The sequence below is a fragment of the Anabrus simplex genome, chromosome 4 (genome assembly GCF_040414725.1).
Source record: "Anabrus simplex isolate iqAnaSimp1 chromosome 4, ASM4041472v1, whole genome shotgun sequence".
NCBI classification, from domain to species: domain Eukaryota; kingdom Metazoa; phylum Arthropoda; class Insecta; order Orthoptera; family Tettigoniidae; genus Anabrus; species Anabrus simplex.
Window position 1 is genome coordinate 93,348,334 of NC_090268.1, and position 288,358 is coordinate 93,636,691.

Sequence of the window (288,358 nt, forward strand, 5' to 3'; positions counted from 1 at the left end):
TAGACGCTATCAGTATGTGGGGGCGGTTATATCACTATCCTGCACTAAAAATATGGATGTACAAAGAAGACTCATCAGTATCAGGAGGATGATGTTCTCTTCATGTGGGAGCACTTATATACATATACTACACAGAAGCTCGTTGCTATACAAACTAGACTCTATCACTATTAGGAGGACGATGTTCTTTTGTCATGGGAGAAGTTATATCACTACAATGAACCAGAGGTATGGCTATACTAAATAAACGATATCAGGTTCAGGAGGACAATGTTCTCTTTATGGGGTAGGAGTTATATCACCAACCTGCACTAAAGCTATGGCTATACAAACTGGACTCTATCAGTATCAGGAGGACGATGTTGTCTTGATGTGGGGGCAGTTATTTATCTATACTACACGAAAGCTAGTAGCTATACACTCTAGACGCTATCGGTATGAAAAGGATGCTGTTCTCTTGATGTGGGAGTAGATATATCACTATCCCGCACTAGACAATGGCTGTACAAACTAGATTCTATTAGTATCAGTAGGACGATGTTCTCTTGACGTGAGACCAGTTATAACATTATCCTGCACTAAAGCTATGGCTATACAAACTAGACTGTATCAGTATCCGGAGGATGTTCTCTTGATGTGGGAGCAATTATATCACTATCTTGCACTAAAGTTATAGCTATACAAACTAGACTCTATCAGTACGAGGAGGACGATGTTCTCTTGACGTGGGAGCAGTTATATATCCATACTACACTAAAGCTAGTAGCTATACAAACTAGACTCTAACAGTACCCGGAGGACGATGCTCTCTTGGTGTCGGATCAGTTATATATCTATATTGCACTAAACTAAGGCCATACAAACTAGACTCTATCACTATCAGGAGGACAATGTTCTCTTCATTTGGGAGCAGTTATATTACTATCCAGCCCTAAAACTATGGCTATACACACTAGACTGTATCAGTATCAGGAGGACGATGTTGTCTTGATGTGGGAGCAGTTCTATCACCAACCTGGACTGAAGGTATGGCTATCCAGACTAGACCCTATCAGTATCAGGAGGACGATGTTTTCCTGATGTGGGAGAAGTTATATCACTTACCAGCACTAAATCTATGGCTATATACACTAGACTCAATCAGTATCAGGAGGATGATTTTGTCTTGATGTGGGAGCAGATATATCACTATTCTGCACTAATGGTAGTAGCTCTACAAAGAAGACTCTATCGGTATCAAGAGGACGATGTTCTCTTCATGTGGGACCAGTTATTACACTATCCTGCACTAAAACCATGTTTGTACAAAGAAGACTACTCAGTATCAGGAGGATGATGTTCTCTTGATGTGGGATGACTTATATACCTATACTACACTAAAGCTAATAGCTAAACACACTAGACTCTATCAGTATCCGTGGGACGATGTTCTCTTCATGTGCGAGCAGTTTTATACCTATACTACACAGAAGCTCGTTGCTATACAAAGTAGACACTACCAATAGTAGAAGGACGATGTTTTCTTGATATGGGAGCATTTGTCACTACCCTGAACTAAATCTAAAGCTATACAGACTAGACTCTATCTGCATCAGGAGCACGATGTTCTCTTTATGTGGTAGGAGTTATATCAACAACATGCACTAAGGCTATGGGTATATAACTAGTCTTATCACTACCAGGAGAAAGATTTTCTCTTGATGTGGGGGCACTTATGTCACTATCCTGCACTAAAGCTAGTAGCTATACAAAGCAGACTGTATCAGTACCAGGAGGACAAAGTTATCTTCATGTGGGAGCAGTTATATCACAATCCAGCACTAAAACTACGGCTATACAAACTATACTCTATCAGTATCATGAGAATGATGTACTCTTGATGTGGGACCATTTATAACACTATCCTGCACTAAAGCTATGGCTATACAAACTAGAATCTATCAGTATCAGGAGGACAATGTTGTCTTGATTTGGGAGCAGTTATTTCACTATCCTGCACTAAAACTATGGCTGTACAAACTAGATCTTATCAGTATCAGTAGGACGATTTTCTCTTGATGTCCGACCAGTTATAACACTATCCTGCACTAAGGCTATGGCTATACAAACTAGATTCTATGAATTTCAGGAGGACGATCTTCCCTTGATGTGGGACCAGTTATGTCACTATCCTGCACTAAAGCTAGTAGCAATACAACTCAGACTGTATCAGTACCAGGAGGACGATGTACTCTTCATGTGGGAGCATTTATATAACTATCCTGCACTAAAGCTATGGCTATGTAAACTATACTCTATCAGTATCAGGAGAATGATGTTCTCTTGATGTGGGAGCAATTATATAATTATCCCGCACTAAAGCTATAGGTATACAAACTTGACACTATCAGTACCAGGAGGACGATGTTCTCTGGATGCGAGAGAATTTATATATCTACACTACACTAAAGCTAATTGCTCTACAATCTAGACTCTAACAGTACCCTGAGGACGATGTTCTGTTGATGTGGGAGCAGTTACATATGTATACTGCACCAAAGCTGGTAGCTATAAAAACCATACTATCAGTATCAGGACGATGTTCTCTTCACGTGGGAGCAGTTATATACCTACACTACACTAAAGCTAGTAGCTATACAAGGTAGAGTCTAACACTATCCGGAGGACGATGTTCTATTGATGTGGGCGCAGTTATAAAAAATATACTGCACTAAAGCTAGTAGCTATACAAACAAGACTCTATCAGTATGAGGTGACGATGTTCTTTTGATGTGGGAGCAGTTAAATATCTAGACTACACTAAAGATTGTAGCTATACAAACTAGACTATCAGTATCAGGAGGACGATGTTGTCTAGATGTGGGAGCAGCTATATCACTATCCTGCACTACAACTATGGCTGAACAAACTAGAATCCTTCAGTATCAGGAGGATATTGTTCTCTTGATGTAGGAACACTCATATATCTATACTTGACTAAAGCTAGTAGCAATAGAAACTAGACTATCAGTATCAGGACGATGTTCTCTTCACGTGGGAGCAGTTATATACCTACACTACACTAAAGCTAGTAGCTATACCAACTAGACTCTATCAGTATCCGGAGGACGATGTTCTCTTGATGTGGGACCAGTTATCACTAACCTGCACTAAAGCTATGGCTACATACACTAGACTCCATCAGTATCAGGAGGACGATGTTGTCTTGAAGTGGGAGCAGTTATATCACTATTCTGCACCAAAGCTAGTAGCTATACAAAGAAGACTCTATCAGTATCAGGAGGACGATATTCCCTTGATGTGGGACGAGTTATAACACTAACCTGCACTAAAGCTATGGCTATATACACTAGACTCGTTCAGTATCAGGAGGATGATGTTGTCTTCATGTGGGAGCAGTTCTATGACCAACCTGGACTAAAGGTATTGCTATACAAACTAGACCCCATCAGTATCAGGAGGACAATGTTGCCATGATGTGGGAGCAGTTACATCACTATTGTGCACCAAAACTAGTAGCTATACAAAGAAGACACTATCAGTATCAGGAGGACGCTGATCTCTTGATGTGGGACGAGTTATAACACTATCCAGTACTAAAACTATGGATGTACAAAGAAGACTCATCAGTATCAGGAGGATCACTTTATCTTGATGTTGGAGCAGTTATATATCTATACTACACTAAAGCTAATAGCTATACAAACTAGACTCTATCAGTATCCGGAGGACGATGTTCTCTTGATGTGGGAGCAGTTATGTACCTATACTACACATAAGCTTCTCGCTATACAAACTAGAATCTATCAATATTAAGAGGACGATGTTCTCTTGATGCGAGAGAATTTATACATCTATACTACACTAAAGCTAGTAGCTATACAATCTAGACTCTAACAGTACCCTGAGGACGATGCTCTCTTCATGTGGGAGAGGTTATATACCCATACTACACTAAAGCTAGTAGCTATAGAAACTAGACTCTATCAGTATCACGACAATGATCTCTTCACGTGGGAGCAGTTATATATCTATACTACACTATAGTTTGTAGCTATACAAGGTAGACTCTAACAGTATCCGGATGACGATGTTCTATTGATGTGGCACCCGTTATATAAATACGCTGCACTAAAACTAGTAGCTATACAAACAAGACCCTATCAGTATCAGGTGACGATGTTCTCTTGATGTGGGAGCAGTTATATATCTAGACTACACTAAAGATTTACCTATACACACTAGACTCTATCAGTATCAGCAGGACGATGTTGTCTTGATGTGGGAGCAGCTATATCACTATCCTGCACTATAATTATGGCTGAACAAACTAGAATCCTTCAGTATCAGGAGGATATTCTTCTCTTGATGTGGGAGCAGTTATATATCTATACTCCACTAAAGCAAGTAGCTATACCAAGCAGACTCTATCGGTACCAGGAGGACGATTTCCTCCTCATGTGGAAGCAGTTATATCACTATCCTGCACTAAGGCTACGCCTATAGTAACTATAATGTATGAATATCAAGAGAACGATGTTCTCATGATGTGGGAGCAGTTATATCATTATCCTGCACCAAAGATACGGCTATACAAACTAGAACCTATCAGTATGAGGAGTACGATGTTCTCTTGATGTGGGATCAGTTATGTATCTATACTACACTAAAGCTAGTAGCTATACAAACTATACTATAAGTATCAGGAGAACGATGTTCTCTTCATGTGGGAGCAGTTATATCACAATCCAGCATCAAAACTATGCCTGTACAAACTAGACCCAATTAATATCAGGGGGACGATGTTCTCTTGGTGTGGGGAAATTAGTATCACTAACCTGCACTAAAGCTATTTCTATACACCCTAGACTCTATCAGTATCAGGAGGACAATATTCTCTTGATGTGGGAGCATTCATATCACTATTCTGAACTAAAGCAAGTAGCTGCACAAAGAAGATTCTATCAGTATCGGGAGGACGATCTTCTCTTGACGTGAGACCAGTTATAACACTATCCTGCACTGAAGCTATGGCTACACAACTAGAGGGTATCGGTATCATTACGACGATTTTCTCTTGATGTGGTAGCAGTTATATATCCATACATCATTAAAACTAGTAGCTATATAAACTACACTATCAGTATCAGCACGATGTTCTCTTCACGTGGGAGCAGTTATATAGCTATACTACACTAACGCTAATAGCTATACAAACTAAACTCTATCAGTATCAGGAGAACGATATTGTCCTGATGTGGGAGCAGTTATATCACTATCTTGCACTAAAACTATGGTTGTACAAACTAGATTCTATTTTTAGTATCAGTAGGACGATGTTGTCTCCATGTTTGAGCAGTCATATCACTAATCTGCAATAAAACTATTGCCGTACAAACTAGATTCTATTAGTATCAGCAGGACGATGTTCTCTTGACGTGAGACCAGTTATAACATTATCTGACACTAAAGCTATGGCTGTACAATCTAGACTGTACCGGTATCAGGAGGACGATGTTCTCTTGATGTGGGAGCAGTTATATACATATACTACACAGAAGCTCGTTGCTATACAAACTAGACTCTATCACTATTATGATGACGATGTTCTCTTGATATGGGAGCAGTTATATCACTACTCTGAACTAAAGCTATGGCTATACAAACTAAACGCTATCAGGTTCAGGAGGACAATGTCCTCTTCATGTGGTAGGAGTTATAACACCAACCTGCACAAAGCTATGGCTATACAAACTGGAATCTATCAGTATCAGGAGGACGATGTTGTCTTGATGTGGGGGCTGTGATTTATCTATACTACACGAAAGCTAGTAGCTGTACACTCTAGACGCTATCAGTATGAAAAGGATGTTGTTCTCTTGATGTGGGAGCAGTTATATCACTGTCCTGCACTAAAACTATGGCTGTATAAACTAGATTCTATTAGTATCAGTAGAACGATGTTCTCTTGACGTGAGACCAGTTATAACATTATCCTGCACTAAAGCTATGGCTATACAAACTAGACTGTGTCGGTATCAGGAGGACAACGTTCTCTTGATGTGGGAGCAGTTATATCACCATCCTGCACTAAAGCTATGCCTATACAAACTAGACTCTCTCGGTATCCGAAGGACGATGTTCTCTTCATTTGTGAGCAGTTCTATATCTATACTACACTAAAGCTAGTAGCTATACAAATGAGAGTCTATCAGTATCCGGAGGACGACGTTCTCTTGACGTGGGTACAGTTATATGTCTATACTACACTAAAGCTATGGCTATACGAACTAGACTATCAGTATCAGGAGTACGATGTTCTCCTGATGTGGGAGAAGTTATATACCTATACTACACTAAAGGTAGTAGCTATAAAATAGACCCCATCAGTATCCGGTGAACGTTGTTCTCTCTATGTGGGACCAGTTTTATATATATACGACACTAAAGCTAGTAGCTATAAAAACCGGAATCTATCAGTATCAGGAAGACGATGTTCTCTTGTTGTGGGGGCAGTTATATCACTATCCTGCACTAAAACTATGGCTGTACAAACTAGATCCTACTAGTATCAGTAGGACGATTTTCTCTTGATGTGGGAGCAATTATATCACTATCCCTCACTAAAGTTATAGCTATACAAATTAGAATCTATCAGTACGAGGAGGACGATGTTCTCTTGACGTGGGAGCAGTTATATATCCATACTACACTAAAGCTAGTAGCTATACAAACTAGACTCTAACAGTACCCGGAGGACGATGTTCTCTTGGTGTGGGAGCAGTTCTATCACAACCTGGACAGATGGTATGGCTATACAGACTACACCCTATCACTATCAGGAGGACGTTGTTTTCTTGATGTGGGAGAAGTTATATCACTAACCTGCACTAAATCTATGGCTATATACACTAGACTCTATCAGTATCAGGGGGACGATTTTGTCTTGATGTGGGAGCAGATATATCACTATTCTACACTAAAGCTAGTAGCTCTACAAAGAAGACTCTATCAGTATCCGGAGGACGATGTTCTCTTCATGTGGGAGCAGTTATATACCTATACTACACAGAAGCTCGTTGCTATACAAACTAGACTCTATCACTATTAGAAGGACGACGTTCTCTTGATATGGGAGAAGTTATGTCACTACCCTGAACTAAATCTAAAGCTATACAGACTAGACTCAATCTGCATCTGGAGCACGATGTTCTCTTTATGTGGAAGGAGTTATATCACCAACCTCCACTAAGGGTATGACTATACAACTAGACTTTTCACTACCAGGAGGACAATGTTCTCTTCATGTGGTAGCAGTTATATCAATATACTGCACTAATGCTACGGCTATACAAACTATACTCTATCAATATCAGGAGAATAATGTTCTCTTAACGTGGGAGCTATTATTTCACTATCCTGCACTAAAACTATGGCTGTACAAACTAGATCCTATTAGTATCAGTAGGACGATTTTCTCTTGATGTGGGACCAGTTATAACAGTACCCTGCATTAAGGCTATGGCTATACAAACCAGATTCTATCAGTTTCAGGAGTGCGATGTTGTCTTGAAGTGGGAACAATTATATCACTACCCTGCACTAAAGTTATAGCTATACAAACGAGACTCTATCAGTACGAGGAGGACGATGTTCTCTTGACGTGGGAGCACTTATATATCCGAACTACACTACAGCAAGTAGCTACAAAAACTAGCTATACAAATTAGAATCTATCAGTACGAGGAGGACGATGTTCTCTTGACGTGGGAGCAGTTATATATCCATACTACACTAAAGCTAGTAGCTATACAAACTAGACTCTAACAGTACCCGAAGGACGATGTTCTCTTGATGTGGGAGCAGTTATATATCTATATTGGACTAAATTAAGGCTATACAAACTAGACCCTATCACTATCATGAGGACGATGTTCTCTTCATTTGGGAGCAGTTATATCACTATCCAGCAGTAAAGCTATGGCTATACGCACTAGAATCTATCAGTATCAGGAGGACGATGCCGTCTTGATGTGGGAGCAGTTATATCACTATTCTGCACTAAAGCTAGTAGCTATACAAAGAAGACTCTATCAGTATCACGAGGACGATGTTGTCTTGATGTGGGACCAGTTATAACACTATCCTGCACTAAAAATATGGATGTACAAAGAAGATTCTATCAGTATCAGGAGGATGATGTTCTCTTGATGTGGAAGCAGTTATATATGTATACTACACTAAAGCAAGTAGATATAAAAACCTGAATCTATCAGTATCAGGAGGACGATGTTTGCTTGATGTGGGAGCACTTATATCACAATTCTGCACTAACGCTGATAGTTATACAAACTAGACTATATCAGTATGCGAAGGATGATGTTCTCTTGATGTGGGAGCGGTTATATACCTATACTACACAGAAGCCAGTTGCTATACAAACTAGACTCTATCACTATTAGGAGGACGATGTTCTCCTGATATGGAAGCAGTTACATCACTACCTTGCACTAAAGCTATGGATATACAAATTAGACTCTATCATTATCAGGAGGACATTTTTCTCCTTATGTGGTAGGAGTTAAATCACCAACCTACACTAAAGCTATGGCTATACAAACTAGACACTCTCAGTATCAGGAGGACGATGTTGTTTTGATGTGGGAGGTGTTATATATCAATACTACACTAAAGCTAGTAGCTATACAAACTAGACGCTATCAGTATGAGGAGGACGTTGTACTCTTGACGTGAGACCAGTTATAACACTATCCTGCAGCAAAGCTATGGCTATACAAACTAGACTGTATCGGTATCGGGAGGACGATGTTCTCTTGATGTCGGAGCAGTTATATCAGTATCCTGCACTAAAGCTACGGCTGTACAAACTAGATTCTATGAGTATAAGTAGGACGATGTGTTCTTGACGTGAGACCAGTTATAACACTATCCTGCACTAAAGCTATGCCCATACAAACTGGACTCTATCAGTATCCGGAGGACGATGTTCTCTACATGTGGGAGCAGATTTATATCTATACTACACTAAAGCTAGTAGCTATACCAACTAGAAACTATCAGTATCAGGAGGACGATATTCTGTTCATGTGGGAGCAGTTATATGATAATCCTGCACAAAAATATGGATGTACAAAGTAACACTAACAGTATCAGGATGATACTGTTCTCTTAATGTGGAAGCAGTTATATCTATACTATATCTATATCTATTTATATATATCTATACTACACTAAAGCTACTACCTGTACAAATTAGACTCTATCAGTATCCGGAGATCGATGTTCTCTTGATGTGGGAGCATATATATACCTATACCACACAGAACCTACTTCTATAAAAGCTAGACTCTATCACTATTAGGAGGACAAAGTTCTCTCGATATGGGAGCAGTTATGTCACTACCCTGAACTAAAGCTAAGGCTATACAGACTACACTCTTTCTGCATCAGGAGCACGATGTTCTCTTTATGTGGTAGGAGTTATATCACCAACCTGCACTAAGGCTATGGCTATACAACTAGACTTATCACTACCAGGAGGACGATTTTCTCTTGATGAGGGAGCAGTTATGTCACTATCCTGCACTAAAGCTAGTAGCTATACAAAGAAGACTCTATCAATACCAGGAGGACAATGTTCTCTTCATGTGGGAGCAGTTATATCACCAACCTGCACTAAGGCTATGGCTATACAACTAGACTGATCACTACCAGGAGGACGATTTTCTCTTGATGAGGGAGCAGTTATGTCACTATCCTGCACTAAAGCTACTAGCTATACAAAGCAGACTCTATCAGTACCAGGAGGACAATGTTCTCTTCATGTGGTAGCAGTTATATCACCAACCTGCACTAAGACTATGGCTATACAACTAGACTTATAACTACCAGGAGGACGATTTTCTCTTGATGAGGGAGCAGTTATGTCACTATCCTGCACTAAGGCTAGTAGGTATACAAACAAGATTCTATCAGATTCAGGAGTGCCATGTTCTCTTGATGTGGGAGCAATTATATCACTATCCTGCACTAAATTTATAGCTATACAAACTAGACTCTATCAGTACGAGTAGGACGATGTTCTCTTGACGTGGGAGCACTTATATATCCATACTATACCAAAGCTAGTAGCTATACAAACTAGACTCTAAGATTACCCGGAGGACGATGTTCTCTTGATGTGGGAGCAGTTATATATATTGCACTAAACGAAGGCTATACAAACTAGGCCCTATCACTATCAGGAGGAAGATGTTTTCTTCATTTGGGGGCAGTTATATCATTATCCAGCACTAAAACTATGGCTATACACACTAGACTCTATCAGTATCAGGAGGACGATGTTGTCTTGATGTGGGAGCAGATATATACCTATATGGCTACACAAAGTAGACTCTATAAGTATCAGGAGGACAATTTTCTCTTTATATGGTAGGAGTTATATCACCAACCTGCACTAAAGCTATGGCTATACAATCTAGACTCTACCAGTATCTGGAGAACGATGTTCTCTTGAAGTGGGAGCAGATATATACCTATACCACACAGAACTTACTTGCTATACAAACTAGACTCCATCACTATTAGGAGGACGATATTCTCTTGATGTGGGACCAGTTATGTCACTATCCTGCACTAAAGCTAGTAGCTATACAAAGCACACTGTATCAGTACCAGGAGGACGATGTACTCTTCATGTGGGAGCAATTATATCAATATCCTGCACTAAAGCTATGGCTATATCAACTATACTCTGTCAGTATCAGGAGAATGATGTTCTCATGATGTGGGAGCAATTATATAATTATCCTGCACTAAAGCTATAGCTATACAAACTAGACACTATCAGTACCAGGAGGACGATGTTCTCTTGATGCGAGAGAATTTTTATATCTATACTACACAAAAGCTAGTAGCTATACAATCTAGACTCTAACAGTATCCGGAGGACGATATTCTATTGATGTGGCTGCCGTTATATAAATACACTGCATTAAAAATAGTAGCTATACAAACAAGACCCTATCAGTATCAGGTGACGATGTTCTCTTGATGTGGGAGCAGTTATATATCTAGACTACACTAAAAGATTGTAGCTATACAAACTAGACACTGTCAGTATCAGGAGGACGATGTTGTCTTGATGTGGGAGCAGCTATATCACTATCCTGCACTGCAACTATGGCTGAACAAACTAGAATCCTTCAGTATCAGGAGGATTTTCTTCTCTTGGTGTGGGAGCAGTTATATATCTATACTTCACTAAAGCTAGTAGCTATAGAAACTAGACTCTCTCAGTATCAGGACGATGTTCTCTTCACGTGCGAGCAGTTATATACATATACTACACTAAAGCTAGTAGCTATACAAACTAGACTCTATCAGTAACCAGAGGACGATGTTCTCTTCATGCGGGCGAAATTATACATCTATACTACAATCAAGCAATTAGCTATACAAACTAGACTCTATCAGTACCAGGAGGACGATGTTCTCTTGATGTGGGAGAATTTATATAGCCTATCTATACTACACCAAGGCTAGTAACTATACAAATTAGACTCTAACGGTATCCGGAGGACGATGTTCACTTGATGTGGGAGCAGTTATATAACAATACTGCACTAAAGCTTGTAGCTATACAAAGCAGACTCTACCAGTACCAGGAGGACGATTTCCTCTTCATTTGGAAGCAGTTATATCACTCTCCTGCACTAAGGCTACGGCTATACTAACTATACTCTATCAATATCAAGAGAACGATGTTCTCTTGATGTGGGAGCAGTTATATCACTATCCCGCACGAAAGCTATAGCTATACAAATGTCTATCATTACCAGGAGGACGATTGTCACTTGGTGTGGGAGCAGTTATATATCTATAATTTACTACACAAAAGCTAGTAGCTGTACAAACTAGACTAACAGTACCCGGAGGACGATGTTCTCTTGACGTGGGAGCAGTTATATATCTACTCTGCACTAAACTAGTAACTATACAAACTAGAATCTATCACTATCAGGAGGACGATGTTCTCTTAATTTGGGAGCAGTTATATCACTATCCAACACTAAAACTATGGCTATACACACTAGACTCTATCAGCATCAGGAGGACAATGTTATCTTGATGTGGGAGCAGTTATATCACCAACCTGGACTAAAGGTATGGCTATACAAACTAGACCCTATCAGTATCAGGAGGACGATGTTCTCTTCATGTGGGAGCAGTTATACCACTAACCTGCACTAAAGCTATGGCTATATACACTAGACTCTATCAGCATCAGGAGGACGATATTGTATTGATGTGCGAGCAGTTATATATCTATACTGCACAAAAGCTAGTAGCTATACAAACTAGACGCTATCAGTATGAGGAGGATGTTGTTCTCTTGATGTGGGAACAGTTATATCACTATCCTGCACTAAAGATATGGCTATACAAACTAGACCCTATCAGTATCAGGAGTACGATGTTCTCTTGATGTGGGATCAGTTACATATCTATACGACACTAAAGCTAGTAGCTATACAAACTAGACTCTAGCAGCATCCGGAGGACGAAATTCTCTTTATGTGTGATCAGGTATATATCTATACTGAACTAAAGATAGTAGCTATACAAACTACACTCCATCAGTATCAGGAGATCGATGTGCTCTTGATGTGGGAGCATTTATATCACTATCCTCATTAAACTATGCCTGTACAAACTAGACCCAATGAATATTAGGAGGACGATGTTCTCTTGGTGTGGGAGCATTTATATCACTAACCTGCACTAAAGCTATTTCTATACAAACTAGACTCTATCAGTATCAGGAGGACAACATTCTCTTGATGTGGGAGCATTCATATCACTATTCTGAACTAAAGCAAGTAGCTATACAAAGAAGACTCTATCAGTATCAGGAGGACGATCTTCTCTTGACGTGAGACCAGTTATAACACTCTCCTACACTAAAGCTATGGCTATACAATCTAGAATGTATCGGTATCAGGATGACGATATTCTCTTGATGTGGGAGCAGTTATATATCTATACTACACTAATTATTTTAGCTATACAAACTAGACTATATTAGTATCAGGAGGACGATATTGTCTTGATGTGCGAGCAGTTATATCACTAACCTGCACTAAAGCTATGGCTATACGCACTAGAAACTATCAGTATCAGGAGGACGATGTTTTCTTGATGTGGGGCCAGTTATAACACTATCCTGCACTATGGATGTACAAAGAAGATTCTATCAGTATCAGGAGGATGATGTTCTCTTGATGTGGGAGCAGTTATGTATCTATACTACACTAAAGCTAATATCCATACAAACTAGATTCTATCAGTAATCGGAGGACGATGTTCTCTTGATGTGGGAGCAGTTATATACCCACACTACACAGATGCTACTTGCTATATAAACTAGACTCTATCACTATTAGGAGGACGATGTTCTCTTGATATGGGAGCAAGTCTATCACTACCCTGCACTAAAGGTATGGCTATACAAAGAGGACTCTATAAGTATCAGGAGGACAATTTTCTCTTGATGTGCGAGCAGTTATATCACTAACCTGCACTAAACCGATGGCTATACAAACTAAACTCTATCAGTATCAGGAACACGATTTTCTCTTGATGTGGGGCCAGTTATGTCACTATCCTGCACTAAAGCTAGTAGCTATAGAAAGCACACTGCATCAGTACCAGGAGGACGATGTACTCTTCACGTGGGAGCAGTTATATCACTATCCTGCACTAAAGCTATGGCTATATAAACTATACTCTGTCAGTATCAGGAGAATGATGTTCTGATGATGTGGGAGCAATTATATAATTATCCTGCACTAAAGCTATAGCTATACAAACTAGACACTATCAGTACCAGGAGGACGATGTTCTCTTGATACGAGAGAATTTTTATATCTATACTACACTAAAGCTAGAAGCTATACAATCTCGACTCTAACAGTACCCTGAGGACGATGTTCTCTTGATGTAGGAGCAGTTATATACCTATACTACACTATAGCTAGTAGCTATACAAACTAGACTCTATCCTTACCACGACAATGATCTCTTCACGTGGGAGCAGTTATATATCTATACTACACTATAGCTTGTAGCTATACAAGCTAGACTCTAACAGTATCCGGAGGACGATGTTCTATTGATATGGCAGCCGTTATATAAATACACTGCACTAAAAATAGTAGCTATACAAACAAGACCCTATCAGTATCAGGTGACGATGTTCTCTTGATGTGGGAACAGTTATATATCTAGACTACACTAAAAGATTGTAGCTATACAAACTAGACTCTGTCAGTATCAGGAGGACGATGTTGTCTTGATATGGGAGCAGCTATATCACTATCCTGCACTGCAACTATGGCTGAACAAACTAGAATCCTTCAGTATCAGGAGGATTTTCTTCTCTTGGTGTGGGAGCAGTTATATATCTATACTTCACTAAAGCTAGTAGCTATAGAAACTAGACTCTCTCAGTATCAGGACGATGTTCTCTTCACGTGCGAGCAGTTATATACATATACTACACTAAAGCTAGTAGCTATACAAAATAGACTCTATCAGTAACCAGAGGACGATGTTCTCTTCATGTGGGCGAAGTTATACATCTATACTACAATAAAGCAATTAGCTATACAAACTAGACTCTATCAGTACCAAGAGGACGATGTTGTCTTGATGTGGGAGAATTTATATAGCCTATCTATACTACACCAAGCCTAGTAACTATACAAATTAGACTCTAACGGTATCCGGAGGACGATGTTCACTTGATGTGGGAGCAGTTATATAACAATACTGCACTAAAGCTTGTAGCTATACAAAGCAGACTCTATCAGTACGAGGAGGACGATTTCCTCTTCATGTGGAAGCAGTTATATCACTCTCCTGCACTAAGGCCACGGCTATACTAACTATACTCTATCAATATCAAGAGAACGATGTTCTCTTGATGTGGGAGCAGTTATATCACTATCCTGCACGAAAGCTATAGCTATACAAATAAGTCTCTATCATAACCAGGAGGACGATTTTCACTTGGTGTGGGAGCAGTTATATATCTATAAGTTACTACACAAAAGCTAGTAGCTGTACAAACTAGACTAACAGTACTCGGAGGACGATGTTCTCTTGACGTGGGAGCAGTTATATATCTACTCTGCACTAAACTAGTAACTATACAAACTAGAATCTATCACTATCAGGAGGACGATGTTCTCTTCATTTGGGAGCAGTTATATCACTATCCAACACTAAAACTATGGCTATACACACTAGACTCTATCAGTATCAGGAGGACGATGTTATCTTGATGTGGGAGCAGATATATCACCAACCTGGACTAAAGGTATGGCTATACAAACCAGACCCTATCAGTATCAGGAGGACGATGTTCTCTTGATGTGGGAGCAGTTATACCACTAACCTGCACTAAAGCTATGGCTATATACACTAGACTCTATCAGTATCAGGAGGACGATGTTGTCTTGATGTGGGAGCAGTTATATACCTATACTACACAAAAGCTAGTAGCTATACAAACTAGACGCTATCAGTATGAGGAGGATGTTGTTCTCTTGATGTGGGAACAGTTATATCACTATCCTGCACTAAAGATATGGCTATACAAACTAGACCCTATCAGTATCAGGAGTACGATGTTCTCTTGATGCGGGATCAGTTACATATCTACACAACACTAAAGCTAGTAGCTATACAAACTAGACTCTAGCAGCATCCAGAGGACAATATTCTCTTGATGTGGGAGCAGTTATATATCTGTAGTGAACTAAAGATAGTAGCTATACAAACTATACTCTATCAGTATCAGGAGAACGATGTGCTCTTCATGTGGGAGCAGTTATATCACTATCCAGCCTCACAACTATGCCTGTACAAACTAGAACCAATCAATATCAGGAGGACGATGTTCTCTTGATGTGGGAGCATTTATATCACTAACTTGCTCTAAAGCTATTTCTATACACACTAGAATCTATCAGTATCAGGAGGACAAAATTCTCTATTCACTATTCTGCACTAAAGCTAGTAGCTATAAAAAGAAGACTCTATCAGAATCAGGAGGAGGAGGATCTCTTGACGTGGGAGCAGTTGTAACACTATGCTGCAATAAAACTATGGATGTACAAAGAAGATTCATCAGTATCAGGAGGATGATGTTCTCTTGATGTGGGAGGAATTATATATCTATACTACACTAAAGCTAATTGCTAACCAAACAAGACTCTATCAGTATCAGTGGAGCATTCATATCACTATTCTGCATTAAAGCAAGTAGTATACAAAGAAGACTCTATCAGTATCAGGAGGACGATCTTCTGTTGGCGTGAGACCAGTTATAACACTACCCTGCACTAAGGCTATGGCTATACACACTAGAATGTATCGGTATCAGGACGACGATATTCTCTTGATGTGGGAGCAGTTATATGTCCATACTGCACTAATGATTGTAGCTATACAAACTAGACTCTATCAGCATCCGAAGGACGATATTCTCTTGATGTGGGAGCATTTATATCACTATCATACACAAAAACTATGGCTCAATAAACTAGTCTCTATCAGTATCTGGAAGATATTGTTCTCTTGATGTGGGAGCAGTTATATATCTATACATCACTAAAGCTAGTAGCTATATAAACTAGACTCTATCATTATCAGCAGTACGATGTTCTCTTGATGTGGGAGAAGTTATATACCTATACTACAGTAGAGGTAGTAGCTATAAAACTAGACTCTATCAGTATCCGGAGAACGATGTTCTCTTTATGTGGGACCAGTTTTATATATATACTACACTAAGGCTAGTAGCCATACAACCTAGAATCTCTCAGTATCAGGAGGATGATGTTCTCTTGATGTGCGAGCAGTTATATCACTATCCTGCACTGAAAAAATGGATGTACAAAAGTAACTCTATCAGTATCAGGAGGATCATGTTCTCTTGATGTGGTAGGAGTTATATCACCAACCTGGACTTTAATTTGGCTATACAAACTAGACTTGTCTGTATCATGACGATTTTCTCTTGATGTGAGAGCAGTTATGTCACTATCCTGCACTAAAGCTAGTAGCTATACAAAGCAATCTCTATCAGTACCAGGAGGACGATGTTCTCTTTATGTGGTAGGAGTTATATCACCAACCTGCACTAAAGCTATGGCTATACAAACTAGACTTATCAGTACCAGGAGAACGATTTCCTTTTGATGTGGGAGCAGTTATGTCACTATCCTGCACTAAAGCTAGTAACTATACAACTCAGGCTGTATCAGTACCAGGAGGACGATGTACTCTTCATGTGGGAGCAGTTATATCACTATCCTGCACTAAAGCTATGGCTATACAAACTAGACTGTATCGGTATCAGGAGGACGATGTTCTAGTGTTGTGGAAGCAGTTATTTATCTATACGACACTAAAGCTATTACCTGTAAAAAACTAGACTCTCTCAGTATCAGGAGGACGATATTGTCTTGATGTGGGAGCAGTTATATCACAAACCTGGACTAAAGGTATTGGTATAAAAACTAGATCCTATCAGTATGAGGAGGGCGATGTTCTCTTGATGTGGGAGCAGTTATATCACTAACCTGCATTAAAGCTATGGCTATACAAACTAGACTCTATAAGTATCAGGAGGACAATTTTCTCTTTATGTGGTAGGTGTTATATCACGAACCTGCACTAAAGCTATGGCTATACAAACTAGACTCTACCAGAATCCGGAGAACGATGTTCTCTTGATGTGGGAGCAGATACATACCTATACCACACAGAACTTACTTGCTATACAAACTAGACTCCATCACTAATAGAAGGACAATAATCTCTTGATATGGGAGCAGTTATATCACCTATATGGACCAAAGCGATGGCTATACAAACTAGACTCTATCAGTATCAGGAACACGATGTACTCTTTATGGGGTAGGAGTTATATCACCAACCTCCACTTTCTTTGGCTATACAAACTAGACTTATCAGTATCAGGAAGACGATTGTCTCTTGATGTGGGACCAGTTATGTCACTATCCTGCACTAAAGCTAGTAACTATACAACTCAGACTGTATCAGTACCAGGAGGACGATGTACTCTTCATGTGGGAGCAGTTATATCACTAACCTGCACTAAAGCTATGGCTATATAAACTATACTCTATCAGTATCAGGAGAATGATGTTCTCTTGATGGGGGAGCAATTATATTATTATCCTGCCTTAAGGTATAGGTATACAAACTTGACACTATCAGTACCAGGAGGACGATGTTCTCTTGATGTGGGAGCAGTTATATATGTATACTGCACTAAAGGTAGTAGCTATAGAAACCATACTCTATCAGTATCAGGACGGTGTTCTCTACACGTGGGAGCAGTTATATAACTACACTACACTAAAGCTAGTAGCTATACAAGGCAGACTCTAACTGTATCCGGAGGACGATGTTCTATTGATGTGGGAGCAGTTATATAAATATACTGCTCTAAAGCTAGTAGCTATACAAGCAACACCCTATCAGTATCAGGTGACGATGTTTTCTTGATGTGGGAGCAGTTATATATCTAGACTACACTAAAGATTGTAGCTATACAAACTAGACTCTATCAGTATCAGGAGATCGATGTTCTCTTGATGTGGGAGCATATATATACCTATACCACACAGAACCTACTTCTATAAAAGCTAGACTCTATCACTATTAGGAGGAAAAAGTTCTCTTGATATGGGAGCAGTTATGTCACTACCCTGAACTAAAGCTAAGGCTATACAGACTACACTCTATCTGCATCAGGAGCACGATGTTCTCTTTATGTGGTAGGAGTTATATCACCAACCTGCACTAAGGCTATGGCTATACAACTAGACTTATCACTACCAGGAGGACGATTTTCTGTTGATGAGGGAGCAGTTATGTCACTATCCTGCACTAAAGCTAGTAGCTATACAAAGCAGACTCTATCAATACCAGGAGGACAATGTTCTCTTCATGTGGGAGCAGTTATATCACCAACGTGCACTAAGGCTATGGCTATACAATTAGACTTATCACTACCAGGAGGACGATTTTCTCTTGATGAGGGAGCAGTTATGTCACTAACCTGCACTAAAGCTAGTAGCTATACAAAGCAGACTCAATCAGTACCAGGAGGACAATGTTCTCTTCATGTGGGAGCAGTTATATCACCAACCTGCACTAAGACTATGGCTATACAACTAGACTTATAACTACCAGGAGGACGATTTTCTCTTGATGAGGGAGCAGTTATGTCACTGTCCTGCACTAAGGCTAGTAGCTATACAAACAAGATTCTATCAGATTCAGGAGTGCCATGTTCACTTGATGTGGGAGCAATTATATCACTGTCCTGCACTAAAGTTATAGCTATTCAAACTAGACTCTATCAGTACGAGGAGGACGATGTTCTCTTGACGTGGGAGCACTTATATATCCATACTATAGCAAAGCTAGTAGCTATAAAAACTAGACTCTAACATTACCCGGAGGACGATGTTCTCTTGATGTGGGAGCAGTTATTTATATATATATATATATATATATATATATATATATATATATATTGCACTAAACGAAGGCTATACAAACTAGGCCCTATCACTATCAGGAGGACGATGTTCTCTTCATTTGGGGGCAGTTATATCATTATCCAGCACTAAAACTATAGCTATACACACTAGACTCTATCAGTATCAGGAGGACGATGTTGTCTTGATGTGGGGGCAGTTCGATCACCAACTTCGACTAAAGGTATGGCTATACAGACTAGACCCTATCAGTATCAGGAGGACGATGTTCTCTTGATGTGGGAGCAGTTATATCACTAACCTGCAATAAAGGTACGGCTATATACACTAGACACTATCAGTATCAGGAGGACGATTTAGTCTTGATGTGGGAGCAGTTATATCACTATTCTGCACTAAAGCTAGTAGCTATACAAAGAAGACTCTATCAGAATCAGGAGGAGGATGACCTCTTGATGTGGGACCAGTTATAACACTATCCTGCACTAAAACTATGGATGTACAAAGAAGACTCATCAGTATCAGGAGGATGATCTTCTCTTGATCTGGGAGGCCTTATATATCTATACTACACTAAAGCTAATTGCTAAACAAACTAGACTCTATCAGTATCCGGAGGACTTTGTTCTATTGATGTGGGAGCAGTTATATCAATAACCTGCACTAAAGCTATTTCTATACACACTATACTCTATCAGTATCAGGAGGACAATATTCTCTTGATGTGGGAGCATTCATATCACTATTCTGCACTAAAGCAAGTAAATATACAAAGCAGAATCTATCAGTATGAGGAGGACGATTTTCTCTTGACGATAGACCAGTTATAACACCATCCTGCACTAAGGCTATGGCTATACAAACAAGACTGTATCGCTATCAGGACGACGATATTCTCTTGATGTGGGAGCAGTTATATATCTATACTACACTAATGATTGTAGCTATACAAACTAGACTCTATCAGTATCAGGGGGACGATTTTCTCTTGATGTGGGAGCAGTTATATCATTATCATGCACTAAAACTATGGCTCAATAAACTAGTCTCTATCAGTATCAGGAATTATTGTTCTCTTGATGTGGGAGCAATTATATATCTATATACCACTAAATGTAGTAGCTATATAAACGAGACTCTATCAGTATCAGGACGATGTTCTCTTCACGTGGGAGCAGTTATATACCTATACTACTATAACGCTAGTAGGTATACAGACTAGATTCTAGTAGTATCAGTAGGACGATGTTCTCTTGACGTGGGGACAGTTGTATGTCTATACTACAATAAAGCTATGGCTATACGAACAAGACTCTATCAGTATCGGAAGGATGTTGTTCTCTTGATGTGGGAGCAGTTATATCACTATCCTGCACTAAGGATATGGCTATACAAACTAGACCCTATCAGTATCAGGAGTACGATATTCTCTTGATGTGGGATCAGTTATGTATCTATACTACACTAAAGCTAGTAGCTATACAAACTAGACTCTAGCAGCATCCGGAGGACAAAATTCTCTTTATGTGGGATCAGGTATATATCTATACTGAAATAAAGATAGTAGCTATACAAACTACACTCTATCAGTATCAGGAGATCGATGTGCTCTTGATGTGGGAGCATTTATATCACTATCCAGCATCAAAACTGTGCCTGTACAAACTAGACCCAATGAATATAAGGAGGACGATGTTCTCTTGGTGTGGGAGCATTTATATCACTAACCTGCACTAAAGCTATTTCTATACAAACTAGACTCTATCAGTATCAGGAGGACAACATTCTCTTGATGTGGGAGCATTCATATCACTATTCTGAACTAAAGCAATTAGGTATACAAAGAAGACTCTATCAGTATCAGGAGGACGATCTTCTCTTGACGTGAGACCAGTTATAAAACTCTCCTGCACTAAAGCTATGGCTATACAATCTAGACTGTATCGGTATGAGGACGACGATATTCTCTTGATGTGGGAGCAGTTATATATCTATACTACACTAATGATTTTAGCTATACAAACTAGACTATATTAGTATCAGGAGGACGATTTTCTCTTGATGTGGGAGCAGTTATATCACAATTTGCACTAAAAGTATGGCTCAATAAAATAGTCTCTATCAGTATCAGGAGGATATTGTTGTCTTGATGTGGGAGATGTTATATAGTTATACTACACTAAAGGTAGTAGCTATAAAACTAGACCGTATCAGTACCAGGCGAACATGTTCTCTTTACTGGGACCAGTTTTATAAATATATTACACTGAAGCTCGTAGCTATACAAACTAGAATCTATCAGTATCAGGAGGACGATGTTCTCTTTTGTGGGGGCGGTTACATCACCATCCTGCACTAAAAATATGGATGTACAAAGTAACTCTATCAGTATCAGGAGGATGATATTCTCTTGATGTGGAAGCAGTTATATATCTATACTACACTTGTAAAAAACTAGACTCTCTCAGTATCAGGAGGACGATATTGTCTTGATGTGGGATCAGTTATATCAAAAACCTGGACCAAAGGTATGGGTTTACAAACTAGATGCTATCAGTATCAGGAGGACGATGTTCTCTTGATGTGCGAGCAGTTATATCACTAACCTGCACTAAAGCTATGGCTATACGCACTAGAAACTATCAGTATCAGGAGGACGATGTTTTCTTGATGTGGGAGCAGTTACATCACTATTCTGCACTAAAGCTAATAGCTATTCAAAGAAGACTATCAGTATCAGGAGGACGATCTTCTCTTGATGTGGGACCAGTTATAACACTATCCTGCATTAAAAATATGGATGTACAAAGAAGATTCTATCAGTATCAGGAGGATGATGTTCTCTTGATGTGGGAGCAGTTATGTATCTATACTACACTAAAGGTAATATCTATACATACTAGATTCTATCAGTAATCGGAGGACGATGTTCTCTTGATGTGGGAGCGGTTATATACCTTTACTACACAGAAGCCAGTTGCTATACAAACTAGACTCTATCACTGTTAGGAGGACGATGTTCTCTTGATATGGGAGCAGTTATGTCACTACCCGAGACTAAAGCTATGGCTATACAGACTAGACTCTATCCGTATCAAGAGCACGATGTTCTCTTTATGTGGTAGGAGTTATATCATCAACCTGCACTAAAGCTATAGCTATACAAACTAGACTTATCAGTATCAGGAGGACGATTTTCTCTTGATGTGGGACCAGTTATGTCACTATCCTGCACTAAAGCTAGTAGCTATACAAAGCAGACTGTATCAGTACCAGGGGGACGATGTACTCTTCATGTGGGAGCAATTATATAATTATCCTGTACTAAGGCTATACCTATACAAACTAGACTCTATCAGTACCAGCAGGATGATGCTCTCTTGATGTGGGAGAATTTATATATCTATACTACCCTAAAGCTAGTAGCTACACAATCTAGACTCTAACAGTACCCGGAGGACGATGTTTTCTTGATGTGGGAGCAGTTATATATGTATACTACACTAAAGCTAGTAGCTATAGAAACTAGACTCTATCAGTATCAGGACAATGTTCTCTTCACATGGGGGCAGTTATGTACCTATACTACACTAAAGCTAGTAGCTATACAAACAAGACTCTATCAGTATCAGGTGGACGATATTCTCTTTATGTGGTAGCAGTTATATATCTATACCACACTAAAGATTTCAGCTATACAAACTATACGCTATCAGTATCAGGAGGACGATGTTGTGTTGATGTGGGAACAGCTTTATCACTATCCTGCACTACAACTATGGCTGAACAAACTAGAATCTTTCAGTATCAGGAGGATATTGTTCTCTTGATGTGGGATCAGTTATATATCTATATTTCACTAAAGCTAGTAGCTATAGAAACTGGACTCTATCAGTATCAGGACGATGTTCTCTTCACGTGGGAGCAGTTATATACCTATACTACACTGAAGCTAGTACCTATACAAACTAGACCCTATCAGTATCCGGAGAACGATCTTCTCTTCATGTGGGAGCAGTTATATATCTATACTACACTAAAGCAATTAGCTATACAGGAGGACCAGGAGGACGTTGTTCTCTTGATGTGGGACCAATTAGAACACTCTCCTGCACTAAAGCTATAGCTATACAAACTAGACTCTATCAGTACCAGGAGGACGATGTTCTCTTGATGTAGGAGAATTTATATATCTATGCTACACTAAGGCTAGTAGCTACACAAAGTAGACTCTAACGGTATCCGGAGGACGATGTTCACTTGATGTGGGAGCAGTTATATAACTATACTGCACTAAAGCTAGTAGCTATACAAAGCAGACTCTATCAGTACCAGTAGGACGATTTCTCTTCATATGGAAGCAGTTATATCACTATCCTGCACTAAGGCTATGTCTATACTAACTATACTCTATCAGTATGTTCTCTTGATTTGGGAGCAGTTATATCACTATCCTGCACTAAAGCTATAGCTATACAAATTAGACTCTATCCGTACCAGGAGGACGATATTCTGTTGGTGTGGGAGCAGTTATATATCTATACGGTACTACACAAAAGCTAGTAGCTATACAAAGTAGACTAACAGTATCTGGAGGACAATGTTCTCTTGATGTGGGAGCAGTTATATATCTATACTGCACTAAAGCTAGTAGCTATATAAAGTAGACTCTATCAGTATCCGGAGGACGATGTTTTCTTCATGTGGGAGTAGTTTTATATCTATACTACACTAAAGCTATTAGCTATACAAACTAGAATCTATCAGCATCAGGAGGACGATGTTCTCTTAATGTGGGAGCAGTTGTGTCACTATCCTGCACTAAAACTATGGATGTACAATGTAGACTCTATCAGTATCAGGAGGTTGATAAATTCGATCTCTGATCATCGCTATAAGACCTATCTCTGTCTGTGCGACGTAAAGCCCCTAGCAAGGAAAAAAAAAAAAATTCGATCTCGGTCAGTCGGATGGCATTTAAAAATGCTCAAATTTTCCAGACTCATGTTTGTAGTCATTAAAAGAATGTCCGCAGGACTATCATAGTGTGCTAGTTACATAACCCTTTACTGCATGAATTATTTTTTATTTACGTTTCATTAAGGGAGATGAATTTCATTTCGAATGGTGTGTATTGAACTGTGATTACAATTCAGTTAAAAATGAAGAGGAAAATATTTCCAACTTTTCAATACAAAATCAAGTAATGAGGGTTACATTACGGAAGAAACATTTATTGGAACTAGTTTCAACTTATTTTTTAAGGTCATCATCTGTCAAATTGCGAGTTGCACAATGTATCTGATAGTTCATGGAGATAGTAAAAAAGCTTGAAAATACAGTGGTTTGACACTATAAATGTGAAAAGGTCAAAATTGTTGTAATAGTTTTGGATAATGAATAAAATGCATAAATTAATGCACTTAGCTGTTGAAGGAAGAATTCAAGAAGAATAATTTTGCATTGAAGATTGTTGAGGTTTGTATATATATCACTCCTTATGAATTTGTGATAGTTGAGCTGTGATGTGTTGGACGTATTGCAAGTATTGGTGATCAAAGTTTTAGATTATGTTTAAAACTGCGTACATCAGTGCATATAGTTGTCGTTGAAGGATAATGAAGATTCTTGAGAATTACGTACCACACGATACGGTGTTCTAAATGTTGCAAATCAAAAACGGTAATAGTAGCGCTGAAAAAGTCCATGTACATGCAGTGAACAATGTAAAAAGATGGTAAATAGAGGTCATTCAAAGAGATTCCTTAAAAAACTGAAAGTGAAAGTAGCACTTGAAAGTTAAAAATGTTTTATAACTTTTTCTAAAAATGGTGGAGAAGATTCGCACATTACTTGATTCTGAATTCAAAAGATGGAAATATTTTACTCTTAATTTTTAATTTAATTGTACTGACTGGTATGCTCCGAGCTGTCGGTGCAGAGATGGCGTGTAATGACTTCAATAAAAGAGTAAGCTTGAGTGGAGATTTTAAAGACAGGAGGGATCATAGAAATGAAGATAAAGTTGGAAAACAAGAGGGTGAATTGGGGGCAAATACTCATTTATACGAAGGGGAGTTAAGAAATGCAATCATTTATCAAGGGACATGTTATAAAATTCTACGAAAACAATAAATTGTAGGGAATCTGCGACATGGAGATCACAGATCAGCGATTTGATTGAGCTGCCAGCTCTGGATATCGGGAAGAGTAGGCAGCAATTAGTAGATAACAATGGCCTTCTACATTTTGCTAAGGTAATTGAGAAAATGGTGAAGTGGCTCAGAACGAAAACATCTAGCATAACTTTGAACTACAGTTAACTACTAAGCTGAAATTCTAGGCCACCTTCATGAAGCTTATTTAGGATATTGTCTTTCATATTCTGAGGAATAACAATACATTTTTCTAAACCTGTCTGTTCCTCTTTTTCGATTTACCAAGGGAGATGCTCAATAAATTTCAGTATTCTTTGCAATCATTTAAGGAAAGGCCAGGAAAACAAATAGGGAATCTCCCATCTGGGCGACTGTCCTTAATTCCACTGAAGCTCAACTTGTAGGATTTCAGCAAGGTATAGTAGATATCTTGGATTCAGGACGTCAAATGGACTCTATCGCGATTGACCTGTCTAAAGCATTTGATAGGGTGGATCATGGGAGACTACTGGCAAAAATGTCCGGCTTCATGACTAAATGGTTAGCATGCTGGCCTTTGGTCACAGGGGTCCCGGGTTCGATTCCTGGCAGGGTCGGGAATTTTAACCATAATTCGTTAATTTCGCTGGCATGGGGGCTGGGTGTATGTGTTGCCTTCATCATCATTTCATCCTCATCACGACACGCAGGTCGCCTATGGGTGTCAAATCGAAAGACCTGCACCTGGCGGGCTGAACATGTCCTCGGACACTCCCAGCACTAAAAGCTATATGCCATTTCATTTTTCTACTGGCAAAAATGAGTGCAATTGGACTTGACAAAAGAGTGACTGAATGGGTTGCAATATTTCTAGAAAATAGATCTCAAGAGAATTAGAGTAGGCGAAGCTTTATCTGACCCTGTAATAATTAAGAGGGGAATTCCTCAAGGCAGTATTACTGGACCTTTATGTTTACTTATATATATATAAATGATACAAGTAAAGAAGTGGAATCAGAGGTAAGGCTTTTTATGGATGATGTTATTCTGTATAGAGTAATAAATAAGTTACAAGATTGTGAGCAACTGCAACATGACCTCGATAATGTTGTGAGATGGACAGCAGGCAATGGTATGATGATGAACGGGGTTAGAAGTCAGGTTGTGAGTTTCACAAATAGGAAACGTCCTCTCAGTTTTAATTACTGCGTTGATGGGGTGAAAGTTCCTTTTGTGGATCATTGTAAGTATCTAGGTGTTAATACAAGGAAACATCTTCATTGGGGGTAATCACATAAATAGGATTGTAAATAAAGGGTACAGATTTCTGCACATGGTTATGAGGGTGTTTAGGGGTTGTAGTAAGGATGTAAAGGAAAGGGCATATTAGTCTCTGGTAAGACCCCAACTAGAGTATGGTTCCAGTGTATGGGACCCTCACCAGGATTACTTGATTCAAGAATTGAAAAAAATCCAAAGAAAAGCAGCTTGATTTGTTCCGGGTGATTTCCGACAAAAGAGTAGCGTTACAAAAATGTTGCAAAGTTTGGGCTGGGAAAACTTGGAAGAAAGAAGATGAGCTGTTCGACTAAGTGGTATGTTGCAAGAGACTATTCTCATTTTAGATCCCGTACTGAAAATCAATTGAAAGGAGAATAATAAAACTTTGTTTCACACCTATTCAATACTTAACTAGCACACAAAATTAGGATTTCATCCATATTTTATAGCCAAATTATTAAGAACGTGGTACATGTTTCGCTCATTTTCTGAGCATCTTCAGCTATATTGTCATCACAAGGTTAATTAGGAATATTGATCTTGAATTTGTACACAGGATTTGTCATTAGCAAACTTAAATAATACAATTTTTAAGGAACCTGATTTAATATAATTAACTTATATATTACATTGTATGGCTGTGATGTAGGATATAAAAATTATTAACATTGAAATTAAAACTACTACAATATTCCCATATGTGACTTCAATTTGTTGGTCTAAGTGTAAATATTTTTTCACATTCTATTAAAACTATTAATTTTTTTAAAAGTTTGTTGTTTGAACTTAAAAGGTTTCATTAAAATCTTGAAGAATCATTGTCACTTCATATAAACTTGAGAAATGAACTATATTTCACTCTCAAAACAAATTATGAGATCAGACACAATCATTATTGTGTCTGTAATCATAATATATGAAACTCTAATGTGCCGTGGTTTATTATAGGTGATGATGTTGCACACTTTGGAATTAACATATGTTGAAACTTGTTAAAATCAACATTGTTGTTGTCTATTCAAGATCTGAATATTTTCTGTGAGTGAGCAGGGCCTAGGTCAGATGGGGACTCTCAAGCTTTATGTTGATAGTTGAATTGTGAATTCTCCCAACTTGCAATGAGCTTTTTGACATATCCCTTCGACTCCTGCCTACGTATCTGCTAGTTTTCTCGGCTGTTTGACAACTGCCTGTCGTTCTACTTACAACGGTCCACAAAAGGAACTTTCACCCCATCAATGCAGTAATTAATACAACACAAGGATTGCTAGTAGAACAACAGGCAGTCATCAAACAACTGAGAACACTAGCAGATACGTAGGCAGGAGTCGAAGGGATATGTCAAGAAGCTCATTTCAAGTTGGGAGAATTCACAATTCAACTATCAACATAAAGCTTGAGAGTCCCCATCAGACCTAGGCCCTGCTCACTCACAGAAAATATTCAAATCTTGAATAGACAACAACAATGTTGATTTTAACACATTTCAACAAATGTTAATTCCAAAGTGTGCAACATCATCACCTATAATAAACCACAGCACATTAGAGTTTCAGACATTATGATTACGAACACAATGATAATTGTGTCTGATCTCATAATTTGTTTTGAGAGTGTAATATAGTTCATTTCTCAAGTTTATATGAACTGAAAATGATTCTTCAAGATTTTAATGAAACATTTTAAGTCCAAACAACAAACTTTTAAGAAAAGGAATAGTTTTAATAGAATGTGAAAAAATTGTTACACTTAGACCAACTAATTGATGTCACATACAGGAATATTGTAATAGTTTTAATGTCAATGTTAATAATTTTTATATCCTATATCACAGCCATACAATGTAATATATAAGTTAATTATATTAAATCAGGTTCCTTAAAAATTGTATTATTTAAGTTTGCTAATGACAAATCCTGTATACAAATTCAAGATCAATATTCCTAATTAACCTTGTGATGACAATATAGCTGAAGATGCTCAGAAAATGAGCGAAACATGTACCACGTTTTTAATAATTTGGCAATAAAATAAGGATGAAATCCAAATTTTGTATGCTAGTTAAGTATAGAACAAGTGTAAAACAAAGTTTTGTTATTTTCCTTTTATGTGGTACGTTCCAAGCTGACAGCGGAGAGATGGCGTAGAATGACAATTAGTAGACAAATATGTTTGAGTGGCATCTTTAGAGTAGGAAAGATCACAATATGAAGATAAAGTTGGAATTCAAGAGAACAAATTGGGGCAAATATTCATGTATAGGAAGGGGAGTTAGATTTTGGAATAACTTACCAAGGAAGATGTTCAATAAATTTCCAATTTCTTTGAAGTCATTTAAGAAAAGGCTAGGAAAACAACAGATAGGGAATCTACCATCTGGGTGACTGCCCTAAATGCAGATCATGATTGATTGATTGATTGCACCTCAATGTTGACTGATTTTTAAGTGCGAGGAACATACAATACCATGCACTACTTCTCTTTTTTTAGTGACTATACATTGCAACAAAAATTGTTATGTGTCAGTTTTTTAAAGGGGAAATAAAACCATTATTTATAAATAATTAAATCTGTTACCAGTCACTATTTTATTTAATCTTCTTTACAACACATTTCAGGGTCTAGGCTCCAATCGTCAGGTGGCAAAATGATGACAATCAATTGTTGCTCTACCCGATATGCAACTGTTTCCAAAGAAAATTAGCCTATTTCATTTAAGAGTAGGGCCTATGTGTATTATGAATTTGTAACATACTGGAAAGAATATTAGAGAGGAGAATGAGAAGAAAGTAGAAGGATAGTTGCAAGGAACAGTATGGGTTTAGAAGTTGAAGATCTACAGTGGATCTAATCTTCAGCATGAAACAATTAATGGAAAAGAGTTGGGAATATGGAAAGTATCTGGTTATGACATTCATAGATCTAACAAAGGCATAAGTAATAAGTTTCATCATGCATTTGTATTGACAATTGATCACTATCAAGGTTGAGCAAGGGCCTCCTATGCAATACACCAGGTGAGTTGGCCATGCGGTTAGAAGTGCACAGCTGTGTCCTCGCATCCACGAGATAGTGGGTTCGAACCCCACTGTTGACAGCCCTGAAGATGGTTTTCCCTGGTTTCCCATTTTCACACCAGGCAAATGCTGAGGCTGTAACTTAATAAGGCCCCCATCACTTCCTTCCCACTCTTATGTCTTTCCTATCCCATCGTCACCATAAGACCTATCTGTGTTGATGCATCGTAAAGCAAATTGTAATAAAAATCCATTCAATACCACTGATTTGATGTTACTTTTTTTTTTTTATACTGGGGCTAGTTTCAACCCTTATTAACTTAGGACATATTCAGCCATAAAAACCACAAATGAAAAGAATTTCATGCAAATACAGTCACCAATATAACACTTATGTCAAAAAACACTTATGTCCTTATGTCAACAAATTCCACGCATGCCAAATTTAGTGTTATATTGGTGACTGTATTTGTAGGATTATCTTTTGATTTTTGGTTTTTATGGCCGATGATGACTTGAGTTAATAATGGTCGAAACTATTTCTATTATTAATGAAATACAGTAACATCAAATCAATGGTATTGAATAGGTGTCTCTTCCTCACCCTTGATAGTCTAACAAAGGCATATGATAGTGTTCCCAGGGAAAAGGTGTGGGAAACCGTGGTCATAAAGAGACAGAGTACACAAACTATAGAAATGGTACAAGCAATGTACAAAACTGTGTCAACACTATACAGACTCGGTTTGAAAAGACGGGATGTTTAGAAATGAAACTGGACTAAGACAGTAGTGATGTGACATTCGATTCATTTTACTGAATCGATTCATTTGATTCCGTTCACGTTACTGAATTGATACAGTGATCCAATTCACGGCACATTAGTCACCGCTCCTACTGCATCTGTGTGGTATGTATTGGTAAGACAGCAGCAACAGCATTCAGCGCTCGCTGCTGCCATCTGGTCTTCATACTATGAACTCCTTTCTTAGAAAAAAATGCTAGTCACTAATACATTGAAGGTTTCCGGCGACGCAGGATGGGAAAGGTCTAGGATTAGGAAGGTAGCAGTCATGGCCTAATTAAGGTACAGTCCCAGCATTTTCTGGTGCGAAAATGGGGAAACTACGGAAAACCATCTTAACGGCTGCCGACGGTGTCATTCGAACCCACCATCCTCAGAATGCAAGTGCATAGTTACGCGATACTAACTGCATGTCTAACTCGCTCAGTCATTTTTGAAAATATGTATTTTTCTATCTATTGAGGATTTTTTAAATCGTCTTATTTTGTATAGGCTACCCGAGATGTACAGTAGCCCGCTGGTTTTCTGATTCAACATACTGTTGGTTAAGTTATTGCGTCAGTCAGCTCACTTACTGTTTACATATGATTGAAGTCTTGTGCAACGATATGACATACGAACTGAGAGAATACTGAGCCGTTCTTCCCAATATAAAACGGGTACTTTTGAGTGGTCATGAGCATGACTTATAGTCAAAGGGCAAGCTAGTCGAGTTTCATTGTCAAATGTCAACTAAGTTATAATACTAAGATTCATTAAAATAATAAATAGTATAACCTAATAGCCTACCTACTTACTAGTTACCGGTACTTCAGAATTATATTTTGACTACCTTTTTAACACTGCAAATAAATCCATCTATTATTTAAACCTCCCTGTAAGAAGAGGACAGTGAATGCAAGTGGGTATTATTTTCAAATGAGCTGAGCTCGAGAGTCCATTATAGCATACGATTCTTTCAATGTACCATGGCTCTGTATATATTGCTTCAGAGGAAGTTCGGCTCCCTGCCAATGTCCAGTGTACTGATAATGAACTCTGTGTGTGTCTCACTGATCCGCGACTGCATACGATTCTTTCAGTGTACTATGGCTCACTATATGTCTCGCTGCAGCGGAAGCTCGGCTCTCTGCCAGTGTCCAGGGTGCCGATAAGGAACCGTGTGTATCTTGTGTCTCACTGAGCCATGCTCGTTCACGATTCTTTCGGTGTGCCATGGCTCACTGTATGTCTCGCTGCAGTGGAAGCTCAGACACTTGAATGAATCGATACACTGCTTCGAATCATGCATTCAGTAGCCAACACTATAAGACAGGGGAGTGTGCTGCCACCACTTTTGTGTATAAAGGTGATGGACGAAATTGTAAAGGAGACAAAGGATGCATATGGGAAGAGGAAGATGAATTTATTTCAATTTGCAGACTACATTGTGGTATGGGGAACGAAGAGCAGAGAAGTACAGGAAAAACTTAATGTACTGAAGAAGAAAATTGAAAAGTACGGTATGATAATCAGCACAGAGAAAAGCAAGATCACGGTCATATCGAGAGGAGAAAGACAAGGGAAAGGCAATTGGTAGTCAAATCCTTGAAATTGTTGACAGTTTTAAATACCTAGGAAGTGAATTAATGCAGAATACAAGGCTGAACATGGAGACAAACAAGAGGGTACAACAGGGCAATGCATTCTACCAGAGTGTAGGAAACCTTGTCTGGAATAAAGGAAGTGTAAAGAGATGAATGGCGATTGATCTGAGGGAAAAATTGCAAAGAGCGAGCCATTAGCAGCACCTGATACTGTATGTTTCATTCAGACTTTGCCAAATGAAGCCACAGTCGACTGGTAGATGATCGGAATGTTAGACAACACTGCAGCTATTGCTGTTGTCTGTCATACTTTGCCCTGAGAGCTGAACAGCTAAAGGGGCAAATGATTCTACTGAATGAATACTAGACGAACATATATACAATATGTTTTTAGCAAAAATAGAAAATCACTGTTCATTTTCTTTTGTACATATGTCAAGTTCTTATCACAGCCAATCTGTGAAAAACATGCATATGACTGTGAGAAAATTACGTGATAAAAGCAAACTGTAGGAGTGCCCACGGAAAAAATATTTTAGCAAAAGAAGGAAAAAATCTTAGGTTTATTTTCATACTTTACTACTTTAAAAAAATATAAAAAATAATTGTTTGTTAAATAAATAATATACCAGGACACATATCAATCAATCAATCAATCAATCAATCAATCAATCAATCAATCAATCAATCAATTGATCAAACAATCAGTCAATCAATCAATACTGATCTGCATTTAGGGCAGTCACCCAGGTGGCATATTTCCTATTTGTTGTTTTCCTAGCCTTTTCTTCAAAGATTTCAAAGAAATTGGAAATTTATTGAACATCTCCCTTGGTAAGTTATTCCAATCCCTAACTCCCCTTCCTATAAACGAATATTTGCCCCAATTTGTCCTCTTGAATTCCAACTTTATCTTCATATTGTGATCTTTCCTATTTTTAAAGACACCAATCAAACTTATTCATCCACTAATGTCGTTCCACGCCATCTCTCCACTGACGGCTCGGAACATACCACATACAAGAAGTAACAAAGGTATTTTATTGGTCTACCTATTCGATACTATCTACTGTTATGTGGTTACATTTATAAACAGCTATAGAGTTTTATGGTACATGTTTCGCCCTATCTAGAGGGCATCTTCAGTCTTTAGTCAATCTTAAAATGTTAAATTTACATATTAAATAAAAAATATGAAGCAGGTAGCTAGACAATTAAAATTGTAAAGCTAAAACTAGTGTACAAAGTCATTTAAAATATGGACAACACTACATTAAAACTGTAATAACATAATAGATCACAAACTATCTCAGCAACAATCTAAAACCATGTATCTGAAACTAAAACTACATCTTCATCTTTCTAGAACGTGTGGAACTTGTGTATGCTCGAATATGTCATTCAATCAATTTCAATCAATCACTACTGATCTGCATTTAGGGCAGTCGCCCAGGTGGCAGATTCCCTATCTGTTGTTTCCCTAGCCTTTTCTTAAATGATTGCAAAGAAATTGGAAATTTATTGAACATCTCCCTTGGTAAGTTATTCCAATCCCAAAAACCCTTCCTATAAACGAATATTTGCCCTAATTTGTCCTCTTGAGGATCCCATACACTGGAACCATACTCTAGTTGGGGTCTCACCAGAGACAAATATGCTCTCTCCTTTACATCCTTACTACAACCCCTAAATACCCTCATAACCATGTGCAGAGATCTGTTCCCTTTATTTACAATCATATTTATGTGATTAGCACAATGAAGATCTTTCCTTATATTAATACCTAGATACTTACAATGATCCACAAAAGGAACTTTCACCCCATCAATGCAGTAATAAAAACTGAAAGGACTTTTCCTATTTGTGAAACTCACAACCTGACTTTTATCCCTGTTTATCATCATACCATTGCCTACTGTCCATCTCACAACATTATGAAGGTCATTTTGCAGTTGTTCACAATCTTGTAACTTATTTATTACTCTGTACAGAATAACATCATCTGCAAAAAGCCTTATCTCTGATTCAACTTCTTTACACATATCATTGATAAATACAAGAAAACACAAAGGTCCAATAATACTGCCTTCAGGAATTCCCCTCTTAATTTTTACAGGGACAAATAAAGCTTCACCTATTCTAATTCTCTGAGTTCTATTTTCTAGAAACAGAGCAACCCATTCAGTCACTCTTTTGTCCAATTGCACTCATTTTTGCCAGTAGTCTCCCATGATCTACCCTATCAAATGCCTTAGACAGGTCAATCGTGATACAGTACAATTGACCTCCTGAATCCAGGATATCTGCTATACCTTACTGGAATCCTACAAGTTGGGCTTCAGTGGAATAACCTTTCCTAAACCCAAACTGCCTTCTATCAAACCAGTTATTAATTTTGCAAGCATGTCTAATATAATCAGAAAGAATGCTTTCCCAAAGCTTACATACAATGCATGTCAAACTGACTGGCCTGTAATTTTCAGCTTTATGTCTATCACCCTTTCCTTTATATACAGGGGTTACTATAGTGACTCTCCATTCATTTGGTAAAGTTCCTTCATACAAACAATAATCAAATAAGTACTTCAGATATGGTACTATATCCCAACCCATTCTCTTTAGTATATCCAAGAGAGTCACAAAAGATCTTGCCCAAAGTTAAAGTCTGTGTGTTCAAACTGATAAAAATGATAGCATTTGTACAAGAATATGAATTTTGAGTGAATTGTGAAATACGTGTTGGTGCATCACAAAATATAACAGGTGAGTATGAAAAGTTTGACATTAGAGACAGTTATAAAATAAAACGTTAACTGGAATTATTGCTGAGAATATCATAAAGGTGAACTGTAGATAAACAATGTAGTCACATTGGATGTAAAGCCCTTAGTAGAGAATACTTGGTAGTTGAATGGAACGTCATTTCTATGTAAATCTAGATGTTATACACGTCCTCCCTATTACAGCAGTGTTTGCTTGTCTGTTGGCAACAGACTTTCAATATCGAAAAATAATGAGGATAATAACTTGTAACATATCTCATAGTCGAGCAGTTCGTCTTCTTCCTCTTAACCATCCAAGTGATACGTAAAAACCTCTTAAGTGATAAGCGACTGTAACGTTTTCGTACAAGTTTTTTAAACAAATTCATAAAAAATACAAAATGACAGTAAAATATATCACATTACATATATTTTTGTTCAGTATAAACTAGAGAATGTGTTTATGTAATAATATTGGGTACATACCTTGGTTCCATTTTATTGAGGGGTGGTGAATTTCAATTTTTCACTTTTGAGAAAACAATGTTTCAACTTTCACTTCACGTAGCTTCAAAACTATAAAAGACCAAAACAAAAGGTAAATGTATAAAATGTTCACCATTTTGTTAGCAACAAAAGACTTAGAACATATATTTACCATAAAACTAAAGGACAGAAAGTTATGTACAAAAAAAAAAAAACTATGTACATCTCCTCTTCGGGTATAATTCTTTACTTCGAGTCACTTGCAAGAGTTTTTATTTTCCTCCCCTTTACTATGGGCCTGTAGAAGTGTTTCACCTTATGGTAGCAAGTAGGATGAACGCAACAATTACACTTAGGGCACCAGAAGTTGCTTCGCTTTCTTTCTATGGCAGGATCTTCCAAAAAACTATGCATGATCTTTCTTTTTGTTGGCTGAGTCTTGGATGTTCAGGATGAACTCCATCTGCTAAATCTAATACAACGCAGTCCACAAACACATCTCGGTCTACAGGCTTGTCTGTATTCTTAGAATACGAAACAAATGCATCAAATACAGTGATGTCGAGAAGATTGAAAAATATTCTTTTCCAATACTTTTTTTTTGGTTCTGCTACAGGACAGATGATAAATGCTTTAGTCACTGTTGAATGAATTAAAATCCAGAACCTTATCAACATGAAATAGCCAATGAACTGAACTATCGATTAATGCAAAGCTCGACGATATTCATTAAATGGTTGCCCAGCAACACGGCTCTAAAAAAATGAGTCATTAATGCCGGGCGCACATTGGGACGCAGGCGAAGCAGCTAAAGCAGCGCAGCGCAGATTTTTGTAATCCACACAAAACATTGCACCATCGCAAGTTGACAGACAGGGCAGGACAGTGCAAAGCAGGCCGGTTCTGCACCTACTTCCGCCTACCACGCGCATTCTTCGAAACACAGTTTCCTGCGCACGTGTCACGTAGTTAGTTAAGAAATGGAGGAGAAAATTACCACAGCCGTTCGGTCTCACCATGTTTTGTAGGTTCTATGTGAATGTGGACTGCAATGCAATGTTTAATTTTAATTTCGTTATGTATGTACGTATGCATATACACGCATCGTGAGAAAATTGTTGAACTGAATTTAATGAAAATCGGTATGTAAATTCAGGGAATAAGGCACTAGTCTAGGCTATAAATCATTTTATTCGCGCTGGGTAACAAAGGTAGTTAGAGGAAGGCCTAAAATGTAATCCTCAAATATCTATGAAACAATCCGTGGCCCAAGTTCTCTCAACATTGGTTATTTAACACCAAGATCCAATGCTGATTATGGAGAGCATCATCGCCGATTCCGTCGCCGTCATCCACCATCACATTTATGTGAAGAAATACGTACGGAAAATAATTTATCATGTCTTGTCAAATATAAATGCAAACGCGTTCACAACAGATTGTCAATGTTGATTGATTTTAGTATATTGTGTCTTGTGGCAACTAGATGAAAATCTAGCAGTACATTCTCTCTCCCCCTCTCTAATTCTGTTCATGAATTTACCATGCAAGTTGGTCGTGCGGTTAGGATCATATTGTAACGTTCCAGACATCACAGTGTAATTGTGGTAATTTTATTATATTTAATTAATCCAAGTATGATATATTTTTACGTCATGATATTTATCTTTGTATGTAATTTTATTGTAATTCATGTTTGATCATTTGCTCACTATCATTTCATTACTTTGTAACTACGACTTGTAAATGAGGGCTGAATATCCTAATATTAATTTAGACTCTTGCGACATTCGTTTAAATTTAACTTGCAGTAGATTTTCCTCTATCTTGCCACATCACCGAGGAAGAAGGAAGGACAAATTTAGACATCAAATTCTGGGAAAAGCGAGCACGTGTTCAAGCGTTGTAACCACAGCTACTGTATTTCGAGCTGAGTAATTCAAACTGATCACCGCCTATATTTTCAAAGGAGCATCATGTTGCCATGAATACTGAGTGAAAGGGCTAATAGAAGAACAGTTGATATCATGGTTGGGACCCATCAACTTTAATATCTAGAGTGGGGAGAGACGTGTTACCTGATTGGACCACGTGTAGCGACCTGTAATTAGGGCCAGTAAAGCTTACTTAAGGGCGTGTTGGAGCTCTTGGCATCATTCTTCTTCTATCTTGTATTTCACTTTAGGTCTGATAACTTGTCTTATGGTTGTTGTACCATAGTGGACTAGTGTGATAGTTTATCACTTCTACATCCATTACTTCGTTACCACAACGTGGTACTTAGGGATCTCTGAATGATGGGTGTATAGCCACTCTCATCAGGAAGTACGAACAGCTCTGTATTAGACCAGTTTGTACCAGTCTAAAACAATAGGTAGCATTAAACTAGCTAGAAATGAAACTACGGTACACATTTTCAGTCAAGTTGGAAGGAATGTTAATTCAGTATCCTCTCCACATAACACAAGGAGGTTTTTCTAACTATGATTTATTTTTAGGGCTCATCTCCAATATATGGGATAGAGCATAATAGGGAGTGTTAGTGTCGAAGCCATCTTCCAATTAGTGGTCGGTGCACTTAGCAAGGCAGGAATGGTACTTGGCGGCAGATGGAAAGACCTCAAAGACGACCGGCAGTTTTCCAGCTACAAGGACGGAGGCGTTCTCAGGACAAGCAGAACAAGACTACATGGTGAGCAAGCGAGTTAAAAATATTGCAAGTTTTTCGCGGAAGTAGAGTCATTCAATTTTTTGTTAAATTCATTTCCTATTTTAAATTCAGTTCTTGTAAAACCGTCGTCATTTTTATTCACCATAATAAATGTTATTCTCTTGGTTCATTTTAATCAGTCTGCCTTAATTAGCCTTTTGATTTCTAATTCTCCTGCTTAATGATTAGTGCACTATCACCCCATCCCTGTGATGAGAGTCCGTCCAAGCTTTATTATAAATTTTTGTTTTTAAGTCATTAACTTAAAGACTGGCGCCCTTAGCTTGCATAGTTGCATTTCTCGTTCAATTATTGTTCTCAAAGAGGGGTACATCACAATATTGCTAGAGCTTGCATTCGGGAGATAGTGAGGCTCGAACCCCACTGTCGGCAACCCTGAAGATGGTTTTCCGTGGTTTCCCATTTTCACACCAGGTAAATGCTGGTGGTGGGGGCTGTACCTTAATTAAGGCCACGGCCGCTTTGTTCCTATTCCTAGCACTTTCCTATTACATCATTCCAATAAGACCTATCTGTGTCGGTGCGACGTACAAAATATAATCATGAATTTAGATTTTTTTTTTTTCCTTAGTCCACATGAATGCCGAAGATCGCTAACATTGAAATATTGTTCAGTCTTGTAAACTGGCAAGGGTGGTTGTTTTTATTGCGATTATCTTAAGGTGAACAACCGCGCTGTCATAAGCACAAGAGAAATTGTGAAGATGACTATCAAAATGAGAAAAATCGCGAATGCTTGAAGAAAAAAGAGCCTCTTCATACTGGATGCCCCAATATCACAGAGTCTAAAGAAAACATGTTCTTTCTGAAAACCGACGAGACCCTGCGTGGCAATGTGCGCTCACGTGTACTTCGCAGTTTCGTAAGCTTCGCGCTGTCCTGCTCTGCTCTTCCCTGCTCTGCGGCCAACTGCTTCTCAATGTGCGCCCAGCCTAATAACGACTTTATCATTTCACAAAGGCATAAAGAGTCGTTATTAACGACGCATATCACTTAGAGGATTAAGTCTTCCCAGCCCAAACTTTGCAATATTTTTGTCGGAAATCACCCAGAACAAATCAAGCTGCTTTTCTTTGGATTTCTTCCAGTTCTTGAATCAAGTAATCCTGGTGAGGGTCTCATACACTGGAGCCATACTCTATTTGGGGGTCTTACCAGACACTTATATGTCCTCTCCTTTACAACCTTACTACAACCTCAAAACACCCTCATAACCATGTGCAGAGATCTGTACCCTCTATTTACAATCTCATTTATGTGATTACCCCAATGAAGATCTTTCCTTATATTAACACCTAGGTACTTACAGTGATCCCCATAAGGAACTTTCACCCCATCAACACAGTAATCAAAACAGAGGATTTTTCCTTTTGTGAAACTCACAACCTGACTTATACACACACCTGATGGTGAACTGAACTAAGAACAGTAATATTATGGAATTAATATTGTACACACACATGTTCAAGATATCGTAATATGTAACCTATGTTGTTTCAGTTACATATATCGCAAATGGCAAGTAATAAAAATGAGCAGTATATTAATCTATTCATTATGTAATGTGATTGGGTCCAATCAGAGAGGATTATGACATGAAGAAATGTAGGCCTATAAACCCTCAAAAACTCACACATGGGCAGTATGTAAATAATTTACAGCAAGTTTACTTTTTTTTTTAAAGTAACTAACTTTCTCTTCCCATACACAAGTTCGCTGGTATCAACAGCATCGTTCATTGACACTGAATAATTACTTAGCAAAACATTGGCATAACTGAAAGTATTATTTCACGCAGTCTACTTATATCCACTTCACACAGGCACAGATAATTTGGAAACCTGGATCACCAAACAACAGTTTTAGAGACAACAGTTAACCCGCAAGTGGTCGCTATATGAGATTTTCTCTCACATAATTTTTTATTGTGATATTACTTCACAGTGATGAAAGGGAGATGACTGTTCCCCCTTCTAGCTGAGTTTATAACTGTCGTGAGTAGAGCGATTCACATTTGAAGGGTAAGCACCCCCTCCCCTAGTCAGAACAAAGGCTCCTATATGTCTGTGCATGCTGCGTGAGAGTTTATCTCATCGCGCGACTAATGACATTGGTATTATGTTGAAGTGGAGCTGGAAATTTACTCCTGTTGTACGCATTAGTATTTGATTTAGGTTGTGCGCGGAACGTTCTCCATCTGCAGTTACTGATAAGTGTGTCTTCAAAAACGTTGAGTCGAGGAAGAATATTAGTTGAATTAGCGCTGTTACAAAATTCAGGTAACTCACATGTTGAGAGAAGACCTAATGTACTTCATTCTTGGTTTTGTATTGCGACTGTCATAAAGTCTTATATTTTCAATATTACGAATATTACGTACTGACATGTGACTGAATTTAAGTCTAATTTCCAATATAGTTATTTTCAGACATTAATGCATGGCGACAGGAATCTCACCTAACAGAAGACTTAGGAGACGATGATGACCAAACGAATGAGAATGATAATGAAAGTGAACATAGCGATCATTTCATGGACACAGATCAGTCTGCATCCAGTAAATCGGAGTGTGGCGAGCTTCGTACTTATGGGCCTAGTTATTTAGGAAAAGACAAAGTAACTGAGTGGTTGATGCATCCTCCCCGTCCTAATGTACGCACTGCAAGACGTAACATATTTAGTCACCTTCCAGGTGTAAAGCAGGTAACAAAAGATGCAAAAACAATTCTGGATTGCTGGAAATTGTTTTATTCCCTGACACAACCATAAGTGATATAGTTCAGAATACCAATATTTATCTCAGAAAACTTTGCGAAAATTATAACCGTGAAAGAGACCATAAGGACACAAACATTGAAGAGATTAGTGCCTTATTCGGTCTTCTTTATCTAGCTGGAGTAAAAAAAGTTCAGCACGTGAATATCGAAGAATTATGGAGTGATGATGGGACTGCACCGGAATGCTTCAGGACTACCATGACCATGAGAAGGTTTTATTTGTTGCTTCGAGCAGTCAGGTTTGACGACGTAAATGACAGAAATCTGCGAAAGACGAGTGATAATTTAGCACCTATGCGAAAAGTTTTTGATGATTTCGTCGGTCGATATAAAGCAAATTATCAGGTTGGGGAATGTACAACTGTGGATGAAATGCTGGACACTTTCCGTGGTCGGTGTAAGTTCCGACAATACATTGCAAATAATCCAGCTAAATATGGCATAAAAGTTTATGCCCTAGTAGTTGCACACATGTTCTATACCACCAACTTAGAAATATATGCAGGTCGGCAGCCTGAAGGCCCTTACAAAGTTGACAATAGTGCAAGTAGCGTTGTAAAGCATATTGTTGCTCCCATACTGAACACAGGAAGAAACGTTACTATGGATAACTACTTCACATATTTGCCGCTGGCAAAGGATCTTCTTGAAAACAGGACCACTATTGTTGGAACACTGCGAAAAAATAAGAAAGAAATTCCACCCTCATTTCTCAATGTAAAAGATCGGCCACAGTACAGCAGTATGTTTGGATTTTCAAAAACTGGCATATTGGTGTCGTACGTTCCTAGGAAGGGCAAGACTGTGTTACTTTTGTCCACCCTTCATTCTGACGACAAAATTGATGAGGATGCGGGTGAACAACAGAAATCGGAAATAATGACGTTTTATAACTTGACAAAGGGAGGCATAGATGTCGTGGATGAGTTGAAAGGTCAATATTCCGTGTCCAGAGTAAGTTGCAGGTGGCTTCTGACGATATTCTTTTCACTTCTGAATATTGGTAGAATCAACAGCCAGATAATATACAGGGAAAATACCAATGAATCAGTAGCAAGGCAGGTATTTTTGAAGACACTGGATCTTGATCTCATGAAGCCACACCTCATAAGCCGTTCTTCCATCACAAACCTGCCGCAGACTTCACGCGATGCTATAAAAAGAATTACAGGGGTTCAGCAACCGAAGAAAAGGGAACTTGAAGACATTCGACCTGAGTTTTGTGGGTTTTGCCCTCGCAGAAAGAACAGGAAAACAAAGAAAGTGTGTAATACTTGTGAAAAACCGATCTGTCCCAAGCATTCTGTGTACACTTGTCCCGAATGCGTGGAAAGTGCTCAAGAGTAAAACCATAGATGTCATTACGCAACGAGACCTTGTATTATGAGCAGTTCTTGTTTTCGAAAATGTTATTGTGTTCAGAAACCTCGCTTTGTATGTAAATATTACTAGATATAATGCATGTGTGAGATTTTTTACAACTTCAGGACAGAAGTTATTTTTATGTACACTGCATATGTTATTTTAAGTAGTAATTTTGTCTTTCATAAACATTAATCATTTCATTTTTATCTAAAATATATAAGGTAGAACTTGTGATTAATTTCAGTAGTAAATTTCAGCCTTACGGCCCACAAAACTGTGAAAAATGTCATATTTATTTCAATGTGAGAGAAAGTCTCACACGCGACCACTCACGTTACATTTCGGCTAGCGACCACTTGCAGGTTAATACCCTCTTCAGACAGTCTTCATTAACATTACTGTACTGGAAATCAATGCACTTCGGACACAGTTAGCAGTGTCAATAATAAAGTATACCAGGTCTGAATTTATTTATTTTTCTAATGGCTTGTAGAGAATGATCAACATATTAGCAGAAACTTTAGGCAAATGGAACCTCAAAATTAATACAAGGAAAACAAAAACCATGATATTATGTAAATGTAAGAAAACACCTATAACATATTTCAAAATTGGCTCTGATAAAATTGAACAAATGAAACAGTTTTGCTACCTGGGAACCCTAATCATGAGTTATATTTGGAGCATATCAAAAGTCAATGTATAGACTATAAAAAGTACCAGGAATCTGCAGGATATATTGGGTGGGTGGGGGGAGAAACAAAATTGAAAAATATGAATGCTCCCTGAGCGAATTTCGACAAAGAATAAGGCTTGAAAGTTTACCAACCTAACTGCTGGTTATAAAAGTTTTTGTGGTATTGATTCAATACTAGACAATAAAACTTTCACCAAAAGGACAATTACATTACAATTAAATAGAAGCGCAGCATTATTATACAACAAAAAAAGAACTACACAGACACATTGATTGAGTGAGACAAATTGACAAATGCGTGTAGCAAGTGGGGGAATCATATCTCATTGTCCATGACTTTGGCAAAAATCTACCCCTGTTTCCCTTTCTCACAGCATATGCTAAAAGTGTGATTTCTATCTGATGACAAAAACCTGCGCGAAGCCCCGAGTTTGGAGGGGAAAGTAGGGAAAGGAAGGTAATGATGAGGTAACTTGTGCTGAGCTATTTGGAGCAAAATAAAGACTTGTCACCCTTAACGTAGTTGCCAGGTGCCGATGTGAACATTCTCCCCTCTCACTCCCACTGCGGCATAGGTACTCGCAATTAAGGTTTTGTGCCATTGGCTAGTAATCACTCTTCTACACACTACTGCAAGAGTTCCCACTACTTGCTGTGACACTGTACGAATCGGTTAGCTGCGTCAAATGACATTTTGTGCATATTTACGCTCAGTAATATTTAAAGATATTAGAGGAAACAATTAGGTTTATAGACAACAGGGTTTGAATATGGTAAATGTTTTTAAAATAATTCCTAGTTTTAGGAGGCTATAATGGAATAAAATTTTAATTTTTCCCTCCATAAAGTGGGGTGGGGGTGGGTGGGAACTGCCATCTCTCGCACCCCCCAATCGCCATTACTGTCAGAAGTCATGAAAAGGATAGCAATGGCAAAGAGAGCCTTCCAAGATAAAAGGCATCTGCTGGCCAAAAAATATATAGATATTCAAAGTTGGAAGGCTTTTGCAAAAACCTTTGTATGGAACGTGTTTCTGTATGGTTGTGAATGCTGGGCATTAAGAATGCAAGAAAAAAAAAGACTGGAGGTAAATGTGGATCTGGAGGGGAACGCAGAGGATAAGTTGGACTGAAATTAAGAGCAATACTGAAGTCCTTAGAGAGATAGAAGGAAAACGGAATCTAATAACTGAAATTGATAAATGGAAAGTAAATTTACTGTTCACATTCTGTGGCATGGAGGAGTTCCTTTGTAGCATCACTGAAGAAAGAACTGCAGGGAAAAGAAGAAGAGTGTCTTATTTCAAGAACCTGCTTCTGAGAATGAACTGCAAGACCTACACTGAGTTGAAAAGACTGACTCAAGATAGACATCTATGGCTGCAGCGAAAAGGCTTAGCCTTTAGAATATGATGATGATGACGTAGGGAGAGGGTGAAACCTGGCATCGGCATATAGCCTACTCCTGTCGAATAACACCAAGAATGTAGGATGCTAAAAGGTTTGTTTTGTCACCTATTCAATACATATAAATTTTACAATTTAGGAATTTATTATTGATTCCACTTGAGACATGTTTCGCCCTTCATTGAGGGCATCATCAGTCAAATTCTCTCCTCAAGGCAAAAATCAGGTACCAGGTTAGTAGTTGACATGCACAAATTAATACATATTATTAATACACATTACAAAAATTAAGTATGAGAAACAGTTGTACACAAGTGATGGTTGAACATATAGGTTTATAGAATAAGAAGTCAGCACCAATGCGTAAAATTAAAATAGAGTTCGGCAGTGGTGCTCTGGAGAACAGTTGACGCAATCATAGGAAAATATAAAGTTTTAAAAATATTTACATTATAACAATCAAGAGAGAAAGGGTGTAGTGCTCGGGTGTTAATGTTTGTAACCAAAAGTTAATGTCAATGGTTGGTAACTATACAGTATTTACATTGTCCAATAGGACAGTTGAGAATAAGGTTTTTAATAATATTTGCATTATAACAATCAGGGGAGAAAGGGTGTAGTGCTCGGCGTCAATGTTTGTAACCAAAAATTAATGTCAATGGTTGGTAACTAGACAGTATTTACATTTCCATTTGAACAGTTGAGAATTTTACAATTTATATACATATTTACACAAACGCAGCTTGGTAAGCAAGGATATAAAAAAAATTTAGTACCAAGTGCGTCTAGTTGTTTTAAAGGTTGGAAGAAGAATGTAGCATTGACGTTTCAGAATGCGCAGAGTGGTTTATCTTAGTTAAAATCACTGGGGGTAGGGAAATATTCCATAGCCAAATGAGGTTTTATAGGACTCAAGCTGAAAGTTGTCTGGTTGCAGCATCGAGATCGGTACGGAGACTGGTCATTGAGGATGGAGACTCATGGGTATTCAGTGCGTTTGAATGGCAACAATGATGACAGTTATTTGTAGGTAATTGCTTATTAGGAATATGCTGCGGGTTGAAACTTTCGCTTATTCTTTTAGTTGACTTCTGTAGCTTCAAATGTTATGTGAAGACATCGGTGTAAGAAATGCCGGTGAGAATAAATTGATATTATTCCGTGCAAAAAGTATGACGGACCTCAGGATGAAGTTATTGTTTTTGTGCTGGTCTGGTGAAATAGAATAGAGTTGCTTGTGTTGTGATTGCGGTAGAGAGATTAGAATGTATACGGTAACTGCAGAGTCAGAGCGTGTAGCTGGGATGAGGCATCTTCTCATCCTGACTGCGAAGAGGAGTCGGTCGACTGAGCCTCCTTCATAGTGCACCAATACTCATCAACAATTACCTCTCAGTGACACATCAGATAATTTCCACCTCATACAATAAAACTTTCAACAACACGCCAGAACCCAGCGCACATCGGCACGAAAATGGCGTGCCACTACGGCTCCTCTTCGCAGTCAGAATGAGAAGATGCCTCATCCCAGCTACACGCTCTGACTCTGCAGTTACCGTATACATTCTAATCTCTCCACCGCAGATCACAACACAAGCAACTCTATTCTATTTCACCAGACCAGCACAAAAAACAATAACTTCATCCTGAGGTCCGTCATACTTTTTGCACGGAATAATATCAATTTAGTCTCACCGGCATTTCTCACACCGATGTCTTCACATAACATTCGAAGCTACAGAAGTCAACTAAAAGAATAAGCGAAAGTTTCAACCCGCAGCATATTCCTAATAAGCAATTACCTACAAATAACTGTCATCATTGTTGCCATTCAAACGCACTGAATACCCATGAGTCTCCATCCACAATGACCAGTCTCCGTACCGATCTCGATGCTGCAACCAGACAACTTTCAGCTTGAGTCCTATAAAACCTCATTTGGCTATGGAATATTTCCCTACCCCCAGTGATTTTAACTAAGATAAACCACTCTGCGCATTCTGAAACGTCAATGCTACATTCTTCTTCCAACCTTTAAAACAACTAGACGCACTTGGTACTAAATTTTTTTTATATCCTTGCTTACCAAGCTGCGTTTGTGTAAATATGTATATAAATTGTAAAATTCTCAACTGTTCAAATGGAAATGTAAATACTGTCTAGTTACCAACCATTGACATTAATTTTTGGTTACAAACATTGACGCCGAGCACTACACCCTTTCTCCCCTGATTGTTATAATGCAAATATTTTTAAAAACCTTATTCTCAACTGTCCTATTGGACAATGTAAATACTGTATAGTTACCAACCATTGACATTAACTTTTGGTTACAAACATTAACGCCGAGCACTACACCCTTTCTCCCTTGATTGTTATAATGTAAATATTTTTAAAACTTTATATTTTCCTATGATTGCGTCAACTGTTCTCCAGAGCACCACTGCCGAACTCTATTTTAATTTTACGCATTGGTGCTGACTTCTTATTCTATAAACCTATATGTTCAACCATCACTTTTGTACAACTGTTTCTCATACTTAATTTTTGTAATGTGTATTAATAATATGTATTAATTTGTGCATGTCAACTACTAACCTGGTACCTGATTTTTGCCTTGAGGAGAGAATTTGACTGATGATGCCCTCAATGAAGGGCGAAACATGTCTCAAGTGGAATCAATAATAAATTCCTAAATTGTAAAATTTATATGTATTGAATAGGTGAGAAAACAAACCTTTTAGCATCCTACATTCAGTATCTTCAATACGGATAACAATGATTTTCATCACTTGCAAATAACACCAAGAAGTCGGCTCAAAGCTTTACATCCCCATCCGATGGACAAATCACCATCAACAGTGTCATATGCCCTCACTCCATATAAAACTGTGGGGAGGTTTTGAATTGAATCCAGACTTTAGCCTTGCAAATCTAGTGATTTGAAATTGTATACCACCACCTCTTCCACCCTGCCAGCCAACATTCTGATGGAAAATATTTTTTACTCAAACTGGCTAATCACGGTATCGGACCGTACAGACTTGATGCCTTAACGATCTTGACCACCAGGCGGACACCAGGACCAATGAAACATTGAAACCACCTCTGTTAAATGTCAGAGCAAGTGTCATTAGTAGACGCTTCTTTTTTTCTACTAAACTATCTACACATTGGGGTAATCATATTAACGAGGTTGTAAGGAAATGTTACAGATCTCTCTCAAGGTTATGAGGGTATTTTAGATTGTAGTAATGATGAAGAAAAGAGGGAGTATAAGTTTCTGGTAAAAGCCCCAATTGGAGTATAATTCCAATGCATGCGATCCACACCAGAACTACTTAACCTTCTGTGGGTCGCAACTGATCTGCCAGGCACAGACTGAAGTCATCGGTCGCTACCACTCCAATGCGAGGACCTACAATTCTCATCCTCTGACTAGCCTAGCTCCTTGCCACGTTCGTTAGTCATGTGGCAGGCAGTCTGTGTTCGCTTGCTCCATAAGCCGGAAGTGTTCCAACTGATCTGGTAGATCATTGCGACTGTTCCCGTTGCAATTGATGTTTCAAAGTGATGCAAACAAGTGCTGTTCTGTAAGTAGTTAAATTATTTGTTAACCCTAAATTTGGTGTAATTTCCCATGTAAGCACGTAGACAGTGCAATATAAGCCCCTGGTGCCTCACAGGCACCTTGCGACTACTTACGTCCGAATTTCTCTTTATTTTAGATTTACTGTACATTATGGTTAGTAGGAAAGAACATTTTAACTTAGACAGAGCAGAAGATGTGGAGGATGTCCAACGACTGTTGCTGGATGAAGATGATGCATTACATAAGAATTTTGAATACTAAAGTGACACAAACAGCAACGATCTTCTGGAATCAAGAGATGAGGACTCGGAAACAGAAAGAGAAGATGACAACGGTGAAGCTGATGAACAAGGAGCATTAGAGGACAGTGTTAATTATTACGAAGGGAAAGTAAAACCAAAATGGTGTACGGTGCCGTCATCTCAACGGATCCGCGCCAGGAAGCACAATCTCGTACGATATCTACCTGGAGTTAAAGCACTAGCAAGGCAAGCTAAATCACCGCTTGACTCCTGGCAGTGTTTATTTATGGAGGAAATAATAGACACTATTGTAACTTATACAAATCAATACGTGGACTATGTGAAACAAAATTTTACTCATGAAGGGGATGCTGAGGTTTCAGACCAGATAGAGATAAAAGCATTCTTTGGCCTATTGTACTTGGCAGAATCTTACAGAGGGAATAGGCAGAGCCTTGAAGATCTCTGGGGAACTGATGAAGATGGTATAGAAAAGTTTGCACTGGTAATGAGCCTCAGGAGATTTAAGTTCTTGATTCGTTGTTTGAGATTTGACGATCGCCCAAACCCGTGAAGAAAGGATCATGATCGATTAGCGCCTGTGCGAAATATTTTTACGCAGTTTGTGGAGAACTGCATGAAATCATATAGTTTGGATGAAAATGTAACTGTAGATGAAAAGTTGGAAGAAAACATTTTTATTTCATGTGTTGTCACCATGTGTAGTATCACATAAATGCTAGTGCTCTCTGATTACTGCCCACTTGAACGACACGGATTTTCTTCTATGTCGAAAATATTAGTGTTCTTGTAGAATCCTTACTGAAGAATATATGACCTGTTCAGCCCTGTTTATGATATTTCCCATGTTTGTTGTTATTACTGAGACGAATGAACATAGTTTCCGCCAACATAAGATTTTCTCTGCGATTAAAATTGTAAATATTGCAAAGTTACCTAAAATTTTGAAGAAAATAGTTGGTTAGAAAATGCGGCTTATTTTGGGATCAGAATTTTGCTAAACCATTTTTAACTGGCTCAAACACACCTAAATAACGTAAGGAGTACTTCATAACTGCCCATGTGAACTTCCCGAAATTTATACGTGGGGAGATCTCTCAGGCTCATTGCGACCTGCCTTGAAACTTGTTATATTGCGACCGACGGAAGGTTAATACGAGAACTGGAAAAAATCCAAAGGAAAGCAGCACGATTTGTTCTGGGTGATTTCAGACAAACAAGTCATCTTACAAAAATGTTGCAAACTTTGAACTGGGAAGACTTGGGAGTATGGAGACGAAATGCTTGACTAAGTGGTATGTTCCGAGATGGTGTGGAATGGCGTTCGTAGACAAGTAAACTGGAGAAGAATTTTTAAAAGTAGGAAAGATCATACTATGAGGTTTGAATTCAAGAACAAATTGGGGCAAATATTCATTTATACAAAGGGGAATTAATTAGGGATAGGAAAAAATGATCAATGGAAATGTTTGGTGAACTTTGTAGTTCTTTGGAAACATTTAAGAAAACGCTATGTAAATAATGAACAGGGAATCTGCCATCTGTGCGACTGATTAATTGATTTGTTCTGTGGCCAAAAAGTGAACATTCTAGCTTTGAGGAAATGAAGCATAGCCTGATACAAAAGGCAGGAAAAATCAACTTGAAAGTTTAAAAAATATATTTTAGAATACCATACTCGGCATATTTTATGCCTAAGACATTTCAATCTTAGTGACTGTAAAAACGTATGAATGTAAAAATTCATATTTAGCCTACACTAAAGCACACTCTTCAATGTGGCCTCGATTAGGGAAAAGTTTGTATTTTATATCACTTACAACTTAAACTCACCTGTAAGAGGAATATACACGCTACTGTAGACTTAGTTTAAGCGTGCTAAGTACAGCAGAAGGTGAATAATGCTGTGAAATAAACGAGAACACTTTGGAGTCTGAAAATTCTTTTCGAGTTCCCGCCTGGCGCAGTGGTAAGCAATGCTGCCAAGACTCGAACGACCGTTACTTAAACTCACCTGTGAGAGCACTTATTCTCTTTGTGTGAGAGGAGTATATACGCTATTGTAGACTTTGTTTAAACGTGCCAAGCATAAAAAAGCTCAATAAAATGTGAATAATGCTGTGAAATAAACAAGAACACTTTGGAGTCTGAAAATTCACTTTGTGTTCCCGCCTCCCACAGTGGCAAGCAGTGTTGCCAAGCCTCGAGCGACATGTTACTAGAGTCGACCTCATTCTCTTTGAGTCGACCGTGCTGAAGTATTAATATGTGACAACTGACAAGATCGATGATTGTGTACTGTACTGTATAAAGAGGAGCTTTGTATTGAATCTATTCTCTCTTATTACAGCCTATTTAAAATAGTACTACAGGACCCGTGCTGTTCCGCAGCATCGTTATAAATAGGTCGGATAACTCGTCATGATATGCCTGTCAGAATCATTTGTTTTGCCTGCCCTTTTCAATAGCGTATGAACACTTAATAAGGAGCGCGTTATGGTATGTCGTAGTTCATAGTCATTCAACCATTCTAAAGTTTGGTAAAAATCTATCCATATATTTACTTGTTTTAATCTCAATTCCTGATGTAAAGTTTGGTATTGTGTCGTAGAAGGCAGTGGTATTTTTAATCGCAGTTCTATATAGAACGGTTGTCTTGTGAGCTCAGAGGTTAGTCTCGAAGGAGCGTTTTTTGCTAGGCAGAGAACATTTGAAATAAATGGCCTTCGCTCTTTCTAGTGTAGCTAGGTTATCCTTCGATAGGTGTTCCCAGGAGTAGCATATACGAGTCCCAACACTCGGCCACCTGGATTCCTCGCTGCACACCCTCTTCAAAGAGAATGTTTGTAAGGAGCGCTAAGGAGTCTCGATTTCAGTAATCAGCCATCTGTCAGCATGCAACAAAACTATTAGAATGGCGGTAATAGCCGGCGATTTGAATTTCTATCGCGTACTACTTCCTAGCGAATTTGGATTTTTACCGCGTTCTACTTCCTAGCGTTTGGCGGCAAGGGTCGATGATTTGAATATTTAGAGGGACGTACTTCGTAGCGTTGCGCAATAACCTGCCACTTTGTTTAGCTTTCTGTGCGTCTGATGTATTTCCAGTGGCGTATACTGAGGGCTACCAAGGCCATCATTTAAGCCCAAACCTCAATGGAAATGATGGAAGTTTAAAGCACATTATAATCCAATCATCTGGTACATCGTTCCATTTACAAAACTTGAAAGTAATGAGAAAAAACGTCGCACGTATTTCTGAGAGCAAGGCATCGGAGACTGATATTGCAGCCCAGACTCTCGTCTCTGTCCCCTCGACTCACCTCACAAGCCTTGTTGTTGTAGCCTATATCGGATAGGAGCAAGGACTGGGTGATAAGTGTGCTAGGCTTCGGTACATCAGATCGCCACAGTTAACTATCAACCATGCGTTACTCATCGTAGGCCTATATACTTCCTCCCCTCATACTTCTGACTTAATTATATAGATAACAGGGTGCTGGTATTTCAATCCTGTTTACTTCTACATCCTTGTAGGAAGACACTGCAGGGGCTGCTGTTATAGGAGTAATATACAAATTTTCCTTTTATAGGTACCTAGATCTGCTAAAAATGAAATGCAATCGTTCAGTGTTCTCTTTTGTTGGTTGGAATCGAACCCATGATCATGGGTCAGACACCACCACTGATCCCCCGAGGAAGCTAATTAACTAGTGAACGATGGGTACGGCTGCAGTAAAATTTAAAATTGTATGTAATAATAATAATAATAATAATAATAATAATAATAATGGTGCAATGCATCTGTATAGGCTTGGCGATGACCTAGTGAGGACAAAATGAATGGCGAAGACGTCATAAACACCCAGTCCCCTAGTCAGGTAAATTAAGAGTACGACGGGGTTGATCCTGAGAATTAAACCAGGACCGTTGGAACAAAGATCCATTTAGCCTCAAAGCCGGACTTTAATTCGCTAACCTTAGGCTACCATCTCCACTGATCAGGGGTTGAGCATTGGCAGGGTAGTAGCTTGTGAAGCAGCCTTGACATCACAGCAGCCTTTTCCGTCGGCTACAGGCTGCAACTGAAAATGCTGAAGGCTTGGCGTTCACTAAACCAACCATCAAAAAGGGGTAACCTAAGTCTAATGGTAGCCCATGTCTTGATCTCAGTATACGCCAGTGTGTGTTTCACTTGATCTATTATTACATTAAAAATTGTCTTGGATTCTGGATGAAATTCTTGATTTACAGTTATTATTCTGGGCTTGTCTATTATTACATTTAACTCTGCTTGGTTTTTGGTACATTGTCTTGGATTCAGGATGAAGTTTGCACGATTTACTGTTCTCTGGTCTTTTAATTGATAATAATAATAAATCAATTTGCTCGGTATGTTTCACTTGATCCATTATTACGTTTAACTCTGTTTCAATTTTGGTACACTCTCTTGGATTCTGTATGGATGGACTTTGTCGACTTATCAGATCTTTTGCTGTCAGTGAAATATGAGTAGGCCTATTAATTCTAAAAATATTGGGGGACATATGCAATTAGTCCATGGAGAGAAGGAGGAAGTAATGAATCGCTGTTTGGAACCTCTGTGTACTGCAAGCTTCCATTTCAAAGTAGATTTAATAACACATCTTGAGGAACAACATCAAATTCATAGCTCTTCATTGCAAGAGTTAATATTTGATTCATTCCAAGATAAGATATTTCTTTCCCTATATACCCTATGTCACTTAAACATTCAATTACATATTTTGCTCTCTCAGATTCTGTTATTAATTTGTGATTTTAAAAAAATTACTATTCATTGGCGATTTAAACATGCACAAGGGTGCAATGCACTAGTTTATTTAGATACATCTTCCTTATAGACTGTTCAGCATTCAGCGTTCATCAAACCTCTGTGAACTTACTATACACCTCCACAATCCTATATTTCTAACTAGCTCTGTGACCACGTTTAGTTCCATACATCTTATCTTTCAATCATTAGAAACCAAGTCTAACCACCATTGTCTTGGTGTCCCTGTTCTTCTCCTATCCTCCATGACTAAGTCCTTTAAAAGGTACATTGAGAGTTCTGTGGTGAACTTAGTAGTTTGTGATGTGAAGGAATCATTTTCTGCTGTAATCCATGGTGTGCTTCATGTTTTTACGCAAATTTAAATGTCAGAGGTAGGCTTGTGATGTCATAATTTAATCGTGGTGACCTTCATCAAGTTGACTGTGAACTATGACATCATAAACATGGCTACCGTGGCTAAATAGTCTTAGAGCTTGGCAAATATTTTCATTTAATAATCACTTAATTCTTCTTTCTACTTTCCCTTTATGCCCTCGCAGGCAAGGGTGCCCATACCCGGGGGCAAGGTGCCCCCCCCCACCACCACCACCACTCTCAGGGAAAGGCAAAAATCTAGTCTAGTCAGGTGTTTTCCTTTCAAGAAAATGATTCAAAACTCAGTATTACGTAGAAGTGGTAGTACCCACCAACAGGCAGGGAACACCGTGGGTTATTCTACCACAGAATACAAGTTGCCATTTATCTTCCAAAATATTAAAAATACTACGTACCCCCAGGTCTGCCCCCCCCCCCCCCCTACGAACTGTCATGTGGGTGATGATGCTCGCAGATGTCAGGTATAATCACTTACAAATTGTGAAAAATCATTAATTTTGCACCTAAGATCCTTCTTAGGACATGGTAAGATTCACCCTTAGGTTAAAAAATTTCTGAAACCCAAATTAGCGATGGTCAGCTTCTTTACCAGACGTGTCCATTATTCTCCTAGGTAACAAATTCTCCTCCATTTGCCTCACATGGTCCACCACCAAAGCCGGTTTATGCATATAGCTTCATTAATAGAGTTCATTCCTAACTTTGCCTTTATCTCCTCGTTCTGAGTGCCCTGTTGCCATTGTTCCCACCTGTTTTTTTTTTTTTTTTCAGCAATCATTTACGCTACATTCATGTTTGTTACTTCTAATGTATGAATAATACATTCTGAGTCCACCTACCTTTCACTTCCATAAAGCAGAGTTGGGTGGACAACAGACTGGTGTAACCCCTTGTGGGTGGGGGACGCAGATGAAGAATACACCCATGGTATCCCCTGCTTGCCATAAGAGGCGACTCAAAGGGGCAACCTAGGTGTGGAAACGGATTGTGGCTTTAGTACCATGTGTTGTACTGCCTGTGGATGAGAGGGGCTGAATTCATCCGCAGGTAAAAGTGTCATGTGGCCATTGGTCCCCTCTTTATCATTTTATTTTTTCTTGAGGTTTAGTTGTAGACTGAATCAAAATTGTAATGTGTGTGCAGTTTGGGGAGGGGTCTCTTATGTGTATGATGATCCTCAAAAGCCCAGATGGTATCCCAAGAGTCCAGTTGGGTGGGAGCACCATGTACTCAGCAGTAGTATCTGCCTTACAATGTAGGTCCTTGCACAGCCTAATGCCAGAAGGACTTATTATTTTTTTAAATCTATACTTATCACTCTGTATACGCTATGGGGTACATGCTATTGCAAGTGATTTGAGGAAGGGAGTCCTTTTGCTCATAGCCTCAGTCAGCCTGTATTAGGCACTGTTCAACATTGGACCCCGGGCAATACCTGCTACAACCACGTGGGTATTGCCTTGGCAGCTTGGTTCGGCTACAGAGGCCCCTGATCGGAGTCGGTGGCATTTGGGGAGGATGTTTCTCGGCATGGTTTCAAAACGTCTCAGGTCTGCCTAGATTCGTCTGCCACCCAAGCCTTTAACTTGCGATTTCCTCAGGAGGGCAACCTCTTGGGAACAGGCGCAGCATGAAAGCATGGGATCCAGCTTCCCTAGGTTCCTGTGTGCAACCAGAACTGATGGGCAAGATTTCAAGGTGGTGAAGTCTGTTTTGTTCTGTAGATACACTGAAGGTGTCTAAGGCAAACTGGAAGACTTAAAGAAAATGCACGATGGTGGTTTGCTACTCAAGACTCGCTCTCCACTTCAAGCTGATCAGTTGCTCAAGTGCGACCACTTTGGCAAAATCCCCATCAAAGTGAAAAGGCACAAAACCTCTAACCTGGTTTGTGGAGTTATCTACCACTGTCATCTTATCTTGAACAACAATGAGTTGATGGAAGACATGAAGCACCAAGGCGTGACACACATCCTAACTTCCATTTCTGATACACCTTCTTTTTACGTTTACAAGCTGCTCTCACTTTATCATTCCACCAAGATGTTTGCTTTTTCCCATCTTTACACACAGTTGTTCCTAGATATTCCATTGCTGTTTCTACTACAGCATCCTTGTACACCACCCAATTTCTTTCTATATCCTGAATTTACTTACTGTCTTTTTTTTTAACTTTTTTAGTAATCATATTCATGTACTTCTGTCTAATTGCCTCATTCTGCAGATTTTCTACTCTTATTCGTCTGAAGACATATTTCACTTTCTCCATCCTAGGACTAGAGATATTTAGTTCACTACAGATCAGATAATGGTCTGTATCATCAAAAATCCTTGGAATAGCTGAACATCCTAACAGATTTACTGAATAGAAGGCCAGTTATGATAGTCTATTATGGATCTGGTGCTCCTATCCCCCATGTGTAGCAGTGAATAGCCTTATGCTTGAATATTACCACTGAAGTCCAGTAAAGGTTTCCCATTGCTATTAGCTTCCTGTTACATATCTTTCTCACATTTACCCATCACCTTGTCATATCCTTCAGTTTTATTTCTATCTCTCACAACAAAATCGCCTATTAGCACTATCTTATCCTTGTAGTTGATCCAGACTATGATGTCACTCACCGATTCATGAGACTTGTCAACTTCATCTTCAGCTGCATCCTCACATGGTAAATATAGTGAGATAGTTCTAATTCCTCCAACTGCTAAATCTACCCACATCATTTGCTCATTTACATGCCTAACAGAAACTATGTTGCATGCAATACTATTCCTGAGGAAAAGACTTAAACCCACACTCTGCCGTTCCCTTTTTAACACCTATTAAATCCCAAACCCCATGGCACTTAACGCCTTTGAAAGGGCCTTGGCCTGCCCAGCGACTGCTGCTCAGCCCGAAGGCCTGCAGATTACGAGGGGTCGTGTGGTCAGCACGACGCATCCTCTCGGCTGTTATTCTGGGCTTTTGAGACCGGGTTTAACACCTATTAAGAACACTTTATAATTTACTAACTCTTTGTCATTATCTACCTTTACCGTAATATCATTAACTCATAACCCATACAGATTTGCAGAATCAGCCAGTTCTACTTTCTTCCATAAGCCCTGTTGAAATTGATAGCTCCCCATCAAATTCCATTTCTTATGCAAAGTTGTTTCCAAGGAGTCCTTCACCTGTCAAATGGAAGTGGGACTCTGTTACTCCCATAGGTCTGATGCTTGCTTAAAATGTTCTGAGCGTTCTAGGTAAATATTCTGTGAAGCACGATGCTACCCTACTTACACATATTCCCAGTGTGAATTTCTTCTCTAACGGATTAGGGACCATCGGTGGATTGTAGTCTAGCTAGAGACCACCGGTGGATTGTATAGTCCTAGCCACTTGAGCATAAGGGGGTCCATGACTCAAAATATGTCTGAGATATCCACTCCTATTCTATAGCAACTAGTATCCTGACTCTCAGAACCACTTACTAGGCCACTCAGCCATTGCCCATAGTTCAAGAACTAGGACGTGACTACTGTAACCCACACCATGAGCCATTGCAGATGATTTTATAATGCAAAATTAATGAGCTTGCAGATATGTGATAGTTATTTAAACTCTTTCTTTTTCAGACTTTGAAGAATGGCTGAGACAGAAGCAACGAGAAAACAACTCACGGTATTATCACAGGACAAGAAAAAGAAGAACTGATGGTTCCAAAATTATTTACTATGACTACAATCGCTCAGGAAAGTCTCGTGAATGTAGAGCACCAAGGCAGAGAGCTTCTAAAGCACAGGGGTCTCCAAAGATCAATGCAGGTTGCACCAGCTATTGCAGAGTGACAGTGGGAGAAAAAGCAAATGTAGTGTTTTGGGCTACTCATTATGGTCATGGGCAGGAAATAAAACATCTCCAATTTACAAAGGCAGAGAGAGAGTGTTTAGCAGGTCAGATGAGTTTAGGTCTGCCTGCCAAAACGGTGCTAAATTCTGTTCAGGAAAATGTTGGCTCTGAAGTGAAGAGATCTGACCTTATAACAAGATTCGATCTCCACAATATAAGAAAAGAGTTCAGTTTAAATATTTTTTCAGGGCAGCGTCATGTAAACGATTCCTGTAGTTTTGACATTTTTGTGCAGGAATCACTGAAGCTTAGGGAACAAAATCCTGTGATTTTTTACAAAAACAGGGGGATGAATCACATGAACTGTCAAGGAATGACTTTTGCATTGTGCTTATGAATGAAGCACAGAAGCATATATTAAGAAAATTTTCAAGGAATGCCATCTGTATAGATGGAACACATGGCCTAAATGGTTATGACTTTGAACTAACAACTGTATTAGTATTAGATGACTAAAGGAAGGTTTCCCTGTATTTTTCATGTTTGGAATCGAAGTGACTGTTATATTTATGAATTACTCTACATGAAAAGTAAGGAAAGAACTGGTTCTCTATATACCAAATTCTTTATGAGTGACATCACTGAAATGTATTACATGGCAAGGAAGAGTATCATGGGAGAGCCAGGTCATAGATTGCTATGTCTATGGCATGTGTTTAAAGCATGTACTGAGAATTCCTCCAAAATTAAAAATGCGCAAAAACGGGAAAAGGTCATGACTTTGTAACGTTCCAGACGTTACAGTGTAATTATATTAATTTTATTATGTGTAATTAATTCAGGAATTTAACGTCATGATATTTATTTTGGTATATAATTGTATTATAATTCATGTTTAATCATTTGTTCACTATCATTTCATTACTTTGTAACTACGACTTGTAAACGAGGGCTGAATATCCTAATATTCACTTAGATTCTTGTGACAGTCGGTTAAAATTAACTTGCAGTAGATTTCCTCTATCTTGCCACATCACCGAGGAAGAAGGAAGGACAAATTTAGACACCAAGTTCTGGGAAAAGCGAGCACGTGTTCACGCGTCCTAACGTAAGCTACCGTATTTCGACCAGAATTATTCAAACTGATCAATGCCTATATTTTCAAAGGAGCGTCATGTTGCCATGGATACTGAGTGATAGGACTAATAGAAGAACAGTTGATATCTTGGTTAAGACCCGTCAACTCTAATATCTGGAGTGGGGAGAGACGTATCATCTGATTGGACCACGTGTAGCGACCTGTAATTAGAGCCAGAGAAGGTTATAAAAGGGCGTGTTGGAGCTCTTGGCTTTATTCTCTCTACATTATTCTATAAGATTCTTCTACTTGATTCTCTACTTGATTCTTCGTCTCGATACTTAGAAATTCTGAATGAGGGGTGTATAGCCACTCTCATCAGGAAGTACGTACAGCTCGGCTACGAGACCGGTTTGAACCAGTCTAAGTCAATAGGTAGTATTAATCTAGATAGAAATGAAACTTCAGAGAACATTTTCAGTAAAGTTGGAAGGATTCTTAATTGAGTATCCTCTCCATATAACCCAAGGTGGTTCTTCTAACTATGACTTAGGGCTTATCTCCAATATATGGGATAAAGCATAATAGGGAGTGTTAGTTTTGAAGTCATCTTCCAATTAGTGGTGGGTGCAATTTGCAAGGCAGGAATGGTACTTAGCTGCAGATGAAGAGATCTCAAAGACGACCGGTGATGTTCCAGCTACAAGGATGGAAGCTTTCCAAGGACCAGCAGAACAAGACAACATGGTGAGCAAGCGAGTTAAAGATATTGCAAGTTTTCGCGAAGTAGAGTCATTCAATTTTTTGTTAAATTCATTTTCTATTTTAAATTCAGTTCTCGTTAAACCGTCGTCATTTATATTAAATATAATAAATAGTATTTTTCTAGTTCACTTTAATCAATCTGCCTTAATTACCCTTTTGATTTCTAATTCTCCTGCTTAATGATTAATGTACTATCACCCCACCCCTGTGATAAGAGTCCGTCCAAGCTTGATTATAAATTTTTATCTTTAAGTCCTCAACTTAAAGATTGGCGCCCTTAGCTTGAATGGTTGCATTTCTCGTTCATTGATTGTTCTCCGAGAGGGGAAGTCACAACTTCCTTGAAGATTCTTCAGTCTCTTCCTCATCAAAAGGATTTTTCAGGGGCACTTGAAGATTTTTGTGAAGAATGTGCACAAGATCCAGAGACCCAAAACTTTGGTTTGTATTTTGGAAGATATTATAGAAGTATTCCACAGATGTGGGGAAAAATGCTTCAGAATAGGTTGTGATATAAGCACAAACATGCATCTAGAAAGAGTTCACAGAACCATAATATATGAATATTTGGGAAGTGTGAGTGTTAAAAGACTTGATAAGAGTATACATGACCGGGCGAGTTGGCCGTGCGCATAGAGGCGCGCGGCTGTGAGCTTGCATCCGGGAGATAGTACGTTCGAATCCCACTATCGGCAGCCCTGAAAATGGTTTTCCGTGGTTTCCCATTTTCACACCAGGCAAATGCTGGGGCTGTACCTTAATTAAGGCCACGGCCGCTTCCTTCCAACTCCTAAGCCTTTCCTATCCCGTCGTCGCCATAAGACCTATCTGTGTCGGTACGACGTAAAGCCCCTAGCAAAAAAAAAAAAAGTATACATGCTCTCTTACAGTTAGTGGGCGATAAGGAATTTTACAGAATACAGAAATTAATAAAAGGCAAGCACCATAAATATTTTAAAGAGTTTGAAAAGAGACATGAAACTGCATTGGCAATGCAGGAAGGAATAATTCATGAATATGAATGGAAAGTTGGCATGGACAATGATCAGAGAAAATTGCTGGACAACTGGTGTCAGTTGCTCTGTAATAAGTGCAAAATCTGTGTGCATGCATTCTCCTGCAGTTGCCTGGATTATCTTACCAGAACCATGATATGCAAACATGTCCACTACTGTATCATGCATTTAACACAAAACCTTGTTGGTACCTCTCAACAAGCACTTCCCTCTTCCCTAGAAAATGATGGTTGCTTAGAACTGCAATGTCACATGAAGCAATTGCACAAACCTGCAGAAGCTACACCATAAAGTATTATGGAAGAAATTAAAAAAACAATTCAGGTAATGATAGGGAAATTAGAACTACTTAAAAATGATAATCATAAGCTAAAAGAATTTGTGAAGCAGCTTAAAGCTGTTGAAGGTTTAACAGCATCACTTTGTTCCAATGACAGTCAGAATGAAACTTGCTTTACACCAACACAAACAGTAGAGTGTGGACCTCCAGACAAAAAGGTTCAAAAACAGTAATTCTTCTCAACAAAGAAGTCAACTACAAAAAAGCTGAAAAAGAATGAAGTGCAGGATAAAACCATTGCTTCCACCATAGTGCATCCACAGTTCTATTATTTGCAAGAAGGTGGTAATGAACATAACTATGCTAATTAAAGTTCTTGCCCAGTTCTGTTTAGTGTGATTTCTTTTCTTCATGTTCCTCAAGTGTTATCATTCACATTTTAATTATATTAAAAAACAGAATAAAGATAAACCCACACTGATACATCATGCACCTCTCATTACTGGTGGAACAACTGATGGACTGTGGTTCAGGTGCTATTGTTTATTAGGCTATATGTATGTGGAGTAGATGATGGACAGAGCTTCTTCTTATTTTTCTTCCTCCTTGAGTGATTCAGTCTAATGACTGATTTGCCCCTGCGATGCATCTTCCCCATTGGCTCAGTCCTGTACAGTATGTTTTGCGTCTGCATAGCTCCTGCATCCTGTGCTACCAGTGCTATTGTTTATTTTAAATATGTGAAACAAATGATAGACTATACTTCTGGTGCTACTGTTTATTTTATACATATGGAGCAACTGATGGATCCTGCTTCTGGTGCTAATGTTTATTTTATACATACAGAGCAACTAATGGACTACTATGCTTATAAAGCTATTGTTTATTTTTGTGTTTAATTTGTAGATGGTTCATGGTGTGGATTACTTTAGTCATGTCCTAGTTTGTGAAGCATGGGCAATGGCTGAGTGGTCTTTTAAGTGGTCCTGAGAGTCGGGATACCAATTGCTAGGGAATGGGAGTGGGCATCTCGGACATATTCTGAGTCATGGCCCTCCTTGTGCTCAGGCGGCTAGGACTATACAATTCACCGGTGGTCCCTAACTCGTTCAAGGAGAGATCCTCACTTGGACTATGTGTAAGTGGGGTAGCATCTTGCTTCACTAACTTACCGATCTCACAACATTTTAAGCAAGCCTCGGACCTACGGGAGTAACGGAGTCTCACTCCCATTTGACAGGCGAGGGACTCCTTGGAAACAACTTGCTGAACAAAATGGAATTCGATGGGGAGCTGTCAATATTAATGGGGCTTACAGAAGAAACAAAGTAGAACTGGCTGAGTCACCAAAGAGGATGCATCTGAATGTGCTAGGAGTAAGTATTATTTGGGTAAGGGGAGATAACGAGGAAGAGATAGGAGATTATAAAGTGTACTTGAGGGGTGTTAAATAGGAGAGGGCAGAGTGTGGGATAGGGCTGTTTATCAGGAATAGTATTGTACATATTGTACTTTTTCTTAGGCATGTAAATGAGCAAATTATGTGGGTAGATTTGGCAGTTGGAGAAATTAGGACAAGACAGTGAATTCATCATGAGAGGGTGCAGATGAGGATTTTCTTAATTTTTATTTATTAATTGTTATCTTATGTCATGCACAGATAAAGTGAGCAAAGTGCTGTCTTTGTTGCTATGCCACGGAGCGGGGAGTGATGAGTCAATGGGAGGCAGATAAGTTGGGCGCTCTTCCAACCAACCAATGAGAGAAACTCACTGTAGCTACCAAGATAGACAATAATGCTCATCACTCTCCTTTTATTTTCACTTTATAATTTTATCAAGACTATGAAAAACAATGCATGTTTTAAAAAAAACTTTTAATGTGGCAACACTAAACTTTTCCATCAATCATGTGTTTTTAACCACATATTCCACTTTGAACATTTTAAGATGCCTTTATTCCATGTAGCCAGTAGCTATTCCATGTAGCCAGTAGCTATTCCATGTAGCTTGTAGCCAGTAGCCAGCTACCGCACAACAATCAAAGCGAAGAAACATACAGAATGCTTGAAGACAAAATCACAAAAGAAATGACCCAACAAATACAATCAATAATGGAAAATATCATGCAAAATATCAAAAAGATGATAAGAGAGGAGATAAGATGTACAAATCAACAGAATCTGACACCTCAGCTAGATAATTCAAAAACAAACACTGAAAAACCATATCACCTGTAGGAAGAAATGAGGATTACAATTTAGAGGAAGATAACTTCCCAGCGATAAAAAAAATGACTCACCACAAGGCCAAAAACAGGAAACATCAACAGGCAAAACAGCTGAGGAGAAGTGGACAGATGTATTCAGCAAAAGGAAGAGACAATCAATGCGAACACAAGCTTCCATAACTGGAACAGAATCAGAAGACAAAAACCTACAAGCAGTAGAAAAGATGGCCTGGATCTTCATAGGAAGACTACAACAGGAAACAACAGCAGAGGACATAAAGAAATTCCTTACCAAGAAGGAAATCAAAGGAAACGTAATCCGCAAAGAATTATCAACGAAGTATAACACGAAAAGCTTCAAAGTGGGAATCCCATTTAAATACCTTGAAAGAGTAAATAAATCAGGCTTCTGGCCAACAAACATCACCGTCAGTCGTTTTAAGTTTTTTCGGAGGTACACAGGGATGCAACTCAAATAAAACACAGAATGGACTTTGGAGTAATACAAAATACAGAGGAAATGAGAATAGAGGAAACATACAAATAATGTTATGGAACATTGAAGGCTTAATAAATGCATTAAGCATGGGACTGCCTAAAAGGATATGACACAGAAACATTCCTCACAGACCGTTGGCAACATGCAGAATATTATTGCATACATCTACAAGCAAAACAAAGAGAAAGAGAAAGACCCATAGGAGGAATAACTATTCTCTTAAAGCCTTGGCTGACCCCAATAAAAATGATACTGCATCTGGATCACTCTCTACTAATAGAAACAAAACACATCACAATTATAGCCGCTTATTTTCAACCACATGCAACGGCCTTGGAAATATTAGACGAATTAGGACAACTAATCGCTCAGAACAAACAAGAAAACTCCTAATCATAGCAAGAGACTTAAACTGTAGATTGGATGTACACAATTACAAAACAAATCTAGTAATGGAAAAATTACAAGAAGATGGCCTTCTCCTATTAAATAACAGCAACATACCAACCAACATACTGTATGTGACAATGGAACAAGTGTGATAGATGTTGCACTCGTAAAAGGAGAAATAACCCCTATCTGGTCAGCAAATCACACACCAATAACAAAATATGTCTGCATGAAAATAAAAATTCATGGAGATTGGCAAGCACCAAAAAAACCAAACAAAATGCCTATTATCAAGAAAAATTGACGTCGGGAAAGTAGAAGGATGAGTCAAACAGATAAGAAAAATAGAAACACTAACTGAAGATTCAAGACTAGAAGAAGTGGCACAAACACTTGAGGAATTGCTAATACAAGCTGCAACCCCAAGACAGGACCGCAAAGCAAAGCAGCGGTTCGACCAGGAATGCTACCTGCTAAGAAAAGAAGTGCTGAAGGCCCTGCATGAACTAAAAATGAACAAGAAGAACCTTACTCTCTATCAGGTATACAACAGAAAAAGAAGTCTCTATAAAATGCTCACGCGGGGAAAGAAAAGGATATACTGGGAGGAAAAAGGTAAAAGAATCGTAGAAGAGGTAAAGAAAGAGCCATATATCGCTCTACGTCCCAGGAAGCAAGCGCAGACCCATTGTATAAACATGGAAGAATGGATGACACACTTTACCAATATACTCAACAAGGAAGGAATAACAAACATTCCAGAAAATAATCAAAGTACCAATACACTAGCGCCAACAGAATGGACTCCCCTGACAACAAATGAAGTCCAAAACATCATCTCAAGCACAAGAAAAACAAAGATGCAGGACCAGACAACATATACAGAGAGAACATAAAAGACACTGCTCATCTCCTACTGCCTACATGGACAAACTTATACAATAAATGCATTGAGACGGCCTCAATACCGGAGAAATGGAGACATTCAACTATGAAAGTACTCTATAAAGGCAATGGCGACCCACATGACACTAACACATACAGAGACATCGCTCTGGAGAACATACCATTCAAGATATTCACAAAAAGATTTGTGGCGAGAGTCAAAGAAGAAATAGATGAGTATCTACCAGAAAATCAATTTGGTTTCAGGAAAGGAAGATCAGCGATTAACGCCATACAATTACTGCTCAATAACATATGGGAAGCCCTTGAAAGAAGAGAAAAGTTTTACGTAGTAAAAAAAATGAAATGGCGTATGGCTTTTAGTGCCGAGAGGTCCCAGGACGGGATCGGCTCGCCAGGTGCAGGTCTTTTGATTTGACTCCCGTAGGTGACCTGCGCGTTGTGATGAGGATGAAATGATGATGAAGACAACACATATACCCAGCCCCTGTGCCAGGGAAATAAACCAATGATGGTTAAAATTCCTGACCCTGCCGGGAATCGAACCCGGGCCCCCTGTGACCAAAGACCAGCATGCTAACCATTTAGCCATGGAGCCGGATGTTTTACGTAGTGTTTATAGACTTCAAAAAAGCATTTGACCTTATAAATTGCGAACTTGTGACTCAGAAGCTGGAAGAAACCCTAAACAGAAACAATGTGTGGACCGAAACCATAAAAACGATACTACAATGGAACAAAATAAGAATCTCTGACAATATATCACTCTCAGAAACAATACTTCAAACAAACAAAGTATTACAGGTTGGCCCAATTAGCCCATTACTTTTCATCCTGGCAGCAGAAGAAATAATGAGAACAACCCATAAGGAAGATGTAGTATCGTATAGTATCGTACGCCTACACCAATGATATAGTGATCGGATCAAAGGACATCACAAAACTACAAAACACGATGAAAGATATGGAGGAATGGTGCTACAAACACAAGTTTGAAATTAATACATCAAAAACAAAAATGATGGTATTTAAGATATGGAGGAATGGTGCTACAAACACAAGATTGAAATTAATACATCAAAAACAAAAATGATGGTATTTAGGCAAGGAGAAAAGATCCCAGCAATGGCAGAAATCTTCATAAAGAGGCAGAAAGTAGCCATAGTAAATGAATTTAAGTACCTTGGCATTACTCTGTAAACAAGTGCCAAATGCTTTACAAAGCCTGTAACAGAGAAAGCAACACAGGCAGTACAGGCGATGTATGAGATCAATTACATCAGAACACTCAGCCTAGAGATGGCGATGGCCTATTTAGATAAAAAAAAGCATGCCTATACTAACATATGGGATAGAAATCATATGGCCATACCTCACAGAAAAGAACCTATCCTCACTAGAAAGAGTAAAAGCTCTATACATAAAAAGAGCGATCAGAATATCCAAGACAACAAGATCAAGACTCGTCTACCTTCTAGTGCGAGAATCCTTCCTCATTGAAGACTTCAGAACACACCTGACCCTACCCAACATCAGAGCATCAGAAAATCTCCTAGCAACACTCAACAAAAAAAGAGAAGACATTCCTTCAGAATTCTTTAGAACTGGGGCCATGATAGACCGGCCATGGACAACATCCAGCTTCGAGATAAGGCACATGTTCACAAGACTGGCAGTACATGGTTTCTACCATCTTATTTGTACCAACACTTCATACCATGAGCCGACAGAGACATGTAAGTGCAAACTATGTGGATACATGTGTGAACATTACCACGTAAAACTCTGCATCAAAAGAACAAAAACAATTAAAGAATATGCAAGCACGCGAGTACAGTTTGTATAAATGTTTCATTTCTTCTCTCTTTCTATGGCTATTTGGCTGCAATAAATATGTACCGGGTAGTACATCTCAATGCCGCTAATTCAAACATTGCGCCAATTGAAACTTCTCTACTGGAGAAACTTGGAACTTTAACTACTGAACTAATTCCATGGTTTCTCGGAAGATGTCACCCCTGTAAATTTTGTAATTTTGAAATGTTCTGAACTGTATCTATTTCGAATTGTGTTGGTTTCGCCCTGTATCAAGAAGTGTGGGCATTCTCTAACAGATGTCTCTACCCAAAACTATGGTAACACACTCTGGTGCAATGGAATGAACTTTCTTGAAGAAATAGTGTATTCCTAAGTTTTATTTTTACTAAATTTTGTTCTGTGGTTTGTGGGTTGGCAATATAAATCCTTTCTTTCCGCCCGTTTTGAAAGCAACCAATCGAGAATTTATGTAATTAATTTTCCACCAATAAGGTGCTTCTTCCTCATCTTGTGTATTAGTTTTTGCTGTTATCCAATAAAAGCGAAAGGGTGTGTCTACTCATTCCTGAAAGGTCTCGAATGTTCCACGAGGGTATATAAACTGCTGATTCTTTGTCTCGGTGCCACTTCAGTAACATCTCTCTCTGTGTGTGAATATGTAGCAGGGGGCGGGAAGCGCCTCTTTCTTCAAGCAGCAGTTCTTCTACAAGGTAATGGCCTGTTAACATCTTCATTTTTTGCTAGCTCAGCAGTTTAACTCTTGGGGAGGGTTTGAAACTTTTAGTATGTAACCTACCTTTTTAAAATGTGAATTCTTTTCTGTCTATGTAAAACCTATAAATTACTGTAAAGCGGGGATGGAGAGTGCTTCACCCTCTCGAACTCCCCTTCATTTTTGAAAAAGAGGTGATTACGTTTTCATAACCGTTCTTCTCTTCTTTAATGTAGTAAAGTTTTCTCATACGTGTCACCTCCCTAGCTTGGGATTAGCCCCTGTAGGATCGGCCTAGAGCCACATAGGTTTTAGACAAAAACTTGGTGTAGGAGTGCAAGTTATCGCCTCCATTCATTTTGTATTTTGGGCCATTTACTTAACCCGTTTGTTTTCCTTCACGCGAAGGCCCAGTAGATTGGGTATTAGTTACCCCTGTTTCCTTGTGTGCCGTAAGGGCAGATAGAAATGAAGTTTGTTGTAGCCTTTGATAGGCTTGTAAAATTGAGAGTGGGTCTGCTCTTTTTCTTAACATTGTAATTAGGAGCAAGTGCTCCTCGTACTTAGGGGTTTTCTGCCCTTCAGCAATTGTGGTGGTGAGATGAGAGCTCAGGAATTAGACTTGGGGCTCGAAGCCCAAATCTTGTAACAAACTGTAATTTGTTAATTTGTTGATCTGCTACTTGGTACCTGTTATACTCTGTTAATTGTTGACTTTGAAAAGAAAATATAACCTTTGTTAAAGTTTTAAATTAACTTTAATTCTGTAGTTGAGACCTATTCCAGCCCGCACCTTCTTTCACCTCTAACTACCATGGATACCTCTGTAACAAAATATATTATTATTATTATTCCATGTATACTAACTGAAGAAAACCTATGTGTGCCATTTCACCGTTCTATAGTTACTATATTTGGAACAAAAATGGCGCTTCGGCTATTAGCGGGTCAGAATAAAAACAATTAACAGCTGTATGAACTGAAGAGATGATAAATTCAACCGGCAATCACAGAAGGAATTCTTTTTTTAGAAGGCAGTGCGAAAGAATGACGAGAGCGGATTATTTAAATCCATTATTGAAAAAAAATCTTCCATTAGAGAAAGGATTCTTAATTGAGCACTACACCAAGAAAGACGGAATCGCGTAAAGAAACCCAGTAATAATTGGAGAGTTTAGTCTACTGTTAGAGATAAGATCAAGTCAACGATAACCCGCCGAACACCAGCTGTATTTGACATATACGTGAGATAAAAGACCAGCTGATAAGAAACGTCAAGTTGGAGCTTCACTACGTCACGGTTGGGCTCGGAACATTTTATTTGCCCGATACTGCATAACATCAAGAGAACTGAAGTAGACGGAACAGAGTGCAATCCTTAAAGCACATAAAGTTCATAACGTTTCGGCGAGCAAGGCAGTTTGAAACAAGACGATATTTAGAGTCTTATAGGCAAATTAAGCGGAACAGAAAACAAATATACTGACCACATTAGCATTACTAAGCAGATTACCATGTATAAATCCACTAATGCCTTGTATTATTCTGTCCTTGATGCAATGAAGGCCGTCATGATGTTCTAAGAAGCTGAGGCGAGGACTACTCTGGCTATGGTAACGCTTGACGAGATGGATGATCCAGGAGGATAATAGTCAGCTGTGATGACGAGATGATTCCTTATTACTTAAGCCGAACCAGGGAGCAAGACCTACCATCCCATGACGATCAACAGCGAAATGGAAGTCAGATCCAATAAGCAAAGATAAGTCCCCATTTAAGTCGTATCGTAAGTAGAAAACCTTATTCTTTGGGTTAATGTATAATATATGTAATAACATTTTGTGTGCGTAATTAATATACGTGTGTGTGTTCACAAGGAAATAGGTATTCATCCAAAGTTACCGTAAATTCCAAACATAGGCGTTAAAGTACCAGTGAAATGCCGTTCGAAAATCTGTCAATATGAGAGTGGAGAAGTGATTGATATTTTTCATAATTTGTTGTCAGTGAAATATTAGAGTATTATGAGGAACCTAATATTTATATGCATGATGGTTTTGACTAAGAGCAAGCGTAAAGATCGTATTTATGGAGTATTACAAGGAAATCTGATGGCACAATTTTAAGGTTACAGTGTACTATTTATTTGATACTATGACAGTAATGGTAATGAATATATATATGTGCAGGTGATAGTACATATGTTGTGTTTTGATGGAATGAGTGCTTCAATTATAAATGCTACGCGATAATGGAAGTGTTAAATAATGAATATAGTTAGCATATGAATTGCTAGTGTATTTTGATGGTGATAGTTACTGTTATTTAAGGTGTCGGTCATAGTATTTCTTCGAGAAATGGTAGTATGTGTGGGTTGCACATGCTAAGGTGTCGGAGGTGAAACGTACTGTTTCTGATTGCTATTTTATTCCCTAATATATGTATGATACAGTTTAGGATACGATCTTAATGCCATCACTAAAGAATTAATTGAATAAGTAGGATCTTCGAGGAGCCGAGAGATCACTTACATAAACATTTAGACCTTCACTGACATAACTACGACTGTTTTCATATATTCTCACTTACGGCAAGTCAGCTTACGATTTATTTATTTTCTTTTGGAGCAATATTAGACATCACTGGTAACTTAGACTTTCATATGTGGATTTTAGATGAGGATAGAGTCTTCCTATGTGTCAGTTTTTCCATACATGGTATTTCGTTGGATTATTAATCGTGATATACTTGGAAATGTTATGGTAAGTCATATACGCACTTTAGCTGAAATTTAACCATGAATTAAAGGAATAATTGAATAATTTAGCAATGTAATCCTTACGATGGAAATAATTTGAAAATGCTTACGACTTAAAGTGGACTTAGTTTTGCTTATATGGAGGCTAATTGGTACAAAATATGAAACATTGAACAAATTGAAACTTCGAATAGAGTAGATACCTAAGAATCAGACAGTAATCTTTTCACACGATTTTTCTACTGTGCGTGGACATTGAGATGAACTGTTTTCAACCGAGTGATATACATTTCTGTAATTGTATGCGAATTTAATTCAGGCAATTGAATCTTGATGATTTCGAGAAGCAACTTAGCTTGATATTCAGAGATTCCAGATCTTAATTAATTAATTAATTAATTGAGTGATTAATTATTGGCCATTTTCTTTGCGTTTTTCCTCATTTTCCAATTGAACTTTAATTTGAATTGTATATAGTAGGAATATAGTTTATTTTACTTAGAACTTTCGGATGCATCCAAATAATTCATTCATTACAAACATTATAATAATTATAATTATTGCAATTATCCAACTTTTTCAATTATGTTGAGTAATTTTACTTATTATGTAATTTAATTATTTTTCCTTTCATTTGAATTCCTTGGAAACTACTTAGTTATAATACAATTTTTCGATAGGCTAAGATTATGAGTCAGATGAATAAGGCCTAAGTTCATTATTTTATTTATTTATCAGAGGTTTTCCCAAACCTATTTCTTCAAGACAACATCAATATATTTATTGAGAAACTGATTGAATAGGAAACCTGCTATACTGTATAAATGATTTTCAAGGTAATCAACGTTTATTCCAATTCATCCATAAATCAATTTATGAATAAAAGCTGAGTAGAGTAATATTGAATTCTTTCAATGTCTACTTAGAATAGGTACTAGGTATAAGCTTGGAATGACTGATTTTCGTTGCGATCATGATGATGTCATGTACGATGTTCTTGGCAAGCCACGATAATCTGGTTTTTGCAATAAAATTTGATATCAAAAATATACGGTAACCGACTAATAGCGTGTTGAAGACGTTCATCTACGTAGGTTGGTATTTACCGTAGGCCGTCGGTGTTTCTTTCTCACGCGGAACTCACAACCCAAGAATATTCGGCAGATGAAAGTATTATCAAGAGCTAGTCTGGAAACTCGTGTAGTCAACCTGGACGCGGGATGGTGCATATGAAGGGTTGAAACATATCCTAGCCTTACTAGCTCTTATGACTGTACATTGCATTTAGTTTTAAGTGTCTTGTATCAAACTTGTATTGACCAGGTGGACCAATATAAATACAGTGTTTTAAAGAATTTTACAAGGTGCATTCAATATATAATGCAACACATTTTATTTCTTCGCCAATCGTGGTTTAAAAAAATGAAAATTTTGTTTGGGATATTTTTTAATATTCCCGTTTCGTCTCGTCGAGTTTTATTAATTCCCAATACGTGGCAGCGCTATAACTAACCTTCATAATGGCAGAGAGCAGTCATTAAGCTTCGTTAGGTGGAAAACAAGGACATCACAGATATTCATAGGCACTTGCAGAATGTCTATGGAGATCTGGCAGTGGACAAAAGCGTGATGAGTCGTTGGGTGAGGTGTGTTTCATCATCACAACAAGGTTGAGCAAACCTGTCTGCTCTCCCGTGTGCCGGCCAGCCGCACACAGCAGTGACGCCTGCAGAGTTTGAACGTGCAGACACCTTTATTCGAGGTGATCGACGGATCACAGTCAAACACCTCGCTGTTGAACTTGACGTTTCTGTTGGTAGTGCTCACACATTTATCCACCAGTTGCAGTATTCAAAGCTTTGTTCCTGCTGGGTTCCTCGACACCTAGTGGAAGACCATAAAGAGCAAAGAAGGAACATCTGTGCGGAATTGCTTGCTTGTTATGAGACTGAAGGTGACAATTTTTTGTCAAACATTGTTACAGGTGATAAAACATGGATTCATCACTTCGAACTGGAAACAAAACGGCAATCCATGGAGTGGCACCACACCAACTCTCTCGCAAAGAAAAAGTTCAAAACCGTACACTCAGCTAGTAAAGCCATGGCTATGGTCTTCTGGAACTCTGAAGGGATTATTCTGTTCGATGTCCTCCCTTGTGGTGAAATGATCAACTCTGAAGTGTATTTCCTACTCTAAAGGAAACTAAAGAAATGACTTCAGCGTGTTCATAGCCACAAAAATGCAAACAAACTTCTCCTTCTCCATGAGAACGCAAGACCTCACATAAGTCTGCGCACCCGGTAGGAGCTCAACAAACTTCAGTGGGAATGTTCTCCCTCATCCACCCTACAACCCGGATCTCACGCCTTCTGACTTCTACCTGTTTGGCCCAATGAAGGACACACTCCACGGGTAGCACTACGTAGATGATGGGGAAGTTATCTATGCAGCCCGATGTTGGCTCCGACATTGACCAGTCGAGTGGTACCATGCAGGCATACGGGCCCTCACATTACAATGGTGTAAGGCCGTAGCATTGAATAGAAATTACGATGAAAATTAAAGTATTGTAACAAAAGGATTGGGGAATAACATGGTGTATTTGAATCCTCAATAAAATAAAATCCCCCCCCCTCCATTTGTGGAGGAAAAAATACATTTTTATTCCATTTTAGCTGCCTGAAACAGAATTCTTTTTAAAAAACATTTTTTTATGAGCCCCATTTTCTTTTCATTTAATTCTTTCCTTTCATTTATTCAATTATTAAGAAAAATACTTAGCAGAAACACGCACATAATGCAAAATGTTGTTCGTTGTGGCTAACCAAATTCTACAGTGCCACAGCAAATAGCAGAGGCCCGCGGAGCAATGTGTAGCATGTTCTGCGGCGAAGGGTAGCAGGGGTATATATTTGCCAAGGTCGCACGCTTTCCGCGCGCATTTGTCAACCTGGCAATCTCACTCAATGTGTCTGTGTATTTCTATCTAGTGTTTGTTGCCTTCTTAGTGTGTAGTCGAATACTAAATGACCTTTTAATTGTATAATCACACCGTACTTTTATTTAATTGTAATACGTGCATAACTATTGTTCCTTTGGTGAAAGTTTTATTCTATAGTACGATTATTACCACACTTAAGTTGGTAGACTGTCAACGTTTACATCTGAATTGAATTGAATTGAAGAAGATTCTTCAAGTACTAGTATTTTAAGTGTTTCACCTGGTATTTTGGAAGTGCATTCTTCAAATTGGAAGAAAACTTTGAGAACTTACACAAGACGTGTGATCGTGATGAGTGTTTAATATTCAACTCTTTACTTGTCTTGCACCGAGTATCAACAACACACGCTTGCTTCATAAATTTGATCTATCTATAATTCACGTCTTGCCTTAACTTTAATGATTTTGACTGATGATGGTCTCTAGCAAGACCAAAACTAGTTTCATCAAATACCTATATGTCACTTTTTTATGTTACAATAAATAGTATTGAATAGGTGGAAACCTTTTAGCTATTGTTTTATATTTGCAAACTATTCTCGAGAACTATAGCAAGATTTATGTAACAGCTATCATACAAAATACTATCAAAAATATGCTACAACCTATAAGGGTTGTTTATATCCAAACAGAAGATTTTATGTATGTCCTTATGAGCTGAGAGTATGGGTTATAGGGTAGCTGCATTGTTGATTGTAAAGAATGAGCAGAATCATGATTCTAAAATAAGTAATGTCATGTTCTTCTAGGAACTTTTTTGTTACAAATAGGAAAATGTTAGACTGCCATACATTACCAGTCCAAAAAGAACTACACAACCACAACAGTTTTAATTAAAACATTAATTTTATATTGCTTATACATAGAGTTTATCCTGACTGAGGTGTATAATGGTTGATTCCATCTTCAGTTTCATATTTGCCTGATTGTCTGTATATCTGTTTGTGGAAATATCATGCTAAATCTATATGAGCGATTGGCATCAAAGTTAGTTTTTGAGTAGAAGGCATACTGGAAAGAAAATTAGGTTACTTGTTATTACAATATTCATAACTAAAGGGGATGGTAATTTTTTCTTTTTTTGTGCATATTTCCACAGTGGTTAATTTTTCAAAGAAAAATGTGTAGGAAAAACATTTTTGAACAATTTTTGTGCATTTTCTGGTAGGTCAAGCAATTACTGACATCTGTTGATAAAAATATTTATATTTTTCACATTGAAGAACACAAGTTATAATTATTTTTACTCTGAGCAAGTCAAAGAATTTCGGCTGGTTTCATAACTCTAATTGTATGTAAAGTAAGTGGCAGCCAGCTGTGCATTTCCCCATCCCACTCCTACTGCATACTACTTCAATGTAAAACATTTGCTAAGCTAAGCAGCACTGGCCTGTGTCCAGGGACCTACTGCCGTGCGCGTAATGTTATCAGACAGGCACACATTCGGCATTGTTCCCGCACTGCTCATCAGCCCTCTCCCACTGCTTCACTCCCAAGGCCAAGTGCACATGTAGCTGCTTATACAGTATCTGTATTTTCCTGGAAACATATAGGTGTATTGCTTTCTGTTCTTAAGGCTAAATTTTTTAAATACCAGTAGAAATCTCAAACTGTCTAAATGCTCAAAATGCAGAATATATAGCTATGCTTCTTTTATTCACTTTCATTCTCTGTCCCCTTGTGAGTGGGGATGGTAGAATACATTGACAGTACAGTGGAACCTTGGATTGCGAGCGTAATTCATTCTGTCAACATGCTTGTAATCCAAAGCGCTCGTATATCAAAGCAAGTTTTCCCATAACAAACAATTGAAACGCGGATGATTTTTGTCCACAACACAAAAATATTTATTCGCATACCATTTCTAAAACAAAATATAACGTAAATCAAATGAAAGTGCACTTTTCCTTACAATAGAATCATTGTTGGTATGAGGGAGACGAGAGATGACATGATAAGAGTTACTGTGTAGCACGAATTTCACTAACGGAATCACTGCTACCTGTTGGCTCACTGGAATCGGTTTCCTTTTCGTGCAACTTTAACGAGGAACCTGTCCAATGACTGTTGCTTTTGTCTCTTTCTGAGGATTTCATGAAAATGTGATATTGCATTGTCACTGAACTGATTCATCGCTCGCACTGCTACAGTCTTATTCGGGTGGGTATTTTTTTTTTACAAAATTTTGCACCGTTTCCCACATTTTGCACTTCTCCCGAATCTCAGTTGAAGTGAGAGATTCCATTGACTTTTCCTCCTCCTCTTCCCCGGACGAGATCTCCATAACCTCCTCCTGATGTTCGCGGTGCAGGTCCATCAGTTCATTGATGGTCAGTTCCTGGATATGTTCTTCCACCAGCTCTTGAATGTCCACGTCATTCACCTCCAACCACGTAGTTTTCCCTAAGGACAAAATTTCATCGACAATTGGTGGCTCATTGTCACCAACGATCCCCTCAAAGTCACGTCCAAGAACAAAGTCAGGCCACAGCTTTCCCCAAGCGGAAGTTAGAGTTCTCTTGGTGACTCCATCCCAGTCTTTATCGATGATCTTCAGGCAGTTCACGATGGGGAAATGATTTCTCCCAAACTCTCAGAGGGTGAGGTTTGTTCCTTCGGTCACTTCGAAGCATCGCTGAAATAGTGCTCTGGTGTATAGCTTCTTGAAGTTCGAAATGACTTGCTGATCCATAGGCGGAGTAGTGTTAGGAGGAAGGAACTTAACATTAACGAACTTGAATTCTTCCAGTAAGTCGTCCTCAAGGCCTGGAGGGTGAGCAGAAGCATTCTCCATAACCAGCATGACTTTGAAAGGCAGATTATGTTCTGAAATGTATTTATTCACTACAGGACCAAAGACCTCGTTCATCCATTCAACAAACGAACAGGGGAGGCGAAAACGTAGGCACACGTGACGCTCTTATTGCAGAACTTCACTCACTTATCAAGTTGCAATTTATTTAAAATGTTTGCTTGTCTTGCAAAACACTCATAGACCAAGTTACTCGCAATCCAAGGTTTCGCTGTATCCCCTACCTGTTGTATGAGGTGATTAAGAGGGAAAACCCCAGGGGCTGTCAACTTGGGAGTGTGAAGTGGCGACTACTGGTCCCCCAGCTGAGTCTTGCACTGTTTCTATTTATTTGTATTAGCCTCCTCATTTTTATATTTTTTACCTAACCTCCCTTGGACAACTTTTGTTATTTTCTGACCTGAATGGTACGAGGGGGTACCCAAAAATAACCAGAATAACATTGCCATGGGTGAAGCTTATGTAGTACACATTTCTGCTGCTGGGTGTGTATAGCGCAACTCATAGCCAGTTCAATGCCTGCCGCCCACGGATTGTTTTTGCTAGCGCTGTTATCTTCTTGTTTCATTTTTTTATGATGGCAAGTTTAAGTTAACAATGTGCAAACGTTTCTTTGGGAAGTTTTAAGAAGATTGTGCAACAGTGTTCATCAAAAAAGACCCGATTTGTGACAGACAGGAGACTGGTTCGTCCACCACGACAACGCACCTGCACACACAGCACATTTTTTGGCTAAAAATGGCATGGTTATGCTGCTCCACGCCTGACCTGGCTCCGTGCAACTTTTTCTTATTTCCACACATGAAAAGGGGCATGAAAGGACACCGATTTGCAACACTGAAGAGGTCGAGAAAAAAACGAGGGAGGAGCTATCAGCCATTTCTAAAGATGACTACAAAAATGTTTTCAACAGTGGAAGCAGCAGTGGGACAAATGTATTAGTTTTAATTGAGAGTATTTTGAAGGGGATAAGGTTGTTTTGTAAAAATTGGAAAATATATAGCTTTTAAAAATTAATTCTGCTTTTTTGGGTACCCCCTCATATTAGGTTTCCAGAGGCCATTTGTGGCCCTCACCTTTCTTTTGCTGATACCTTCATACTTCAAGGGTTTAGAACTCTTCCATTTTTCCACTAATTAGTGTTAAGAGACAATGGTTGCTCAATTCTACTACCTTATAAAACAATAATCACCACCACCACCACTTTACTATCTGTATAACTTGTCTCAATTGAAACACCTCAATAACGGCCTAGTTTCAATTCTCTTTGCCTTTGTTTATTCCTTTATTACACTCAGGACAGTATCTGGTAGATTTCTGAGTGTGCGGCTAGATGAAGTTTTTTGTTCAGTGGCTCCTCTTCTTGAAAGAAAAAGTCTATATCAAAAACCAAGGACTACTACTTTATAGACATGATATTGCCCAAGAGTTGTTAACAATTTCAATACAACTTACTGCTAACATGTATTAGGGGAAGTTCCAATATACAACCACAATATCATGATGTTGGAACCTATCTAACATACAAGCGTGAAGGGTTAATGATGTGGCTATACCGAGTGTGATTTTCTTCTGAGGTATTCCACAGTTTTCAGGAAAATGTTGAGATAGATCACTTAGGTTTGGTTCTAGGGCACCTTAGCCCTGATAATTACATTTAACTGTAAACTTGCTTCTACAGCATCCATAATAACATCACACCTCAGACACTTTTTGACACCCCCAAAATAAATACATGGGGGTGATATTCTATAATGTTCTAAACCCCTAAAACTAATCAGTAAATAACATTATACTGACTGACCATTGTTTACTGACATGTATTTCGTCTTGTCCACTGTCACCCATCCACACTAGATGGCAATACTGCTGCAACTATACAACAACTAATCTGTCAATGATTAGTATAACAGCTAGTGCTCAATAAACATAAAGACAAATCCTAGTAATTGAAAAGTAACATCTGTAAATATAGTACCACTTTAATCTTACAAAACTTACTTTCTCTGTTCTTATTTGCTGAAAGACATAATATGAGACAGTAGTTCCGAGAGGCATCTGTGAAACTTAAAATAAGCCAATCAAGATTTTTGTAAACTTTATCGGAATTTTTCCATTTATTTTTCTGATTAGCACTAGTTGTACTTTCCCTCAAAACATTCACCTCCACCACCACTTTTCAAGTCCCGTCTTCGTAGCATAACGGTTATCGCTATTAGCTCTCATCCTCAGAGGCCTGGGTTTGATTCTTGGTACTACCAGATATTTAAGAATGGCAGGAGCGCTGGTATGTGGTTAAAATGGTACATGCAGCTCATCTCCATTGGGGGTGTGCCTGAAAAGAGCTTCATCACCTTGGGATGAGGACAAGAGTCTACTCTACCACTTTTTCAACATCCCCCTGTGGGTGAGAGTGGCAGAATACATCCACATATCCTCTGCTTGTTGTAAAGGAAGATTTAAAGGGAAACCCCAGGGGTTCTCATCTTGGGAGTGTGGGTCAGTGACCACGGGGCTCCTAGCTGAGCCTAACATTGCTTACCATTTACTTGTACTAGTCTCCTCAACTTCATATTCCCTATTCAACCTTGGTCAATTCTTATTCTCTTCTAACCCCGATGGTTTTAGGTTTACTAAACCTAGGGAGTCTTTCATTTTTGTGCCATTTGTGGTCCGTGCTTTTCTTTTGCTGATGCCTTCATTCTTCAAAGGATTGGATCTCTTTCTTTCTCTCTTCTGATGAATGTTATGAGATAATGGTTGTTTAGTTGTAATCACCATAACCTCCAGTAGTTCCAAGAGTTATCTGTAAGAATTATAATAAGCTATTCTATATTCTTTTTGTAAGCTTGTCAAATGTATAAAGTACAGCATGCACATAATGTATTGAAATAAATCTAGTATTAAAAGTAAAATAACGATAATCTGAAATTCATATTGGGCTGTATAACTATTTCATGGGATTACCTTAAAGTTTGAAATTAACGTGAACTCTTGAATTGAGTAGCTATATGGCCAGCATTAAGTGTATTATAACCTTGTCCAATATAAAGAAGAATGCTCTCTAAATATGATCATATTTCAGGGAGTATAATTTAAGACTTCTTAGCAGAGTACCGAGGAATAGCAGCATAGGGAAGTAGAGACAGTGAGTGCAGTGCCTGCAATGGTGAGCAGACTTAATCGTCTCAAAGAAGCGGCATGATTACATCTATAGAAACAAAACTGAACTCACCAGTTATATACAAACTCAGGACAAATAAATAAGTAAATAAATAAACAAATAAATAAAAGTAAAGTTTGGATCCACAATACTGTCGTGAACGCTATTCATTAATCGATTGCAAAATCGTAATCTTGCAAATTAAATCTGTAGGCATTATGTTATCGACTGAATGTGACCAGTAAGATCGTAAATGTAATAACTTTTTTGCATTACGTGTTGACGAATGTGAAATACCAGTTTTCTGAGTTACTCTTCAAAGCGAATTATGTAGACTGACTTGCAATCTTGCCCTTGTATCTTCTAACCTCTCCTGTGTGAGAGTTTTTCTCCTTCGCTGTTTATTTCTTATTAGTTGTGGGACCAGTACTACACCACATATGAACGAGTTGTTTCCCATAATGTTTTGATAGTACTGTCAAGCCACGAAACTGTCTATGGATATTTTGAAGGCAACTTTTCGCTGGTTTCTTTTTCTTGTGCAAATAACACTCGACCAAAAATTTCTCTGCGCTGTAATGTACTTGACCATTGTGATAATAACCTTATAACACACCTTAAAATTTCCAAAAGTTACTAGCGAATTGAGCAAGAGAGCCAAGTATCTGCTGCATCAGCTGTCAACACTTCTGCTCGACAAACCATACACCACATTGTCAGATAGTGTAAAATGCAGGCATACACAGGCAGCAAAGTGGATTTTCTGATGGCAACTCCAGAAGCAATTCAGTGGATCAATGATCTTGACATTCAATTGTAAGGAGTCTCTTCTTGTCCATTGTTTTCCTGTTATGTAAATATGTATATAATATATTTCTGTATTCACCTTGATTGTATGGGCCATACACTAAATAAACTTATCAGGCCAAGTTTGACATAAACCAAATGGCACTGGCATAGGGATTCCCGCAGTCTGTAACCAGTAGTGCGAATTCTTAAATTATACTCCCTGTATTATTAAATTAGATGAAGTAGTCTGAATCCATCCTTACAAGTAATGTGTTTCAGGCATAATTTGGTTGAATGAAACTTCTTTCATAAATGTATATATTTACAAGAATGATTTTCTGTACATAGTTTGTCATTAGAATTTATTAGGTAAAAATGATAATAATAATCTTTATACCATGCCATGTTTTGTGGTAGTAGCACTTTTTAAAAAATACATTATCTAATGTGCCATAAATCTTGCATGGGATTATTTGATTTATGGATGCTCTAATGGTAAAAATCTTCCCCATTAATTCAGTTACAGGTAATTTTCCCAAACTGCACCATTATAAAACAAAATAGTAGTTGAATTTTTGTGTTAATTGTTTCACACTGTTTTACCCAATTAATCAAACCTAGAGCAAAGGGATACATAGGCTAAAATGGGTATGGGTACTCACACTTAAACAGGATATTCATCAAGATAGAAAAAACACGAGTTAAATGCTGTGTTGGCCACAGTGGCTTAGTTTTGGTAATAAAATAATAATAAATATCTGTTATTTGACCTTCAAGTATTTGGGAAAGGCTTAGACAGTTAAAACAAAATAATGTGTATCATTACATCTTATGTTCATAAAGTGAAAATGAAGAGAAAATACTTTTAGCTTTATAACTAATTACTCCAAAAATAATATGTACAGTGAAACTTCTTAATAATGGACAAGCCCGGGGAAAAAATAAATATCAGTTATTAAGCAGTGTCCGCTATTTAGAAGAAAAAGTGTTTTTTTTTCACTCTGATATGTTTTCTTATATACATAAATGATATGAGTAAAGGAGTGGAATCAGAGGTGAGTCTTTTTGCGGATGATCTTATTCTCTATAGAGTAATAAATAAGTTACAAGATTGTGAGAAACTGCAACGTGATCTCGAAAATGTTGTTAGATGGACAGCAGGCAATGGTATGTTGATAAACTGGGTTAAAAGTCAGGTTGTGAGTTTCACAAATAGGAAAAGTGGTCTCAGTTATAATTACTGCATTGATGGTGAAAGTTCCTTTTTGGGGATTATTGTAAGTACCGTACCTAAGGGTTAATATAAGGAAAGATCTTCATTGGGCTAATCACATAAATATGATTGTAAATAAAGGGTACTGTGACCGTACCGGCACAATTAGTATTTATTTCAAGTGATATGCTTGGTAAGGAAGCTGGCAGCAAGCTTTCTTTGTGTGGATGCTGGGGGTATCGTCAGGTTGTGCAATACGAAGCCCGCCAGAGAGGCGCCTTCACCCGCCCACTGGGTGGCTTAAGGAATCCCCGAGCTAGGCACACGTCATAGAAGAAGCAGGAGAAGAACACTATTTAGCGACTCCATATTGGAAAACATCTGCCAGCGTACAGCGATGCCAGAGCGATCGGGCTAAATTTAATGCATTTTTGGCGTAAATAAGGCTTGATTAACAAAACTGCACCTGTTAGAGGAGTGTGCTGAATTTTGGTGGAATTATAAAGTCAAGAGTTCTGATAGAAAATACTCTCCAAGCGAAAGGCGTTGGTAAACAAGTTATATAAGACCCATAGCGTACGGACGCGATGGCTGAAACCAGATGCCTTTGGGGATTCCCTATTTCCCCTCCAAGCTGATTAATTAATTACTGCAGATCCGCCGAACATATTCAACTCCGCATATCATAGCGTACTTGTGCATATCCAAGTCACACAGTCTAGCGTATTGCTAATTTCGACAGGCTGGTTTATCCAGGAAAGGCCAGAATCAGAGTGGGGGTAGGACACGCTAGCCATCCCTATTCCCGGTTTGGCTATAAGTTGTTGCAGTTTCTCGGGGGAGGGAGTAGTCGAGAACGAGCTTCAGAAGGTGGAACTACGTGCGGTCCGCGAGCGATTTCGCCTCTTCTTTGTTTGAATAACTGACACAAAGAAACGGGAGTGAAGTTTTAAAAGTGTTTTCCAGTGTGCAGTGATAGTAGAAAATGTAACTATATGACAGAGATTTTTGTGCGACATCCGATCGCGAAGTAAACTCTGAATATTTGTCATTATGTCTTAGGTAGTGACTGTAAAAGGCTAATGTCTGTAGCAGTAAGGGAGCTCAGCTTCGAGGAGTCTAACTTTGGGATTTGGTAAACTTTGTTTCAAAGAAAATCAGATCGTGTGAAGGAATACTATCAGTTTAAATCCATGTAACATTGAGGGCAGGATTTCTGGAACAGATTATAACACCAAGTAAAGGGGAATGATAAGTTCAGGATCTGATTTCATCGAGACAAGAAAGTAAGAAAAGGACGTTTGATATAAGTCACGGACGTAGGAGGCGATAGACTTGGGAAGGAGGAGACCATGAATTTACAACTCGCCTAATTTAACTAAATAGACTAGCTGAGATATCCATAATAATTAGCATCACGTAACTAGTATCGCTCTAGAACGATAGAGGGGAAGTTGGATGGTGTCGAGTGATCAACAAGTGTGCAAGATTGTGTAAATATAATTGCAGTGATTTGTTCACCAGGAAGATGGATTACTCCAGCAAGGTCATCACACGCCTAGAACCAAGGACTGCACGAGCCAGCGACATGGAGTGAGCACCGATGGCAGGCCCCTGAAAACTTCGGGCGGGGGCCAGAAAAACATCATAAACTGTTGAGTATTGAGCTAATTTCTTCCAATGTTAGTATTTCCCCTTGTAAATAGAGTTACTGTAAAGATAGGGTTAATAATGAGGTAATTGATAGGTTAATTACCTGGAGTGGTCGGATGACCCTTGTTTAATTTGTTTTTTGTAAGTAGATATGGGAAGGAAGTGAACCAGGAAGGATGTATAGAGTTTGGGACCCCTTTTAGAGGATGCATGCGCACGCTATACTATATTTTTTTTGTTATGAGTGCTGAGAAGGATTTAAGGGGGAAAATAAATAGAAAATTGAACAGGTTAATGCCATAATTTCATCTGCGTGACTGCATAATACGAGCAGGGATTAGTGGGTGTCAGTATCATTAACATGTGCCTATACAGAAGTTAATGTGGGATAGTGACAGCACTCAATTCGTAAAAGTAGAGACAGTAGTTAGTTTTTGCATGCTAGTGTATAAGTTTGGCTGTAACTGAAGACGTTCGAGAAAAGACGTGCGGAGGTTCAAACCTGGCCCACCCTACACATTAGCTAGGCTAATAAAGTAGAGATTTTCTAGTTGAGTTTGATCATTGTCTGAATATTATTATTATTATTATTATTATTATTATTATTATTATTATTATTATTATTATTATTATTATTATTATTATTTTCTTAATGTAACTTGATCAGTGTTTTATACTGATACATTTTTAAGCAACAGATTAATGGATTATTATTATTATTATTATTATTATTTGTCGTGTACCGACCTCCCACGGACTCGAACCGGCGGACTGCCAGGTGGAAGGCAGCCGGGATTCGCAGCCGAGTCTAGAGCTCAAGGTGTCAGAGGAGATTAATTAGTGTTAGAATAATGATAGTCATCGACATGAGACACCTTGTAGTACTTGAGTAACTGTATAATAATTATAGTTAGATTTAATAATTGGAAAGCAGAAGGAAGCTTTCAGTTAAGTATTGGAGAGCGGTTTGTGAAACGCGCTAGCTTACGAAAGCTGTTGACTACAATAAGATATTTACTGTGTGTCAACAAACAAAGCTGGTATGCGGGCCAGGCGGACCGCCTGACGCCCGACAAAGAGACAAAACTAAGTACACGGCCAGTCAAGGCCATTACAGATGCGCTTTAGGAAAACAAGGAAAGATGAAGACAAAGTAAGACAGAAGACAGTAGTGCCTAGGTAGCAGCACTTACTGTGACAACTATTGAGAATAGCCACTTGAAGGCGCTAGTGACTGGATGATCAGTTTAGCAATGCCTGTAAGACCCAATCCCTTAGTAGGAGGTAGGGATAGAACTTTGAGTTCAGGAGCGCAGATATAATCCCTGGCCAAGATGGCGCGGGGCCTTCTTCCAGCCAGCAGTTCGTACTTGTCAGAACGAGATTCTTTTCGAGCATAGCCCAAGTGCCGCAGGGCAAGATTCAGATAGACGCGTAGTAGAACAGTAGGCGCGTGAAACAAGCTCGCTCTCTCTATAGATCATTACATTCAGACTTGTAAATATACTGTACATAGTAGTTTTAGTTGTCCTCAGTAATAAAGGACAAAGGAATAATTTCATCTTTTATTTCGGGAGTTGCGGGACGAGTCATACCTACAATTACCTCCCTACATTCCGCTCGGCAGGACAGGTAATACTTCAACATCCAACGGCCTGGTGACCAACCTACGAGATCGTCTCACAGGACAGGTAGGTCACGACATATTATTATTATATGTATTTTCTTAAAGTAATGTGATCGGTGATTTTTATATACCGATATATCTCGAGTAGTAGGGTAGTATATGACAGGTACACAATCTCGCCTCAAGGGGGAGAGATTAGGGGACATTGTTCTTTGGGTTAAAGGCTGACGTAACTGTGGTAAAAACGTACGACGGAAGAAATGTATGGTTGAACCCCAGACCCCTGGAGAGTTGACGGGATTTTTGGTATAAGATAGCGGCTTAATTTGAGAAATGATTCAAGGACATAATGATAGTATGAGCTGGTTCGAGCAGGTGTACCCTGCATTAGCTCGATTATATGATTTTGATGACTCGGTGGCTGCCGATATTGAGTGCGTTAAATGGTCTCTCGCCGCTGTGCGAAGGGAAGATTTATGGCCCTAGAATGGGAAGGTCCTTGTGAGAGGGCAGCTGAGGGAAGTCGTTTGGCCGAGAAGTGTTCTTTTAAGACGGTGCAGTCTTCTGTGAGAATAAAGACAGAATATTTACGTAATTACCACACACGATCCACCAGCCATAATCTAAAGGCAATGTAGGAATTTATGACTGTTCTTGACATGATTAGGTTAATTAGGGTTTTTATTTCAGTGTCCCTGATGGAGACGACCAGAGTCTCAGGTTCGAACCTCAATAGAGCACAGAAGGGACCGATAGCTCGCTCAAGTAGCGGGTGCTGCGAGATGAAATACAGCCATTTATACTTTGTGTTGGTGTATAATATGTGTTTCTTTTTCAGAGTGTGATCTTGTTTTGTGTTATGTACTGTTCTGCGCGAATTTAGACTTCGTGAATTTTTCACTGGTAGTTGTTGGAAGTGACGGGTTCGTTGTCGAGCCTGTGGTCGTGTGATTTTTATTTCATTTGTCTTCCAATTGGTGGAGACGCGCAATATTATTTCCTTTTCCATGGTTTACGTAAACATATGATTATTTCTGCAGTATATTTTTTTATTCACGTATAGATATTTGGTGGCGGTAGATATAAGATAAAATGACCACTCCGGGGTAGTTGAATTAGTGTAAGTAAATGTTTAACTTCATGACATGGGATTCGGTCCCAGGGAATACTGATATTTGGAGGAAAATGGTTCGAATTGTAACTGTAAATAAGTAATCTGTGTTATATTTTGTTTGTGTAACACTCAACAGTTTTGATATCCAACGGGAGATAGACAGACAAAACAAATGGTATGGACGTAGTATGTCAACGAGATTGGACATCCCTCGGGGATGTATATTTTTCTGTGTATGTCAAATCAGGTATCCATCAGCTTGTTAGTTTGGATGGAAGTATTCTTGCATTTGAAATATCCTTAGGAACTGTGGTCATCCACATAAATATTCTTATGGAATGTGGATGAAGTTTAACTGATGGATGGTAGCACGGATTTTACCGTTGCTAAATATTTGTATTCAACTTGTCAATTTATATTAATTTGCCAAGGATGTCATAGTGTATGTGTATATTTCAACGAGCGCCTTAGTAAATTTGGAAAACTTATTTGTGCTTATTCTTTGCCGAAAAACAAGCATCCAAAATCCTCTTCCGTTCATTGTAGGCCTTTAAGGTAGTTTATGTTTGATCGCCTTCTATTTGCCGCGAACGTTCTTCGGCCCTGAGGAGTCCGTGTTCAGACCTCAGGAACGGGAGAGTAGCTCTGATCTAGCTGAGTCGAATGGTCGGTAACTCTTCATGTGAGTGGATTAAATATACAATCCCAATGAGGAGAAATCGGCACAGGCCAAAAAGATCCCTTGACTATCGACTTCCGTGGAGCATGGTCCCATGTGTTCGTGACCCGAAAGGGTCGGTTTGTTGTCACATGGTCCCATGAGTCATGGGGGACGATGGGAAAGGTCCCATATGGCGCCCTCCGTGTTGGCATTTTCGGCACTTGCGGGTAGGCATTTTCGGCATTTTTCGGTTGGTATTTTCGGATTTTAATGTTTTTTTTATTGGGCGCATGGCACATATGCCTAAGTTAAAATGGATAGGAATGGCCAATTATGACAAGAAACTGATTTAGTTCATACTTGGATGCACGTAATTGGACCAGTAGGTAAATCTGAATGACTAAGTACATAAATAAATGTTAATTTGAGGAATTTTTCGGTATGTCGTGGTTATTATTATTATTATTATCATGGCAATAACCATGACGGTCATTCAAAGCAATGGACGTACCCGGAAGGTAAATAAGGATTCAATCGAGTCCAGGAAACAATGAAATGATTTTCCAGAATCTGGGGAAAAATGAATATCGATACCCTTCAGGTAATCGTATTCGCGGCTATGAGTCGGAAGGTACTGTTTGATGTAGGCCTCATTGCTAGTAGTGAATGTTACTTACGTATTAAGGTAGATTGCTCGTGATTTAGCAAGGGTAACCTCAGGCCCTTGAGCTGATTATGAAATGGCAATAAATTAGGTTTCAGACGGAAAGTCTTGGGACGGTATGACCTATTGTATCGGGTGTATCTGCCTCAATGCTTGACGGATGACCTGCTTTATTGGCATATACCACCTGTGTTGGTAATTTAATGCGCGCGTCATTAATTTATTCAAAATTGATTATTGATGAAAAAGGCTATGTTTTTAAAACCTGGTTATGCACTCGGTGAAATAGGGGTGTACATGTTAGGCAACTTCGAGTTCGCCGTATTTGAGGCGATGTTTTGGAATTAATGTTTTGATTTTGAAAAAAATTTCGAAGTTGAACGGGGGGAACGCATTCTTGAATGAACATTGTTTTGTGTGTCTATCAACCCGAGGTCCAAGGTCCGAAGGTGAAGGGGGTCTCATTTTAATGGAAACAGTTGTATTATCATGGATATGGAAGTATTCAGGGAACTCTTACGGGAGTTGAGTGAGGACATGCAGGCAAAATTGATTCAAACGAGTGAAAATATTCAGGATAATTTAACGGAAAAACTGAATCAATCTAGTGAGGAGATGCAGGCAAAACTGAATAAGAATAGTGAGGACATTCAGGAAATGATAGACAAAGTGCAGACAGAGTGTAAGGTAGGAAGGGAAGAAATTAATAAGCGATTAGAGCGAATTGATGAGCGGCAGGACGAATTGGTCGAACAATTGAGAGTCGATCGCGAACGCTGCATTAAGATAACCGAACGTTTAGAAGAACGAGTAGGGAGCGTAGAGGCGAAGCAGGAGGAGATCAGTAAGACCATAGATACGGCAATTGAACGCATTGACTGTGTTGAGGCTCAAAGCACAAGTGTCGCGGAGCAGTTAGACGAACATATGAAGGCGACAGTCGAATACCAAGAAAATCAGCGTAGGGAAACTGAGGCAATAACTCGGGAAATATCCCAAACCCAGATGAAGCTGAATGACGTACGCCATAAAGCCGAAGCGTTACGACAGGAGTTTACCGACACGATCGAACTGCGTGTAGCAGAGGAAAGAGAGCTAACGGCCGTAAACATTACCGCGATCCGGGAAGAAATCGAAAAGAGGGACGATAAACTTTCAGACAGGATCGAGGATTGGTCACATAGAACTCAGAAGGTCAAGCTCAAAGTAGACATCCACGACGCCATGATTCAGGAATTAAAGGAAGAGTTTGGGAAAATTAAAGTCGGGAAGGAATTTAGCCCAATGAAACAAGGTCAATTTAACCCGTTCGATACAAAACCCGAATCCGAAAGATCAGGACTCTTCCAGAACATGAATATGAGTCAAGACCAGATAGCGGGGACATCAGGGCATAACTCAACACTCCTTCCTGTCGAACCGATCCCCATCTATAACATGGTGAAGATGGCGGACGACAAACCAAAACGTTTCAAACCTGGCGGGAATATGACGCCAAAGAAATTTTTGATTGAAATGGACGGTTACATGAGCGATAACCGGATCTCGTCTGAACGAAAGTTACGGGTTGTCGAGAAATTTTTAGAGGACCAGGCCCTTGTGTGGTTCCAAGCATTTCGATACTGCTTCGATGGGTACGAAAGCTTTAAGAGGGCATTTCTAGACAAATATTGGGGGATGCAAACGCAGCAGGGTTTGCGCCTCGAACTGTACTCACGTCGGTATTCGATGACGGGACCGACGCGCTTCTGCGAGTATTTCACAGGACAGCTAGTGAAGATGAGGGAGTTGGACAACCCTCCGGCAGAAGGCGAACTATTAGCAGCGCTCACAAAACAATTTCCCGCTGACGTGCAGCGTATTTTGATAGCGGCAGATGTATAAACAGCTGTTGAGATGGAGCAAGTGTTACGGCATCTGGACCAGACGTCAGGTGGCCAACACATGCGGACCAGGCAGACTGAAATGGTAAACATCGTGAACTGCCAAGGAAATGCTAATTCGGTCGGTCAAAAGGACCAAGGGACAAGTACGCGGGAGTTGTACGCTACAAACAACCATTCAAGGGATAGTAGGTGGAATCCTCGTCCGTGGAAAGAGGATAGGCGTAGTTACGGTCGGCAATCCTATACGAGAGATAATTACCGTAAGGACCGGCGACCCTATCCGAAATGGCAACCTAGAAACGATAGGAATCCGCAACCACGGGGAGAATATCGTCAGGGAGACCAGAACGACCGTAAGAAGGAATCTCAACGGTACGTTAAAGAACTGCGCGAGGCGCGAAGTAATGGAGACATATGGGAGCAGCCCATAAGGCAACTCTCCCAAACTAATGAGTGTCAAGGGGCAGAGAGTCTTGCGTTACAGCAGCATAACGCGAATCAAGGGAGGTTGAACCCCTGTGCGCCAGAGTATGAGGCCACAGAGGGGAATCGCCTTAAAAAAAAGCCCAACTACTAAGCGGGGAGATAGCCGGATTTTCGGAAGCTATCGATCCTCAGGAGACGTCATGGACGGTCATTACGATAGACACCTGGGTGGTGCAAGCTGATGATTTACTGGAGGAACAGTTGAAAACAGACGTTAAGGTCATAAGAGAACTACCCGTTATTTACATCAGGGTTAACAGGGTTCGAGTTCGTTGTCTTGTGGACACGGGAGTCAGTGTGAGCGTTGTCTCTAGAATTCTATTACAAGAACTTCAATCCAAAAATGATATCCCGGTTATCCCAATATCAAATGTCAAGGTTCGTGGAGTAATACCGGACAGGACCACAATCTGCAATAGCCAAGCGTATCTGGACCTGGAGATTGGGAAGGACATTGTTTCCCATCCATTTATCGTTTTATCCAAAACTGAATATAATATTATCATCGGTTCAGATTTCTTAAGGGAATATAAAGCCCATATTAATATGGAGACGAACGAAATTTGTTTAAAATTTGATTCGGCCCAAACCGAGATGAAGTTAAATGATTTTGAGGACTTAGAAACCGAGGAGAGAATTTGGACGACACAGATCTGTTCAGGAAACCCGGAGGGAGAAGAAAGCGGGATAGGATTGGACGAAATCTGCCACAAAGTCTTTGAGGAATCTGGAATGACAATCGCAGCATTGGAGACAGAAGAGGAACCATCGTTGGATTCAACCATTCAAGGGAAAATTCATGAAGCCAAAATTGGGGAAAATGAAAAGGACCAATTACTCAAAATTTTAGAACAATGTAAAGAAGTTTTCGGTTCACGACCGGGGAAGATCCCAAACTTCCAATATACCTTGGTAGTCAACAATTGGGAACCATTTAGGCAACGCCCGTATCCGGTACCAGAAAAGTATCATGACAAAGTCAGCAAAATCATTGGCGAGATGGAGGCTAGTGGTTTAATTATGAAGTCCCCAACGCCTTTCCTGAACCCACTTGTAATTGTTGAAAAAGCGAATGGGTCTCTTCGCGTTTGCCTTGACGCGAGGGCTATTAATAAACGCTTAGTCCCCGAGTATGATCAAGCCCCTTGTATCAAAGACATCCTGAAGAAATTTCGGCATATGAAGTTGTTTTCTGGGGTCGACTTAACTTCATCTTTTCATCACGTAGAGTTAGACCCGAAGACCAAAATTTTGACTGGGTTTTTGTTTGACCAGACGACATACGTCTTCAATCGGCTTCCGTTCGGCATTATGAACGCGGGATCTGCTCTTATCCAAGCTCTCGATAGAAACCTTAGCGACGAGGTAAAGGCATTTACGGTAAGGTACATCGATGACATTTTGGTGGCATCTGAGACAGTCGAGGACCATCTCGAAAAGATCAAGAAGCTCTTGCTCGATCTGGATCGAAACAACTTTAAAGTCAACCTTCCAAAGTCACAGTTCTGTCAAAGGAGTATTTTATTTTTGGGACACGTGATTGACTCCGATGGCGTGATCCCAAACCCCGTCAAAATTCAAGCAATTCAGAACTTTCCAAGACCAACTAGGGTCAAGCACGTTCGGCAATTTTTAGGGATCTGTAATTTCTTCTCTGATCACTGTCCTGGGTATACTGAAGTCGTAGCACCCCTCCAAAATTTGCTAAAGAAAAATAACCGTTGGAAGTGGGACGAGGAATGCGAAGCCGCTTTCAATAAGACGAAGGAACTCCTCGCCAACAGCATCAAATTAGGTTACCCAGATTACTCTAAGAAATTCATTGTGCAGACCGACGCATCGAAAATTGGGGTCGGTGCTGTATTGTACCAAGAAGACCCGGAGGCACGACCAAAAATCACGTATCTGGCATTTATGAGCCGCAAATTGAGAACTCACGAGCTCAAATACACAGTGACTGAACTCGAGATGTTGGCTATTGTCACAGCCCTAGGTCACTGGCGGAAGTATATCTATGGCTTCCCCATTGTCCTTCGGACAGACCATAAGGCATTAACTTTCATGCTCAAGTCGACAATGACGAGCGAAAGGGTCAATCGTTGGTGTCTTTTCGTCCAACAATTTGCCTTAACGGTTGAGCATTGTGCTGGAAAAAACAACATTATTGCAGATGCCTTAAGTCGAAACCCGAATCCCAGCGAAACTTCCATTTTTCACATCCAGCTGGAAGATGAAGACCATGCCACTCTAGAAAGGTTGAAAACTATAGGGGAGGAGCAGGAAAGATATCCGGAAACAGGGAAATTGATCGAGTTCTTCAAGCGGAAATTACAACCGGGTACCGCCGAGCACTCAGAAATAGAGAAGAAGGCAGAACGGTACAATTACTTCAACGGGATTCTCCATAAGTTTGTCGATGATAATCACACTCGATACAGGGTTGTAGTGCCGCCCGTTTTACAAGAGGACTTAATCTGGTTGGCACACCGAGCCATTGGTCACGCCGGGATCGACAAGGTTGTAGCAACGTTAAAGGAAACCTTCATTTGGCCAAATATGAGGAAAATTGTCCGCCGTGTACTGATGACATGCGATATATGCCAGCGGGTGAAGCACAACACCTTTTTGCTTAAACAACTGCCGCGACCTTTGTTGCCGAAACAGCCCAAAGAGCTCTTCGCGCTAGATTTTTACGGTCCCTTACCCAAGGCACGACGCGGGATGCAGCATATTTTGGTTTGCGTCGATGTCTTTCGAAGTTTATCCAACTTTGCCCCGTACAAAAAGCGAATACCAGAGCTGTCATCAATCAGATAAAGAATAAAATCATTCCGAGGATGGGTAAACCGGAGTGCATTTTAACAGATCACGGTTCTCAATTCACGTCCGGAGCTTTTAAAAGGGATATCGAACGACTGGGAGTGAAGCATCACCTGAGTTCGATTCGCCACCCCGAATCAAATCCAGCCGAGCGAATCATGCGGGAGATAGGCAAATTTTGCCGGATCTACTGTTCCCGTCAACATTGGCGATGGGTGGACGTTATTCCTATTATTGAGGCATGTGTGAATGGGACGGTCCACGAGTCGACAGGGATGATCCCAAGCGTCGTTCACTTCGACGAAATTCCAAAAAGACCCTGGGTGAATGCAATCCAATGCCCTCAAGACCCCCGCTTATCCGTGGAACTCTGCATACAAACGACGGCGGAGTATTTGAAAGAACAGGCAGAGAAGCGATTACGGCGATTGCGTGGAAAAAGGTACCATCGTCCATTGCGAGTTGGAGAACTTGTTCTTGTCAAACGACCAGCGATCTCCGATCCCGCAAATAAAATTTATCATAAGTTTGCGGAGCTATACATTGGGCCGTATCGGATCATCGAAAATTTGGACAATAATTCCTACAAGGTCCAGAGCATGGACGGCACGACTGAGACCGTATACAATGCCGCCAATTTGAAATTGTACCATCCTCCAGGAAGCAGCAGAATAGACGCCAATCAGGTAGACGAGAACGCCGAAGAAGAGGAAGAGGATTTAGAGAGAGACGAAGATGAGGATCCAGGGGACGAAGAAGGAGATGGTGAAGAAGATCCAGCAGTCCATGTAATGACGGTGGAGGAACGAGATGATTTGAGTGACCAGAGTTGTGAGGAGTGCGTAGAGATGTACCAGAGACGCGACATCATGGCACGAGTATGTTTCTTGCTCCAGAGAGAAAATGCCCAGTTGAGGTTGGAATCACAGAAACTTAGAGCAGCTAAAGAAGATTGATCTTAGGACGGATTGAGTAGTAATTATTCAAGAAATTCGCAACTCCGTTTCAAATTTCTTGAAACCAACGGAGGGACAGATGTGACCGTACCGGCACAATTAGTATTTATTTCAAGTGATATGCTTGGTAAGGAAGCTGGCAGCAAGCTTTCTTTGTGTGCATGCTGGGGGTATCGTCAGGTTGTGCAATACGAAGCCCGCCAGAGAGGCGCCTTCACCCGCCCACTGGGTGGCTTAAGGAATCCCCGAGCTAGGCACACGTCATAGAAGAAGCAGGAGAAGAACACTATTTAGCGGCTCCATATTGGAAAACATCTGCCAGCGTACAGCGATGCCAGAGCGATCGGGCTAAATTTAATGCATTTTTGGCGTAAATAAGGCTTGATTAACAAAACTGCACCTGTTAGAGGAGTGTGCTGAATTTTGGTGGAATTATAAAGTCAAGAGTTCTGATAGAAAATACTCTCCAAGCGAAAGGCGTTGGTAAACAAGTTATATAAGACCCATAGCGTACGGACGCGATGGCTGAAACCAGATGCCTTTGGGGATTCCCTATTTCCCCTCCAAGCTGATTAATTAATTACTGCAGATCCGCCGAACATATTCAACTCCGCATATCATAGCGTACTTGTGCATATCCAAGTCACACAGTCTAGCGTATTGCTAATTTCGACAGGCTGGTTTATCCAGGAAAGGCCAGAATCAGAGTGGGGGTAGGACACGCTAGCCATCCCTATTCCCGGTTTGGCTATAAGTTGTTGCAGTTTCTCGGGGGAGGGAGTAGTCGAGAACGAGCTTCAGAAGGTGGAACTACGTGCGGTCCGCGAGCGATTTCGCCTCTTCTTTGTTTGAATAACTGACACAAAGAAACGGGAGTGAAGTTTTAAGAGTGTTTTCCAGTGTGCAGTGATAGTAGAAAATGTAACTATATGACAGAGATTTTTGTGCGACATCCGATCGCGAAGTAAACTCTGAATATTTGTCATTATGTCTTAGGTAGTGACTGTAAAAGGCTAATGTCTGTAGCAGTAAGGGAGCTCAGCTTCGAGGAGTCTAACTTTGGGATTTGGTAAACTTTGTTTCAAAGAAAATCAGATCGTGTGAAGGAATACTATCAGTTTAAATCCATGTAACATTGAGGGCAGGATTTCCGGAACAGATTATAACACCAAGTAAAGGGGAATGATAAGTTCAGGATCTGATTTCATCGAGACAAGAAAGTAAGAAAAGGACGTTTGATATAAGTCACGGACGTAGGAGGCGATAGACTTGGGAAGGAGGAGACCATGAATTTACAACTCGCCTAATTTAACTAAATAGACTAGCTGAGATATCCATAATAATTAGCATCACGTAACTAGTATCGCTCTAGAACGATAGAGGGGAAGTTGGATGGTGTCGAGTGATCAACAAGTGTGCAAGATTGTGTAAATATAATTGCAGTGATTTGTTCACCAGGAAGATGGATTACTCCAGCAAGGTCATCACACGCCTAGAACCAAGGACTGCACGAGCCAGCGACATGGAGTGAGCACCGATGGCAGGCCCCTGAAAACTTCGGGCGGGGGCCAGAAAAACATCATAAACTGTTGAGTATTGAGCTAATTTCTTCCAATGTTAGTATTTCCCCTTGTAAATAGAGTTACTGTAAAGATAGGGTTAATAATGAGGTAATTGATAGGTTAATTACCTGGAGTGGTCGGATGACCCTTGTTTAATTTGTTTTTTGTAAGTAGATATGGGAAGGAAGTGAACCAGGAAGGATGTATAGAGTTTGGGACCCCTTTTAGAGGATGCATGCGCACGCTATACTATATTTTTTTGTTATGAGTGCTGAGAAGGATTTAAGGGGGAAAATAAATAGAAAATTGAACAGGTTAATGCCATAATTTCATCTGCGTGACTGCATAATACGAGCAGGGATTAGTGGGTGTCAGTATCATTAACATGTGCCTATACAGAAGTTAATGTGGGATAGTGACAGCACTCAATTCGTAAAAGTAGAGACAGTAGTTAGTTTTTGCATGCTAGTGTATAAGTTTGGCTGTAACTGAAGACGTTCGAGAAAAGACGTGCGGAGGTTCAAACCTGGCCCACCCTACACATTAGCTAGGCTAATAAAGTAGAGATTTTCTAGTTGAGTTTGATCATTGTCTGAATATTATTATTATTATTATTATTATTATTATTATTATTATTATTATTATTATTATTATTATTATTTTCTTAATGTAACTTGATCAGTGTTTTATACTGATACATTTTTAAGCAACAGATTAATGGATTATTATTATTATTATTATTAATATTATTATTATTATTATTATTATTATTATTATTATTATTATTATTATTATTATTATTATTATTATTATTATTATTATTATTATATGTATTTTCTTAAAGTAATGTGATCGGTGATTTTTATATACCGATATATCTCGAGTAGTAGGGTAGTATATGACAGGTACACAATCTCGCCTCAAGGGGGAGAGATTAGGGGACATTGTTCTTTGGGTTAAAGGCTGACGTATCTGTGGTAAAAACGTACGACGGAAGAAATGTATGGTTGAACCCCAGACCCCTGGAGAGTTGACGGGATTTTTGGTATAAGATAGCGGCTTAATTTGAGAAATGATTCAAGGACATAATGATAGTATGAGCTGGTTCGAGCAGGTGTACCCTGCATTAGCTCGATTATATGATTTTGATGACTCGGTGGCTGCCGATATTGAGTGCGTTAAATGGTCTCTCGCCGCTGTGCGAAGGGAAGATTTATGACCCTAGAATGGGAAGGTCTTTGTGAGAGGGCAGCTGAGGGAAGTCGTTTGGCCGAGAAGTGTTCTTTTAAGACGGTGCAGTCCTCTGTGAGAATAAAGACAGAATATTTACGTAATTACCACACACGATCCACCAGCCATAATCTAAAGGCAATGTAGGAATTTATGACTGTTCTTGACATGATTAGGTTAATTAGGGTTTTTATTTCAGTGTCCCTGATGGAGACGACCAGAGTCTCAGGTTCGAACCTCAATAGAGCACAGAAGGGACCGATAGCTCGCTCAAGTAGCGGGTGCTGCGAGATGAAATACAGCCATTTATACTTTGTGTTGGTGTATAATATGTGTTTCTTTTTCAGAGTGTGATCTTGTTTTGTGTTATGTACTGTTCTGCGCGAATTTAGACTTCGTGAATTTTTCACTGGTAGTTGTTGGAAGTGACGGGTTCGTTGTCGAGCCTGTGGTCGTGTGATTTTTATTTCATTTGTCTTCCAATTGGTGGAGACGCGCAATATTATTTCCTTTTCCATGGTTTACGTAAACATATGATTATTTCTGCAGTATATTTTTTTTATTCACGTATAGATATTTGGTGGCGGTAGATATAAGATAAAATGACCACTCCGGGGTAGTTGAATTAGTGTAAGTAAATGTTTAACTTCATGACATGGGATTCGGTCCCAGGGAATACTGATATTTGGAGGAAAATGGTTCGAATTGTAACTGTAAATAAGTAATCTGTGTTATATTTTGTTTGTGTAACACTCAACAGTTTTGATATCCAACGGGAGATAGACAGATAAAACAAATGGTATGGACGTAGTATGTCAACGAGATTGGACATCCCTCGGGGATGTATATTTTTCTGTGTATGTCAAATCAGGTATCCATCAGCTTGTTAGTTTGGATGGAAGTATTCTTGCATTTGAAATATCCTTAGGAACTGTGGTCATCCACATAAATATTCTTATGGAATGTGGATGAAGTTTAACTGATGGATGGTAGCACGGATTTTACCGTTGCTAAATATTTGTATTCAACTTGTCAATTTATATTAATTTGCCAAGGATGTCATAGTGTATGTGTATATTTCAACGAGCGCCTTAGTAAATTTGGAAAACTTATTTGTGCTTATTCTTTGCCGAAAAACAAGCATCCAAAATCCTCTTCCGTTCATTGTAGGCCTTTAAGGTAGTTTATGTTTGATCGCCTTCTATTTGCCGCGAACGTTCTTCGACCCTGAGGAGTCCGTGTTCAGACCTCAGGAACGGGAGAGTAGCTCTGATCTAGCTGAGTCGAATGGTCGGTAACTCTTCATGTGAGTGGATTAAATATACAATCCCAATGAGGAGAAATCGGCACAGGCCAAAAAGATCCCTTGACTATCGACTTCCGTGGAGCATGGTCCCATGTGTTCGTGACCCGAAAGGGTCGGTTTGTTGTCACATGGTCCCATGAGTCATGGGGGACCGTGGGAAAGGTCCCAGTACAGATCTCTGCACATGGATATGAGGGTATTTAGGGGTTGTAGTAAGGATGTAAAGGAGAGGGCATTTAAGTCTCTCATAAGACCCCAACTAGAGTATGTTTCTAGTGTATGGGACCCTCATCAGCATTACTTGATTCAGAAACTGGAAAAAAATCCAAAGAAAAGCAGCTCAATTTGTTCTGGGTGATTTCCAACAAAAGAGTAGCGTTACAAAAATGTTGCAGAGTTTGGGCTGGGAAGACTTTGGAGAAAGAAGACGAGCTGCTAAACTAAGTGGTATGTTCCGAGCTGTCAGTTGAGAGATGGCATGGAATGACATCAGTAGACGAATAAGTTTGAGTGGTGTCTTTAAAAATAGGAAAGATCACAATATCAAGATAAAGTTGGAATTCAAGAAGAGAAATGGGGGAAAATATTCATTTATAGGAAGGGGAGTTAGGGATTGGAATAACTTACCAAGGGAGATGTTCAATAAATTTCCACTTTCTTTGCAATCATTTAAGAAAATGTTAGGAAAACAACAGATAGGGAATCTGTCACCTGGGCAACTGCCCTAAATGCAGATCAGGATTGATTGATTGATTGATTGATTGATTGATTGATTGATTGATTGATTGATTGATTGATTGATTGATTGATTGATTGATTGATTGATTGATTGATTGATTGATTGAATATGCTCACACTTGTCCTTACTTGTGCTTGATATAGCTTGTTTCCCTTTATTAATGTTGTATTTTAAATAAAAGACAGAAGATAGGCAACTAAACACAAAAAAAAAAAGAAAAACCAAGATCAAAGTTTGCATCATTACAATGCATTCTTCATCAAACTTAACAACAAGCTAACTTTATCAAGGGCTGGGCATCAAGACTTGTTGATAGGAGCATTTATGAGATTGCTTCAGTTTTTATCCAGGAAGAGCAAAATAGCAAAAGGTAAAAATGAATGTAGTGGGTTAAATATATTAAACAGACAGTGACATAAGCTTCTTGTCTTCAGATGTATTCTTGTTCAGTTTTACGTCCGATCATCACTGTTTTTGTCAGCAGAAAATATAAATATACCAAGCAAGAACATTTTAGCCCAAACATAAAAGAAATTTCACTTTGATTCAATATTATTTGTCCATTCTCCAAATAGTTGTATAGTTGGATACAGCTATACTTCGTAATTACAGTATTTATTATCCCAAGTTTGCCTTCAGTAATTTCTTTCCGAGTAAACAATGGCAAGAAAATTTGTCAAGCTTCTGTCATCAGAAGTATTGTTAGTTGTTATGGTGTAGCAAACTTTTGAAAGTGTTTCATTTATTGAACCCATTAGCTGATATAAACCAAAAGAATATCACATGCAATGCAGTTACATGAAATCTGTTAGATGAAGGCTGGCCCTGCAGTCTAGAGGTAGCGAGTCTGCCACTTACCACAGAAGTCCTGGCCAGGTCAGAGATTTTTACCTGAATCTGAGGACTGGTTCGAGGTCCACTCAGCCTGTGTGAGAACAATTGAGGAGCTATCTGAACGTGAGATAGCAATCCCAGCCCAGAAAGCCAAGAATTACAGCCAAGAAGATCTGTCGTGCTGACTTTGCAACATCTCATAATCTCCAGGTCTTCAGACTGAGCAGTGGTCATTTTGTAAGCCAAGGCCCATCAGGGTTGTTTTGCCATGTGTATGGGTATCAGATGAAAAACTTGCTCCTTATGATGTTATCCAAGGAGTTGCTTCAACTGTTTATTACACACAGCCTATTCAACTGATTTATAATAAAATTTTTATGCTAAAAAATTTTCAAAGGTCTTCCAATCATTAATTATATATTATGCTTATTGTTTGAAAATGAAAATGTTGAACTACATGTTTCTTTCCTGGTATCTCTTGCCGGACATAAGAGGTAAATAACTCCCAGGACTCTCTACTTCAGACTGAGTGAGTGGGCGTGTGGTTTGGGTCACATAGCTGTCAGCTTGCATTAGGGAGATAGTGGGTTTGAACCCCACTGTCAGCAGCCCTGAAGATGGTTCTCCATGATTTCCCATTTTCACACCAGGCAATTGCTGGGTCTGTACCTTAATTAAGGCTACGGCCGCTTCCTTCTCACTCCTAGACCTTTCTTATCTCATCATCGCCATAAGACCTATCTGTGTCGGTGCAACATAAATCCACTTGTAAAAAAATTCATAATAATGAAAAAGAACCAATGTAATGTTAATTCCAAGATATCAGGTTGTTGATAGTAATATATTTAAGGTTATTACTATGATACCGGCACACTGAAACAAATGAAGCATGCTCTTTTGAAGAGTGGGATTCGAACACACTATTCCCGAATGCAAACTCACAGCTACTTGATCCAAAGGACACAGCCAACTTGTTTGGTGGACACAACATCAAGCTTTACTTCTTTGCTTATATTGATTCTCTTATACATACCTACATATTATGAAGCTGAAATACCTGAAAACTAAAAAAACTGCTGGGTCCCATCACCGGCTAATTGAAACCCAACCAAAGCTAGTACCTATAATTAAGAACACCAGTGCTATGAATGATTTTAATGATTTTTATTACCAGACTGTTCTCTTATCTTTATTCACACATTCAAGATAGGTATCACAGGCCTATATGAACATTTTTAAAATGCATGATGCCATATGCATAATGATCAGTTTTTTCTTGTACCAGTTGAACTGCTGTCATGAAACTTGGCATAATATCCAGTAAAAAAATAGTAATAGAAAATACATGTGTAGGAGAAAGGTGGATGCCATGTAAGTATATGTTGATGGAATATACATAAAAGAAAGAAAATATCACTCAAATCTACCTAAGGTGCGTTATAATTTTGTGATAATTGTTCTTTGTTCAAACCAGCCAACATAATAAAACTGTAAAGAAACCTAGTCTCATTAAGAGTACTGTTCTGGATTCTATTACATTCAGTACTCTCACAAGACTCTGTTAAATGCTCATTTATATTTTCCTAAAACAGCATGTTTATTTAACAGCTATTAATCTAAAGCAACCTATTTTGGAGGCATAATAGGTTAAATTCACCAGCATACATTATTCTGCAGTAGTATCAATAATTTTAATGCCTTTACTTTTGTTTTTTACATGGGCTACTATGCCAAATTTCATGACAAGTCATACAAGAAAATTTTCAATTAATGGTAAATGAAGTTACACATGGAACTGGTATGTATATTCTGTATAAAATTTGTATGGGACTAACCACTTCAATGATTTAAAGCTTAACTATTATTTCTGTAAGAAACTAGCCTATTTTTTATACCTGTTTTAAAATAATTGTATCAATTGCTCCCACAGTTTAGCTGATACTGCTGTAAGGTACATGCTTTCTTAAGACCTTTGTATATATTCCTTCTCCGTTAGTTGAGATGACAGCTGAGTGATGAGGAAATTTCTAACAATGACATCTTGAATTATTCATATTCCTTCACCAAGCAGTGTGACAGCATGTTTAAATGAATGTTTGGGAACAGTTATTTTAACATATCTTCATTTAACATTTTTGCTACACGTTCGAGTAACAGTGAATGTTTCGGTACAATAAATTTAGTTGTGATTGAAGATCTCAGTGTTCTGGTAAGTAAAGAGAGGTGATCTTTTATCAAGATCTCAGTAGTAAGAAAAGGAGAAAAACAATAAATACACTTTGTTGTAGATTGATATGTCTTGTTCACTCTGCAACCCTCTGTGACCAAACTATTACTTCAGTGAGCACTGTGGTCTCGTCTGCAAACATGCCTCAATATGCACTCTCATTATTACCTCCTTGTTCTCCTTCTTTAACTCTTACCTGTTTCAGCGAAGTCTATTGCCTGTCCTCATCAGTTCACATGAATAGGCTCCATCATCTAGGAAAATTCATTTGTATAGCTTCAATCGATGTGTTCATCTCTAACTTGATCCTTACCTACAATGACCATACACCCCAATTAATAGGGGCTGTCCTGTTTTTGTGACTCTAAAATACTGTATATCCTTTCTTCTTCAAATAATGTAGCTGATTTGTCATGATTTTAGTAAGTACCGTAACATGCAAGAAATGCTGGCCCTATGGTCTAGGGGTAGCAAGCCTGCCTCTTACCTGGAGGCCCTGGGTACTTCCATTTATTATGTATCTGGGGCACTATAAAAGTTTCTTGTTAAAAATATATTGATTTGCGATTTTAAATAATTGTGTCAGTGAGTTCATCTTTTTCTTTTTCATTGTCACTTTCCCTTTGTTATATGGGTAAGCAAAGCACTGAAGCTGAACTTGATATGGGAGGACATCAGTAGACGAATAAGTTTGAGTGGTGTCTTTAAAAGTAGGAAAGATCACAATATGAAGATAAAGTTGGAATTCAAGAGGACAAATTGGGACAGATATTCATTTATAAGAAGGGGAATTAGGGATTGGAATAACTTACCAAGGGAAATGTTCAATAATTTTCCAATTTCTTTGCGATCATTTAAGAAAAGGTTAGAAAAACAACAGATAGGGTATCTGCCACCTGGGTGACTGCCCTAAATGCAGATCAGTATTGATTGATTGATTGATTGATTGATTGATTGATTGATTGATTGATTGATTGATTGATTGATTGATTGATTGATTGATTGATGTGGCCTACGGCCAAAGGCTTCTCCTGTTACCACACGCTGTCCCTATGGAAATTCCTCCCGAAGTCACCAGGATTCAGTCCCTATGGGTGGGGGATGCAGATGAAGAATAAACCATGGTATCCCCTGCCTGTCGTAAGAGGGGACTTAAAGGGGCGACCAGCGAATGATGATTTTAGAACCATGATACTACTTGTGATTAGTACCATTACGTGAGGAACACCATGGGTCGACGTTTCTTGCGATTAGTACCACCATGTGAGGAACACCATGGATCTACGTTACCTAGGAGTATGAAATGGCATATGGCTTTCAGTGCCAGGCGTGACCAAGGACATGTTCGGCTCACCAGGTGCAGATCTTTTGATTTGACTCCCGTAGGCGACCTGCGCGTTGTGATGAGGATGAAATGATGATGAAGTCAACACATACACCCAGTCTCTGTGCCAGCGAAATTAAGTAATGATGGTTAAAATTCCCGACCCTGCCGGGAATCGAACCTGGGACCCCTGTGACCAAAGGCCAACATAACTATTTAGCCATGGAGCCGGACACCTAGGAGTAGTACCGTTATGTGAGGAACACCACGGATATGTGGTTATTACCATCGTGTGTATTCCACCAAGGCGGAGGCGGGGGGGGAGGACTAATGTCCATGTGCCATAACGCTGCGCTGGAATGTCTCAGTTCCCCTGTGTTCAGAATGGATCTGTGCTACCTATGAGTGGTACCATTTTATGAGAAACACCATAGGTCTACGTTGCCTGTGATTAGTATCACTATGTGACAAACACTACGGGTTTGGCTGGTGCCCGTGGTAAGTACCGCTATGTGTGGAAAACAATGTGTCTGCGTTACCAGAGAATAGCTCCATTATGTGAAGAACACTATGGGTGTGTGTTACCTGTGGGCGTTACCATAATGTGTCCACGGTTCTGCTTTCCCAGTGATTTGTACCATTATGAGGAGCCGGTGACCTGGATTTTGGACCCCTTTAGATAATAAGCGAGCCGGCCCCGTGGAGTAGGGGTAGCGTGCCTGCCTCTTACCCGGAGGCCCCGGGTTCGATTCCCGGCCAGGTCAGGGATTTTTACCTGGACCTGAGGGCTGGTTCGAGGTTCATCAGCCTACGTGATTAGAATTGAGGAGCTATCTGACGGTGGGATGGCGGCCCCAGTCTAGAAAGTCAAGAATAACGGCCGAGAGGATTCGTCGTGCTGACCACACGACACCTCGTAATCTCCAGGCCTTCGTGCTGAGCAGCGGTCGCTTGGTAGGCCAAGTCCCTTCAAGGGCTGTAGTGCCATGGGGTTTGTTTCTTTGTTTTGTTTTTTAGATAATAAGCATTATCCAAGTAGTTCAGACATTGTGAATTGGATCCACTGATTTTTATTTTATTTTTATTTTATTTTTTTATTTTTTTATTTTTTTTTCAGTACGGTATCATTTTTTCATCACCGTTTTAGATTCTAGATTTTAGTCAATGGATACATTTTGAAGTTTTAATTTTTCATTTCGTTGCACCATTAAGGGCCGATTAGAGCTGGGAACGGAGCTGTTGCTCCTATGATTGCAATCGGTAGTGCGAGTGCAGCGCTCCCTCCGGTATTCTCCGGTAGTCAACTGTTGGTTGGAAACCAATCGGTGGTTTCGGAGGGCGAGCAGAGGACGGAGCAACAGTACTGAATGTGTGCTCGCTTGCACTTCCAGTAGTGGAGCGCAACGGATGTGGTAGCGACGTAGTAAATACTGCTTTATAAGTATGAAGAAGGCGAATGTACGAAATATATACATTCGCATTTATCGTTAACATTTAGTAATATATATATATCCGATAAAAGTCCATGCAAATAGAATAGACCTTTTTCATTATATTACCGTTGAAGTGTAATATATATGATAGACTATAATTACTATGGTACGTCCCCATGGTGTTGGGGCCAACGCGCCCGGCGGCCCCGGGTTCGATTCCCAGCCGGGAATTCATCAATTTAATTGTAATGATGACTATTCCAGTCCTGGGGACTGGGTGTTTGTGACGTCCTTGATCTTCCTTTACTCACACACAACATTCCACACTATCGCCATTCCAATTACACGCAGGTTCATACAATATGGTGCCTGCAGGGGCAAAAGATCCACATGGGTCGACGCCCCGAACAAATACCATTTTGAAGAAAATAACCAGTGTTGAAAAAACAACACGAGAAGCGGGACTCGATCCAACGAACCAGCGCTTTCGGAGCTTGAACGCTAACCACTCGACCACCGCCGTTTCGTGTTCGTGAACCCAAAGCACCGGTACATATTCGACGCGAAAAGTTATCTTGCGATTTTCTCGAGAACACCTTAGTAGTACGCCGTACTACTTGCACATTATGTTGTCCTAATGGACTACTAAATGTGTACAAAGTTGGAAGGTAGTCCGTGATCCGAACTGTTGTAACCAAGGTTGAAGTTTACAGAACACAACTTTTATTGCTTCACTTTATGATATTTACACAAATAACTGCAATTTATCTTGAAGCAAAAAGGAATATTGAATCTTGAGAAAAGTCTGTCTTTATACAATATGTACAGGTTTACAGTCTTTATATACACTTCTATTTTGAAAAGATAGTCTTTGTGAATTGACACGTTGATAGTCGAAAACTATCTGGCACACTAACATAAATGTCTTTGAGAGTCCTTGTTTGTAGAAGTGTCTGAATTCCTAAAAAGCAAGTTCAATTGATTGAAGAAATTCCACCTAGCGAAACTAAGGGAGCTTGCGTAAATTAGGGAATGAAAATGGCTTGTAAAAGAATTACGGAACATAGGCAGCGGATACAGGAAGGGAGCGGTGACCAGAGGTGAAACCTCGTACTGCCAGAAATTCAGTCCACCTGGTCGAAGCACATTTTCAAGAGGAGTAGCCTCCGTGCTCGACGTAGGGTGTATTCTGGAGCTGGACACCGGGCAAGTGGGCGATTGAGCAGGCAGGGAGCTCCTATTTATAGTACACTCGATGGTCAGGCACGCGCACTGAGGGCTGCGCGTCGAAGCTAGCAGAATGATACACAGGCGCGCGTGCAGCTGGCAGGCGGAGCGAGAAAGGGAGCGCCGGACATACAACACCCTCCCCTCCTAAATACGCCGGTACGGCGTGAAACGGCGGCGGCGCTGGCGGCGACTGCGATGCTGGGGCGGAGCTGCTGGTGTCTCAGTTGTATTGTCCGGAGCTGGAACTGGGCGGAGTGGCGCTGTCTCGTCCTGAAAGGAACCCATTGTTATTAAATGATCTAAAGCGCGTTCAGCAATAGATTTATCTGGTTTAGCAATAGCATCAATAGCTGGACAGGGGCGGTAGCGCAGACGTATCTGATCTTGATGGCGGCAGATACGTTTCTCCGTAGTCTGTATCTCGTATAGACGATGACCCAAAGATCTGCAGATGACTCCAGGTATCCAGAGTGGGTTGGATTTGAATGTCCTGGTGTAGACCTTGTCGTTGATGGAGAACTTCGTTGGTGAGGTCTTATGCTGGGCCGGAAGAGGCTGTAACAGAGAAAGTAAAGTTCTGTGAGGTCGTCCATGGAGCTTCTGTGCAGGAGTGATATTATCAGCGCCGGGTAGAGTTCTGTAGTTGTTTAAGAGTTGGAGCAAGGCTTGGTCTTTAGTTAAGCCTGAAGAGACAGCTTTCTTCATACTTCTTTTAAATGTTTGTACGAAGCGTTCAGCTTCACCATTAGATTGAGGGTGAAAAGGTGGTGCTAGGATATGACGAATGCCATTATGTGTACAAAAGTTCTGAAAAGCAGTAGCTGTAAATTGAGGTCCGTTGTCTGAAATGAGTACTTGCGGTAAACCTTCTGTAGTAAAGATTTTCTGGAGAGCACGAATGGTAGCTTCGGTAGTAGTAGTCGAATGCATATCCACTACATATGGAAAGTTTGACAGTGAATCGATGACTATTAACCACATGGAATTGAGGAAAGGACCTGCGAAATCTATGTGAACTCGTTCCCATGGAGTAGTAGCAGGAGGCCATGAAGCAAGATCAGAAGACGGGGCGTTCTGATTCGTTTGACATTGCTCACAATGACGTATTAGCTTTTCGATGGCGGCATCAATACCGGGCCAGTAGCAGTGTTGACGGGCGAGTTGCTTTGTTCTGGAGATACCCCAATGGCTTTGGTGTAATAATCCGAGAACTTGTTTCTGTAGGCTAAGTGGGATAACCACTCGGAAGATGGTGCCTGCTTCTAGTAATACCACTCCGGCACGAGTCGTGAGACGATGCTGCATACGATGATAAGGTTGCAGGTGGGCAGGAAGTGTGCTCTGAAGAGGCCAACCGTTGCGGATGTAAGTACGTACAGTAGCAAGTGTACTGTCCTTACCCGTAGCTTTAGCTATGCAGGGAGCATCAATAGGAAAACTGGATACAGTATCTTCAAGTTCTATGTCCAACTGAAGACATTCAGATTCTTGAGAATCGAAGGTAGTATCAGGACCAACGGGTAAGCGGGAGAGGGCATCAGCATTACAATGCTGGGATGTGGCTCGATAAACAATCTGATAGGAATAATCAGAAAGGAACATGGACCATCTTTGAAGCTTTCTGAGGGAATTCTCTGGGATCTTATTACCAGGATGGAATAAGTGTACGAGAGGCTTATGATCGGTAATGATCAGGAAATGGTTGCCATAGAGATATTCATTGAAACGGCGAATACCAAAGATGATGGCTAAAGCTTCTTTCTCTATCTGTGAGTATCGACGTTGATGGTCATTAAGTGTTTTCGAAGCGAAGGCGATGGGGCGTTCTTGTCCATGACGATCCTTCTGGGAGAGAACGGCACCGACACCGTAGTCTGAAGCGTCAGTAGCTAGCGTGATGATCTTGTCGGGCTGAAAATGAGTGAGTTGTATAGCTTGAATTAAGGCGTTGTTGATTGTTTTCCATGCCTGTTGGCATTGCGGAGTCCACTGAAACTTAACACCTTTTTTACGTAGAGCGTTTAATGGAGCTGCCACTGTAGCGAAGCGTGGAATGAACTTATTATAATAGTTCGCTTTGCCTATGAAGGACTGAAGCTGCTTGAGGTTCTGAGGTGGTGGCATGTTTACTATCGCTGAGACATTCTGTGTACTAGGACGAATTCCATTCTTATCAAGTATATGTCCTAGGTAGTGAACTTGAGGCTGAAAGAAGGTACATTTAGCGAGATTCGCTCGTAGGCCATTGTCTTTCAATTTCTGGAGAAGGAGGCGTAGATTGGTTAGATGTTCCTGATGATCTTTTCCAGTAACAATAATATCATCCAGGTAGTTAGCACAACCGGGAATGGAGGCGGTGAGTTGAGCCAAATAGCGCTGAAAAATAGCCGCTGAGGATGAAACACCGAATGGGAGCCGCTGGAGCTGGAGCAGTCCGAGAGGCGTGTTGAGTGTGAGAAATTTCTTAGATTCTTCGTCTAAAAGTAGCTGGAGATATGCTTCTTTAAGATCAACTCGAGAGAAGAATTGTCCACCAGAGAGACGACGGAATAAGTCTTCTGGACGTGGAATAGGAAAGATATCTGTGTCGAGTTGTGCGTTGACTGTAGATCGAAAATCGCCACAAAGTCGAACATTACCATCAGGTTTCTTGATTACCACGAGTGGAGTAGCCCATTGACTAGAAGTAACTAGTACAACAATTCCAGTTTGTATCCATCTTTCTAATTCTTTCGTGACCTGGTCTTGAAGTGCTAGGGGTACTGGACGTGCTTTGAAGAAGCGAGGCTTAGCTCCGGATTTCAGCTGTATGTGAGCTGTATAGTCTTTTGCTGTTCCGAGCTGAGAGTCGAAGACTTCAGGAAACTGCGCTAGGAGAGCGGTAACGTCAGAAGTAGGATGCAATGTAGATACGACGTTAATGTTGTCATGTATCTGGAAACCAAATAAGTTAAATAGATCCATGCCCATAATGTTTGATGCAGTGTAGTTGTTAACTACGAGAAGAGGAATGGCTTTCTGAATTCCTTTATAACTAGCCTGAAGCTTGATTTGACCTTTGATGTCAATTTTCTTCTTGTTAAATGTCACGAGCTGGATGTCAGCTGGAGAGCATGAAGGTGAACCTAAGTTGTGGTAGGTAGTCAGGTTAATAATAGAGACAGGTGATCCAGTATCTAATTGAAAATCGACAGATCGATCAGAGAATGAGAGAGGAATGATGATTTTGTGAGAATCCTTTGTGGGAAGAATAAGATTGATCTGATCAACTTCCATGTCTTGGCGGGGCTGTATATGCTTCCGGCGTGCTGCAGTAGTTTTAGCAGGGCGGAGCGAACTTTGACAGACAGTCTTAATGTGTCCAAGTTTATTACATCGTTCACAAGTAGCTTTGAAAAAACGACAGTCACGACGTTCATGATGCTTGAAACAACCTCGGCAGGAAGGCAGGAGTTTCGAGGTGCTTTTAGAATTGGGCTTCCGTGTAGCATGACGAGAGGGAACCTGGCGAGAATGCTTGGTGGAGAGCGCCTTATCCGTACGGTTCACTGTAACAGAGGACTTGCGGGCCTGAGGCGAGACTTGTGCAACTTCGTGTGGAGAAGCTATGGCTGCGGCAGTCTTGGTAGTAAGCTCATAAACCGTAGCAATACGCTGGACGTCTTCTAAAGAAGGGTTACTCTGCTTGACTGCGTCAAAACGTATTTTGTCTTCAGGAGTATGTAAAATTATCATGTCCCGAATGAGAGAATCAGTGTAGGATGAACCACAACCGTCCTTGGAGCAGATGAACTGACAGGGTTTAGCTAGACCACGCAATTCAGTTATCCATTCAGTATGTGTCTGATGGGGTTGCTTTCTGCTGTGAAAAAATTTATAGCGAGCAGCCACTATGTGAGGAGCTTGGGCATAGTGTTCCGTGAGACGGGCCAATAGCTGCGTGAAGGGTACTTCAGATAAGTGTTCTTCCGGACTTAATTTACGTAGTAAGTCACACGTAGCATTGCCAACCGAACTAAGAAATAGTGCGCGGCGGCGTTGATCATCTGTGACAGAATGGCAGATGAAATGCTGTTGTAAACGGGCTAAATAAACTGACCATTCTTCCTTAGCCGGATCAAAAGCAGAGAACGGAGGAATAGCTGATGGCTGTGTAGAGACAGAAATAGCTTGAATAGCCTGAATTAATGCGGCCTGTTGTTGTTGCATAAACTGTTGTTGTTGCTGCTGTAAGGCTTGGAAGACCGTAGCGAGTTGTTCCGCAGTAGCCATTGCGAGATGCGTGCAAGAAAGAGTAAGGTAAGCTGTGTGTCAGAACTGGTTGGAGTGTCGTTGTTGTTTAGCACGTCGCCGTAGAGTTGACAACTGGGCCTGTTGAATTGTAGTGTCGTGGTTACCTCGTTGCTATAGAGTTGGCGATTGGGGCTGATGACGTGTAGTTTGTTGCTTTTTACCTCGTCGCTATAGAGTTGGCAACTGGGGTCGAAGAATTGTAGGTTGTTGCTTTTTTACCTCGTCGCCATAGAGTTGTGTTGTAACCAAGGTTGAAGTTTACAGAACACAACTTTTATTGCTTCACTTTATGATATTTACACAAATAACTGCAATTTATCTTGAAGCAAAAAGGAATATTGAATCTTGAGAAAAGTCTGTCTTTATACAATATGTACAGGTTTACAGTCTTTATATACACTTCTATTTTGAAAAGATAGTCTTTGTGAATTGACACGTTGATAGTCGAAAACTATCTGGCACACTAACATAAATGTCTTTGAGAGTCCTTGTTTGTAGAAGTGTCTGAATTCCTAAAAAGCAAGTTCAATTGATTGAAGAAATTCCACCTAGCGAAACTAAGGGAGCTTGCGTAAATTAGGGAATGAAAATGGCTTGTAAAAGAATTACGGAACATAGGCAGCGGATACAGGAAGGGAGCGGTGACCAGAGGTGAAACCTCGTACTGCCAGAAATTCAGTCCACCTGGTCGAAGCACATTTTCAAGAGGAGTAGCCTCCGTGCTCGACGTAGGGTGTATTCTGGAGCTGGACACCGGGCAAGTGGGCGATTGAGCAGGCAGGGAGCTCCTATTTATAGTACACTCGATGGTCAGGCACGCGCACTGAGGGCTGCGCGTCGAAGCTAGCAGAATGATACACAGGCGCGCGTGCAGCTGGCAGGCGGAGCGAGAAAGGGAGCGCCGGACATACAACACGAACGTCATGGCCTCCCCTTGTAAGTGTATTGTACCTGTATTCAGTCTGTGCGTATTAAATTTGCGTCTATATTTCCTCTGCTTGTTGTTTGGTGTAGGTAATGTTAAGTATGCCTATATTAGAAAAAATTGTGGTATTGGTTTGCTGGTGCAGAGTATATTAGAAAACAATTGTGGTATTGGTTTGGTGATGCAAAGTAGATTAGAAAATAATTGTGGTATTGGTTTGATATTTAATCCCATTTTTACACTGACTGACAGAGCAAATGCACCACCAAGAAGGAGTGGTCAGAACTTTATGCCAAGGGTAGACTGACGTCACTGAGGTATGCTCATGATGTGAAATGCGCCGCTGTGCTGCGCACGTAGCGAACGATAAATGGGACACGGCGTTGGCGAATGGCCCACTTCGTACCGTGATTTCTCAGCCGACAGTCATTGTAGAACGTGTTGTCGTGTGCCACAGGACACGTGTATAGCTAAGAATGCCAGGCCGCCGTCAACGGAGGCATTTCCAGCAGACAGACGACTTTACGAGGGGTATGGTGATCGGGCTGAGAAGGACAGGTTGGTCGCTTCGTCAAATCGCAGCCGATACCCATAGGGATGTGTCCGCGGTGCAGCGCCTGTGGCGAAGATGGTTGGCGCAGGGACATGTGGCACGTGCGAGGGGTCCAGGCGCAGCCCGAGTGACGTCAGCACGCGAGGATCGGCGCATCCGCCGCCAAGCGGTGGCAGCCCCGCACGCCACGTCAACCGCCATTCTTCAGCATGTGCAAGACACCCTGGCTGTTCAAATATCGACCAGAACAATTTCCCGTCGATTAGTTGAAGGAGGCCTGCACTTCCGGCGTCCGCTCAGAAGACTACCATTGACTCCACAGCATAGACGTGCACGCCTGGCATGGTGCCGGGCTAGAGCGACTTGGATGAGGGAATGGCGGAACGTCGTGTTCTCCGATGAGTCACGCTTCTGTTCTGTCAGTGATAGTCACCGCAGACGAGTGTGGCGTCGGCGTGGAGAAAGGTCAAATCCGGCAGTAACTGTGGAGCGCCCTACCGCTAGAAAACGCGGCATCATGGTTTGGGGCGCTATTGCGTATGATTCCACGTCACCTCTAGTGCGTATTCAAGGCACGTTAAATGCCCACCGCTACGTGCAGCATGTGCTGCGGCCGGTGGCACTCCCGTACCTTCAGGGGCTGCCCAATGCTCTGTTTCAGCAGGATAATGCCCGCCCACACACTGCTCGCATCTCCCAACAGGCTCTACGAGGTGTAGAGATGCTTTCGTGGCCAGCGTACTCTCCGGATCTCTCACCAATCGAACACGTGTGGGATCTCATTGGACGCCGTTTGCAAACTCTGCCCAAGCCTCGTACGGACGACCAACTGTGGCAAATGGTTGACAGAGAATGGAGAACCATCCCTCAGGACACCATCCGCACTCTTATTGACTCTGTACCTCGACGTGTTTCTGCGTGCATCGCCGCTCGCAGTGGTCCTACATCCTACTGAGTCGATGCCGTGCGCATTGTGTAACCTGCATATCGGTTTGAAATAAACAATTATTCGTCCGTGCCGTCCCTGTTTATTCCCCAACTTTCATCCCTTTCGAACCACTCCTTCCTGGTGTTGCATTTGCTCTGTCAGTCAGTGTAGTTAGTATTCATGTTTTAGAATATTTAAAGGCATTTAATAAATTTGTACTGAAATTTGTACCACAAATGCCACGAAGACCGTCTGATGCATGGCATTTCTTTGAAATTACCGATGATAAACGTCAGCAAAATGCACATTTTGCGGCCGCATTTACGCGACGGGTGGTAGTGCATCAAAGTTGTGGGATCGTATCAAGAGGCATCACAAGGATGGAATCAGCATGTCGGCTTCAGCAGAAGAAAACAACATTGCTGTATTAAGCGAAACAGTTATGTCGTGAGAAAAGGGCATTGAATATACGGGTGAAATACCTTTACGTTGTCATGCCACAACAGTACATTCACTCGGTAGTTTACTCGGTACAACCGGATGATGACTTCACAACAACTGCACCGCTCCGTCCCAGCCACTAGCCAGCGCTCTACCGCCTGAACTACTCAGCCCGATACGGCATATAAACAATTCCAATAACTTCTTTCTCTTCACGAACCGAGGACGAGTTCGACAGCCGTAGTGGAAGGACGTGTTCCTCTCGCTCGCTCTCTCTCTCCTCTCCAGGCGCTAGTACTTTCCCAGTACTAGTCAGGCAGCTGTACTTGTTAGTACATCTCCGAAAGAGCATTGTCTACTGTCTGTACTTTTAAGTACGCAGTACGAGCATTGTCAGGAAGCACTTTTTAGTGCTATTCTCTTTCAGATTTTTATTTCAGGAAGCGACAGGTACGATGGAACTTCGAGACGACCTACCAGAGAACTTCAAGGATGCAGTAGGGGAGATTGTTCTCTGGGTCGACCACAGGACCGTCCCACTGAACCACGCCGCCCCTGCGCTGCTGGTGCAGTACCGACCTGGGGAGGACACCTACAGGAAGGCCTACCTCATCATCGAGCTCCTCACGATGCTCGAGGGGGCAACAGGGAAGGAGCTCTCCCCCGACGCCGTCGAGAACATCGAGAACTGGGCGATAATTATTCGCCCCACGGACCCAGGCCAGATCAGCCGCTACGAGAGGAGCTTCTCTGCTTACTTTCAGGTCACCCGAATACCAGGCAAGAGGAACTACACTACCGGCAACGGCAGCCAGGAGACTGCCACACAGACGGAACCGAGAAATGAGGACGGCGGCGCTCCCGAGCGCCGCGACGGCGCGACCCTAGTTGGAAAGCTGTACTTTACGGAGTATACGCAGACCAACAAGGCCGCCAACCAGGATCGTCGACCCCCAACCAAGATGAAGTGGACGCAGACGCAGGCCTACCAGGAAGGGCCTGTTACCCGGGTGCAAACCAGGTAAGCGCTCGTGATGGTGGAAAGCAGCACAGCAGTGGAGAAGGACGCCCCTTGTTGTTCTGATGCTGCTGCCCAGGCACAGCCTGCCTGCATGTCTGTCGAGCTGCAGACCTCGATGTGCGCCCCACAGGACAGGGAACGCAGTCGAGTGCTAGCACCGACCGACGCCGCCGCCGCCAGCCAGGAGAAGGAAGAAGACGGCGACGCAGCGGAGCCACCAGCTACCCCGGGGTCACCAGGCCGGGAGGAGGGCCACCAGGACGAGGCCTCTTCCCCTGCCGAGAAGAAACCCCCGGGAAGAAGAAGAAGACGACGCCGGACCAGGAAGCAGAAGGCGACGCCGGCCCATCAGGAGAGGGCTGCCCAGCTGAAACCCAGGTCTGCTCCCAGGACAGCAGTCGACCGAGGAACCAATCAGGTGAGGACCTCAGCAGGTAGCGGCAGTCAGGTGAGAACAGAACGTCCCCCTCAACAGCCCTTGCAGTGTTTCCGCTGTTTGAGGTGGGGCCACCGACAGGTCAGCTGTGGGCTCCAAGTAAGGTGCAACCGTTGTGGTGGTGATCACCATTACACGGCCTGCGCTACACGTAGGGAGGCGCCGGTGTGCGCCAACTGCGCGGGGGGCCACCCGGCCTCCCATCGCAGTTGCCATGGCCCGGGCAGAGAGGAAGGAGGCCCGGCGCCATGTCCCACAACCATCCAGCAGGTCCCCGCCTCGGCGGGCTTGGCCTCATTCTCCAGGATTGGAGACTGGGTACGAGGGACCTCAAGGGGGTCGGGCGGTGCGGCGGGCACTAGTGGCTATTGCCGCATGGCTCGGCAACCGGCACGACCCGCGCCAGTCACAGCAGTGCTCAGAAGGACTGATCCCCTGAATAACTGGAATGGCGAGGAATAGGCTTATGACTGTGCATGATACCTATTCCCAACGAACACAATTACCTGGACCTCTCCAGAACCACATCCTTGCATGTGCTATCTACAAAATGTCAGGTTTTACATGTAGGCATCTTTCTATTTCTGCCTATGTGGTTTTGTCCTGACCCTTACTACCTGATTACACCACTATTGATACCCACCACCACATCTGGCCTGGTAGCATGCTGAGCATGGGGACAGGCAGATACTCCTGTAGTATCACACTTCCACTCCTCCCTGCTATCTTTTTCTTCTTAGAACTAATAGCATGTCGGAGGCCATGTAAATTGAGTCGATGGTCACGCGGGGGGAGCGGGCTTCGGGGGCCCCCCCCCAAAAAAAATCTTTCTCTTCAGTAATAAATGAGCTTTCTTTCTTTCTTAATCTGCTTACCCTCCAGGGTTGGTTTTTTCCCCCGGACTCACCGAGGGATCCCACCTCTACCGCCTCAAGGGCAGTGTCCTGGAGCTTCAGACTCTGGGTCGGGGGATACAACTGGGTAGGTTGACCAGTACCTCGCCAGGCGGCCTTACCTGCTATAGTGAACAGAGGCCTTGCAGGGGGATGGGAAGATCGGAAGGGATAGGGAAGGAAGCGGCTGTGGCCTTAACTTAGGTATCATCCCGGCATTTGCCTGGAGGCGAACTGGGAAACCACGGAAAACCACGTCCAGGATGGCTGAGGTGGGAATCGAACCCACCTCTACTCAGTTGACCTCCCGAGGCTGAGCGGACCCCGTTCCAGCCCTCGTACCACTTTTCACATTTCGTGGCAGACCCGGGAATCGAACCTGGGCCTCCGGGGGTGGCAGCTAATCACACTAACCACTACACCACAGAGGCGGACGCAAACTGAATTTCAACAGATCAAAATCTGTTATTCACAGCGTAACAAATAATGAGGCAATCTTGAAACGACTGCAGCATTTGAATGACAAACGTAGAAAGACACATGCCCACATTAAAGTATTTGAATTTTCCGCCAGTGAATTCAATCGGAGGACTATCGGAGGTCTCCAGAGGAAGAGCGGACACAATTGCTCCGCTCCGCTCCTACCGTTCTCAGCTCTAGGCAGTCTGTCTTCGTCTTAGCTATGTCATGTTCCACAGTTTCATCTGAGATTGCATCTGTTCGTCATTAGACGTAGAGCTGGGAACGGAGCAGTTGCTCCTATGATTGCAATCGGTAGTGCGAGTGCAGTGCTCCCTCCGGTATTCTTTGGTAGTACACTGTTGCTTGGTTCGGTCGGCGAGCGGAGGACGGAGGGACAGTACTGAATGTGTGCTCCCTTGCCGTTCCATCCGTGGTGCGCAACGGATGTGCTAACAAAATAGTAAATACTGCTTTATACGTATGACGAAGGCGAATATATGAAATATATACATTCTCATTTATCGTTCGTGTTTGACTTGTCGATTACTTTTGTAACAATTTGCTTTACGAGTTTACGTCATGCCGTCTTATGGTGACGATGTGATAGGAACGAATAAGGAGGGCAATTTCTAGACGTGAAAATGGGAAACCACGGAAAACCAACTTCAGGGCTGCCGACAGTGGGGTCCGAACCTACTTTCAACCTTGAGATAGTGGGTTCGAATCCCACTGTCGGCAGCCCTGAAGTTGGTTTTCCGTGGTTTCCCATTGTCACACCAGGTATATGCTGGGGATGTACCTTAGTTACGGCCACGGCCGCTTCCTTCCCACTCCCAGGCCTTTCCTATCACATCGTCGCCGTAAGACATATCTATGTTGGTGCGACGTAAAACAAAACAAAACAAAACAAAACAAAAAAGAAAGTATCCCCGATCCAATGTCTGACGCTCCAGGACACTGCCCTTGAGGCGGTAGAGGTGGGATCCCTCGCTGAGTCCGGGGGAAAAACCAACCCTGGAGAGTAAATGGAAAGGCAGATTATTATTATTATTATTATTATTATTATTATTATGATTATTATTATTGTCCATCTCTGTGGTATAGTGATTAATGTGATTAGCTGCCAGCCGCGGAAGCCCGGGTTCGATTCCCGGCTCTGGCACGCAATGTGAGGCGTGGTATGACAGCTGGAACGGAGTCCACTCCGCCTAAGACCTATCTGTGTCGGTGCGACGTAAAACAAAACAAAAAAGTATCCCCGACCGAAAGTCTATCGCTCTAGGACACTGTCCTTGTGGCGGTATAGGTGTGATCCTCTCTGCGAACGAGGGAACACCCAACCCTGGAGGGTAAATTGATAGAAAAATATTATTATTATTATTATTATTATTATTATTATTATTATTATTATTATTATTATTATTATTATTATTATTATTGGTTTTCTGCGACGTTAAGGTGCCGGTATTTTGTCCCACAGGAGTTCGTTCATGTGCCGGTACACCTGCCGACATGCGACTCTCGTATGTCAGCATCTTCAAGTACCGCCGAGCAAAGTCGGAATTGAAACCGCAGACTTGAGCTCAGAAGGCCACAGCTCTACCGTCTGAACTACTCAGCCCGGTACAGCATATAACCAATACCAATCAGTTCGTATTCTTCATTAAAAAATGAAATGGCGTATGGCTTTTAGTGCCGTGAGTGTCCGAGGACAAGTTCGGCTCACCAGATGCAGGTCTTTTGATTTGACACCTTAGGCGACCAGCGCGTCGTGATGAGGATGAAATGATTATAAAGACGGCACATATACCCAGCTCCAGTACCAGCTAAATTAACTAATTAAGAGTAAAATTCCCGACCCTGCCGGGAATCGAACCTGGGACCCCTGTGACCAAAGGCCAGCACGGTAACCATTTAGTCATGGAGCCGGGCGTACTCTTCCGTAATAAATGAGCTACACGTATAACACAATGTATATAATACATGTTTACATGCAATGGAATATACTTATTGCTTAAACTGTTTTACTATTAATAATATTGTAAATGCATTTGCAATGGTATAATATGTGCCAATATTCAATCTACAGTATTCTATACACCTGCACTTATTTCAAACTGAATGTCAGCAGATCAAAATCTGATATTCATAGCGTAACAAATAATGCGGCGTTCTTGAAACGACTACAGCATTTGAATGACAAACGTAGGGGAACACATGCATCTGTGGAATAAGTAATGCAATTTAAATTGTAATTCCTCCTAAGATCACCGTTACAACATTGCCCACATTAAAGCATTTGAATTTTCTGCCCGTGAATTCAATCGGAGGACTACCGGAGGTCTCCGGAGGACGAGCGAAAACAACTGCTCCGCTCCGCTCCTACTGTTCCCAGCTCTAGGGCCGATGACCTAAACAACAATCATCATTACCGGGATTCGAGCGCTGGACTTTTTTTCAATTGGTTTTACGTCGCACCGACACATATAGGTCTTATGGCGACGGGCGGGACACTAACTGGGGGCTAAATAACTAGGATTGCTATCCTTCTTATTCTCCCCTTTACCGCTAACAACAAATTTCGTGGAATTCAGTTTTATCCCCTCAATCAAATATTATTTTGACCAATAGCATCAATTGACATTCTTCTTACATGAACTGGTGCCCGACCTGTAGAAGACCCATACATCCTCACAGCCCAAATCCTAACTGTTCTATATTTCCTCTAGTATACTTTAAATCCTGTAAATTTTTATATCCTAGATAACCTAGTAAACTAGTTATTAAGCTTATGAAAGCATATCTAGCGGCGTGGATAGGAAATGTGCCGGCTGCCGAAGCCTGTCGCACTCCTCTGGGGCAATGATAAATGACGGACAGATGAAATGAAATGTTAATGGAGAGTGTTACTGGAATGAAAGATGACAGGGAAAACCAGAGTACCCGGAGAAAAGCCTGTCCCGCCTCCGGTATCCAGCGGTGAGAGGCCGGCGCGCTGCCGCCTGAGCCACGGAGGCCCACCAAGATGGAACTCTTATTAATTATGCAGTATAAATGTTCTTTTTCAGTTTGTAACATGTCTATGTCACAGAAAGTGAATAATTTGATGATTGCTTTTGTCTTGAAGTATTATTTTTAGGACGTATGTAAACTTTAATGTCCGAAATTATCACTTCTTTCTTTCTTTCTTTCTTTCTGAATTTGTGCAGAAGCAAGAGGGGAAAACAATCGAGGTGAACAACTTGGGAAACGTGAAGAAAAGCATTCACTGATTGGTGGCCTTCGGAGGAGAGGGTTCTCTTGTGTTCGTACGTGATTGGCTTTTGTCTTAGCTGGTGGGGGGTATTGTTCATTGTGCAGGGAGACGCTTCTGTTGCTCTATGTCGGGGTTCGGAGACAGGTCTCGGTACTTCAGCTGGTGAGAAGGAAGCCATTCCACATTTCGTCAGATGAAACTTCTGCTGAATGGGAAGCTCTGGTAAGCAGCCATAGATGAACAATAACATTAAAAGATTCCTAGAATTAAAATCGACTGGGTCTGACAGTCAGTAAAGTTAAATTACGAAGGTAGTCGTTTGTGTTTGTTCTTAACATCTAGTTTTCAGTCGTGGATCACAGCAGGGTAAGACTGAAATTTAATGGTACCGGTATACATCAATCCAGCCTTTACGGAGGGGAGCTAGGCCAACTTCATAATAAATCAACTAAAGGATAACCTACTCTAAACTAGGTTGGACTTGAGATATACCGTACCTTAAATGTAATTGCCTGGTTAAGTTTTGTTCCAAATTTCGTAGTCTAATGGGCAGTCTCTCATACTCAAGCTATAAGTTGAACCACAAGTGACAAGTGTTTCGTCGTGGAAGGTCTTAGCCGGAAAGAGGCTTGCAGCGTGACATCTCTTAAAACTACCGTACATAACAGTGAGATTAAGGATTCGAACTTATAAATACAAATGCGGATTTTTATGTAACAGGAACAGAGCTGTTAAATTGTTCATTCGTCATTCTTATTTCTGTAGTTAGACGACTCAATGGATAATGTCTGAATCGAACACAACTATGTATACAGCATTAGTAGGTTTGCCCCACTTATCTATGTAGACAGGTTGTCCGATTGTCTATTGAATTAACCTTTAAGAGGTCGGGAAATTCACAACAGTTTACAGTGCGTGTCAAATGGAAAGCTGTTTCCGATGCTGTCTTTTTCTGACGCAAGTGATTCCTGTTTAAAAGCAGCGAGTGGATGGGAAAACGTGACAACTTAGCAGCTTGGTTGGATATTTTCGACTAACTCGAGGCCAAAACTCAAATTTGTCACAGCCTGGTATGGATCCGAAGCAGGGTATGGACAAAGTATTTGAAACGGAAGAACATTAAGTTTTACCCTTCATCTCTATACATCGAAAAATTGGGAACTGTCCAGGAGTAAGGATTATGTAAAACATTCCGGATTATCAATGTGCGATCATCTGATCCATCGCACAGCACTAGACGCAAGAAATCAAGGGCGGAGTGTTCATACTTAGTCCTTGCTATAGCGTACGTTGTATACTAAAACGAGTAGTCTTAATGTGTTTACTTCCAGTGGATTCTATAAGATTCTCACCGCATGCCGAGGATCGTGGTAACTTTGGTCTACCTACGTTGAAAGTCTCGCCAGTCAGAGTGGGGGCGGAGGGCAAAGAACAAAACTGTTCTAGACAAACACCCAGGCCGCATGCAATTTTCGCCGTTGCGAAGGTCGGCAATTTTTTAGAAGTGGTTCCTTAAATACGGTACTAGATATTTAAATATGAAACGTTCACGACTGTATGGTCCTTTTTTGTACTGAGTATTTTTTTTTGTTCTGTCGCCAATAAACATATTCCAACGTCTAATAATGCGAAAGCACCTAGTTTCGAGTTTTGTAAGTTCTCAATCTATTTTATTCTGGTCCCTCCAGAATTGGAGATTGCTTAGATTAACGGAGTATTCGAAACTATCGGTATCATACAAATCCATTCGACTGATTAACGACCTGAGTGGTAGACTGTGTGGTCAAATTAAGCGTCCAGGATTTTCACAAAAGCATTAACAGACTTGGAAGCGTCAGAATTTGGTGTTAAGGAATAAGGTAGGCGCGGCGGATTCTGTATATTCAATGGTTCATTGAACCCCACTAGAAGTAGATAACTCTTAATAAAATGGTTTAACAATGACCTGTAGTTTTAATTCTGAATATTCGCGCACTTAAAGATTTTGGCATGAACACTTGTCTGCTCTAGGAACGATAGGAGAGGTTCAATCTGGACTGTGGGCGCTAGGCAACAAGGAGGCCGAGAAACCGTCTTGGTACAGCATGTCACTTTCTTATTCAGTTTCATATTGTGAAAAGAGCAGTATATTTTGGACATTCAAATGGATGTTATAGTAATTGTCTTTTAAGAAATTTATTTCTCGTAGATTACTTTACAATGCCGTACAAAAATATTTAGAACTTTGTGGTGTAATCCTTTGTTTTAATGACAGCTTGACACATACGCTGCATAGAATTTAGTATCCTCGCACACGTTCCATGATTGATACTGTACCATTCTTGGGTCACCACTCCTTTTAACTCATCTCTGAATGAAACCTTTCTACTGTTAACCCTAGGCTTCAAAAGCGCTCATAAATGTTCAATAGTCAGAAGACTGGGGAGGTGTTCCTAATTATTTTGGAATGATCCAAATTAACCAATCTTTGTTCAGAGCAGCGATATATTTGGGGTCATTATCCTGTTGAGATATGTAAGTCGGTAGCATTCCCAATTTTTCAGTACTTTAACACTGTTCTTCAAACAATTGTACACTACTTTGTCCATCGTGCCTTCAATAAATTTAATATTCCGTACACCGTTGTGCCGAATGCAACCCCACATCATAACCAATCCACATCCGTGTTTCACTCTGGGAATTGTATTGACCCCATCGTTTACCGTATTGGTCTTTCTCCACAGCCTGCCGGCACCATCGGAAGCAAACAGGCCGATTATAGTTTCATCGGACCAGGTGACATTATATAAAACTCCTGGCCCTTGTTTACGTGTTCTTTCGCAAAGAGCAGTCTTCTAACATGGGGCCTCTTCCTTGGTACATAGCTATGGTAACCGTGTCAATGTAAAACTCGCCGGACCGTCTCAGTATACATTTTATTCCCAGAAGCAGCATCCAGCTCTGACGGCAGCTTTGGTGCACCTATGAGAGGGTTGTATTTCACTCGCCTCAGTCTTTCTGCTTGTTGACTTAGTTGCGTTTGTTTGGGTTTTCGTGGCGCATTCTTCACTGACCCTTCGTACTTAATCACGACATACTGAACAGTGGCATGACTTTTCTTCACCAGGAGTCTTATTTTCCGCAGGTAGTACCCTCTTAAGTGCTAGATTGACTATTGTCTGTTTCAGCTCATAGCCAAGCTCTTTAACGTTGCCCATTTCTACCAGCACTCTCACAGGTCTAAGACGAACACAACCAGCAACACCCCTCCTCGCAACACACCTACTTACGTATGCCCCGTTCATTGTTGTCGGATGACGCCAGGTATACTAGTGTATGAATAAGTGACTTGTTTTTTGGGTGTGCAGTTTTTGTGTAAATACAAATTATTTGTGCTCACATAAAATTGTGCATTGAATGTTTACGTCTTATTACATTAACGACTCAAAATTATAAATCAATTTCCATAATTATAAAGGCACATGGAACGATTTATAACGAAATGGGTTGTGTATGAATAGGAAAGTGACATAATGTATCTCGGTTAAGATTTGCCACGGATGGTAGGTTTTCTTTTGCTTTACTTCATTCATTTATTCATTTATTTCAATTAATTCCAACGAGCCTGCAGGCTCATACATGGGAATTGTACAGGACATTACATACTGGCGGGCACTTACACATCAAAATATAGTTTGTGTATAGGCCCTATAAGATAATTAGTAAACGGTTGAACATATAAACACATACAATATATAAAATATGTACATCAGTATGAGGATTACAGAATTATTTCTGAATGTATTTACATTTACATAACATGAAAGTTGCAAAGGTACAAGAATGGATTACGGAGTATTTTCATTTACATAACATAAAAGTTGTAGAGGTACAAGAATAGTTCCGGACAGTTTGCAAGATTGTTTGAGAGGATGTCTTAAATGACAACTGATATTATGATTTAGATAGCACTGTACCTTTCACACAGACAGGTAGTTATGGCGACGATGGGACAGGAAAGGCCTAGGAATGGGAAGGAAGCGGGCGTGGTCTTAAGGTACAGCCCCAGCATTTGCCTGGTGTCAAAATGGGAAACCACGGTAAACAATCTGCAGGGCTACCGACAGTGGGATTCGAACCCACTATCTCCCGGATGCGAGCTCACAGCTGCGCGCCCCTAACCGCACGGCCAACTCCCCCGATATTGTAGGTTTTGAAGGGATTTTAATATCACGACTTTTTTGAGATTATACTATAATTAACCGCAATGGACAAGAAAATTTGGTAATTATGATTCGTGTAGTTCCAATAGGCGAACGCAGCCTAAGTTTGTATGATATGTGTACATTTTTAATTAGTAGGCTAATAAGTGGTTTTTGAAAAAAAATTTAGCAAAATACCTCAAAACAGCATAAATATATAGTACTAAGACTGAACCCGATATGTCAAATGGCATTTTCCGTTTTAATGCCAGTATGGTAGATTTTGCAGCGAAGAGTAGCCTGTGATGCAGTAGAATACGCTGTTCGCAAAATACAGATTCAGATATGTACAGTAGGCCTATAGAGAAGAGGCAAGTGATTTGTTCCCCGAACTTGCTGACTAAATAATACAACAGGTTCGTTTTAATACATTCACTAATATATGCCATTTCAATTTAAAGATCATTGAAATAAAATAGAATTTCAGCGAGCTCTCGAACTGTTAAAAGCTGCCCCTAAAAAAATCACGTTCTTTGACATCGGATTCTGCCTTAGTACCACAGAAATAAGTGCCTAACACGTTCTTGAAGCAGTTCAATTTCCGGACTCGAGGAAAATGCTGTGGGAAGTGCAGAGATAAAATTGATTACTTTTTACACATAACTACAGCATTTAAATCCATGGTCAATTGGTACCACTTGTTGAGACCTTAGCACACAACTTCAGAAAGGCATGACAGTAGAGTACCGGTACCGTACTGTACATTAACCGTTCAATACATGATTCATATCTGAATTGTGCGATCTCATAGCTTGTTGCTTTAACCTGTTACTGCAGAGAGGTAGTTTTCACACATATATACCAGTGATGCTTCTTTTTGTGTGTACATAACGGATGATAAAACAGCCCATAACCAAAGATAGGCCTAGGCCTACTCTTCCACCTCGTCAACATCCACGCGTACCAACCAAAGTTTATTTTCCGTGGGCCGTCCCCATCACTTTATCACAGGCTTTAAGGAGTAGGCATACCTCTGGCTCAACCTTCGACATTACCGACCTATGGTCGTTCAAATATACTTGCACCGTGCAATACATACCCACGTCATTCTTTGTACCCACGGCCAGTAGGCAGACAGTAATGATCTGCCTGGAGTAATGACTTGAGTTGTGGGACATTAGGATGGTTCGCAAAGCGCGGGGCTATGTGAGGCAACGAGGGGAGGCCGAGAACATTGCCCGTGTTGTCGCGGTTGCTTTTGCCCTATACAGAAGTTTCTGTTAAGAACTGCAAAATATCTTATAGGCCTATATAACATTATGGGAAAATCACATTACATAAGAGTATTGCAGTCCAGAATTGTTGAACTTCACAGCTTGAAGCTTACGTGGAATAGAATGCTAAAATAGCACGCCTGTAAGTGGATTGTTCAGAATTGCCACTTTTATAGTGTTTTTAAGTGTGCTAGTGCCACCACCGCCGCTGCTGGTCTGATAATTATTGCTAATAAACGCAAAAGTAATAAATTAGAAAGCGATGGGTGTCAACTTCCTGCGCGATCGGAGTACATTATTCTTCCAGACGTCAGTAATGACTATTCGTTTCGTAATTTTACTCGGATAACTCTTGCAGTTGATTGGGCCATTCATAAATAAGGAAAACACGAATATAAGAGAAGTCATTTCACTAGGTACTGGTGACTCCTATCATGCAGTATTTAAAAGTTTTCATTGCCTGTTTATAGAGTTCAAACTTAAAAATTAATCATGAGATCAGATGTTTGAAAGATTTACAACGCTCTTGTTTATTCGTCAGCATAATAAGTCTGATAAAACAGGTGAACTCTCGTACAACGGTCCCGGCTTTGATTACTGGCCAGGTCATTGAAATTTATCTTCCCTCGCAGGTAGGTGAAGTGTATCCTCTATTCAAGGTACCGTATCTATAGTAATGGCGGAATGTGTTCAACTTTTGAAACGTCTTGTATTTAAAGTTTCCGCTGTTTGGGGGGGGGGGGGGATACCACTCCTAGTCATTCCCTTATTCCACTCAAACCCTTAACACAACACGTTCACTACAAAGAAGCTCTACATGACTCAAAGGTGATACAGAGCAGCCACAGAGTTCATTTGGCGCTGGGAACAGGCCAACCGGACAGCACCGCTCGGCCATACGCTGCTGCCTTCTCTCAAAACCACTCATTTTAAATATACATTATAAAATCAACAATTACATGCTGGCAAAAACCAGTTTAAATTTTAGCCTGACATTCTCATTAGCTTTATAACAGGCCGCTGTTTTTTCTGCCCAGCAATGAGAAAATATTTTCACAAAATTTAAAACCTTTTTTCACATATATCAGATGCAATAAAAACTTGGTGTTCATATCAACAATAAGTTACTTTAAGACGCATTAGTTCGGTAACTATTAGATCAATACTTTTAAAGTTATGAATTTTCAAAGTTACGATAGCGTTCCGTTGGAAATTGAAAAAAATACTGGCACTTTCTTTGTTCAACCTGCGTCAGTTTTAACTGGGTGCGATAAAAAAATCTACTCCACATAATTGAACGTAGTATAAAATAAGATAAATTTTGGTGCAGCTTGTTTGTATGTGGGACAAAAGATACTTTTATTAAACGTATTATAATTCGGGTGTCTATACTTTTTTCCACTACAGTAGGTTGCACGAGTGATGCACGGAATTCCCCACTCTGGTTGGAGAGCTCTTGCAACTACTTGCGCCTATAGTCGTGTACACAAGACCAAAAAGGATACAATAGAAGCGGCGCTGCATGCTCCAACTTGGCTCGCCTTGCCTCAAGCCGCAAGTTGCACGAAAAAAGGCACCGCCAAAACGCGCCGTTAAGCTGTTTAGTAGCTACTTTCGAATATTGCATGCGCTTTCGTTTCTGTCCGTGTGAACACGAAAAAGCAAGAGGCATGGTTCTTGCGGCTTGCAATAAAGCATGCGGCGATGCACGAGAAGACACCGTCTAAACGCGCCTTTAAAGTAACTGCTTATGCACACAAATATCTCCAGAAACAGGTCGTATATGAACATACTTTGAAGCTTGACGCGCGGAATTGTGCTATAGGAAAAGCTTATTTTTGTGTTTGCAGTCGATTACAGGGAAAGAAAGGCATTCATGTAAAATGTGCCCCCTTGTGAGCTGTAATGGGAACACATTAGGCCTACAGGAAAGCATTATTCCATCTCACGGCAGGAAATTTAGAGAGAGCTAACCTACTGTATTATTAAATGTATAACTAGAAAATGTGGGCCGCGTGTTGTACAGCTACCCTAGGAAATCATTTCGGAGCCCCCTCCCCCCACCTCGACGTATTTTCAATTTTACCACAGACTATTAACTATCGGTATACTTATTCACATTATTAAAGAAATTAACAGGGTTGACATTTATTGAAAATGAGGCCTGTTAAACAATATTAGACCAAATGAATTGGCCACGCTGTTAGGGTCTTGTAGCTGTGCATTTGGCGGGAGATAGTGGGTTTGAATCCCACTGTCATCAGTCGTGTTTGAGTCACCAAGGAGTGCGGATGTGCTGAGTGGAGCACGGAGCAATGGGTAATACACTGACACAATACAGGACAGCGATTGGTAGCTGGAACTGTAAAAAGGGAAGCAGAATGGAGACAAGAATGGAGCTGAAGGGTGAAAAAAGGAGGATGCTGGCTACTCTACTGGTGGCGGCAGTGGTGATGGTGCTGTTCTTAATAGGAGTGGAAGTTACTCCTGGTCCAGGTCCAGTGGGAAGAGTTTGAAGCGATAAGAGATAAGAGAGGCTTGTGAGATGGAGCAAATAAGAGAAATGTTTTGAGTTATCCAAGGAGTTTATGGACCTAAAGTTGAGTATTAGGGAAGATGTAAAGAAGATATTAGAGGAAGGGTGTAATAAAGATTAGTTGGACCTGTTGAAACAGAAGGTAAGAAGTTTGGAGTGGGACCTGAGAGAAACGAAGAGAGTAGTAGAGAGGGGTGTGCAAGAAAGTGTGAGAAGGAATATTTTCATATATGGTGTGCAGGAAGAGGAAAAAGTCTAAAGTGGAACTAGTGTACAAAGTGGTGGAAGTGGTCCAAAATAGGATGATCAACTTTAGTGTTGATATAGATGATGTGCATAGTGTGGGGAAAGTTAAGGGAAGGAGGCCCATCAGAGTGAAATTATCTACATTGATGGCTGACATTGTGATAAGAAATTTGAGCAATTTAAAAGGAGAGAAAGTGTGGATAAGAAGGGAGATGAACAGGGAAGCTATCAAGAAAAAAAGAATCCTGAACTGACCTTTAAGGGAGGCAAAAAAAAAAAGGCCTTAAAGCATATATTAGAGGGCAGCAATTGGTGGTTGGAGACGGCAGATGGACTCGTATATGGGTGGTGGGCCGGCTAAAAAAACTTGATGAACACCAACAACAGCAGCAGGAGGAGTCCTTGACAGCAAAGGGAGTAGCAAGGAAGGACACAAGGAGAAGTGGCAGTGACGTAGAGGAGAGTGATATTACGGAAGTGAGCGAAGTCCACATATCAGGTGCAGGAAGTAGAGAACTGCTGAACAGCAGTGCCAGCAACGAGATGGACGGGAATGCAAAGACCTTGAAGAGCCAGCATAACGCAGAGGTGGAGGAAGCAAGTAATGTGTCACGAGTGGTGAAGTGAAAGGTGTGAATGAAGGTAATAGAAGACAGGGTAATGATTCATCCTCTCAGAGTAAAAAAAAAAACACAAAGTAAAATGGAGAGAAGACAGGTGCTAAATAAGGAAAGATCATTAAGTTTGAAAGATTTATGGGGAAAGAAAACAGGCGTAGGTACGGAGAAAGGCAAGGACAAGAGAAAGGAAAAAGATAGATGGCGAAGACTTGCAAGGAAGAGTGACAAGTTGTAGGGGAGGAAGTGGAGAAGCACAGAAGCAGAGAGGGGGAGAGAATAAATTACTAGATATGACAATAGGGTTGTGGAATATTGAGGGATTGATGGGGAAGCTAGGGAATAAAGAAATTGAGAATTTAGTAAAGGAGTTTGAGATCATTGCCCTAGTAGAGACTTGGTTAGGGAAAGGGGTAGAAATTGAATGGGATGGGTATAGAGTAGTCAACGTGATAAAGAAAAAAGTGGGGAGGATTGGAAGTAACCCTGGTGGGATAACAGTTTTAATAAAAAAGAGATAGTAGGGAGGGTAGAGAGAATACAGAATGAGGTAGAAGGGATGGTGTGGTTTAGAATTAAAATGGGAAGTGACGTGAAGGAGGCAATTTGTCTGGCTTGATTATACAATCATCCTAAGGATTCAGTTTATGGAAATAAAATTTTTTTTGAAGAACTGATTGAAGAAATAAACAAAATTAAAGGCTTGTATGTGGAAGATGGAATGATATTAATGGGGGATTGGAATGCAAGAGTGAGTAATAAGGTCCCAGATTATGGGAGGGAGGATACTGAAGTGAGAGGGTACAGAAGCAGTAAAGACAAAGGTATAAATAGTTATGGTGTAAGGTTGTTAGTTATGTGCTATAGAAAAGTTACATATTTTAAACGGATGGATGAAGGGAGATAGTAAGGGGAATTCATATTCATCATATCGAAGGGAATGTGGTAGATATAGGAGTAAGCACGGAAACAGCTTGAAGGAATATAATTTTTGAGGTGGCAGAATGTGGGACAACAGAACACATGCCCATTAAGATAAAATTAAGAGATGATAATGGTGAAGTGAAGAGAGGGGTAGGAAAAAGGGCGAGGTATAAGGAGGTATGGAAGTATATCTGGAATGATACTATGATAGAGAAACAGATCAGAGTTAAAAGAGAGGGGAGATAGTATAAGGGTAGAATTGAAAGGGCGCTGGAAGGAGAGGAAATGGATAAAGTCTTAAAATTAATAGAACTCCCTGTATGGAAGGTGGGAAAGTGAAGAGAAGAGACAAAAAGTCATGGGGTGGTTTGAAGAAGACTGTAAGAGGAAACGAGAGGTTGTAATGACAGCTCTAGCAGAGTTTAAGAAGGGAGGGAAACAAGAAAAACGGGAGGAATATTGTGAATTAAGATAACAAGAAGTCACTGAACGAGAAAAAGAAATGCTGGAAAGAAGCGGAAGCTGAAAGAGTGAACAGATAATGCAAAGAGAAAAGATTTGAGAGGATTTGGGAAGCTATAAATAAGATGGAGAACTAAGCCTACGGGGAAGGGAAAAATTATTGGGGAAAATGAGTGGGTAGGATATTTTACAGGTCTTTTGGGTGGAAGGGGAGACTGGCACGGGGATATGGGCAAGACTTATATTGTAAGAGAATTACAAGTAGGAGTACAGTTACTAGATGAGGAGATAACAAGACAGGAAGTAATTAGGGTGTTAAGGAAAGCAAAAACTAAAGCAGCGGGTGGGACGAATGGTAATACTAACAGGATATGGAAGGAAGTAGGAGCAAATGAATCGATCTTCAAGGTGATGGTTAAATTTTTTAAGAAGATATGGGAAACGGCAAAATTTCCTAGCGAGTGGAGAAAAGGAGTAATGTCCTATATACAAGAATAAAGGGAGTCGAAGTGATCCAAATAATTAGAGGAATAACACTCCTTGACTCGTTGTCGAAGGTACATACAGGAATTCTAGCCAAAAGGATTAAAAATTGGGCAGAGAAGGATGGAAGGATATCGGAGTATCAAAATAGGTTTAGAAAAGAAATACGGTGGATAATGTATGGATTTTGGATACTTCAATTACAAAGTATGTGAAGATAGCAGGGATGAGATTATATGTAGCAGCAATAGATTTAGAGAAAGCCTTCGATGTAGTGAATAGGGAAGCGTTATTTACTAGATTAAGGGATATTGGGTTATCAAAGAAAATGAGGATGGCAATAGTAGAAATATATGAGAAAGTAATGGTGATGATTAAATCACAGGGGGGTGGGTTGAGTAAGTGTATTGAATCAAAGAGGGGTGTGAGACAAGGTTGTAAGCTGTCACTGATATTATTGTTTATAAATAATATATTAGACATGTAGGTGAGGGATGACAATGTCCTTGGATAGGGAAATGGGAGATTCTGGGACAGCTATTTGCAGACTATTTATTGATCTTGGCACTACCAGCAAGTGGATTGCAAAGAGGGTTAGAAGAGGTTGTGGAATATACTTAAAGATGGGCACTTAGAATAAATGTACAGAAGACACAGATAATGGTATGTAGGAAAAGGAAAGCCAAGAAAGAAAATAAATTTTGGATAGTAGAGCAGAAAGAAATCAGACCAGGAAAAAGAAAATTGAGTATTTAGGAGTAATAATTAGTAGTAATGGATCTTGGAAGGATCAGAACAGAAGGGCCAAATTTAAGGGGAGGGGGGCACTTGCAGCAGTGGGGTATTAGAAAAATAAATTCCCAGATATAAAGTATAAAATTCAGAGAATGGTGTTCCAATCACTGGTTAAAGGAAAAATGTTATATGAGGTAGAAGTGTGGGGATTGGAGGAGAGTAGAAAGGAACTAAACCACGTGGTGGCAAAATTTTGGGGGTTCCAGATTGTACTGCAAATGTGGGGACTAGATTAGTTAGTAAAGAATCAATAGACATTACAATAGCTAAGAGGGTGATGAAGTATTGTATGAGACTGGAAGAAGGGAAGGGAGGGGATTTATTACAAGAGGTGTATAGGTTCCAGAAAAGTATGGAGAATGAAGGGTACTGGGTGAATAAGTGTAAAAATAAATTACAAAACTTAGGGTTAGGAGATCTAGGGTGTGAGAGATGGGGAGAGGAAAGAATGGGTATGGAGAAGGGTTAAAGGGAGAGTGGCAGATATAGACAGTTTAATAATGGAATGTAGGGAAAGAGACTCACTATCAGTATTAAACAAATTAGTGGAAACTACGAACCCGAGAGCCAAATTTGAGGGCAGGAGGGGTAAACAAGGTTTATACTTGTGGGTTATGGGATTTCCAAAAAATAGGGGATGGGTAGGTCGACAAAATAAGGATAGATGTATTTTATGTGGGGAGGGATGGTCGGACCTGCATATATTTAATCAATGTAGGGCGTTAGAGGAGATTGAAAAGAAAGTGTTGAATAACAAAGAAAAAGTAGAAAAGTGTTACAAGATGACATCATGGCTGTGTAGAGGATGGGAAAGAGGAACAAATATATCAAAACATTTAAATTTGGTTAGAGCTAGATTTTTAAAGAAATTAAGGGAATAATAGGTAGAATGGTGTTTCAGAGGAATGGGAGGAAATGTGTAGACAAAACTCTGTGTGTGTGTGTGTGTGTGTGTGTGTGTGTGTGTGTGTGTGTGTGTGTGTGTGTGTGTGTGTGTGTGTGTGTGTAAAATGTAAATATAATAAGAGATCTGAATATATTGGAAAATAATGTATTATAAAAAGAAAATTGTAAATAATGGAAGAAGATTGTATTATGTTGTCGAATGTGTTATGTTTCAGTTACTGTAGTGACAAAGAGATTGTAGATATTAGTATTAAGAAACGAGTTGGTAATAGCTAGATAGGGATGAGGATGAGTTGATAAATGTTATGATAATCTAGGCACAATAGAAGCATGTAAATATTGGTAAAAGATTCTAATAAGTGATGAGTAGGTAATTGCTAGATAAGGGTGAGAAAGGAAAACCTTGTCATAAAGAAATTAGATGGATGAAGGTAAGTTGAGGACCAGTAAAGAGATTGTATAATAATTGAATTGGTAAAGTAAAGAAATGTGCAATTAGTGAGTTTTTTTAGACTAAGATGTAAATAAGATAAAAGAACTGTGAGGAATAAGGAAACTGTAGAACTGTTGGTAAGTTCGGTGTTAGTGTTCAAATATTAACTCTAGGACATAGTGGATGAAAATAAGCAAGCAGTGTGTAAACTACAGTGGATAAGTTACTATAACGTAGATGAATAGGTGTGAGAAAGAGATTCCAAGATTTGGAAAAGGGTGGAGGAGGGTATAAGAGGTGGAAGGGTGGGGTGTGACAGACCCATCCCAAGGTGAAAAGAATAAGAATGTCCGCACATGGAGGAATAGGAGAGTCAAAGATGGGAGCAGGCGATATGTATGTAAGACGACTCGGATTAGCAGGCGGGACAGTAGATAAGAGCGTGACGGGTCGCATGATCGACTGGTTTCCGCCTCTGTGATTCGCCACGCAAAGAATGGGAGGGAAGCACATTGCCAACAAGGTGTAGGTGGGGGAAGAAATCTGACCCACAGGGTGTGGCTGATAGTGGTATCACGGGCGGGCTGGGCTCTCTCCTTACCAGGGTGATACTGCGACCAGCCAGTTTTCTTTTTCTGTTAGTTGTAGGTAGTAGAATAGTTAGCATGTTAGAGTTGATGTAGGGTGCCCTAACATGAGGTTAGGAGATCCTCCCATGTTAGAGGCAGCTCAGTAGTTCTAGTGAAGGGTGGTGCAGTGCATGGTCTGGTATTCCATCTGTGTGGGCGCCTCTAAATTAGAGTACGTAGTTAAGTAGTTTTAAGAGATATATAGTAGATATTGTTTTTTTTGTTTTTGTTTCGCTGTCTTTATTGCCTGTAAGCCAATAGTGTATACTAGGGTGGGCAATAAACAATGTTCTATGTTCTATGAATCCCACTGTCAGCTGCCCTAAAGAGGGATTTCCGTAGTTTCCAATTTTCACACTAGGCAAATAGGGCTGTACCTTAAGGTCATGACCGCTACCTTCCCAATCCTAGCACTTTAATATTTGCGTCACTGAAAACCTTTAATATGTTAAACCACTAGAATTTAAAATTAATTTCAAGACTAACAAAACTTTAAAATTTAATTTTAATATTTTTTGTGGTGAAATCTTTAGGATATCCTCGAAGTCTTGTTACTGGACGTTATGTTCAGTGGCCATAATAGCAAGAGTTCAGTCATTCTTGTCAGTGAAGATCAATGGCAATTTTTTAGTATGGTAGTTTCAATTTCGAAAATGTTCGTTCAGCAATAGCATTTGTAGTCGTGAGACACCTACAAATACTTACTGTCATTACGTTTGAGAACGTTGATTGCACCAGATTAAAAAAAAATTACGATCGCTTTAGTGGCAGTCTTCCATCAGCTTTATAATCTATGAAATAAAATACCTACTGGGAATGAACCTTTTCATCTGTAAACTCAAACTCCGATGTCTTCTGGATAATTTTCTATAAATTTGTTGGCAGTTTAATTTTGGCATAAAGTCTTAGACAGAAATTAGAGTAAACTTTTCTTTGCATACTAACAGATGAGCTGACAGTGTAACGAGGACCTGATTTTTTAATGTCTCTTGGCACAGGCTAGAGTAAAATGTAGATTCCGCGAAGCTACTATGCTGTCATAGCAGGGGGAGAGGTGATACTTCCATGTGGCGCGTCCCAGGTGGCGGGTAGGGGGTCCTAACCAGCTTGCCGGCGGACTTGAGTGAAATAAAATACCTCTCACATTCCAAACGCAACCCCCTGTGGGTGGGCAGTGCAAATACACCCACAGTACGCCCTGCCTATCGTAAGAGGTGACTAAAAGGGGCAACCAAGGGTGCTGAATTTTGAACCACGAGGTTACCTGAGATTAGTACTATCACGCGAACAACACCATTAGTTGATTTTTCTTGTGATTAGTACCACTATGGGAGGAATACCATGGGTCTGTGGGCAGATCACTGTTTTTACAAGTACCAGTGTATAGTATCCACCACTATGATGGAGGCTCGCCCTCTGTCCAGATTCGGTTGAACACCCTAAGGAGATAGAGGCTATCATTGTTGAGGTGTTTCAGCACCTGGTTGTGGGCATCATGGGTCTGCATTCCGAGGAACACCATGGGTCTGGGCATTGCCTGTGATTAGTACCACTATGTGAGGAACACCATGGGTTTGCATTGCCTATGAGTGGCGCCATTATGTGAGAAGCACCATATGTCTGAATTACCTGTGCGTTGTACATTACATGCAGTAGCCGTTCTAAGCTCAGCCTCCCCCCCCCGCAATCCCCCCTCCGTGACTTCAATAAATGAAAATGGGTCCATCTTTTTCAGATAAGGGAAGTTTTTTTTTTTGTAGTACAAGGTTGTACTTACAGTGAAGCATCAATAAGTTACCGGTACACAACTTAGTTTTCAAATCCAAAGGAATAAAAATAATACATGGATATGCTATGTGCGCATGCGTGCGTGCACACACACACACACACACACACATACACACACACACACACACACACACATGCATATTCCAATTATAGTAACCAAAATCTGACTGTCACAATATTAAGAAATAATTTCATTCCTAGGACCAAATAATTTACAACTCAACCGAACCAAACTGTTTTTTCTATTCCTACCAGTTTGGGTATTTTGATATTTTGTATGTTTATACATATGTAGTGACTTCTTGTTGAGTTTATTTTTATCCTCTGGTGCAGGGCCCACCACTACCAACCAAGGGACACTCCAGTGCAAAACTGGTTAACAGTGCACCCACTATAGTGGACCTAACTAGACCCCTGTTTATTGAGCAAAATGCGTACATTTTTACATTTTCATATATACAGATATGTACAGATTTGTATTTTTCTTCTGAGAATGTATTTTGCCTCTTCGGCTATTTCACGTATTATTACATGTTATGAGTCTCATTATGATAGCCGTATTGGAGTACAGAATGTAAAAGTTTCAAACAAATTATTAAGAAACCACCATTTCAATACTTTACAAGTATTGTAGCTTATATTTCATGTCTATCAAAATTTACATATATATACACACACTTGTTATTGAATTATAGAGATTGTGGTGTTTGATTAGGTAGTCTGAAGCTGTCTTCAGTGCCTCTTCTTAGGCATTATTATTATTATTATTTTTATTATTATTATTATTTTACAACATGTGAATTGACAAACATTTGATTTGTATTAGTTTTATATATTTTTATACATTTACATTAACATGTTGACACAGATAGAATTTGAAATTGAAGGATTAACAACAGAACTGTCCATTGTAGGTCTACTTAGCTACACTGACTATTGAGTTAGAAACAGGCTTGAAAGTTCAGTATTTAGAGTTTAGATACAGGAAATGTTCTAGTTATGGCATATTCGCTGACTGCTGGGTTCTCAGAACAGGCTAATTACTTCAAAAGCCTTGTTGATTGAGTGGCAGCAAGGGATGGTTATTATTGGAACAAGTTGAGAAACCCACATTCTTTCAGAAATAACTACCGTACTCCTATTGACAAAAGCAGCTCTGCACTGAGACAGCACTGGCCACAGATTTCATCATGCCCAAAAAACTAGCAACATAAAAAGAATCAATCTAACTAAATTTGTTGAATTCGGTGGCCTTGTGTTTTCAACAAACAGGTCAAACCTATTCTATAAAGTGTATAAAATGTCAGTGAACTGTGCGAAAGAGTTCTGTATATCTTGGCATGCAGAAGCTATCGAACCTAAATCTACATCAAAGAAAGCAGGATACTGTAGTCAAAAGCAGCTCTGATCTTGTTTCCAGTATCTGAATGGCAGACATACAGTACCTAATAATGTTATAATTTTGTAGAAAGCATGTGTTTAAATTGTGAATTTAAAGGATTTTAGTCTATGATAATGCCCATTTTCAAAATACTGTGCCTTTTTGCCAGTCTCCTAGTTATGACTAGTTTTGAAATCCCCTGGCCTAATCAATTTTTTTTTCATAGCTAGAGGAACTTTCTTTCCATTTAGGTTGTCTAGCCTTCAATCCCTTATTATACAGCATTCTTTTCACAATTCTTGCAGAAATGTCTGTTACAAACCACTTAATAGTTCTTGAAATTGTTCCTGCCCCCCCCCCCACCTCAATAAAATGCCCCAAATGTATACATGTCTGAATGGACATATGCCCAAAAGGACAATCTCCTGAATTCAAACACGAGGAATTTTCCCAAATCAAATTCTGAAGGGTAGAAAGTCCCAAAGAATACTCAAATTAACAATTGATTCTGTTGCTATCCACACTTGCAATATGATGCCCAAACTATTAGTCTAGATCACAGAGGAGTAAAACTCCTCAATATGTACATCTATATTAAAAGTAAGAGTTTTGCCCAATGAAAACATATTTTATTCTCCCAACTCTCTTCTTTGATTGGTATAGCAAGAGTAAAAAATTCCGAACACGGGGGACGAATTTGTCACCATTCCATTCCATTCATTTACACATTTCTTCTAAGCAAAAGCCAAGCTCTGTTTGAAACTGTATCACAAAAAATTGGATGCTGCCAGAAGAATGAGGAGCCATCGTATATCAGGGAAGTTGCTTTGACTTCGAAATAGCAATCATTAACAATGCCACACAAACATTTAAGTCAAATATCTTGCTGCTGTCTGCCTCTGTAGTGTAGCAGCACTATTAACTGCAACTTAGATGGCCTGGGTTTGATTCCTGGTACTGCCAGAGACTTCAGAATGGTTGGAGGGCTGGTATGTGGTTCAGATGGTACACGAGCTAGTCTCCATTGGGTTTGCCTGAAAAAACTGCACCACCTCAGGATGATGGAAGTTTAAAAGCTTCCCATTAGAAGATGAGGATGAGTTTAATTTTACACTGCTGCTTTTTTCACTTAGGCCAAAAGAATACGACCAGTACAAAGAAAGAAACAGTAGCCCGAACTACATTCTCTGCATTCTAACTTGAATATGGTATTCAACATTGTTCTCATAATCTAATTTAAATTGGGAAAGTCCAGAAAATTTTGAACATATTTGATTTTTTAAATTGCAATATAATAAAGCAGTACATAATTTCTTCATATTCCATACTTTTTAGAAGCCTTTCACAATTATTGTTTTTTGGAAAATGGTGATTTGGGAAATCTGATTCAGGTATTGGTCCATTAGGGTGTTTGTGCGTGCATCCTTGAAATAGATGGTAGTGGCAGAAGGCGCTTGTCTTATTGGTGTTTTTTCAGTCCACTTAAACTTTCAGTTATACTTCTCCATCTTGTAATTGTTCTCAGTGTTCTCTGCTGTTATTTTTAATTTCTGTACTTTGATTTTTTGGGAAATTCTGAACCTTACTGTTCCCTCACAGGTATGTTCTTGAGTAATATTCTTATCAGTGGCGGCGCGTGACTTTTACAGTAAGGGAAGCACATATCATGTATAAAATAAAATAAATATAATAACTCACATTATCTTGTGCTATTTGAATGTCAATTCAATCCGCCTCTCTTTGACGAATTCTTCTATGACAAGGCTGTAGAATTCTTCTTCATTCTTTGATGACTTCAATTTTAGTAACATCTTCTCAATCGACAGTAGAGATAAGTTCGAGAGTCTCTGTTGTCCCTATGTGTTTCTGCAGTAGGTGTAGATTCTCCGAAGTGCCGAAAATGAACGTTCGGCACTAGCACTGGACACTGGGATAGTTGAAATCAACGCACATAACTTAAACAGTTCAGGAAAGGCAGATGATAATCCACTACTTTTTATATAAAACAAAAGTTTTAGAACTCCCATCGTAAGATACTCATCGGAGGAATAAGCTACGCTGAGCTCGCTTCTGAGACGGGTGAAGTCAAAATGCTGACCGTAACTTTGTTTCAAAGAACAGAATGCTGCTTCAGGAAAACTTTTCTTCGTGTTCCTTTGATCAACTAACTGTAAAAATGTTAATTTCTAGAGTGCTTGGAATCGAACTTCTAGTTGGGTATGTATATTGTCATATATCTCGCAATATATGCGACGGTAGTGTGAATTTGTCGCAGGTTTCATTTTGACGTAGCCTCTTCTTTGGTAGCTAGCAGCTCTGTTGACATTTATTCCATACTCTTTCAAATTCATTTCTTTTTCCCTGAATGATACTTTTTGTTTTCCCTACTTTGGCAATACAGAAATTTACATCCAGTGTTTTCGTTTGAAGAATTTCAAAGAGAGAATCGGTTAAGCAAAATATCTCGCTGAAAACTAATAAAATGAAATTGAACTGGAATTCTGAGAGAACGCTGTTAAAACCTCGAGCTTCAAGATACGTTTGACTATCCCATTGCTCTGGATTATCAAGGATATTCTCGAACAACTGAACTAATTCTTTTTGTTCACAAACTGTTTCAACAAGTCTTCCGTTGTAATTCCATCGTGTTGGACACACTTTAGGAAATCGTCTCTCGACTTCTTTATCTAATGCAGCAGTTCTCTTCGTCGAATTAGAAAAGAAAGAGGCCAAGCTACTCAGTCATGAAGAATATTTTACATTCCTTTATATTAGAAGTTCTGTGTAAGGACAAGGTTCAGTCTGCGAGCAAAACAATGTATGAATATAGCGTCGGGATATGTTTTTCACTCTTTTCTGTAAACCACTGAAGTCTCCCGACATCACTGCGGCTCCATCATAACATTGAGCGACTAGTTTAGAACCACAGTTGAACTCGTCCATTATGTGGAACACGTGATCTGCAAGAGCAGGAGCACTGCGATCGGCGCTTACGTCGGTAAATCCAAGAAATCGCTCCTGTACTTCTCCATCAGCAGACGTGAACCTAACAACAGTTGAAAGTTGGGAATGGGCAGAAATATCAGTAGTTTCATCAATAATAATCGCCACAAATGGTGACTGTGATATTTCTTTCTTTATTTTAGTCAATAACACACTGGCTACTCCGTCAATTAAATCATTTTGTGAACTGTGAACACAGTTGCTTTCTGCAAATGATTTGCCAGTGTGTCGTCATAATTGATCAGCAGCGTTATGAGTTCTATATAATTTCCACGATTTAAGGAACTTTTATCCTCTGCATGCGCTCTGAAAGGAAGTTCTTGTCTTGCAAGATACATTACAACATCAATCAGTCGTTGGATCACCTTTCTATTCTGTTTTACCAACTCGTTATGTTTTGTCTCCAGTTTACGCTGCTGATCGAGTTGCAAATCTATTCTGGTCGTTCCGAAAGTTAACAGAATTTCAGCTCGGATATGTGTGATTGCTGATGACGCTGGGATGCTTTAAGCAAGTTATTCATATCATCGAAGCTTACACTGTTCCACACCCCCTTTTCATTTGAAAATAGAACGCAAGGCCAACAGTAGAGTTTTGATGTTTTTTGACAACCACATAACGAGCCTATTTTTCCATACTGCTCTGTATTAAAGTGTCGAACACAACGTTTCGTTTTAGTTTTTACACCCAGTAAATCAGGCATTGGCCTGCCACCGGAAATTATATTACTCTTCTCCTGAAAAGCCCTCGAACTCATTCCCTGGATTAAGAGAGATTCTAATACGCATCCACATCCCCCTCCGCTCTCCTCACTCGCGTCGACAGTTGCCATGCTTCAGAGACTCAAAGTGGGGAATGAACACGGTCAATGCATTCCCTTCTAAGCCGGCAGAATCGCAGTAGTTCCTTTAATTTACATGCGCGCAAATAACACAAAGTAAATTAAATGGTACAACTCACAGTATGATATTTCACTTCAGTTGGAAACACAAGCACAATTAAATCTCTCTCTCACAAGTTTTATCACAATTATCACATACAAATATTCTCGAACGGAATGAGTAGTCAGATGCATTCCCTTGGCTCGCCCCACGAAGCTTGCCGAACCCAAACGAATAATTGCGAAGGGACCAGTGAAGCCAAGGTCGAGTCTGGCAAGCCACTTGCTGACGAGCGGCCGTGATGTATCACGCGAGCTCATGAAGACAGACGTATGTTTGCAGCTCTCAACTGTCCATGCACACTATCACGTTAAAATAAAGTTAATTATATATTATACCAAATGACACAAAACTTAAAATAAATACTGGTTGCAATAACATGCTTAATTTTTTTCTTTGTGTAATATTTTTTAAGGGAATGACTCATTCCCTTCATTCCATTGAATAACCGCCCCTGATTCTTATAATTTTTCATGGTAACAAATCAACTTCCCCTTCAAATATACTTTCAAGGGTGAAGATTATACAGTATTTTATGCTTTACTTTGTCCATTGTGCCAACCCGTAATTGTGGTAAGTCATTGATTCATTCAATAAATATGAGACTTACTCCTCACTCGGTTTAAAAATATAAAATTGAATTAAAATGAAAAAATATTAAGATATTCATGAAATAAAATACTCAATCGTCGATCAATGTACTGACACTTAGTTCTTAAACGATTACTTACACATACAATATTCGATGGGCGCCAGCTGCAACTCAATGCAGCAATAATAGAATGAGTCTTGTATCTCTAGGGTGTGAGGTAATAAGCTTAGACAGCATAACATATAGGTTATAGGAAAAGGAGATTGTCGTTTTGTTTCCCCATTGAATTTGAGGTTATCTAATTCTACCATTGAAATAAAACTATAAATTAATTTGATATTGAACAAATATATTCTTTAAATTTTGTCTTAAAATAGTAAGACTTGCTGTGGTAAAACAGATGAGAATACAAAATTGACATTACAACCGGAGACCTGTGTAGAATCTCTTTGATGTGGGCAAACTTACCGTGGAGAAACTTATCTTGTAAAGTTCATTTTGAAAACAAGAGATCACCGTTAATTTTCTGGAAACCTGCAACCTTTGCATCTCTATGGCCTTTGGTAGGTTTCCCAGCCCCCGTTTCATGTTCGTTGTTTATAGTCGTCAATTTGCTTAACCTGGTATTTGTTTGTGTGTATTCAGCGCAGTTCATCTGATGTCAATTGCGTGGCTAGGGTTTAAAGTACCATGTAATTTGATTTATTTTCCTCCCTTTTAACTGTGCACGTGTAACAGCAGAAGTACCAGTTACACAACCAAAAGAAACTACGCATTAAATTTGAATTCCTCTTGGTCTGACATTTAAAAGTTGTAAAAGAAATTTATGCCTCACTGGTTCACATAACAGTACCTTCAACACTTGAGTATAATTATGATGTATTCCTTTGAGTTGTTCATCTGTAGGTATCTCAACCCTAATTTGATGTATCCTTTTTGGTTCACTGATGAAATATAGCATGGCTTGAAATTAGATTCACACTTGACAATCAACTTTACAAGTAATTCACTGATAACTGTTAGTCTGAATTACGATGACTCTATTCGGCTGTCACCACACTGACACAAACTGGACTGAACAGATAAGAAACACATTCCGAACATTTAATCCATATGGTGAGTGACGACTAAGTATCCATGCGACTGCTGCTTCATCTCGCTGACTACCATCTCAGTAGTACTCCATATGGCAAGGCTCTGTATCCAACTGACTGACAAAGGCCTCTCCATCCAAATGACTGACCATCTGTGGCCTCACTCTCCAAATGAGTGTCACTGTAATATACAGCTCATATATATAGCCATAAGTTGACACCCATACGTAATCTTCAAAAATAGCAATGTCACGCTCGCCCAAATCAGTGTTGCAGGTTGTTGTGACTAGGTGTCTCCCTAAATATGAGCTCATCGCTAAATGTACACAATGACAGCGTGATGACTCAACAGTTATGCTAGTAGTATTGCAACATACATATCCACATATGATATTAGGTAGCAAGCCTCACTTTACATGTCTTTAATGTTAATCTACACACATATATACATAACAAATTAACTACAATCATGCAAGCAATAATCAATTACTACATAGCAAAATCAGATTACAGAATTGAATTAAATAACAATAATACTGATATACAGATATTTTTGTAACAGGATTTGAAACGTGACACTATATTACATGGGGTAAAATTTCACTTGTCCACTGATACAATAAAATGCAAGATAAGATGAGCTAAACTGTAATCCAAAAATTCTCATACGCTGATGGTTCAGTAGTCGCAGTCAAAATTTGTAGGACACCTTCAACAGGGCTCAAGAATTCTTATCCATAGTTCAGAAATGACTTTCTTTAAATGAAAAAAAAAAAAAAAAAAAAAAAAAAAAAAAAAAAAAAATTATCTGCTTCTCACATAAAACAATGCAACCCTCAGACAACTTAATGCTAAGAACTCCATGCACCAACTTCCAACAATACTGAAAGCTGCAACTGTTGTACTTGGGAAAAAAAAAAAGTTACATATCTAGAGATAATTGTAGAGTGAATTGGCCATGCCATTCAAGGCGTGCAGCTATGAGCTTGCATTAGGGAGATAATGGATTTGAACCTCACTGTCGGCAGCCCTGAAGATGTTTTTTCATGGTCTCCCGTTTTCACACCAGGCAAATGCTGGGGCTATACCTTACAGCCACAGCTGCTTCCTTCCCATTCCTAGCTCTTTCCTATCCCATCGTTGCCATATGACCTATCTGTGTCGGTGTGGTGTAAAGCAAATTGTAAAAGAAACTAAGAATTTTTTAAAAAAATTTGTCTGGCCGGGTGCAGCCCTTGCACGGCAAACCCTCCGATGAGGGTGGGCGGCATCTGCCATATGTAGCTAACTGCATGTTATTGTGGTGGAGGATAGTGGTGTGAGTTGCAAGGTTGGGGACAGCACAAACACCCAGCCCCCGAGCCATTGGAATTAACCAATGAAGGTTAAAATCCCCGACCCGGCCGGGAATCGAACCCGGGACCCTCTGAACCAAAGGCCAGTATGCTGACCATTCAGCCAGAGAGTTGGACACTCAACTAAGATAATTACAGATGGTTATCTAAAATAGAATGAAACCAATTTGATCATTAAACTTAAGAACATTATTTATATATTTTACAGATTTAGAAATGTTACTTTCGCAAAAGCCTTGAAAACTGTGCTTTGCCTTAGTTCAACTGCAATATGGAATTAAGTTGGGCTGAAATACTTACTTTACACTTGGCTAATGTAAGTACATGTCAGAACTACATACTGAAAGTACGGGAGTGCACAAAAACCCAGTGACGTTTCTGACGTGAACAGTTCCAGCAAAACATGGTGCCTAACATACAGCAGCTAACTGTGCAGTCACTAACCCTATACATGCATAAACATTTAAAGCTCTTCTGCAAAGAACACAAGTCACAAATTTAAAAAGGGCTTCCAGACAGAACTGGAATAAGTATTCCACATTACTTGGACAAAGCAATCTAAGTTGTCTAAGTCAATGGATATAAAATTATCTGCAGATGTGATCAGTGGCAACCAGTATACCCTGAAGAAGACTATTCACATGGCTCCTTAAACATTATTACAAAGTAAACAAACTTATACATTCTATCATTCAGTCAGCTTGCTCACTATTCCTCTCTTAAGGAAGCCACCTTCTCCTTTAACCCATGCCTCTCATTTGCAGCTTCCTCCTTACTATACCATTCGCAGGAAAACAGATCATACAATTATTACAATATCACTAATATACTAATGGAGTAATTGCTATTCACTATATGCTATGCTGTAAACAACCTAGCTACTCTTTTCATGAAGCCTGCACACAAGTTCATCTTAGTGGGTTTCATACTGTATCTCACTACGTGTGTGTGTGTGTGTGTGTGTGTGTGTGTGTGTGTGTGTGTGTGTGTGTCTGAAAAAAATGTTTAAAATGTATGTTTTCAAAAATAAACACTAAATTTTCTCTTACAAAATAAAAACCTGAACTTTTCTTCTTGCAGGTGTCTTCACAACTTCAATGCCAGCCATCAATATTCATATCTACTCCTTGTCCTTTCAACAGGGTGCTTCAAGAAGCTGCAGTTATTTAATAGCTGTCCTCAACAGTTTTAAAAGGTGTGTAGCATATTTTGAGAAAAAACCTAATGCTTATGACCATTATAACTACAAAATGTACCTGCCTGCTTCTCCAGCATTTAGTGTTTTTTCCACATCAGACATTATATATACTGTACATTTCACTATAGAGGTGTCTTAAAAATAATATTTATCTCCTTTAAAATTTTCTCCTTTTCTCCTTCTCCCCTCCCCTCCCTCTTCCTTTATCCCCCATTCCTTCCTCACCCTATCTCCTTTGTTTCCTTTGCCTGCTTCTTTCATTCTTTTATAATCTCTTAAAATTCCCCTCTCAGCAGCAGTCTTTCTTTCTGCATTCTTCAGCCCTACCTTAGACACCCCTTCTCTCCTTCTCCCCTCCCTCCCTTTATCCCCCCTCTCACCCTCTCCCTATCTTTTGTTTCCATTGCCTGGTTCCTACAGCAGGTCAGTGCTAGTTTCCATGACCTGCTTACTTCCTCCAACATGTCAGTGTGTTCCAGATCAGACATTAGATATACTCTACATTTCATTATAAAGGTGTCACATTAATAACATTTCTCCTTTTTAATTTCTTTTCTGTATGTTTATTCATTCCTAATTCTGGCTATCATTTATAGATTTACTTCATTGTCTGAGGTCCAACTCGACTTAGACATATTATGACAAGGTCACAACCATAATTTTTCTTTTATATTTATTTTAATGTTATAATTATCCCTGCAGCAATGTCTTGTATGCAAATGTTTCAGTTGTCACATTACATACATACATACATACATACATACATACATTATCATTGTAGACTGTTATGCCTTTCAACGTTCAGTCTGCAAACCTCTGTGAATTTACTAAATGTCGCCACAATCCTCGATTTGCAACTAGTGTTGTGGCCTCATTTAGTTCTATACCTCTTATCTTTAAATCGTTAGAAACAGTCTAACCATCGTCGTCTTAATCTACTTCTCTTACCCTCCATAACAGAGTCCATTATTCTCCTAGGTAACCTATCCTCCTCCATTCGCCTCACATGACCCCACCACCGAAGCCAGTTTATGCGTAAAGCTTTATCCATTGAGTTAATTCCTAAATTAGCCTTTATCTCCGCATTTAGAGTACCCTCCTGCCATTGTTCCCACCTATTTGTACCAGCAATCATTCTCACTACTTTCATGTCTGTTACTTCTAACTTGTGAATAAGATATCCTGAGTCCACCGAGCTTTCGCTCCCATAAAGCAAAGTCGGTCTGAAAACAGACCGATGTAAAGATAGTTTCGTCTGGAAGTTGACTTCCTTCTTACAGAATACTGTTGATCGCAACTGCAAGCTCACTGCATTAGCTTTACGACACCTTGATTCAATCTCACTATATTACCATCCTGGGAGAACACACAACCTAAATACTTGAAATGATTGACCTGTTCTAGCTTTGTATCACCAATCTGACATTCAATTCTGTTGAATTTCTTACCTACTGACATCAATTTAGTCCTCAAAAGGCTAATTTTCATACCATACTCATTGCACCTATTTTCAAGTTCCAAGATATTAGACTGCAGGCTTTCGGCACAATCTGCCATTAAGGCCAAGTCGTCGGCGTAGGCCAGACTGCTTACTACCTTTCCACCTAACTGAATCCCTCCCTGCCATTTCATACCTTTCAGCAGATGATCCATGTAAACTATGAACAGCAAAGGTGAAAGATTACAGCCTTGTCTAACCCTTGTAAGTACCCTGAACCAAGAACTCATTGTCAACATAAATACCTTTGATTGATTTTAATAATCTACCTTTAATTCCATATTCCCCCAGTATAGCAAACATTTTTTCCCTCGGTACCCCTGTCATGCTTTCTCTAGATCTACGAAACATAAACACAAATGTCTATTCCTCTCGTAGCATTTTTCAATTACCCGGCGCATACTGCAAATCTGATCCTGACAGCCTCTGTGGTCTGAAACCACACTGGTTTTCATCAAACTTCCTCTCAACGACTGATTGCACCCTCCCTTCCAAGATGCCAGTGAATACTTTGCCTGGTATACTAATCAATGAGATACCTCGATAGTTGTTGCAATCTTTCCTGTTCCCCTGCTTATAGACGAGTGCAATTACTGCTTTTGTCCAATCTGAAGGTACTGTACCAACACTCCATGCTAATTTTACTACTCTATGAAGCCATTTCGTCTCTGCCTTCCCACTATACTTCGCCATTTCAGGTCTAATTTCATCTATTCCTGCTGCTTTATGACAATGGAGTTTATTTACCATCCTTTCCACTTCCTCAAGTGTAATTTCACCAACATAATTTTCCTCCTCCCCACGAGCTTGGCTGTTTGCAACACCACCAAGATGATTTCCTGTTACATTCCCTCCACCTCTCCAGTGATTCCCTGGGGTCTATTATGAGTTCACCTGAATTACTCAAAATACTGTTCATTTCCTTTTCCCCCTCTCTTCCTAAGGTTCTTTTACTGTCCAGAAAGGTTTCCCTGCTGCTTGACCTAGCCTTTCCAGGTCATTACCAAAATCTTCAATGACTTCTGTTTTGGATTCAGCAACTATTTATTTTGCTCTGTTTCTTTTGTCATACAATTCCCTGTCTGCATCAGTCCTTGTTTGGAGCCATTTCTGATAAGCCTTCTTTTTACGTTTACAAGTTGCTCTCACTTCATCATTCCACCAAGATGTTTGCCTTTTCCCATCTTTACACATAGTTGTTCCTAGGCATACCCTTGCTGTTTCTACTACAGTATCCCTGTATGCCACCCATTCACTTTCTATATCCTGAACCTGCTTACTGTCTACTGTTCGAAACTTCTCACTAATCATATCCATGTATTTCTGTCTAATTTCCTCGTCCTGGAGATTTTCTACCCTTATTTGCTTGCAGACAGATTTCACTTTCTCTACCCTAGGTCTAGAGATACTTAGTTCACTACAGATCAGATAGTGGTCTGTATCATCGAAAAATCCCCGGAAAATTCGTACATTCCTAACAGATTTCCTGAATTCGAAGTCAGTTAAGATATAGTCTATTATGGATCTGGTACCCCTAGCCTCCCATGTGTAGTGGTGAATAGCCTTATGCTTGAAGAATGTATTCGTAACAGCTAAACCCATACTAGCACAGAAGTCCAGCAAACGCTTCCCATTCCCATTAGCTTTCATATCTTCCCCACATTTACCAATCACCCTTTTGTATCCTTCAGTTCTATTCCCAACTCTCGCATTGAAATTTCCCATTAGCACTATTCTATCCTTGCTGTTGACCCTGACCACGATGTCACTCAATGCTTCATAAAACTTGTGAACTTCATCCTCACCTGCACCCTCACATGGTGAATACACGGACACAATTCTAGGCTTAATTCCTCCAAATGACAAATCTACACACATCATTTGCTCATTTATGTGCCTAACAGAAACTATGTTGCGTGCAATGGTATTCCTGGTAAAGAGCCCTATCCCAGACGATGCCCTTCCCTTTTTAACACCCGTCAAGTACACTTTATAATATCTCTCTTCCTCGTTATCTCCCCTTACCCAAATATCACTTACTCCTAGCACATCCAGATGCATCCTCTTTGCTGACTCATGCCAGTTCTACTTTTTCTTCCATAAGCCCCATTAATATTGATAGCTTCCCATCGAATTCCATTTTGTTTGCCAAGTTGTTTCCAAGGAGTCCCTCGCCTGTCAAATTGGAGTGGGACTCCGTTACTCCCATAGGTCTGAGGCTTGCTTAAAATGTTTTTTGAGCTCGGTAAATTCATGAAGCAGGATGCTACCCTACTTGCACAGTCCAAGTGAGGATCTCGCCTCTAATGGGTTATGGACCACTGGTGAATTGTATAGTCCTAGCTGCCTGAGAACAAGGAGGGCCATGGCTCAGAACGTCAGATGCCCACTCCCATTCCATAGCAACTGGTATCCCAACTCTCTGGACCACTTACTAGGCCACTCAGCCATTGCCCATGGTTCACAAACTAGGACATGACTACAGTAACCCACACCATGAACCACATAATCTTTTTAATTTTATTGTCAATCAATTACAACTGATCTGCATTTAGGACAGTTGCCCAGGTGGGAGATTCCAAGCCTTTTCTTAAGTGATTGCAAAGAAATTGGAAATTTATTGAACATCTCCCTTGGTAAGTTATTCCAATCCCTAACTCCCTTTCCTATAAACAATTATCTGCCCCGGCTTGTCCTCTTGAATTCCAACTTAATCTTCATATTGTGATCTTTCCTACTTTTAAAGACACCAAACTTATTAGTCTGTCATTCCACGCCATCTCCACTGACAGCTCAGAACATTTGTAGTTATGAATTTCATTGGGTTCCGTATTGAAGTGGGATTACAGTTAACATTCTTTCAAGGTCCACCTATTCAATACAATGACATTTTATTTTGATTATTGTGATTTGACATGTGATTGAATCACAATAAAATATCATTTTATTGAATAGGTGGACCTTGAAAGAATTTTCATTTACTGTAGCTCAGAACATACCTCTTAGTCAAGCAGCTAATCTCCTTCCCAAGTCTTCCAAACCCAAAATCTGCAACACTTTTGTAATGCTACTCTTTTGTTGGAAATCACCCAGAGCAAATTGAGCTGCTCTTCTTTGTGAATATTTTCCAGTTCTTGAATCAAGTAATTCTGATGAGGTTCCCATACACTGGAACCATGCTCTATTTGGGGTCTTATCAGAGACTTGTATGTGCTCTCCTTTACATCCTTACTACAACCCCTGAACACCCTCATACAATGTGCAGAGATCTGTACCGTAAAGTGGCGGCCATTCAGGGTAAATTCAGCCACTGTCGAATAGCAACACTGATTTTCTCCTTCCTCCTATACTGAAATGGTGAACCACTTGCAACAACTAAAATGCACACAATAAAATGCTCTATCAAATCTCTGTAGTCCAAAGAACATTGGCGGGCTAATTGAGTCGGTAGATTTCTTTTGCAGTCCCGACTGTCGTCTTGCCTGGAAACAGCAGAAAACGCTGTTCCTAGCCCGAACATTCGATTCTCCATTCCAGTGGTTTATGGGGTCAGAATGTCTTGTAACTCAACACAATTTGATGCATTTTATTCAAATAGATATTTCAGGGAATAGTTTTGTGATAAGTTGTCCTCTTCCGGGGTAACTTCAGCTATTCAAAGAACATACAAGAAACCCTTACAGGGCCATGGGTATTGTAATTTTAATCCTGCTTACCTCAAGAACATTTTAGAAGAGAGTAATAAAGGTAAAATAACAGTTCAGCAAGCCTCTGAGAAGTAAGGGGAAGTTTGTATAGACAGGTAGGGGAAAGATGGTTCCAATTTTCAATGATAATTGTGCCTGTAGACAAACTGTTGTTGCATCAGTTGACATGGATGATACACATTAGAGCTTGATCCATGGCCTAGATACAGTATATTCTAATTTAGAAGAAAGTGTATTATGAGGACAGTCTAAAAGATTTTCTTTTTTGACCTTCTTTTCTTTCCATACAATTGGACTTCGATTTTCGTAGCTTTTATTTATCCTTGGTACCATTACAAATATTTATGCAATGAAACACATAATTCGTAATATCATACAATGCTTGTATGCTTAGGCTAAATAAAATGGTTTCTTTGGGAAAAACATGAATTGTTTGGAAATATACCCCAAAACATGGGTAACTCTGGCCACTCTTTTGATAATTCATTACTGAATAAAAATAAGAATAATGTTCATATTAAAACATGGAAGAAAAAACATGGCAGAACTTAAATATTCCCTCTAATTTTCTGAAAAATATGTTTAAATTTTTAAAATACACGAAAAAGTGGCTGAAGTCATCCCATTTTACAATACCTTTTATTTATGATCCCATTTGTGATCATTCCAATGAATATTTTTTCTTACATGAATACTTATCTACTTAGTGATCCCCATAAGGAACTTTTACCCTATCAACACAGCAATTAAAACTCAGGACTTTTCCAATTAGTGAAACTCACAACCTGACTTTTAACTCCATTTATCATACCATTGCCTGATGTCCATCTCACAACATTATTGAGGTCAATTTGCAGTTGCTCACAATCTTGTAACTTATTTATTACTCTATACAGAATAACATCTGCAAAAAGCCTCATCTGATTCCACTTCTTTACTCATATATAAGAAAACAGAAACGTCCAGTAATATTGCTTTGGGGAATTCACCTCTTAATTATTACAGGGTCAGATAAATCTTTGCCTACTCTATAATTCTAAGAACTATTTTCTATTCAAGAATGGTGCAAAAATCTGGGTAATAAAGGTGTTGAGAATGGGGTCAGACTAGGTTGTAAGAGCAAGAACCTTGATTGCTTAGCCTTCCTGGATCTGGAGATTTGTTTTTCTGATTCACTGGACACAGCCAAAAACCAAATAAACCAACTTCAGATGCAGTGGCTAAGGCAGGCCTCCAGATTTCATTTGAGAAAACAATATTAAAAAAATAACAAAGCTCCTGGAAATCAACAGGTCAGTCAAGGCAAAATAAAACTGGCAGAGAAATTCAAATACTGTACCTAGGCAAATGGATAAAATGTAATATTTCTGAGAAAGAGCCATTCAAATCAATAATTAAAAAGACGGAAATGGCCAAATATACCTATAACAAATAGTCGATATCCTTTAAATCCAAGCTTAGACGATGAATATTTATTCCAAATCTACACTTTTTTAATGTATCTTTAGAAACTAAATTATTATACCTTTTAGACTCATTTTACTCCTAAAATTCCTAGCTTTACAGTGATCTTAATCATACTCCTTTTCTTGTATACCAGTTTTTACTGTATGCAGGGGAATTTTGGAAACAAATGACAAAGTAATATTGTCCTAAACTCTCCACAGTCCACAGGTATTATATTAATTTTGTTATCAGGAAACTTAATTTTCATCAATTTTTTTTGTGGGTTACTGTAGTCACGTCCTAGTTCGTGAACCATGGGCAACGGCTGAGTGGCATAGTAAGTGGTCCTGAGAGTCGGGATACCAGTTGCTATGGAATGGGAGTGGGCATCTCGGACATATTCTGAGTCGTGGCCCTCCTTGTGCTCAGGCGGCTAGGACTACACAATTCACCGGTGGTCCACAACCCGTTAGAGGAGAGATCCTCACTTGGACTATGTCCAAGTAGGGCAGCATCCTGCTTCATGAATTTAGAGCTCAGAACACTTTAAGCAAGCCTTGGACCTATGGGAGTAATGGAGTCCCACTCCCATTTGACAGGCGAGGGACTCCTTGGAAACAACTTGGCGAACGAAATGGAACTCGATGGGGAGCTATCAATATTAATGGGGCTTATGTGAGAAAGAAGGTAGAACTTGCTGAGTCAGCAAAGAGGATGCATCTGGATGTGCTAGGAGTAAGTGATATTCGGGTAAGGGGAGATAAGGAGGAAGAGATAGGAGATTATAAAGTGTACTTGACGGGTGTTAGAAAGGGAAGGGCAGAGTCTGGGGTAGGGCTCTTCATCAGGAATACCATTGCACGCAACATAGTTTCTGTTAGGCACGTAAGTGAGCGAATGATGTGGGTAGATTTGTCAGTGGGAGGAATTAGGACAAGAATTGTCCATGTATTCACCATGTGAGGGTGCAGATGAGGATGAAGTTGACAAGTTTTATGAAGCATTGAGTGACATCGTGGTCAGGGTCAACAGCAAGGATAGAATAGTGCTAATGGGCGATTTCAATGCGAGAGTTGGGAATAGAACTGAAGGATACGAAAGGGTGATTAGTAAATGTGGGGAAGATATGGAAGCTAATGGGAATGGGAAGCGTTTGCTGGACTTCTGTGCTAGTATGGGTTTAGCTGTTACGAATACATTCTTCAAGCATAAGGCTATTCACCGCTACACATGGGAGGCTAGGGGTACCAGATCCATAATAGACTATATCTTAACAGACTTTGAATTCAGGAAATCTTTTAGGAATGTACGAGATTTTCGGGGATTTTTCGATGATACAGACCATTATCTGATCTGTAGTGAACTAAGTATCTCTAGGCCTAGGGTAGAGAAAGTGAAATCTGTCTGCAAACGAATAAGGGTAGAAAATCTCCAGGACGAGGAAATTAGACAGAAGTACATGGATATGATTAGTGAGAAGTTTCAAACAGTAGACAGTAAGCAGGTTCAGGATATAGAAAGTGAATGGGTGGCATACAGGGATGCTGTAGTAGAAACAGCAAGGGAATGCCTAGGAACAACTGTGTGTAAAGATGGGAAAAGGCAAAAATCTTGGTGGCATGATGAAGTGAGAGCAGCCTGTAAATGTAAAAAGAAGGCTTATCAGAAATGGCTCCAAACAAGGGCCGAGGCAGACAGGGATTTGTACGTAGATGAAAGAAACAGAGCGAAACAAATAGTTGTTGAATCCAAAAAGAAGTCATGGGAAGATTTTGGTAATAACCTGGAAAGGCTAGGTCAAGCAGCAGGGAAACCTTTCTGGACAGTAATAAAGAATCTTAGGAAGGGAGGGAAAAAGGAAATGAACAGTATTTTGAGTAATTCAGGTGAACTCATAACAGATCCCAGGGAATCACTGGAGAGGTGGAGGGAATATTTTGAACATCTTCTCAATGTAAAAGGAAATCATCAATGTGGTGTTGCAAACAGTCAGGCTCATGGGGAGGAGGAAAATGATGTTGGTGAAATTATGCTTGAGGAAGTGGAAAGGATAGTAAATAACCTCCATTGTCATAAAGCAGCAGGAATAGATGAAATTAGACCTGAAATTGTGAAGTATAGTGGGAAGGCAGGGATGAAATGGCTTCATAGAGTAGTCAAATTAGTGTGGAGTGTTGGTAAGGTACCTTCAGATTGGACAAAAGCAGTAATTGCACCTATCTATAAGCAAGGGAACAGGAAGGATTGCAACAACTATCGAGGTATCTCATTGATTAGTATACCAGGCAAAGTATTCACAGGCATCTTGGAAGGGAGGGTGCGATCAGTCGTTGAGAGAAAGTTGGATGAAAACCAGTGTGGTTTCAGACTACAGAGAGGCTGTCAGGATCAGATTTTCAGTATGCGCCAGGTAATTGAAAAATGCTACGAGAGGAATAGGCAGTTGTGTTTGTTTCGTAGATCTAGAGAAAGCATATGACAGGGTACCGAGGGAAAAGATGTTCGCTATACTGGGGGACTATGGAATTAAAGGTAGATTATTAAAATCAATCAAAGGCATTTATGTTGACAATTGGGCTTCAGTGAGAATTGATGGTAGAATGAGTTCTTGGTTCAGGGTACTTACAGGGGTTAGACAAGGCTGTAATCTTTCACCTTTGCTGTTTGTAGTTTACGTGGATCATATGCTGAAAGGTATAAAATGGCAGGGAGGGATTCAGTTAGGTGGAAATGTAGTAAGCAGCCTGGCCTATGCCGACGACTTGGTCTTAATGGCAGACTGTGCCGAAAGCCTGCAGTTTAACATCTTGGAACTTGAAAATAGGTGCAATGAGTATGGTATGAAAATTAGCCTCTCGAAGACTAAATTGATGTCAGTAGGTAAGAAATCCAACAGAATTGAATGTCAGATTTGTGATACAAAGCTAGAACAGGTCGATAATTTTTCAAGTATTTAGGTTGTGTGTTTTCCCAGGATGGTAATATAGTGAGATTGAATCAAGGGGTAGTAAAGCTAATGCAGTGAGCTCGCAGTTGCGATCAGCAGTATTCTGTAAGAAGGAAGTCAGCTCCCAGACGAAACTATCTTTACATCGGTCTGTTTTCAGACCAACTTTGCTTTATGGGAGCGAAAGCTGGGTGGACTCAGGATATCTTATTCATAAGTTAGAAGTAACAGACATGAAAGTAGCAAGAATGATTGCTGGTACAAACAGGTGGGAACAATGGCAGGAGGGTACTCGGAATGAGGAGATAAAGGCTAATTTAGGAATGAACTCGATGGATGAAGCTGTACGCATAAACCGGCTTCGGTGGTGGGGTCATGTGAGGCGAATGGAGGAGGATAGGTTACCTAGGAGAATAATGGACTCTGTTATGGAGGGTAAGAGAAGTAGATTAAGACGATGGTTAGACTGTTTCTAAAGATTTAAAGATAAGAGGTATAGAACTGAATGAGGCCACAACACTAGTTGCAAATCGAGGATTGTGGCGACGTTTAGTAAATTCTCAGATGCTTGCAGACTGAACGCTGAAAGGCATAACAGTCTATAATGATTATGTATGTATGTTTTTTAAACATAGTCGAGCCCTTATGGACTGCATGGTAACAACCAACTTCATTTTGGAGTCTGTCTTTTTCTTGTACCGGCTTTGACTTCCTGCCAGTATCTTCTGAGTCCAGTGACAAGTGCCTGTTCATGCTTAGGAAATTTTGTTTTTGTTATTGGTAAACCTTTTTTTTTTCTGAGGATTGTTTTTAATGTACCAAATTTAACACATCAGCTTGTTCCTCCACTATTGTAATCTATGTATCACATGCTTGTAACTATGTTCTGTAGCCAATCAAACCCGGGGTGTATGGAAATTCAGCCTATCAGTGTTAAATTTTAATTTAGTCTGGAACTTCCCTTACAGAACTATTTAAGGAGAGCACTTGTCTGAATTGTTTCAGTTATTGAGAGCGAAACTTGATGCAGGCCAGAGAGGGCTAGGGAGGCAGCGTGCGGCTGGCTTGAAGATCCAGTACTACAAGGTAATGGCAGAATTTACCTCAACATGTAATCGTGTCTGTGGGTAGTTCGAAGAGAAGGTATCGGCCATTTTCTTTATATCTAACATGTAATCTTGTTCTTTGTGGTTGAAATATAGGACCTTCTCTGCAGTGTTCGGACTCTATTTCTATTCCCTGTTGGGAAAATATTTAATGTAAGGGAGCATGAGTGGTGACCCTCAGGTTTCTTCCAGCTCTGCATCATTGGGCCTGTCAGGAGCAATTACTCTTTCATATGCAATTTGACTGCGAATCTCAAGTTATTTTGTAGCTGATTTAGGACTTCCAAGTCCAAGGAATTGTTGGAGCTGACAAGCTCATTAATATTTTCAGCTGTTTGTTATGCTCTTAAATTTCTCTCTCTCAATTTCAGGAAAGGCAAGAAATAAAATTTCCAAATTTGTTAAAGTAAAAGTTGCTGTAAATAATCCCCTGTCCAGCCATTCAACCCAGGTGCTTCCTATTCCCCTATGAGCCACAGAATTTCCTTATTATTATTATTATTTATTCGCTGGGATACCAATAAGTGTTTTCTTGTTACATTTGGCTGTGAAATTTTTCTTTCAAGCCCAGAATTCCCTCATTCTTAGTGTGCTTGCTTGCATTCCTCTGTCCAAGGGACACTGTTTTCCTTTCAGTTTGTTTTTGTTTAGCCCGTTCATACTTCTTTTTTTGGAAGAGATCTGTCAAACTTTTTTTGGATCTGATTTGTAGCATTTGGAGGTATTCTTCGACGTTTCTAAACCAAGGAGGCACGGTTTTGAACAAAAATGAAAGATCTTTTTGGTCAACCTGTTTCTCTCCATTCATTTAAGGCGACCGTAAAATTTTTGGTCTTCCATGGATTTATTTTAAATATTTAATCCTTAATTCTATTTCTAACATTTTTCAAGAACTTGGTTGCCTCGACACTTGTAACTTCGTGTTACTAATCTTCCTTTAGTTATCAAGGGACCATTGTCTGTTATTTCCTTTTTTCAAATTTTGATTTAAGTCTGACCAAAGGGGTTAGGTCATTTGGTGTCAATGGGATAGGAAAGGGCTAGGAGTGTGAAAGTGGCCCAAACATGCCTGGTGTGAAAATTGGAAAGTACAGAAAACAATCTTTATGGCTCCAAACAGTGGGTTTCAAACCCATTATCTCCTGAATGAAAGCTGACGGCTGCGAGATCTAAACCAAGCAGCCACTTCCTTGGTTTCTTATTTCTCCTAATTCAGCAACAAATCAGTTTTGTCTTTTCTCAACTTTGTATAGCTCTATGTATTCCTTACTGCAACTACAGATTTCTTTGAGTCTATGGATATCTTTCATTTTTAATTATTAATGATTATATTTGGCTTTATTTGGATGTTTTATTTTAAGAGGTAAAGTCAGACATATGTCACTGTCTTACATTTAACCAGTAAATGCATAAATAATATAAAAATTCAGTTCAAAAAATTTGAGGTGAACGTTTTTGAACGTATGCCATACTCCACAAAACAATACCTCACACCCAGGTATATTACCAACTAAACCTTTATTCTTTGGCATTGAAGTATACAAAAGAACATCAATGGATTCACGTTCATTTTCAGAACACAAATGGAAATGTCCAAATAGGAGCGAAAACGGTGACAAGTCCTCCAAAGTGGATTTTTATCACAGTTGGAGAGCTTCAGTATGGTGTATGTCCTCCATGAGCATTTATCACAGCTTGGTACCTATGTGGCATGCTACGTATAAGTTGACGGAGGTCACGTTGCGGTATCAGGTCCCATTCTTCGAGAGCCTGTTTGAGGTCTTGGAGAGTGTGGCAGAACAGGACACCTACGAACACTTCTGACAAGCCTATCCCACACATGATTGATAGGATTAAGGTCGGGACTCACTGCTGGCCATTCCATCTTTTGAATATCCAGTTTTCATAAGACAGCTCTTGTGATGCGCGCTACATGAGCTTTGGCATTGTCATGCATGACAGGACCAACACTGTATGCAGCAACACAAATGCTGTAGCAGTATCTGCTCGATTTTCCCTGCAGTGGTAAGATTACCACGGGCGACTAAATCCATACGGCCATCAATACCGATGACACCCCACACCATCACAGAACCTTGTCCGAATCTATCGCCTTCCTGGACAACATTTGACATGCACTGCTTACCACAGTGTCTCCATACATGATGTCCATCACACTGTCGGGAAATCTGGACTCGTCTGTGAACAACACAGGATCTCCGTAGGTGGAGTTGCCAGTTGATGTAGGTACAGGGAAACAGAAGGCGAGCTATGCGATGTTGCTGCATTACACAGGGCACTCAAATAGGATGTCTGAGTCGCAAGGACACTTCTCTCAACCTCTTCCCTACTGTCTGGTCAGATACAGAGACTCCCGTGACCCTCCTGAGGTCTTGTTGCAGTTCTCTGGCAGTTGTTGAACGATGCCACAATGCACAGATGGTCAGATATTGGTCACCCTATGCGTTGAATAACTGACAGAGAGACACTGAGATCCACAGCAACACGAAGAAAAGTCCAGCCTTCCTGGATCAGAATGACGGCCCTTGTGACTTGAACCTCGCTAAGATGTCTCATGGGATGTGCTGATTTACGTACAATGTGCTCAGATGACTACAGCAGCCTGTGCACCTCACGACACATGGACACACTGCTATTCTTTGTTTTGAGGGGTCACCTGACAGTTTAATACATGCAGATGGAGTATACCTTAGATTTGACATACCCTGAGTAGCTAAGGTCTCATAGTATGCTGTACAACCATTGGAACCCCATCTACCAAATTAACGTTCATATACCAGATGTTACAAAACATGTTCCTCTAAATTTTTGAACTGTGTATTAAAATATTTTATAAAATTTTTTTTTTTTTTTTTTTTTTGCTAGTTGCTTTACGTCGCACCGACTCAGATAGGTCTTATGGCGACGATGGGACAGGATAGGGCTAGGAGTGGGAAGAAATCGGCCGTGGCCTTAATTAAGGTACAGCCCCAGCATTTGCTTGGTGTGAAAATGGGAAACCACGGAAAACCATTTTCAGGGCTGCCGATAGTGGGGTTCGAACCTACTATCTCCCGAATACTGGATACTGGCCGCAATTAAGCGACTGCAGCTATCGAGCTCGGTTTTTTTTTTTTTTTTTTGTTTTTTTTTTTTTTTTGCTATCTCACTGTACATAAAATATCTATTGTACTATAACATGTTGTGACTCATTCATCATTGCAGAGCCAATACTAGACAAAAGGACATACAATTTTGTTGATACATTGATATTAATGTATGACCTCAGTATGGCAGGATCCTTGGATATTCAGCTGCTAAGGGGGTGAAAAGAGGGAGGTGTGTGAATTGTTTAAATGAGTATATCTGTCTCTCAAAAACTTAAAGTTTACAGTTGTGAAAATTGGTATTTTGAATCTTTTTAAGAGTATTTTTTGTTTTATGAAAATCCACTTAACGGGGGTGAAGAAAGTGTGAAAAACGGGTTGAATTATTTTTATTAGGATATATCTTAAAAACTGAAGATGTTAGACATAGAATCCAACAGTAAAATAAGTAAATCTCTTCACAAACTTTTCTGGGTTATAAAGTGTTATGTCCCAGACACACATAATCTAAACTGTTGGTATTTTTTAATTTTCTTCTGTAGCAGATTTCCTTGAAATCTGACCTGAATAATAAACCTACACTTTTTTATTTCAGAAAATTGACCAGGAATCAATTCATACCTACCACTATGCTGCTCAGACTTCTGCATTGGTGGAAATGCTGACTGACAAGAATAAAAATGAGAGGCAAGTTTTCTTATTTGTTTAGTTATAAAATGAACATAATCTTCCTTAAAAGTAAAAATTATGGTGTATTCTGAGTTAAAACACCATCTTACTAAAGTGAATGACACTTTTGCACACCTCTTCGATATTTAGTTTTTATAGAAAAAATTTATATCTTGGACATCTGAATTTTCTGAATCACTTTCAATGTAGATACTGTATACTAAGGGAGTTGGCTACAGAGTTTGGATAAAGTAGCTTTCAGCTTACTTTCGGTAGATATTGATCGAACCTCACTGTTGGTAGCCATAAAGAAAGACATTTGTAGATTCTAATTTTACACACCAGGCTAATGCTAGGGCTGTAGCTTAAGGTCATAGTTGCTTCCCTCCCAGCTCTAGCCCTTCACTATCTCACCGTTGCCAAAACACTTATGAGTTAGTGTGATAAGTTTTTAAAATGCAAATGTCTAGATTTTTCCTTCCAGTTTATCTGAAATACTTGAAAAGTTTGGCTTGTTTTTTCTGAATTGAGTTTCTATAGCTCTATAACCTACCCGTAAAACAAAAATGCATACTATTAAGGAAGGACAAGTTTTGTTCTAGAGGAACATCCTCAGATTATATAAAATCACTTGAAATCATGCACAATATTACTTCCATTGTGTGAACTTGTCAATGATTGAGAGTTGGTGATATGAGGGCAAATCAAAAAATAAGTTAAAATTCCAAGTTATGGCCATTTATGAAACTACCTATGCATAGGCAACATGGCTATGACAATATACAATGTAGGTTCACTTTTCCACGTAGTACCCAAGATACTAGAAACACTTATAAGAACTGTCAACCAACTTTTCGATTCCAAATGCGTAGAAATCTCCTCCTGTGCTATGTAATCATCCAGAGACAGCTGCTTTCACCTCATAATTTTGGAATCGTCATCCAGAGATCCTTTTTCACCTTACCAAACACATGATAATCGCATGGCGCTAAGTCTGTACTGTATGGAGGATGTTGCCATACCTCTCACTTGAATCTCTGCAGCAGTCAGCCAGGTGGCAGATCCCGTATCCATATTGTTTAGTTTTCATAAGATTTCAAAGTAGAAAGTTTAACAAATATTCCCCTTGGTAAATTATTTCAATCCCTATTTTCTCGTCCTCATTCTCATCATTTCCCCTTTTTCAGCTGACACAGGGTGGGGGCAAATATAGTTCCTTTCCACTTCCTCTCTCTCCACTATTCTTCATCCAACAGTGTTGCAGTCCAGGTTCCATTACCCTATACTGTTCTTCACACTGTCCATTGTATTCCTGGCCTCCTTTGTCCTCTTCCCTGTCCTTTTGTCATCTACCTTCCCAGTGCTTGCCTTGGCAGTCTTTCTTTTATCTTCTCGATATGTCCAAACCACCTCAATCTGTTCTGTTCCAGTTTATCTAGTTTTTGCACATTTGGTTGTTATTGCACATCTTCATTTCTCACTCTATCCCTCCTTCTATACCATACTCCTAAGGAATTTCATTTTAGCTGCCTGTACTGTTATTCTATAAGCCGGGCTGAGTGACTCGGACATTTGAGGCACTGGCCTTCTGACCCCAACTTGACAGGTTTGATCCTGGCGGTGGTATTTAAAGGTGCTCAGATATATCAGCCTCGTGTCCGTAGATTTACTGGCACGTAAAAGAACTCTTGCAGGACAAAATTCCAGCACCTCAGCATCTCCGAAAACCAAAAAAAGTAGTGGGACAGAGTCAATAACATTATCTCATTCTGTAAATCCACTGGATACCTGCTAGTTCTGCAGCCTTCCATCATTTCTATGGCTACTTCATCTATTCCCACAGATTTTTCCATCTTTAACTGCCCATTCCATCTGTCATTATGTCTGATTCCTTCTGTTACTTCACTTTCCAACTTTTCTTTGCAAACTGCTGAATGCTTCCTAAACTTTTTTCTTCAATCTCCAGACCCTAATCTTTCTTCTTGTTCTCAATGCATTATTATGACAGCCTACAAAACATTATGCAGTATAGTCATACGTTCACTAATATTAAATATGGGTAAAATTACCTGTATGAATTCGCAGTTGGTCTCTTTGTCACAACTAGGTGATGTACCTGTGCATCGCTATGGATTTCTACATTGTATGCAGAGTTCTGGATTAGGTAGCATACATGTTGTGAGCAAGATTGTATTAAATTGCATAGCTCTTAACGTTACCTAGAAACGTGATGGGGAAGTCACCAAACGTCTTTTATGTGAAGGCTGGGTTAGGGAATTTTCATTGTAATGGTAGGCCCTCTTACCAACCATCAGTCACAATTAAGTTTGAGAGTTTTCATTATAATTGCACACACACTCTCTCCACCTGCCTTTTTACATCCTCAGAAAGACTGTCTTAGTAGTTTTCCCCAACTGAAATCAACATAGATCAGTACAATGATGCAAGAAGGAATGTAGTGATTAGAAGCAATGCTATCATATGAAATACTCAAATTAAAAACCACATTTTCTCACTTTTTAACGAACAATACTATGCTGCTGATCTAAGTCAAAAGTTTGACCTGGTATGACCAGGCTGCAGACAGCCATGTACACTGCTTCATTTCTGGGGGCAGGGGGGCATGAAGGCGGGGGGAGGGGGGTGCAAATAGTGTAGAGTCCCAGGGCAAAAACTATGCCCTCTTACTAATCTGTTTAGAGTACCCAATAAGTCGGAAAATCTCAATTCACTACACTGGCGGCGGTTGGTACGGTAAAACTGAATAAAACATAAATGATCGGAAATTGTAGTTCACATCATTTTTGTTATGTAGTACTCTTCGATTTGACCAATAACATAGGTATTTAAAAATTAAACTGTAGTTTCTTGTTCCCTGACTCTATATACACATTTTCATTAAATTCTGTTAACCCATTCACTCATGGCTCTGCATTGATATGGACTTAGCAACAAAAACACAAATTCATGAATGTGTTACCATAGCTGGGACAGTAAAAATGTATGACATAAATGATGGGAAATTTAATTCTACATAAGTTTAGTTATGTAGTATTTATCGATAGGAACATTAAATATTCAAGAATTAAATTTTAGCCTTTCCCCTAAACTACCATTTCACTCAGCCTGAATAAAATGACTTTAGTCTTAGATTGTAGAGGCTCATCACCTGACTTTACAGATTTTCATTAAATTCTCTTAAGCCGTTTTGTGATGCATGTACAGACGTGCATTTCCTTGTTACCGTGGACATAACCGATACAGAAATACCAAACTTTTCAAATTCTGAGCAATATACAGACAAAAATCTTATCTTATATATAGAGATTTAAAGATTTAAACTGGGCGGTTAACATTTTGTGTTCTTGCCAACACAGTATCAGCTAATAAAGGTCTTAAGAACTTGGTTTGATATTTTTTGACCTCGCACTGTAACTGAACATATCCTGAAAGGGAAGAAGTAGCAAGTCCTCGTATTACGCTCGTAAGCTTGAGGGACTTCAGACAGTAGGGCACAGCAGTTACTACAAACTCCTGCAAATGCTTCAGCTGAGCAACAAAACAAGGATTTGAGTATTGGTCCTCTGTCCTGATGTATAATCAGTTCCATTTATTGGTGTTGAAGCTCTAGGTAGGGAGATGTTGCTGACAGAAATGTCACACTCCATCCTCTCTTTAACAATACGACCCAAGTACCAGCGAATTAGTTTGATATTCTGTTTCTAGATTGGGACATTATCATTTGGATATTTGAGGTTGTCCAAAATGTATAAACATGATTGTCCGTCACAATTCTTATCACTGTATCCAGTATCCTCCACGGCTTTAATCACTTTCTGTAATAAGGTGTTAAGGCTACAGAGGCGAGAGTAATCGGAGGATATCAAACTACTTCCTTTATTAGGACCTTGTCTAGATATAGCAGACAGCCACTTTTCTCTTAATTCCACTCTAGATGGTATTTTATGGTATCGTATCTCTTAGGGCTGCAAACCACCTCGACGAGATTTGCAAAATGGTACACAACAGTTAAATATTTCAAGAAAAAAATCTGAAGTTTCATTTTTACAGGAAAACAGACTTGCATAAATGAAAGAAAATAAGTACACTTTCAAAGAATTCATTTACAAGTTATATACAAAATATGACTTGTACAAACGGAAGTGGACAGGCATGTTTACTTATTGTAAGAAATAACCTGGCTTTTTGTACACATACATTAATCAATAACACAATGAAACGCCCACACTGACCGTGAAGATTGTGCGACTACTACTGCACTCTTACGGCGACTTGAAGAAATATTTGTATTCACACCTTCCTGTGTTAAACTAGTGGCATAGAATAGGTAGTTTAGGTGGATTGAGACGGTGGTGATATAGAAGATAAATTTTAGGAAACACCATAATCTTCACATACTGTTGGGTAGGTAACCTGCTGATCAGACTTGTCTTGCAGTTTGCTTACCTTCTATTTTCTTTTCCACCCCTTCTTACCCCCTATGCTAAACTACCCACCATATTGCATTCAAACCACTTCCTAAACTCTCTCAGGAGTAATAAGAACAAATTGCAAAATTTTCAGCAAAATTGGTCCAGTAGTTTGTCTATAAAGGTCACACGAAGAAACATTCAATTTTATATACAGCATATATATTTGTATCATGCATTCAAATCTGTCAGAGGGTCATTCTATTGGGAATTATAAAAATTAGTAAGACATCAATAAATTAAATTAGTATATTGGATAAGACTGGTTTTGGACCATCCAGTGAGAATATAAAATTTTACTTTGCAGAACTTACGTAAACAAGAATAGAGAGAATTTGTGAATATGTAACAATAAAACACTGCAATAGTACTATAATACACATTCCTCTTTTCAGTATAATATTTGCCAATAAATTACTCTTCTGGATTTATCACATTTATATCCTATTGATACTCTTGATACACTTGAAAATCTTCCTTTATACGCTGCACTGCACTCGCAATAGAACCAAATTTAACAATAATCAGTTGATTGTTTTTAATCATGTCAATAATTCATTACACTATCAAATCTTACGCCTCTTGAGATTTCTTGTTTCTTCAACAAGATTTGTTAAGACTATGCTGGGATAGGTGAAAGTTCAGAGATAAAAAGTAGTTTGACCTTAAAGCTCATCAATTTTGCTAATACTGAACCTTTTGTAATAATAATAATAATAATAATAATAATAATAGGTTATATGTCCCACAAATTACTTTCATGGTTTTGAGACACAAAGGTGCCAGAATTTTGTTCAAAAAGTCTTCAACGTGCCAGTAAATTTACTGACATGAGGCTTCAAATACCACCAGACTGAGTTTGGATTGAACCTGCCAAATTGAGCTCAGGCCAGTGTGCTACTCAGGCCAAACCTTTTGTGCCTATGTGTGTATTCAGTGTTCTAATGAGAAACTTGAGATATGCAAGAAAAAATATTAAATATTTTATTTTATTCACAGCTATCTTTAAAATTTCTTTTACATAAATAACAGTGAATGCCACATTATCTAACTAATGAAGACAACATTTAAATATTTCAAGTAAACACAATAAAATTGTCCCCAGCACAAATATATTAATGTCGCTGTATTTTAAAAGTAGCTACTCTCAACTAAAATGTTAAGATATAACCTTCATAGCCCACCCCTCTTGTTTTTCTCCATGAATCCAGAATGTAACCGCTTTCGGGACAATTACGGTTACACATAATAATGATAATGATGATGATGATGATAATAATAATAATAATAATAATAATAATAATAATGAGTAGTAGTAATAATATAATACTTAATAATATGACTAAGGAAATTGAAAATAATGCAGTCGCGGTGTATTCACATCAAAACATGGAAACGTAAAGAGTATCTTTTGATACGCAATATTAAATCAAATACAAGGGAATACTTATAGGCCTAAAAATAAGTAAGAAAGGATGGTGGAACGTGCGGGAAGCCCTACGAGGTCCATGGAACGTATGACATTATGGGGGAGAAAAGACTTACAATAATACACCCAACAGACAAATAATGATTAAGGTAATGAACATACAATTATAAATGAACAAATAAATGAACTGCAGATTAACTGATACTTGAGATACAAAACAGAAGTAGTGTAAGTGAAACAACTAAGGTCTTCGATCACGAACGAACTTTGACATAGAGATTCAGGATTTACAGAATGAAGGGAGGCAACCTCGAATGAAACAAAATTACACAATTCAGGAAAGTGTTATCCTTTACTTACAATTACAACTAGATTTAGAAAAGAAGGTTTGCCTCTGAAAACAACACATTGAGGACTAGCATAATCGCTAAGTCATATAAATGCTCTATGTTGGAAAATGTGGAAAACTAGAGGAAATTCCGGCACACGAGATGAACTTCTACATAAATACTGAATTTACATTAAGTGGGAATTTTCCGAAACATTTAAATAGCTTAAGGCAAAAATGCACTTACCTTTGGCGGCTGACAACCCATTGCGGGACTGGCGCTAAACACGCCCGCCCGCTGTAGTGATCCAAATTAAAAGACGCGGACCAAGTGACTCGCACACGCGAGGAGCCACAGACAGGAAATAGAGAGATTACAAATGACAAATAGCAACACTCCAGTTTGCCACATTCACCAATTAAAAATCCTAATATACTGGCCAATAAAAACCCTTGTACTTTTGACCAATGACAATGATCTAGAATTATGCTTTCTGCAGAATTTGCATCTTCGCGGATATTACAAAATGACAGGAATGGCCATTTACACGTGGCACACCCTGCCTCACAAGTCATGTATAAAATTTCCACATCCCTTTCCATAGTTACCAAAATAATACAATTTAAATCAGGAAATGTAACAGAACATAAATCTTCTTCATAGTCCATTTCTTCATATGCCTAAATATGTAATAATTTTTAAATAAGAAAGCTTCATACAATAATTTACTTTGCATAAACATTTAATATTACATAAGGACTTCTATTGCTTCACTGATTTCTGCTCACCAACGGCCACACAGAACACTTGTAGTTTTTTCCATTTTCCTTCTGCAACAGGAGTAATGTCACCCTGATACATAGTTCAATACCAGACATAAACTGCAGATAAACTGTAACATAAGATCACTGGCTGAAATTATCCTTTTCTATTGGTTGATTGTATAAGGCAAATTTTGGAACAAGCACCATGGATAAGGTGAGTTATGGAACAATAGCCTAAATTTGGTGACATTTGTATGGGAAGAGGCAAGTTTTGATGCCTACTTTCTGTGGTAGAATTATCAGAAACCTAACCAACAAGGCAATGCTACCTCTTAACTAATAAAAAAGAAGTTGGATTAGACTAGTTTTGGAATGGACTGCCTCACTTGATGTATGCTGCTGATGGGTTTACTTCCTCCTCTAAATGCCTGGTCTGTTTTCTTACGCATTCTCTCAGGCTGTTCATATCTGCCCAGGTGACTAATTTATCAAATTCCTGTAGCTGTTGATGTGATTTTGATGTTGATGGGAGATTAATATAATTTGTAGCCTGCTCAGGCTGTAAGACGTACTTAAATATGAAGCAGTGGCGGCTGGTGGTTTAAAAGTTCAGTGGTGCACAATTTTTACCATTGATATAATATGATTACAGGCTAATTTTCAAATCCAAGTACATCAACAATACTTTTTATTATTAAAAATAAAAAAACATTTTACATTTCTATTTTCAGGAATATTACTACAACTCGATAACTTTTTTCATTTAAAAACTTTTTTACCATATTGAAATGAAACACTTTGAGGTAGCCTAATTCCGGTGTTGTATCTGGTTTCAAAATTAAACATCGCGTGGGCCTACCTATTAGTTTCATCTCAGATTTTTCTTCGGCAGTCCGTTGCGGAAACGGCCCAGACATTAAAGACTGCACTGAATTCATGATCTGGCAAAATATCACTGATAAAAGCGTACAATAATAAAAACACACGCTGACACAAATATTTGCACAGTGAAATCAATAAGCTACTTAGCCTGTATGCACATAACAAAGTTCACAACTATACTGAAAGAAATGGTGGTTTTTATTTTCAAATTTAAAGCCATGAACTTCCATCCAATGTTGCTAGGTGACATCCCTGTTTTATTGAGTGCCAATGGTCTCTAGCGACTTTGCTAATAGTTGGTTACGTAGGAGCACTGCCGACTGTATCCCTCGCAGCGCTGCAAGGAGATAGCTAGAGCGACGCATCAAGTCGGCTGTGGTAGGAGGAGCCAGATTGATAAACCTCCATTTAAGCAATGTATAAGAAGCCACACCTATCTTCCTCTCCCCGCGCTCCCCTCTAGCAGCCTAAAAGCACCTCTCGATCAGCCCTGCGCACCCTGCTGGCAGCCCAGGTTTCATCCTACCTCAGGTTGACTCTCGTCTGCAAACTTTTCGGCTCCTGCAGTGAACATCTAAGAGTACCGGCTTGTAGTCTCCTCTAGTCAGTATTTGCTCTTTCAGGCTCTTGAAAGGTTTGTCTTGTTGAATGAAAATGCAGTAGCTAAGTAATCCAAATTATAAAACTTTACCTAAAATAAACACACAAAATTAATGGGGGTAGCGCAAATCTGCAACCTTATGGAGAAACCGCCCCTGATATGAAGTATACTTGGGGCAATTTGGCCCACTCTTGTACTGAAGCTTCAGCCAGTTGCTCAATGTAGGTAGGAGGATGACAGAGGGCAATTGCTCTCTTCAGTTCATGGTGTACATGTTCATCACAGTTCATGCTAGCCACGAACCTACTATGCTGGCGTAGCAGAGGGAGAGGTGATCAATCCCATGTGATGCATCCCAGGTGGCGGATAGGGGGGGGGGGGGGTCCTAACCGGCTTGCCGGTGGACTTGCGGACCAAACACACAACCCCCTATGGGTGGGGGGCGCAGACGAATACACCCATGGTATCCCCTGCCTGTTGTAAGGGGCAACTAAAAGGGGTGACAGAGGGATGATTGTATTAGAACCATGAAACTACTTGTGATTAGTACCGCCACGGGGGGAACACAATGGGTAATTTTTAGTTACGCATAGTACCACTATGTTAGGTACCAAAAAGAGGTTTGTGATTAGTAGCAAGCAGGAGCACCGTGCGGTCATTCCCCCCACTTAAAGTGCACTGTCCACTTTTACAGTACCTGTGATTAGTACCACTATATGAGGAACACTATGGGATAGCGAAAGTCCCTGTGGTTAGTATACTTCTGTGATCAACACTATAGGTTTGCGTTGCCTGTAAATGGTGCCGCAATGGGCAAAAACGCCATAGATCTGTATTATAAGTGCGAATTTAATTACCTGTGAGTAGTACCATAATGTGTGGAATACCGTGATTCTACGCTACTTTTGATTAGTACCTCACCATGACAAATACCATGGTTCTACTTTCCTAGCAATTAGTACCACTGAGGGGCGGATGACTTGGATTTTGGACCCTTTTAGACTGCAAGCATCATTGATTCAGTATTGTGCTTTAGAATCAGTCCCTTGGTCAGTAATACTGTTCTATGTCAGTTTCTGTGAATGCGAGGCACTGCAGGTCGAATCTAGTGATTGTTTTAAACTCATATCCATCCATTTAAACTTTGTTCTCATGTTTTGAATTCTGGTTAGTGGAGGATTTTGGACTTTTAATTTGCCATTACATTTCGTCTCATTTCGTACCATTAGGGGCTGATGACCTAGATGTTAGGCCCCTTCAAACAAGCATCATCAGTTCATGCTAGCAGAATATGCTGGCCACACAATTTGCTGTATGCCATGCATCTTGTGGAAAAAAAACTAATCTGGTTTGATGGGCAAGCAATTTTCATCCATTACTGTAAAGCTCTGGGCTAAAAGTAGCAGAAAATCCTGCAACTAAAGGTTGTATAACAGACCAGTCATGTTACCTTGGATAGGAAATGAGTATGTCGACCAAACGTGAGCCCACCCCAAACCTTGGTTGAACCAGACTCGCTGGTGAGGTGCTTTTATGAAGGGCTCATTCAATTTCTCACCAGACAACTTCCAGTATCGAATGCTCCTGTTGATGGGTGTAACATTATGGTGACTTTATCAGAATAGTGTACACTTGAATGATTCTGTCATGGTCTGTTGCGCGCTTCACATGGGCTGCCCTGAGTAGAGACTTAATGCAGCTTTGGCAGTACCATCACAGCTCTTTCCTAGACTTTTCCAGTCTCTTTCAATGGTGGTGGTGTGATAGTGATTGTTTTAAGAGGAAGTACTATATAACAGAATGACTAATATAAATCATTCTACTTATACACGATATAAAAGTACAAGGGTGAATCAAAAAGTAAGTTACACTTCCAAGTTATGGCCATTTATGAAACCACCTACACATAGGCAACCTGGCTATAACATACAATGCAAGTTCACTTTTCCACATAGTCCCCAAGAGACTGATCATTTCTTGGAACAGTCAACCAATTTTTCATTTCCAGATACGTAGAAATCATCTCCAGCGCTATGTAACCACCTGGAGACAGCTGCTTTCACCTCATTGTTTCGGAATAGTCACCCACCGAGATCCTTTTTCAGCTTACCGAACACAAGATAATCGCATGGCACTAAGTCAGGACTGTATGGAGGATGTTGCCATACCTTCCACTCTAATCGCTGCAGCAGTTTGGATGTTTGGCAGGCCGTGTGAGGTGTTGCTTTATCGTGCAACAAAATTACACTGGAGCTCAATTTTCCCACTCTTTTCATTAATTAGCTTACGCAGCCGATTCAACGTTTGACAATACAAAGGAGAGTTGGTTGTCATGCCTTTCGGCATAAATTCCACGTGCACCACACCCTTGATGTCAAAGAACAGCCTCCATTACCTTTGCTGAAGGTTGAACCTTGGCCTTTTTTCTTGGTGGTGGTGGTGATGTGGTGTGCATCCATTCTATCGATGTTCTCTTTGTTTCGGGGGTGAAATTTCATCGCCTGTGATGATTCGCTACAGAAACTTGCTGCCCTCCACAGAATACCATTGCAAAAATGCCAGTGACGATTGAAAACGTCCCTTGTGAACACCAGTGAACAGATGTGGGACCCATCTTTGACACAATTCATGAAATCCAGGGTGCTAATGGACAGTGCAGAATACACTGCCATACGAAATGATGCTGGCAATTTCCTGCAGTGTTATGCACCGATTCTCTCTAATGATCCCATCCACATGGTAAACATTTGAAGTGGTAATCGACACTGCGGGCCTGCCTTCGTGATATTCGTCCGTGAGATCCATCCATCCGGCATCAAATTGCTTACACCACTTTACAATATGTGGGTGAGAAATTGCATGTTCACCATATACAGCAGTGATTTCAGGATGTATGTCTGTGCAGTTGAGCCTTTTACTCCATAGAAATCTGATTGTGTACTCACCTCCAATTTGGAGTGAACATCAGTTGACGCGCCATTGAGCCTACCGCACTCTGCACACACAACACGACAGATACCACGCCAACCTTCCTGTCGGACGTTTCAGCAGTTACTGTAGCTTGCTCCGCATTGGCCATGATCATGACGCACAGCCTGCTCTGGCAGCGAAGTAGCGTCTTAGTTTTTTATTGTAATTTATTGAACATTACAGGCTTTATGCCCAGATGCCAGCTTACATAACACAGAAAGAACCATTAAAACAAATGAAACTGAACACTTATAAACAGAACTGAAAACTATATCTAGTAAGCGGCTCTTACATGGGCGGATGACCAGTCCACATGTAATGGCCAACCCTACAATGATTTATCTTACCACTGTTAGTTTTTTATTCACCCTTGTAATATGTGCTGGGTGCAGCATACCAACATACAATAAAAGTTCAAGCAAAGCTTTTTAGTTTCCTGTTTACTGGTTTTTGAGGTGTGTGTGTCTCACTCTCTCTAACTGAACTAGACTATACTACCAGACTGTCTAAACTACTTACTATTTACAACCTCTGCTCCACCATGATACACTGAGATGGTTGTTCGTTTTTGTTCATCAGTCCATAGACTGGTTTGATGCAGCCCTCGATGCCACCCTATCCTGTGCTAACCTTTTCATTTCTATGTAACTGCTGCATCCTAAATCTGCTTGTCATATACCTTGGTCTACCCCTACTGTTCTTACCACCTACACAGCCCTCAAAAACAAACTTCACAAATCCTGGGTGACTTACAATGTGTCCTTCATCTGGTCAAATTTAGCCAAATCTATCTATCTCTCACCAATTCGATTCAGCATCTCTTCATTCGTGATTCTATCTATCCATTTCGCTTTCAGCATTCTTCTGTAACACTGCACTTCTAAAGCTTCTATTCTTTCTTTCTGAGCTAGTTATCATCCATGTTTCAATTCCATGCAATGCTCCAGACAAGTCTTCAAAAACATCTTTCTAATCCCTATATCATTGCTTGAAATGAGCAAATTTTCTTTTTAGGAAGCTCTTCTTTGCTTGTACTAGTCTGCATTTTATGTCCTTACTTCTGCCATCATTATGTTACTACCCAAGTAACAATATTCACCTACTTTAATGCTTAATTTCTTAATCTAATATTTCCTGTATCATCTGACTTCATTTGCCTGCACTCAGTTGCTTTTGTTTTGGACTTTTTCATCTTGTGCTCTTTATCCAAGACTCTCTCCATACCATTCTGCAGTGTTTCCAGATCTTCTGCAGTCTCAAATAAAATAACAATCAGTAAATCACAGGGTTTTGATTTCTTCTCCTTGGTTTGTGATTCCCTTCCCAAATTCCTCTGATTTCACTTCCTGTCTGCTCTATATAATCGTTGAAAAGGAAGGGGGACAAACTGCAACCTTGCCTCACTCCTTTCTGGATTGCTACATCTTTTTCAAAGCGCTCGATTCTTATCATGGCAAACTTATTTTTATACAGGTTGTAGATAATTAGTTCTCGGTATCTGATCGCGATCACTGAGCTTACTCTTACGGATGGTGCTGTTCATTCCTTTCAGTAACTTACCTTAACTCTTAATTGGAGATAGTTAAACATGGACCTAAAATCTGAATGGATGTGTGACCACTATATTTCACGGGAGTTGAATAGCTCTCAAACAAACAGATTAGTGATCAAACTACCTTACACCACACTACACCATAGTTGTGGGGCGGAAACCCACTCCTCCGTCCGACCACTGGGAACATGAATCGAGAAAATCAAAACTCTAAATTGTTAGCATGTGTGATGGGTAGAAATGATGAGACTGGCACCAGCACACAAACATTTACCAGCTTGAATAATACAGATGTTAGTAAAGTATCAAGCAGTAAAGAATGAGAGTTAATTACGAAAGTAACAAGGGATAGATGACAAAATACCAGTTTGACTAAGAATTAATTTATTTTGCCTTAGGTAAAAAGTATTAGCGCACCTCCTAAGGGGTTATCAAATAAGATAGAAATTTGTTATTGTTTTATATCAAGTTAGCCCAGAGTAGGAAAATATAGGTAATGATCAGTTTTTTTTGGGGGGGGGGGAGGGGAAAAATGAGAAAAAAATGTTAACTGCTAAAATGTGTCAAACCAGTAATTTAAATTTTGTTCAATGCTTACACTGTAATTAAATTTCAACAATTTTCTTTTCTCTTGTATCCTGTAGCCACCAGGTCATTTACTTAGGAGGCTGTACGTGATTCACTGTCAGAATAAATGATGATTCAGGAAAGAATGCCTGTACATGGAAGAACCAGACATTTATGTTGAGGCCACTGTATTTTCTTATTGAGATTCTTTATTTTTTCTTTTACCAATTTAAGTAGTCTTAATTATAATTCGTCCTTGTTACTTACCGTTCATACTAAAATGTGGGATTAGCTTTTCCTAGCTACTGCAACCACATGGTGAGGAACTGTAGCATGCTGTTGCTGATTCTGCAGATTAGACCTTTACTTTCTCAGAAGTACTGGGTGTCCACAATTAAAGTTATGGTATTCAGCGCAGTACAGCACAGGCTGTAATGATCATGGGAGTCCAAACATTTTGTAGATATGCTAAGCAATGCACTCATACATTGTCACAAAAATTTAGTTCCAAGTTCTGCCACCAAGCCCTACTTATAAACTATCACAATTCATCCAAAAATTTCTTAAAAAACATTACGCTTTCCAAGCAAAGAAAACCATAAAAAAACTCAATAGAATTTTGCAACATCACCAAGAATATAAAAATAGAACACTACCACAAACTAGCAACATGACATAACAAACATGTATCCCAATATACCCACACAAAAAACCGTAACAATCATTGAATCCAACTGCAAAAACTATAGTAAACTAAGAAAGTTAGAAATAGATGAATTCATAAGATTATTACACTTTGCCACCAACAATAACTATTTTAAATTTCACGTTACTATATACCACCAACAAGGATTACCCATGGGATCACAAATATCAGGCATACTGGCTGAAATATACATTGACTACCTAGAACATCAAGAAATTCAGAAAATAAAACATTCCCTTTTGGTGTAGATTTGTCGACGATGTATTTACTATAATAAACAGGCATACTAACGAAAACAAAATCCTAGAACTAAATAAAATAGACCATCACATAAAATTCACTATGGAAACTGAAAACAATAACACCATAAACTACTTAGATATATCCATAACTAGACACAACAACCATTTAACATACAACATATACAGGAAACCTACCCATACATCAAATACATTAAAAATAGATTCTACCCACCCATACAGCCACAAGAAAGCAGCATACTACAGCATGATATACAGAGCATACAATATTGCACTCACTAAAAAAGACTTAAACACAGAATTGAACCTAATTCATGAAATAGCCAAACAGAATGGATATAAAAGAGAAATGATAAACCAAATTATTAACAAAATAAAAAAACAATCAAAAACCAAGTTAACTAGAACCGCAAAAGATAAAAAAGACTATGTATTATTTACCTACAACAACCATATACATACCATGACTAACATTTTTAAAAAACAAGGCCTAAAAATAGCCTACAAAACTACACGTAGCAATAACATACTAGACAATTCCAAAACAGTTAATCTCAATAAATACAACCACTCAGGTGTTTACCGCCTGAAATGTAATGACTGCAGAGCCAGCTACATAGGGCTTACTGGAAGAAATTTTTCAATACGATACAATGAACACATAAATGCAGTTAAGCACAGACAGTTTTCAGCTATGGGACAGCATATCAACGATCAAAAACATAAATTTTTTGCTAGTTGCTTTACATCGCACCGACACAGGTCTTATGGCGACGATGGGATGGGAAAGGCCTACGAGTTGGAAGGAAGCGGCCGTGGCCTTAATTAAGGTACAGCCCCAGCATTTGCCTGGTGTAAAAATGGGAAACAACGGAAAACCATCTTCAGGGCTGCCGACAGTGGGGCTCGAACCCACGATCTCACGGATGCAAGCTCACAGCCGCGCGCCTCTACGCGCACGGCCAACTCGCCCGGTGAAACATAAATTTACAAATATAAATAATGACATGCAAAGTCTCAATACCAATCCCAAAAGCGCCTTGCTCAGTATATTAGAAGAATTCTACATAAACCTAGATAAATACGTAAACCCAAATTTCAATTTAAACGAAAACACAGATAAAAACAATATTCTTTTTGACACAGTTATTCCCCTCCTAACAAATTATTACTTAAAAAGAATCAACAAACAACATACACATACGAATGAACTGCTCAAAGATCTCCCCTCCTCCAACCCCGCTCCCCTTACAAGCGCTCCACCCATCCCTCTCGACCTCCCCTCCGCCGCTGCGAACTACAGTCATAGGATAACACGCAACAGATCTCGACAGGCAGGCATGCAGAGCAAACAGCGTCAACATTTAACGCAAGTAATACAACACACAACTCACTTTTTGCATCTTCACAATACACTATCTCTTACACATATTATTTCTGCTTGCAGATACATACATGCTACAATATATAGAAGCCTCCACGCTATCATCACAACAAAGTGCAACTCAAATCTCCATCTAGTTGCATGGCATTCAAATGGAAATCAAACTTATAACTGTCACCATTTAACCCACTAACATACGCAGCTTCTGTCTACAATCAAGACAACTTCATTACGAGTAGCATTTATAAATTATAAAGAATGAAAAACAACATAAGCTCTAACCTCAAAATTATATATCATGTACTTTACTAGTGCAAGTAGTAAAATACAATAATACCAATAAGAATTTGGTGCCATCCCATTAGATCAATATTTTATATACTTTTAACAGTCTGTCATGTCAGATCATATTTTATACATATATTATAGATAATAGTAATTTTACAGTACTGGTGTCAACAAATGTAAACCTAACGCACAAAAATGGACACATAAGGTACCATATAATAAGTGTTTCTAGTCAAAAAGGTATCATTTTAACAAGCTTTTTCATGTTTTTTTCCAATTGGACTTATTATATAAAAGTGAAATACCACAAACATAAAAAAAGTGACTAATATTATACAAAAACAGATACAAAGTGATACCTCAAACAATAAAATATTTTAGGACTTCATAATACTCACAATTAATAGTGTGTACACAATTTTTTTATTCTATGTTCTGTAATATAGGTGTCGTGTAACGTTAAGGCTCAAACCAATTGGTGCTATTCAAACCAAAGATAGATGCATTCTTTTATAAGCAATTTTTAATGTTTTAATCAATATGAAACAACTATACTGAATGTAACATCCTAAATACTGATCGAACAAATGTAATATCTCTACAGTGTATATTAGCTTAGACATAGTGTGGTCACGTGCCACACACATACAAATACTTCCTCACTAACAACCTAACAACTTTTATATTTAATTTAATTGAACTAGTCTTACCAGATGCAATCTTTTGCGTGATGTTTTTATAAGTATTTCATCGTGTGTTAAATGAGGATGATCCTATAGGGATCGAAACTGGTATTGAATGATTTTACCACTTTAGAGTAAATAAATTAATGTATTGATAAGGTGGAGACTTCTCAATTTTCCCTATATTAAAATTCATACCTCCTTGAACAGGGCCTGGATCTACAGTAAATTATTCTAATATGATTTAGCGGTGCAGTAGTTTTCTTTGAATTTAAAGGAGTCTTGTAACGACCACAAAAAACCAAAGAATGTTTTTTGTTAAAGTACATCAGGCCACGAACCTACAACGCTGGCATAGCAGGGGGAGAGGTAATACTCGCACGTTACGGATGGGGGGTCCTAACCGGCTTGCTGGTGGACTTCAGGGAAATAAAATACCTCTCGTGGACCAAAACACACACTCCTATGGGTGGGGGATGCAGACAAAGAATACACCCATGGTATTCCCTGCCTGTTGTAAGAGGCAACTAAAAAGGGTGACCAAGGGAGCATCATTGTCTTGGAACCATGAAACTACTTGTGATCAGTACCATCACGTGGAGAACACCATGCGTCCCTTTTACTTGCGCGTAGTACCACTATATTAGGTATCTAATAGGTTTGTGATTAGTAGCACACAGCACTGTCTGGTTAGCTTTTGCAGTACCTGTGATTAGTACCACGATATGAGCAGGACCATGGGATGATGGCTACCATGGTTCTGCCTTGCCTATGATTAGTACCCACTGTATAAGGAACACCATGGGATAGTGCAGGTCCCTGTGGTTAGTACTCTTATGTGATGAACACCATAGGTTTGTGTTGCTTGTAAATGGCACTGCAATGTGAGAAAAACCATAGGTCTGTATTATGTCTAATTTCATAACCTGTGAGTAGTACCATAATGTGTGGAATACTGTGAGTCTCTGCTACTTTTGATTAGTACTGCAACATGACAAATACCATGGTTTTACTTTCCTAGCTATAAGTACTGTTATGAGGGGCTGATAACTTGAATTTTGGACCCCCTTTAGACTGCAAGCATCATTGATTGTGTTATGCTATAGCAGCAGTCCCTTGGTCAGTAATACTATTGTCAGTTTCTGTGAATGTAAGGCATTGCAGGTTGCATCCACTGATTGTTTTCAATTCATATCCATCCATCCATCCATCCATCCATCCATCCATCCATCCATCCATCCATTCATTCTTTGTCCTCATGTTTTGAATTCTGGTCAGTGGAGAATTTGACTTTTAATTTGTCATTCCATTTTGTCCCCTTTTGTACCATTAGGGGCTGATGACCTTGATGTTAGGCCACTTTAAACAATCATCAAAGTACATCAAGCAAGTAAGGTCCTGTTATGGTACTTATAGTCCACTTCGAGATTTGATGTGGATAAAGTTTACTGCAAATTACACAAATCTTACCACAAAATGTATTAATTGCTTGCATAAGTTGTTTTACTTGCTCTACACAATTCTCTAGATTGACATATGCAGACTCATGTTTTAAGTGAACTGCTGTCTTGTTCTGATTGTGAGCCTTATAATTCAGTTTCATATTGGTGCACATGCTGTAAGGGAGCTGCCCTGTCTTATTCTGATTGTAAAGCTGTATATTTTTTCATGTACAGTCTCTTTTTGTACTTTTTTTTTTCTATCACTTTGAGTTGTGCAATTTTTTCTATTAATTTTTGTCTTTCCTTTGCCAGTCTCCTTTTTTTGTGTTGTAGTTTCATTTTTGTTCCCAAGTGAAAGCATGTCCTGCCTTAACTCAAAACCTATCTCTTCTTTACTCAGGCTCTGCAGCAGCTAATGGTGACAGAAACTAATAGATATGCTGTCCAATTCTTGAGGTCAACACAATAATTGAAGCTGAATTCCTGTGTAAAGCAGTGGCGACCTGTTACTCTAAAAGAAACACACAGTTTTATCACTGTATTGTTAGAGATGGGGATTACATTCAGACTGACATTATCTTCATATGGCAGCAAAGAAAGAGAAAATAGGGCAAGGTAAGCACACTGACTGCAAGAAAAGTCAGATTAGTGGGTTACCTGTCCAACAGTATGTGAAGATTAATAAAAATCATTTTATTCTATCCTGGTTAGGATATTAGGATAAAGTTGTTAAATTATTGTGTTGTCATCAGCCCTTGATATATGTGCAAATTTTCAAGTTGATTGAACATCTCTGAGTTGGTGAAAATTGTTGACAGATTCTGTTACAAAGTCAAGCTAAGAAAATGTTAAAAATGCATGCATACATACAGATAAGTTGTGTTCTGTAATGTTAAACTGTTGAAGGTTCTGGAAAATTCATCCTCAATATTCTGTTACTGAGTGTCTTATTTCAGCTCAAATATTAAAGAACCATAGTAAATACATATGGATAAAAAGTTACAATAAAATATTGCATGTTCTGTAATGTCAGTCAAGGGTTGTGGAAAAATCTTCCTCAGTGTCCTGTATTTTATATTACTAAAAGTGTCTCTTGAAAGTAACTAATGTTACAAAATAAAATAATGTACTTTAAATATGAGTTTTAAACAAGACACTTTTAGTAATACAAAATACAGGACACTAAAGAATCATCTTCCAGAACACTTGGTGGTTGACATTATGGAACATACCATATTTCATTGTAACATTTATCTGGTGTGTGTACTATGGTTCTCATTTTTAATATCAGAGCTGAAGAGGACTCCATGATTTGAAACTAGTCCTCTAGTGTAAGAAACTAGTTCAGTACTGTTGATTTGGTAGAACATCTTTTTTTAAGGTAGTTTTGAAATAAGATGGAATTGAAGATTATTTATGAAGATCAAGGAGTGTTGCATCTTTCTTAATGTGTAGAGATTTAAAACCCTTTAATATTTCCAAAAGTACTTGCTGGATTTGCAAACTAAGCAAATCTCTGAATTTTTTTGCTCTTAAGTTTTATTAGGAAAAATTAGTGTAGTCCCATTTTAAAAAGTTGATACTGGTTTCTTGGCAATTATGTGATACAACTGTTTTTTCTAGTGGCTTTACGTCTCACAAACACAGGTCTTATGGAGACGATGGGATAGGAAAGGAATAGGAGTTGGAAGTGGCTGTGGCCTTAATTAAGGTACAGCCCCAGCATTTGCCTGGTGTGAAAATGGGAAACCATGGAAAACAATCTTTACAGCTGCAGACAGTAGGATTCAAGCCCACTATCACCCGGATGCAAGCTCACAGCTCTGCGCTCCTAACCACACGGCTAACTTGCCCGGTTGACCAGTATTTTATGAGCCCCTTAATACAATTGATGAATTTGATAATATCTTACCTTTGATGGATGAGAATATATTATAGGTGGTAAACTTAGCTGAATCACCCTGTAAATTTACCTTCCAGGATTGCTTTTTTTTAATTTTTTTAATTTTATTTTTACTGAGGTTACAAGAAATACTAGTGTGGGAATTTTGCCTTCAAAGGGCTCTGTGGTATCTGACACTTATTCAAATTAAATGTAGACAGACTTGGGGTTATATTTCTTACCCTAGACAGGAATGTCAAAACAATTCTATCCAGCTTTTTTTAGTACTGGTAGGTACATTCATTAATAAAAAGTGTGATAATTTTGAATAAACTTATTAAAAACTGATCATACATTGATCCAAGATAGTTTGGTTATAATATATTAGAAAATTTCTTCCAGCTTAACTAACTTCACTGCTTCAGATTTTAACTTTTATTTTGGGTGAAGTTCATTGAATTCATTGAATTCTATTCACTCCATGCATGACATTTCTGGCTTAAATTAATTTCCATGTTCAGATGGAGCAAAATAATGAAATGTTGAAATGAAAAAGTATAGAAGTAGGAATAGCAGAAATTTGTGTTGTTTCCAGTTCACTCATTTTTATTAATTTTTTGATGTGTGTAATTGAATGCTGCTACAGTAAAAATCATTCTTCTAATGAAAATATATTGTTTACAGGCTGGTTGAACTGGAGGCTGAATGATGACCTGTTTGGAGATGAAACGAAATGGCATATGGCTTTTATTGCCAGGAGTGTCCGAGGACATGTTCGGCTCATCAGATGCAGGTCTTTGAGTTGATGCCTGTAGGCAACCTGTGTGTTGTGATGAGAATGAAATGATGAAAACACACACCCAGCCCCTGTACCAGTGGAATTAACCAATGATAATTAAAAGCATGCTAACCATTTAGTCATGGAGCTGGACACCTGCTGGGAGATGAAGTAAAAGTGATAAATGTTAGCCATTTATTCATAATGGATGGAAAGTGAAATTCTGTTTGAACTGGGATCTTAAATGTGGCAAACAATCTCAACAATAAAAATAACCTTTGCATTAGGAAAGATGCTGCTGTTGATGGGGCTGTAAAGTTTATCTATTTCATTAAGTCATAGAAAAGAATGAGTGACAAATCAAGAATGTTGCATTAAAATTCCTAATGAATGGAATTTCAGAACATTTATCTATATTTATATATAGAACTAATACATACCTTAAGAGTGATAACTGAACTTTGAAGTGATCTGAAGAAAAGTAATTTTTTAACTGGAAGAATGGAACAAGTGACACTGTCATGATCAGACAATATGCATATTATGCAGCAGTAAACATACTTGTATGGAACCATATATTTTGTGATTAAATAAACAGGACTTAACAGCAAATGTCTTTTCTATATGCACTTTGTTTCTAACAAGATTGCTTCATCCAATGCCAGTACAGATTCATACAAATCCCTTATGCACTGTAGAATTATTTCACTAGTGCTTTTTGTTTTACAATTTTTTCTTGTCTGCCATAAGTTAGTGATGTAAATATATTTACAATTAATAATGCATTCCTATTTATTACAGGTTTTCATAGTGAGGATCCTTAAACCAATTTTGATTAGCTATGTGCTGGAATAGGCTGACAGGAATGCTTGGAGGTAACTTGTCTTGAAGTTATCATTGAATGTATCAACTTTTATTGGCAAAAGAGACTGAAATGTACTTAACAGATTAAGTTTGAGGAAATAACTATTGTAGATGAGAATCTTGTGCATGCTTCTTACATATTGCTGAGAAATGTAAAATTATCATAAATTATATGTAGCAGTTTGTCAAAGTTGAAAGTAAGATAAGTGCTCTTATTGTAACACTTCTACCTACTGGAATTGTAAATGCTTATTGTAAACTTCCTCAGTGAATTTCTTGTATAGTTCAGTTCTATTTTATGGAAAATAAAACTTAAACCTTTATTACTGCAGTTTTATAATTCTCTTGATATTTCCTTCTATCTACAATCCTTACAATGTATAAAACATTTTTTAGTTGGGGAAAAAGATATAAGAACGAAAATGCAGTCATTTTTCATTTTTTGGACTTTGTTTATTTTTCTTTGTTTACATTTTGGACTTAGTTTTTTTTCTTTACATATTTTTTTCCCTTGAATACATGAACGAAAGGTTATTTAAAAACAGCAAAAAATTTAGAAATTTGCTCAAAAAAATTATTAAAAATAACGAAAATTTATCTAAAAATTCCGAAAAAATTACACATTTTGGCACAAAAATTGCTTTAAAATATACCCTAAGTCCAACACCTTATTTCCAGTGTCCAGCCCCAGCGTTGAGACTTTTACGAATCAAAGAGTTTCCTGTTCAAAAACAAAGAAAAAACACAGGTATTAGAACTACAGGTCCACACCAAATCAGACTCAATATTACTTGAACATAAGTATGAAAGAAGTCTTTAAATCTGTTCTTTCACTTATGTGCAAGTAATATTGACTCTGAACACAAGCTTTGTACAGCAATAATAGTGGTAATACAAAGCATAGAGAAGACTTCAAATATGTTGGACATGATACAGGCTTTTTGGGCTTATGCCGTGTGAAGAAAATAAGGGCCGGCCTGACTGGCTCAGACAACTGAGGCGCTTTTATTCTGACGCCAACTTGGCAGGTTCGATCCTGACTCAGTCCCGTGGTATTTCAAGGCGCTCAAATACATCAGCCTCGTTTCAGATTAACTGGCATGTAAAAGAACTCATGCAGGACTCAATTCTGGCACCTCAAACCGTAAAAAATAGTGGGACGTAGTCATAATAATAATAATAATAATAATTTATTGTTGTTGTTAAGAAACACAAGGTGAAATTCTCTGTTTTGTAGAGAACTTTGCTCCGCGTCTTCAGAAGAAAATCTCTACTATTCACAAGGAAGACTTCTCAAATACTGAACGTTTGAATTTAGACATCAGTAACTGAAGCGGAAGCGATACGTTCATTCATCACCATATGCGGTACAGCGCTAGCTAGCATTCGAAGCAGAAGCTGACGGCACCACCAGTTTCGGTTTGGGGGGGGGAGAAGGGGTGTACGCACATATGAAAGTATGACTGACACAAGCCTGGAATGAAACGTCTGATGATTAGGAACGTACAAATTTGGAAAATTAAACGAAATAATAATGAAAGGACAGGGAAGAGAACTACCTACATAAATCCTTAATAGCTGGCAACCATGTATTACTTAATTGAAAACCAGTGTCCCTGTTGAAATTGTTAGGATTTCTACAAATTTGCACAGCTTCCTGTATAACCCTAGACCTGCAGTGTCTAGTGTGGGTTAGAGCTTGAACATCTTGGAACACAACATCATGACCCGACAATAGGGCGTGCTCAGCTACTGCTGATTTGTCTAGCTGGTTGAGAAAAATATTTTGTTCGTGTTCCTTGATACAAGTACTAATGGACCGGCATATTTGACCAATGTACACCTTGCTGCAAGTACAGGGAATTTTCTTAACACGGCATAAGCCCAAAAAGCCTATATCATGTCTATAATTACAGGCTGTGAAAGAATCAATGATAACATTAAAAAATGTTATGCCTTCATTGATGAGAAGAGACCTGGCAGTGGAAATATTTAATATCCTAGACTTGCTAACAGTTCTAAATGCTGCTTAGTAGTAAATCAATCTGTGCCTTAGAAGTCTAGGCAGAAAAACTCTTAATATCACAGTTCAGAAAGAGGAAGCTGGCTCTATGCCCATGGAGTTGTACAAGTCACATGTTACAATAAATCATTCTCATGTATTTTTCTCTTAAGAGATTTCTTTAAACTACTGTTGGTTCCATAACTTTGAATAGCAATTTCACATATCCCTAAAACTTGATATACCAGTATCTTAGTTTGAATTGTGGTCAAGATAATGGCAATCAACTTTCATGTTTAATTAGTTCATACTTTCATCTTGTTCTTTCTTATGTTATTAGGTTTCTGTTTGGCCTTGCACATGCTGCATGCCCAATATCACTGAATTACTTTTAAAAGTAGTACACGAAGGGTTTATTCCACTTTCATTCACTAACAATGGAGGAAGCTTGTATTATTATTATTATTATTATTATTATTATTATTATAATAATAATTTTGCTTCGTTTGTATCTTTCTTACTGGAGAAATGTGAATGAATACTGCAGACACAAATTATACACAATTCTAGTGTCTCCAAAAATTGCTTAAGTAGTTAATATAATTGATTTTACATCCCACTAACATTACTATAAATTATACTTGTCTGAACCTTTGTAATTCCTACTGTTATGCATATTATTCCACAAGTTCCTCCATTGAGACCACATTACATTTCATTGTTACAGAACCAACAGAAGCAAATTCATCTCTTCTCAAACTAAAATTGTATTGTTAATTTTGAAGGTGTTCATGTAATACATGAATAGTTCTAGTTTAGAAAGGAACTACAAATGTGTGTATTGTGGAAAAGCCAAGGCCACATTGCAATTTTCTTTTTTCCAAGGACATTTACCTGAAAATCACAAATCTGAGAAATATGAAATTTCTTAAATTAGAAATTTGGTAAAGTTGATAATGTGCAATAAACATCCCCAATACAATGTTCATATTGAACACTAATTTAAAGCAATGCTCAGAGATAGCTAATCCATTGGTCATGCCTGATCAAATCCCTCTTCCCCTGTTTATCCCCACTACATAAAAAAACCACTGTTCTGGCACTTCTCATCAAAAGACTAACAACAGGATAAGAATAAATTTCATTAAAAAAAAATTACGCCACAAAACACGTGGTTGCATCAATCTATCGCTTCATCTCTTGTTACTATGAATGGTTATTCATTAGTTAGGAATGACAGGAGCGGTAAGCTCGGTGGAGGAGTCGGTATGTATATACGGGATGATGTGAAGTATAAGGTGGTATTAAAATCCCCCAGTGAGTTCTCCAATAACCCTGAATTCTTGTTCGTTGAGCTCATAGTTCGCGGTACGAAGTGCTTGCTCGGTGTGGTGTATCATCCACCGATGATTGGTAACATCACAAATCTAGAGGAAGCCCTACATGATCTAACACCTATGTATGAGCATTTGATTTTAATGGGAGACTTTAATAAAGATTTGACAAACAAATTTACCGAAACAAAACGATTGACTGAGATGTTTTCATCCATTAATTTGACAATACTACCCCTAAACCCTACACACCATGTTGCCAACTCACGTACACTCCTCGATCTAATAATTACTAATAACACCAACCGAATCCTAACTCGTGGACAAATGCCTGTTCCCTCCCGATATGACATGATTTACGCTGCATATTCCTTGAAGTGCCCTAAATTCAAGCCGAAATTCATTACATATAAATAGAGATTTTAAATACTTTAATGAAGACGCATTTTTTGAAGATGCTCTTTCCTCTTAACACACCATGGCACAACATTCAGTTCATAAATTACATTGACGGAAAAGTAAATCATTTTAACGAACTACTTCTGACTCTGTATGACAGACATGCACCACTATGCACTGTTAGGGTAAAGAGACCTTCAAACCCATGGCTGTCCCAAGAAATACGTGACCAGATGAAAATAAGAGACGCAGCCTATAATTATTACATGAAATATCCTACATCTGACAATTTCGGAAAGTATAAAAACTCCGAAACAGAACAACACAGTTAATTAGAAATGCTAAAATAAGTCACTCTTATGATATTTTGAACACTCAAAATTCTAGTCAGATTTGGAAATCTCTTCGCGAAATGGGATTATGCAAAAACAAGACAAATGACAACAACTGTAATGTGCCACTAGCTGACCTAAACTCATATTTTAGCTCACGATCCTCTCAGATTGACGAATTGACCAAAGCAGCAGTAATTAACAGAATATCCTCAAAAGCAAGACATAATGGCGAGCAGTTCTACTTTTCTCATGTGACCCCCAGTGACGTTAGGGAAGTCTTCAGTGAAATAAAGTCAGGGTCCACTGGCCATGAAGGAATCAACCTGTCTCTTTTAAAAAGAATCATAGACATCATACTTCCAACGGTCACGCATATCATTAATAACTCGCTCATGACTGGAGTCTTTCCTTCAAATTGGAAACATGCAATTCCGACCTTTCCCTAAAAACAACGACCCCAACAGTCCCGAAGATTATCGTCCTGTAAGTATCCTTCCTATATTAGGAAAATTGTTGGAGAAAATAGTACATAAGCAAATGACTCAATGTCTTATACAGTACAACTTACTTGACAAATATCAATCAGGATTCAGACAAAACCACAGTACTGCCACTGCATTAGTTAAAGTGACAAATGACATGCAACTAGCAATAGATAAAGGGACAAATGACTATACTTGTTCTCTTGGACTTAAGTAAAGCCTTCGACTGTGTAGATAGACATATTACTCGCTAAACTTAAAGCACTGAAATTTTCTTACAGCACTTTAACCTGGGTACAGTCCTGTCTTAGTGATCGTCAGCAGCGTGTATCAGTGGGAAACAATACATCTTCGTGGCAAACCACTAAGATGGGTGTGGTTCAGGGAGGAGTATTGTTCCACTTCTGTCCTCATTGTACATGAAAGACTTATCTGAGACGCTGACCAATTGTAAATATCACCTGTATGCAGATGATATTCAATTATATATTCACACAAAGCCTAATGACTTAAACAATTCAATCACTAAGTTAAACGAAGACCTACCAAATGTTAATGACTGGACTAGCAGACATGGCCCGAAAGTGAACCCATCAAAATCACAGGCCATCATAATTGGCACGTATAAATCTCATGCTAAAATACAAAACACATCCATACCCAGTGTTTTGCTCACTGGAACACCAGTAACATTTAGCAATCATGTAAAGAACCTTGGAGTAGTATTCGATAAATATTTACGTTGGTCGGAACATGTCACAAAAATTTGTCAAAGAGTATTCTACTCATTACATTCTGCAAAAAGGATGAGGGACTTCCTTCCAAGAAACACAAGAAAATTATTAGTACAGAGTCTAATATTTCCAATATTTTACTACGGAGATGTAGTTTATAATAGTATGAGCAAAACACTTTCATGTCGACTACAGCGAGCCTACAATGCTTGTGCTCGATTCGTATTAAATATCCCAATCCAAACTCATATTAGCCCTTTCCTCTCTCAGCTGTCATGTTTAAGATTGACTGACGACGTAAATACCATGCTGTTTCCCTTCTCCACAGTATTCTGCAAACAAGCAAACCAGACTATCTTAGAACAGAAGTTAAATACCTCTCCCCTTCCGATAGAGCTCCCTCAAGGTCATCCACACGTTCCCTCTTGTCCATTCCCATTCACCACAGTAACTCGTACAACAACTCATTCATACCTGCTACCATACGTTCCTGGAACTCAATCCCAGCTGAAATTAGAGGCATAGGCAATCCGAGGCTATTTAAAAGGAAACTTTTAATGTGGTACTCAAATATGTAAAAAGTAGATTTCATTAACGTAAAACATAATAATTAGCTCTTAATTATCAATAAGGATACAAAATTATAGAGGTTAAGTAAATTAATTTTAGTGATTTTTAGAAATATATGTAAAAAATGATCTTATGTACATTATTCTGTAAATTGTATAAAGCTGTTGTATAATATGGTTTGGCATAATAGCAGGCTTCATAGCCTGAGCCCCGCCATATAAGAAAGGCAATAAACTAAACTAAAGACCTATTAATCTTACGTCCATTGTATGCAAACAAATGGAACACCTCATTTCAGAATATCTAAGGGAACAATGGGAACAATTAGACAAAGGTGTGCAAGTTGAAGCTATTGTAACTGATTTTCCTAAACCATTTGATGTAGTATCTCATGATATTCTGACCCGAAAATTGGTGAAAACAAACAGTGATAAAAGGGTGGTTCTGTGGATCTGGAAATTTTTGACAGACCACACGCAGAGGGTAAAGGTGGGAAGTAAATAGTCCGATGAAGTTTCTATAAAGTCGGGAGTAGTACAAGGTAGTGTTATAGGGCCACTCCTATTTACGGCATTTATCAATGATTTGCCAAACGAAATTCGAAGTGACCGGGCGAGTTGGCCGTGCGGCCAGGGGCACGCGGCTGTCAGCTTGCATCCGGGAGATAGTGGGTTCGAATCCCACTGTCGGCAACCCTGAAGATGGTTTTCCGTGGTTTCCCATTTTTGCATCGGGCAAATGCTGGGGCTGTACCTTAATTAAGGCCACAGCTGCTTCCTTCCAACTTCTAGGCCTTTCCTGTTCCATATCGTCGCCATAAGACCTATCTGTGTTAGTGAGACGTAAAGCAACTAGAAAAAAATAAAAAATAAAAGCGAATGCAGATAGTTTGCAGACGACTGCATAATATACAGAAAACTACAGAATGTTAGTGATAATAGGTTACTACAAGCCAATATAAATATACTCCATAAGTGGGCACTCGATAACAAAATGAAAATAAATTCTCGAAAATGCAATTTCATAATGGGAAAGAATCATAGGCAAGGGACTTTCAATATTGTATTGGATCAGACGCTCTGGTAGAGAGTGACTCATACAAGTACCTAGGAATCTACGTAAAGAGAGATCTAAAATGGACCACGTATGAAATGTAATTACTAAAGCGTACAAATCCTTACACTTCATGACAAGGGTACTAAAGGGCAGCAGATCCCAGGCGAAGGTGCAGGGCTATATATCACTCATTAGGTCACTCTTAGAATATGGAGCAGCCGTATGGGATCGATACCAGACAGGAATCATTAAGGAACTTGAGATGGTACAGCAAAAGGCTGCAAGATTCGTGCTTAATGATTTCGAAGTAGTGTGATAAGCAGGATAGAAAAACTTGGGTGGGAGACACTGGGGGCTAGAAGAAAACTAATATGGTTATGTGCCATGCATAATGCCTACAAGAATAAGCCAGCTTGGGGAGAGTTGAACAGTCGACCAGAAAACTATGGTAAATATTCGTTTGTAAATCAGGGAATTGATGATTGGAATGCATTACCTGCAGCTTCAAGATTAGACTCCACCATTCTGCAAATTGTGTGTAAATTTCTATGTGATGGTGTCGTCATATTTTAACGCAATGCTCAACGCACTGTAAATAGTAGTATTAAGGCATTTGAATTATTTAAGGTAGGCCTATGTGTGAATTTGTATACAATACAATAGCAAACACTCGAAAATGAGTAGGTTGGTCTTACAAACAGAACTCTTCGTCTGTGAGTCTGTAGGTGACTGAACAGCTGGAGTCTATTCCTGTCCCATCGTTGCCATAAGACCTATCTGTGTCTGTGCAACTTGTAAAAAAAAAAAAAAAAATTCTATTATTAACCTCCATTGTTTTCTCTTCCAAAATCAACCATACGAAAACAAAGTGGGGGCAATCACACAGCCTTGCTTAACACCGGAATTGATATGAAATGGCTCTCCAACAGAGTTGGTACCAATAACAGCTGCCGTCATATCAGTGTAGAATAGTTTCAAGATGGAAATACATTTCTGTGGAAAACCATACAATCCTAAAATCTTCCACAAAGCATCACAGTTTACAGAATCAAATGCCCTAGAGAGATCAATGAAGGCAATATAAAGAGGTCTATTTTGTTCTCTGCATTATTCCTAAAGCTGATGAGCTGTGAATATCACATCCATGGTTCCTCCAGAAGGCCTGAAGCCACACTGGCTCTCTAGTAGTATTTCCTCCACTAAGGGTAGTATATGATTTGCCAAAATTCGAGCAATAAGCTTTCCCAAGGAAGACAGTAATGATACTCCCCGATAGTTATTACAGTCTGTTCGATCACCTTTCTTAAATAATGAAACTATAAGACTATCTCTGAAATCGGGAGGCATTTCTTCAGTGTTTCAAATCTGAACAATCAGTTCATGTACGTGTCTTATGAGTTCCTCACCACCTTCTATGAGAGCTTCCGCAGGTACACCATCAAGACCTGTGGCCTTGTGTTGCCTTGCTTGATTAACAGCACGCTTAACTTCATCCAGTGTTGGTAGAGAGCCAAGTTGTTCTTTGACGGGTGCTTGTTCTATTGAGTCATATAGGCCTACCAGTTCATCAACAATTGATTCCTGATTCAGGAGACCTTCAAAATGCTCTTTCCATCTATTCATGATGGAGCACTGATCTTTTATAAGTGTACTCTTATCACTGGACCAGAATGGATTCCTACCAAATGGGTGGCACTATAAAGTGCTTTCGTGGCTTTGAAAAATTGCAGCAAATCTTTGTCTGCTAGATATTGCAGCTCTTTTGCTTTGGTTGTCCACCATGCATTCTTCAGCATACGGGTTTTTTTAAAAAATATTTGCTTTGGCAAGACAAAAGGTTTCTTTCTTTGCGAGGCAGCTCATGTCTGTCACGCTTGCAAGGCTTTTCTCTTCTCTGAGATCGATGCTTCAATCTCTTCATCATTTTCATTAAAGCAATCCTGATGTTTCTTGGTATTATAACCCACATTATTTCTTTGCAAGTATCCCGTATAGTGGTCTTCAGGCTCTCCCAGTGTTGTTTTACATCCTGATGATACTCCTTCCTACAGTGTGTGATGAAACAGTTCTCTAGTGTGGGGTATATTCTGAAATTCCAAATTTCGCAGTATCAAAAGCATGTTTACAGCTCCTCTGTTGTTTTCTCCTCTGTGCGGATAGTGACAAATTCATAACTGATCTGATAAGTCGGTGATCTATCCAACAGTCAACTGTTTCTGTCATTGCTTTGGTGACAAAAACGTCGCAAAGGCCTTTCTTGTGGACAGTAATACAATCAGCGAGATGCCAGTGCTTCAATCTAGAACGCTGCCATAAAATTTTAAAGCAATTCTTTTGGCGAAAATTGGTGTTAGTGATTGTTAAACCATGTTCAGCATATTTTGAGAGGAGTTGAATACCATTAGAGTTTTCACTGCCAATTCCAACCTTCCCAATGATACCATTCCATACAACGTTGTCCTTGCCCACTCTGGCATCAAAACTGGCAAGTAAGATTATGTGGACTAGCTGATTTAATGTTTGACAGGATGCCATCCAGATCTGAATAAAATTATTCTTTGATGTCATCATCAGAATCTAGTGTGGGGGCACATGCCCTGATCACAGTGGCATGTTGTCATTTAACTAAAGTCTTAATGTCATAAAGTGGAAAGCTCTGACAGTTCCTTGAGAAGATTATTCTTAATAGCAAAGCCTACTCTGTGTAATTGATGCTCACTGTTAGCATTCCCCTTCCAGAAGAAGCTGTAACCTGCACCTTGTCCCTTCAACTGACCTTCATCAGCAAGACGGGTTTCCTGGAGCGCTGCTATGTCGATGTTATATCTTCTTAATTCTCTACCCACTATAGCAGTACTGGTTTTGGGATTCTCAGTTGCGGGGTCATCATTGAGTGTTCTTACATTTCATGTTGCAAAATATAATTTATTTGTTCGACCGCATAAAGGTGAGGTATAGTTGTCACACTGGGATGAAATATCTCCATAGGATTTACAAACAATGTATGTATGTTGGGTATTCAGCCCGAAGGCTGGTTTGATCCTCTGAAGCTCCGCTAACAGCTGTCATAAATAGCCTAGGCATCAATGAAGAGGCGTACTAGGGAAATGAGTGAGGTAGTTTCCCGTTGCTTTCCCTCACCGAGCCAGCCGTTGCTATTACAGATCAGTCTGCCAAGCCCACTGAAATGCATGCACCAACCGACCCTATGAGCGACATTTTCACACCATTGAGCAAGGGAAAAGAAAATATTGCAACATTTATCATATTTATATAAAAATGAGTATTTTAAGCATAATGTTTATAAGCAATTTGGAAATAGTGTGTGACTGTCAAAACAGTAAATGATAACGTAAATAATCAATGGTATGAAAAGGGCAGGCGCAAGGGGTTGAAATAGAGTCGGAGTCTTGTATGCTACAAGATGTCCCTGATTTAAATACAGAAAAGCGTGTCCTGTACTTACCTCATTATTTCCTTTCCTTATTTCAATCATTTAAATTGTATAGATATAGGGCAAATTTTGACTCAAAGAGAGGAGGGGAGGAGTATTTTGCTAAATTATTTAACATCAAATTCAAGGAACTTGAGGAAGAGGAGGAACATGAGGAAGAAATGGAGGAAGAAAACCAAAATGATAATATAACAATATTGGAAATAGAAGGAGCTAAAAAGAAGATGAAGTGGCAAAGCATCAAGTGTGGATGAGGTGGGTACAGAGATGATAAAAGGAGCAGAACCAGTAAGGTTACATTGGATATATAGATTATTTTTAGTGATGTGGAAGAAAAACGAGAAGTACCAAAAGATTGAAAAAAGGGTCTCTAATCCCACTAATCAAGAAGGGTGATAAGAAAGGATGTAGCAACTATAACGGAATCACCCTCATTTCACATGTAGCAAAACTGTTTGAGAGGATATCAGGGGGAAGACAGAGGATGAAAGTAGAAAACGAAATGGAGGAAGAATAATATGGACTTAGAAGAGATAGATCAACTTTTGATCTAATTTTTACATTATGGAACATGATGGAGAAAAGATGGAAGTTCAGGAAGGATTTAGTGATGACATTTATAGATACTGAGAAGGCATATGATAGTGTACCATGGCAACTGTTCTATAATAATAATAATAATAATAATAATAATAATAATAATAATAATAATAATAATAATAATAATAATAATAATAATAATGTCATTTGCTTTAAGTCCCACTAACTACTTTCATGGTTTTCGGAGATCCTAAGGTGCCGGAATTTTGTCCCGCAGGAGTTCTTTTATGTGCCAGTAAATCTACTGACACGAGGCTGACGTATTTGAGCACCTTCAAATACCACTGGATTGAGCCAGGATCGAACCTGCCAAGTTGGGGTCAGAAGGCCAGCGCCTCAACCCCCTGAGCCACCCAGCCCGGCAACAGATCTATAAAAGGCAGCAGAATCATTAGGACTGAGAATTAAACAAATAAGGCTCTCAGTAGGCGAATCTCTCAGTCAGCCATAATGAACGCAAATTCAAATGTTGGGAGGATGTTTGAAATGGGTAATATTTTGAACACTACTCGTGCAATGCATAGAATAGAAATTATCAAACTAGTGGCTGCGGAGTTTGCATCATGTAGCTATCAATATTACGTTAAAAGAAGGTACATAATGGTTCACCTTTTGATACTATTAAGAAATGTCAGTTTACATTCCTATTTAATTAAAATTGGTACCGGTTGATAGTGGGATTGAATCCCCTCTGTCGGCAACCTTGAAGTGTTTCAGGGCTTCAGAAAGTTGTTATGAACGAGCTGTACTTACAGTGCTAAGACAATAGTTAGTAATTGGACTGCTCAATCTACTGTAACTTATACTGTAAAATTTTGAAATACTTAAGGTACGTGTCAATTTATATATGATGGCATTATAACGTTAAGCTAGTAGTAAGCTAATATTGTAAGCTGTAGTGTTAAGCACTGGAAATACTTAAGTTGTGTGTGAATTTGTATATGATGATGCTGTATTTAGAATGTTAAAAGTATTTCTTGTAATATTTTCTTACCATAGAATTGCTTGTTATACCTACTTTTGTTGTTGTTGTTATTGTGAGCCATAGTGTGAAATTTTGAAGTACTATAGGTACGTGTGAATTTGTATATGATGGTGTTGTAATGTTAAGCTAGTAGTAAGTTCAACCTGTAGTATTGTAAGCCATAGTATTAAGCACTTGAAATAAGTTGAGTGTGAATTTGTATTTAGTGATGCTGGATTTAGAATGTTAAACTAGTAGTATTTCTTGTAATATTTTCTTTCCATGGAATTGCTTGTTGTTGTAATTGGATAATTATGTTTTTACTTTACTTTATTATCACACTACTGTAAGTGATCATTGCAACCGAGATATTCCCCAATTGCAATGTATTTGTTAATAATAATAATAATAATAATAATAATAATAATAATAATAATAATAATAATAATAATTGACCAACAGAATACTTCTTCTGCAGGAAAGGTGGAAAAAACAACCGGGATGGCTTACACACGTGCACAATGACTTGGCAGAAATAGGTATCAAGGAGGAGGATATAAAAGAAAGGACATCATTTAGGAAGAAGGTTGCGGGATTGAGGGATGCGTCTGAAGAGCAACATGCGAAGCCACGGAACATCTCGGTGGAAGAACGAGCAAGAAGAAGTCAAAGACTCAAGAATCTTTGGCGAGAGTGTAAAGAGAAGGGTATCAGTCTGCGTGACAGAAGGAAGATTGTGTAAACGTGGCCCACAGGTGGCCGTATCGATTAATAATAATAATAATAATAATAATAATAATAATAATAATAATAATAATAATAATAATAATAATAATAATAATAATAACCATGTTGCCATTGATGTTTTCATGGCCTGTGCTTATCATGTCTATATCATGTCAATAATAATCATAATAATAATAATGTCTGATCACAGGTACCAATCTCTGCCCAACCACTGAAAGCTCTGTAATCGACCTGGAAGTCGACAATTGGAACCCCCTTTTGTAATTTTTCCTTTTTACGCCTCGCCGACAAAGATAGGTCTTATGGCAATGATGGGATAGGAAAGGACTAGAAGTGAGAAGGAAGTGGCCATAGCCTTAATTAAGGTACAGCCCCAGCATTTGCCTGGTGTGAAAATGGGAAACAATGGAAAACCATCTTCAGGGCTACCAACAGTGGGGTTTGAACCCACTATTTCCTGAATGCAAGCATGACCCTAAAGCCATGGACAACTCGCTCAATCTTTTGTAATTTAATGCAGGATGTGATGCTCTTGTTATGTTGTTGGAGGTTTCATGACAAAATGTTGAAAGTACACCAATAGCCACATCTGAAGCATTGTCGAACTAATTACGAGGGGGAAAATAAATTAAGGATGGGTTTTATTAATTTATTCTGTTGTTGAGAGGTTTAACCTGTTCTCATGCAACTACAGTTGGCAAAGGGTAACATAATTCTAGTGGCCATCATGTTCTCATCACCATGTTACAATAATGAATGTGGAATTCCCTACTGTTCACGAAGGCAAAAAAATGTTTTCAATGTGATATTAATTTGGATTTCTTATAAGAGTCTTCTGCTAAATTTACTTCAACTTTTTGTGGCTTACATTTTAAGTGGTCAACATTAGAACTGTCCTAGGCAATTCAATTTAACTGCTCTGCCTGACAAAAAATTGAAGCACCAAGAAGGGGAGGGGGAAATGAAATAAAACTTTACGTGTTGAAAGGGTATGTGATGTTATTTCAGTGACTACAAAAAACATGGCACTACGAGCCCATTTATCAGTATGATGTTGCACCTCTTCTGGCCTGGATGCATGCACTGATTTGGCTGGAAAGGGTGTCAAAAAAGCCATTGTGTCCTCTTCTGAAGTAAACTAGCCCACAACTGTTGTAACTGGTCCTTAATATCCAGGATATTGGCACTGGGACAGAGTTGACATCAGAGCTGGTACCACACATGTTCTATCAGGGACAGATCTGGGGATCTTGCTGGCCATAGGAGTACCTCAACATCACACAGACAATTCATAGAGACAAGTGCCGTATATGGATGAGCATCGTCATGTTGAAAAATGGCATTATTAAACTGCAGAATGAGATGTACCACATGAGGATGCAGCACGTCCATGACATACCACTATGCCATCAGAATTCACTCAATCAGTAACAGCCGTGACTTGAAGTCATACCCAATTGCTCCCCACACCATAATGCCAGGAAAAACATCGCTGTGCCTCTCCAAAAATGTGGAAGAACGGGACCTCTCCATAGGTTGCCAACATAGTCGCAAACTATGGAAATCCAAGGTAGTGCAGAACACAATGCGACACCATTCATCAGCAGTCCATGCTTCACCCCCTGCAGGTTGGGGACACAGGTGTAGAATACACCCCCGCTATCCCCTGTCTGTCCTAAGAGGTGACTAAATGGCGTGACCTAGGCGCGGGCATGGATTGCGGTTTGGTATCGTGTGTTGGACCCCCTGTGGATGGGAGAGGCTGAATACATTCACAGGTAATCCCTGCCTGTCATAGAAGGTGATTAAAAGGGTCATGTGGTCAATGGTTCCCTCTTTATTTTTTATTTTTTTGAGGGTTAATTGTAGACCGATTCAAAATTCTTGATGTGCGTGCTGCTTGGAGATGGGCCTCTTACGTGTGTGATTAAGCTCAAAAGACCGCTGGTGACCCTTGGAAGCCTTCGCGTGGAAGTGCCATGTACCCGTGCAGTAGTATCCGCCTGACAATACAGGTCTCCGCACAGCTGAATGCCAGAAGGACATATTATTATTGTTTTTCTCTCTATATCTATTATTCTGTACACGCTATGGGTACATGCTATTGCGGGTGACTGGAGGAAGGGAGTCCTAGTGCTCATTGCCTCAGTCATCACGTATTAGGCATCATCCAACATCGGACCCCGGACAATACCTGCTACGACCAGCTGGGTATTGTCTTGGCTGATTGGATCGGCTACAGAGGCCCAGATCGGAGAGGGTGGCATTTAGGAGGATGATTTCGGGCATGGCGTCAAAACAACTTCCACCTGCCACGGGTTGTTCGCTACCCAAATCTTTAATATTTGATTCCCTAGGGGGGGGGGGAGGGGGGGCACACCCTGGGAACAAGCGCAGCATCTTAGTTTGGATTCCAGCTTCCCCAAGCTGGTTAAATCAATCCTTTTCAGTCGACACATCAAAGATGTCTATGGCGAATTTGAGGATCTTAAGAAAATGCGCAATGGTGGTTTGCTTCTCAAGACGAGCAATGCGCTCCAAACAGATCGGTTGCTTAAGTGCGACCACCTTGGCGAAATCCCCGTCAAAGTGGAAGAGCACAAAACCTTAAATATGGTTTGTGGAATAATCTTCCACCGTGATCTCGTTTTGAACAGTGACGATGAATTGATGGAAGACGTGAAGCACAGTGGGGTGACTCACGTCCGGCACATCATGTGCAAAGTCAACGGTGAAGACGTTGCCACAGGTGCGTTCATAGTCTCCTTCAAATTGTCACTGTTGCCAAAGAAAGTCAAGGTTACAATCTATCGTTACGAAGTGAGGCCGTACATCCCGCCTCCTATGCGGTGCTATCACTGCACGAGATTCGGACACATGGCATCTCATTGTTCAAATCCATCTGTGTGTGGTACGTGTGGAAGGGAACCTCATGGCACGAAAGAGTGCACACTCCATATTGGTACGCTAACTGCCCTGGTGTTCATTCTCCTCAAGATTGGATCTGTCCGGTATATCTGAGTGAGAAGAAGATCCAGGAGATCAAGACCCTGGATAGTCTTTCCTACCAGGAAGCATGCCGGAAGTTCAATTCTATGAACGCCCCGACCAAAACACTAGACTTCAGCATGATAGCACAAAGTCTCCCAGGTTTGTCCTCCAGAAACGCAACACCTTCCCAGAAGATTGCTGTGCCCAAGGCGGCAGTTGCTCCGGAGAGCAACGCTGCAAAGAGAAAAAGCTTGAAGCCAGGTTCATCCCAGCCTTCGACCACAAACAAGTCTGTGCCGGCTAAGAAACCTATGCCGTCACAGCAGGGGAGAAAGAGAAAGATAACGGCTCCTTCCCTCAAGAGGTCGACGAAAGTCGCGGAGGCGGCATTGTCGACCAGCCCGTCTAAACAAGAACCGACGGCGGGAACGAGAACGCCCTTAAAGGCATTCTTCCACCTCTCCTACGAATGGGGTCTCACGCCCTCCATTCGAAGGGTCTGAGTCTTCCCTTGTAGGAAGAAACCCCACCTACATTCTTCTTATTGGGTGATTTTAACGCCCATAATCCATTATGAGGCTCTACAATGCCTTGCCCCACAGGGAGTTGGAGAGATTAATACGCGAGCTCGATTTATGCATTTTGAATACAGTGGAAGCAACCCATTTCAGTGCTGTGTACAGCATTTATTTGCGCATTGACGTTAGTCTCTGCAGCTGAGCGCTCGTTCCCCTGATTCAATGGAATACACATGATGATCCCTGTGACAGTGACCATTTTCCCATTATTCTTACTTTGTTGAAACAGAAATCCATCAGGAGGAACCTCTTAAACGTGCTGATTGGCCAAAGTTTACTACACTAGCTGTCTTTAATGATGCAAGACGTCAGTCTCTGCAGCCGAGCGCTCTTCCCCTGATTCAATGGATTACACATGATGATCCCTGTGACAGAGACCATTTTCTTATTATTCTTACTTCGTTGAAACAGAAATCCATCGATGTTCCTCCCCGATGGATTCTTAAACGTGCTGATTGGCCAAAGTTTACTACACTAGCTGTCTTTAATGACGCAAACGGCTGGAGGGTAGATGACGATATAACTTATATAACACAAGTTACTCTTGCTGCTGCTGCTGAGTCCATTCCATTCTTTTCAGGAACTCCTTGGCGGAAGCTTGTTCCTTGTTGGGAAGAAAAACTTGCAGCAGCTATATGAGAACGATGTCGCGCTTACAAACGGTACCGTAGGCAGCCAACTTTGGCCAACTTGGTAACAGTAAAAAAAAAAAATCCATGCTAAGGTGCGAGTTCTCATTCGACAGAGTAAGAACATTTCCTGGGAAAGGTATGTATCAGATGTCACATAAACTTCGATGTATTTCCAGAGCAGCACAAGGACCCTCCTTAGTACCAGAAATTTCCATTGCAGGCCGCATCGTGAGAGATACACCATCAGTTGCTAACTATATTGCAAGTCATTTTGCAGATGTATCTGGTTCCAGGAATTACCATCGTGACTCCTTACCTCTGAAGTGGGAGGCAGAACGTCATCATCTTAGTTTTGCCACTCAAGCTGCAGAGGACTATACCGAGCCCTTTATGGAGTGGGAAAAATGCAGCGCTTTGGACAGACATGTCTCCCAGACCAGATAATGTCCATGACCAGATATTGAAACACCTCAGTGAGGATAGTTTTTTCTATCTCCTTGGTGTTCAACCAAATCTGGATAGAGGGCAAGTTTCTGTCTCAGTGGCCAAAGGTATAGTCATTCCTCTCATCAAACCTGACAAAAATCCTAAATGTGCAGGAAGTTACAGACCTATTTGCCTAACTAATTGTCTCTGTAAGCTGTTTGAGAGGATGGTGAATCGCTGACTTGTGTGGTGCCTGGAGAGTTCTATCCAAGACGCTTTTCTCCGAAAACAGCATTTGGTAGTTGTTTTCTTTGACTTAGAAAAGCCTATGACACCACGTGGCGATACGGCACCCTACGAGTCCTGCGTCAATAGCATTTCCGAGGTAACTTGCCGGTATTTATTGCAAATTTTTTGTCCAAGTAATAATAATAATAACTTAAATGTTTCCACCTTTTCAATACAATATATTCACAAGATTACAAAATTATACGGTACTAGTTTCGACCCATCTAGGGGTCATCATCAGCCGTATTGGAGCAAAGATCATTTGTGGCGAAATCCACAAATGATCTTTGCTCCAATACGGCTGATGATGACCCCTAGATGGGTCGAAACTAGTACCGTATAATTTTGTAATCTTGTGAATATATTGTATTGAAAAGGTGGAAACATTTAAGTTATTATTATTATTACTTATATATTGTTCAATACGGACCAAAAACATGAAATTCATAACCATCAATTTTTTGTCCCTCCGTCTATCCTGTGTCCGAATAGGGAGGGTATATTCGCAATACCATCTTCAGGAAAGTGGAGACCCATAGGGATCGGTTCCCAGTGTCACTTGTTATGAAGAGACTTTTAATTTTTGTAAATGTATTTCAGTAATTGAAGTTGGCACTTTCCAAGCCTATTACCGATTGGTCAGATGATTTTGTATTGTTGAAAATTGTTACGCAAGCAACAGTCATGTCTGTCATCAAGTTGTGATATCGCATCATTAAGACATATCAAATGCAATAAAGTATAGAAGGTACCAAGTTGCTTTACTTCAAAATCAAAAACAAAACATTGGCACCCAACAGCATGGCTCTCAATAACCTGAGATGTTCAATACAAGCAAGATCATGAAATGTGAAATGCAGAAGTGAAAACAATGCGTCGCAATTGAGGTTAAGCAGCAGAGGAAAAATACAACACATCTCGAATTCGTGAAATCATTCACGGATATTCCATTCTCGTTCATAACGAAAATCAGACTGCTGAGGCCAACAACTTCAACGGAGAGCAGCATAAATCAGTAATCAGGCAAGTACGATTCGATGTTCCGTACATACAAAGAAGAAAAGACAAGATTTCAAGTTTTACATTCTTCTCACCACTCAATGCAAGAATCTAGTACGTCCGTGTGTCTCGTACGGTATGGATCGTTCTTTGGTTGCAGTCTGGTGTTTGCCTGCGGTGACAAGTAGTGTGTGTGAACGTTTGGCGAGTGTGTGTCTGTGTAAGCTTTGGCGATGGATACTGATAGTGGAGGAGATGAGGCACCGGATCCCTCCTACAATGCCAATGTTGGTCGTGAAGAAACTGTGCCGATGCAAACTGATTTGATTAATCTCACTTCAAATATGAATTCATTACAGCAGCCCTCACAACCTCAACAGTCTAATGCCGCTCACCCACCTCCTGAAGAGTTGGAGGTTTATCAACAGGCTCACTTTGGTCCATTTATTGTCCTTGTTGAATCAACTAAGTCGAAAAATATTGGTGGGCTACATCCCATGGCGCTTGGGTGATTGTTTTATGATAATGATACTTTGTGAAAAGTACAGCGCCCAATGGACGAAATAGATTATTGGTGGAATTTCGTTCCGCGATCCAAGCTAATTCCTTTCTACGTCATTCAATACTTGCAACTCACTCTTTGAAAGCATATATTCCCAGTTCCAATATCTTCCGTGTTGGACTTATACGTGGTGTGGAAAAGAACGTTTCTGATTCTGACATTCTTAAATACCTCAAATCTGATGTTCGGGTCAAATCGGTCAAGTGGCTTAACCGTAAGGTTTTGGAGCCCAGTGGAGTGACCTACGTTCCTACTGGAACAGTTAAGATTGTTTTTCGCTCTCAGACTCTTCCTCAATACGTCTTTTTGTTTCAAGTGCATTTAGAAGTTCACCCTTTCATATTCTCTCCGATTATATGTTCAAAATGTCAGCGATATGGACACACGATCAAAAACTGTCAGGCTAAGTCCCCCCAATGTGGGTATTGTGCGTTACATCATCTTACATCTGAGTGTCAGGAAAATATTCGCCGATGTGTTCACTGTCATCAGGAACATTATGATGATGATGATGATTGTTGTTTTAAGGGGCCTAACATCGAAGGTCATCGGCCCCTAATGGAACGAAATGAATGACATGAGACATGAAGTTAAAATTTTAAAAAGTATCCACTGACTAGAGTTAAAAAAGAATGGTGATGAAGAAAAATGAGGGTGAGATTAAAACAGTCAGTGGATCTAATACGCAATGCCTTATGTTCTATTAAAATAAGAGAAAGTACAGGAAATCGAAGGAATAAGGCATTGCCCAGTAATACAGATATTAACACATAATTTACGTTAGACGTTAAAATAACACATTAAAATGCGCAACACAAACGAAAATGTAGTCAATGAGATAAAAGCGCAACTGACATAAACAACACTAGGACAAAGGACAGCATCACACACGATAAAACAGACCGCTATCCCTCATAAAGCGGATGACGAGGTCTGCTGACTGCTCGTCATCGCGCAAGATAAGGGAGATAGTACTCGAAAGGTTAATACTACGGCGCAGATCGACCAGGTCCACGCACTCCGTAAGGATGTGTACCACGGTAAGATGGTCGCCGCAGGTACACACCGGAGGGGGTTCTCCTTTCAGTAGATGGGAGTGCGTCAAGATACCGTGGCCGATCCGAAGGCGACATAATACCACGGCTTCCCTCCGCGAAGCCCGAAGGGAAGTCCTCCATACCTTCGTTGTTCCTTTTATCGCTCTCAGCTTATTGGGAAGTGGAATGGCCTGCCACTCCATCTCCCAATGAGACATGACCAGATGTCTCAGCTGAGAGCGAATATCACTTGCTGGAACCTGGAAAGGCAACGGGGGCAGTGTAACTGCCTCCTTGGCAGCCTGATCTGCTAACTCGTTTCCCTCTATGCCCATGTGGCTGGGGAGCCACACAAAAGTCATTCTGGTGCCGACATCCGAACACCCGGCCAGCAGGTCCTGGATCCGCTGCACCAGAGGGTGCCGAGGGAAACAGGTATCAATAGACTGGAGCGAACTCAAGGAGTCAGTACACACAAGAAAGTGTCGGCGCTCATTGTTCAGTGCGTACTGCAGAGCTCCACAGATAGCATAGAGCTCTGCTGTGTACACACTACAGGTTTCCAGGAGAGCAAAAAGATCATTTCTGACAATGAACGCACAGCCCACCTTCGTATCTGTCCTTGAACCATCCGTGTAAACGACGACTGAACCTGGATAGCGGCCAACAACGGACAGGTAGAGCCTCCGATAAATCGAAGGGTCCGTGTCTCCTTTTGGGCCAGTGTGCAAATCCAGGATGATTTCAGGTCGTCGTACAACCCACAGAGGTACCCCACTTTGTTGTCTGACAAGGCAAGGAAACGAAGGTACGTCAAACAATTCATAACTGCTATCCAAGCGTATCCCAACCGGCCGCGTCGCACGAGGACAAGCAGCGTACAACAAACGGTTGCCATTGTTGAACATACAGGGATAGCTTGGATGGAGTGGCATCTGTCACAATTTTGCAGCATACGTAAGTAGAAGTTGCTGGCGCCTCAGGTGTAAAGGCGGCACACCAGACTCAGCGAGCAGGCTAGCGATGGGGCTTGTTCGAAAAGCTCCCGTCGCCAACCTAACCCCGCTGTGGTGGATACTGTTCAGCTTCGCAAGAACGCTTGGTCTTGCGGAGCCATATGCTGCACTGCCGTAGTCTAACCGGGATAAAATGTGTGCCCGATAGAATCGCAGGAGCACCGTGCGATCCGCTCCCCAATTAGTGTTGCTAAGAAACTTCAAGAGATTAAGCCTCTTGGTGCATTGCACTTTTAGCTCCCGCACGTGTGGCTCCCACGATAATTTACAATCGAAAAGGAGCCCGAGAAATCGGTAAGTGTCAACAACGGGAAGAACAACATTTCCTAAATAAAGCTCCGGACGACGGTGAAGAGTACGTTGACGACAAAAGTGGACAACAGGGGTCTTTGCGGCAGAAAACCGAAAGCCATGTTCTAAGGTCCACTGTTCCACCCTCCTAATAGCTTGTTGTAATTGTCGCTCTGCGACTGCCATATTACGCGAGCTATAGTGCAGAGCAAAATCATCCACATATAGCGACGGTATAACTGCTGGACCAGCAGCAGCAACAATACCGTTTATGGCAATCGCGAACAGAGTGACACTAAGGACCCATCCCTGTGGTACTCCATTTTCTTGAACATGGTATTGCGAATATGTCCTCCCTACTCGGACACGGAATAGACGGAGGGACAAGAAATTCGCAATAAACGCCGGCAAGTTACCTCGGAATCTCCGTTGATGCAGGACTGAAAGGATACCATATCGCCATGTGGTGTCATAGGCCTTCTCTAAATCAAAGAAAACAGCTACCAAGTGCTGTTTGCGGAGAAACGCATCCTGGATAGAACTCTCCAGGCGTACCAAGTGGTCAGTGGTGGATCAAGCGGCTCGAAATCCACATTGGTACTCGGAAAAGAGTTCTTATTTCCCCAGACACCACACGAGTCGGCGATTTACTATCCTCTCAAACAGCTTACACAGGCAGTTTGTAAGGCAAATCGGTCTGTAACTTCCTGCATACTTAGGATCTTTGTCAGGCTTGAGGACAGGAATGATTATGCCCTCTCGCCACTGAGACAGAAAAGCACCCTCTGTCCAGATTCGGTTGAACACACGATGGAGATATAGTAGACTATCATCACTAAGGTGTTTCAACATCTGGTTATGGATATTGTCCGGTCCAGGAGACGTGTCCTTGCAAAGCGCTAAGGCGCTGCGGAGTTCCCACTCCGTAAAGGGCACGTTGTAGTCCTCTGAAGCTTGAGAGGCAAAACTAAGGTGATGACGTTCCGCCTCCCGCTTCAGAGCGAGGAAACCAGGATGGTAATTCCCAGAGCCAGATACATCCGCGAAATGACTAGCGAAATGGTCAGCAATCAGGAGGGGTTCAGTGACGATATTGCCTGCAATGGAAATTCCCGGTACAGAAGATGATCTTTGGATACCCGAAATCCGTCGAAGCTTAGTCCACACTTGGGATGATGGAGTATGTGACGTCATAGACGACACATATATCACCCATGAGGCCTTCTTACTTTGTTGAATAAGAACTCGCGCCTTAGCGCGGAGTTTCTTAAATGTTACCAAGTTGGCCACAGTAGGCTGTCTACGGTAACGCTTATGAGCGCGACGGCGTTCTTTGATGGCTGCTGCTATTTCATTGTTCCACCAAGGAACGAGTTGTCGGCGAGGAGTCCCCGAGAAAAACGGAATGGACTCCTCAGCAGCAGCAAGAATAACTTGGGTGACGTAAGTTATTTCCTCGCCGACAGTTCGCCTGATATCATCGTTAAAGACAGCTAGTGATGTGTACTTTGGCCAATCAGCATGTTTAAGAATCCATCGAGGGGGAGCCTCGAAGGACTTATGTTTCAACAAAGTAAGGATGATGGGAAAATGGTCAATGTCACAGAGATCATCGTGTGCATTCCACCGAAACAGTGGAACCAACGTTCGGCTGCATAGACTTACGTCTATGCGAGAATATGTGCCGTAGCGTACACTAAAGTGAGTTGGTTCCCCTGTGTTCAAAATACATAAATCCAGATCTGTTAGTAGTGCTTCCAGCTCTCTTCCTCGGGGGCAAGGCGTCTCAGAGCCCCATATGGGGTGATGGGCGTTAAAATCGCCCAATAAGAGGAAGGGTGGTGGAAGCGGAGCTATAAGATCAGCGACATCATTTATGTTCAGATGCTGGTCTGGTGGAAGATAAACATTACACACTGTTGCTATGACAGGCAGTGGAACGCGAACAGCGACAGCCTCAAGTGGGGTTCTTAATGGAACCTCTTCGCTGTAGGTGTCAGAACGTACAAAAATGCCAACACCACCGGAAGCCTGGTGAGCATAGTACCGTTCTGTCGAGTATAGTCTGAAATTTCTCAAGACCGTATGGTAATCAGGTCTGAAGTTGGTCTCCTGAATACAGAGTATACTCGCTGCGTACTCAATAATGAGCTGACGTAACTCAGCAAGATGCCTGTCATAACCGTTACAATTCCACTGTAACAGTGCCATAGTGTGGACTATAAAAGGAGTGTTAGGTTATGAGCGACAAAATGCTCGTGAGCCTAAACACTATCTACTTCTACATCCGTAGATGTAGAGGACAGCGCGACATCTATCCCATCATCAAAAGATGGCAGGGGTGCCGCCCAGAACTTCGACGCGTTTCGGGGGCGAGTGGGTCCCCTACGAGGAGAGCGCGTAGGTTTGGGAGCAGGAGTGCCTCCTGGCGCAGACTCATACCCCCCGGATGGGGGGCATGACTTCTCCTTTGCAGGGGAAGTCCGAGAGCGCTCAGGACGGGCGCTCTTCTTCCCCTTTTTCTTTTCTAGTTTAGACGGGCTGGGAGATGGTTTCCCAGCCCTGGTCGACGATGCCGCCTCCGCTGGCTGGGGCACGACTGTCGTCGACCTCCTAGGGGAGAGGGGGGACGGGACTTAGTCTTCCCCCCTTGCTGTGCCGGCTGGGAACTGCGAGCCTGCACAGACTTCTGGTTGGTTGAAGGTCGGGTGGTGAGGTGAGGGTTGTCACCGTTCGGACGGCTGTTGGAACTTTCACCCGAAGCATCAAGAAAATATGCCCTCTTCCCATTGAAGGGGATGACAAGGAGAACTGAATTCAAGATTTCCTGTGATATTTCTAACTTTGTGTTATTTTTCATCCAAGATATACTTTCAATATTATTTTCTTTTAATCATAAAAGAATGATGTATAGAGTTTTGTATTAATGCATATGTTAAGAATAAGTATTTTTCCAATAGTTATAAGATTAAAACAGTTAGTTGAAAGAACTCCTTTCAAGGGGGGCAAGATGTTATGAAGAGACTTGTAATTTTTGTAAATGTATTTCATTAATTGAAGTTGGCACTTTCCAAGCTTATTACCGATTGGTCAGATGATTTTGTATTGTTGAAAATTGTTACGCAAGCAACAGTCATGTCCGTCATCAAGTTGTGATATTGCATCATTAAGACATATCAAATGCAATAAAGTATAGAAGGCACCAAGTTCCTTTACTTCAAAATCAAAAACAAAACATCACTCTATACGCGATTGCAATAAACGTTATTGTCGCTGCTGCTGGGTCAGCAGTAATACTGTCGCTATATGTAGAAGATTTTTCGCTGCTTTTTAGCTCGCACAATATGGTCGTCGCCGAGTGACAATTACAGCAAGCGATTAGGAGAGTACAACAGTGGAACTTAAAACATGGCTTTCGGTTTTCAACTGCAAAGACCTCTGTTGTGCATTTTTGCCGGAAGCGCACTCTTCACTTGCATGCTGAGCTTAATTTAGCGAACGTCACTCTTTCCGTAGTTGACACTTACTGATTTCTTGGGCTCCTTTTCGACAGCAAATTAGCATGGTAGCCACACGTCTGACAATTAAATGTGAGATGCACTAAGGAGCTTAATATCTTAAAGTTTCTTAGCAGCACTACTTAAGGGGCAGACCGCATGGTGCTCCTACAATTTTATTGGCCACATATTTTATCCAGATTAGACTACGGCTGAGCAGCATATGGATCAGCAAGGCAAGGTGTCCTAGCCAAACTGAATAGCATTCATCACAGTTGAGTTAGGTTGGCAATGGGAGCTTTTAGTATAACCCCATTGCTAGCCTGATCGCTGAATCACCTTTACACCTGAGGCGCCAGCAAATGCTTCTGTCCTATGCTGCAAATTTGTGACAGATGCCATTTCATCCAAGCTATCCTGGAGTACTCCACAATGGAAAACACCGTCTGTACGCTGCTTACCCTCGAGCAACGCAGGCGGTTGGAATACACTTGGATAGCATTCACACATTATTTGATGTACCTTCGGTACCTTGTCTTGTTAGACGACCAAATAGGGTACCTTCTTGGATAATACGATGGCCTGAGATCATTCTAGATCTGCACACCGGCCCGAAACACACATTCCTCTATTTATCGGAGACTTTTCTTGTCCGTTGTAGGCCTGTACCCCGATTCGGTTGTCGTTTTCACGGATGGTTTGAGGGCAGAAGCGGGAGTAGGCTGTGCGTTTGTTGTCGATAATAACAGGTTTCTTTTTCCTCTACCGAAAATCTGTAGTGTGTACATAGCAGAGCTCTATGCCATCTGTGAAGCTCTGCGGTACACACTGTCCGATGAGCACCGGCAATTTCTGCTGTGTACCGACTCCTTGAGCGGGCCACAACCTATAGATACATGTTTCCCTTGGCACCCTCTGGTGCAGCGGATCCAGGATCTGCTGGCTGGGTGTTTGGACGCCGGAACCAGAATTACGCTTATGTGGCTCCCTAGCCACAAGGGTGTAGAGGAAAACGACTTAGCTGATAAGGCTGCCAAGGAGGCTGTTACATTGCCTTACAGGGTTCCAGCCAGTGATATTCACTCTCAGCAGAATCATTTGCTTAAGTCCCATTGGAAGATGGAGTGGCAGGCCACCTCTCTCCCGAATAAGCTGAGAGCGATAAAAGGAACCGTGAAGGTATGGAAGAGTTCGCTTCGGGCTTCTCGAAGAGAAGCAGTGGTATTATGTCGTCTTTGGATCGGTCACGGCATAGTAACACAGTCCTACTTACTGAAGGGTGAACGCCCCCCGATGTGTACTTGTGGCAGTCATCTATCTGTGGTACACATCCTTACGGTGTGAGTGGACCTGGCCGATCAGTGCTGTAGTCTAAAACTGCCGAATACCATCTCCCTCATCCTGCAAGATGACAAATAGACAGCAGACCTCATCATCCGTTTTATGAGGGATAGTGGCTTTTTTACCATGTGTAATAATGTGTTTTGTATTAGTGTATTTTTGTTAACTGTGCTGTTCTCCCATTATCTCTATTTTAGTCCTTGTTTGGGTATTTTAATGTGTTGTTTTAACTTCTGACTTGAATGATACATATCTTTGTACTTTAAGCCAATGCCTTATTCCATTGTATTTTATACTAGCAAATGTACCCGTGCTTCGCTACGGTATTCTGCATTGTATACGAATATTGAAGTAAATACTGTACATGCAGTAAATAAGATTGTTTTAAAATAGCATGTCTCTTGGCGTTATCCGAGAAACAGCATGGAGAGGTCCCCATACGTTGTTTCCAATGTAAAGTGCTTGTTACGGATTTGTGATGATAACGGCAGGCTCACTTGCCTACTGCCATTCACAATCGAGTTGGGAAGTTTACATTATAATTGCAGGCCCCATTGCCTACTGCGCGGTCACAATCGATTTGGGGGAGTTTCCGTTACAATGGCAGCCCCCCTTTCCTACTTCCAGACATATTACAAATTGAGGAGTTCTTATTATAATGGCAGGAAACTTCCCTATAAGCAGTCAAAATTGAGTTGTGCAGTTATCATTATAATGACAGGCCCCTTTTCCAACTGCCAGCCTGCTTACTGCCAGTTACACCAAGTTGGTGAGTTTCCATCAAAATAGCAGGCCAGTGTGCCTAATGCCAGTCACATTTTAGATGGGTACATCTGTTTATAACTGCGGGAACGCTTGCCTACAGCCAAACACAATCGGGTAAGGGGAGTTTTGAACAAAACTGCACGCTCCCTTGCCTTCTGCAAGTCAAATCGAGAAGTGAATTATTCATTACAATGGTAGGCCTGCCTTATTAAAGCCAGTTACACAGGAATTGGAGAAGGACCCCATTCCTACTGCCAGTCAAAGTCGGTGTGGGGAGTACTGATTACAATAGCAGACACACCCTTTCTCGATCTCTACAAAATCACATCAGTGAATATATATAGTTCGACATACGAAAGTATGTGCTTGTTTACAATATTGCAGACCTTCATTTACAGATTAACTGCTGCTAAACGGTACATCATATCGAGAACTGACTGTACCTTAAGACGCCGGATTTAGCGGCCTAAATTGCTGGTCTTATGATATCTCATCTATTCATGGGTCAGATTGAGTTAGAAACGTGGAACAGGGTAAAATTTGTGTAAGATTATCTCACATTGCATTGCTTTTCGGATAATTAAGTGACAGCTACATACGTAGCATTTGGCTCACATATGGCTACTGGGTGGACCAATTTTCATGTAGAGTTTGATGATTCTATCTTTCCTATAAGTGATGGAAGGTATGAATTATGTATGTGAAAAGTCCAAATTTACTTAACATCGAGAAATAGAGAAAAATCAAACGTAAAAGGGATAGAAATACAACAAAAAGTCATATGACCAAGGTTGTAGATCACTCCAAATTGAACGGGTATTGTGCCATCCATTATGTGATAATACTTCCCGAAGGTCTACACCATCATTAAAATTGCCTCCATATTTCGATATTCTTCGGGATAAAAAGGGAAAAGTTTAAAGATCTTGGAAGTTTTCCGCCTGTTACAGGCTAACGTATAATTTTGCCAAATTTCAATATCCTTCTTCGACTGGCAGATTATGCCGCAATCTGGGTTTTCAGTGAGGAGTGTAAAAAGTAGGACTTTCAAGAAACTAAACCAAAAAATATGCAGATGGTCATTATTACCCCTTAAACGTGTAGCTGTGCTAAAATTTCACCAAAATAGTCAATGTACAGGCACACAGTCGTTACGATTTTATTTACATAGATAGATAAGGAACCTGCTCCACGTACAACACCTTTTGGGCTATATCCGCTGGACTTAACCTGAAAAACGGACCGTTTATGATATCTCCCTTATTAATCCTCCTGTCGAAAAAATGCACATGAAAAAAAGTTTTAGAGATGGAATTCCATCACGTTTGGTCGATTTCCAGTCAGGTTGGTCTTGTACTGTATATATTGTGTCAGAGTAAAATCACCATTTCGGTTCCCTATAAACTGCCAGTCCATTCCGGGAACATGAAATGTCATTGACGATTAACACCTACCGTTGGACAGGTGGATGTTAATGTAAAGTTTGACTCAAATATCTTCAGTAGATTTCAAGTTGTAAAAAATACGCTTTACACGCACCCGCTCTTGAGTTAAGTCTGGTGGGACTTGTACCGGAAAACGGTCCGTTAATGATATCTTCCTTATTAATCCTCGTATTGAAATGATGCACATGAGGAAAAAGGCTTATAAATTAATTTCCATTAAGGCAGGTAAATTTACATTAAGTTTGGTTGTGTATATTTTATGGGAATGCAAAATCACGGTTTTGGTTTCGTATAATCCCCCAGTCAATTCAGGGGTTTAGAAACAATATTTGCCCTAAAACCTACCAAAGGACAAGTGGATTCTAAATATCAAGTTTGGTGGAAATATATCCAGTAGTTTCCAAGTTATAGACAAACAGACAAACAAACAAACAAACAAACAGACACCAAAACTAAATATATGCAGATGGTCATTATTACACCTGAAACGGATAACTGTACGGAAATTTCGCCAAAATTGCCAATGTACAGACACACTCTAGAAGTGAAGACCTTTATTTCGATAGTTACTGGTTTGAAACTGTACGACGTATCTACAAACGGACTTCACCATCGGACGCCCCTTTCAGTGCTCTACATGGTTGGTCCTATGACATCTTCTCGTATCTCCTATATTTATGGGTTAGACTGAGTTACAGTCATTGAATGGGGTGAAATTTTGTACAGTTTTCACATACTACTTTATATTTTTGATACTCATGTGACAGCTGGAATCATAAAATTTGGCTATAACATGGCCAATGGTCATGTCAATGTGCGTGCCGAATGTCATGATTCTACCTTTCCCATAAGTGTGCCAAATGATAACATATATGTGTAAAAGTACAAAATGAACTTGAAATTGAGAAATACAGCTGTATTTAACGTATTAGGGATAGAAATACGACGAAAAGTCATAGAACAAAAGTTGTAGATCTCTCCAAAATGGAACATCATTTGCTTTCTGACTTGTGATACGACTTACTGATTAGCCACCAATTACCCCAAAACGAAGGTCTACACTGTCGTTAAAATTGCATCCATATTTGGGAATTTTCCTGGGCCAAAAGTTATACATTTGCATAGCTTAGAATATTTCCTCAAAGAAAAAAGTGTCCAGCATTCGGGATTAGCACTCGCACACATACGTGGTAATTAAGGAAGAAAATAATACAGTTTAGTAAGTTAAAATAAATAGAAAATGGATTATAACTGAGGACATCCGGATGACGACAAATATGTAAATACCAAGTGAAAGTATTGGAAAATCAAATGCTCCTCAATAAATTATGCCGGTGTGAGTTATGGATATAAGAAAGCGGTAATCGGAGAGAAATTTGGCGCAGGGATTCTTAGGTAACCAGATAAGAAGATGAATATTTGTGTTATTACTTACGCTATTCGAGGACGGTTATAACCTCCAATGTTATTCCACCAATATCCCGCAGAAGGGCCGATTGATGACTCTTTTGCTTTCTACCCAAGGAACAACCACGAATTTAAAGGAATGATGAGGAAAATGGCAATACGTTACTTCCCTGCTGGCAAGCAGTCAGAGACGTTGCCATGGTAACCCATATATTCATTGTCGGTCCGTCGGTCACTCAATGCAGAGCATGGTATTGGCAGAAAACAGTAAATTTCTCCGTCATTTGAAGAGTAAGGTAAATTATTAACATAACGAAAGTTGTTTATAATGAAGAGACCTTTCACATACGGTCCACAGAGTTTACAGAAAATCAATAGTATAAGAGAAAATGGAGGAAAACCATTGTGGTTTTCCTATAAAACCCCCGTCTTTCCAAAGATTTTAAAATGATATGCATATCGAAACCTTCCCCAGGATGAGTATACTCTAAATATGAAGTTTGGTTGAGATCTATCCAGCCGTTTCAACGTGATGGTGGAACAGACAAACAGACAAACAAACAGACCCGAAAAGTAAAAACCACCGATTCGGTCTTGAGTTGACCTAAAACGGATAAATATTTGAAAATTTGGCAAAACAAAAGGAATTACAGACAGCGGACCCCCTACAACTTTATTTATAAGATTTTCCATAATTTTATTAGAAAATAAGGCACTGTGAATTAGATCCACTGATTATTTTAATCGCATACTCATTTTTATCATCTTTTGTTTTAAATGCTAGTCAGTAGATATATTTTAAAATTTCAATGATAATGTTTTTTTCATTCCATCTCATATCATTAGAGGCCGATGTTTAGGCCCCTTTAAACAACAAACATCATCATCAGTCCATGCTTCCCTGTCATGGCACCACTCCAAACGTAGTTGTTCATGTTGTGGTGTTAACGGCAGTCAGCGCATGGGGCGGTAATTCCCTAGTCCGTCTGCTGCTAGTCTCCACAAATGGTTTGAGATGACATAGAATGTTGCAGGGTGTACATTACCTGTTCGCGGGTGGCAGGTGCAGATGTGAAGGGGTTACAATGTGCTTGGTGCACAATACGGTGATTCTCCCTTGTGTTGGTCAGACGTGGTGGACCGGGAACCTTGACGACGAGTATGCCTGTCCTCACACTCCCATGCAGTCCTACATCGGGCCAATGTCACATCTGAATGCCCCATAAATCTGGATGTTGTGCGATTCAACCGGCTGGCCAAATGGAGACCCATAGTGAGGCCGCTTTGAAACTATGTCAGTTACTGATAACTCTGTCTCACACAAGTACACGGCATCTCTATGTCCTTCACAGTGATCACTCAACATCTGAAGCTATTCACACCCCTTATGTACCCTACCAGGCCTGGTAATAACACTAAACACGAACAACACTAATGCTTTAATTGTAACTCTAATAATTTACATACCCGCCAATGGTTGTACGTGTATACAAAGTTACATGGACATCCGACCATTTCTCCTGGGTGCACAAATGTTTGTCAGGCGCAATGTATATTGGAATACATTTTGAAATATTCAGTGCATTACACTGTATACACCGGGTGAGTTGACCGTGCGGTGAGGGGCGTGCAGCTGTGAGCTTGCATCCGGGAGATAGTGGGTTCGAATTCCACTGTCGGCAGCCGTGAAGATGGTTTTCCGTGGTTTCCCATTTTCATACCAGGCAAATGTTGAGGCTGTACCTTAATTAAGGCCACGGCCGCTTCCTTCCAACTTCTAGCCCTTTCCTATCCCATCGTTGCCGTAAGACCTTTCTGTGTCAGTGCGACGTAAAGTCAACAAAAACCACTGTATATACACCAACCGAGTTAACCGCACTGCTTTGAGCTTCCATTTGAGAGATAGTGGGTTTAAATCCCACTGTCAACAGCACTGAAGATTGTTTTCCAACTTTCATACCAGGCAAATGCTGGGGCTGTACCTTAACTAAGACCACAGCCGCTTCCTTCCCTCTCCTAGCCCGTTTCTGTCCCATCATCGTCATAAGACCTATTTCTGCCGGAGCAATGTAAAGCCAATTATAAAAAAAGAAATAAAATGTACTGTATACACAAATAGCTACCAAAGATGACGGCAAAGTTGTGAATCCCTTCCAAAATTTCAAAATATGTCATGTTCACCATGTTATTCTCTCTTTAACTCTACATGAATATAGTCACAAGACTCGGAAAGAGACATTACTATTCATTTACTAAAGTTATTGCCTTATGTAAATAAGAGCACAAGAGGACAGAAAGAAGGAATGAAAATACTTTCTCTATCAATCTATCCCCATAAATATTTTGATTTTTAAAATGTATTTATTTATTTATTCCTTCATTTTCTGACATCTGGATCTTTCTTTTCTAGTATTGATGAAAAACTATGATTTTCTAACATAGGGTTGCTTAAGTTTGTTCAGTTTCTCTGGAGTCTGTAATAACCCTGTACTTTACCCCTTCAAACAACAATCACCGCTGCCATCACTTCAATATTTTTTGATTGCGGAAAATGGAAAATGAACCCTAATCCAATTCTTATCCGGTCATCTTCCCTCTTCCAATCAAGAATGTTTCTGTTTGGTGGTGAGGGACAGTTGCAGGTAATAATAATAATAATAATAATAATAATAATAATAATAATCGTATGGCCTCAGCTACCGTGTGCAGACATTTCAATGCGACGCCATCTGGCTGTCTGCTCGTCAATTTCGACGTTCCGTTTCACTCTAGGCCCCCGCTAGATGGCAGACCGAGTAAACCGAAACTCTCTTGGGCGTCTATGGCTGAGATTTAATTAATTAATTTTGTCGGGTAAACACCAAATGTGTCACCAGAGATCTTTTACATGCCGACATCGTACGACATGGAGTGTCGAATGGACTTTTTTCCGCAGGTGTAGCTATATCATTTCACTTTTAACCCATAAGGATGCGCGTATGGGTAAAAATTACCCACAGAAAATTTAAAAGTGCATTTCAGTTATTTCTAATGTGCTCTTCAGGTCTCCTCTCTCAGTAACTTTAAAGCGAACCACTCCAAGTGCCATGACCTTGAATCAGCTGCACAGCTTTGTTAGTTCCGCTCATAGTGCGAGAGAAATATCGACTATGGTTCATTCCACGTTAAGAAAACAGTATTGCTCTTATGACAACAGGGTTGCCATATCGAATGGCTCTGCGCAACACTATCACGGGGTAACGGCGGCATATACATCTGTGAAATTCAATATTTAACTTCAAGATAACAAGCGGAATGAACTAAGTTGAAATTTTTTTGTATGAAGTAAAGGGGACGGTGAGTTTACAGGGGCTATTTTTGGTTTGTACAGAATCAGAGGTTAACTATGGCACATAAGAAACCTTAGCATTGAAGTGTGAGGTGAACTGGCGGAGAAAATATACAAATAATATTTTTTATGGGCTCGAAGGGTGAATGATGCATTTAATTGCATTTAATACATTTCCCCAGACGGGCCGAGTGGCTCAGGCTGTTGAGGCGCTGGCCTTCTGACTCCAACCAGGCAGGTTCGATCCAGGTTCAGTCCGGTGGTATTTGAAAGTGCTCAAATACGTTAGCCCGGTATCGGTAGATTTACTGGCACGTAAAAGAACTCCTGCGGGACTAAATTCCGGCACCTCAGTGTTTCCAAAATCCATAAAAGTAGTTAATGGGCGTAAAGCAGCAATTATTATTAAATTTCTCCAGGCAACGCAGGGTTCTACTGTCGTATCGCTTAACAAAAGACAATAGTAAAAATTAAAAGCGGTTTTAAAGAAAACAGCGGTAAATTAAATGCGCTTAAGAAAGAACAGCTAAATAACAAAAGCAAGCACAAACAAAACACATGGCAAATTTTTGTATCGGTTACAAGTTATGCCATGACTTTTCACTGCACACCACAGCATCAAAATCTTCAGTAACAACTACTGTACAGTATGAAAATAACAGAACACACACAACTACTATGCAATATACAACCAAAGTAAAATATCTGCCATTAGACAACAACTTTATGGTACTAACCGAATGTTACGTCCTTGCCGCTGCAGGCTGAAGTCCTCTATCAATCTGAATCGGATGAAGATTTTTTTTTTTTGCTAGGGGCTTTACGTCGCACCGACACAGATAGGTCTTATGGCGACGATGGGATGGGAAAGGCCTAGGAGTTGGAAGGAAGCGGCCGTGGCCTTAATTAAGGTACAGCCCCAGCATTTGCCTGGTGTGAAAATGGGAAACCACGGAAAACCATCTTCAGGGCTGCCGATAGTGGGATTCGAACCTACTATCTCCCGGATGCAAGCTCACAGCCGCGCGCCTCTACGCGCACGGCCAACTCGCCCGGTCGGATGAAGATTCACTACCGACAGCAATGATGAAGGGCTCCATTTCGTCCTGGATCAAATCAGATTTCCACACGTCCGCTTCAATATTTTTCACGTGTTTCACGTAGTTCGCCCAGTTTTCAGTAGACACGCGTAGGAAACCTTCATCGATGAGTCTTTCCATCTCCCTTGTTTTGAACGTGGTGTTGTTCATAGCAACATAGTGCTTCACTTGCGCCCAAACAAGTTCAATAGGATTCAGCTCACAATGGTATGGTGGTAAACGAAGAACCGTGACACCACTTTCTCTTGCCATTTCATCGATTCTGTGGCGATCGTATTTCCATCGCACACTGTTTACGAGGGCCATCAAGTCTGTTTTCAGCATGTTCTCATCATACACTACACCACGTTCTCGAAGCCATGACCGCACGTTCTTTTTCCATGCCTTCGTAGGCAGAGCTTCTTTCTTGCGGCTATGATAGGAGGCATTGTCAAGAACAATAACAGAGTTTGGCGGCAGGTTCGGTAGTAGACGTTCTTTAAAATACTCCTCATAACAATCACCGTCCATTTCGTCGTGAGCATCTGCGGTATTCTTCTTGCACTGAAACACGTACTTCGCCCCTGGCACGAACCCATTCTCGTTACCGGCATGAACTAACGCGAACCGTGGACCACGACCTGTAGGTGACTTCAGACCGCAAGATAGTCCTGACAGAAAAGCATCCCGTGGAGTTGAAATGGTCTTATGTTTTCATTCTTTCCCAACGTTGTGCCCTGTGTTAACCCATGACTCATCAGTGTAAAATATGTTCCTTCCCTCGTCTCGATATTTCTTAACTGTTGACAGATACTTGTGACGCCAAGATATAATGTCCTCTCTTTCCGTCAAACGAGCTGAATTTCCTTTCCTTTCGTACTGGAAACCCATGTCTCTCAACAAACGATACAAAGTTGTTCTTTTGAACCCGGGAAGGTCTTTATCATTCTTCACAGACTGTAGGACTTGCTGCAAGGTTGGAGGTTGGTTTCTAAGGAAAAACTCGTGCACCTTACGTCATACACCACTGCGAACAAAATCACTGAACTTGACTGACCTGGGCCCGGTTGTATAAAACTTTTGATCTGAGTTTAAAGAGGAAAAATGGCTGCCAGTCAAGTTGAACTTCGATTTTCCGTTGTATAAACGCTAATCTAAGATCATCTTGTCTTGATCTAAGTTCAGATTTGACTGCCAAATATTTGTCGGTTAATCTCCTTGAACTTAGATCATTATCATTCATATTAAACATTGAAGTAGACCTGAAGATTTGAGAAGTGTTTCCTTGTATTGTATCTGCGTAAGAATACCGTACCTTAATAATATCGAGGTGTGTTATAAATATATTGAATGCTAGTAGTTAAATAATATTGCTAAAGATCGCTCTATTTTTTTCAGAAGTGAGGTTATGTGAATATAATATAAACAATAGCCTACTGCTATACCAACATGTTGTTACTTAGTTTTCTATTATGTTTCAAGTTTACAAAACAAAGCATATATATTTTCTTTAGCAGGGATGTCAGATTACCCCGACTTTTCGTCTGATGAAGAAGAGTTGATTTTACAACGAGCTCCTCGCGTCTTTCGGCACAGACGGAATCCGATTATTGAATTGTGTGAAATGTTCAAAATAAGATTTCGTTTATCGAAAGATTTTGTGGAACGACTGGAACTAAAGTTAAGGGACACACTACAAAAACCTAGTCAAATAAATTATCCCCTGTCACCCATGTGTATGTTCCTAACAACTCTTAGGTTTTATGCTACAGTAAGTTTTCAAATGGTTGTTGGAGAGCTCTTTAACATTGACAAGTGAACGGCTTTCTCTTTCAACTATGATGTCACCATATAGGTTCTTTTATTTTCTATTATATGTTTGTACCTTGATAGTACAATATCCACCAGATCACCCTTTTCTTTCTGTGTGAAGTTCCTTCCATGTTTACTTCGCGAGATTACAATATTATCTTCTTCTCCTTCTCCGACAGTCACGGCAATTTCGTATTTCATTTGTTGACAGTCACGGCCAGGTCAATCCCACTATTTAAGTATTATCCAACGGGCCGAGCTATTTCGTATTTCATTTGTTTTGCGGCGTTGCCACGTCCAATTTTTTGAACTCCGATTACATTTGAACTACACATGTGTAAACCGAGTTCAGTTTTATACAACGCGATGAAGTCGTAATCTCAGTTCATTTTCAGAACTAAGTTCTTAATTGATCTCCAGTCAGATGTCTTTATACAACCGGGTCCTGCTGTCTTTTGCGTGGTGTTTTACGTTCTTTTGTTTTAATCGGAGAAGCCAAAGGTCCTGTAGTGTCTGCTGATCACACTTTATAAACAGTCCTCTGCCTGTTGCTTCAGCAGTTTCTTTAACCACCCAGCTGAGACTTTTATCTGGATTTTTTCGAGAAAGGTAATTAAGTACGTTAAGCACAGTTTGCTTTTGTTTCTTCCTCAGTACCTCTCCCTGTTTATTTTTATGGACTTTCTCACCCATAACGCAAATAAATCACTATTAATGATCACTATTAATGTTAAAAGAAAGAAATCACACACGTAGGCTAATCACATAACACTCACTCAAAAGAATACGATTAGGCCTCTATACTGATATAAAGGCTGAAAAACACACGCAACAAATAAATACCGTAAACGACAGCTCTACAAAAGAAATCACGGTGTTAATGTTAAAAGAAAGAGATCACACAAATAGGCACACAAGACAAGTACGCACTGATTTACAGTCTAGAAACACACATGCAATAAAGAACTTAAGTACAGAAGTGATCTGCCCGCGGTTCACAAATGCTTGTACCAGAGCAACATACAAGGCAAATGAAGCAAGGCAATGAAGCGGTGGCTGTTCCCGCCATTGTACTTCCTCCCTACGAATGTATTTATAAAAAATAAAATGTTATATAATTATTTTAGTATCTCACGGGCAAAAATACCTCATCCTTTTTATCTATCTTTCATAATACATTAAAAAGTACAGTATACTATCCCTTAATCACGAGAAATTATGGGTGTCTCAGAGGGGGTATGTTCACTCATTGTAGGTCCGTAAGAGCAATACTGTTTTCTTAGCGTGGAATGAGCCATAGGTAATTTTCACCTGTGTGCGCGCTCATACGTTTCACAATACCATTCTTGTTTTTTGCCAACTACTTTGTTTTTATGGATGAACAGTGAAATAATTAATATTAGACAAGTGTACTTTATGATATGTGTACATTTTCTCGGGCAAGTTTATGCAAAATTGTAATGAATTCCAGGAACTGAAGATGTATTGCTCTATGATGCCGAAGGAAAAACTAAAGACAGCGACATTGCGGCTAGTGATAATTGAGAAATTGACAATGTCGAAGAAATTGATCAGGCACATTCCTAATACAATTATTTTGACTATAGGAATTAGTAATTGACAACTGTATCCTATTTCAAATGCTCAAATCATCTATAAAGCAAACAATCTCAACTGGACTCTGAACGTACATTCCATCGAAATTTCTTAAAAATGCTGTCCTTTCGATATCACAAAGGAACATTTGGCATCAAGGAGTAAAATACTGACTCTACCAACAAATCTCTGAAGTCGTGTTCAGTGGCTTTTTGGAAAATATGAAGGAAGGAAAAGTACAGTCCTCAGAAAGCGTCAAGCAGGAAGATGCAAAGACCGTGGAAGTAAAAAGAACAGAAAACCAAAACATTTTGTGTAATGGGCAAGAAACTAATTTGCCGGGAACATGCGAAGCCAGTGTGTGGAGAATGTATGGTACAAGTAAAAGAACAACAGGAAGTAACGGAGTACGAACGAAGTGTAACAAAGTCTGATCCTTGAACATGCTCTATAGTTCTTAACCTCTGCTCTTTTCTCTATGTCCAACAGGTGTTTATCATATGTGATTCTTTTGATACAGGAAATTTGTGTTCATGTTTGTGGGTTACTGTAGTCACGTCCTAGTTCGTGAACCATGGGCAACGGCTGAGTGGCCTAGTAAGTGGTCCTGAGAGTCGGGATACCAGTTGCTATCGAAAGGGAGTGGGCATCTCGGACATATTCTGAGTCCTAGCCCTCCTTGTGCCCAGGCGGCTAGGACTATACAATCCACCGGTGGTCCACAACCCGTTAAAGGAGAGATCCTCACTTGGACTATGTGCAAGTAGGGTAGCATCCTGCTTCATGAATCGACCGAGCTCAGAACATTTTAAGCAAGCCTCGGACCTATGGGAGTAACGGAGTCCCACTCCCATTTGACAGGCGAGGGAATCCTTGGAAACAACTTGGCGAACGAAATGGAATTCGATGGGGAGCTATCAATATTAAAGGGGCTTATGGAAGAAAGGAAGTAGAACTGGCTGAGTCAGCAAAGAGGATGCATCTGGATGTGCTAGGAGTAAGTGATATTCGGTTAAGGGGATATAACGAGGAAGAGATAGGAGATTATAAAGTGTACTTGATGGGTGTTGGAAAGGGAAGGGCAGAGTCTGGGGTAGGGCTCTTTATCAGGAATACCATTGCACGGAACATAGTTTCTGTTAGGCACGTAAATGAGTGAATGACGTGGGTAGATTTGTCAGTTGGAGGAATTAGGACTAGAATTGTGTCCGTGTATTCACCATGTGAGGGTGCAGATGAGGATGAAGTTGACAAGTTTTATGAAGCATTGAGTGACATCGTGGTCAGGGTCAACAGCAAGGATAGAATAGTGCTAATGGGCGATTTCAATGCGAGAGTTGGGAATAGAACTGACGGATACGAAAGGGTGATTGGTAAATGTGGGGAAGATATGGAAGCTAATGGGAATGGGAAGCGTTTGCTTGACTTCTGTGCTAGTATGGGTTTAGCTGTTACGAATACGTTCTTAAGCATAAGGCTATTCACCACTACACATGGGAGGCTAGGGGTACCAGACCCATAATAGGCTATATCTTAACAGACTTCAAATTCAGGAATGTACAAGTTTTCCGGGGATTTTTCGATGATACAGACCACTATCTGATCTGTAGTGAACTAAGTATCCCTAGGCCTAAGGTAGAGAAAGTGAAATCTGTCTGCAAACAAATAAGGGTAGAAAATCTCCAGGACGAGGAAATTAGACGGAACTACATGGATATGATTAGTGAGAAGTTTCGAACAGTAGACAGTAAGCAGGTTCAGGATATAGAAAGTGAATGGGTGGCATACAGGGATGCTGTAGTAGAAACGGCAAGGGGATGCCTAGGAACAACTGTGTGTAAAGATGGGAAAAGGCAAACATCTTGGTGGAATGATGAAGTGAGAGCAACTTGTAAACGTAAAAAGAAGGCTTATCAGAAATGGCTCCAAACAAGGGCCGAGGCAGACAGGGAGTTGTATGTAGATGAAAGAAACAGAGCGAAACAAATAGTTGTTGAATCCAAAAAGAAGTCGTGGGAAGATTTTGGTAATAACCTGGAAAGGCTAGGTCAAGCAGCAGGGAAACCTTTTTGGACAGTAATAAAGAATCTTAGGAAGGGAGGGAGAAAGGAAATGAACAGTGTTTTGAGTAATTCAGGTGAACTCATAATAGATCCCAGGGAATCACTGGAGTGGTGGAGAGAATATTTTGAATATCTTCTCAATGTAAAAGGAAATCAACCCGGTGGTGTTGTGAACAGCCAAGCTCATGGGGAGGAGGAAAATGATGTTGGTGAAATTATGCTTGAGGAAGTGGAAAGGATGGTAAATAAACTCCATTGTCATAAGGCAGCAGGAATAGATGAAATTAGACCTGGAACGGTGAAGTATAGTGGGAAGGCAGGGATGATATGGCTTCATAGAGTAGTAAAATTAGCGTGGAGTGTTGGTAAGGTACCTTCAGATTGGGCAAAAGCAGTAATTGCCCCTATCTATAAGGAAGAGAACAGGAAGGATTGCAACAACTATTGAGGTATCTCACTGATTAGTATACCAGGGAAAGTATTCACTGGCATCTTGGAAGGGAGGGTGCGATCAGTCGTTGAAAGGAAGTTGGATGAAAACCAGTGTGGTTTCAGACCACACAGAGGCTGTCAGGATCAGATTTTCAGTATGCACCAGGTAATTGAAAAATGCTACGAGAGGAATAGGCAGTTGTGTTTATGTTTCGTAGATCTAGAGAAAGCATATGACAGGGTACCGAGGGAAATGATGTTCGCCATAGTGGGGGACTATGGAATTAAAGGCAGATTATTAAAAGCAATCAAAGGCATTTATGTTGACAATTGGGCTTCAGTGAGAATTGATGGTAGAATGAGTTCTTGGTTCAGGGTACTTACAGGGGTTAGACAAGGCTGTAATCTTTCACCTTTGCTGTTTGTAGTTTACATGGATCATCTGCTGAAGGGTATAAAATGGCAGGGAGGGATTCAATTAGGTGGATATGTAGTAAGCAGTCTGGTCTATGCTGACGACTTGGTCTTAATGGCAGACTGTGCCGAAAGCCTGCAGTTTAACATCTTGGAACTTGAAAATAGGTGCAATGAGTATGGTATGAAAATCAGCCTCTTGAAGACTAAATTGATGTCAGTAGGTAAGAAATTCAACAGAATTGAATGTCAGATTGGTGATACAAAGCTAGAACAGGTTGATTATTTCAAGTATTTAGGTTGTGCGGTCTCCCAGGATGGTAATATAGTAAGTGAGATTGAATCAAGGTATCGTAAAGCTAATGCAGTGAGCTCGCTGCTGCGATCAACAGTATTCTGTAAGAAGGAAGTCGGCTCCCAGACGAAACTATCTTTACATCGGTCTGTTTTCAGACCAACTTTGCTTTACAGGAGCGAAAGCTGGGTGGACTCAGGATATCTTATTCATAAGTTAGAAGTAACAGACATGAAAGTAGCAAGAATGATTGCTGGTACAAACAGGTGGGAACAATGGCAGGAGGGTACTCAGAATGAGGAGATAAAGGCTAATTTAAGAATGAACTCGATGGATGTATCTGTACGCATAAACCGGCTTCGGTGGTGGGGTCATGTGAGGCGAATGGATGAGGATAGGTTACCTAGGAGAATAATGGACTCTACTATGGAGGGTAAGAGAAGTAGAGGTAGACCAAGACGACGATGGTAAGACTCGGTTTCTTACAATTTAAAGATAAGAGGTATAGAACTAAATGAGGCCACAACACTAGTTGCAAATCGAGGATTGTGGCGACGTTTAATAAATTCACAGAGGCTTGCAGACTGAATGCTGAAAGGCATAACAGTCTATAATGATAATGTATGTATGTATATAAATGCTGTAATATAAACAACTGAGTGATTGCAGTGTATGTGTTATGAGAACATGAATATTTCAATATCCATTCTTATTATAACAAGTTGCACATTGCCAGAATTACTCCCAAACTATTACAATAATTGAATGTATCACCATTAACATGGTTTCCAATAATGACAATTTAGAATTAAGAAGGATTTTTGCTCGTGGGTAATTTTCTCTCATCACGTGTCCTTGCGCCCTCAACAGAGAGCACGTGCGTGTGCTGCCAGTTTAAAAGGTTTAATTTTCTAGTGGCATTCACCAAAATAGTTCAGATGTTGTGCCTTCTCTAAACTTTGCTACATTGTTTAATTACAGCACTGTAACATGCAAGATAATCTGAGACCATCCCATGACAATTAAGGCTAAGAGTTCAGGAGACCATGGAAAACTACAATGCCAGCGCAGTGGCAAAAATGTGTGTGGAACCAGCAGCAAACGAAAAATTACCATCAGAGAATTGTTGAAGTTCATAATAAGGAAGTACCTTAGAAGATGCTGAAAAATGACTAGCAATTGAGAAGGTCATCAGAATAATCTGGATGTGGAAACAACAAGAATCATCCCCTGGCCTATTTAAAGAACGGAACCGGCACAAATGAGTCTGTCTTGTCTCAGCCACATGTGAGTTACAAAATGGTTGTGAGTCAGTGACAAGTCATTCGACGGTGCATCAGGAATGAGTAAGACATTCTTGACTACGGGAAGTATGGTGTTCTGTGCAGTGAACTGTTCTCTGAATGAGACTATGCTGTGAGAGACCATGATGGACTGTAGGAGTTTGTCACACCCAAGCCATTGTGTTCAATTACATTCATGGGTACAAACTGTGATGAGTGGAGAACTTAAATGTTAGAGAACTTGTAAACACCGTATTTAAACAAATAATCCCCGCATATCTTTTAAAAGAAATTTGAGGCACGAAATTGCAGTGCGGATTTTATTTGCATCAAGGTTGGCAACACACTCCTGGCTCACCTAGGTGTCGACTTTGTGTAACTGCAGATGGAAGAAAACTGCCCCATGTCACATTTAAACGGAAAACTATTCAGACTTTTAATTTAGAACTTCCTGTACATTCAAAAAAAATAGTATTTTACAGAGTAATTTAAAATTAAAATTTCTCCATGTCACGATAGAATGCGTTTTCCGGAATGTGCAGCAGTAGCTTTCCGTGCTTTCACTCACTTGGGTGTGTCGACAGTGTGTTTCATAGTTGCTAAGTTTGAGTGAAATCATAATTCATATGTATTCAGCGTTTTAAGGAACTCCACAGTATCACATAACAGGCAGTGTGCAGAGAAGCAGAATCCGCAAACACTAGCAATGTTGACAGTTGGCAAAAAAGCGTGGCTCATAACTATAATTAATTTGTACGCAACAAACAATATTTTCAATGCCAATGAAACTGCATATTTTATGCCTAGCCCAAATGCACCTTTTAAAAGGAAATGGAGTCACCATACTGTGTTTCAAGGCAGACGGAAGCGAAAGACTTCCTCTCCTCGGCATAGGAAAGTTTGGTAACCCACGATGTTTTAAGGGCGTCGAGTAATTTCCGTGCAAGTACAAGGCATTTAAAAATGCAAACAATACAGTAATAATGTTCTCCTTTCATTGTGTGAGGTTATGTTTGCCAGTTAGTTATCCAAGTGCATTATTTGAATACTGTAAATGCATCTTGTTGAATACATTTTGGAGATAATTCTTTTCCATGGCATTTGAAGGGTTTAAACTGTGAATCAATGTTAATTGCATGCAGTAACGGATCTTAGAATATTTTGTGATGCGGCAAGGGTTGGCATTTCTGAAGTATGAGTTGGCAGTTAATTCGAAATCACATAATTCAAAGTCCAATTTTTGCGCCCTAAGACTTTGAATTAACGAGGTTTCACTGTATCGCAGAACTAACAAACAAGTTTGCCGGTGAGTCTGTTTCAAGTGTTTACATTGCACAAAAAGAATATTATCCACCACCGGTCGTGTTAATATCTGCGTAAAAAAAAGACCTGTGAAAAGCGGTTTAGACGTGGAGTAGGACGAATTTGTAAGTAATTTAGGAGACGATTCTAACAATGCAAGAGTCAGAGAATCTTCTGATCTACTAGGAATCGAGCCTATTGCAAGTTGAGATTAATGAAATACCTGGACCTACTTGCTAATTTTCATGGCAAATATATTTTATAGCAGTGATAATGTATTTTTATCATCTCAAATATGTTCAGGGAAAGCAGCTATATCCGTAAATTTACACGTTCATATATGCGTAAAGACCACGTGGACCTCGCGGAGTGATGTGAAATGTTTTTTTATGCCTATGTTACTCTTTCAATGAAAGGAATTTTAGTTCATTGAGGTTTTTTTCTTCAAAACAAGCCTTCCTAAAATTAGGGTGCGGGATTATTCACGTAAACATGGTAACTGCAAGCAACAGTTTAATAAATTTAGTAAAAGGGAAACAAACTACCTCTCTGAGTAGTGATTCGAATTTTAAGGACCCTGATAACCCAGCACAATACTACTATATCAGAATACAGGCACACTTTTCTCTCTTTAAATTGATATCCATCATAGTCTGTCTGATGTAGGTAGATTTATATGTTCAAATGTCCAATTTTAACAAATATTCATGGATTATTTTCAATTTGAATTATTTATCCACATTTCTGGAACATTTTCAATATACAATCTACTGAACATTCACCATAGATTTCAAAAACAGGACTCATCAACAGAAAAAGTTTCCCATAAATTCAATCATACATTTGTAGTTTTCATTGAAGATCACCAGCTACTTAACTAGCCTCATTATAAAAAAGTACTGAATGTGGTATGTTGGTTAGTTTTCAGCAGGGCCTTCATAATCAGAAGCAAAACAACTACGGTAAACTCATGAATTTTGCATATTCGTTACTTTGTTGGATGGCAGAAGAGAATAGTAAAATTAAAATAGCACTGCAAAATTATGAGTATGATATATTCTCTACTATACTATGGCCACTTTAAGGAAAAACACCTATTTGTCGAAGTACAAGGGTACATCACAGCCCTTCACTAACAGCTACAGATTCAACACTTTTCCATGAAATTTGTAACCCACAACAGCGTTGTTTTCTTCTTTTTTTGCTAGTGGCTGTATGTCGCACCAACACAGATTGGTCTTATGGTGACAATGGGCTATGAGTTGGAAGGAAGCGGCCGTGGCCTTAATTAGGGTACAGCCTAATGCCTGGTGTGAAAATGGGAAACCATCTTCAGGGCTGCCGACAGTAAAGTTTTCAGGATGTGCATTGGAAAGAGAGACAACGCTTTTCGAAAATTACAGAAAAAATAAATTAATTAGGTAGCCAATCAATGATTACCACATAACTGTAAATATATGTTGTAATAAACTATAACAATTTTGTATTGAAAAGGTGGACCGTTTTATGTTTCCTATGTTACATAACTGATCCTTTATGGTAATCTATATATTACAACTTTTATTATAATTTGGATCCACCTTATCCAATACATAAAAACAGTTGTTTAGATGAAATTACAACATATATTTCGATCAGAACTAGTTTTGACGCCCTTTTTGCGTCATCATCAGCTGATATAGGTTCTTGGAAAAATTGGCAATCACATAAGTTTATCTACATCAAATTGAACACAATTTAAAACCATATTAACAACCTAAAACTGTGTTACGATTATACTGTCTCAAAGTCCATATTTTCTACAAGTCCGAGACTTGCGAGTCTTAAACCTTAAATTGATGAAAACATATGTAAAACGGTTTGCTCACTAATAAAATAACGTGGATTTAAAAGAACAACAACTTAAAAATAAAATAGTCTTGAAGATACATTAGTTTAATTTAACACACTTCTTAAAACGTGACGTAGAATCATATTAAAATACTTCAATAAAATCTTCAGAGTCGCTTTAATGGAGCAATCCTAGTGAGGTGGAAACGAGCAATCGGTCCTTTAAGATGTTAACAAGTACAACGTTCCCAGTTCAATGCGCACCTCAAAAGATCGCTGTCCATGCGAAGCACAATGAAGCCTAGCGAGCAGTGTTGTGATAGTAGTAAGATTACTATAAAATTATCAAACATTTATCATAGACATACTTTCTAATGATGCTGTGAAACCCTATGAACCTTTTTGATATTTTCACTCTGTTATATTAAAAATAAACTACTAAATTTCTTTGGATTGCAATGTGCAGATGTGAGAATCGAGAAAAACTACATTAAAAGGCATACATTTTTACTCTGTACCGTATTCAGTGGGCCTCTGAACAGACAACAAGAAATTATAAATTACTGGTGAGCCATCATTTAATTTTGTATTAATAATGTGAGAGTGAAATATTGGGGTCTTTTTGCTCAAAGATTACATTTATAAATGAAATTTAAAGTCAAGTGTACAACTGTCTAAACAAAGAACAAACAAAAAATGTATTTAGCAGTATCATATGAGAAATGAATAATTTTCATTATTGTTGGGTGAAATTTAAATTCTAAAAGCCCCTCCTGAAATTTCAGAAACCTTCCCAAATAAAAGTTTTAAACATAATCCTGTTCCATGTCAATAGTTCAACCTATGTCTACAATAAGCTTCTTATTTCCTTCAGTCTGTACAACAACTGTACCTTTTATTTAGGTGGAGGATTCTAACCAATGGCCTAACTCAGGGAACAGTTTTGGCCCCATTTTGTTTAACCTGTATATCCATGACATGCCTCGCACAGATTCCATGAAAATCCAGTATGCAGACGACCGGAGTAAAGATTTCATGAACTGAGAATGTTCTAACTAGTGATCTGGTGAAACTGAGTGATTACTTCCACAAATGGAGACTTCAACCCAACCCAAACAAGACTGAGGTTACTGCATTCCATCTAAATAATAAAGAAGCCCAAAGGAAGCTACATGTGACTTTTGACGGAATCGAAGTGCCCCATAACTACAATCCAATATATCTTGGAATCACTCTGGATCGGTCCTTGGCATTCAAACAACAGTGCATCAAGTTATCGAGGAAACTACTCCACAAGATTGCCGGAAGCAACTGGGGTGCAGACGCTAATACTCTACGTTCTGCTGCACTCGCTCTTGTGTATTCTGCTGGTGAATATTGTGCTCCTGTATGAGAAAACAGCACTCATACCACCAAGACTGATGTGCAACTCGATGAGACCATGAGGGTTATCACTGGTACTGTTAGATCTACTCCCACACAGTGGCTACCAGTCCTAGCTAATATCGCTCTGCAAGATCTGAGGAGGAAAGCAGCTAAGGTAAGCTTGCTCAAGAAGATCACCTCTCATAAGAATTCTCCGTTGTATGATGCCCTGCAACATCCACCAACAACACGTTTGAAATCACGCAAGCCACCCTGGGTTGATTTAGAAGGTATCAGTTCTTTTGACATGTCCTACAAGTGGCAACAACGTTGGAACGAACATCCACCCAACAATGCTCACCTGGTTGAAGATCCTACAAAGAAGGTAGAGGGATTCCAAATACCACGCCAAACCTGGTCGAAGCTGAAGCGCATTAGAACTGGTCAAGGGAGGTGTGGTCACACCTTAAAGAAATGGGGTTTCCGTACATCTGCTGCCTGTGACCAAACAATACAACACATGTTCAGGAGTGCCCACTTCGTGCACTGAAGCGCGTTAGAACGGGTCAAGGGAGGTGTGGTCACACCTTAAAGAAATGGGGTTTCCGTACATCTGCTGCCTATGACTGTGGAGTGGAGGACCAAACAATACAACACATTGTTCAGGAGTGCCCACTTTGTGGATTTGACGGTGGTCTGAAGACTCTACACCAAGTGACACCATGTGCTCTGGAATGGTTGTCAAATTGAGATATTTCCATTTGATTATTTGTAAACTTTTGTGTACTTATACAACTATACAATATATATCTATCATTAAGAATAATTCAACTCACCTGTTTCAATGAAAGCTGTTGTCATAATCTGGTATCCAATTTCTCCTCTGCAGGTGAGCAGCTTGTGCTCCTCATTCCTGGAACACTCAGACCTCCAAGTATCTTGGTTCTTCCTTGTATGCAACCAGCCTTACAGGCAGTATACCATCTTCATATTTCCTGTAAAAATATTATAATTATTTAAAAATATACCAACCGTTACTGTATAGTGTAGCCATGAGACAACATATCACATTTCACCTATGTATGTGAGATACAGACTGTGGACACAGGTAGTTTTGTGGCACCCCTTCAAGTGTCCAGTCAATCAAACACACATACCAATGATGTTTTTTTTTTTTTTTTTTTTACATAACCGACGACAAAACAGCCCTACAACCACAGGTAGTCCCTTCACTCCATTAACGTCCACAAGTGCCAATCACAGTTTATTTTCCTTGGACCCTACCCATCCAGTTACTACATGTTTCAGACCCATCCAGTTACCACAGGCTTCAGGAATATCTTTGGCTCAAACTCAAAAGACATTATCAACCACAGCAGTTTTGATGTGTCATTTGGTTTCAATTTTGGATGTGTTGTCGAACTGCATCAATGTTTTAAATTTGGATTGTAAATTGAGACATACCTGATTTTTTACTTTATTATTTGTTGTATGAGAGCATATGTTTCCAACTGGATCGTGGCTGAAGATGACCCTATGTATGTGCGGTCAAAACTAGTCCCAGTTATATAGGACACTATACAAGCTAATGGTATTGAACAGATGGACCCTTCTCTACCCTTTGATATGATCGTGCAAGTATACCTGTGCCTTGTAATACCTAACCATGGCCAGCAGCCAATAATGATCATTCAATGTTAAAAGCTTAGCTTCTATGCTGTATTAAAAATAAAATAACGGTACTGAATTTCTTTGGAGTGCAATGTGCAGACATGAAAATTGAAAAAAACTACAGTAGGCTAGAAGTCCGCTACAGCGAGTACAGCGTATAGCGAGAACTCCGTTGTAAGGACAAACAAAGAACAAACAAAAAATGTATTTAACAGTATCATATGAGAAATGAATAATTTTCATTATTGTTGGGTGAAAATTAAATTCTTTGTTCTTCGGTTTTACTACGAAAATCCAATCATTGATGCATCCGTTATTATGAGCGATTAAGTGTGCATCATATTTCCATTATCAATATTTATGCACTCCAGTGATTATACTGATTGTGCAATATAAAAATAATATAGAAGCCTCCACCTTATCAATACAATGTTTATTTACAAGATGCAGTAAATTCAGTACCGGTTTTGACCCCTATGGGGTCATCCTCACCTGTTATACATTAAATCGGTTTCAAAAACATCACATAAGGACTAATGTCTTTATATCACTAACCCAATTTGACAGATCATGAAAAAGTAAATACGACAGTAGTATAATGGATCTTTTCTCATTGACTAGAAAGTTGCTTATTATGTAAAGCGTCATCTCATTGTAACCTGAGTCTAGTAAACATCAAATAAAGTTTACAACGGTATATGTGGGATTATTACATATTTACATATATATTATTGAAACATACATTGTCTATTAAAAACGAATATATACACATAAAATTTGACCCGCTATAACAGGCCGTTTAAAAGTGGATGAAATGATAAAAACAAGATAAAATGGGTCCACATTTAACTCTAGTTTGTACTGGTTTGTTGTTGCTGCATTATTCTTGCAATATGGTAAGTACACAGTGTTTGTATTCTAATGTTTAAGCTTCTGATAGTTTTCGTTCATTCCGATGTTTTCTTGATTAATGCTTGTATAATATATTATAGCTGTCTTGATGTACTAAATTATTATGAGAAATTGTGTGCACCATTGCTAAGTTAAGATAATGCCTATTATAAACTGGAGTATTAAGTAATGCCGTGCATCTTGGGATTAAAACTATGTTGATGTCAACCAATATACATAAGTTCTAGGTGATAACGTGAGGGCTTCCTTTATACTGTAGACTGTAATATCTGAAATTAGAGATAGATTGTGTAAGAAACGGCGTGTAATGGGCTAAGAAAAGTGTAATATATGTATGATATACTTACGTTGAGTGTTCGCACTGTTTATGCTGCACGGCTGCACGTCGAGATCTGTTACGTGTTATTATGGGGATGTAGTTCGCGGATACGGAGGGGAAGTTTGGAGGGATGGGAGGGGCATCTGTGGAGAGAGTGGAACTAGGGTAAGGAGTCTTTAGGCGGTTCATTTGTATGTATAGGCTGTTGTTTTTTAATTCTTTTCAGATAATTATTTAGAAAGGGAATGACTGTATCGAAAAGAATGTTAGTTTTTTCATGATCTGTCAAATTGGGTCAGTGATATAAAGACATTAGTCCTTGTGTGATGTTTTTGAAACCAATTTAATGTATAACAGCTGAGGATGAGCCCATAGGGGTCGAAACCAGTACTGAATTTACTGCATCTTGTAAATAAACATTGTATTGATAAGGTGGAGGCTTCTATATTATTTTTATATTGTACTAGCAATCAATACGGAAATGAAGCTCATAGATTATGATATACTGATTGTTATCGATCATCTTTGGTACAGTATTCTCGCTATGTGCACTAGCCAGCTGTCTTGTCAACAATCGATCTCGAAGGTGATGCTGGAGACAATTAGTAATACTCACAATACTCGTTCTGTAAACACAAGATACAAGTAACAAATCTCATGGCTGTTCTGTACTGAAGATAACAATAAGTAAAATTCTTACAAGAATAAAATTTACTGTATCCACCTATACAATACAATTAACAGTTTATAGTGATTAAATTCTACACGAATTACATACACTTTTAGGTACATGTTTCGCCCTTTTTGGGCATCTTCAGCCTATTGACAATCTTAAGGTCAAGTCCAGGGCCTTGTTTCAGTTAAACATTTGAACATAATACTATACAAAATGATCTTATTCTAAAATATTTTTTGTAAAAAAATTTTTCTTTAGATGCTGTGTACATGGTTTTAAAATGTGTACGTTGAATAAAACCAAAATTTGTGACATGAATACAATAAAAATTATCTACATTTAACTGAAATTGTCCACAGCGAAAACTGGATCTTCATCAATTTTTTTTTTTTTTTGCTATTTGCTTTACGTCGCACCAACACAGATAGGTCTTATGGTGATGATGGGGTAGAAAAGGCCTAGGAATGGGAAGGAAGTGGCCGTGGCCTTAATTAAGGTACAGCCTCAGTATTGCCTGGTGTAAAAATGGGAAACCATGGAAAACCAACTTTAGGGCTGCCGATAGTAGGGTTTGAACCCACTATCTCCCGATTACTGGATACTGGCCGCACTTAAGCGACTGCAGCTATCGAGCTCGGTCATCAATTATTGGTTGAATCATTAGGTTAATAAAATTTGTAAAAAGTATGTTCATCCAAAGGTGCTATTTTAATCACCTATGTCATACGTTTGGCAGCAACAAAACCGGAACTGTGTTATGTTGTCAATCATGCAAAGCTTGAATATCCCATGTGGAAAGAAGCGAGGTTGGATGATACTATTTTTTAAGGAATTTAATATAATTATGGGTTAAACGTCATGTGTGTTGAAATTATTGTCAAATATCCTCCATTACTCAGCGAAATGTTAATTGGGGTACATTATTTAAAATAAAACTTTATAATCAAAACATCAACAACCAAAAAACTGAGCTCAACAAGATATTCTGATTTGATTTATACTGCGCTCGATATATAAAGTCTGTTTTAGTTTCTTATTATTCATTCAAATAAAACTGACACGTTAGAATTTTTGTGTTACAATCTACAAAGGTACAGGGATAAGCATACAATCTATGATTTACAATTCCTTGGATGGGAATGACAGTCTTTCCATTTTTTAAAAAAATGTAAAATTCCTGTTAGGCCTATTCATTCAGCAAAAAGTAATAATGCAACAATGATTTTGCAGAGTGTTGTAGTGTTGTGTGACTTTCCCTATTCACTGAATTTCTGAAAATAATATTTTTAATTTAACAGGCATCCGGTGATAATAGCTAGCCTCTAAATGGCGAGAGGGAGTTTCATCACGAGTGATATATTTTTTTATGCTATTTGCTTTACGTCGCACCGACACAGATAGGTCTTATGGCGACGATGGGATAGGAAAGGCCTAGGAATGGGAAGGGAGCGGCCATGGCCTTAATTAAGGTACAGCCCCAGCATTTGCCCGGTGTGAAAATGGGAAACCACGGAAAACCATCTTCACGGCTGCCAACAGTGGGGTTCGAACCCACTATCTCACGATTACTGGATACTGGCCGCACTTAAGCGACTGCAGATAGATATTTAGTATCCAGGATTAAAGTACATCAACAATAATGTAAATGTATCTACCAGACAGACGTACAGTATTCCTTCAAATAAATAACCTATTATAATTTTACCTTCCGCAGCCCAACATTCAGCTGCGCGCTGTACTACTGTCGTTTGTTTGCACGCTCGGGTAGAATGTTGTCGAGAGGCGATCAGGGCTGCCAACCTCTGCACTTAGGAACTAATGAGTGGTACTTACTGTCACTGGTGGTGAATATTGTTTAGGATTCTTGCCGTGGACAAGACCATTGGTCTGGACAGTTAGGATTCTTGCCGTGGACAAGACCATTGGTCTGGACGGTTAGAATCCCCAAAGTGGCATTAGGCACCTAGTTTAGTGAGGAAACACGATTGGTCTGGACGGTTAGGATTCTTGCCGTGGACAAGACCATTGGTCTAGACAGTTAGAAGCCGCGAAGCGGCCTTAGGCACCTAGTTTCGTGAGGAAACACGATTGGTCTGGACGGTTAGGATTCTTGCCGTGGACAAGACCATTGGTCTGGACGGTTAGGATTCTTGCCGTGGACAAGAGCATTGGTCTGGACAGTTAGGATTCTTGCCGTGGACAAGATCATTGGTCTGGACAGTTAGGATTCTTGCCGTGGACAAGACCATTGGTCTGGACGGTTAGAAGCCGTGAAGTGGCCTTAGGCACCTAGTTTTGTGAGGAAACACGATTGGTGTGGACGTGCGGACGGGGACAAGACCACTGGTCTGGACTGTTTAGGAGGGCCGCAGCCCTGTATCCACCTCTACATTAACGTAAGTATTAAATTACTGCTGTTGTGTATTTCACATTGTTTCCTTTACACGGTGTTTTTTCTTTGTGCTTTTATTCAGCCGGGATTGGTAACACAATGTATCTATCAGCATTGATGGCAATGATGTCACATTCCGTTCACGTTCACCAATGAGAATGTGAGTAGTTACTCTAGCCAAGGCCGATGGCGGCTTCTGTTCTTATTTGGTTATAAAAGTAAATATACTTCTGGGGGAGGGGCGGTGGGTTCCTAGACATTACAATGAACACATCTCTCCTCTACAAGGTATTCCAAGTATGATCTGCATTATTTTAGCTTCCTTATAATGTTATAAACTCTGGGCTGCGGAAGGAAAAATTACACCAAATAACCTCACTAATTTTATTCCTGGTAAGCATGATTGGATTGTTGGTGAGTATATCAGATAATTTAAACCCAAACAATAAGAAGCCACAGCTTATCCACCTTAACCGCATATTATATTAGAAGTGTTTCTAAAGCACGTCTTATAATCAATACTTCAGCCTGGAGACAAGACTTTCACACGCGTGGAACGACTGTCGTTAGTTTACACACTCGTGGCCTTCTCGGGATAGGATGGCATCAAGCGGTGCTCAATGTTATCAACCTCTCTACTTAGGAACTAATGAGTGAGTGGTGCTTTCATAGGTGGTAATGGTGATTATTGTTACACCACTGGTCTGGACCGTCTGGACCAGTGATATAGGGACAAGCAAAGGCGGTCTGGGGGCGTAAGCCTCCAGCTTAGAAGCCGCAAAGCGGCCTTAGGCCTCTAGTTTTGTGTGGAAACGTGACTGGTCTGGACTGGTTCTTGCCGTGCAGAGGGTTAGGATAGGATCTGGACAAGACCTGCGATACAGGGACAAGCAAAGGGTCGCTTTTAATGTGCTGGGGTTGGTAATGGATTATGATTATCATAACTAATAGGAAAGAGATCACGTGCTACTTTACGTTGGCCAATAGGAATGCAAGTAGCTACTTCAGCAATGAAAATGGCGTGTAATACTCTTCATTAGGTTATAAAAGTAAATGTAGTTCTTGGGGCAGGGTGATGGGTTCCTGGACATCGCTATGAACACATCTCTCCCCTGAGATGCATTCCAAGTAGCAAAGCAAAGTCACCTCCGTACAGGCCATGAAGGCCCTTGGAGGAGTGGAAGGTAAAGGCTTCCACCATTTTTAACCTCAGCACGTGATGGTGTAGAGTGATTAGCTCTACGCCCGGCCGCCTTTGCCCCCAGGAATTAACCTGGTACTCATTTTTAGTGTAGGCTGAGTGAACCTCAGGGCCATATGCACCTCCGGAAGTGGAAATCTCGTTTCTTAAATTTTACGACTTCCTGACGGGGATACGAACCCATGCCATTCCGGGTGAACTGAGCACGCCATTACCGCCTCGACCAGGTGCATATGGCCCTGAGGTTCACTCAGCCTACACCAAAAATAAGTACCAGGTTAATTCCTGGGGGCAAAGGCGGCCGGGCGTAGAGCACTACCCCATCACGTGCCGAGGTTAACAATGGTGGAAGCCTTTACCTTCCACTCCTCCAAGGGCCTTCATAGCCTGTACGGAGGTCACTTTGCTTTTGCTTTTTGCTTTGCATTCCAAGTAAGATTTCATTAATTTTTACTTATAACGTTACAAAAATCTTGTCTCCAGTTTTACCCTCTTAAAATATAATAGTGAAATTGTAATTCATTACGTACATTATAAAAATACTTGAGGTTGCATGCCTAACTCTTTATTATATCCAGTCAAAATATATAAACTACATAGCCTAAATAACTCATTTCTTACAACGCAAATTGAGAATGACGTGGATTTCTGCCCTCTTTCTTTCGTTATTTTCTGCCTCCCTTTTAAACTCTGGTATCGCCACACTGATCGAGTGTGATAACACTGGTTATAAGTTAAGATTTTGTTTTGGTTATGTTAGTAATTGAATAATAATAGTCTCTGTCAATCAATCACTACTGATCTGCTTCGCCCAACCTTCACGGACTGTGATGTAGCCACATCACTGAGGCTGAATAGCATACGCTCATCGCCTGACGCCCACGGGACGGAATGCCCAACGTGAGCACCTCTACTCTGGAGGCTGCCAAAATTCAGTGGCAGGAAAGGTATAATTTCCCTAATGCTATAGGGGCTGTTGACTGTACACATGTTCTTATAAAAAAGCCGCATCAACTTGGCGATGAATATATTAATAGGAAAGGGGTACCCAAAATTAATGTGCAAGCCACTTGCAACGTGAATGAAGAGTTTACTAGTGTGGACGTCACTTGGCCTGGTTCACTGCACGATCCGTGAATCTGACGAAACTCTGATGTTTAGCAGAGTAATTACAGGCAATCGTGCAAATGCCCTTCTTGGGGATGCAGGTTATGGTATTGCACCATAGCCTATTACCCCGTACCGAGATCCTGAAACCCCACAACAAACGTTCTACAGTAAGTACCAATAAATAACAAAAGAGACGGTGATAATAGAGATGTTTTGGGCAGGTAAAACAACACTTTCCAATAATTCAGAATAAGACATGGCTAGCCACAGAGAGAGCACCGCTATTTCAGACGGTTTTATTCTGCACAATGTAGCAAAATATCTTAGGGACAAAGATGAAGTTGATGACGGGCGGATTTGCGAGAGAGGACAACAAAGAAGGGATGAAATTGTAAACTTACGAAGGTACCTGCAAAATATACTCACCAGAATAATGAATTTGTATCTTCTTCCGTTGCATCAGCAGAGACATTCTCTTCTCTCTCCATTCCCTGATATTTCGGCAACATACACGACACAAGTATCACAAAATATTAAGGAAACAAATCAAATACATATTAATTCTTAAGATCGTACACACAACAACAACAACAACAAGAAACAAAATATATTGGCAGATTGTCTACTGTTTGTATTTGATGTTAGTGATTGCAATAAGGGTTGCCAATCGCTCCAAACAATCCTTCTCCTTGATTCCAAACATTTCCTTCTCTGAGTAATTTAATTTAATTTATTAAATCCGATTTGGATGACGGCAATTAATAACATTATTCAACCATATTTGATAATTTAATGAAAGGATATAAGTTTGTAAGTGCGCCATTGTGCCATCTAGGGGACTCTCTCTGCCAGGCGATGTTGGCTACAATGAACCAGAGAATAATACACCATTACATTGGACAAGGGAGTAAAGAATCGTTGCCTGCAACGAACCAACACCTAACGGCAATGAGCAGCACGATTCTGAAGCCGAAACCGTGCGGCCGCCGCCATCATATGTCACTACATCATCCCAATACATTCAAGTGCCCGAAACGGGAATAATGGACAGGGGATAAGTAAAATAATTAAAAAGCACATAGAAATAAGTACAATACTACTGATTAATAAGACCTATTAGGTCATTTATTTTACTGTTAAAAAAGAAACACTGGTACCGTCAACCGGGGTGAGATTGGTCCACTTGGGGAAGTTTTAAATATATTTTTTCCCTTTGCAGTTGGTGGGGGAAATTTGGATTTTGTGGCCTCTCATGTTTTTAAGGACATATGTTGGCCCCACTGAAACAACTGTTTGAGTTTCATGAGAATTCCCATTGGGGCAGCACTAGTTTGTTTTGGCTTTATATTTTATTGGCGGGAACAACATCTGACAACTTTCACATGTGTGATTGGCAAGAAAAGTGGCAAAAATTTGGTAAGTATACATTTAGTGCTGAATATTATGCTGATTAAGAAGCAGCCAATATTTTAAATAGTAAATATTTATATTCTGCAATAATTAACAAATTATTTAAGAAGACAATTTTGAGGTTAAAAAGGGGGTGACTTTGGTCCTGGAACAATGTCACCCCATTTTAGGTTAACTACTTGAAGGGAAGAAATTTGATACATTGGAGTTGATGAATTGAATCAAATGATGTTAATTAAGTTTACCACACCAAGTTCCTAAAGTAGAATGAACTTTTTTCTACTTTCAGTTCATCAAGCCTAGATAGTACAAACGTGTGATTGGATCTCGTCCCTATATTAGATATTCAGCTGAAACATTAAGCAAATGCCTAGAAGACATCAGATGTAAGCGTCTCTCTCAACGTGAAGCTGCAGGACAGTATGGTATTCCCCGCAGTACAATAATAAACAAGCTGAAAGGTGTGCGCAGCTCAGTTATCGGAGAGCCAACAGTGTTCACTTTGCAGGAAGAGAAGGGTTTTAAGAGCCATCTGTTGAAACTTGCAGAATTTGGATTTCCTGTTACTGAAATAGACTTACGGTTTTCCATCAAGAATTACTTAGTCAAGACTGGCAGAGTTGTCTCCAAATTTAAAAATAATATGCCAGGGCCTGATTGGGTAAAATTATTTTTAGAACGTCATCCCATTCTAACGACTCACTTTTCTTCAAATATAAAAAAGATTAATAGCTGCTGTCAGCAAAGAAATGATTGAGGAATACCAAGTCAATTTGGTGAAAGAGATCGAAAATATTCCACCAGCACACATCTGGAACTATGATGAAACAAACCTGCTAGATGATCCAGGTCTAAAACATGTAATTTGTCACAGAAGGACTAAGTATTTAGAGCAGATCTGTAATACAACAATAACATCTACATCAGTGATGTTTGCAGGCAGTGTTAGTGGGGAACTGATGCCTCCCTATGTTGCATATAAGGAAGAGCATATGTTGGATACTTGGTCACTGAATGGGCCCCCAAACATTGCCACTACGACAGAATGAGCAGTGGCTGGTTTGACAATTCCACATTCGAGGACTGGTTTATGAAGCTGATGCTAAAGTTGAAACGACTGGATGGTCCAAAAGTAATAATTGGTGATAATCTTGCTTCCCATATCAGTGAGACAGTTCTTAAAGCTTGTGCAGATTTTAATATTCGCTTCATATGCCTGCTACCCAATTGTACAAATTTAACTCAGCCATTAGATGTTGCAGTATTTAGACCAGTGAAAATGGCATGGCGAAGAATTCTCTCAGAATGGAGAGAAACTGAGAGTGGTAGCAGAATATCCGGCATCCCAAAAGATATTTTTCCTTCTCTCCTAAAGAAGTTAATTGAAGCAATCTCTCCCAATGTGAAGCAAAATTTGATTTCAGGCTTCAGGAAATGCAGTATCTATCCACTGAACAAACGAGAACTTTTGGACAGATTTCAGAGGTTCGAAGAGGTTGACATGAATACCGTAGGGGGTGCTTTTCTAAAACACCTACTGGAGAAACATACATTGAAGGAGTCAATACTGGAGAGCAAAGAAAGAAAAAACTAAGAGTGCCTGCTGGGCAGAGTATTACATATGAAGATTTGAAAACTGAGTCTGGAAACGAAAAGCCAGAGAGAAAACCTGGACGTCCCAAAGAAGCAGTGTATCTGAATGCAAGTGATGATTCAAATGATTCCATAGAAATGGAACTGGGATCCGACCATTTGAGTGAGACCTTCATTGATGAAGAGAATCAAGACTTCAATCATTCCACTACCAGTACATCATCCTTGACATTCAAACAGAAGAAAGAGTTGAAGAAAGGTGACTTTATAATTGTTCGTTACAATGTAGAAGAGTATCCAGGAATTATCCAGAAGCTACCTACTGATGATGAGAAAGGACCTACTGTCAGCTGTATGAAGAAGTATGTTAAAAGTTGGAAATGGCCTAAGAAAGAAGATTCCCTAGAATATGAATGGGAGAATGTAATCAGTAAAATTGCCCCTCCTAAACTATTAAGTAAAAGGGGGTTCTTCATTGTGCCAGAATGGAATTCTTTTATTTAAGTAGAATTTCAATGGGGGCAGTACTTTAACAGGGTCGTACTGGTACTTTGAACTGTGTTAAATATGTTTGGTTTTTGTTCATTTGACCATTACATACTGGTGTTTAAAGAATTGTTTAGCATTTTATCTTTTTGAAATTAAGTTTTTTGACATTTTTTCCTCTTGTTTTCTATGTTTTGTACAATAAACTTAATTTTTTGGGGTACTTTAATCATAGATTGTATTCAACCTTACCTAGTGTAGGGGTGACATTATTCCAGAGCAAAATATCCATCTGTAAAAGGTGTATTCACAATATCGACCAAAGTCACCCCATCTCTGTCCGACTCGTTGGCTGAATGGTCAGCGTACTGGCCTTCGGTTCAGAGGGTCCGGGGTTCGATTCCCGGCCGGGTCGGGGATTTTAACCTTCATTGGTTAATTCCAATGGCTCGGGGGCTGGGTGTTTGTGCTGTCCCCAACATCCGTGCAACTCACACACCACACATAACACTATCCTCCACTACAATAACACGCAGTTACCTACACATGGCAGATGCCGCCCACCCTCATCGGAGGGTCTGCCTTACAAGGGCTGCACTCGGCTAGAAATAGCCACACACACAAAAAAAAAAACCATCTCTGGGTGAGATTGTTCCACATTTTTCTGATCTTTATATCAAGTCGTATGATACATTCTTGGTTTATTAAATATTAGATTACTTCTATATTAGTTTATTTTATATAACAGAATTTTTCTAAATTTTTTGCAATTTTAGGTATAAGTTTCAACACAATCGAAACATAAATGAACACGGATAACGGACCAATCTCACCCCGGTTGACGGTATATCAATTTACAAATGCTTTAAAACAGCCAGCTTGTTATAGACCGATCTATGGTCAAATCTGTTTCCATTCTGTCTCTTGCATGATTCACACCATATCTTCAAGTACAGTGATCAAGTTACACTAATAAGGCGTGCCAGGCTGAGTGGTTCAGAAGGTTGTCCTTCTGATTCCAACTCGGCAGGTTCGATCCTGGCTCAGTCTGGTGGTATTTGAAGCTGCTCAGATATGTTAGCCTCGTGTCGGTAGATTTACTGGTACGTAAAATATCTCCTGCAGGACTAAATTCTAGCACCTCAGCATCTCTGGGAACGGTAAAAGTAGTTAGTGGGACGTAACGCCAATAACATCATTATTATTAGTGCCTACTTTTATTATTATTGTGCGACTGATTCAATCAATCAATCAATACTGATTTGCATTTAGACCAGTTGACCAGGTGGCAGATTTCCTATCTGTTGTTTTCCTAGCCTTTTCTTAAATGATTTCAAAGAAATTGGAAATTTATTGAACATCCCCCCTTGGTAAGTTATTCTAATCCCTAACTCCCCTTCCTATAAATTAATATTAATATTTGTCCCAATTTGTCCTCTTGAATTCCAACTTTATCTTCATACTGTGATATTTCTTACTTTTAAAGATGCCACTCAAACTTATTCATCTACTAATGTCATTCCACGCCATCTCTCCACTGACAGCTCGGAACATACCACTTATTAGTCGAGCAGCTCGTCTTCTTTCTCCCGACTCTTCCCAACCCAAACTTTGCAACATTTTTGTAACGCTACTCTTTTGCCAGAAATCACCCAGAACAAATCGAGCTGCTTTTCATTGGTTTTTCCCTAGTTCTTGAATCAGGTAATCCTGGTGAGGGTCCCATATAGTGGAACCATACTCTAGTTGTGGTCTTACCTGAGACTTATATGCCCTCTCCTTTACATCCTTACTACAACCCCTAAACACCCTCATAACCATGTGCAGAGATGGCTGAATGGTCAGCATTGAGGCCTGCATTTCAGAGGGTCCTGGGTTCGATTCCCAGCCGGGTCACTAATTAATTCTTCTGCCTCGGGGACTGGGTGTTTGTGTTTGTCCCAACACTCTCCTCTTTATATTAACACACTACCAACCACCACAGAAACATGCAATAGTGATTACATCCCTCCATATAGAGTTGGCATCAGGAAGGGCAACTGACCATAAAACAGGGCCAAATCCACATGTGCGACACAGTTCGCACCCGCGACCCCACAGGTGTGGGAAAAGCAGTAGAAAAAGAAGAAGAATATTATTATTAGGTACCATACAATGGGGTGAATAAGGACAAAGGGATGAATAGGGACAAAAAAAAAGGGAAAAATAATAATTTATTATTTAAAGTGTCAACTAAAGGTATTTTTTCCTTTAAGGGAAATTGAAGTGTTCCTCATTCTTTTACCCCTTCAGAAAGTCTAAGTGCATAGCCGACTACAATTACGGGTCTACACAAAAACAAATGTTTGTCGGGGTGGCCAGCCTGTAAGACAGCTGCTGTTTTGGCGCTAGTTTTTTGGTTCAGGAAACAGGGAAACTTAAGTTGGTTTGCTAATTTCAGAGGCTGAAATGGTGTGTTAGGATTATAATTACATTCAGTGATATTCTTTGAACTACTTTTGAAGTTTCTAGAAAATTCCTGTGACTAAACTGTGCATTAATTCATTTTTTTAGAGACTGTACCATATAACTTGAAAGTGGGGTGAATAGGGACAATGGGAAGAAAGTATAAGAGAGACCCTCATGCAAAAACTTATTTATCTGTGGATGCTGAAATAGTGGAAAAGGCAGTTTTGAAAGTGAAAAGTGGCATGTCTACATTCAGCAGCGGAGAAATTCAACATTTCAAAATCTGCTTTACATAGATCGTTGCTAACACAAGATGGAGCCGTAGTTTCTATGAAGAAGAAAGGTGGGCAGACAAGTTTATCACATGATTTTGAGGAGGAATTGGTAGAGTGTATTCTGACATGTTGTAGAACAAAGAATAGAGGAATGAAGGTGGGTGAAAGTGAAGTTTTTATATGATCGAGGTGTGGAAGAGGTCTTTGTAGGAAAGGTACTGAAAGTGATAAACCCAGGACTAATTACCTAGGAACATTTCTCAGACAGTCTACGAAAGTGTCTGGTATTTACCTGTTCCCAAATGTAGGTAGCTGATGAGGTTGATTTATAGCAGGCACAGGTGACAACATTCTGAAGCCACCAATTGTAAGAAGGGGAAGATATACTTTCAGTGAATTGTAAAGATTTCTGTTTGTTTGTTGTGCCAAACATGTAAATTCTGCACCCATAATAAATACATTGTACATCAAAAGTTCTTTAGAAACATACATTGTGTCCCAATGAACCCAAACATCGGTTAGAATAGGGAGATCCATTTAAAATTTTACGGTACTATTAAGGTGATAAAATTACAGGTGATGAAATTACAGCTGACATGATTAAAGCTGCTGGTCCACCAGGAATACAGTGGCTGTATAGAGTTCTCAGAACAATATGGAAGGATAATGAAATACCTGAAGATTGGACAAAAGGGGTGATAGTTCCTATCTTTAAGAAAGGGAGTAGAAGGAAAAGTGAAAATTACAGAGGCATTACACTCCTATCACACGGCCTTAAAATTATGGAGAAGATCATTGAAGCCAGAGTAAGAGATATACTAGAGCCTATCTTAGAAGAGGAACAACATGGTTTTAGGACTGGAAGAAGCACAACAGATCTGATATTTGCTTTGAGGATGTTGGCAGAGAAACACTGGGAAAGAGGAAAAGACCTAATTATTGTGTTTATGGACCTTGAAAAGGCGTATGATAATGTTCCTAGATCAACTATTTGGAAAAGTCTTAGAAAACTTGGTGTACCGGAGTACCTTATTAGGAAGATCCAAATGCTATATAGTAATTGTAAAAGCTGTGTCAGAATTGGAGATGGTCATTCTGAATGGTTCAATACAACCAAAGGAGTACAACAGGGAAGTGCCTTGTCACCACTTCTATTCATAGCAGTTATGGATACCATTTTAAAGGAACTAAAAGGAAAAGGTAATAAAGATCTGCAGGCTCTGGTGTTTGCAGATGATGTGGCAATATGGGATGAAACAGAGGAGGGAGTGCAAAATAATCTGAATGCATGGTGTAAGAAGTTTGATGATTATGGAATGAAATTGAACCCATCAAAAACAGTAGCATTAAAAATCAGCAGACATTATACAGAATGCAACATAAAAATACAGGACCACCAAGTTGAAGTAGTACACCAATTCAGTTATTTAGAAAGCGTAATCGCTAGTAATAACAGAGCTGAGATAGAAATAACAAACAGAGTAACCAAAGGCTCTAACTTTTACAGCATCGTTAGACACCTAGTATGGGATCAGAAAGTCCCACAAAGAACAAAAACGACCTTGTACAAGTCATATTTCATTCCTATCCTTACATATTCTCTGGAAACCTGCAAACTAACATCAAAGGATTATAGTAGGATTCAAGCCTGTGAAATGAAATTTCTTAGAACTGCCCTCCAAAAGACCCAACTTGATCATGTGAAAAATGATGAGATCCGATCTAACCTAGGTCTAAATGAATCGATGGAGGAAAGACTTAGGTCATCTAGACTTAAATGGTTTGGGCATATTAAACGAATTAATAGCACAAGGTTACCATGTGCTTATTTGGAAAAGAGAATAACAGGTAGAAGACCAGCTGGAAGACCAAGAAGAAGATGGATGGACCAACTGAGGAAAGACGTGGAGAGAAGAGGATGGAATTGGGAATCTGTCTTGGACAACGAAATGTTTTTGAATAGGCAACTTTGGAAGACGCTCGTTTTCAAACACCCTACCCGGCTCGCTGGAAGGGCAAATCGATGATGATGATGATGATGATTAAGGTGATAAACATAAAAGTCCATTGGGTTTAGATCTAAAGCATGTGAGCTTAGCCTTCAAAACAAATTTGTTTCATACAACTGAGCTGTGACTTCATTACGTATGTTCCGTTTCAAGACTGAGCTTAAACCATTACATATGTTCGGTCTAAAATACATCGCAGGAAGTTTGCACACATGAACATCTTTTGTAGGAACCTAGGCCTACAGATTAACCCTCTTCTTAAACGAAATGAATGGATAAGAATGTTCTTTTTGTGCAATTCCTTACAAGTATCACATTGTAGAGATTTGAAGAAAACATCTCTACCACAAATTCTAAGATATATGGTATTCAAATAATATTCTGTTATAATAAACCTAACACCTGTTTCAATGTGTGCAAGATTACTAATCCTTCCACTCTAATTTGAACAGCATTTTTGACATCTTTACAACATATCCTTAAAGATGTGTGTTAGTGATGTATTTAGTTTTAGTAACTAGAGGCTATTAGTGCCGTATATTATTTGCTAGTGCTTCATTGAGTTTGGTCAGATTTTACCGCATGAGATTGTAAATAAAGGATACCGATCTTTGGACATTATTATGAAGGTGTTTAGGGGTTGTAGTATGTAAAGGAGAGGGCATATAAATCTCTGGTAAGATGCCAACTAGAGTATGGTTCCAGTATATGGGACCCTCACCAGGATTACTTGATTCAAGAACTGGAAAAAATCCAAAGAAAAGCAGCTCGATTTGTTCTGGGTGATTTTCAATAAAAGAGTAGCGTTACAAAAATGTTGCAAAGTTTGGGCTGGGAAGACCTGGGAGACTAAGTGGTATGTAATACCAATACAAATGATCCGTTATTGGACATTATAAATTTTCCAGCTAACTCATTCCTGGTTGCCAGCGTTTCACCCTCGTGTGCTAGGTTGGGCTCATCATTTGGTACCTAGCACACCTACCAAGACGCTGGCTAGTGCATACCGTGGAGGCCACTGCGTAGGGTACTTGGAGCCACCGGCATTGCCAATGAACAATGAGAGACTTTGTCTCATTACCAAAAATTGATGCCTGCTTGGCTATCAGATGATATAGATTTTCAGATTCCCTATGGGGATCAACATCTATATCATAAGTGGTATGTTCTGAGCAGTCAGTGGAGAGATGGCGTGGCATGACATTAGTAGACGAATAAGTTTGAGTGGTGTCTTCAAAAGTAGGAAAGATCACAATATGAAGAAAAGTTGGTATTCAAGAGGACAAATTGGGGCAAATATTTGTTTACAAGAAGGGGAGTTAGGGACTGGAATAACTTACCAAGGGAGATGTTCAATAAATTTCCAATTTCTTTGCAATCATTTAAGAAAAGGGTAGGAAAACAACAGATAAAGAATCTGCTACCTGGGTAAGGTAAGGGTGTATTCTGCCCGAAGGCAGGTCCGAACCTCCACAGAGGTGTGCCTGAGCCAGAGGTTACGTACGGTAGGGTGGCCAGTTCCTTTCCACTCCTCCATTCCCTTACCCTCCACCAAAAGCATGTGGCAACCCATCCAAATCTTGACCATGCCCAATGTTGCTTAACTTCGGAGATCTCATGGGATCTGGTATTTCAACACTGCTACGGCCGTTGGCTGCCTTCTGGATGACTGCCCTAAATGCAGGTCAGTAGTGATTGATTGACCGAGGCTATTACCCCATTATTCAATTCCTAACATAACCAAAACAAAATCTTAACCTATAACCAGCAATGCTTTCATATGAATTACTTGATCAAATGAAAAACCACACATTTTCTCAATTTTAACAAACAGGACTGTGCTGCCGTTCGAACAGTCTAAAATTCCAGAGCTGAAATGACCATGGTGCAGACTGCCGTGGGACGTGAACGCTCTTCATCCCTTTTCGGTGGGGAGAGGGTCGAATAGTGGTGACTCCCAGGGCAAAAACTATGCCCTTTTACTAATCTGTTTCCTAGGAGTTTGCGATGAGTTGGAAAGTATCAATTCACTACACTGGCGGCGAAAAAATCTATCTGACTTGGAGGCAAATTTTTCCTCCAAGCCCGAGGAGGAACTGCCTCTTCACTGCTAATTTGGAATAAAATGAATGTAGAATTTAATAAAAATGAAGAGGAAGAAGCTTTTCTTAAGAAATGGCTCTTTTCAGGGTTGAATTTTGAGTTATTTAGTGAATTGTGCTGCTATAATTTGGAATATCCCTAACTGTTATTCTAGACCATGCCATACCACTACTAATACTCTACTAAGTGAGCCTCTGCCTTAAGTGTGCACACTGCTCATTCAAAACAGCGCGTCAGAGTAGGTATCGAATAGCTGGAATACTATGATGAACCAGTGTGTTACGTACCAGCTGTATCAGAAAATGTATGAACCAGAGGAATGGCATGCTAAATAATAAAGTTTTCCAACTCCCTGGCTATTTCCCACCAATATTCAGTCAGGCTATTATACTCGGTACGCAGCAGTAATCCCATCTATCGGAGTTGAGAGGCAGCATAAGAGACAAAGAACATCACAACAAACAATGGTCAATGTAATGTTATTGTTGATCAATGTTATGTGCTTTCGATATTGTAGGCCTTCACATTTAGTTTTCTTTCGACTCTGAAATACCACTCTTATCATAGTCGGTATGTTAAAACTGAACAAAACATAAATGACCGGAAATTGTATTCTCTATAACTTTTGTTATGTAGTACTTTTCGATAGGACCAATGACATAGGTATTTAAAAATTGCATTTTAGGTGCCTTTCCCTAAACTACAGTTTAATCCAGGGTGAATACAATTGTTTATAGTGTAGACTGTAGTTTCTTATTCCCCGACTCTATATACCGATTTTCATTAAATTCTGTTTACCTATTTTCTCGTGGCTCGGCGTTGATATGGACTTAGCAACAAAAATACAAATTCATGAATATTTATGTTATCATAGTCAGTACAGTAAAAATGTATAAGACATAAATGGTCGGAAATTTAATTTTATATAACTTTGGTTATGTAGTATTTATCGATACGACCGCTAATAATATAAAAATTTGAGAATTCAATTTTAGGCCTCCCACTAAACACCATTTCATTCAGTGTTAATAAAATTATTTACAGCCTAGATTGTAGCGACTTTGTATACCTGTTTTTATCAAGATAGGACCACTAATAACATAAATATTTGAAAATTAAATTTTAGACCTTCTCCTAAACTACCATTTCAATCAGCGTGAATAAAGTTATTTACGGCCTAGATTGTAGTGACTTATTCCCTGACTTTGCATACTGATTTTAATTAAATTCTATTTAGCCATTTTCTAGTGATGCATGAACATACATACAGACAGATAGACGGACAGAAATTACGGAAAAGTAAAAAGTGCATTTTCTTGTTCCTGTGGACATGACCGATACAGAAACACCATTCTTTTCAAATTATGAGCAACGTACAGACAAAATTCTTATTTTATATATATATAGATTTTGAAGATTAGAACTGTAATAAAGTTCTATTAATCATAAAGGGTACAGACCTCTGCACATGGTTTTGAGGGTATTTAGGGGTTGTAGTAAAGGAGAGGGTGTATAAGTCTCTGGTAAGACCCCAACTAGAGTGTCCTCATTGTATCTTCCAAATGTGACGGCAACTGAGGTGAGATTTTTTGTATATAAAAAGCGTATTCGTTTTTTTACATTTCTTCTTCTTCTTCCTCTTCTGCTCTATCATAGAATCATTTTCCAAAGTTTGTATTTGCAGTTTTGATTGTTTGCCTTTTTTTTTTTAGGTGCATGGGCATCATGGCTAAATTTACAGGAGGGAAAGGCGTGAATTAATCAAGTGGAGGATCTTTCTAGAGAAGATGTATATATGCAGAGCTGAGACACACAGCTAGACCCTCTTGGTAACTCTAGTAACTCAGTCCCTGGAGAAAACTGAACGAAAGCCCAAGTAGTGTCTTCCAGATGGATATTCTCGCCAGAGTATGGTTCCAGTGTTAGCATTTTGACGGGATTGTGGAAAGGGATATAAGTTAAATATTTAATGACTGGACCGAACTAGGTAATTTACTAAGAATAATGACAAGACCTTTCAAATAGACATATGCTCTCTGAAATTTTATTTTGTGTAGTGTAACCCAAACATATCGTTGGACACTCCTGGGACTAAAAAAAGGCCTAGATGTTAGGCTCCTGTAAACAAAAAGCATCATAATCATCATCAAAATGTATGAGAGAAAAGACGATAGAAGGAGTTGGCATTTTCTCGAAAACAACCAGGAAAGAAATGACAGATAGCTGGCAAGTGTGATGAAAACTATGGGCCACTAGCACAGTTGCCCAACATTGAAAATGAAGTCCTTGAAATAAGATGCAAAAACTTTTTGAAGGAAATGGCCGGTTAAGTACTAAATAGTACTCCCATTGGGCAGCACACTAACCAGATGTGGCATGACCAAAGAGTAAATTGGTTGACAGATTCAAGATATTCTTTCAGAGCAGGTAAATCGAGCTAGATGATGATGAGAGTTCTAATCCCGTCCCATTCTGTAACCCAGTGTGTAGCTCTGAGGTGGTGTTCACGCCTTGTACATCAGAGGTTGTAAGTTAAAATAAGTGTTTTTAAGCAGTTACTTTACCGGTTTATTATTTAATTAACTTATGCTTATAAATTGTAACAATAGTTTACTTACCGACTTGCATCATGACTTGATGGGGCAGTGCTTTCACCTAACAATCTATTATGTATTTCCTTGGAGTCTTCCAATTGAACAGTTATTTGAAACATTCACTAAGACATGTTTTCCTTTCTCCCAAGTGGTCCTTGCAGCTTCAGATTTTTTGGAAGGTTTCCGCGGAGGACAATGTTTTCGTAGGATTCTTGAATGAAGTGTAAATAATAATAATGTTATTTGCTTTACATCCCACTAACTACTTTTACGGTTTTCAGAGATGCCGAGGTGGAATTTAGTCCTGCATGAGTTCTTTTATGTGCCAGTAAATCTACCAACTTGAGGCTGATGTATTTGAGCACCTTCAAATACCACCGGACTGAGTCAGGGTCGAACTTGCCAAGTTGGGGTCAGAAGGCCAGCGCCTCAACCGTCTGAGTCAATCAGCCCAGAAAAGTGTAAATATTGTAAAATGAAAAGCAGTTTTATAGGTGTAAACTCCACTATAACTCCATCTCAAAAAACAAACACAAAATTAGCAAATGCAAGGCGTAAAGAGTGAGATAATATTCTTCTATTTCCGCAAGACTCTGGTATGGACTGACTGGATGAGTCAGCGGGAGGAAGCCGCACATAGCAAAGGTAGGTTGGGGTTGGTGAGGGAGGAGAGGGGAAGAGAGGCTGGGTGACCGTGCGCTCTCTTGCCGTTGTGTATGCATGTCTATCTGTTTGATTCAGTTACCATTTTGCAGAGTCTGAAAGGTACATACACCACAGGTATATTGCCAAATCATTGATCAAACCTTCTTACTGCTCAGAATTAGAGCTGCTTTAAATAGCAATAACTTTAAAGTTAATATAACAAATTTTTCTCACTAAAAATGCTATTCAAATCTGATTATTTTAAGAAAATATTTGAATTTCAAAATAAAAATCATTGCTAATTGAAGGTACTACTACAGGGGTTGTTGCACAGAAATTTCAATATCTTCTGATTATTAGTTTCATCATGGTGTATGTACCTTTAACCCTCAAAACAGCTACTTTGAAGCCATGTCCTCAGCAAACGAGCAGACGTTATTTTCTTCAAATATCATATAATATGTCACAAAGACCTATATTAGAGATTAAGGATAAAAATAATAATATTTTATTTTTCAACCGCACAGCCTTAAGCAGTATCCTCTTTTCATTCAGGGTTGCCAATTTAGCCACTCAATTGCTATAGATCTGAGATCTTGCCATAGAACATTCTCTCTTTCTCCCTCTTTGAGTTAGCTGGAAATGTTTGAAAAAACAGCTATTAGTGGCATTATGACCAATCTCTTTCCTGTTATAAATTGGCATAAATTAGCCATTTCTATACTTTAAACATTATAGATTCTATAGTCATATTTACTTTGGACATTTTATTGTGACTTTTCAGTGTAGTTAAAGATTTTAAACCCCTAGTTTGGGCATTTTATGAAATATTAATGATCATCATCATCATCATTGACCAACTCCAGTTTCCCAGGTGTGGTATACAAGCCCCTTCCATTTTGTTCTGCCAATGAACCATTCTGTGTTCACAATCCGCTTCCAATCCTGACCTCTCTCCTCTACATCCTTCTTCACTAAGTCTGTCAATTTTTTTCTAGGTCTGCCCACTGGTCTCTTTCCCCTGATTTCTCTTTCATACTCATTTCTTGCAGACCTGTTGGCACTCATTCTTTTCACATGACCAAACCACTTCAGTCTTGCTTTTTGGATCTTCTGGAGTAAGGAGTCTTCTAGTCCTACGTCTTCTCTGACTTTTTCATTCCTGATTTTATCCCTCCTGCTCTTCTAGATCATTGTGCATAGGAACTTCATTTCTGGTGCTTGGAGTTTCGAGTTGTCCTTTCTTGTTAATGTAGCAGTTTCCAGGCTGTATGCAAGGATAGGGGTGTAGTATGATTTATATAGTGTAAAAATATTAATGATAATAAAAGTAATTACACATCCCTGCGCATCCCTGCATCACAAGTAACTACCCAAAATCCCGATTAAACTTGCAAACCTTATGTGTAATTCATTTCAGAGGAGACCTGTGTTCATTGTGATGTCCAGGAATCCACCAGCATGCCCCCAGAAGTACATTTATAACCTAATGAAGAGTAACACACGGCATTCTCCATTGCTGAAATAGCCGCTAGCAATGCTATTGGCTAACATAAAATGCATTGTGACATCATTCCCAGGAATGATAAGAATTAAATTCTGTTGCCAATCCCCGTAGAATAAAAGCACATGTAAATAGAACCTCTAAGGAGCATACTGTCCGCATGGCAAGAAGAAAAGGTCATTTAGTAGCTGTTACCTATTTTTGCACTCTGTCATGAGAACAGTGACCTCCTCGGGGCCCCACTCCCTTTGAGAGGATTATTTTCTATGGATGCAGAGCATACTGTCCGTATGGCAAGAAAAAAGTCTTGGAGCAGAAGAGGCCATGCCAGACGGACTGGCTGTGAAGGCACTGCTCAATATTTCTTGAGCCTGCTGCAGTTCATTGTAGTTCCGGTGCCTGAAATGCATCAACACACATGAATATGAAACCTTTGCCGGTCTGTGACCTCGGGAAAGGACCATAAGAAGCTTGTTCAGATGACAACAGACCTAGGCGGGTATTAGGTGCAGGTTTACTAATGTTACAAGTTTTGCAAGATTTGACGAGAGTACGGAGCTGCTATTCTGGGCCAACACGTTGGCAGCAGTTGTGTGATGGTCACCTCACTGAGACCCGTGACTACTCAGGTATCTGGTCCTACATCTGTAACTGGGCAAGCCTCTTTAGGATAACCGCTGCCCACTCTGCCCCCCTGTGTCTGACTGTCTTAAGAGGTGACTAAAAGGGGTCCCAGGGGCTCTCAAATTGGGAGCATGGGTTTGCGACCATGGGGCCCTGATCTGAGTCCTAGCATTGCTTCCAGTTATTTGTGCCAGGCTCCTCATTTTCATCTATCATATCCGACCTCGCTTGGTCAACTCTTGTTTTTTACAAACACCAATGATATTAGGTTTCCGAGCCCTAGGGAGTCTTTCATTTTCATGCCCTTTGTGACCCTTGTCTTTCTTTGGTCAATACCTTCATTTTTTGAAGTTTCGAAACCCTTCTATTTTTTCTCTCTGATAAATGTTATATAGAGGATGGTTGTCTAGTTGAACTTCCTCTTAAAACAATAATCACCAGCATCACCACTGCCCACTTTGCATGGGGAAGGCCCTAGAAAATGTGGGCAAAACATTGGTAGTCACACTAGAACCTGCCTGGGAGTCTGCACTCAGATCACTCCAATTTTTGCGAACAAAGATTAAGAGCCGTAAGACCTATCTGTTGATGCGACGTAAAGCAAAAGCAGATTAAGTAAGAATGATATGATTTTGACTATAGGAACATGGAATGTCAGGACTCTTCTCGACTTAAAGAATAATATTAACAGACCATAGAAAAGAATAGCTGTCATTACTCATGAGCTAGCTAGGTTAAATATAGATTTTGCTGCTCTGGATGAAACTAGGTTATCTGGTGAAGGACAGGTCAGTGAGCCCAGCTCAGGCTACACCATCTTTTTGAAAGGAATGGATATAGGTGAACCATGCACACATGGTGTTGGATTTGCAGTAAAAACAAAAATAGTGAAAGAACATCAGCTCACACCTATTGCAGTCAATGAAAGGCTCATGACTCTTCGAATGCCTCTTGCTGTAGATAGATTTGTTACCTGTATATCCGCCTATGCTTCCACTTTAGATGATAATGATGATTCTAAGAAGCGATTCTACCAACAACTGAACAGTCTTCTTATCAATGTAAATAGTAAGAATAAAATCTTGTTGCTTGGTGATTTCAATGCCGGAGTGGGAAGAGACAATCGATTATGTGAGAACGTCATGGGTAACACTAGCCTACGAATTTAAACTTTCTGATCATTACATAATGTTGAAATAGTGATCTATTATATATCAGACATGCTGAATCCAGAACTGAAGTCAGTTTTCCTATATCACATCAGGTTTCTCTGCAAAGTACCATGAATACATAAAACTCTCATGCATATACAGGGTTAAAACACTCTATTATCACATGTAAGACATACTGTTTTTCTTGTTATTTTTATTCATCTGAACACACTGTTGTATTTATGAGCATAGCTATTGTATAAATACAGTAGAGGCAAATAGTCCAAACTTCATCATATATAAGGCTGGTAACATGTTGTAGAATTGCAAGTCCACTGTTTTGATTGTATATCTTGACTTATTTTAAGAAACTTTCTTTTATTGCTTTTCTTTTGTGAAGTGTGGTTGGATTGTCTCTCTTCAATAACCATCAGTAATCTGCCAGCACGTTTTGATTCCATTTCCCTTGATATCTCCATTCAATTTCCTCTAGATCCTGGTGGAATTTTTCTCCTTGCTCATCACTCAGCATTCCTAGGTTCTTTGGGAAATAGTCCAAATGTGAATGTTGCATGTGTCCTAAGTCTTAGAAAGAAACAAGCATTCTGTCTACCATTTGTTCATAGTCTGAATTCTTTGCATTACCAAGTAAGATTTTGATGACTACATCCTGGAATACTTTTTATGCCAAATGTTCTGCTGCACACATGGCCTACATGGACATTCAAGTCCCTCTTTACTACGTTGTTTTGGCCATTTAACTATCTCTTCAATTCTTCCTCAAAGTCATCTTTATCCTGTTGCGTGCTTCCTGCTTGTGGAGCTTATACTTGTACGATTTCCCAGGTTTTTCCTTTCACTGTTATTTTGACTTTCATCAGCCTGCCCTGTCACTTATCCCTTTTACTTCCACTTTCAGTTCATTTATTACTACCACTCCTACTCAATTTCACTTTCCTTCATCATTTCCTATCCACTACAACAAAAAGCCATTCCGCAGCTCTTTCTTATCGTCCCCCCTCCATTTAGTCTCTGCCAGTCCTAATACATTCAGTTTTCTTCTTTCCGTCATGTCTACAACCTCTTCTGCTTTTCCAATCACTGTTTGTATGTCCAGTGTTCCAATTCATAATCCTGTTCCTCGCCAGGGTCATCGTCTGTTACATCTATCCAGCTTATTGTTCCTCATTGCCTTGAAAGCGAGTTGACATCCATCGCCAACTTGCTAGGCCTGTCGTGACTTCACCAGAGCTCCGTTAGCCACCATAATTTTCAAGATTCATATAAGGCCTTCACAGCTACCTTAGTGGATGTGCAGGTTAAAGGCCCTAAAACTGCAAGTTTCTAGGATTTGGTGAGTTTCATAACGGTAAAAAGAAAAAAAAAAAAGTGAGAAATTGAGAAACTCCTGGTATCAAATACTGAAAGGAATTTAATAGCTTACCTGTGCAGTCAAAGATATTGCTGTTGAGGATATATTTTATAAAAATTTCACCCAGATTACAGAAATATGTCCTTGGGGAACCTTCAGGAGATTTTATCTGGGGAGCGTGGGTTTGCATCCATGTGGTCTAACTGAGCTGACATTGGTTCCACTTACTCGTATAGGTTCATCACTTTCATCTTTCCTATCTGATCTCCCTTGGTCAACTCTTGTCCTCTTCTGACTGTGATGGTATTTGGTTTACTAGGCCTGAGGTATCGTTCATTTTCATGCCTTTTTTGGCCCTTTCCATTCGTTGCTGATACCCTCATTCTTCAAAAGGTCGGGTCTCTTCCATTAGTGATAAGAGAGGATGTTTGTTCTGTTATCCTTCCTTTTTAAAAGAATCACCACCACCACCATAAAAGTTATGCAACAGTTACCTATAGCCAAGTAATTTTGTAAGCCCGTCTCTAGCTCCTAGGTTTATCATATTCCCAGTTGTGCCGAATGGTGCATATAGGAACTACAGTAGTAGGCACAGTATTCATATTAAAATGAAAGACACAATGGTCAGAACTTAACCATCAGTACCAGAATATAAACTTATGGAAACCAATGACCTGGTATCATGCATGGCACATGCCAGTCCAGCTCATCTTTGTCAATTTTATCAGTCTTCTAATGGTTCGATCTTTGTTGATGGAGTGCAGTTCATTGGGGAGAGTTGATTGGTAATCATGGGGCAACTAGCTGAGTCTAGCATTGCTTCCACTTACTTGTGTCAGCTCAATTCTTATTCAATTCTAACCCTGACTGCAAGTTCTAGGAAGTCTTTTGTTTTCATACCCATCGTGGTCCTTCCCTTTATTTGGTTGATATCTTAATTTTTCTTTTTCTCTTCTGATTGGTGTTAAAAACGGATGGTTACCAAGTTGTAATTCCTCTTAAAACAATAATCACCAACACTCATTCTATGAAGGATCAGAACTCTTCCATTTGTACGTTTTCCTGATAATAACTACCACCAATGTAAAGCTTTCCATGCTTCCCTTTTAACATCTCTTACAAGTTGCTCAAAGGTAATATGTAGGAAAACTTCACGAATCTCAGATATTTTGGGAAACTTCGTAAGTCCATTGCCATTCTCGTGGTAGGGGTAATGTGCCTGCCTCTTTCCTGGAGGTCCCAGGTTTGATTCTTGGACAAGCTAGGGATTTTTGCCTGGATCTAAGGGCTGGTTTGAGGTCCATTCAACCTAGGCTACATGATTACAATTGAGGAGCTATCTCATGGTGAGATAGTGGCCCTGGTATAGAAAGCCAAGAATAATACCTGAGAGGATACTTCATACCAGCCATATGGCACCCCGTAATCTGCAAGCCTTCGGGCTGAGTAGCAGTCACTTGGTAGGCAATGGTGCTTTGGGGCTGTTGCACCATGGGGCTTGGTTTGGTTTGGTTTGTAAGTCAATTTGGATCCAATCCATTTACTTTCAGTCCTTGCCACTCAAATTAATATCTGCTACTACTTACCATACAGTCTATTCATATTTACTTCTAGCTTGCTTCAGCACTGTATGCTATCATGACTGAAAACGTGAATAAAACAAATAATTTTTCCCAAATATGAATACTACTCATTTTTCTCAAATCACAAAATTAATATTTCTTGTATTTGTTTTCTTTACAAGTTGTTTTATGTCACACCGACACAGTTCTTATGGTGATGATAGGACAAGAAGGGCTAGGAATGGGAATGCAGTGGCCATGGCTTTAATAAGGTACAGCCCCAGCCACATGCCTGGTGTGAAAATGGGAAACCATGGAAAACCATCTTCAGGGCTGCCGACATTGGGGTTCGAACTCACTATCTCCCAAATACTGGATACTGGCTACACTTAAGCGACTGCACTTGTGTTTGTTTCACAATGTTGTTGTTGTTATTATTATTATTATTATTATTATTATTATTATTATTATTATTATTATTATTAATTTTATTTTATTTTATTTTATTTTATTTTATTTTATTTTATTTTATTTTACATTTTATGGCCTACATTGGACCACTCTAGTCAGTTATCAAGGGATTAGACCTTTAGACCTTAAGTTACATTTAACTGAGTCAACACTGAAAAATATGGCTTCCTTCTTAACAAAGTACGACAAGTGTATAATATTGGGATTGAATCCTCTAGTCCATTGTGCATTCACACTGACAACATATCAGAGACAGATTATTTCTGCAATACAGCAATGCGCAATGCATGCATTTAGCTCTCATCATGTTAATATCTTCCACAGGGAGGCCCAGATCAATCAGATAGACTGATCTGTGGTGTTTACTGGCATGAATCTGATTGAAGATCCCTGGGATCAGCTGACAGAGGCAGTGTGAAGATGTAGAAACCCACACCTGGTGGGCTGCTATCAAAGAGTGCGACAGGGTAGAGCAGGGCAGCCTCAATTGCCAGGTGAGTAGTATGCTGCGAATGATCAAAGTATTGCAGACTATAAATCTCATGTTTCATCCGTATTGACAGTTAAACTAGTACTGCAGCAATCCAGGTGATGCAGAATTTTCTTTGTGTGTATTTCCTGCTACAAATGATTAACATGTGTGGATGAGGGATAGAATACATCCGCAGTATGTCCTGCCTCTTCTCAGAGCGGTTAAGGGGCTATCAATTTGGGAGTGTAGAGTGGTGACCATATGGTTCCTAGCTGAATTGCTTCAGCTTACTTTCATTTTCATCTTCCTATCTGACCTCCCTTAATCAACTCTCATTCCCTTCCAACCTGAACAATATTAGTTTTCTGAAGTCTAGGGAGTCATTTGTTCCCACGTCCTTTCTAGCCCTTTCTTTTGTTGATTCTTTAATTCTTCAAAAGCTCAGTCTTGTTACTTTTCTCTTCTTAATAGAATTATGAGGAGATTATCTGCTCATCCTTCCCCTTAAAACGTTAACCACTACCAACGCAAATGATTAACTGCACTATGAACTTCATTATTTTTATATGGAAAATTCTCTGCTAGATCTACCCATATGAGTAAGGGTGGTAGAATACATCTATGTATTCCCTAAAGGTGACTAAAAGAGAGATCCCCAGGGGCTCTCAACTTGGGACTGACATTGTTTTACTTACCTGTGTCAGGCTGCTCACTTTCATCTAACCTATCTGACCTCCTTTGGTCAACCTTTGTTCTTTTCCTATCCCAGTGGTATTAGGTTTATGAGGTCTAGGTTATCTTCCCCTTGTGGGTGGATGCAGTAGAATATATCCATGTATCCCCTGCCTGTCACAAAAGGCAACTAAAAGGGGTATCATGGGCTCTCAGGTTGGGAGGTCAATCACGGTTCTCCTAGCTGAGTCCTGATATTGTTTTGCATTTATGTATACCAGGCTCCTCACTTTCATATATCCCATTTGACCTCCCTTGGTCAATTCTTGTTCTTTTCTGCCCCCGACTGTATTAGAACATTTGAGGCTTAGGGAGTCTTTCATTTTCACATTCTTCATGGCCCTTGTCTTTCTTTTGCCAATAACTTTATTCCTTGCAGTATCAGACTTCTTCCATTTACCTTCTGATTAATGTTAATAGAGGATGGTTGTCTGTTATCTTTCTCTTAAGACAATAGTCACCACCATTACCAGTGTCTACAGATGAAATTTGTACTGGTCAAAGCAGAGATAGGAGAAGTTTCCTTTAAAAACTCTAGTTTACCCTGTCACCAGTGCTCCATTGTAAGCTGATTATATTTTCAGTAAAAGTAGTATTAAAAATGACATGAAGTTATTTTATTCTGTAGGTATACTCACAAATAAATTCAAAGAATAATAAATATTCCACATATGAAGCAGATCACACTCATGATAGGACATTAGTATGTAAATTATTACCGACTGAGTTTGCTGTGTGGTTAGGGTCACATAGTTGTGAGCTTGTGTTTAGGACATTTTGGGTTTGGAAACCCACCTTCGACAGCCCTGAACATAATTATCTTTGGTGTCCCATTTTCACACCAGACAAATGCTGAGGCTGTACTTTAATTCTAATTTCAAAGTTCAGCTCCTTGGCTGAATGCTGAACACTGTGGCCTTAAGTTTGCACAGTCCTAGGTTAGGCATTTTAGTCATGTCTGGTTAATCCCTGTAACTTACAATATGTTGGAATACACACCCTTTAACACAACTGACCACAAAGAAACATGACATATAGTAGAATACATCCCTCCAGGTAGAGCATCTGGCTGTAAAAACTGGGACCAGTCTACATGTGTGACACTGGACCTATGACCCCATCAGGGCACGGGGAACAATGACAGCAACAGAAGAAGAAGAAGAAGAAGAAGAAGAAGAAGAAGAAATAATGTTATTTGCTTTATGCCCCACTGACTACTTTTATGGTTTTCGGAGATGCTGAGGTGTCGGAATTAAGTCCCACAGGGGTTCTTTTACATGCCAGTAGATCTACTGGCACGAGGCTGACATATTTGACAATGGCAGCTGGTGGTATCTGAAGCTGGGTGTTGCACCAAAAAATTCAATGTCACATTTTTATATGAGAAGCTTACAGAAATAATGAGAAACTCTATTATCATTTAGTAATGAACTACATTCCTACTAAAACTGAAATACATCCAGCAATTACAACACAGGAAATAAGAGGATAATTTTACTGTATAACTACACTACAGTGATTCTTCCCTCACTTGAATTGAAAATTTGCCCTCCTGTTTTTCATTGAAGCAAAATGTTGGTAATATTGTAGGTGGTCTGGTATGGCGCAAAAAAGAAATTACCAAGCGAGTTGGCCGTGCATAGGGTCGAGTAGCTCTGAACTTGCATTCAGGAGAGACTGAGTTCAAACCCTACTCTTGGCAGCCCTGAAGATGGTTTTCCATGGTTTCCCATTTTCACGCCAGGCAAATGCTGAGGTTGTACCTTAATTTTTTTTTGCTATTTGCTTTACGTCGCACCGACACAGTTAGGTCTTATGGCAACGATGGGACAGGGAGGGGCTAGGAGTTGGAAGGAAGTGGCCGTGGCCTTAGTTAAGGTACAACCCCAGCATTTGCCTGGTGTGAAAATAGGAAACCACGGAAAACCATTTTCAAGGCTGCCGACAGTGGGGCTCGAACCCACTATCTCCCGAATACTGTATACTGGCCGCACTTGAGCGACTGCAGCTATCCAGCTCGGTGTGTACCTTAATTAAGGCCGTGGTCGCTTCCTTCCCACTCCTAGCCCTTTCATATCCCATCGTCACCGTAAGACTTATCTGCATCAGTGCAACATAAAGCAAAAATTGTAAATAAAGAAAATGCTAGAGGAGAGAAAGCAGGAATGAAATCATCTCCATAGAGTGATGCAATTTAATTGGGACATTTGGAATTGTTTCTCAATAGGGGACTTGCTGGTCTAGTGCAACACCCAAGGACCGATACTGGCGAGCGTGTTACGTGATGCTATTCAGGCTTAGGCTCATCCCTGCTGAAACTACATTGCGCCATGCTGTCCCTTGGGAGTTGCCATAGGAAAGCAAAACTCCTGAGTTTGATTTGAAGTTGGCGGTGTTTATTGGTCCTGCAAAGCATTAGTAGAGTGAATGACCAAAGATAGTTGATTTTAATACATTTTAGGATATATGTTATGTTTATTAAACTAAAAAATTAGAAGAAAAGGTGACAAATGAAGTATAAAATTATTGGGAGTTGTGCAACATTGCAACAATACCTTACACTGCCCTTGGTATTTGAGCATGTTCAAATACCACTGGACTGAGCCAGAATAGAACCTGCCTAGTTGGGGTCAGAAGGCCAACACACCAGCTGTTTGAGACACTCAGCCTAGCAAGAAGAAGGAGGAGAAGAAGAAGAATGATGTTAGTATTTTTAATTATTTCTGCATTATTATATGTACAATTTTAATATCGTAGTCTCTAATTTCTATCGGTGCCTTTGCTGGCAAGACCTAGTGCACTATGTCTTCTAATATGGGCTAGAACAAATTTGTTACTTTCATTATCCTGTCTCTCTCATCCTTGACTTTGACCTCTGCCTGTGGATGTGGGAAGTAGAATACACCCACATTATCCCCTGCCTGTTGTAAGAGGTGACTAAAAGGGAGACCAAAAGGTGCCAACTTGGGAGTGCGGGTTGAAGTTTTTGGTTCCCCTAGCTGAGTCTGGCATTGGTTTCACTTACTGTGCCAGGCTCTTTGCTCTTATCTTCCCTGTCTGACCTTCAACTCTTGTTCTTTCCTGACCCTGATGGTATTAGTTTTGCAAATGCCTAGGGAGTCTTTCATTTACACACCCTCTGTGGCTCTTCCCTTTTTTTGCCAATACCTTCAATAACTTCATTCTTTGAAGTATTGGACCTCTTTCATTTTCCTTCTGATTAATGTTAAGAGATGATAGTTGCACAGTTGTACTTTCTCTGAAAACAATAATCACCACCACCATCACTTTGACTTTGACTTTGACAACATGAAAGTACTGAGGTATGAGTGATGTTACTAATGCCATTTCTTATGCAGCCAGTCCTTGTTATGAATGGTATGAAAATATCAGTCATAGGGTCAGCTGGTGCATGCATTTCAGCAGCCTTGGCATTCTGACATGTAATAGCAATGTTTGGGTAGGAAAGCAATGGGAAACTACATCACTCATCATTTCCCTAGTGTGGCTTTTCTGTGATGCCTACGTCATCTATGACAGGATCAAATCAGCCTTCAGGCTGAGTACTCTATATGCATATCATTTCTATTGCTCCTTTTTCTTTTCCTTTTCCTCTTCTCATTAACATTATTTTGCTTTTCTCCATACTTATCTCTTCTCTACTGTATTAAGCTGTTATTGGACTTCTGTCTCATCGTTTTCCTAGATCAGTCATCCCCAAACTGTGGTCCGCAGACCTCTGGGGTGCTGCGACGATAATGCAAGGGGTCCTCAATACTGATGTAATTTGTAAGTACTTAAAGAGTGAATTTTTTTTGTACACACACACAATTCATAGATCATTATACTAAATTTAGTAACTATGTCTTCACTATTGTATGATTTAAACACAGTACATGTAACTCTTAAGTTGGTCGATAGATGATACAAGTTAGCAGTGGATAAAGAAGAAATACTACAAGGCAGTGTAAGTGATGTAATTGTGAGACACTTGATATTGCTAGTATCCATGCTCAGACCATATTTTTTGCCTCTGGTTGAGAAAATCTCGTGGATCAGAAATAACTTCTTTGAAACAGAACATGAACTGCTCTCCCTTGAGGAAGATCAACTAGCTGAAGTATGTTGGCAGAGGGAAAGTGAAAAATAAATTGAAGTATGATATTGCTGGAGAATCAGATGGAGTGGCATGTTTAGATGAACGTATCACAACTCAATGACACTGATCGACTTTTGGATTCATGACATCCCCCATACCGTACATTATCTAGAAAGGAAATACTGCATTTAATGCCTGTCATGACATCATACCTGTGTGAGGGTACCTTTTCTTCCATCACACAAATGAAAACGAAATACAGAAACAGAGCTAATGTAGAGGCTGATCTTCGTTTCGAGTGGCTATGTTTGTAAAAACATTTGGTCTTTGGAAAATAGCACCATCCGTCACATTGATCCAACAAGCGCAACAAGTGAATATTTTCAAGTAAGTTTCCAGGTCCAGACTGGTGTAATTATTAGTCAAGTGTCACAGTTTTATCATTTCTGTGTACCGGTATGTATATATGTAAATGAAGTTAAAATTGAACTTTGAAAGAAAGTAAATATTAGCCCTAAATTATACAAATAAAATCAAATGTGGTACCATTACAAAATTCTTTTCTTGTTTTGTTTACTGAATGCAGTATTATATTCTGTGGGTAAGGAGTCCTGGGGCTGCACCTTAATTAAGGCCACGGCCATTTCCTTACCACTCCTAGGCCTTTCGTATCCCATCGTCGCCATAAAACCTATCTGTGTCGGTGCGACGTAAAAACTTTCAAGCCATTAGGGAACATCTTGATGAACGATATCGTCAACGGTATATAGGTCGTGGTGGACCCTGATAGTAGCTACTACAATCACCTGAACTCACCCTGCTGGACATTTTTCTGTGGGGATATATCAAATCAAAAGTGTATGAAACTGAGCCAGAAAATGCTGAACAATAATTACAACTTCAAATTTGTGAGGCCTGTGCTGCAGTGACACCTGAAATGTTGGGACATGTCCATGTAGACACTGCGAGATGTGTTCAGCACTGCCTGCGCCATCAGGGACATGTTTTTGAGCATATCTATTACAAGTAGTTGTAGAAGGAAACATTCTGCTTGATCCAAGTGTGACACTTTAATTTTCTGAGCTTTGAAGCTATAGTAATATGTATTAGTTTTTGTTTCATACAAACAACTCTTTTATAGAATGGAATGTCTGCTTGTATCTGCTTGTATATAAGTTAATAAGACATTACATTTTCTTTTCTGCATCTTTGGCATGTTTACAAATGCACCCTGATATAGAATGTGTGTAGTTAAATGACTGCTATTTGTTTCATAACATCCAAAATACAGCATGTCGTCGCTCCTTCAAAAACAAATGATTAGGCATCCCATGCATCACTACTGCATGCAGGACATTTGTAAGTAGTAAGTACAGTGCTCGCGTCTTCATCTGTCACTTCTGTTTATTGTTAGGTGACAATAAAATATTCCCTTTTATGTTCTGGTGCTGGCTAAAATGTTATTTATTATAGTCTAATTTCATCATAAGATTTTGGAGCCCTTAGTGGTACATACAGCCCATTATGAGTGCTGGCCTTCCAAGACAACTACTGAATGGTTCGTATGGCCTATGAGCTCCTGATAACAGTGTGTCACTCAGTCAGCGTAACAATATCCTCAGCCTTATTGCTTACCTTTCCTCATCAGGTCTGCTGCCTCCATGTTAAATAGCTCTCCAGTTGGTCTCACAATGCAGAGTAAACCCCCACATTGTAATCCTTGGACAAGCCTGGGAATGAACCTGAGGCCTGTGAGTAAGAGGCAGACATACTACTCCTACATCACAAGCAAGCTTTTTTGGTGGTCATTATTTACAGTGTTCTAGATTTCTTGGGCTGCAAGGCAAGAGTTTAAAATCGTTTCAAGATTTCAACCCAGATGGATAACAACCTCCAGAAGGAACTAAACCAAAGCAGATAAAGATGTCTGTGTTTACCCAACTGGTGCAACATCTTAACATGTCTTAAAATCAAGAAGTCATTTTTCAAATGTAGGCTTTTTACCAAGCTCGATAGCTGCAGTCGCTTAAGTGCGGCCAGTATCCAGTAATCGGGAGATAGTGGGTTTGAGCCCCACTGTGGGCTGCCCTGAAGATGGTTTTCCATGGTTTCCCATTTTCACACCAGGCAAATGCCTGGGCTGTACCTTAATTAAGGCCATGGCCACTTCCTTCCAATTCCTAGGCCTTTCCTATCCCATCGTCACGACATAAAGCAAAATAGCAAAAATAAAAATAAAAATGTAGGCTTGTTACGAAACTTATTATCTTAACTGTTTGATTGATTGAACATTGAAACATCACGTTTCATTCTAGCCTATGTTTTGTTTAACATTGATATGTTGATGTCTCAATACTTGATAACCATAATTGCCTTTCTTCCTTCATTATAAATCTTGAAGTATAAACAAGTCCAGTTCATAATATGTGAGTTTGTTTATTTTTGTGCTTGTGTGTGCATAGCGTTCAGTCCTAATTAACTTTTGTTTTACTGTACCTCTCTATACACCTGCTGTTGATTTTCTCCACTGTCAGAAAGTTGTTGCAAAGGGAATGAGAGGAAATTATGAATGGTTGAATAGTATGGGCTGGAAATGAAATTAATTCTGGGAATAGGACAGAAATGAAGTCTTAATAAGATTGTTCAATATTTACTTTTAAAACTGACAAACATAACCACGGATCAGAAACATCTCACTACATTAGTTTAAACATTATACCTAAAAAGTTTGAATTGCTTTGAATAGTTTTTAAATATGTACAAGTTTATGAAGTTTCTTCCGTACCATAATTTAAATTTTATTCTCATATCATATTTATAAAATTATCTATAAAATAATGACTTTAAAAAATTATTTATAGGGAGGCCAGGCAGTGAGAAAGTCCAAAACACTAAGAAAATATTTTTTTCATTTGGCTTTCTCATTATATGTTTTAAAATAAAAATGTACGGTAGTTTGAAGGTTAAATTGTGTTAACCTGATATTTCAGTTCTTGCCTTTAAATTAATATTATATATATTGGATGGAAGGTTTTAATTCATATAATGGTATAACTTTGTTGTTTTGGAGTTATGCAATGTAAAAAGTCATGATTTAAACTGATTATCTTAATTCTATAAAATAAGTTATTATTAGCATATTGTATAGTTGCATAAAATATTTTATACTTCAGGTATTTCTTGTGATTTTATGTGTATCTCATTTTTTCTTCTTTAAATGTTCATATTACATGTGGATAGTCTGGCACGTATCTGTACACATCCAGCAAATTTGCTATTCTAAGCATTAAACGATTTACAGTATTTTAATTAATCTGATGGTTATTTACTTAGGTGAGACACTACCCAGATGTTGCATGATGGCTAATCTACACATAGGTTTTAATTATTATTAATATATTATTGATAATATTATTATTACCAAACTAACTATACTTCAGTATTCTTCCTAACCATTCATATTAACTAAAACAATATGATACAGAGGTTTCCCACCACACATAAAATTAAAAACTAAAAGAGAATGAAAGGTCAGAAGAACAAGGGATGTCTTTACATACTTTATTCTTTCAATACATATATTCTCATGGTCATGAAGGATTGATTTTGGGTGAAATTACATATTTTATTCATAAATATTTGTATTGAATATAAGTGCTATGTTTAGCTCCTCAGCGGGGCTTGGCATGTAAAAACATGTCATATAAATTCATCTTGCCTCATCCCCAACTCCGTGTCATGAAACGGGACTAAGGGATAGAGGAGCAAAAATAAATGTGATGTAATGAATCCCCATGTTCTTTCTTAACTGAGAGGTAGACATTTATTTGATTTTTGCCCTTTACACAATTTAATGTCTGTGATTTTGATGAAAACATGAAGATGCCAGGGGAAGAATTTGTTACTTTGGGCATATGTGAAGATTTGTATTTTTAGATGGTTAAATAATATACTTATGTGGTATTATTACTGAAGATACCTTTAATATCCATCCCACAGCTAAATATGTTGGCATTGAATGTTTGCATGTATGCATGTAGTAATGTCAGAGATTATATGAAGTGAATGAAATTAACTACGGCATTTTTTTCTTTCAGAATCCCACTAGATTTATTTTATTTTGGATAGCTATTTTAAATCATGAAATGTATCTTGTATAAGAAGACAAAATACAGAAGGTAAAGGTTTCTTGCTTTCACCTTATGTTTGAGGAGTTGGTGATCGTAGTTTTACTGAAAAAGGAATATCATGACCAAGTACGGTACTCTTGAGGCTTCAGCTGGCATGGTAAAAACTTGGATTGTGAACAAAAGCTATTTACAGGTAAATTAATTCTGAGAAACTATTTCTGACACAGTTTGTCTTATGCTAGGCTCAATGGATAGGTTGCAATTGCAAATTAAAGCTACCTGTCTGCATAAGTGGAAGTAGTTTCATTAAATAAATTATTTCAATAATTTATCTCTAAATTATTAATGAATAACAAGGCTCTTTTGAGTAAAGACATGCTGACTTCAAAACTTTGATTGGACTCCCATCTTCAGTGGGTTGATGTTAGGATTATGGACTACTTTATATTCTGCCAATTAAAGACCGATAATCTGACACCATAGTTCATTTCACCAAATACAGTATTTGAGCTTAACCTTTTGTTTTTGATTACTTTCTACATCCTTCGTTCATCTTCTATTCAACATTGATTCACAGGGAGAGGAAGAATTCATACATTGTAATGGTACTAGTAACATGAAGCCATATTTGGTTCTGTCAAATACATTGTTTCTCTAATAGAGTTAGTCTGATATGGTCTTGACCCTGGTCACTCACTGATTCAAAATGTGGACTTCTACAAATGAAAAGTGGGACATTTCTACTTTGGTTATGATCATTAGTGTTCACTCAATCTCAAGGAAAATGAACCATCTTTCTTTCACTCTCACTCACTCACACATTAAAGATACCGTACTTTGGGGTAATTTCGGACACTTTTAGCGATTTTTTTGGTTATGGTCCTTATTAACGAATTTAATTTATATTATTTTAATTTCTACGTCTAGGTACATATCTAAGAGATAAAATGAACACCGGAAGAAACACGAGAACGCATATCGTCGTGTTTTAAAAAATATTAAAATGTGTCCGAAGTTACCCCATATGTTGGGGTAAATTCGGACATGCAGTGTTTTTAAGTTACCGTCCGCGATTACCTCATGTATGGGGTTATTTCGGACAGTTATTTGCGAAAAAATATATGTGCATGATATAGCAGAATTATTCCTTATTTACATCACAAAATAAGCAAAACTTTGCCGCAAAATACAGTATAGCTTACTTTCTATTCAATTTAGTCATTCGTGTGGATTATTTACACAACGTCTGTATCAAAGGTGAATATTCCCCTTTTCTCTTTTGGTGCCGGTAGAATTTTGGCAATCTGGTCCTTCAGAACTGTGTCCTTATCCTCGACACTCGGAAACACAAATATTTTCTTGTTTCCCCTGTGTGACCGTAGGAATTTTACGACGACGTCCTCAGCTCCTATGTTGACCGTCACACCAACATATTGCCTTGCTCCCAGACTCGTAATCGTAGTTCACTACGACGAAACTTTCTAGTCCAAGTGTGGAACTGCATGGTTGTTCATCTGATAACTGTGGAACTTCTTCCTGATTTTGTACAGCAGTTTCACTGTCACGTAAGTGACCACCCACGATAGATTTTCCCGGAGGAACATTCAGTTTACGACGGAGAGATGATGCGGTAGAACCAGAGCCGTAACGAGCTTGAGATAGTACTGTCTCGAAAGTGGATAACCAAGACGATTCCTTTGCATTTGAATCTGATGTTTCTGGAAACCTTTTAAGGACTCTCTGGGGGTCAAGAGGAATTAATCCAGTGCTGCGGAAGCCACTTCTGATATTATCTGCTTTTCGCGCCTCTATCTTATCTAGCGTCTCCTTCAGAAGAGATGGGAAAGCATCTCTAGATATAGGCCCACGTGTACACTTCTTCCAGTTCGTCAGCACATCCCTCCAGGCTTTCTAATGTGGCCCAAAAAACACACGTCTAAAGGTTGTAGAATATGTGTGCTATTTGGTGGGGGAAGGATAAAAGAAATGTTGTGCTTTTCACATTCTTGAACAACTGAGAGAGACACATGGCTCGATAAATTGTCCCCAATCATGACTTTTGGTCCATCCAGCTGTTTCAAATACGGCAGTGGCACCGTTAAGAACCAGTCTTCAAAAATCGGTAGATCGAACCATCCACTTTTGTTCCTGTTGTATCGGGTGCCAGGAGGGCAACTTTCTTGCCAGGTATCCCACAGATGCTCAGACTTGTACAAAACGTACGGGGGCAGTAGTTATCCATCCCCACTTGCACACATCATGACAGAAATACTTGTCTTGGAGAAGTCCATTACTCTCTCCGCATGCTTAATCCCTCTCCTAACAATCACGTGTTTCTTCCCAGGGTCGTCACATAAGTTGGTTTCGTCATAGTTTATGACATTTTCCGGTGGAATGCTTTCCAGAGTGGGTTGCACGTTAACGAAAAATTCGCGCACGGACTCCGAGCTAACCTCCGCACGAGCTCTCTTAATGTTCTCTGAGAGACGAACGGAGAGAATGCTGGAGTGCTTCTTTAAGAAAGAACTTGCCCATTCGACTCCTGGAAGATTCTGGGTAAATCTTCTCTCCTTCCTTCCAATCCTGTCAAGGTACCCCTTTACAATATATCGAATATCACTTGAAGTGAGAGGATATCCCCAGTGTGCTGCTCGGACGATCCCGTGTACAAGCATTTCCTCCTCTTCAGTGTCCAGGACAGGTGGTGCTCCGATTGCTTTGGGGTTGGTGCCGTTCACCTTATTCTCCACGGTCGATCGCGGTACCTGAAAATACTCCGCGGCTTTGCGGTAGGACATTTTTCCAGCCTTAATGGCATTTACTGCCGCATCGAGTTTACTTTTCTCGTAGTTGCAATACAACTGTCCTCCTAATCTTCTCTTGTACACACGCGGCGTAGTCCGAAATTACCCCAGCCTTGCACAGATTCACAGAAACATGTGTGTAGAACGAAGTGTTTAAAGATAAACTTCGTAGAAGCCTCACGGATACTTTCAAACACAACAGAACAAATGGTAGACAATAGTGAACAGCAGCTGGACTCTTTTAATACCTGTGTACACTAAGAAGTTCCTGTACCAATTGTCAAGGCTATAATGAAACCGACAACAACGACCATTATTATCGTGATAATTTCGTAAGCAACGCAGGATATACGCGCTAAAATTGGCGCGGGAATTCGTCTTGAATTCAAAAAATTCGAGCGCGGGAATTCTATCTTGGAAAATTCAGAGTGACCAACCGTGAAACGAAAAAGTACCGTTTTGTCCGAAATTACCTCCTGCGTCCGAAATAACCCCAAATGACGGTACCTATGTACTTCTCCTAACCTGTCATCCCTAAGATTGTCTTGTATATCAAGTTCAAAATATACCATTATTGATCCATGCATAGGTATAAACTTGACAACTTATACTGGAAATATAATGTCATCAGATTAACTTACAGTTTCCATAGTCAGATACATACTATAAAAATGCCTGCAAGTGGCAGGCTCTCACTTAACCAAATGATCAGTCTGTAGAACCTGATATGAACAAGATATAGTTTAAATCATCTGAGAATTAATTAATTTGGCACATGGTTGAATGTAAAATTGAATCACTAAATAATGAACACATTCAAGTTTATCTCAGTTACTTTACGAGCATGAACATTGTGCTATATCAACTATTTAATTAGGACATCATTCATTACTCACTCACTCTCTGTTAGGAGCATATGTTTTATCCTGCTAATTCAGTTAAGTTCAGATTTGTGGGGTGTTAATCAATAGAGTGAAGTTCTTATACCTAAAAAGGGCTATTTGCCTTTCAAAGTACACACCCTTAAGGGTAGTTTACATGCTAAACCAAGAAACATTCTACATGAAAGACCTTCACCTGAAGTTTTCACTGCCATCAACAGCTCAGTTACCAGACAGTACTTGATGAAATACCGTACATTCGAAGAAATCAAGCATCTGGAGTGCTTCTATATAACAGATGCCATGACTACAGAAGAATGGAAAGATTCAGGATATGAAATACAATACACTGTGACACAATTAGCAGTGTGAAGTTTTAACCACAAATTTTGTATCAGAAAATGTGTTCATGGCCTAAACATGACCGACCGCACATGTGAACTGTGTGGTAGAAACTGTGATAGATACCATGTTAAACTGTGTAACAGTCAGCTAGCATTTCTAAGTGAATTCTGTTCATATATATTAATTTTATTACAAGAAATGTCACTGGGGGAGCAGAAAATTAAAAATAATCATACAAAGGATTCAGATGGGGAGCATATCAGGCCAATATTTTTGAAGAAATGGAAGAAAATGTATGGGGAAAAAAAAAGTCTGCCAAATGTTTATGTGGAGGTTGAATTCATCCCATTGTTGCAGCATGTGGATACTTCCAAGGCTTTGGACCATGAGCGCATAGTTCAGTTGGTGAAGAGAGACTGTTCTGACATGGAATGATACTGGCTACTGAAAAGAACAAGAGGCTCTATATTTTGCATCAAGTAAACCCACTTGATTGGATCCTATAAACAAAGATACGCATCTTTTTTTTTTGCTTTTACGTCGCACGGACACAGATAGGTCTTATGGCGAATATACTCATATTATGCATGAAACTTCCTAGTGTACGAAAATGAAATCATGCTAACTGACTGTATGGCCATTGGTCACAATTAGGATATATGTAATAGTCTATAGAGATTTCTTGTTATTTTCCATCCAAAATTAGATAAGTCAATACACTGTGCCTAGAGAAAGTGGACTACACTTGTAACAATTTAAAGTGTGTTGCTACTAGTGAGAAAGATGATTAGTTGAAACAATTTATTTCAGCCCATTCATGAATTCATTTGAGGTCAAACAAGTCACTTCTTGTGTTCAGATATTTGTAGGTGGCCTATAAGTGATAGGAAGAAACTGAAGAAGCTATCATTCCAATTGTCTGTCTTAAACTCAAGGCTGATTACCATGAACTTGCTGACCTGAATTTAGATCGAAATTGAGATAGTGTGATCATTAGCAAGACTTCTTTAAGGCAACAGGATGAAATGGTGTATATTTACTGATATAAGGAGACCAAGACAGTCATAGATGTGTACAGTAAGTGTTCATGTACTGACAAAAAAGTTTCTTGGAGGTTTGATTTCATATGTGGCTGGAGTGCAACTTTGGTGGTCATCTCATATTGGACCAATATTACATCCTACTGAGTATTATTATACAAATTCTGAGAGAGTGCTAGGTAATGTAGTGCCAACTACATCATCTACTCATTCATACTAGCAGCAGAATTCAGACAGACTTCCTTTAGAAGTATGAGTTCGTGTTGCTAATTTGGTTTCATTGATTTCTTGACTTCATATGTGAGTGATAGGAAAATCATACATGGCTCCACCCTTCTCCATGTTTGTAAGGTATCCTCTGGCTCTCAACTTTGGAGTGTGGAGTAGTAACCATGAGTCTGGCATTGCTTCCACTTACTTGTGCCAGGTTCAACACTTTCATTTTTCCTATCCAACTTCCAACTATCCAACTATCCAACTTCCCAAGTATTGTTCTATTCCAAACCTCAAGGTGTAAGATTTTGTGAGACACTGGGAGTTGTTCATTTTCACATCTGACAGTGAATTTCCCTTTAGTTTATCCAACTTTCATTCTTTGAAGGAATGGACTTCTTCTTTGTTATCCTAGAATAGGAGTTTAAGAGGGAACAATTATTTCACTGTGTTTCCCTTTGAAACAACAATCAGCATCACCACCCCTGTCCAATGGGATATACTTTTGAATGTTTCAGAAGAGGGTGTGTTAGAAGATAAGGTTCATTGTATCATAGTCACATCAGACTGCCAAATCCTAAAAGCTAGTAGATTCTAGATGTGGTAAATGCCAAAATCAAAACCTTTTCTAAAGTAACAATAGTTACAAAAATACCTTTCAAGACAGACAGAAATACACTTTTTCTGTAAAGAAAAAGCTAACCAGTGAGAATTCAGACGGTAAACAATTTAGCGTATGTAATATTATAACAATTAGAAGTACAGTATATCCATCACGCAGCCCCGTGGTATTGGGGTAGCATGCCTGCCTCTTACCCAGATATCCTGGGTCTCGATTCTTGGCCAGATCAGAGATTTTTACCTGTATCTAAGGGCTGGTTCAAGGTCCACTAAGCCTACGTGATAAGGAGCTATCTGACGGTGAGATAGCGGCCCCGGTCTAGAAAGCCAAGATTAACGGCTGAGAGGATCCATCGTTCTGACCACATGATACCTCGTAATCTGCAGGCCTTCTGCCTGAACAGCGGTCGCTTGGTAGGCCAAGGCCCTTCAAGTGCTGTAGTGCCATTAAAAAAAGTGATGGATATATATTTTTTAAATATCCATCATTTTGTGTGTTTGACAGTCATGTCCTTCAGAAAAGTGTGAATAATAATAATAATAATAATAATAATAATAATAATAATAATAATAATAATAATAATAATAATAATAATAATAATAATAATAATTTGTCACGTTTCTGGACTTTAAGAAGGCGCATGACTCTATCAACAGACAAACTGTTGTGGACATCCTAGGAGAGCTCAGTGTGGACAAGAAGACCACAGAATTAATCCACCAGACTCTCATAGACACAACATCTCAAGTGAAGTTTCTAGGTGAACTATCAGAGTCTTTTGAAGTGCATACAGGAGTTCAACAAGGAGATGGCCTCTCCCCAGTCCTTTTTAACTTTGTGTTAGACAAAGTCATCAGGGAATGGGGAAAAGAAATCAAAGGTATAAAGATTGGTACTCGGGGACAAAGAATTAATGCGAAGTGCCTAGCTTTTGCTGATGATCTAGCTATCTTTACCAAGACTACTGAAGAAACCAGGTATGCCATAGAGAAGTTACATGAGATAGCATCAAAGACAGGCCTCCAAATATCGTATGAGAAGACTCATATCATGGCTAATGGACACCAGAATATCCAGAGATCCCCACTACAGACAAATTATGGAATAATCACACAGGTTACTTCCTTCAAATACCTAGGAGAAATCATTGTACCATCTGGATTGGACAGAAAAGCTAATTTAGAAAGAACCACCAAACTCCTGAAAGCATACCAAATAACATGGAACCACTACAATAAAAGAGTAATGTCACGAAATGCAAAACTTCGGCATTACAAGACTGTTGTTCTTCCGGAAGCCTTGTATGCCTCAGAAACCACACCTCTAGGAGGCCACTCTAAAATTGATGAAACCGAAAAGCAAGAACGAAAAATTCTTAGGAAAATATATGGCCCCGTTCATGTAAATGGTATATGGATCAAAAGGAAAACTGTAGATTTGTACAAAGCAATCGACAAGTTCACCAATACTGTACACAGGAGACGATTGAAATTCTATGGCCACATCTCTAGAATGGACAACACTAGATATGCAAAAAAACTGCTTGGTATAATTAATTCAAAGAAGGTCAAAATAAGCTGGTTAGAGGAAAGAAAGCAGGACTTAAAAGAAATGAACATCACAGAAGATATCATCAGGGATCGCAAGGCTTTTGGGAATCTGGTTGCAAAGCACACATTCATGGAAAAGGCTAAAAGAACCACAGGGAAACAATGGACGGAAGAATGCAAGAAACAGCATAGCAAGTTCATGAAGAGATTTTGGGACGAGAAGAAGAAAGGAAAAACAGCATCAAGCTAACAAGTTCCAACGCGCTCTGTGAATGGGCATAATGAAGAAAGAAGAAAAATTCGAAATTGAGGTTACCTGAATAGACAGAACAGAGGTTGGCAAAATATAAGTGGAACTAAAAATTATTTTATGATTGCAAAAATTAACTTTCTAGAAATCATTTGGTCCTGCTTTATGCTAGCCATTTAAAGAGTACACAGTGGTCAAATGTGCAATTTTAAGAATTCCTTTTTGCCAGTATGGTAAGGTTTCTTTACATCTTACTCTCAAGTCTCGCCATGTGTTTACACTTTACAGTGATACAAACAAAGTTTGTAAACATTTTAGGATAATATAAGGCTGTAGAACTCTGAAATTTTTGTAGCATCTGTTTCAATTTTTGAATACCCTCTGGATGTAGTTCTTATTCAATTAAAATTCAGAAAACAGAGATAGACTTTCTACAAAATTACAGTTTCTTTAAATAAGCCTAATTTAGCCAAGGACAAAATAGCATGTTGCATGTTAGAGCATTTCAAATGACAAATGTTAAAATAACTAGAAAGGATAAAGATTTGTACATTTATTATTTGTTAAAGAGTACATATTTAGTTCTTCACTTTCTAGTGCCCTGAAAAATTCTGCACATTTACCTCTGCATCAGTTGTATTCCTTTTGGAGTTAGACTTCAATATGAGAAGATTTCTGGTCAAGGTTCTCACTACTAAATAAAGGTACTGGTATTGATATAGAATTAACTGAATCATGATACATTCAATTTTCAAGAAATTCATTGTCGGTAGTTAATAGCGATGTGCCTCTGTTGTTGATTATTTGAAAAACTTGGAACTTGACAACAGATGACCAAAAATAATTTAAGAATTTTGTAGTATGCCAAGTAGATTAAACAACAGCTGCATTGATGACTGTTCATAGGTCAGCATCTGATTTTCATTGAAATGTGTCTTGAATGCACTACAGTTGATATGACTGAAGTAAGGGATAAAATATGTAAATAGTAATGAAAAGTAGATAAGTATTTGAATAGCCTGAGTGATCAGATTTTGAAAATAAAATTCCTACAGATTTTAAATTGTTGTAAAAAATCTAAATAATTGTTTCCTTTTTTTTTCTTACTTCCAACATTCAAGTAGCAGGAACAATGTATCTCTCTTCATTCCTCTAGGAAAGCTATGGGAGAACAAGAAGTTCTTTGCCAATGTATTTCTCTTTGGTAAGCAAGAATAATACTATAAAGGGCATTGTAATTTTCTATGTTTGTAGGATAATATTCGTAATATTGTAATGAATCACAATAGAGCCTTTGTTAATGTTCACTTAGAATACTGTATACCAGTAGCAGCTGTCTCTAAAGGGCAGAGGGGCACATGCCCCTCCATCTAATTAACTATTATTATATGGTTAAGTACTGAGACTCTGAATGATGATGCATTCAGTTTTAGTAAGTGCACCATGCAGCTAGTGATGATGTTTTCATCTGATGCGTAGTTCACTTCCTCTGGCTTGCTTGCTGGACAGTCAAGCTGAGCTTTTGCCCTTCTCTGCAGACTCTTTCTTGGGTAAGTTTGGTTTGCGCATGTGTAGAACCTACTATTTCTTAACATGCACAGGATGTGAGATATGGGCATTGGCAAAAATACACGGAAATACACAAAGGCTTATCTTGCCAAGTCTGACATTAGTCCTAATCCATTACATAATGTTTAGCGTGGTGTAGTTAAAATTTCGTTTTCTTTATAAATACAGAGTTGTAAGAGATAGATGTTCAAGCAGGAAGTAGCTGTGCGGAATTAGGCATGTTTAGATGTACCTGGATAAGCTACATGGAGCAGTGAGGGTTCAAAACCTTGCTGAGCCATGCCTTTTTAAATTTTCATTTCGTACTCTTCCAGGCATCCTTTACAAAGACTTGACTTTTCTGAAGTCTCAGATATTCTTCTAAGGAAGTTACAATAAACAGACATAATAATTCTCACCACCTAAGTACCGACTACAGACAAATTCATTGTGAATACCACTTGAAACATAATGCTGGACTCATTTAACCAAGTACAAAGATCGATCAAATATAAATGGGATTTTTGTTCCTGAACATCAACAGTTGGTAGGACTGGCCCCACACTTCTGCTATGCTTAGGCGGGACCGTTAGGAGTGGGGAGAGTATGCTGTTAGATATTTCCTGCTGTTTTGTCAGTAATGCTCACGATGTCGGAGCAATAAGTGCACCCCTCCACTGCGCAACACATTATTATAAAATTTCTTGCTCGTGAAGGAGTTACAGTGGCGGAAATTTGCCAGAGATTGACTGCACAGTTCGGTGATCAAACATAGTAAATGGCGCGTGTGTCTGCCTAGCATAGAAAGTTCAATGAAGGACGAGAATGTGTGGAAAATCAGCAACACGATCGCCGTCCTCCGACCAGCATTACAGATGAAAACATTCGTGAGGTTAAAGACATTATTGGCAATGATTGACAGGCGACAGTATCAGAAATTGCAGAACAAGTCAGAATCGGTTATGGGAGCTGTCAAGCAATGATCACAAACGATTTACGGTTCCGTAAAGTGTGTTCCAGATGGGTCCCTCGCCTTTTGACTGAAAATCTGAAGTTGAGATGTTTGGAGGTCTGTCAGAGGCTTATAGCAAGGTTTTGGAAGAAGGTGATGCATTTTTGAGTCAGATTGTCACCTGGGACAAAACATGGGTCCACCACTACACTCCCAAATCCAAACAAGCCATTAAGGAGTGGCGAAGGAAAGGGGAGGCAGCACCAGTGAAAGCCAAGACTCAACTGTCAGCTGGCAAGGTTCTTGCAACTGTTTTTTCCTGATCGGTGAGGCATTTTGCTGATTAATTTTTTCCATGAGCAACGCACAATCAATGCTGCTTACTAGTGCAAGCTGTTGAACAAGGCGAGGGTTGCATATCGCCGCAAAAGACGAGACCAACCGATTCGACAGGTCATCCTCCTCCACGACAATGCACAGCCCAATACTGTAGCTCTAACTGTCTTCAAGCTACAGGGAATGCATCGGACTACACTAGATCATCCTCCTTACAGGTCGGACTTATCGCCCTGCGATTTCCATTTGTTTGGACTGCTTAAAGAAACTCTAGGAGGGCAGCGATTTGAAGATGATGAGAGTGTGGAAGACTTCGTGCCAACTGGCTGCTGACATGACCCTGTTCTTTCTACGATGAGGGCATAAAAAATCTGCCCATACGGTGGGACAAATGCATTTCAAAAGCAGGAAACTATATGGAAAAATAAATTGTAATTGCCTTGTGTTTTTCAATAAATGAATTTAAATAAAAAATAAAATCCCATTTGTATTTGATCCCCGCCTCGTAATAGGTACATACTCTACTCGTAGGGAATGGTTGCAACTATCTGGGCTTAAGAGAGACATGATTCTTTAGCATACTGTGGTGTTTGTGGAAAGGAAAACCTTTATGCACATTCGAGTTCACAACTTGTAATGAACAAGATCAGTTTTGAAGCAAAAGCATAGATTATTCCATTAGTACAGAGATACAAGACGTAGCCTTCATCGCCTGGAGTAGCTACATGGTACTAATCGCAGCCAACATGTGATTTTCCTGACAGATTCAGAGTTTGAAAATTGCTACGAGCTTTTTATTTTTATACTCTTAAGGCATTTGTAGTTATGGTTTAACTTATTAAGGTTTGACTTCCTTAAATCTCAAAAGTCACTTTAACCTTTATAAAGAAAGCATACATCAGAAAGGAATAATATCATGCAACATTTATACGGCAAATGGCTACAATGAATGAAGTGCACTGCACTTCTTGTCAGCATTATGACACACCCATTCAACCAAGCAACTGCACACATTTGACTCAAAGAACGATTGGACTTCATACGTAAGGCACATGAAACAGCACAGTGCAGGCAGGTTCCACCACATATGTTGCAGCAAGTAAGAATGACTCACCTTTACCATACTCAGATATGCATTAGCAAAGGAGGTTGGTAATAGCTTTTACTGCAAATAGCTCTTTTGAGCTACTTAGAAATTAACACAACAGAGTACCTGCAACATGAGAACTGATCATGATTTAGATTTGTCTTCAACAACGTGATTCACACGAACATTTAACAACAAAATAAAAAATCATCCTATATAGGACTCAAACCTCCGACTAACGAGCACCGCTTTCTGCCTCTAACTTCAAGCACGCTTGGCTATCATGAGCTGTCATTTGCCAGCATTATATCAACACTACTTCTAGTCATTCAACCATCATATTGTCTGTACATGAAGTTTTTGTGATACATAATTTTCATGATTGTTTATAATCATTCAATATTTGATCGTTAATGCTGATTTCATTGACACAAAATAAACAAATTATAGAAAGCATAGTAAGACCAGACATTGCTGTGAGTAGTCAAGGTCATTGTTTTTAAGTTAGGCTGTAATCTGCAGGTTGCATAAAACTGAGTGAATAGGGACAGCTGTACCACTCGGTGTAGTATCCCAATGCTTTAGTGCAGTGATGAAGGAATACTGGAAAGAACAGAAGAGGAAATAACAAGGAAGGAGGAAATGAAATTGACATGTGGTCCCTAGTAGGCCTCATTGTAAAGAAGAAGAAGATGACACATAAGGAATATCACAGATGTACTCATAGGTATGATTAACCTGTAGGCGACATATGGAAAACACAAAAGTTCCTCCCAACATATTAATTCATGCATGGAATATAGTGAGTAAGGTGACTCAACTGGAGTCTGCTTATCGCCATTTGATTAACAAACAATGATCAGGTTAGGAAAAGTAGAGTATGCATTGTTTACTTGTGTATGCTTAGTAAGAATGTAAATTTGTGAAAGAGTAGTGTCCTTGATATTTAGAAATTTCATGATCCGTATTGAATTGGGATTACAATAATTGAAATTAATGACTGCAGCACCTCTTACATGGTACAAACAGGACGCAACTTCACTACCAGATATTCAGAGCATGTCAATGCAGTAAGATATAACAAGTTTTCTGCTATAGGTCAACACATTCACGATGCTAATCATAAGTTCACTGACATAGAACATGACTTTAAGATACTTCAAATAGCAAACAAAGAGCCAATTATGAATATTCTTGAAAATTGTTTCATTCATTATGATCAATATTTCAACCCTAACTATAATTTAAATGAAATTTCTGAGAAATCTAATATTCTTTTTGATCTCTTAATTAAATGGTTTAAAAATATTAGACCGCCTAAAACCAACTCGATATTTCAAATCAACAGAGTTTGCCAAAGTGTGAAGTAACCAGCGTTAATGAAGAATGGAAGGCCTTCAATGACACCTTTGTGGGAGAAGCTAAAAACCTATGTGGAGTTACAAGTTCTATCAAAAGAAAAAAGGAGACACCATGGTGGAATGATAGAGTGAAAACAGCAGTGAAAGAAAGTAACCAAATAAAGAAGGCACTGGACAAGGAAAAACAAAAACAGGGACAAGAACAAAATGAACAAGAAATACAAAGAATTCAAGGAGTATACAGGAACAAGAAACTTGCTGTAAAGAACATTGTAAGGGAAGAAAAAGGGAATAAATGGAATGAGTTTGCAGACAAACTGGAAGAGGACAGTAGAGGAAATATGAAATTGCTATACAGAGTAGTGAAAAACAAGCGAAGGGATCAAGAGACCATAAAAGCAATAGAACGTGATGATGGAACTCTGGCACAAGAAGAGGGAGAAATTAAACAAGAACTCAAGATCTATTTCGAAAAGCTGCTGAATGGAGATACAGAAAACATAACAACGGATAGAGGAGAGCCAAGTCGAGGAACCACAACTGAACCACCAATTACATGGCTTGAGGTTGAAAATGCGCTCAAGAGCATGAAGCAAGGAAAGGCAGTGGGCATAGATGAACTAAGTGCAGATATGCTGAAAGCAGTGGGAATTCCAGGAATCCAATGGCTCTACAGACTGCTCAACAAGATATGGGAGGAAAATACTATTCCTGAGGACTGGAAGATGGGCATCATTGTACCTCTGTTCAAGAAAGGAAGCCGACGAAAATGTACTAATTACCATGGTATCACACTACTGTCTCATGTCCTGAAAATATTGGAAAACATAATAGAGACCAGAATCAGAGATATTGTTGAACCAATTTTGGAAGAAGAGCAGTATGGTTTCAGACCAGGAAGGTCAACTACAACCTTACATTTGCAATTAGGATGCTAATGGAAAAATACTGGGAGAAGAACAAGCCTTTATTTCTAATATTTTTGGACATTGAGAAAGCATACGATAGTGTACCAAGGGTAAGAATTTGGCAATGCATGAAAGAACTTCAAGTGCGAGACAGCCTCATAGACAAAGTGAAAATGTTGTATAGTGGGAACAGAATCTGTATTCAAGTAGGATGTGGTTTGTCGGACTGGTTTGAAACAAAGAGAGGAGTGCAGCAGGGCAGCTCATTGTCACCACTTCTATTTATTATTGTAATGGATGTAGTAATGAAATCTGTCAAAAGGAAAGAACATGGAGATATCAAAGCCTTCACATTTGCAGATGATGTTGCGATCTGGAGTGACTCAGAAGAGGAATTGGGAGAGAGAATACAAAGCTGGAATGAGGAGTTTAAGAAATATGGTTTAAACATCAGCAAGACCAAGACGGTGGTGATGAAAGTGTATGGGGAAGAAGCAGAACCAATAGTCATCTTAAATGAAGCTCAACTGGACAGCATTCCAGTTTTCAAATACTTGGGTAGCGTTATATCAAATGACAACCTAGCAAAACATGAGGTGAACAATCGAATCAATAAGTCAACACAATTTTACCACCAGGTAAGACACCTGCTGTGGGATGAGCAAATACCCATGAAAACAAAAATGACATTGTACAAGTCCTATTATGCACCAATTCTTACATACAGTCTTGAAACCACAACACTGACCAATAGAGATAATTCCAAACTTCAGGCAGCTGAAATGAAATTCCTACGCACTATGATCCAGAAAACCAGGAAAGACAAGATTAGGAATGAGAAAATTAGAGAAGAAGTAGGAATAGATGATTCTCTCCTCAATAAGATTCAGATATCAAGACTGAAGTGGTTTGGTCACATAAAGAGGATGCCAGTAAACAGAACTGCAAGAAAGGAATTTGACAGAACGGTAGAAGGAAGACGACCCGTGGGAAGGCCACGAAGGAAATGGATAGATTTAGTTAAGAGCGATGTACTGCTGAGAGGTCATGATTGGGACAAGTTGGTGGAGGAAGAATGGTACAAGGACAGGATGAGATGGAGGAGGCTCATATACCACACCCGGGAAACTGGAGATGGTTTAGGATGATGATGATGATGACGTAATATATATCCTCATCAGTTACCCCCACTACCACATCCCTCTGTTCCACCTTAGCTCTTTGACAGTTGCTCCACCTCTACCCTTCCCCTCTCCTCCCCTCCCCCCTCTCCTCCCCTCTCCACCCCTCTCCTCCCCTCTGCCTTGGCCCTTAACCTCTTGATTCCATCCATCAGTCCAGCTCCTTCCGCCGATCAAACAGGCTGCTCAAGGTGAGTTCATTTCTAGTCGTTTCTTGTCATTTCTAGATTTTCTTTTTAGTCTTTCATTCTTCTTTTTAGTCTTTCCTTCCTATCCTTTGCCTAATTCGGCTTTTAATTTCTTCGCCAGGTTCCAAAAACCCCATATTGAAGTGAGAATTAATTCTTTGGGTCTAACCAAGTCCATTATATGCACATTTATTTTTGGAACCAAACCACAGATCAAACAAAAGTGTTAACTTCATATGACTTTAAACTCTGCAGCGTAATTTCAACAAGATCAAAGAACTAAAGACATACACAAGCTGGACAAACCACCATATGTACAAAACAACAGAGTCAACGTCATTTAAAAAATATTTTATACTGAAGTGCAATATCATCATGTACCATATTTTATTTAATATGCATCTATGCAGGTGTTACAGTGTGTTTTAAAGTTGTTTTTAGTTATTGTGTTTGCCTGATTTGACTCGTTGGCTGATGATGGCACAAGTTTAGTGCTGAAACTAGTACCTCATGTGAATGACATGTGATTGATTCACATTAATAAATGTCTGTGTATTGAATAAGAGGACCCCTATTAATTTCAATTAGAGTAGTGTCCCTCCGAGAGTCCTCCTCAGCAGCCACTACTACTGTATACTGTATTTGAGTTTGGATTTAATTCAAAGCATTTTTGTAAGATATCAACTCAAAGGTTAACATTTCTGTCTACCTTTGTATGCAGCTAATTGCACTAGTGGCCTTTGGTTGTGGTACCATACAAACCAATAACCTGACTCGAGGGAGATGGGCCATCTTCCCTATTCTCCACTTGAGTAACTCCTGCCTGGCACATCCATGTTGCGGGAGTGGGCGTCCTCTACTCCAGTAAGCTGATGTAAAAGGATGGCTAAGTTCAGGTGAGGACCCAGACCCATGGGGTATAACGTGGAACCCATGCCCAGGGTTACGGGTGAATACCTTAATGGCAGATCCAGCAGAGAAGGAGACCTTCGGAATGGTGGAAAAGGTGGATGAGGCAACCCATCCTCACTGGGGTTAATTAGTTGAAGACATAAGATGGGGTAACATAGTTAAATTGAAATAATAAATATGGTAGTTCAACCTATTCAATACAAGTAAATAAGAGATGTAGAGTATACATTCTTATTTAATTAAAAGTGGAAATGGTACCGGTTTCGACCCCAGTGTGGGTCATCATCAGCCAATTATAACTCGAAAAACAATGCATAAGTAAGAGGCGATATAAAAACGATGGGGGTAGGCACTGTAAAATTCAGACAAAGTGGAATGTAAGTAACTTAAAAGAAGTAATGCGTAATCTTCCGAGCATCAGCACGGCACACGTAATGTTTGGCACTGTCTCACAATGTTCACGAAAAGCAGAGAACAGTTAAATGAGCCAGACTGCATACACCGTCAGGCACAAAGTCACAACACAATCCAAATATTAAGATCTAAAGTCATGAAGAAGCCGAAGACGAGCAGCTCAACCGAAGTAACTTGCAAGCTCCAGAAGATCGGCGCGGTGTTTACAACGTCAAGTGCTGTAGTTTCATACGCTGACGGAGATTGAAGGATAGATTAAGGATCAAGTATTTGCTTAGTTCACGAAAATGTACCTATATATATATGGTAAAAAGCAACAATAGTGAATAGAAAAAATGGTAAAAAGCGCAATACCATTTTTCTGTTCACTATTGTTTTTTCACGTCAACTGTTCTAAAAATCTTCAAGATCATAATTACGTATTCAATTATATTGAATCGTATTATAAGTATATATATATAGGTACATTTTCGTGAACTAAGCAAATACTTGATCATTAATCTATCCTTCAATCTCCGTCAGCGTATGAAACTACAGCACTTGACGTTGTAAACACCGCGCCGATCTTCTGGAGCTTGCAAGTTACTTCGGTTGAGCTGCTCGTCTTCGGCTTCTTCATGACTTTAGATCTTAATATTTGGATTGTGTTGTGACTTTGTGCCTGACGGTGTATGCAGTCTGGCTCATTTAACTGTTCTCTGCTTTTCGTGAACATTGTGAGACAGTGCCAAACATTACATGTGCCGTGCTGATGCTCGGAAGATTACGCATTACTTCTTTTAAGTGACTTACATTCCACTTTGTCTGAATTTTACAGTGCCTACCCCCGTCATTTTTATATCGCCTCTTCAACTGATATTGTGTGGACTTGACCGTTAACTTCTTTCTTACTTATGCATTGTTTTTTGAGTTATAATTGGCTGATGATGACTCACACTGGGGTCGAAACTGGTACCTTTTTTTTTTTTTTTTTTTTTTTTTTTTTTGCTAGGGGCTTTACGTCGCACCGACACAGATAGGTCTTATGGCGACGATGGGATAGGAAAGGCCTAGGAGTTGGAAGGAAGCGGCCGTGGCCTTAATTAAGGTACAGCCCCAGCATTTGCCTGGTGTGAAAAATGGGAAACCACGGAAAACCATCTTCAGGGCTGCCGATAGTGGGAAACTGGTACCATTTCCACTTTTAATTAAATAAGAATGTAATCTCTACATCTCTTATTTACTTGTATTGAATAGGATGAACTACCATATTTATTATTTCAATTTAACTGTGATACTTTTCAATACGGAACAATGAAATTTTTATCTTTAAATAAGACGGGGTAGTCGTGGTGAAGACAACCTGTCTAGGAGTAGGAAGATCCAAAATTAATTTCTCCAGCCAGTGGATAGGGTTGAGCGTGGAGTTAATGGCCTCACCTTGTAAAAAAAGTATTGTTCAGAAGACTTCTATGAGAAAACCAGACAGAAATCAAAGGCAACAAAATCATAGGAAAAGGAGACGAGTAAGTAAAGCGGATATAAACATGGCAATGTGGAATGTAAGAACAATGTTGAAACTGGGAAAAATGCAAGAAATAGGAAATGAAACAAAAATATTTGGGTACAACTTAGTAGCGATTCAGGAAATAAGATGGAAAGGGCAAGGATGTACTGAAAAGAAAGATTATAACCTCTATTACAGTGGGCCGGAAGAAAGAACAGGACAGTTCTGTATGGGGATTTATAGTACTGTACATGAGAAATTGAAGAAGAGTGTAATAGGATTTGAACCTATCTCAGATAGAATATGTAAGATTTGGATTAAGGGGAAGCTTAGGAACATAACTGTTATATCAGCACATGAACCAATTGAAGATGTGAATGATGAAAAGAAGGAACAATTTTATGATGAGTTAGTACAAAGCATTGAAGAGGGACCAAGATATGACATGATTATTATTTTAGGAGATTTTAATGCCAAAGTGGGAAAGGAAGAGTGTATGAGACCAATAGCAGGGAAATATACACTACATGAAGAATCAAATGAGAATGGTTTTCATTTGGGACAGTTTGCAACTAAGAGTGGTCTTATAATAAAATGCACCTGATTTGATCAAAGAAAATATATAAAGGAACGTGGAAGATGCCAGGAAGCACAGTGGTAAATCAAATAGATCATGTACTAGTGACTGTGAGGCATGCAGCATCCATTATTGATGTAAGGACATGCAGAGGTCCAAACTGTGATTCTGATCATTATTTAGTAAAAGCAATAGTGAGACAAAAATTGACAACAGGACAGAGGAGACAACCTACGGAAAGAAGGAAATGGAATTTGGAGAAACTACAACAACCAGAAGGAAAACAAGAATTCCAGTAAAAAATGAACAATACTTTACAGATGATTGGACAAGATTCTGAAATAGAGGAAAGGTGGGCAAACGTTCAAAGGTGCATACAAAATGCGGCACAAGAAACACTGGGTATAGCTAGAAAGAAAATAAATATTTGGTTTAATACGGAGTGTGATGAAGTGACTGGAAGGAGGAATGCAGCAAGAGAAAAAATGTTACAGAGAGATACAAGGTCAAATAGGGAAAAGTTTGAGAAATGTAGATGTGAAGCTAATAGCATCTGTAAGAAGAAGAAAAGAGAGATGATTAAGAAGAAACTAGAGAGTATAGAGACACAAAGGATACAGAAGAGGACAAAGGAATTCTATAATGAAATCAATTATTTCAGGAAGGGGTATAAGCCAAGATTGAGTGGCTGTCAGAATAAAGAAGGTAAGATACTACAGAATGAAGAGGAAATAAGTGAAAGATGGACCAAATACTTCCAAGAGCTCCTTAACAAGGAAAGAGAAGAAGTGGAAGAAAGTGAAAGGCATATGGAGCAGAGTGGGCCAGAACAATGGATAAATGACCCCACATTGAAAGATGTAGAAAATGTTATTGCAAAATTAAATAACCATAAAGCAGCAGGAGAAGATGGAATAACAAGTGAACTAATTAAAAATTGTAGCAAAGAAATGCTACAAGAGGTACATGAACTGATTATTAAAATTGGGGAGGAAGAACGGATACCTGATGAGTGGAATACAGGAATAATTTTCCCAATATATATAAGAAGGGAAATAAATACAAATGAATTAATTATGGGGGGATTACATTACTGAATATCATCTATAAAGTATTTTCAAATGTTCTATTACAATATCTGACTCCATATGCTGAAGAGAGATTGGATGAAGCACAATGTGGCTTCAGGCAAAATAGGGGCAAAGTAGATCAAATATTCATTGTACATCAAACAATGGAAAAATGCTATGAGCATAATATAGATCTACATATGTTGTTTGTAGATTTTAGACAAGCATTTGACAGTATATACAAGGATAAGCTGTATGAATATATGGAGACAATAGGAATACCACAGAAACTGATTAGGATGTTCAGAATCACTTTGGGAGAAGTAAGGGCAAAGGTGATGGTGGATGGAAGAACTGGAAATGAGTTTGCTCTTAATACAGGAGTCAGACAAGGTGATGCACTCTCAGCTACTTTGTTTAATTTGGCAATTAATCAAGTCCTTGAAAAAATTATGGAATCCGGAAATATTGTATATCAATCGAAACAAATTTGTGCATATGCAGATGATGTAGTGTTAATGGCCAGGAATGACAGATATTTGAAGGGAATGTTTCTTGAAATGGAGGAAGCAGGAAAACGGATGGGATTGGAGGTGAATGAGAGTAAATCTAAGTATATGCATGTGACTGTTATAGAGAGCAGAAGAAGTCAAGTTAATTTGACAATAAATGGGCATAGTTTTGAGAATGTATGAAGTTTTGAGTATTTGGGAACCATGTTGACAAACAATAATAGAATAAGTGAGGAGATACATCATAGAATAATAGCTGGAAACAGGGCGTATAATGCAAATCTTACATTATTTAAATCTTTTCTATTGTCTAAACCTACAAAATTCAAAATATATAAGACCCTTATTAGACCTGTAGTGACATATGACTCAGAAGCCTGGAACCTTTTAGTTGATGATGCAAATAAATTAAGAATATTTTGAAAGAAAGATTATTAGATGAATGTATCGCCCAATTCAAGACCAGAATGGTTTGAGTATAAGGATGAATGCTGAAATACAGAGCATATTAGACCAGGAGGATATAGTTAGATTTATTAAAGCATAGAGACTGAGATGGCTTGGTCATGTGGAAAGAATGGAGGAAGATCGAATGCCAAGAATAGTAGTTAAATCCTGAATAGATAAAAGACAGCAACAAGGAAGGCCCCGTAATAGATGGAGCGATGAAATTGAAGCCGACCTGAGGGCAATGAACATCTGTCCATGGAGACCAGCCACTCAGGATTGAAGTAGATGGCGGACTATTGTAGAAGAAACCAAGGCTCACACAGGGCTGTAGCGCCAGATAAGTAAGTGATTGCACTAGTGACATTAAAATTAGTTGGCTTCTGATATGGTGGATGACTCCTGTCATTTCAGTTCAGATAAAATAATGTTTTCAAGTTGGCCTGCATGGTGGACACTTCTCAGTTCTCAACATGAAATATGTGTTAACAGTACATTAGCTGGTTTGCTGTAGCTGGCATAGTCTTTTTCAACATTGATGTATTGATAACGACCTATGATTTAACATGTAATGTCTGAAAGAACTACATGAAAATGGTTCACTCTCTTCAATGACTCCTCAGTGACTCCACATTCTGTTTGACCTATCCAATTATGACATGATCTTATCTACAAGAACCTGCACCTTTCCATTTAGAAATTGGCCCAACAAATGAGATGCTATCATGGCACAGACATTCACGCCTACATTTTATGAAGGTCAAAAACTTTGGTGTATGAATTCTACACATGTTGAACGAAAAAGATATACACCAGTGCTCTACAACTGCTGCTAGCTTGTGTGCTTGACATCAGATAGTATGTGGATGCAGAGATTGCTATACCACATTATTATAAGTGAAGAAAAATGGTGTGTATATGCCAATCTAAAGCAGAAGAAGAATGACAGAGTTCCAACACACAAGCAATACCCTGTGCAAAGCCAGAGCTTGGAAAGCTGTAATCCAGTATGAAATGCTGGAAAACAACATCACAATCAATACAAGTCTCTACATTCAGCAGGTGCACTGTTTCAATCAGGCAATACTGGAGAAGAGACATGACGAGTGAAACGGTGTGATTCTGCAACACGACAATGCTTGCTTCCACGCCACTCACCTGACCAAAACTGCTATTCAGAAGCTCAATTGGTGAATCTACTTGCACCTACCCTACTCTCCTGACCTAGAATTTTCTAAATATCACTTGTTCCTGTCATGCACTAGCAATCTTTAAGACATTCTGTTTAACACTGAAATGGAGAAGAAAATGTAGCCCAGTGATTTCTACTGACGAGACTTTGGCGAACTGGTTGGTAGGCAGTTGTGAACAATGAATGAGACTATATCAGAAATTATCAATGTGACTGGACAAATTTATCTGATAACCTGACACTAGAAAATCCAAACATTTTTATACTCCAAGAAAAGATCTTGTAAAACAGAAAATAGGTTCTAAACACTAGGTAATATTGTTCACTATATGTATTCTGTCTTCATGTGGTACACCTTGAGCAATATTTAATAGACTGAACATTCAGGATTTCAGGGCTATCAATGAAAGTAGTTGATACTTCCCTAGTGAACTAAGTAATTTCAATTGATGGTACCTTATCTTGAATTGTGTTTGGGAATTACTTATACATACATTTTTTTACTTTATCCCTACTAGTATCTAAATATTTATATATATGAGAACTAATTTCAGTATCTGTAAGTCTGACCCTATGAACCACATCATAACCATCATCAGCACCGTCAAGCTTTTCCCTAGCCAGCCTCTTTTTCAGGCGAGGGAACAAGTGGAAGCGAGATGCATAAGTCCCGCAGTGGGCATTATATAAGATGAAACATGCTCCCCAATAGCATAGTGAGGTAGCAATCTTATAGTGTGGAGACACACATTGTCATGAAGCTGGCTGACTCTGTAAATCAACATTAACCCTCCATGTATGTATATACATCCATGTCTGATCAAATAACAGTTCTCCAAAACTCACCTCACTGGCTTGTACAATGTTTTGAACTATACAGGGATGTTCTAGCTGGGACAGGTCATTATATATTCTGAATTTGCAGAGCCTCACACTCATCAGCCAGTAAGGGACCTAATCTTTGCTTGTTGGTCTTTCATTGAGGCACACTTACTCTTATATGGTTCAAATTCATCCACACCATGTAGGGTTGATCGATGCTGGGACCTAGTAATTCTTTGACATGGATCCTCTGGTAGACCAACACATTTCTCCATTTCGTTTCTGGGTCCCCTCAAAAGCCTGTGTTCTCGATAGGAAAGACTTCCAACATTCCAAAGCCTGTGTTCTTGACAAGAAACTCTTCCAACATCTTAGTTGCTGAGATGCAGATTGATGTTTTTAAAGTGGAAGTTGGGTGTCTATCTGTTGCTCCCTCCTCTCCATATCAGTAGAAATTTCTCTTTGGATGTGAGGAGGCAGTTTTCCAGTCACTGAATATAGTTTCTGTTTGGGAATTGGTATTAAACATCCTGAAACAATCCTTTGCACTTTCATTCACAGCATCATCAGCCTGTTTCACATGTGCAGATGAACCTGATACTGGTGCAACATACTCTGCAGCAGGCTCGCATACTTCCAGGGCTAAGTTAAGTAACATCTAGTGGTTAGCACCTCACTTCCTATTTGTACTTTTTTTTTTACAAGTTGCTTTACGTGGCACCAACACAGACAGGTCTTATGACAACGATGGGACAGGTAAGGACTAAGAGTAGGAAAGAAGCGGCCATGGCCCTAATTAAGGAGCAGCCTTGGCATTTGCCTAGTGTGAAAACAGGAAACCATGGAAAATCATCTTCAAGGCTGGCGACAATGGGGTTCGAACCCACTATTTCCCGAATGCTACAAAGACTTTGTTTTCCAAACTTTGACAACAGTGTCTCATCCTAAGGCAGAGAAGCCACTATGTAAATTAAGAAAGTTCAGGCAAGACTTTGGACTTGCAATTCAGTTTGTTCATAAATTAAGCTACCTACTCACTAGTACAAGTCAGAGGGAAAATGTATATTGAATACTTCTGACAGTTCAGCATGGTCGCTGATGTGAAAGATGTCTTCAAAATGTATGGCACTAACGAAGGATTTGCTCTGTACAAAACACAAATAATACATCTATGATACAAAATTCTGAAGTTTCATTTATTTAAGCTTCAGTTATGACACTCAGCTTGCTCAATATTCATGGTAGACTTGGAAGACATCTGGGATATCTGGAAGATGATCTACATTTAAATACCAAGTCTGTATAAAACTTACCTGCAATGTAAAATGTACAATGAAAAAGAAAGTGAAGTTCTCTGTTCATAAAATGTGATTTGCTGATAAAATCACTAATATTAAGAGAAATTAATTTATTCTGCAAAAGACACTTAAAAGAATAAGACAAATTGTAGAGGCAAAAATTACAACTCGATCTAGACCAATTGATCTCAACTTTAAAAAAAAACGCCTTTGATGTTTCATAAAGATCTTTTAAGGATTCTGAAACAACTCGAGAAAATATAGATCAAAATGGCATTTCTCATTACCTTAATCAATTGTATTATTATTGCTTGTCTTCTTTGCAACACATGAAAGTGATAATTCAGTGTGTAGATCATCATCACAATCCATGAATGAGTATCAGTAAAGGGGAGATCTGTAATGGCTGTATTAGCTCTAATGCCATACAAATTGTAAACATGAATCTTGAAGTATTGTTGGTAATAACTATTTTCTTGTATTGAACAGGTGGAAACCTTTATCCTTATCTGT

General features: G+C 39.5%; 2 long non-coding RNA genes across 2 annotated transcripts; one reads left to right on the forward strand and one right to left on the reverse strand.

Moving 5' to 3' along the window:
- The first annotated feature begins 118,076 nt into the window (after nt 1-118,076).
- Nucleotides 118,077-179,461, forward strand: LOC137500405 (uncharacterized). The gene is made up of 6 exons (XR_011018028.1): nt 118,077-118,170; nt 142,669-142,783; nt 153,390-153,470; nt 157,193-157,284; nt 176,014-176,228; nt 178,180-179,461. It is a non-coding gene; the product is annotated as an uncharacterized lncRNA (long non-coding RNA).
- Nucleotides 179,462-179,609: 148 nt separating this feature from the next.
- On the reverse strand, nt 179,610-234,787 carry LOC136872441 (uncharacterized). Its single transcript, XR_010859896.2, has 3 exons — nt 234,596-234,787; nt 226,725-226,883; nt 179,610-179,858 (listed from the first exon to the last, which is right to left on the reverse strand). It is a non-coding gene; the product is annotated as an uncharacterized lncRNA (long non-coding RNA).
- Between the last annotated feature and the right edge of the window lie 53,571 nt (nt 234,788-288,358).